Source organism: Xiphophorus hellerii, chromosome 16, assembly GCF_003331165.1.
Source record: "Xiphophorus hellerii strain 12219 chromosome 16, Xiphophorus_hellerii-4.1, whole genome shotgun sequence".
NCBI lineage: Eukaryota > Metazoa > Chordata > Actinopteri > Cyprinodontiformes > Poeciliidae > Xiphophorus > Xiphophorus hellerii.
The window spans coordinates 14,238,037-14,485,409 of NC_045687.1; the positions used below are offsets into that span (position 1 = coordinate 14,238,037).

Genomic DNA, 247,373 nt, shown 5'->3' on the forward strand with positions numbered 1-247,373 from the left:
TTCTGCGTAAGTAAGCAGCTGAAAATAAAACAACAGACTCACCGGAGAAATCCTAGAACAGAATGCACATCGTCCAGTTCAAAATAAACAGAATTACTTCGTATCACAGCAGCACTTAAGAGTAATCCTAGTAAAGAAAACTTCTCTACGTCTGCTTAAACGTGCTTAGTTTACGTAGTTTGCCATTTCTTTTTCTTCTTCATTCTGCCTTACTCTTCTTCTCTGACCGACACAGGAGAAATTTGGGTCTAGCGCCCTCTACAGGACATTCAAAGAACTAACAAAAACACATAAAACATACAGACAGATCAGCATGGTGTGTGGAGGTTACATAAAACTGCAGTAACACTTTTCTATTTTGCACGTATGTTAATGAACAAACTGAAAAACATCGTGGAACGTCAAGTTCTACCATTTCTCTAGGTAATAAGTATTTGTGACCAAAAAAACTTCACATGAACCAGAACATTTTCACTTCTTTTAGTTATTTTGTATCATTCCAATTCAATATGTCACCTCAAGCCACTTTCCAAAACAAACAGATCCAGCTTGAAGATTTACTGTAGCTTTGATGCAGTGTAAGCCGCAACAAAAATGTCAGAGTGAAATGGAATTAATGGTAGCAACCAATCCAGATTAAGGCATAATTGGAAAGTAGTAGGAGAAATTAGCAAACATATTCTTAAAGTGATGTGGTGGTGGCAGAATCATGGAGTGAGGATGCTTTTTTTTAGCAGAGAAAAGGAAGCTGGCAGAAAAAAACTTCAGTCAGAGTTGGAGATGGGTGGAAATAAATGCATGTTAATACTGGGGTGGAGGTTCACCATTGTATAGGACAACAACCCTTAACATAAAGCCATCAAAGTATATTTATGTACTGGAATGACCCTTTGAAAGTTCAGATCTAAATCCAACTAGGAATGTGTGGCAAAGACTAAAAAAATACTTTTCAAAGACACAATCCAGTCTTACTTCTTAAGCTGTGTTGCAAAGAGAAATGGCAAAGAAATTTCTGCAAGACTTGATCCTGATAGATTTCAGCTGTAATTACAATAAAGTCTGGTGTTAGTATCAACTATGGGGCTGTATGTAACATGATTTTCAATTATTTTCCTGCCACTTCACATTTGTCCACTACTTTGTGTTGGTTTGTAATTTAAAGTAAAACACCCTGAAGTTCATGGTTGTAAGAATGTGAAAAAGATTAACTTGTATTTTAATGGAAGATGGAAAAGGCAAACCTGCTTTGGTAAAAAAAATTTATGTTCTTTCTTTAAGCTGGAATATATTTTAGATTAACAGACTTAAACGCCACTCAAAGTAAATCGGTTTTGAAGCAGGACTGATGTAACAGACTGAACATGTTCATGTCTTGTGTTTTTGTTGCGTTTGTATTTATCATTTTTCATTATTTACATTTGTTCAAATCACTTTAGTGCTGCTTCACTTTGTTCATGTAAAATGATGCTTCACGGCATTTTTTGTATTGAATCTATCGAGATGCTTTACATGCATTTATTCTTAATGTGCCATGTGACACTCTTGTGGGAGGAGTTACAGCTCTGAAACTAATGCCAGAATTGGTGATATTAGCAGTCAGAGTAATATTTTAAAAGCTGGGATATTATGAGGTCACCAGCTCTTCAAAACAACCACTACAGGATTGTTGTAACAGTGAGTTGTTAAAGAGTTGATTCCTGGAAGAAGTCTTTCATGGACAATCTGTAGGGACTAAATAAATAGAAATGATAAAAAAAAAAATCCTTCTGTGCAACTCAGCCTTGTGAAGTGTTATTGGACAAGAGTAAGTGGTTTTCTGCCACTGGTTATTGATTTTTGTCCAGGATTGTTTTCATAAATTAACTGAATGTACTTAAACTAAAGGTAGGACTTGTCTAAAATTGTCAATGTGAACTTATGCCACATAAACAAAAGATGAATCAAATGAAGACTTTTTTTACTCATTGGAGCAACAAATAATCTAATAATGACAAAATAACAAAATAGGTAATAACAATGTGAAAATTCACCAGTAATGTATGAAAGTGTTTTTTAAAAAAATACATAATATTTTGCTCTGACTATAGTTGCATCGAAATACTTCAAAGCTGTAATACCTTCAGTTTATTTGTAACATGATAATGCATAAATAAGACTCAATTTCTTTAAAACAAAAGTTTATTTTTCTGTTTTGGTGCAGTTTGGTCACTAAAATTGGTGTAAATGATGTTTCAATTCACCTAATGATTACTATTAGGTGAATTTGGTAGTTTGTTCACCCAGTCAAAGGAAGAAAGAAAATAAAGGAGGAAAATTGGAAGGACGGAATGTATTGCTATCAACCTTTCTTTTATACCTAGTGTTGTGAGTAAAACAAAGCTGTTTGTTACAGTTCTAAAATATGACAGATCAATTAGCACCCAATGACATACCCATTGTTAGACATTTTTTGTGTATCCACATGAAAAAAAAATAATGTTTAGCTCTACAACTTCACATTCCTCCACTTTCCATCCATCATGAGAGATATTGGCAAGGCAAAAGAGCTTCAGGCGAAAGTCAATTAAAGCAATATTCTCCATGAAACTTTCATCTAGGAGATTGTGAAACTTTTCATGCAGTTCAGCATTCAGTGTTTGTCCTCAATTTCTTGCTTTGCCTGTTCTTACTCAGAGTAAAAATAATTGCAGCAAAAACCCTTTAAATCCCCCTTCTTGATTACAGTGTGGACATTGCACATTATATTGCAGTCTCTTTCCTTTACGCCTTCCATCTCTAAATCTGTAACAAGCTAGCCACATTGCTACACTTTCTATGAAAGAGTCTCATGAAAATTCACAAAATCTAAAAATGTCTTTTCACTGCTGTTTCCTATACTTTAAGTTTTTAATCCTTCTGAAGAAAAGTTTAGAGAAAGAGGTTAAAATATTCCTTGCAATTTAGTTTTTCCAGAATAGTTTATACTAGCTGGCATGTGCTGTATTGTTTACATGAGTAGGAGTAAGTATCTTGTATGTAAGAGAATTGTTTTTTTGTTTTGTTTTTTCATCTCGTCTTATTACAGATAGCAGTAGCAGTTGGTTGGTATGAATGTGGTCATCTGTTCCTCCTCCACCCCTGACACTGTACAGTATGATTTCCATGAGAGCTGAATGCTGAAATGATTTTTTAGGGACATTTTTCAGATACAATACTTGGTGTGAAATAGAACTCAGTTACTCCAAAGAGACACAATCCACAATAAGTCTTCTTAAAGACTTACTTTGTCTTTGATGCTTGCGTGCACACACAGAGAGACTTGGAGGCAGAGACAGCACAGACTGTCCTCTTAGATCATCCAGACATCAGTGACCTGTCGTCCTTGCTGTCAGTCCGCAGCAGAAGGGGATAAGTCTTTCTAGCAGCAGGCGAAGACAATGATACCTAGCAGCACTCTGAAAGAGCAAGAACATCAAATACACACGTATGCATGCACACATGCTGGATACACACCACGGAGCTAGTCGTTGTGAAGTCAAAGGAGAACTTCTGTCTTTAAGTTCACTTGTCACATTGCCAGATATACACGCCGCTGCACCCAGTTGGGAATACAGGAATAACACGCGCTGAAGACAAAACAAGAGTTCGGGAAAGAAGCTAAAAGTACAGACAGCCACTCTGGCAGTGTTTTCTGACTTAATGATCCTTTTTTCCCCCCCCTTTTAGTGATAAGTTTTATGCAAAAGTTTTTAAGAATGCCAAAGAACATTTCACACACAAAATTCAACACTTTATATGCCCCATTTTGAGTCTAAACACCAAACAAAATATAAAAAACACATCCAAAACACCCTCCACAATCAGTGACTGACTCATCATCTGCTGAATCATAATTCCAAGCAAACTACTGCTCTGAATATGTTTTTTTTTGGTGCTTTTTTCAGAGCCTGTTCAAGTACGAGCTGTTGTGTCTTTATTGTGTCTGCCTGTTTAGCTTGTAAGACGCAGAGGCAGAATGTGGGCGAGAAGAAATAGATTATGAGCCAACAGCGGAGGTGGCCCATAGAGCTGAATCAACTCTATTGACACACACCTAATTTGCTGATCCCAGCACTTGACACTTGATAGGGGGGGTGACACAGGGTAGTGCTGCAAACACTTCAGAAGACCTTCAGACCTTAAACTGAAGTTTAGAAATTGATTTTTAAAACCAAATTTTGGCTCTTTCTCTTGAAGGAGCTCTAGTCCTGAGCTGTGGAAGAATGTGTGTATAATAATGGTAAATGTGAAAAAAAAATAATTTTATGCTTTTGTTAAATTGGCTTTATTTGTAATGTTTGAGAAAATGGAAAATATATTCATGCTTACAAAAACCTTAAAACAACATTTTATTTTGTTTGTGACAAACCTGAAATTGGTTTGTCACAAACCAATTTCAGGAAAGCTATGTGTAAATTCATTCCTAACCTAACCAAAAATGTCAAGTATTTTTCTACCATCTAAATTAGTTTCATGACTAAAAACCTGATAATAACATACTGTAACAAAAAACAAACAAACAAAAAAGAAACTTCTGCAGTGCTTTATTACATGGTATTTTGATAAAAACTATCAACCATCATGAGTTTGCTATTGGTTTGATCACTAATCCTAATTGTGAGCTTTAGCTATTTTTAACATTAGTTATTATCATAATTCATTAGAGCACTTTGCCAAGATTACACAGCAGGGGTTAGGTATGTAATGTAGTTTACCTACAGGTATGAAATTGACATAGAAAGCAAAGAAAGGGCAGCCAGACAGTTTATACTGGGGTGTAAAGTAAGACATAAACCAGGCTGATGTAACAAAAAAGAAACTAAGAAAGACAGAATAAACAAAACTCAAAAACAACTCAGGATCCTAGCAGTTTTCTTACTGGAAAAAAAATGTGTGTAAATAAAATAAAGTTAAGCAATGTTGTTACATATTTATTTCTGATAAAGCTGAGATTTTTAAAGATTTTCAAGAGTCAGAGAGGCAGCAATGCTGTGCTGGCTGCTCTTGTTTGCATGAAGGATCCATGACCTCAGCTTTCTGCAGCAAGGCATAAGTTAATATTTTTGGTAAGAAATGTAAAGGAATAAAGAAAGTCGAACTTGATGGAAACCATTGGGAATTCATGCAGAATTATGGGATCTAAATATGCCCTTAGTTTTTGCTTTATGTATTTAAAGAACCACAAGTCAAGTCTTTCTAAATTCAAGAAATAAATATACCTAAAACCTGAACATTTGCTAAATTTTCCAGATTTTTCCCTTATCTCCATTAAGGAGAATTTGCGTTGAAATAACCTGCAACGTGTTATCATCGCCCTTTAAATTGGAAAGTAGCTAATATTGTGTTATTCCACAGATGCAACAGCAACCAGAAAATTAATAGCTTTATCTTTTATTGGATCAATGATCCATTAAAATTCAAATCAGAGATGCTAGATCTATACAGCCGCTCTGTTTTGGCATCTATTTGCTCTGTAATTTACTATTGTACCCAAGTGTTTTGGTGAAATAATTACTTTACTTTAAAAAGGCTAAATAGGTAATTCTAATTCAGAAAATGTGTCCCAAAAGACACAAACACTTCAATAAATGCTTGGTCTAAAGCTCAAGCGCTTCAGAAATAAGAAGAACTCATTTTGTTATGTTTTTACCCATCTCTATCAATTTCTGTAGGGCCATTTGACCAGATGTGCTTACTTTTTATCTACTTATTTGTCTGGACATCATTTTTGTTCATTCTTGACTTGCTTTGCAATGGCTTTTTTTCTGGATCTATTGTGCATGCTCTATTTTTCAGCTAGGACAGGTGGTGGGCTCTCTTTGTTCACATTGCAGGCATTTATTTGTTGAATGGTTTTAGGGTGGATTAGGAACCAAATGTTATTTTCTTCCCCTTAGTTATCCTGAATAAACATGTTGATGGATATATGGAAAAAAGCATATTCAATATAGATGTGTAGTGGTTACTTATTTCTACATATGTTTAAATTAGAAGAGTTGTAATAGCAAATAAACAATAATTCTAATTTTATGCTAATTTTATTCAAATACAGAATTATTAATCAAATACAGAAATAGTAGCGGGCCTGTTGATGATGTATAAAATGCCTTGAAATATGTTTTTTCACTGCAATAACATAGTCTCCCATTGAAAAAATGTATGATTTAGACAGAATGGACAAAGATCCCTCACTAAATGTGCTCCAACATTGCTAAATGCTATTTAAGAAGACTGAAGTGCTGCATTGTTGGTAAAGGGGATTGTTAAAGTAAGTGTTATTAAGAACAATTTCTTAAGACGGGATTTTTTTTTCTTACTGAATAAATGCCCTTCGATTAAATGTTTGATTTTTCTAAATGCCTCAGTGTGTGCCGCTGCAGTAAAAATGGATATATACATATTGAACAGGAGTGCCAATAAATGTGGCCAGCACTTTACCTCTGCTCATCTCTGACATGAAGTTGTGTATCTAACAAATATCACAAACTACTGTAGTGTTGCAGTGACGCTTGTAAATGCTGTATAATAAACAAATCCACTACAGTACTTATATTAACTTAGTCTGCAAGGCATTTTAAAACAAATTCAAAATGGCTTCATTTGATAATCTTTACGCACTCTGCTCTTATTGTTTCGGTTCATTCACAGCCTTCTCCTTTCAAAACTCAACAACAGCCACTGGCAACAAGCTTCTCCATCAGTGACGAAAATATCAACATGCCTTATTCTGCCAAACCCCAAAGACTGAGTATGTTTTATTATTTCCTAATTAGAAGAGTAATAAAAGGATAGTTCAGATTTCATTCAAGTTTTTTTTGTTGTAAATAATAGTAATAGTTCCCTTAACTTAACCATATTAAGAAAAAAAAAGTCATATTGCGGTCAATTTGTAGAAAGAAAATCCTTATAGCTAAAGCTAAAAAATTGTTGTTGGCATGGAAATGCGGTCACCAAGAACTGGCTGTAAGCCACATATGGCTGATGCACACCTGATGAGGTGCAATATGGGATATTTATTATGACTGGCAGTGGTTTTATATAAGGGCAGGCTATTAATAATAGATACATGACCAGGCTGGATACAATTGTATCACAGACCTTGAGCCTGATATGTCTGATGTAAACAGTGAGTAGTCTGACTTCTCTGTAGACACCTTAGCAATTATACAAACTCAATGGGAAATTATATCTTTCTACTACAGATAAAGGAGCTATAACCGAAAATAACTTCAAAGAACCTCACTTTAAAAATATGAATCTGAAAAATTCTTTAGGATTCAGAGCATGGGACTAAAAGAAAAAAACTCAAGTAGGCACCTGTTGATTTTTTTTTGCATAAATTTTATGGAGTCCTATTTCTCCAGACGTAGAACCTGAATTAATAAAATAAAATAAAATAAAATAAAAAACTCAAGGAGAAGGGTTCATTTGTAGATGATAATCAGGCAGGTGGTCAAGGACCGACTGATTGAGGTTCTAATATGCATTCCAGACAAGCAGTGATACAAATAATAAAATAACAGCCTCACTGTATGTGGCTCAGCCATGCAGGGAAAAAAAAGAAGATCCACATCCCGAGGTTCAAACAGGTGAGAGTGAAGCAGACAAAGAAAATCAGCGCAGTGGTGTGTTGTGGGATGAATGCTGTGGTGAATAATAATAATAAAAGAAAAAAAACAGGCAGAGAGCACAAGGGCTTTGAGCCGTTTTCATGTGTGTGTTTTAGTCTCAGCGTGTAATACTGTGGGTAAAATTAGGAATTAGAGCAGGGTGGAGAGGAGAGTTTCTGTGGACTCTCGGTGTGGGTCAGTACTCAGCGCGCAGCCTCCCTCTCTGTTTCCCTCGGAGACCGCTGTAAAAGAATATCTGATGGTGATGCAGAGAGTGAGGGGAGAGGCTGAGAGGACAAAAAGAATAAGATATCACTGGCGTTCAGAGCCAGTGGGTGTTATTTTATGCCAACAATCTCCACACTTTCTATTTAAGACATTTGGTTTAATGCTGTACAGTTGGGGGTTTAGGGGAGGGGGTATAAAGAGCAGAGAGAAAAAAACAGTGCAAGAAAGTTATTATGACTGAGATGGAAAGATGGAAGGCTGGGATTTATGTAAAATCCATTGCAAGAGTTTGTTGCCGACAGGAAGGACTTTGATTCTGAATAATTCAAGCTCTGTTTTTACACTGGTAGAGTTTAGGCTTGATGAGTTTCAGCAAATAACATGACAGGGGCATTAACATATTTTCTCTGCTACATGAAGGGGTGGTCTAACGTAAAATTGAAAGATAACTTTTAAAAATGTAGCATGCATTGATTGCATTCAAAGACAGACTTACACAAATAGAGTCTTTATAGCATTTCCTTCAATGGCAGCTTGTTTCTACTTTTCTGGCATGCTGTTGCTCATCCTTATTCATCCCTGAGGTGTAGCCAGAAGATGATGTCTTCTGTCTCATATGGGATTAAAATTCCATTAAAGTGTGTAAGCACAAGTTGTAGTTGAGATTCAAAGTGCATCATTTAGATGCTGAAATCAATTCCAGGAGAGACAGGCAACACATGAATGCGCGAAATCAGAATTTTGATTAGTCACGCTGTTTGGTGATGGCATTTAGGAGATTAGAAATGAGAAGGAATGACAGGCGTGGATTATACTCGCTTTGATGAAGTTTTTTGATGCTTTGTCCTAGTTTGTAAATGTATGGTTCAATTATGAAACTGAAAGTTATTTTGCGAGTGAGCCTGCATTTAGAAACAGAGCAAGGAAAAAAGCAGCTTTTAAATGAGAGATTCTTTGTCATCTGAATTAGTACTTTACCACTGCGACGAAGAGTTGACCTATTGTATTGACATTGACCCAAATCATCAAAAAACCCAGAAGTTTTTCACTTTACACAATTTTTTTTTAAAACGCAGTTTTCTTCAGGGACATATTTTAGGTTTTATTTATGATCACAATAGGTGTTAATTTGAATTGCGTATAAATTTGGTCCTTTTTAGTTGAAATAGTGACTTTTTCTCTTGTAGTCGCAGTTATGGCTGAAGGAACGGGACAAAATGCAAATGAAAACCTTAAGAATGACTATTTTTTCATGTCTAAATTTACATAGTTGTTAAATATCAAGGTTATTACGTTAACTTATCAAAGTCATCTTTCAAAATCTGGCTATAGTAAAACATATATTCAAGTCCATAATTTACCATATTAAACTAGAATATTCACTTGCATTGGGGTCAAATATTTATAAGAAAAAAATCTGCTTTAAAGAGGTTTCTATAACAGATTTTTCACTATATACTGTCTGAAAATATCTTAGGTTGGCTATCATAAATTTAAGCCTTTAATTATGATTTGTTTTGGCATCCGATAATATCCAAGTTTTTTTTATAAATATGTAAAATTATTCTACACATTTTCTGAAAGATACTCCTCTGTGACCACATTGTTTTTATTTTTTATTTTTTATCTACAACGGCCCTAGTGTTTGTCGTATGTTGCATGCTAATACTTCAGCAAATTGTTGAAAACACTTTTAATAGGACCATGGCTTTAATATACTGACCATTGTAGCTCAGTGCCATGCCTTGTATATGTGTAGAAACAAATGAACACAGGCAGGAATATGTACTATTCAGATAACGATGTGTAAGAAGATTATAGTCGAATTCAAATCAGTTTTACCGTGTTTTAGTGAAGTAAAACATGTTTTGGTGACGTATTAAGGCTGTATAAAATTCTGCTGAAGCAAAATATCCATACCTGGTAGGGAAACAGGATAAAAGTGACTATAGTATCCAAAGCATCATTGGTGAGAAGGCATATGCTGTTTATTAGTACCAAAGAATATAAAAATGTTGTATTTGCATTTTGCAGTCATAAACATTTTTTACCATTCTGTTTTGACAGTTTAAGATCCTCTTAATGACAAACCAGAGAAAGTGTTGGAGTGACCGAAGTTTTCCTCTAACAGTAAAAAGCATAAAGCAGTGCTGTGCCACTCCTCCCCCTTCCTTTGCTGCATAATGACGGACTTAAAAGGACGAGAAAGTAAAATCAAGCTGTTTGGAAATATTTCTCACAGTGATGTTATGGAAACTTGGGGGACGACACATGTCCTTCGTCCTAAATTAATGCTATTTTAAAACTAGAGTTAATAAGTTTGCATTTTTTTTGTTTGCAATTTTTTAAAGTTTGCATTAAAAAGTGTCTGAATAAGTCAATTCATGTCACGCTTATTTGTATAGCAAATTCCACCAATAAGGCAGCTCATAGTGCTCTACATGATAAAAAACGGAACATGGCAAGCAAGAAACTCATTACATGAGAGTAGCAAAATAGAGAGTTATCAAAATATCTATGTTCCATTTATTATTAATCAAAGGCAAATCTGCATTAATGTGTGTGTGTGTGTTTAGTCTGGATTTAAAGGAACTCAGTGTTTCAGCGCTATTGCATCTTTCTAGAAGTTTGTTCCAGATTAAAGGTGAACTGAAATTTGTTTGTCCATGTTTGGTTCTGATTCTGGTTACTTGAACAAGAAACCTGAGTGATCGGGAAGGTTGATACAACAACAGCAGCCCTTTTATGTATTTGGTGTTAAGCCATTCAGTGACTTATAGATTGTCATAATTTTTTTTGACATCTGTTCTCTGAGCTACAGGGAGCTGTGTAAAGACTTTAAAATCAATGTTTGATGATAATTTGAGCATGTGCTGTTTTTACAATATTTATAAAATGATATTATTTCCCAAAACAGTCCCTGAACATTTTAATATATATATTCAGTCAGTTCTATAGTCTTTTCAAAGTATGAAGGTTTTAGAAATATTCCTTTCAAGAAATTTGAGAAGATTGTAATTTTGTACTTTTTAAACTTGATTTGACTGTTCCTAAATAAAATACCACTTTATTCACAACCAGTGTTTCACTTTGGCTCTTATTTTTTAAAATAAACTATAATAAACATTCCTTTACACATGAAAGGTTTAGCCAGCCATTATCAACTGTTCTGCAGAGCACCTTAGCAGAAACGTGCCCAGATAAATTGACCAGCGGTGCCACATCTGTGTCACAGCATTATCATTTAATTTCTGGGATAAATTCTGCTCTATTTGTCTCACAGCTGCCTAAAATCCGGTCGTTGCCAAATCCTCTGCCAGACAACAAAACCCTGCGGATACCGGATGGAGGGAGAGACGGCTGTGCATGTGTGAGTGCATGCTGGGGTGCGTGTGTGTGTGTGATGTGGGCAAAAGAACGCAGGAGCAGGAAGGAAAGCGGTTGAGTCAGCAGCACGGAGGACACAGAGGAGGTATGCGGCCTTCTGGGGATGGAAGCAACTCTGACAACTTTCAGAGACGCTTCACACTAATGATGACCACGTTGCAAGACGTGAAGGGCCAACTGTAGAAGAAGAGAAGTGGAAGTTTTACCATGCTGCTAATTAAAATTTCACTTTTTTTCTCTGCTTAATTTTTTCATATTCGATTAGGTGCTGCTTAGTGCTTCCAGTAGTAGATTTGCATATTTTCTCTCTGGGTGTTTAGGTTAATTGTCTGCTTGTGAGCTGCTTCAAACTTCTTAGTATGAGCTGTCACCCACACATTGACAGCATCAGGAACTGTAGGGATGATTTGACTATTTGGAAGGGTGGGTACTCATCCGCAAAATCTTACAAAAGTGTCTCACTGAGATATTTTGGTGTAATTTGGAATGTTCCCTGAGTTTGCCAGGATTTTATCCCAATATGGGGGGTGGAAATGTAGTAGAACATAGTCATTAAGGCTAGGGGTTCTGGTTGCTTAAAACAGACAATTTCTAATTCAAATAAGTTAAAATACAAAGGAAAACACCAGAGCGTTTTATGTCTTTGCAAATCCTCCAATTATCCTTGAAACATTAGCAAGTGTGCAACCTTAATTTCAGTTCAGCGGGACAACCGTGTGCAGACATACAATTACACATTAGTAAACACCATCCACACATTCACAGAAACAGATGCCATCACCCAAAACACCAACCACTGAGGCTGCCAAGAACACAGAGGGCTGCAGGCCAGCACACGATGGAGAGCATCAATAATGTTTGCTCAATGACTTTCAAGCTGTTTATCAGCAAAAACACAACTTGCTCTTTGTATATCAGTGTGTTAACATTATATCTGTTTGTGAGTTTTTTGCAAATCAAATCAAAACCCCATGCTGCCTTTTCCAAGCCCATCAGTCTGGCATGTCTGATGGGTTTGAGCGAGAACCAGCCCTCTGCAACTATTATACGAAATTTGTTGGCAAAGCTCTGATCAGAAAAGCAAACAGATCAACTTGCTTTGCTTTTGGGATGTAGAGTAGTGAATGGATTTTAAATATATTAGTTCTAGAAAAACAGTACAAGTCACCCAATTAGCACAACGTTGTAAGTGAGATAAAACTAAAAGATCCAAACAATAATTCTGGTGAATTTAAAATATGACCTGATGGGAATCATTGAAAGTTTCAGCTTTGCAGGTCAGCCACTAATCAGTGATTGCTGAGAAGGGAAAACATCTCCTAGTTCTGCTGATAAAACCACATCCCAGGTGCAGATGATGGATTCTGACAAACTCAAGGGAAACTTGACAATATTTGCCATTCAGCAGAAAGATAACAGTGAATACACAAAGGTAAAGCACAGCTTGGTAGTGCACAAATCTTGAAATAGTGGAAAAGCTTGACATTGCATTTTGTGGCAGGCTGGTTTTGGCCATGCAATAAATTAAATTAAAGATCTACAGGCTAAACTCTCATAGTATCAACATCAGTAAGTCAATGAGCTGCTGTTTCATCTACGTAAGAATGTTACTCAAACATTTAGATTATATTTAGTTCAAATCTTGTAACATTAGCATGTAGTTCTGAAAACCTCACCCAAAAAGACTTTTGCAACATAAATATCAGAGTTCAAGAGTCAGTTTTAAGGTGATGTCACTCTTTTTCTTATCTTCTTATCAAATACTCTGGACAAATAAGTTACTTTAATTCTATCCAATCTTTCAGATCATCTGGGGCTTTAAGTTCTCCAAAGTCAAATTATTATTTCTCTAATTAGTAACAAAAACTGTTGGACTGCTGTACCGCTGGAGTCACTTCAGGCATATAACTTATGGAAGTGAGTTCATCTTTATCAGTAAGGACTGAGCGTGTGCGTGGTGTGACATAAGGTTAAGAAATGCTTTTTTGTTGCATTGATCTGTTTGTGTGTTATATACGGAGTCTGTATAACTTTCAGTGTTCATGGTGGGGATTTTGTTAAAATTTTTAAAACAATCTGTAGCTGTCCAGCTAAAGCTGAAATTGCAGCTGCAACATTACTAGTTGCATATTTACCATTGTGTGACAAGTGAGTGTGTGTTACCTTTCACAAAAAATATATGTTGAAGAGTTGTGCACTGACGACAAGACGTTTGAAGCAGATAACAAAAACTCAAAGACGTCGAATTAAGGAGATTTTTATGACATTTTTGACATTGTTTTTTTGTCTCCACTGTGAGATCAGACATCAAGCAGACAAGCTCATTTATTATATAAAGCTTTGGATGTAACCTAACCTACAAAGAACATTATCATTACGCTATGCTGCAACACTGATAAAAATGAACTATTTTCTTTCGTTAGCTAACCTCATGAGACAGATTCAAAAATATGAATGTAGGCTTTTAGTGAAGAGAATAACTAGATTAGGGTCAGTGCCTTGAAACTATTATTGTACTGAGTTTTATCAACGGGACAAATTGCATTTTAGGAAGAAAATTAACACAGGATGAACAGAAAATTTATTTCTATATAGGCTACCAAGAAACCTATTAATCAGTTGAAAACACTGTATGTAAGAGAATAACCAGAGTTTCATGGATTACAAATGCATCAAAATTCATCATTATTTCTGAAGCAATAAGTTTTGCCAACTTGCATATTCTTCAAAATATTGAATGGCCTCTCAATAGCCATACAGATGACAATGCAAATAAAAATGTAAGTTATTTCCTATATTTCAGAGAGATATAACGCAGTTCTCTTGTCCATATAATTTATTCAAGCAGCTGGAGATTAGAGAGCACTTAGAAGGAGAGCGGACTCCTTCATTGTTCTTGTTGCACAATCAACACGAGGACTCTCAGTGTGGCTCTAGAGCGACTGATCGTAAGTTAATACATCATTTTTAAAAGTCTGATCAGGTTTTTTTTTTCAGCAATCTTTTAGACATAAAGTCCTTTAACACTACAGTCCAGTTCTTCTGTTTGACCAATTTAAATAAAAATTAACAATCAATAATGAAAAGATAATAAACTCAAGTGAAGAATTAAGTGTGTTTTCACTTTTATCCATCCTCAGGGATGCATCATCTTTCAGCTGAATCATTTAATTTTTAATGTTTTATTTAACATTTATTCTGCTGGGTAGAAAATACCACATTGTGAAATTGTTTATTTAAAAAAATCAGCAGCGAACAACTGTGTTGGAGCAGGGCTGTACTTTAAAGATACAGTGCAGTGGCTCTCAAGAACTGGAGTTGGATGTACATGTGGGCACTTGCCCAGGGCTGTGTTAATTGTGCTCTGAGCAGGTTTGCTATTACTTTTATGCATGTGCAGTCAGTGATGAATTGGCATCCCCCCATGTCTTGAGGACGCAGAGAATAGCAAAACTGGCATCTTATGTACTTATTGCAGGACTGCACAGCAATCTGTTATTGAAATGGTTAATGAGCGCGAATTTACAAAGTCCTTCACTGGTGACAATAACCAGTTACTGGTTATGGAGTATTTGAGACAGTTAACTCAGCTGTCTTTAGTATAGAACAACTTTTTTCATAAGAGCTAACTCAGCTTCCTCACCCCCTTTCATTCACCTCCCTGCCACACACACACACAAATACTCACACACCCCATCCCACTGGTGACTGAACACCAGGGACCAAGATAAAATAAGACACTAGCAGAGCAGGAGGAGGTCGTACAGCTAAAAAAAAAGAGAAAAAAGTAAGCAAAGCAAGTAAAAAACTTGCCTGTCAGGTATTATGTAAATCTTTTTCTCCATGGATCGTCGCTACAAAGAACTAAACTATATGTACCTATATAAAATTAAATAACTTTTTCAACTGCATAACTTTAAATGTGCACTGAAACTAGATGATGATAATCTTTGGTAAGATTCTGACCTTTTCCCTGCGATGTGAGAACTATGATCTAAGATCACAGACTCGCATCCTGTTTGACATGACGTGGCACTTACAGCCTCCTGTGACTACAAAGCTGTGTGGCAAGAATTGCATAATCTCTCGTCAGGCAAAGTTGAGGAGTCTTGCTTAGTTGTCACAGGATAAAACATTCTTCATTCATTCTTTGTAGTTTCTGGGGTTATGTTGAACAGGATTAACAGCGGTTGTCAGTGTGCACAGCATGAAAAGTAAGTTCTGTGTAATCTGTGTGAAAAAAAAAACCTTAGAATTTAATATTCCCGAAGTTGTTCATGCTGCAGCGAGTCCAAAAGTCATCCACTCGGCAGCTGGTGTACCGAAAAAAGTGAAGCCTATTTGGAAGACATGACAAAGGAGCGGCTGCTGCCTTTCTCTTGGCTTCCGCCTGCCGGGCGGCACTGCTTCACAGTTGGTCCACACAACATCTGGCAACGTCACACATCCAGAAGGTCCCGTCTCAATCTGTTGTGTCCCCAAGGTGTGGACTCTTGCAGGCCACTTCCGCTCCATATGCCCTTTGTCCTGCCCGTCCCGAGTCCAACTACAACATGCAGCTGCTGAACCTTGGCACGCTTGATCCCCTGTGGCCAACTTCTAATCAAAAGCAGCCATGGCTGGGAGGCAGCACCTGCAGTTAGGATTTTATGAGAACAGCAGCAGACCATTTGGGATCCTCATAAATGTTATTTGGGCTGAGAATTTTAAGCATGAGTTAACACTTTCAGAGACCTAAATGGCATTGTTATTAAAGCTTGGGAGCTGTGGATTAGTATCATTTACCTCAGTCCTGTGCTGCTTTGCAGTGAGTTTATCATGAATCCAGGTTTTCCCATCTTCATCATTATGAAATCTTCATAATATTTTTTTTTTTGCTTTGGAGGACATTGACAGTGCAAACAGAAGGGGACTTGCTGCTGCAGATACTGAAAACAAAAAATAGGATTCAGTATGCAGTGACCTGAGACTTGGACTGCTGTGACAGTTCACCTTTCAGAACAAGTTACAAGCTGAGACTTAAACCCCAGGGAATATCTGTGGAAAGACCTGATGGACATAGTGCTAGCCATCCAACCTGACAGAAGCTGGGAGCATGAAAGGGAAAAACTTGTCTGGATCCCAGAGTGCAGAACTTGTTGAGATTCACAGGGGTGTTGATGTGACTTACTGGAGTTGGTTTTTACTTTAGCTTTGTTTACAAGTTCCACTCTGGAGTTTGTATATTTTTATTAACCAAAGAAATATACAAAATAACTTCCGTAAAAACAGTAGAAATTAGAATACATTTAATTCTAAATGTTTATATAGCATTCAATATCTTGCAAATTTAGCCCTACCACTTGAAATTTTTTATATTTAGTTAGGTTAACAAGCACAAACTTCAATTTATTTATTGGAATTACCAATACAAAGCAGTGCTTACTTGTGAAGTAGAAGGGAAAAAATGTGCATTTTTCAACACGCAAATAAAAATGTGAAAAAGTACTGTACACCTTGCACTCAATGACTTCATTCTTCCACCATTTCACACCATTTCATCCACAAACAGTATGTCTGCAAACATTCCCCATATAGAAACTAAAACGTCTCTTTTGCAGAATACCTCAAACTCAAATACATTGAATCTGTCACGATCAGTTTTCCAATTTTTCCTCAGATTCTTAATTAACTTAAGTTCTGGACTTTGACTGGGCCATTCCAACACTTGAACACTTTGGCACTTTCTGCGTGCTTGTGGCAGTTGTCCTTCTGAAAGATCTCTCTGGCTGTCTACTGTCTTTAACATTTCCTTTATGTATCCCACTGTAACTGTTTAAACTTCTAACTGTTCTGATTATTTTTTTTCTGTTTCTGCTTAAGAAAACTTCCAAAAGTATAACACTGCCATCATCGTGTTTCATTGTTGCAATCGAGTGATGGACAGAGCTACTTTGCGTTGGTTGCAAAATGTTAAAATGTTAAAAAGTTAAGCGGTATTAATACATGGTTAAGACAGTACAATTGTACTCAAATACATTAGATTCAGTCATTTTCCATATATAATACTTGTAGTCCATTTCTACAACATCTTAAGCTGAAAATCACCAAAGTTCCTCAGTAAAAAAAAACAAAAAAAAAAACTGGGCTAACATGTCGTGTTTGCACCCTGCCCTGGATACTGATTTGATTCACTGCAGTGAAGTCTGTTTCAAGTGCTTATCTGAGGTTATTTTGGTATCAGTCTTTCTGGAATTTTACACCTGCTGTCAGGAGTATCTTCATTTGAAATATATGTATAAAAATATATAAAAAAAAACAATCTTACATCTGATGATGGCATGTAGAACCGAAGATGAAGAACATGACAAAAATACAAAAAGCTCATTTCACTTATCTCTTTATCACGTTTGATTGAAAACTACTTTTATCCTGTTGCAGGAGGAGAGGTTCAAGACTCATGAGGATGGACTGCTCTTGCTTTGAAGGTTAACTGATTTCCTGCAGACCGAGTTGTTTTTCTGATCACAAAGCTGCGAGACGAGGCCAGCAGATCTCCGAGGGTTGGGAAGCAGCCGACGTGTGAATCCTTCTAAATTTTGCAGAGCTCAAACTAAAGAAAGGGATAAAAGTTCTTTTGCAGCTAACAATAACTGTGATGGTCGTGCACACAGGCAAGAAGGTATTTTTAATATTTAACATTGAAGGTATAGAACAAAAGATACACTGCAATTGGAAAAAGTACACGTCTCTTTTTCTTTAAATTCATCTTAAAAGAACAGACTTGAGGGTACACACATATATATCAGAGCACAAACCAAACAGACTGATGCAGGCTCATGTCTTACGGCCCGGCGTTCATGGAGAAGCATGTGGCATTTGTGGGCGGCCATTCCCTATAGCAGCATGTGGATTACATAATTGCAGCCTGTGCGGCTCCCTGTTTGTTTTCATTTACAGACAGAGCTGCACTGCAGGTGCAAATTATTACTGTTTCGCATAATACCATTCTCAGAGCTTTGACAACAGCACAGAGTATTAGTACAAGGACCATATGCTTCTGATCAAATAAGTGCAATCAGTGAACTTTTTAGAACCATTAAAGATCTGGATAGTAATAAAGGACGCAGTGGTCCCAATTTTCATGTCACGCCTCTATAGTGAGCTCAAGATAAGTTTATACACGTTCAACAACCTTCTTCCCCACATTCTTTTTCGAAGGTAAGCACTTGAACAGTTTAATAGTATTCTCTAAACAGACAGAGATTAAGTTCTTTTCAATTTGAACTGGACGAATCTCTCTATCGCCTCTGTTCAATGCCACACTTCACATCAAAGAAAATGGCAGGCTTATGAGAAAGTCAATCAGTCCTTGTTACCTTTTTTTTTTTTTTGCAGAAGAAATCTGCAACACATTCAAGAGCAAAACCCTGAATAAAAGGCCAACAAATATAAACACGAGCTGAAATAATTACCTGATTTCTCTTGGATGTTCTACATGGGATTGAATTAGCAGGGAGCAGAGATTAACATGTCTATTTTTCTATGCCATATCCTCCTCCGCCAGCTCGTTTAAAGAGCCTTTCATGAGCGGGATGCATGTCAGTGTTACGAAACCACACTACAATAAGACAAAAACAGGGTGCCTTGAGAGGTCTGCTTGTCATTTGGTTTATATAGTTAGTACTGGCTTTATAGTTTTTCTCTTTATAATTACACATCCAAAAAAGAATAGGAGATAACGTAGATATGTTTTTAAAAAGAAGGTATATTTCACAGGAAGCCAAATCCTACTCCAAAACATAATTTAGACAAAGATACTTGATATTTTTACACTTTCCCAAATTGTTATTACTGATTGTGTTGTAGATTGTATTGAAATCAAATAGCAAAGTAAAGAATTATTTGCAAACCTCAAACCAGGGCTGCATTTTTTTTTTTTACAAAAAATATCATAGAACACTTTGTAAATATTATACTTCTCACTATGAGTATGTAAATACAGAAAATGCTTGCATTTTATGATTTTTCTTTAGAAAAGTGTAACATCGGTTCTATATCTCTTTAAAGGGACATTCCAAGAAACTGGCGATAAATGCAAAGGACTGTTAAGTTAATAATTTAGCTCAGTACATCCAATTATTATGGGGAAGAGTACCCCAAACCTGCCCAGCATTGTCCAGATCGGTTTGGGGGAAGGTAAGAGTATAGGAGCAAAATTCAGACATCCAAAAATCATCAGCAAATAAACACACTTAGTAGAGCAAGGAAAAACACAAACTAAACATATGGTAACAGCTATGCACAAGGAGCGTTCACATGAATTTGCTGCAAAACATTAAAACAGTCAGCAGCATATTGCAGAGTATGAGTAAATCTGACAGATCGGCCCACAATATTCCTCTTTGTTGTTGTGGCATAAGCAGGCAACAGCTGATGTGTGAAATGAATGAAGTCATTCAATAAGTGAAGCAGCAGCAGGAAGCGTGTAGGAAACAGAATTATTCCCCTGCAAAGATATCCTCAAGCGACACTACTGTTGGCAGATGTGCCAGGTTATGAAATGCTCTGTGCTCTGGGTTCTGAGCAAAGATCTAAAAGGGGGTGACAGGCCCTCAGACCGTCACAGGTGCATTAGTCTGACAAGTATGACACATTATGTGAGTACACCACTCGTTGTTCCTCCTTTCACTTATTTTATATTTTACATCAGCCAAATGCATTTCATATTATCATCTTCTGTCTCTTTTTGACGGGAGGCACATTAAATGGAAATCTTTCTAAAGCTCATTTCACAAAATGTTACTTATGTCGTAATTCCACTAATCATATCTTCTCTGCTAGTCCTTCCATTTACATGTGTGAGTCCATGTTTGTGAGCATGAATAAACTGGGCACCCTTGTTTGCGAAAGATCTCTGCGGGCAGCTGGCAGCCGTGATGGACTCTGATTCACAGGAGCATTGGCCTCAGTCATGCTGCTGGAGGTGGCCAGCAGCAGGTGGCTCCGAATCAGGGGAAAGAGCTGGCGGCAGGAACAGAGGAAGACAGAATCATTGTTTTGAACAATGTGACCGACTGAGTGATCCGACAGCCGTTGGACTGTGTCATGCAGCCTGTGCGTGGCTCCCATGAGAGCTCCTGTGTGTTCGGCATCCATCGCACTCATGTCACACTCAACCGGTGCAACTAAAAGCAGAGAAACATCACATGGTGAGTGAGACAGAGCACACATGATAAGTGTGTGTGTGTGGGGCGGGGGGATCAATGCTCCTTAAGGTTTTTCCATCTCTGAGGCAATGCTGCCGGAAGCAACAAGTGCATAGAGCTGCACCTTGATTTTTTTGCTGATGCCACTGCATCAGCAAAAACGTAACTATGGTTTTATACCGGATATCACACTTTTTCAGGTATATTTGCTTGGGTGACCCTGGAACCAATAAGGAAATATAAAGCTTGTGTACTGGAAGATTTGTTGGGGAAAGGCAGATGGAAATTTTGAGCTTTATAAATAATTTACTTTCCTCAGACCTTGTAGCAAACTTCAGCAGTCAAAGTCAAGCACTTTCATTTTCACCTATCTTCATTCTCTCATGATACATGAGTGATGGAAGGCAAGGAGAGATCAAATTGACTCACATGAGCTTCAGGAGGGTCCAGTGGACTTCTAAATTGCAGTGCACCATTGCGACTAAATAACTTCGTAGAAGAACATAAATACCTACGAATGAGGGACCTTTTATTTGAGCAAATGTAATGCAACATGAATTGATTTCAGCAGAACAGGAGCTTTGTGTATTCAGCTCAAGTGGGACACAGTAGCTATCATTATGACATCAAGGCTGTATTTATTTGATTCACATTTTTTATCTGTTTGCAGTTTTTTGCATTTTCAATCCATGTTCCTCTTCTGTTTAGTTTATAGATATATTTGTTCAATTTTTGTGTTTGTTTGAAACATTTTCATCCTTCTCATCACTTCTTCCCCTGTGATCAAAGAGCACAGTTTAGTCCATGTTTCTCATTGATTTAATCAGACTCACCTGCTTCCTTCTTCTGTTCAACACCCCTCCTGGTATTTATCACCTGGTTTCTTAACAGTCGTTGTCTAAAGGCCTGTATGTCGGGAAAAACAGAAAGATTTGATTATTTTCTTGAGGTGAAAAGAAACCAAATGCTTTCTTTTAGGACGAGATATTTTCTACTGCAGAGAAGCAGAGTGAAACCATAAGTTGTGATTTTAATGAAAGAAACTTTAACTTGTGGCTACCCAGATGGACACTTATGCATTTCAACACGGATCTGTTTCCAACCAAACTGTACTAGGGAGGTTAAATTAGCTGCAACCGATTGCAGTTAAAGCAGGCATCTTTATTTTTATGTTCATTAGCAAACCGGCCGCAGACTCAAACTGATGTAGCTAAATTTTTCTGTTGATGTGAGATTTTTCTCTCGATTATTGGCATTACCACAAATATTTAGACAATTATTTTTGTAGAAAAAAGGTTTTAGAAAGTAGAGGAAATTAAAAAGCAAAAGCAAAGCATGGAACGACTGTAAGACTTTTACAGCTATTTTTTTTAATTCTATATTTTTTAAGCTATTTTTCTGTCTTTGTCATTTTTTTTATTTCTGTTTTACCTCTTTGATCATTTTTAAGTGATCTTTTATTTTCAGGAACCTTGTCAATGTTATGACTACCAGTTCTCATTATGATGGGGACAATGGTGGCAAGGCAAGTAGGAATTCATCATTTAATTGGTGGGTGATCAGTTTGAGCTCCTGCTCTGTCTTTCTCTGTCATTGTGTCCTTGGGCAAAACACTTCATCTGCCTTATCTGCTGCTGGTGGTCAGAGGTCCCCGTGCATGGCAGCCCCAGGGCAGCCGTAGCTACAGTGTAGCTTACCTCCATCAGCTTGTGAATGTGTGTGTAAATAGGTGAATGATTGAATCTAGTGTGCAGCGCTTTGGGGTCTTTTGGACCTGATAAAGGTCAGGTCATTTACCATTTTCACCATAATTGATTTTTTTCTTCATGTTTTCTTTGTGGTGTGTGTTTATTTCCACTGATTCAGATACGTTACCATCTGAAAACCATAAATTCTTACTTTCTCAGACTCTCAACAGGATTCTAAAATATTTAATATTTTATTTCTATTGAGTTACACTACACTATATTACTGCAGCTCTATGGACACTGTGGGAGTCAATGCCACAGCCTGTAAGAGCGGAAATCACCAAACCAACCCAGTTTTGATACGTATTAATTTGGATAGTTGAAACTCAATGTGGGATAAAAGCTCAATCCCCGCTGACATCCTAAACCTCCCTGAAGCGCTTAAGAAAGTAAAGTTCTTTCTCCCCACGCTCACCAGTTGCAACATGAAAGGAAATAACTTTATCCCATCAACTTTGAAGTGAAAGTTGTCATCTCTGCTCAGTGTTCAGCACGTCTCCCTCTTCACCTCTGCCAGTTACTTCCTCACCGAGGCGGGGCGTGCTGGATTTGAGGGTAACTGGGAAAAAGGGGGTGAGTGCAGGATAAGGTTACCATGGTGAATGTCTGCCCGTTCCCATGAGACCTTCCATATCCGAAGCTATTTTTTCTGGTAGTGACTTCAACAGCCATTCCCTGTCAGGTCAGACTCTTTGCGCCCCCTTTGTACGCTGGTTGTGTATTAATGCCAGCTGACATTTAACTGCTAAGGCTCTGTGAGGAGATTTTGATATGATGGGCGTTGATGGGCAGCGTGGTAATTTTGCACAACAAGCCTAGGGCTGTCGCTGTCTCAAGGCTCCGGGTTTTAAGGAAATATATTGAGGAAATAAAGATTGATGAGGCTGTTTCGGGAGGGAAAATATGTCTCTGCGCTACATGACAGCTGTGCCGAGCTCGGTTCATTCTCTGACTGAAGAGAGCGTCTCACTTTGAAGTTTTTTCCACACTCCACAGTCCTTGCAAGATTTCTGACAGACAGCTGCTGCCGTGTCTCAGTTTTAGAAAACATGACTGGAGCTCAAATCAAAAGTCGCTATGATGTGTCCCATTGTGAAAGGGGCTAATGGCTTCATCTGTCACTGTCAAATATTTGCTTGCAGATTTATGAAATGCGTTGTTAGGTTGCCGTCTGATCATCGTGTACATTGCATGCTCTGGCACTGCTGAGGGATTTCTCCTGGATATGTGGGGAAATGATCCCAGCTTGAGAAAAGAATTGGAAACCGTAGTTTTCAGAGTTTCACATGTCTCCACACAAATGTAGGAGACTGGAGTGAAAGATAAATGGTTACATGAGGTCTACTTGGTCTGCGGCTGACAGATTGAGCAAACTAAGCAAGTCACTTTTTTTTTTTTTACCTGTTCAATTTTCTATTTGCAACAAAATAACTTCCTAGACAGATGAAGATGGGCGCTAAATGATTCTCTCAAAACTACTTTTATTTTCCTTTCAGATTTTATCCTCCTGGGACAAAAACTGAACCACAATCAAACAACACTGACATATTTTTCACTGAAAACATTGTTTTCTGTGAAAGTGATTATATAATTTTCTTTCAGTAATGTGAAAAGGGCAGGGTAAAATTGTTATTTAAATAAAAAAAATTATGAACCTCAACCCCAAATTGACACCAGAATAACAAAAAAGTTTTTACTGTAAATCAAAAGTTGTATAACTCTCTCATTTCCAGTCTTAACCTGTATATTTTGGCCAATGGATATTTTGGTTTAACTCAGTGGGGCACCAGACCGAACTATAGTTTTAATTTAAATAATGTAGTATTCTGTCCAGCAGCATTTTGCTTATTGTGAATCCAAAGAACTGCATAATTGTGAAGTGGAATGTGACAGTTTTAATTTACAAATACAAGTGGCCATTTGCACTTATTCCCCAGAGAAAGTACTTTATAGAACCTCATTCTGCTGCGAGTCTTTTCAAGTCTCTAGCAGCTTTGCCCTTTGAGCCAGTTCTTTGCAAAACAGCTTCAACTCAGTCAGAGTGGAGGGAGAGGATCTGAGAAGCTCAATTATGAAACATGCCACAGAAAAGATTTTATGGTTTCTTTATTTTGACTAAACCATTCTAATGTTTCTGCTATATTTAGGATTGTTGTCCTTCTCTAAAGCGAGCCTCAGTCCCAATCTCAGTTCTTTCCCAGCCTCAAGCATGTTTCTTTCCTAGTATCGTCTCATGCTTAACTCCATCCATCTTACTATCAACTATCCAGCTTTCACTGTGTTGCTGAAGAAGGCATGCCCACAGCATGATGCTGCCATCACCATTCTGCTACCACCAAGGTGTGAATGGGGTGGAAATGCCTTCTGAATTGCAACATTAATTCTCCTCCTCAAATAGCTGCTTTCAATTAGGTAATCAGAGCTGGGGATCTCTGTAGCTACTTCAAAATTTCACCACCGGTCTTGGTATTCTGACTGACTCTCACATTCCCCAAACAGTCAGTTAGCATTAAGTTTTGTCATATTGTTTTACAGCCTAAAATGTTCAAAGGTACCGGGAGAAGGAATTAAACATGTTCCATGTGAAACTTTGCGTACTTTAAGGCGACCAAAGAAAGGAAGCAACACTTTTCTTCAGTCAAGCTGTTACCATGAATAAACGGAGGAACGCTGGGAGAGAGAAAGAGAGAGAGAAAAACAACAACCTTGTGAAGTCCTCTTTTTTTTGACATCTGCCATCTTCAGCACATATCTAAAGAACTCACGTATAGTCAATGAGATGTACTCAAAGCATGTCATGCCGTGATTTGGATCCGCTGGGATTCGGCGGATGACGCAGGCTGAGGCTGAATAACCGGAGCGCACGAAGTGATGAACGGAAGCGCCAGTGCGCACCTCCCCTATAATAATCTGCTGAGCGCCGTCGCTGTCTCTTCAGCACCGCTCACTGACAATTCAACGGAGCGGAGAGGAAAGACAGGCACAGCTGAGTTCTCTGCGACCTTCTGAGGATTGTATTGCTGGAGATAACAAACCCAACAGGGTTCAACTTTGCTTTTTGCTTTTTTCTCTTTCTTTCTTTTTTCTCTGGAGTAGATTTATCAAAATCTGAATTGGCCGAGTTTTAAATGCTGGAAGATTTGGTTGTCTTTGTGTGTATGTGTGTATATTATAGCAGACCGACCATGTGGTTGATGAACAAGTAATACTATGGGCTTTCACTGCGGATTTATTTTCTCCAAATCGCTTCATAAATTTTAGGTGGTTTTTTTTTCCCGTAAAACTTTGGATGTGTTAATTTTTTTTATACTAAATTAATAAAATCGGTGTAAAAAGTTTATTACATAATTTCAGGTGTTTTTTTTTTGTGAAACATTTTTACTTTCCTGTTCCTAAAGGGATTAGTAATTCCCATTTCACCCAAGATGCTGACTTTAGTTTTTGGACTTATGTACCTGGTCAGCGGGCGCACGGTGAGCAGCCAAGATGTAACAGGTAGTCGGTTCGTGTGTAACGCAATCCCCCCGGGCGCAGAACCCGGCTGCGGGTATGGCCCCACAGGCAACCGCGTCCAGAGCAGCAGCCCCGTGGAGGATGAGCTGCGCAACACCATCATCCAGCTTCGGGAGACTATCCTGCAGCAGAAGGAGACCATTGTGAGCCAACAGGGAACCATTAAAGAGCTCAACTCCAAGCTGGCGCGCTGCGAGGCGGCAGCCGATGAGATGGCGCAGGGTAAGTCCCGGGGTCAGGGCTCCAGAAGGAAGGAGTACGGGAAGAACACCATGGGAGACCTGCCCCGGGACCCCGGTGAGACTATAGACCAACTGGGCAAAACCATGCAGACCCTGAAGGGTCGGCTGGAGAATTTAGAGGTAAGACGGCATAAACACGCAACAGCATAACACAAAAATCCACCATTTTATATCGCACATTCTTCGTGACAGTAAATTGAACTGTCAAAGGTTGCTTTTTTTCAGTAATTATGTTTAGTGAAACTCAGACTTCATATCGATTCATTACAAGCAGATTGTTATATTACCAGCACTTATTACATTTCGATGATTATGGCTTACAGTGAATGAAACCTTAAAATATCAGTTTCTCAGAAAATCGGAAAATTATATAAGACAAATATTTTGAAATACGTATTTTCTTATATAAAGAAATGTTATATTATTGCCATGTTGTGGCCCACACTGCTCACTTGACAGATAACAAAGGCACAAAAGACAATTGCTATAATAAGCTGTTTCTTCACAGTATGCTGTATCCAGACATACTAATCGAAAGCTTAGTGGAAGGAAAATATGTGGTAGAACATCTTTTAGATTTCTGTGGAGTAAAGACCACTTAATAGCTTAGGTGAGACTCATAAATCAAGTATTGTCACTGGATTCAGTGATTCGAGAGTAAACACACAATGACATATCCAGGACACTTCATAATTTAAGACACTCCTGAACTAGAGACAACATTAGGTGTCTTGCCTGGGCTAAGGAGAAAATAACCCAGCTGTTAATGATCTAATAGATTAAATTAATTTAATATTTCATTCAGAAATTCTAAATTCTTCTAACCTTCTTTCTGCTTACAAACATTATGGCCATGCTGATGGGTCCAGTGGGAGCTAATACTGACCTCACAATGCCTGCTATAATGACCACGGTCTTGACTGACCATCAAACTCACCTGATCTAAACCCATAATGAATGAGTTTAGGACTTACAAATCAATCTTCTCCGTGACACTACGTTCATTTTCAGAATTTATGTTTTCGTTAGCTGCATGCTCTCATCAAAATCAACAAAAGTGAACCTTTCAATTTATATATATAAACTGTGTGTAAAAATAGATATAACTTTTGGGTAAAATTGCTGAAATAAATTAGCATTTCAAGTAAAAAGCTCATTTGGTATAAAAACACCACTCTTGATCTAAAATGCTAACAACATGTCTTACTTCTTTAGAATCCTACCACATTATATGTGAGTTACAACAAATTTTAACTTACTGATTATGTATCATTCATTTGATTTGTAAACATGAGTTGCAAGAATGCTGGTGCTTGGGGCCCCCTAATGGTTTGGAGGTTCTAAGCAGCTACTCTGTTTTCTAATTGTAAACAGTCATGCCAATGTCACATGGCTTGTTATGGGTTAATCTGGTGCTTGGGACCTCTCAAACCAATGAGGTCAAAAGGTCAGGTTTTATGCATGTACCATCTTGATGCTTTTATTGATCCAAAGACATCCACTAAGAGAGATTTATCTGTGAGATATTATTGAAAAGAAAAACACATCTTGTCAAAGGTGAAGTATTTGCACGTGATGGTGGGAATTGCAATGTTTTCTTGAATAATGTATGAGCCCATAGTGTTCTATGGGATTCACACACTTGCTTATTTGCAATCGTGTGACTAATTATTCATAGCAGATGATTAAATTAATTCCCCGAGATTTTAGTTGGTCTACAGCAATAAAATTTTCAAAATCATTCAAATATTTAGCGCTTTTGTCATGCCACACCTGAGACTTTTGCACTGCTTGTGGCTCTTTATTCACTTGTTTTGCTGTTTATTATACTTTCCAGAGGGCTCAAGGGTCACGCTCAGCCACTAATGAGGTGACCTGGAGAACTATTTGCAAATAAGCAGAAGGCTTGTGCTCTGAATTTATTATTGTGGACAATATGCTGCATCATTGATCCATCTCTCTGCTGCCTTGACCCTTATCTACCTCTCTCATATCATAAAAGTTTACTACTCTAATCAAATTAAGAATATGCTGATAGAGAACATGCATATTCTGCTGAATTCCAAACAGGTCTATTTTAAACACCCTTGATAGGCTGAACCTTAATTATCATTACTCATCACGTCCTGGTTGCATGTTTCCACAAGGAGTGGACAGTTTGTCACTTATCTGATTTTCAGTTAGATGAAAATTTGCATACCTCTGGAGGTTCTTTACATTTTGCCACAGCAGGGCCACTAACTTCAATAATTCGTTGAAAATTGGGAGAAAATTCTACGTCTTTCTCAAAATGTTTTTTTAACTAACAAAAATTTGAACTATGTGGCAAGCATTTGCATTTCTGCCACTGAAAGCTTTGTACATGGAAAACATCTGGGAACATCTGCTTTCAAGTCTTGTCACAAATAATCCTAATTTTCATTTGGAGGTAGCACTGTACTTTGACTAGGCTGTTCCAACACATGATGTTGTATTGACCTAATGTACCCCATTCATTGTAGCTCTAATTGTATGCTTAGAGTTGTTGTGTTGCTGCAAGGTGAACCTCCATGTTGGTCTTTGGTCTTTTGCTGCCTCTGACACATTTTCTTTCAGGATTGCCCTCTATTTTGTTCCATCCAACTTCCCATCAGCTCTAACCATTCCCTTTACAATTGCTCAAGGAAATCATAATCATGGTGTAATGCTGTCAACATCATGTAGAAGCTATGTTTGGGGAAAATGCCCAATGTTGCCAATATCTTTCCTGATCAGGGCACAGACACTTGGATAATTATGTACGAGGATCTAAGCAAAAGATTTGAAATACAAATGCAAGCTAAAAGTCTAAAATTTCGATTTGCAAAAAATGCAGGAAGCATGTATGATTTCCTTCAACTCATTACACACTTGTGTTTGTTGATCTATCACATAACATCCCAATAAAACACATGAAAGTCTACTGTTGTGATGCAGTATGACTATTTTTGGAAGGCACTGGGTTTGCATACATGAACAGTTGCCTTCTGGACCATAAAGCTACGCTCAGGCATATAGATGGTTGAATTTTTCAGTAAAAAAGTAATCAGACTGGGATGTGCTCTTGACTGCCAGCAGAGTAATATTTGAAATGGACATTTGAGGGCAGTTTTTTTACTTGCGTGGGCACATGATGTTTCCCATGTTCCAAAAAAAACAAAAAACAAACCATCTGTCATCGTAGTGTCAACTTGGGGTGACGTCTACCTTTAATACCCTGCACACAGCCACTGGTGTTTGGCAGGTCGCCCATACAAGCCATAGGGACACGCTGTCTTCATTTAGAGATTGATGCATCAAAGACAATGCTGCCAAAAAGATAGCAGAGCTGTCTGATCAGCAATCTACTGCACTGACAGCTAGCAGGATTTAATGTCTGTCTGTCTCTAATCTCTGTCTGTGGTGTGCCTCCCAGCAGCAAAGCCTGCGCCTCCCCAGCACAAACTCATCAGCCGGAGGAGCCTCGGCCCTGACTCCCCTGCCACCAGAGCTCCGCGAGCTGCTGCGCCAGCGTCTGGGTGCACTGGAGACCCAGCTCCTCCGTAAGGTAGCTGAGCTGGAGGAGGAGAAGAGCCAGCTCTACAATGAAACCGCGGCCCACCGCCAACGCACCGAAACCGCTCTCAACTCCCTCATGGAGAGGATCGCGGAGCTCGAGAAAAGTAAGCATGAGGCATCAGGATCTGTGAAAAATTGTGCAAATTTGAATGCCAATTTCATAATTATATATAAATTTTGCCTTACTAATTTAGCAGCGATTAGTCAATATCTGAATAAGGTTTCAATGATGTAAAGATTTTCCTTCACACTCCTTTTGCTCATAGAGCTATTCTGCTGGTCTTAAAAGTAAGGCTTGGAAAGCAACTGCTAAATGTTCTTAATTAGTGTAGAAACTATTCAAGAAGCGTCCGTCCTCCTGGGTTGCTCTTTGATGGTAGATGTCAAAATACTGAAAATGTTTCCACCAACAGAAGAAAAAAATGCTTAAGAAGTCTATTTCACATTTCACTGGACGTTTCTTCAAGGTTTCGCAGAATTGGTCAGGCAAGGATAGTTTTCATAGCTGATGTTAATGTCTCAGTTGCATAGAAGAACATGTGTATAATATAGCTTGATATAGAAGCCTCTCAGTGCAGAACCTGTTTGTGAGTTTAATTTAGTTCAATTTCCATCACATCAATGTCAGAGGATTCCTGCTGTGAGTTCAGATGGGATTTATTGTGTTGTTCTGTGAGAGAGAAAGGTAAGGATTTTACCTACAAATAAAGCTGCTGCAATGGCTCCATAACGCAATTTTCCTCTCCTCCCTGGACTTGCTCTGAAATATGCAGAGACAGCGTATCTACTTTTTATTTGAAATTGACCCTGTAGGACAATAGTATTTTTTGAAAGAGGCTACATGACGGGAAATTCTACACAAAATGAATATGCACATGATATTTGAGATTCTTGTTCTTGAGAGGGAAAAAAGATTAACACATACTGTATGTGGCAAACAGAGCCAAAAATCATGGTGTCTGAGTAGTTTACATTCACCCATCATGCACCCAAAAACATTTTTTCTAAAATTTGTTTTAATGCTTGTGATGATTTATTTAATATATTCATGTTCCAGTGTGAAATAATTTATACAACTCGAACTCTCAATGAATTTTAAAAACAGGAATTGGGTTTGTTTTCATTGTAAATTTTCCCTGAATTATACACTCAGTATCAAACACACATGCATACTTATATGAATGATTGGTTAAAGCGGCCACTCTTCTCAGCAGACTTGGTAGAGTTTGCTTGAACTGGTTGGTTTGCTGGCATGAAAGCAGATTACACAGCTGATTGTGTGTGTGAATCTTTAGTTGATGACTTGAAAGATATTATAACAACCTGATCTTAAAACATCAAATTTCATAATTTATTAATATTGTGTTATAGAGTAGATGTGCACTCCTGGCATTCAATTAGTTATAACACAAATTCAGCCATATTTAATTTGAAGATTTTATTTCACAGGAAATATTGTAAAATATGCATTGTGACATTAAATGGAAGTTCAGATTGACCAAATGAGATTGTGATTTGTGGTTAGTGATTGTTCATTAAACAAGACCTTAATCAATGAGCAGAAACATGTAAATAACTGATAATAGATAAAGCATGGAATAGCGCTGAACCTTTCCTATAGGACCTGCTGCCTACAAATATTACTTCAAGAGTTCATCAATAAGTAATCCAGCAGGTCGTACAAAGGTCTTTCTCACATTGACCAAAAAACATTTTTATGATCCCCAAGACTTTTGGGACAATATTTCTGTGAACTAAAATGACAAATCAGAAATTTTTTATGTATGGTGTTTTTGTACTGGCTAAAAAAAAGGTCAGACCTAGTCAAAAGTCTGGTCTTAAATGCAATTGAATTACAGTTGTGTGACCTCAAGTAATCTGTTCATCCTTCACAAAGCTCTAATATGACTGAAATAAAACTATTCCGTCACGTAGACAAGGTCTAAACACAGCAGCTAAACTAAATGCATCAGTTAAAGACTGATTTCCATTGTTGGGAGCTGTTGCCACCAAGTGTGTGCCAACAGTTGCTATGTTTAGGGGGGAATTATTTTCTCACATGGAGCCACTTTGGAGAACTCTGTTCACTTAATGAATTAAACTATCTTAATTAAAAAAACTACACTTCTTTATTTACTCAGGTTAAATTTGCAAGTGAAAAAAATTGCAATATATAAGGTGGAAAATACTTTTTCATAGTATTGTATGGGGTATGACATTGATATCAGAGGAAGATAAACGTGATGTGGTCACACTGAGTGGTTACTGCTGTGTATTGACTTGCACTAATATGTGATGTGGTGGGTTTAAAACCATGTTTTAAAGATAAAACAGGCATTGGAAAAGCTGTAACTTCCTGTACAAGCTAATTGTAATAATAATAAAATTTAATGATAGGTTATTGTTTGATAATGTGGCAACACAAACGTAAGCACAGTCAGTGCCACATTGCTGACTTTTAATGTTTGCTGCTTCTTTGTCACTTTAATGCTAATTGTTCAATGTACTGTGGTATTTGCATGTCCATTTTCAAAAATTGCACCAGTTAAACAAATAACCTTAAAATGTTATACTTGTTCTCCATTTAAGATTAGGATTCTACAATTACAAATTATTTTTAGATGTTTTCAGCCACTAAAATACCAAATTATGGAAGTGTCTTAGATATACATTAAAACATTTATGACACGTCCACGCATTCTGTAAAAACTAGTATCAAAGTAGGTCTATAGAGACCTCGGTGAATAAATGACTGAAGGTCATTGGGTTTGCAACTCACTTCAAATTGTTGAGGTAACAGAGAAATTGCAGGGAACATCAAAACAACTAGATCTCTCTCTTACATTGATTAATGTCCATGAATCTAACATCAGAAGGACACAGAACAAACAAAAGTGGACATGGCTGCAAAAAAGAGAGTTATTTTCGCTAAAAGAACCTCAGGCTGATTGAAGTCTACTAAAAAAATAAAATGAAATAAAAAAATTTATAAAAATCCAAAGAATAAATTTAGTAAATTTGGACTAATGGTTTAAACCAGGCATACTATTTTTGGAATAAAACCTATTGGATTTGTGTGATATGATAGTTTAATTAAAAGGTGGTGGTGTTAATATCATGTTTCAGTCTGTTTAAGGAGTAGTTATTATATTAATAAATTCTCTACTTTGTCGCCATCTTAATGTAGAATGTTTGAAATCCCAAGCAAAAATTGTAGTCACAAAGCAAAACCATTGTCTTAAGTTTTGGTACTAAAATTGTTCTTAACCTTAAAGAACATTTAAGGTTATAATGTTCTAGAAAACATACATTGAACAGTTAAAGGGGAAAAATCCACTAGTGTCTTAAAGTTGTGGTTCTATCCATAGTAACAAATTACAACTCCAATATTTTTGAAATATTTAGATGCCATTTTTTGATGCATAAATGGTGATCCCATTAGAATCTGAACTCAAAAGATTTTGTTCTTTTCCAGCTTGTTGATTTGTTTTCTTGACTTAATGTTCAGTTATTTACTTTTGGGATTATTTGATGTAGACTTGTGATTTAAAACTCTTTTCTTTCATTGCAGTTTGAGACTAGAGAGCAATATAGACATGTCCTTTCCTACTTTCTCACATTATGATACTTTATGAGACGAAAACTAATCATATTTATGCTCAATTATATATATTTTATCTGTCCATAGGTAATAATGCCTTTAAGTCTCCAGAGGACTTCAAGGTGTCCCTCCCTCTTCGCACCAACTATCTGTACGGACGCATTAAGAAGAGCCTACCAGAGATGTACGCCTTCACTGTTTGCATGTGGCTGAAGTCCAGCGCCAGTCCAGGCATAGGAACCCCTTTCTCTTATGGCGTGCCTGGACAGGCCAATGAGATAGTTCTGATTGAATGGGGCAACAATCCTATTGAGTTACTGGTCAATGACAAGGTAAGTCTACAAATAGAAGCAAAGTTTATTCTTCCTTACATTTCCCATGCACGATTAAGCCTAGAATTGTGTATCCACTTGGCGGTTTTAGATTCTAAATTATATTTTTGAATTATATCAAGAAAATGCTTCTTCTAATTGCTTTAACTGGTATTTTGTTGATGAGCTTCAAATAATAGCTTCTACAAGGTCTCTTTACCATCACTCTAATCTCTAACTCTCTCTACAAATCAGTTTGAAGTCGAGACTGTGACTGAGTCTCTCCAAAATTGTACTATTACTTCCAGTCACAAGAAACATGTTAAGTAAAACTAAAACACTGCTTTGATCTGCTGTGTGTCCGATTATTTTTCTGCTTAAATTTACATTCTGAGTTAAAAGGGGTAAGTGGGTTTGTTTGGTGCCACTTGAAGGACCATTTGTAGAATAGTTCAAACACACAGACAACTATGAAAGAGATGTTCAGCTACGTTTATATTGACACAAATATTAAATATTATCTGGAGCACCATAAAAATGTTTAATTAAAATATTTTTAAAGCATAAGGAATAATACAAATATTTCACAGTCTAATGGATCAGAAATATACTAAAAAATATATTAATAATAAACTACTTTTAGCTCACTTTAAAAGCATAATTTATTTTAAAAAAAACCAAAGCAAGACAGGAAAAAGACGAGAAGTTACTTCACATGTCTATTTCTGAAGTGAGTGTGCAAAAAGGCACTGTTGAGCTTACCGGTGCCTCCTGGTGGCATGGATTAAAAGAGAATCTCCTGGCAGCTTTAACTCTATCAGTTAAGAATAAACTTGCAGAGGGAGAGGAGTTCTGTCTTGGCTTTGAAATGGCTGATTTTCTGTAAAGAAAGATAAAAAAATAAAATAAATTCAGCATTATTTGCCTGCCAACACAGTTGGTTCAGTTATGACACTGATAAAATAAAAAAAAGACAAAGTATAATTACTCTAATTTGCTTCTCTGTAATGTGAAACAAGCAGGTGGTTCACGTGAGCTCATGTTGAGAAGGAAATCATTGAACATTAATTCGGAATACTAAAATTTGTACCATATAAACATTTAATATGGCTGACCCACATTCCACTCAAACCCAGAGATAACTGTGTTCATTAGAGAATAGGGGCTGCGGCGTGTGCTCATTTGATGGCCTTATATTTGGACTTCATCCATTACTCTAACCATACAGTCAGTGCAATTTCAATTATCACAGCACTCAGAATGGTTAGACAAGGGACATGCATAATTTCTGGCATTTGCTTTGAAGTACTTGCATTGTTACAGCAAAATAAGCTGCAGGAATGAATTCAGTTTTATGCATAATGGCTCAGTTGGAAACCCCAGACTCAGTTGCTCAGATTCTTGGTTAAAATTATCCCAAACTGGTATTCCTACCCGACTCTCCTGTTTACACTGGGTGTTATTGGCACAGGCAGGTCTCCCCACAGTTTTCTTCTCACTATGCATTATACATGGGTTCACGTCGGCTGGATCAGAGAGAGATGGTGGAAGGGATGAGCGTGTGATTGGAAGAAAGTAGGAAGGGCTGAGAAAGCTGCAGTGCTTTGGAGGTTAATAGAGACCAAAAATGTGAAATACAGCAAAGACGCCACTTTCTATGAAAGGTTCCCATTGGAAAATGGTGGAAATTTTAAAGGAAAAAGAAAAGACTTGTGGAAATAAAATAAATTAAATTAAGTTTAGTAAATTTGAGGATCATGTGTGCAGAATTTGAGGATAAGTGTGTTGAATTTACTTGCAGTGTCCAACAAACTGCATTGTTTATGTTGCTCATTTTACTGCATATTAAAGAGGAAGCAGAAGGTTGGCTTAACAATATTTAAAAGTCCAGTTGTCTTGATATATTCTTATGTGTCATTATGCAGGTTCAGAGTCGCACTTGTTACACATCAGCTTCTTCCCCCAGATTTTGCTTCCCTTTGCACAAGGAGATTGTTGATGTCCAGTACTGTTGCTTCCAGCATAATCTTAAACAGACTTGTGCTTTTCCTCCAGCCCTGCCCAGAACGAACCCAGAAATATTGTGCCATATTGCATGCGTAGTCTGATGCTCCAATCCCTAATGCTTCTGGTATTTTCTGAGACTGTTTTCCAAAGGAGAAAAAACTAAATCCCCCCAAAAATGTTTAAATGATTTTCAAAATCTCTGTGGCTGACGCAACTTTGGTGACATCATCAGAGATATTGCCTAGATTTGCTCATTCTTGCTTTAACCTACTCAAAAAGAATGATTCTCATGGAAAAACGTGTTACTTACCACCAATATAAAGAGGTGGAAAAGCCATAAAATAAATTCATCTTATATTTCAACACTGTAGTAGTATAATCTTGCACTTAAGCCGTAAACATTCAACTTTAATTTTGAGTATATTTATTCAAAGGAGAAGAAAAATGTTGAATAACTGTCTTTAACAAGACAATCAAATTGTTGACAACCTTGCTATAAATCCTCTTTCCCACTGAAACAGTCACCTTTTAAAGTATTTTTCAAGATCGGAGGATAGAGGGATTTCTGATCGTTGCTCTTTCCACAATTTCTCTAGTTTATCCAAATCAGTTGGTACACTCTGCTATTCAGCCCACTCCACAGGCTTTCACAGATTTTAGGTCTGGGCACTGAGATATCAATGGGAGAAATTTGTGTTTTGTGAACCACTTCTGCTTTGACATAGCCAGGTGTCTTTTGGATCAACATTCTGTCTGCAGACCCAAAGTTGACAGATTTTCAAGTCCACCAGATTTTTATGTAAACTCTCCTGGTATCAAAAAAGTTATGACACCATAAACTCTTGAAAATATTCTCAAGGCCATTAGAAGACAATTATGTCCAGAGCATCACAGATACTACAGCATAGATGTGAGCTAAATCTTTGTTTTAGGTCAGACCCTTCTGGAGTATTTGTTGCTTGAAATCTCAATCTGAAGCTCATCTGACCAAAACCTACACGTTTATTGCAAAGGCGATAAGAGATGTATTTATTTGAAGGCACTTCTGAAATCGTTCCCAGAGGACCAGCATAATTGTCCTCATCTGCAGCTGTCTTTGTTCTAGGCATCAATCATTTTCTGGTTTCAAGGTATGCTCATGTCATAATTTCAAAACCACAAACAGTTTGGATCAGACAATACTGTCGTACAGGCGGGATGACAGAGACATTGCAAAGTTTTCTCCGATTTACTGGACAACTGTCAGTCATATGGGTCCAAGTTGCAGCATTGCAAATTCAAATCATAGCTGCCATTTTCTTTATCCATCTAACTTCTTTAGAGTGTTAGAGGTGACCTAGACACCAAATTCACCTTTTTGTACTTCCATTTGAGTCTCTACCACTTAGCAAAACAGTAAAAATAAAAAACAACCAGCCATTTTCTGGCAATAAGTTAATGTTTTTGGTGTTACAAAAACCTCCCAAATATAAAGTCACAATAGGCAGGTACTGCCCCTCACCTAACAACCTCAGCTAAGCGCAGCCCCTAGCAACCGAAGCAGAATTCTTCCCACTTCATTGCTGAAAATGAACATTTTTGGTCAGCTGGTTTTACTTTTGTATGCACTGTACAATGGCTACAGGAAAAGACAAGTGTTTGTTGTTGATTTACTATTCAGAAACCATTCGTTGAGTCCTTGATGGTTGTGCAGGAGGCTCCACTTCTTCAACTTCTGGGTCTGACTAGGGGGGCCAAAGATGCACGGTTGTACCAGTGTGCATCTGCTTGCAGCCATTTTCCTGTGCATAAAGTGTGAGTGTAAACACTGAGTTGGCAATGTGGCCAGCAGCAGCTTATTTGCATAAAAGTGACAAGAGGTCCTAAAACAGCTCATTCTGAAACAAGCTCAAAATAGGCAGAACTGAGGAGGGGAAATCTTATTATCCGAGAATGATTTTGTGCAAAAAATAAAATGAACATGTTTTATATAGACCTATGCTAACTTGATTAAAAGGAAGACCTTTTAAGTGTGAGCATGTCTTTCACTGAATTCTGCAACGGGCATTGAGAGTAAGAATATCTGTTTTTAAAATAAACTGCCTACTGCAGACAGACTGCTGAGTCAATCAGTAGTTACCGTCAGGTTGTTTTGCTCTCCATGGTACATGGAAAGAGCTGACTCTGTCATGAAATGTAGGGCTTTGATTTTAAGATTACAAAGTTAAATCCATCTGTTCTGTTGGATCCCAAGACCATGTTACAAATTGGGAACTTGATGACAATCCTAAGAAGTATACTTACAGTCCAAAGTTGAAAAAGATTAAATTAGGTGAGCAAATAGGCTACTGATGAGGATGATTAGTGGAAGAAGGAACAGGCTATTCTGTTTGACAAAAAAAGAAACACATAGAGCTCAATAACATAACATAGTAACAACTCAAAACAGAACCAGAGCATAGAAGTCAGATAGAACTCAAAGTATGATTCCAGCTTTCCTGGTACAAATAACATTTAAATGCAGCCCCCAACCTTTTTATTTTTTGGAGCAATTTTCCAATGCTGGCCTGAGGCATAGATGTTATTATTAAAGTTTTCTGCTTTGGAAAGCTTTCACAAAACCTTATATGTATAAAAGCACTGTTATTAAATAATGACTCAAAAATATCATCTTTTATATTTTGAAAATGCAATCATTTAACTAAGCACGAGTGAGTCATGGTTTGTCCTATGAATATGAAGCGTGATTGCTTTGATATTTACATGATGAGGAATATTTGACAAGAATTTATTTTCCAGTTTAATATCCAAAAGCTTTGGTTTGCCTGCATGATAGACACATTATAAGAACACTCGGGGCATTCCCTGTAGTCCTACTAATGAAAGCACACCACCTGGTGCCTCTAATGAGGTCAGTATGCTTTGTAATTGCAAGTGTGTAGAATTTTATTTCAATCACTTCCATTTTCTCAAGTCTCTTTGCGTCCAGAGCTACATCTGCTGCGAGACATATGACTACGAATCAGTCCTCTAGGCTCATCATAAAAAAGGCTAATGAGTTACAGTGCACACTCATGATCTTGTGCTTAGTGCCGAATCCTCAAAAGACAATGATGTCATTGGTTGGTAAAATAACTAGTTGTTTTCCTTTGATCTATGAACAAAGCAGAAATGCATAAGAGGACAGAGTTTTGCTGTTAGCATTCTGATTGCTTTGAAGGATGTTCTATCCCTTGATGTCACCTAGGTAATCTAAATTTTAAATGTCTCTCTTGCTCAGAGAAGCCTCTGTGGGAAACTGCTTCTTTTGAAGCTGTAACCCTTCTAATTGCTGTCCTTGTTTCTAGCATGCCACATTTTAACTCATGCCTTTCCTCAACCCATCCTGCTTCCTGTTTTCCCTACCCCTCATCCTCACCGTCTCTCCTTTGACCTGTGTCTGTGACTCACATCATCCTTTCCTCTGCCCTTAACTTCCACCCAGGTGGCCCAGCTCCCTCTGTCAGTGAGCGACGGGCGCTGGCACCACATCTGCATCACCTGGACGACTAGGGACGGCTTCTGGGAGGCTTATCAGGACGGCGAGCGGCTCGGCACTGGAGACAACCTGGCCCCCTGGCACCCAATTAAACCTGGAGGGGTGATCATCCTGGGCCAGGAACAGGTGAGCCTGAAGGCTTAGTCAGTAAAGAACAAGTGTGTGTATGTTTTTGTACCAGTAGGATCATCTGTGTACTCTCCCTCATCCTGAGTGCCAGATGCACAGAGCAGGGAGCACAGGGGAGGAGGCATTGAGTCTCTTCTCACGCTACTGTGGCCCTCTTACTATCACGTCATTCATCTACTCATAAACTGCTCTAAAAAACCCACGGGAAGTGTCACTGCAAATCTCCATTGATTAACTCCAAGAAAGTTGCATGTGTGTCCTTAAGGAAATTCAAAAGAACATGTGAATGAAGTGTACTGAGACATGTATACTCATGAAGCATCAGGTCAGAGCCTGAGGGGTTGGCATTGGTTTCCTTTTCACCAAGAAACTCAATTGAGATTGCTGCAGATTGCACAGGGATTGGGGGCTGATCAACACTAAGGCATCTTAAAGCTACTAGGCAGACTTTTTTAGTCAAACTCTCTATCCCTCTCTTGACTGGACTTAATGTTATTGTCCCATAAATAACAATCAGTCATGGGCAGTTTTATGTTTGTTCTGCTCTTATGTTTTCAATTGTACTTAGTTTAGGTCAAATCTGCCTTCCAAGCTTCCTCTGCTCTATACTTTTGGTGACAATAGGCAACTCAAAGTTTTTCGCATTTTTTCGTTCATTCATTTTCTCATTATTGGTCTTTCCAATCAAATTCTTTCTTCACATATTTTTACCTGTTTTTTGAAAAACTGTAGCAAATAGTTTGAGTCACTTGAAAGTATTCTGTATGGATTCCATGAAAAATATGGCTACAATAAAACAGATAGAATTGGTTTGTAAGAAAAACGAGAGCACACTCCAAAGGGCAGAATTCATATAGATCTTCAGCAAACATTTCAACCAAAGTTATTATGAAGCTATACAGGATAAGTGCTGGCAAATCAACTTAAAATTTAAATGTTTTTTACAAGTGAAGAAAAGGTAAGGAAGCCAGTAAATTTGAAGAGTCAGACCAGTTAAAGTTATGTTGATCTTCACTGTCATCGCCATCATTTGATTAAGCTTCACAGTCGACGGCAGCATCCATCATTGCTTGGAGTAAAGTCAGAGTCAAACTCTTGCTCAACCTGGTAAGGTTGGCTGAGAATCAATATTGAAATCTATTCCACCCAAATACAAACAAAGAAGGTGATTGTGGGGGTCAAGATTCTTCTGAAGATATAGAAGATACTTATTTACTAAGCAATGTTAATACTTACCATGTAGAACTAGTACTTAATGTACTGTTCTTAAAATCTATGTAATGTAAATTTTGCTTTGTCTTTCAAATAAGGACATCGTCGGAGGGCGTTTTGATGCTACCCAAGCCTTTGTTGGCGAGCTGAGCCAGTTCAACATGTGGGACAGAGTACTACGGCCGGTGGACATCATGGGTTTGGCTAATTGTTCGGCCTACATGCCGGGGAATGTGGTTCCTTGGATTGACGCCAATGTAGAAGTGTTTGGTGGTGCAAGTAAAGCTGCTCTCGAAATCTGCGAAGACCGTGCTTTTGATTCCTAAGAAGGCAATTCAAGGAGTCCTGCATGGCCAAAGGGATCTGAATTTTGAATATTCAGATATTGTCTAACCCTAAGGGTAGCATTGGACTATCCACCACGGTCTCTAAGGCTTGGTGTTTATTGGATTTAAAAGATCACGTGCTCATCAAATATGAACCCTGGAGACATTCCCGGGTACGTCAAATTGATTCTCTCTGCAGAGGAAGACGCTGAATGCTGTTTAATATGTCTGCTGTTAAGATATGACCTGCTGTTGTCTTGTTTTTTATTTTTCATTCGCAAGCTTACTTGTCATTTGACAACTCTTTGAGAACATCTCACGGTGGTTCTGTTCCTTATTTTGACAACACTGCACTGTTTCCCTTGTTGAATGTGAGCTCAAATAGGCTTTGATGTGCTGCAGAAAACTGTGGTCGAGCACTACATGCTCTGAGTTTTTTTGGTTGTTTGAAAAGCAGTGAGGCCGAAGTAAATACCAAAATGAGGCAGATGCTTATGGGTTTGAACTTCACTATTGTCCAAAATAATATGCATGAGTCAGAGCAGTGCATGCTTTCTGTCAACATGCACAGTGAGTATGCTGCGTCAAAACAGGCTGATGCAGCGTGCTGCCAACATTATGTAAGACCTTGTGTGTGTGTGTGTGTGTGTGTGTGTGGGGTACACGTTCCTGTGCTTATGGCTTGTCTTGCGTGTAAAACAGACCAGAAGCTTATGAGGGAGAGAGGGAGGACATTTTTTATTCTTGCAAATCTATGCTTAATACCTCATTGCCCTTTGAGCAGCTGCCATGCTCACAAACAGCTTTCTGAACGGGGCTGGCTCTGCCCAGGTTAACAGCGACGTCGGACAGCTGCCCAGTCCTGGCTAAATGACAGAACTGTGGACGCCAGCTGACCACTCGGCGAGGACAGGGACTTGGTCTGGCCTTCAAGGACAATCCCTAACTCCCCATGTGGGTTGTAATTATCCAAGTTTATGAATGAATGCAGCATTGAGTGCTCCTGGTCTCCTGATGTTTCTGTAAGTGTGTTATTAATGAGAAAACATTCAAATGTAGGGGCTATGTCAGATGGGAGTAGCACTCTACAGACATTTTGAATGTTACTACTACATGGAGCTTGGTCCTAAATGTCTCATTCTTGACAGACATAAAGGTTTTGATCAACTGATATATATATTTTTAAACAGAATGGAGTGTATCTAATGTATTTTGACATTAATCATGAATAAAACTAATAGTTTTTGGAGCTTAAAATTTGTTGTTAATGTTGAAATGGACAGTTTTTAAGGACCCTTCTTTTCCCCGACGAACTAGAAGGAACATAAAGAAATAAAGCTAAAGGTGCTTCAGCCAGCCTTTTTGAGTTGCAGTTTTCTTTGAGGTCTGACTCACCAATTGGCAGTTTCATAAATCCTAAGATTTCTTTGAAGAATTTTAACACACAGAAAGGATAAAAAAAAAAATTTGCAGCAGGTTTTTCTGCAGTAGTTGTGAATCAAACAGAAAATGAAGGAATTCCAGCACGAGATTACTTCAGTTTGTGGATCAAAAAACGCGTGACCAGACTTTATGTGACTTTTTCTATGATCACAAATAGTTTATGTTTTAGTACAGGGTACACCTTAGATAAATAACCCCCCCCCCAAAAAAATCAGTTTTTCAGTATTTGAATGGCTCAATATCAATGAGTTGAAAAAACCTGTCTTGATTCTGATCTCTGGACATCTCTTGATAAAAGCCTAATTTCCCTAGAGTTTGGGATTAAATATTAAAATAGAAGTTTTCCTCTGATTAAAAACAATATAAGTAAACATGTAGTAACACCAAATGCTGAAAAATAAATGAAATCCTGTTGTGAACTCTACTTTTGAATGTTTCTGTTAGCAATGCTTTATTGTAAAGATAAGAATTTTTTTTTTCTGTTCAAATTGTCTGTTCTTGTAAACAAGTTATTTGCATAGTTATATGCAAATAACTTATCAGAAGCAGTCATGCAAAACAGCAAGAATGCACAAATGTTCTGTTGGACATTCTGGTGAATGGCCTTTTGTGAAAACCATATGTGCTTTTTTTGCGAGTGGAGACTTTAAACTTTCTGTCAGCTTTTGTAGCACACTTTCATGACAGCGCAGAAATGCCGAAAATGTGTTTGTGTTCTGCAAACTTTAACCACATGAAATTCTGCAACTGTCTGTTATGATAACTGATGTATTTTTGCACTCAATAAACGAATAAGCAAGCTCTTGAGAAGTGACATTCGATACGGCAATTTCATAAAGTGACAAAACAACTCAACCGTTTTCAAAGTTGAAATGGATAAATACAAAAACCTTGGCAAATGCCCAACTTAAAATATAGGTACTGTTTTCAAAAGAATCAAGTGAAAAATCCTGACACGACTTTGGTAGAGGGTTATACACCGCTGCCTGCAGGCAACAGCAAGTAATGGTTTACTTGTTTCTGTATTCAGGCTTTTTTAGGAAATAATGGTAAAACGTTGAGTCGTTCACCACGCCTCATTCAAAATCTAATTTCTGCTTACTTAAAACTTTCCTTACATTTCACGATATTGCACTTAAAATACTCAACTCCCACTCACGCAGTCTGTTGGTCTAATTAAAAATTGTACTGTAAGGATTTTGTAAGAAAATTACTGTACAAGAACAGCTAAAGTAGTTAAATAAAACCATTTCGTATTATTTTATTTAAGTTCAACTAAATTTTCCTCCCAAAGACTATATCAGTCAAGTTATTTGACTCCTTGGCTAGGTTTTAACCTACATTAATTGTGCTTTAGATGCAATTGAAATACCTGGACTGTTGAAGGTAAGGTTTCATTACATGGTGAGCCATTGAGGACTGAACTTTAGGTCTATGCTATTTGTTTCTCAAGGGGCACAGAAACCGATCTCCCATGTTTAATAATTATGAGTCTGGGTACAACTGACAGACGACCTGTCCACAACAGGACCAACATATTAAATGAGGCAAAGTAATACTTATGTCATAGTTTGGCTCACAAAGAGATACATTTTTACCTGTCTTGTAGTTGCTATTTTGAATCTAAACAGAAAATGTTTTATTGACATGATACATTACCTGTTCTGCAAACACTTATGATAGTAACACAAATCTCACATTTTTTGAAGAGTGAAATACTTCAAAAATGAATGTCTCATCCAAAACGTGCATAGTTCCCCCCTGCATCCACTCAAACCACAAATTGTCTGAAATTGATTTGTTTTATATTGTTGGAATTCACTCTTTATCTTATTAGCCTCATACCCTCATGTCTAAATCACTATAAGTCTCCAAACCGAGATCACCCTCTCTGCTGTTTGCTAAATAAATAAATCTCCACACAAGATTGTCTCTTAAACAACGTTAACTTTTTCACGCCGTTCACATTACGTTATTTAAATCAAGAAGCAACAATTTGTCCAGTCAGTAGAAATATCATTTGCAGGACTGGCTACAAACCTCATTAGATTATATGTCCTCTAATCTGGACAATGAAATGTCAGCAGTGGAGAAATCCTCTGGACTGGCTGGCATCCAATTGGAAATGAAAAAAAAAAAATCTGCCCTTGTGGATTATGGAAGCTGCTGCAATATAGGACACTGCCAGCCTTCTCCTCTCTTCATGCTGTGTGCTGGTGTTGATGCACCAGGGGTCCCTTTTTTGTCTCAGAACAATAATTTGACACCCCATAGGCAACTTACAACGCGGAATGTCTGTTAATATTAATTTTGTATTTCTTGTTTTCTTTTATGTCTCTAATTTTTATTTTATTGCCGCTCCAGTCATGCAGACACTAATGTTCTGAAATGTTAAGTACGAATTAATTATGAATACATCTACGTGGTTAAATAAATGATAAACTAGTTTGATTAAAGCACATGTCACTATAGCAGAAACAATAGCAACAGAATTACTAACAAATTGTTTGTGGTTTATCAAATCTTTTTAACGATCCGCTGTGTGAATTATAAAAATAGTAAAAATCAATAATGCATCTTTGCGTAGTGACCTTTGAATGCTTTTTAAGTCAATAGACACTTTACTAGTTTTATATATTCAGTTGTGTTCAAAAGTATACGCACAACTCTATTATAATCCCAATTTCTCACTGATGTTTCAATAGAAGACTTCTTAAAATTCTTTTGAACTGTGCAGTACAAGAAGATTTAGTCTGGCATTACATGGAATTGCATGAAAATGCATTTTTTATGCTTTATCATGCTCTTGCATGTCTGTGGGTAAATTTCTTCAAGAACGTAAAGCCAAGATTTTAAGCAGCAGTTTCCAGCAGCTAAAAACATTAACACATCAGCTGCTTCTGCTTATCTGTTTAGGATGATTCTCATCTCAAACATTAAAACATGCATCTTTGACCACTTCTTTTAAAAATCCTTTAAGTCTAATTCTGCGACAGTTATGAATTTTGACGTTCCTGTAAATACTAGTGTCAATTCGAGCAGCTGATGTTTTTCTCTTTATTTAAGCCCTACAATAGGCAAAGGAATCAGGGTACCATGAAAAACTCCACACATTCTCAGGAAGAATGCCACAGAACTCGGCTACAGATTTAAACTTGCAACCTTGGTGCAGTGTTGCTAAGCACCGCTCCACTGTTCACCCTCATAATTATTTCTTTTCAAATATCCGCAGTTTTTGTTGACACACCAATGCAGCCTGTTGAACTAAATTAAGATAAAAATTATTCTCACCCCTTACGGCAATGCAGATAAATTACAGATGTTTTTAAAAATTGTACATAATGTTCTCTTCTCTTGTTAATGGTGACAGTAAAACAAAAAGTGCTGCATGCAGACGTCTTGGTTTCTGTGCTAAAATAATAATAAAAAACCATTAAAAAAAGATGTTAGAGGTAAATTAATGTTTGATAACAAAAGGCTTCATGTGTGAGTTTTGAAGTTATAATCTGTCTCTTTGACAGCAGAGTGACTCAACAGGATAAAAAACAACATGTGTATGTATGTCCGTGTATTCAGGCTTGTGGCTGTGAGCTTTGCTTGTGTGCCGAGTCTGAGGAATGGGATTCGTTGTAGTTATTGAGTTTTTCTCCCGCTGCGGTGGCGTTTGAAAGGGAGATTTCTAGCCCAGCGAAATCCTGCGGGGTTTCTGAAGAAATGATCTCCACAGCTGCTGCAGATGTAATGATAACAGTACATCACCAGAAACAAATTACCACTTTAGTGCTGCTGCCAGCTTGTCCATTTGTTTATTGCATTTGACCAGACGGAGTGACAGTGAATAATTATTTGACCTATTCTTCATTAGAGCTCTTCTTCACATCAATATGTTCTTCACTCGCTGCTTTGGATTGTCTGCTTTCTGCAACATTGCCCAAGGTTGTGTTGGAGTGTGAAAACACACAATTAAAATCAAATCACTCTGAGTGCATTTGATAAGTCATTGTATACATGCACATATCTGCGAGGGGTGAAGAAGCTGGGTGTAAGGAATCAAAGTGTCTGTGTGGTTTTGAGCAACGTGTTTTTCCACATGCAGCGTCCCTGTTGGAGACGGCACAGAAAAGACTTTGAGAAAAACAAGTTGTTTTTTTTTGTTTTTTTTTAATGAGACTAGAGGAGAACTTTGACTTTGTAATTAAAGTTTGGGCAGAAAGCAGGGCTATCTTTTGGGAGCTGCAGTTTTCTACGATTTCACATACTGTTACGACCCAGAATTCCCCTCCAGGTTGTACAATTTAATTTATTAAAAAAGTACACTCTGAATTTCAATAAATGCAGCTCCCATCTCTGGCACAAAACTACTCTGTGTGTTTTGGCTGTTTGGCTTCTCTAGTTAATTTTAAAATCAGAGACACGTTAATTCATGTCATTATTTGTTGCAGCTGTTAAGATCTCAGTTAATGAAAGAGAAAATGAAATATGAAGCTGGAGTCGGATATTGACATTCACAGTTTAAAAGCTCTCATAGCCTTTTTCATTCACTGATGTTATATCAAACTACAGTTATTAGGGTCAGATAAGGTTACCAAAAGTATTTCTATTTGCTAAATACCAAAATCAGAACGAAAACTTTAACATTCTTTGAATTTTCTTTGCATTTTCTTTTGTATTTGGTGGAATAGCCTTTAAACTTTGTGACTTAGGTCATATATTTGGGGTTTCCTCCCTCAAGAATCTCACAAAAGTATACAAGAATTTTTGTCCATTTATCCAGCGTTAGTAAATGAGTCTGGTTTTTAAGCTGCCTTGGCTGGGAACATCTTTGCCAACATACAACATTTTCTGTGATTTGTTGTCCTCATGCCACATGATTAATATGGCGGTGTTCCTTTTTTTTGTCCATTCATAAGCATTGCAGTCCATTTGGGTTGTTAGAAGATAGGATTTGAAAATATGTTAAAATACATTTCAGATCTGACATTTGTGCAGACAAAAAGAGAACATTTTAAAGCGAGGCTTTCACATTTCCCCTTATCAAGGTTTCCGACAAAAATCCCAGATGTAGCTGTAAATGTAAACTTTCATTGTAGGGATATTTTATATCATCCTGTGCAAGCTTAGATAATTTTGAACAGCTTGTGCTCAGGGTAAACAATTTACTTTATGGCCGTGTTTCATGCTCTCCGTGTGCCTATCCGATACTAAAGAGGAGCTGGGGGTTTTTTTCTGGAAAATAACATTTGTTTTTCGTGACAAGCTAAAGATGAACTGGCATCTCTAACCAGCATCAGCAGACTCTTTGATCTTTAAAAAGGATGGATTGCAAAGTGTCATATGCAGCTGCTGTTTTCCCGTATGTGGTGATTCATTTGTGCATACCTCACACTTTTGTGCTCATTTCTTTGAAACCTACTTTGTTTCTACAAAGCAGATACTGAGAACATTAGATAGAAGTAAAAAGATCTAAGCTGATCTTTTGCTATTTGTTCTCTCAGAATCGATATCAGACCAAATCATGTCTAGTAGAAAGACACATGATAACCTTTTGCTTTAACTGTAAGACTTTATGTAAGAATATTTTCAATTTTAAGGTCAGCTATGATTAGTAAAATTAATGTTTTCTGTTTTTGCTAAATGCTAAAATAACAAGAGTGAATGTTATTTAGAGAATTTTTTATAAGTTTATTTTAGCCAGAAATTGCTGTAGAGCTGGATTTGCTTGCTGCATTAGATCATTGATCAGCACCAACCTCAATGTTTTGGTCAAACAGATGCATCTGTAACGGGTACCAGGGTTCCGGACCGTCAGCAGCAGATAAAGCTGAAAAATGGAAATGGAAATGAGCACACGGGAGACGCAGTCTGTGTTACTCCAATTTCTCTCAGCTTATTTATTGAACAAACCAGCTCATTTAACTGTCAATACAGCCCAATTTATAGTTCAGTAATTTACTGTAGGGGAGAGCGGGGTATTGTGAGACATTTTTTACATTTGTTTCCCTATAGGCAAGGTAAAATGATGTATCAGTAAAATGTAAACATTTCCTATTAATTTGGGATGTTTCCTAGCTATGGAAGTTATCAGAATATCGTCAAGACAAAGGACAATGAAAATATGATTGTTTTAAAAAAAGTGGTCCTGTGTCTCACTTTACCCCAGATCAGGGGTAAAGTTAGACAGACCAGAAAAATCAATGGGGTAAATTGAACCATTTGGGGGTAAGCTGATACACTTACGTTTTCCACTTTAATACTACCATAACACATGTTGTAACAATTTGAATCCTGACTGACAACCTAACCTTCAAAAACAAAAAAATGTCAGACTAGGATCAGTGTTATGGAGATTGGTTAATTATAGTTAGCACTTGAAAGTAACCCAAAGTATTAAAATGTAAATTAAATACAACATAATATACTTCAAAATGTTTTAATTAACATTCACAGTGTGAGAATCATAGCACAGGACCTTTAGCTAGTATCTGGGTGTCAAGAGCAAAGTACAAGCAGAACCAGCTAATGCACAGTCTGGGTCTCAGAACATGGACCCATAATCGGAACTTGTCTTCATTCATCCATCCTGTTCTGGTGGAGGCACCTTTGGCTCCTGGAAGTGCTCCTATCAGGAAGTCATCCTTAACCCTAACTCTGGGGAAGACAAACATAGGAGGTATGGCATTCCCAGCAGCATTCACTGCACACACCACAGTCACTAGTTCTCCCCTCTCAGATGATGTGATAGAACCAACTTGCTTTTTTCCTTTCTCTGTCACAACCTGAATCAAGATAGAAAGTCTAGAATCAGGGACAAATGTACAATCAGTAGGTTACTATTGGTCTAAAAGTACATTGTATTTAATTTCATTCCATTCATTTTTCCAGCTCACAGGTTCACTGGTTATTATCACAATCCACTCAATATCAGTATGGTGCTCTCTTGTATATCATGTGTTGCTTACCTGTCATGGCTTTTGAACTGTAAAGACGCCGGTTTAATCTACATTGTAAATCATGTGTGGAGGGAATGTGTGCCTATGAAAGAGGAGAGGCAAAAAAAAAACCTTATCAGAATTCAAAACAAATCTTACGGGTAAAGCTAACTTAAAACATTTGCAACTAAAAAAGTGTCACCTGTCCATCACTACAGCCAGATTGTCGAAGAACTCCCCTACTGTAGTTTTATTGAAGGCTGTAGCCCTTCCCAGGGATGTTGCCTCTGGAGTTTGGACAGACAGATGGCAACATGCAAGAAACCTCCGAAACCACTCTATTCCTAGAGAGTAGATAATTTATTATTATAAGATTATTATTTAGCATTATTATTTAGCTTGTGATCACTTGCACACCCTAGCATACCTGCACATTGTTTCTCTGTCCAATTGGCTGGAACAGGGATATTGTTTCTCTTTGCGTATTCAAATGCCAGTTCACGGCACTTAACTGGAGGAAGGCCGTGGAACTGGTCAGCTAGTTGTTTCAAGTGTTTAGCAAGCTCCTCCTCCATCTCATCTGTGAATATTCTCTTTGCCTCAGCTACTGCACTCCGGGCTACTGATTTTACTTGCCCTTTCTCTTTTTTCTTTATGAATCTTTGTAGGGTTGTCTTGTCAATATTTCTGTCCCTTCCAGCTTTTCTTAAAGACTTCTTTCCTTGCCTGACCTCAGCAGCTGCATTCTCCAATTCTGCGAGGGGTGTTTGTCCCCAGGTTGTTTTGCTGGTGTACTTTCTTGGCATGATGGCTTTTCTACAATGGTTATGACATAAAAATTAAACAGATGTAATGTAATATTACACTAAATATGTTTAAGACTAAACTTAAATTGTACTTCATGATGAGGTAACGTAAGACAGTGTATCACATTACCCCACGGCATTTGTCTCATTTAACCCCACAGCCATCATTTTATAAAAAACAACATCTCTAGCAAGTCAGGCTAATCTTGAACTAGCATCAATCACATGGTTGTATATGTTGGAAGTTCATCAACATGCATGATATAAATTTTTCTACCTGAATTAATTTGCTTTGACACAATAGTTAATTACGTTTATAGCTAGAAAATTTACTTTCACGTGCAAAAAACACATTTTTATGAAAAAAACATACTTACCACAGCAACAGCATCAACTTCACCTTCCTGGCAAGGGGAGAATGGGAGGGGCTTGTAAATATAATGGTCACATGACCATAATTTTGTTCCATTGCCTAGATATAAGGGGTGTCTCACATTACCCAATGTCTCACAATACCCCGCTCTCCCCTACATATTAGACAAATTCCATCATTGACATAAACATCAACATTCGCTTTCCTTAAACCAGAAATAATCAAATAACCTCATATTTTGTCCCAATTCCCTCAGGTAACATGTACCTTCAATTCACTGCACTTAATATGCATATTTAATCACACACAGTGACATATTTAATGAGCATGTATCTAAAGTTATTGTAAACTGGCATAACTATATTAGAATTCAAACTACTTTAATTAAGTGAATGCATTACATCACAATTTAACCTTTCACCATTGTTTAGAACACAAATAAACCCTGGAGCCTGATCTACATATCTCGCTATTATCTGCCGCTACAGTGTGCTAACCAACTAGCATCACGGCATGTTAGCTACTCCCTCTAGCCACTCCGAAATACAACAAAACTCTTTACACTTTGACGCATTTCCTTAAACATTTCTCGAACGGTACCAAATAATAAAAAAAGTACTTTATTAAAACGAACTTGAAGGTTATTCTCACCTGAAAAATGTAAATGTAAATGAGCACATGGGAAAAGATATCGAAAGAGTTTTGTTGTATTTCGGAGTGGCTAGAGGGAGTAGCTAACATGCCGTGATGCTAGTTGGTTAGCACACTGTAGCGGCAGATAATAGCGAGATATGTAGATCAGGCTCCAGGGTTTATTTGTGTTCTAAACAATGGTGAAAGGTTAAATTGTGATGTAATGCATTCACTTAATTAAAGTAGTTTGAATTCTAATATAGTTATGCCAGTTTACATATCTTCAGACCAATCAGACAATAATTTCCCATGCGGAGGGCCCATAAAAAAGTACACGTCCAAACTGCTACAAACAGTCAGAGGATCATCAAGGCTGACCTTCCCTCCATTCAGACCGTGGACAGTTCAAAGGTTAGGAAAAGGGTGGCTAGCATCTCTGCAGACCCCACACCTGCTGGACATAAAATATTTAGGCAATTAGCTTCAAGTGAAAAAAAAAAAATCACAGAGGCAGTTTTCCCCTCACAATGTCTCTCTGTTTTGAACATTTTACAGCCTAAGCAGTAAGATACTCCAGAGTTTTTATTTTGTTTCTTTTTCTTTAGTAAAAGTTGAATGTACACACACATACATTTTTTGTACTTTTTGTTCCTTTTATCTTTTACAACATTTTATTTACTCTGAGTTCACTTATTTATCCTTAAGGCATCTATTCTGTGAGAGTGTGACAACAGAGTGAAATTCCTTATTTGTGTACACAGTCTTGGTCTATGAAAAATGATTCCAGCTGATGTGACTGAGTCAGGTGTGTAGGATGCCTTGTTCGCACACACCTTTTCAGCTCCACCCACAAATGGTCAAAAAGACTGATTTGATTTGGACACCGCAAAACACTGACTTTGTTGTTCTTAAACGAGTTTGTAATTACTTAGGTGGTTTCATGCAAATCTGCTGTAAGCAGGTTAAATAAACCCAGAGAGACAAAGGGACTCAATTATCCTCGCTGTGTTTAAAGGAAACTCAGTTCACTCCTGAATCTTCCTCTTACGAAATTGGGTATTTGATGGATTCAGGTACTGTTCAATTTAATTATAACATGTAAAGTCATAATTAAACTTTAGTCTTAATAGAAAATACTGTGACGATCACTTTTGATACACATTAAGGTATTTCAGCACTGCAATATTTTGTGTCATATTCATCTATTGATTACTCAGTGCCATAGGTCTTTTACAGACTTAAAAAGAAAAGTCTGAACTGGACCATCTTGTCTCAGATGAAAGATTTTCTTTTAGAGCCAAACACAACAGCAATGTCTCAGTACATGACTGATATAGTGTCCATACTTCAAGGCTGACTCACTTTATTATCTTTGGTTATAGTCAGCTTTACTGTCAGATATAATTTTGTAAAGTAACCTATGTTAGGGAAGCTTTTGTCTAAATCTTGAGATGATAGAGAACACTATGTCCCCTACAGAGCACACCGAGCTCTCCTTGAAACTGCACAAAAAAAATGCAACAATTGTCTTAAGACAAAGCAGTGACTCTTGTACAATAAAAATCATCTTCTACTGTAATGGGTAGGAACACAATGTAATCCAAGAGCAGCAGGTGTGAAAATGAAAGTTTTTTATATATTTTTTAAGACATTTAGAAGCCAATTATCACTTTCTGGACTAGATGTTAAATACAATTAGTCACCGCTTTATTATGTGATGTTGATTCATGAGATAAATTCCCTCAGTTGCCCAGTAATAATGCAGACATGTGACTCTTTATGATCCTTTTATCTTTGTAGAATCTAATCTCATGTTGGTGGCTTGACTTCCCCCAGGAGGGCCCAGGATAAGTGTATTATCTAGATCATTCCACTGCTGCTAACGAAATCACCAACAGCCAACGTTTCCTTACCCAAGAGATAAACCCATCCTGCCTGCAACTAGTTGATGGAGTGTGTGTGCACGGGCATGCATGCACTCTCTCTGGTCCGATTAAAGCCCTGCTCTCCACTGACATTAGCAGATCATGTGGCTTTCATCAGAAAAGGGATTTCAGGACAAAAAAACATTAAACCTGTTTTTTTTTCATGAGCATAAATCCATGTAGGATCTAAATATAGACCCTGGTTGTTTGCTTACTATATTTGAATGTGATATTCCTCCCCCCACTGGCTAAGCGTAGGGCCTTCCTGATTCTGCACCAAATTCAAAGTTTATTGCTTTACTCGGAACAAAAGACAGAGCAAAGGCTGCAGGTTCGTAAGACAGATGGGGAACAAGGCTGAGCATGATTCAGGGAATAGTCAGAGGAAAAAAAAAAAACAATAGCTTGAATTAGACGTATGAGCTTCTGGCACTGAGCGAACCAGTGGGATCAGCAGATTCACCGTTAGCATGAAAAATAACACCAGTGTGTTGGAGAGTTTTGTGAGCAGAATGGATATGTTTCAATATAAGTGAGTCAGTTTTGTTGCCTAGATCCATCACATTCTGTCTCCTGTCTCATGTGGACTCTAACCTCAAGTGTTCAATGAGGAAAAATGGACACTTGATAAAGGGACAATTGAATGGCGAATGGACAAGCGTCCATACTGTTAAAACCCCTATAGACTGCATTAACTGCTAAGTGAACTAAGTTGTATTTGTTCTTCTAGCACAATTTTCTTCTGAGTGACAAATCTAAAACAAATCAGTAATTCGCACCTCTTTATATTCAATGAGCAGAACAGTGAAATGTCATTGAAATGCACAACAGGGCGATGCGTATTGTTTGACAGGCACTTGGTGAAGGGTTGGTCTGCGCCAGACAACCCATTGGTCACCTCAGTTCCAAAGGCCATTATTGATCACAGCAAGAACCTGTATGAGCGATTATGCTGATGTCCCACAACAGTTTCAAGGTTGCTTACATCTGCAGCACTAAGTTTTGCATAATTGAGAACATTAAGTATAGACAAGCAGTTTGTCCCAAGGACATCAACAGCAGTTTCTTTGGGCAATTTTCAGCAGTGGACATATTTTATGAAGTTAAACAGATATGGACATATGTTTTATTAATGAAGTAATCCTGATTCTTGATTTTATGACCACTCCTCTGTGGTTATGATGAATAGAAACATTATTTTAGACTTTTAGATTTTTGGATAGAGACATAAATGATGCTGTTAAGACTTTTTACTTGATAAGACTATGAAAACACTGGATAAATAAAATAATTTTTAAATTCTATTTAATTAATGTTAAGCTGATTAAATCAAACATCAAAATGCATCATTACAAATTTATGTTACCTTACTGAGAGTATCTAATTTTACAGTAAAATTTAAATAACTTAAGTTCATTTACAAATCTATTCAATAAATTTGAATATTTTTGAAAAGTTCATTAATTTCAGAAACTCTGTTCAAGAAATCAAATACATGACGTTTTTATTACACACAGATTGATATTTCAAGTCTTTTTTGCTCTTAATTATAATTTTCTGCAAGAGCTAAGGAAAACATGGCATTTAAAATAACAATTTTACATCAGACCAATAAAAAAAACTTCAATATAGAAATGTAGGCTTAACAAAAAAAATAACTTTGAGTTTTTTGTTTATTTTGTTTAGTTTTTTTAAGGATAACCTCTTGAGATGTAGCATCACATTTTTAAGAGGGGCCTTATAAAACATCAAATAAATATTTTCCAAATGTGCTTTTAATAATGAGCTTCATCCAAAAACATGTATTTTATTCAATAAGACTGTATATTGCACCAGTTCTCAAAAATGACAACCAACAAAGGCACTTTACTAGAAAAAATTATCCAATTCATAATTATGTAAAATCGAATTTTGTATTGATTCAGTTCAAAACAATACAGATCTTTCCATAACAACCCAATCACACAGACAGATTCAGTTACATAAATTCCAATTTTTCATTTATTTCAAATACAATGAAGTTAGATGCCATTGATAATAAAAAAAAATGGTTGGTAAAAAGTTAACAGCTATGGAAGTTCGGCTGAGTTTATCAAATCCCAGAGTTTACACAAATTTCTAAAGTTTCACTACAAGTAAGTAAAGAAGGTGGAAAGGAATGACTGTATGACTATACACAACATGCTGGAAGCTCAGAGAACAGAGCAGAGAGAGCATACACAGAATACAGAGTACACGTCACTAGCTACAATAATAACTTAATCAATGGCTTCAACCAGAAAACAGATATAACTAAAAACAGAACCAGTGATTGTGTCAACAGGAAAGAGAAACAAGGAGAGTCTGAATGTGTGTCTGTGCCAATGTCCAGGAAGGAGAGAAGAGTACATTCTGTGACGGAAAAAAGCAGAGCATGCATGGTTAATGGTTTTAATAGCTGTTTCTATGGCTTCATCCAGGATACATACAGATAAACATGGATGCACCAAGCCAGGGGCACCAAAAGACAAAAACAGAAAAAAACACATTAGGTGAATGGCAGCAAAAGAAGCTAATAGCTTCTAAGATCTTTTTCATGATCACTTCATGGTAAAACAATTTCAGACAAATATTTAAAGGGCATGTTGCTTTGTTAAAGGAACTAAAAAAATACATAAATAAAGCATACTGTGCTCTAACAGGTATGTCTTTATGTGTCAGTTTTTTTCCCTACCAGAGTCAAGTTAGCTCCTTCCTTACTTTGAACTAACTAGCACCTTATATTCAAGTCACTTTTTATGTTCCCTTAGTTTTCATTTCTCATATATGAGATAGCATTTATTTTATAACCCATCACATCACATGTGGCATCCCTAATGGACTCTCATGGGATTTATGGATTATTGTCACATGGTATGCAGCTGAAGGGACTGAAACGTGCTACGTTATTTCCTCTGGTGTTCACAGAGTGAAAGCAGCAGTGAGAAAGATTTGTGTAAATATGTGCACACTCAAGCTGGAATTACACATCCAGGGTTAATAAGACTTGGAAAAATGCACAGGCATGAGCGACCTTAAACATTCTTTACTTTCTTTATTTTCCACATAAATTAGATATTCTGACAACACATTGCTCTGTCGGTTTAGTTTTATTAATCTGTGGCAAATCCTCAGAATCCTTATTTAACAATACATATTAAAGTATAACTATGTAGAATGGTACACATACATCCACAAGTGTTGAGGTAGTATTATACAAGCAGTGCAAAGCTTCCTTCTTTTGCCATAATGACACTTTCCAAATGAGCTTTAGATTCAGAGGGATTAGGAAGGTGTAATTAACCCACATACAAACCTGGAGTATTTAGAGAAGGCATCAATATGACAGAGACAACAACTAGCACATGCGTGTGCATGTGTCGATGTGAAGAGCTTTCAAACAGATTGAGCCAAAAGTCCCGCTTGTGCAGTGCTTTGTAGCTAAAAGTGACAGGTCTCATCTTGTTCAGACAAGAATTGTAGGCGAGATGTCGCTGTGCCGCATTACAAGCTTTCACAGCTTTGAGATGTTTGGTGTGATCAAAACTGAAATCCAAAAGGGGCTCTGCATAAAAACAGTGATTATGGAATCAATGTTCATGCTATTGCCTGCTGCCACAAGGCTTGGCATAGAGTTTCTAAATGACAACTGTTTGTAACTTTGAATTATTTTCCTGCTTGAGGCTGCAGGCAGCTGTGAAGAGTGCGTCAAATTCTGGCTCATCTTTTCTTGTATCTCTTCTGGAAAAATAAAGTGGATTTGTGATCTGTGACATTTCTGAAACTCAATGGAGGTTTCTACAGTTTTGACAGAAGGTGATGTATTTGTCACTGTCGCAATCACGACTACGTGGCCTGTTTACTGGCACATTGTTTGGTATTAATCACAACCAATCATGGCGTATACTTGATGGCATTTGCTGATTACATTCACTGTCTGGATACAGGATTGCAGTTCATGCATTAGCCTATATAAATCCCATGTCCAAATGTTGAATTGTCTCAAACAAAGATTTGAAGTATGACGAAACATCATTGCTGCTGTGGAGTAAATGTTTCGTGGTGGTACAGAAGCAGAAAGGGGCCTGTACGACTGGAGACCTTAGTTTCAAATAACATAGCTGATTTGTGAGATGTGTGGCTCTTGACATTCTGACTTGTTATTACATTTTCACACACTGCTGATCACAATATTACCCTGAGCAGGAAGTCGCTGCCACGTTTCCCTCAAGATCACAGACCTTTTTAATCTTATATTTGATTTATTATGGTTCTTTCCCGTGAAATTGTTTTAGAAATGTCTTGAAATTACTTTTTCCTCCAGTACAGCAGAATAATTTCACTTTTCAGTTTTTAAATTGAGTACATTTTAGAATTGTTTTTAACAAAGTTATGTGGGTTGCACTGTACGGGTGGATCTTTTGCTGGCTGCATTTATCTAATCACCTGCTGGGATTCAAAAGGAGCTGTTGGACAATCTTTTGATGCCTGATGATTCACCCGACTCCTTTGGACACCTTCCTCCTCTATCCGCCACAACAGCTCCACATCCACCTGCATGTCCGCTCCCCAACCTCTCCACTGCTCAGAGGTCGCCACCAGTCCTGTGCACATTTGAACACGACTCCTGCAGATCTCTGCACAACTTGGATCTCTGTCTGTTTTTCACCCCGACTTCTAGGCCGCCTCACAAGACAAATATCTATTCCTTTACCACCATCTTACTATTTCACCTGCACAATATCACCAATCTCACAGTCTCCACCTTGCGTTACAGACACTGGTTAAAGAACCCAAGAGCCCCAAGCCCTTTGCACCGTTTTTCCTTTCTTTGTAAATTAATTGTTTTCTTTTTTTTTTTTACATTGTGTCCTATCCATGATTATGCGAATGTGTTAGAAACCTACCTAGAAATATAATCTAAATTGATCAGACTTCCTATTTACCTGTGCAATGAATATAACACGGCACAGATCTTGAACTTAGCATTTTGGTGTCATTGGGTATTCATAAAAGAACATTAGACATTACTAAAAAGCCTTTACATCACAAATGTATAAATGTTTGTTAAATTGTAGTGGGACTTTAACTGGAGCCACATGTTTTGTTCAAATGTGTGAAATCTTTAGCTTTTTAGCCTGATTATCAGCTTTTTTGAACAAAGTTGTTGCAGAAATCACAGGAAAGTTACTGACTGTTGGCAGAAATCAGAAGTTTGTCATCATTCAATGACAGAGCTCTTCCCTGATCACAGATGACAATAATCGACAAATATTGATTATTGTCAGAAATTTTCTGGGAAACCTTCAAGTGTGGCAGCTACAGTGTGGTTATTGAGCAGTTTTTTCGAGACATGAGTTTTTCATCAGCTGTTTTCTCTCTCTCCTCCTCACTTTCTCTCTTCATGGTCCAGTTCTCCTGACACTCACCATGACAGTTAAACTATTTATTATTGCACTGAAGCCTCTGTACTTTTCGGATTTGCTACAGCTAAAAACAATGCAGTTTTTTATCTATTATTGTGCAGTATGGCAAGACTTAATCTCAATTTTTATTTGACATGTTTGATGCATATCTGTAGTGGTCATTTGGAGTGAGCCAGGTGTTGTTGCCATCTATAACAGGACAAACAGGAAAAACAACCATGCACAGACACACTCATACCTAAGAGCAATTTTAGAGAAAGCTATTAATCTCAAAAGCAGGCATGCTTGGGGAAAGATAAAAACTCAATGCAGAAAGACCCTAGGCCATGATTCGACTCCAGGACCTTCTTGCTGCAAGGCAATAGTGCTACAAACTGTTCCATCATCCAGCCCTCTGGCATTTTTGTTGTTACATATCTGCAAGGACAAACAGGTATAGACAATGGGTGGATCATGCAACTGAAAGTTCTTTCCAGTCCATCACAGAGCCATCACAGTCAATAGTTAATCTAACATGCAAGTCTGAGGCTGATAGAAAAAAGGTGAGGAAAGGCCTTACATGCACCGAGTGAATGTGCAATCGCCCCTCAGTCGCTCAGATTTGAAGCCAGAACCTTTGTTCTGTAAGAGAACAGTGCTAACTATATAACAACCTTGAAGCTCAGAAAGTACATCATGTAACAAAAAGCTTCCAGTAACTAATTTGCTTCCTGCAGCATGCTTTGCATCAGATCATTTTCTGCAGTATCTAAGTATAAAACTGAAGGATACCTGGACAGATGACTCAGCGCTTTTGAGAAGCAGAGGTTTCTCCTCGTGAGCATAAAAATTTATACTTTACTTCTTGTCAGTTCCCGATGAAAATGAGTTCAGACACATGCTTCTGTCACAGAGGAATGAGGGAATGGACATTAAGTCTGTGTTAACCTTTGAAACCACCTTCTTCTAATAATTCCAAAGTTTCATTTTAGTTTTAGATTGATGCCGAAGAATTTTATGCCTTGGAACAAACTTTGATTCCAGGAAGCTGCCCCTGAACAGAACAGCTGAAGGAAGGCTGTTCATGTGGTAATATTTTTTATCTTTTTATCATTTTTTTTTGTCTGTTGAATTTTAACATCTGCAACGGTTTATTCTTTCTGTTTAATATCAAGTAGTGTAGACTACATGGAGCAGTAAGCTCATTGTCTACAAATATTCAGAGATAGACAACAAGAGTTTTAGCCCTGGGTCATCACACTGTCCCAGCTGACAGAGACTAGATTTATGATTTTACTTGAACAAATAATGAGCTCCAACATAGCAACCCTTTGGAAATAGAATTTTTTTTTTTTTGCACACCAGGCTGTGGTGTTGGTTGAAACTGATGAGTATAATGAAGTGTTTTGTGTCTTTGCCTTGCACAGTTTCATTCTGTCCTTGCACTATTTAAAGATCAGCATGACTGACGTCAATAACTTAAGACACAAAGAGTTTCTGAGAATTATGACTGAAATAAATACGCAGGCAAAGGTGATTACATTCTCCGTATTGTAAAAGGTAAACTCATTTACCATCTTCAAGGGCGGAAAGCTTTTTTTTTAACTATTCCCATTGTCTGTTCACTGCTTCTCTGTAAATGTTGCTGTGAAAAAATATGGCGTGTGTGAAAAGGAGGTGGCCTTGCTGGCAGAGCATAAGCAGGCTCTATTGAATGCGTTCGTGCACTTAGGTGTTTAGTCACAACAGATGAGGAGCTGTCTCTCAGAGCACATTCACAACAGTGACTATAAATGACCAGAAACATTAGCAGAGTACAGACCAATACAAGTTAAAGTTGAAAAACATAAGACTTGGCAATGGGATAGGATATTCTCTTTCAATATTGTGACACCTTTTTTTGCTAATCAGCTAATGCTGGTAATATAAATTTTCCTCATTCTGTTTGACAGTTTAACAAGATCTACGATTGAACAAATAGTCAAAAATCCATTCTCTGACTGGGAAAAAAGTATAACCAGTGTTGCTGCTGGTGGAACTTTGATTTTAGTTGTTCTCAGAGGATTTTGTCATCAACTGTTTACAAAGAAATAAAGGATAGACAGCAACCAAGATTATGCATTGTTTAAGCACACTGATGTGTGTTTAAAACACAACAAAAACATGAGGAATAGAGGATCATTCTCTATGAACAGCCAATATAAACTCAAACAGACATTGATAACCTAAGAAAACGACTGAAAACACAAGAAATCCAGACTGGAATATATTAAAACCTTTGTTGACACACCCCAATTTTTGTGGGATAGTATCCTCTGGACAGCTGAGACAAAAGGTAAACATCTGGAGCTGTCACTTTTTGACTGCGGGGTAGCAAGAAGAGTATTCACCTTTCAATGAAAAGGTTGTAAGTTTGGTTTTGTTTTCAGGTCTTGGTGCAGTGATATTTTTTTAATATCAGTCTTAACTTTCCACTGTCACTCTGACTATATGACTATGCTTCTTGTTGAAAGCTGAACCTCTGCCACAGTATAAACTTTTTTCCAACCTCAAACAGGCTTTCTTCCAACCAGCTTGTCTTTCTATGTTAAAGAAAGGTATCCCCATGGCCATTTTATGTTTAATGTGGTATCTTCATTATACTGGGCAGTGTAATTTTCTCTGCAGAAATATTATCTTGCAGTTAGACCAATTTTTTAATAACTTTTTTGGGGGGGTAAACTGAGGTAAAAGAATCCGAGAACCTTCTTCTGCACGCTTACTGTCATCTTCACAATTTGCCCTCCTACATTTTCTTGATAAACTATAAAAGGGACATGCCACGTCTTTCTTACACACCTGATTTTAAAGGTGTTTGTTTACATTAGGTTTTATTCAGGTGTTTCAGAGTAAATCCATGCCACACTTGTATGAATTATTTTAAAGCAGTTTATAGTTGTGCACTACTTTGTGTTGGTCTGTCATATAAAATCCTACAATTTACACTGGTGATTTTAACATGGCTATTAGGAAAAATCTAAATAAATACTTTTCAAGGCAGTATACTTCAATTGATTTACATTAATTCCAACTCTCATTAAACGTGGCAATCAATTTAATGAGTTACATCCCTGGGATCTTATATACAGATTGACCAAATCAGGCTGAATGACAACAAAGCTTGTACCTGTGAACATTTTTTTCTTTGTCCTTGAGAGATGCAACTGGTTATAAATGCTTTTTTTCTTAGCTTTACATTCCTTTTGTATCGATTTGCATCAACCCAGTGGGAGGTCATAAAGACAGACACGATGCAAAGGATATCAACAAGAGAGGAAAAGAAACTTAGGCCTAACACTCACGTTGGAGCTTTGGAGACTAATTACTCTGTGTGTGCCACTTAGCAGCATTTTGAAAGCTGGGAGAGCAGCACTAGACATTCAGAGCCTCAGGGTACAGTCTCATTTTGCATTCAGCTGCTTCGGCAAGCCCCCGATGGCAGCAGAGCGCTTTCCAAAGTTTTAAACTGCGATGACATTTACAAAGTAAGGCCTTGGCATATTTGCTCTCACAGTTGCAACACGTGATATTTACAAATCCTTGGTGTTTGATTTGTTGGATGCTTGGATTCGGTTTATGTTAATTTAGAATGGTCTAATGGGGGATTTACTGAAACTGTTGCCATTACAGTGTCATAATGCTAAGTTTATCTGAATGACAGAAACACAGGCAATGTGCCTATAAAAAAAAACATGAAAAGAATTGGTAAAAATCATTCGGTTATAAAATCTGTCTTGACTTGACTATGAGGGACATCTAGTGGTAGATCATTATATTTTGATCAGCAAGTCCAACAAACTTTCTTGATTTATATCCTGGGGAAAATAACAAAAAAGAGATAGTAAAGAAAAAAATCAATGTTGGAATAACCTGGTCATTCACAGTATATTCAGATAGTCATCTGGGCTCAATCTTTGGGAACATAATGTTGCTTAACCAATATCATCAAACCCCATTCAATACCATTACTACCACAGGCTTGTAAAATAGAAAGAAGCATCACTTAATCTACATTTCTTCTTACCTTGATGTGTCAGTCACTCTGCACTGGTGTAAATCTAAGCTCATCAGACAACATGACCTTCTACCATTGTTCCAAAGTGCATCTTTATGCTCCTGAGCAAACTGAATCCTTTTCCCAATTAACCGGCTGTTTAGGCCTATTGCTTTAAGTTTCCTTGGTATTGTGAACGCAGAACACTCTCACTTTTGCTTATGAACACAGCCATGGTGTTTTTTTTTTTTATTTCACCAAACCTTTTAAGTCATTCAAGATTCAAGTCATACAATCATTCATTGTTTTTATCTGACCACATTTCTTTTGCAAAGATGACTCCTCACAAACCTTACAGTTTTTGTGAAGTGTTGAGTTTCACCTTAGACGTTTAACATTTGTTGATGCATGCCAATAATATGACCCTCCTGGAACAGTTTAACATCCTGTCCACAACAACAAGATTTGCTTTGCAACATAGCAGTTTTAGAAAGGAGAAGCCACTCACGATCTGTTAATGTTGAATAACTTGTCACTAGCTGAAATGCAGTTATTATTATTAACTCTTAGGTGGTGCATTTAGTTATTGTGCAAGGGCAATGTGTATGCACGGCAGACTTTTAAGATTTGACAAAAAAAATTCTAGTAATAAAAATGTAGTTGTAAACATGAAAAGGATTAAAGAGGTTTAACTACTTTTGCAGGGAACTTCATATCCACCTTTGGTGTCTACAGTATGTATGTGCAACCTGCCTCAAGGGGGTGCCCGAGGCCCATAGTTTATCTGTTTTCTACTTCTGTGCAGCCTGTCGGATAAGTAAAGCTATATGCAAACAATGGATATAAAAATGTATCGAAAGCAAGCAAAAATGTTACTAATAAACTAAGGCTAGCAATACTAAATCTATAGCTAATTGTTAAACAGATGATTGAGCAAAACTGTAAGATCAACTAAAGGTGTGGAAATCAGTCAAAAATATATCTACGATGGAGTCAAGTGCGCTTCAAGCTTAAATTACATAAAACGTGTCTTCCGACAACGATAAATAAAACATATATATAAATAAATACCAACCTTCACCCGAAATTTTAAAGTGACATGGGTTTATTATAAAATTAAGAAGCGTTTTTCCAGTTAAAAGTTAAAATGTTAAATGACTCTTTGGCAATAAATAATCATTATGAAGTTTCATAAGATTCTTACAAAAACAGTTAAGGGTTAAAATAGGCTAATAATACCTCCCTCCACAGGTCTCCTCCCCTTCTGTGAACTAACCACCTACAACAAGTTTGACAGCTCAGCCTTTTAGTACCGAGCAGCAGTGGTAACGACAGAAAAATTGCACTTTCTTCCACTGAAGACGGGTTTTGTCTTATTTTTTGTCGCTATGTGTGCGTCCGGCGTTTCCTGTGGGCTATGAGGGGTTTTATACATCCGTAGGCTTTGGTCACTTCTCCCCCCTGGGATTCCTTCTTTCCTTTTTTTGGCTCGCGTTGGTGTAGCGTCTGAGAAATAAATTCGAGGAAAACCTCTGCTTTTTACATTTATCCGGGCGTCGAGAGGAGGATAAAGATGTCGAACAAGGTGGATGAGGCGAACAAGCTCGCCGAAAGTACATACAAGGTAGGTGTTTTGGCTGCTGGTTTAGATGGGAAGCTGGGAAGACAACAGGTGCGACCACGGTGGAGAAAATTCCTCCATACTTAAACAGACGTGGAGCACAGCAAAGCTGAACAGGTGTTAACTAATTAAAAGCGTATTGCTCATTTTAAAAGCAACATTTAATAAATTCGACATGGAAAGAGGTTATTTTTTTCTCCCACTGTAACATGGGAACTTGTATAGATTAAGATAAACTGTTACAAGGACTGTTTAGTAGCATTTTGTACATTTTCAAATATTCTTAGCTCCCTTAGCAGCCTGTTTAGCTCTGCATTTTTTTTAACTTACAGTATTTAAACGCTTCCAAAGAGTTTTCCAACAGGTTTTGCCTGAGTACAGAAAGCTGGTTTTTGGAGAGTTGAATCACTGGTTTTGAGGAACTAGCTCCACCCCGATTCTATTGTTTCCTTAGAAAAGAGTTACTTTTAAAGTATCATCCTTATCTCAGCCAACATGTGGCTCTGACAATTGATTATTTTTGGATCTATATATAACTTGTTTGTGTGGATATTGTATTTATTGAAGTTATCCTAAGAAAAATTTTTGTTTGAAATACAGGTAAATTGGTTTCTTCAAAAATGCAACACATACACAAACCCAGTTTAGAGTGTAACGCTATTACAAAAAACTTAGATATTCAGCAAAGTGTAATGTTAGATGATACCAAAATAAAATAAATGAATAAATAAATAAATTCGCTCAGCAGATAATGACCAACACAAAAGAGCTGAACAGGTTGTGATGCATCCTAACACCTTAATGGAAAATTTAGTGAAAGGAAAAAGTGTGGCAGAAAAAAAGTTGAGTAAGCTATAGGATTATACGGCAAAGCCCATACAAGATGTTAGGGGAGTTTCCTGAGGTGTGAGCTGTAGTTGGGGTAAATGCTTTACCAGCCACCACACACAGAAGTATATATAGGCCATGGGCTACAGAAGTCATCAAAAAATAATTGTCTAACAAATCCATATCTCATTTGAGAATTAAATTATTGAAATAAACAAACTTTTCATTTATTGTTTTAATTTATTGGGATTGGAAGTTTGACACAGAACACTAGCATTACCAGGGTTTTCGACCTCCCCCCTGAAGTCCCGAAAGAGGGTCAAAAGACCCTCAGTCCAGGGCCCTGAGTCCAGGGTCAGAAGACCCTGGACTCAGGGCCCTGGCCTTATTTACATTACTGTAAATAAGGCCAGTAATGGCACAAAAAAATGGTACAAAAGCGCCTGTTCACACCTGCTTATAGGATGCTAGCTAAAATCCTTCAGGTCAGTCGACCCGTCTCTGGGCTCCAAAGGTAGAAATGTTAAATGACCCTTCTCTGGTAATGCTAGTGTACAAATGAGGCCTAAATGTGTTGCTTAATTTAAGCAGATTTCCTCAATATTAGGTTGAGAAAAGAGCTACATAAAGTGGCCAACTGTTTTTGCCACTATGCATTTTGTCAGCACAACTGGGTCCCATACTGTGAGCAAAACCCACATACACATGTTGACTGGGGATTTTCAGTGCAACCATTAAGCTTGAGGTTTTCATGTAAAATTCCTCTTAAATATATTTTCTTTAAAGATTATTACTGGTATCCATGTTTTTATTTTTAAAAGGCTTTATAATAATAATAATAATAATAAAAATATAAAAGGTACCAGATTGGCATAAAAAAAACATAACAGTTGCCAGTTCTTGCACTCTGCATGCGTCTCTCCACAGGTAGCCAAGTGAAGGACTATAAAGAGCTGGAGTGAGGGGGGGAAAGCAGACTCAAGGCTTTTCTTATAAGACTTTAGTCCTTTTGAACAGCTTTTATTTGCCTGGCCTCTTGTTAGGACAGCCCCCGCAGCTCATTGAAGTGGTGAAATACAGGGGAAAGACTCCAGGTTTAATAATTTAGGTGCCTGTGTGTTTTGTGTGGTAAGATTATACAGCAAGCTCCTCAGCAGCCATCACCTCTTGTTCACAGTTAATGGTAACAAAGTGCTCATAACAGATATTGAAATTATATGGTTTTGCTGTGAAATCAATTGAAGGTCCACACATTTCACAACATGTCAAAATTTCTCAGAGTTACAGCTTATCTTTCAATTAATTTATGTTAGAAATGTAAAAGCACAATTGTATCGAGCTCATGAATTATATTGTGGCTTGTATAATCCCTCACATTTTTCATAATCTGAGTGATGCATCTTTATCTTAAATGTCATTTCCTGACTTTAAGGCGTGAATCCGAATTGGGTGACTATTACATGACTCATAAAACATTGATTGCAGTGGGTGACTTGCTGCGCTTAACTGAGGTTTGATAGTTTGTAGACATGGGTTTACAGCTAAACTATCATTTCATTTAAGGTAGGTGCCTTAAGATAATATTTATTTGGTGCTATAGAGGTGAATTGAACTGAAATAAATTTCAAATTACTATTTTAACACAAAATACTTGGGTGATATGGGATACTGTTTACTAGTAGTGTGTGAATCTATTTAACATCCATCCATTCATAGAACAGTACATTGATTCATCCACAAACGAGTACATAAATTTGGGCTGCACACCATCAAGAAAATAGCTAATTGTGATGAATAGTGCGTTGGTGATAATAATTACGATTGACCCACAGTTTCCTCCTGGCTCTTTACTCATTTCCCTTCGTTAAAACGCCCCCACCACTCATTGAGGTATAGCATCTCGCCAATGATTGTACCGATCTAGTTTTGGCATTGAGAGCAAGGAATGTCATTTAAACAGGACAAATACATTGTTGTTATGTTTCATTTGCTTTTCAAATATAATAACCTACCAAATATTGTATCCAGTCAGTCCTACATGATTGCAGAATTCCTCCTATTGATATTGCAATGATAACTATGATCCAGTATCCACTATTGTGCACCCAAAAATCTATAGATCAGTACACCCATTCACAAGTCTGTCCATCCTTCCAATCGTCCTGCTATATATCTCCATTCATTCATTCATTCATTCATTCATTCATTCATTCAGTCAGCCATTCATCCATTCATCCATTCCGCCATCTATCTTTTCAAACTTTGCTAAAACCAGTTAATCCTTTGGTCATGTTAAGCGACTTTTTAATTGGACACATATCTAGTTTGCAATATAATTAAATATGACTATCATTATTAAGTGTCAATATAAGCAGACACCTAATTTGGTCAGTGGAACAAGTTGGGCTGATCCAGACATGATTACTTTGCTGTGTCTGGACCAAAATAAAATTGCGAGATGCAAGATATTTAACTGCCTTGCCAAATAAAAACCTGGATCTGCATTTAAACACCCATTTTGTATGATCTTCTTAACTTCCACCTCCTGTTGCTCATGTTTAATGACACTTACTCTCTTATGGTCACTGTCTTCTTGCAGAATGTGATGGAGCAGTTCAACCCAGGCCTTAGGAACCTGGTGAACCTAGGAAAGAGCTATGAGAAGTCTGTTCATGGTGAGTTGCTGTTTTCTTTACTGCATTTTCAGGTACACTGATAAGCTATTGGGGATTTGATTTAAGAAAATGCAATACATCTACATCCTTTCTGTGGCCTTCAACCACAAACATTTTTGTCATTTCCCCAGCTATGTCCATGGCAGGAAAGATGTATTTTGATGCACTGTCTAAGATTGGAGAGAATGCTGCTGGATCTCCTGTCTCCAAAGAGTTGGGTAAGTTGCTATGTTGCTCTCCTCTGGGATTAACAGGGAAAATATTTTCACAGTGAAGATCTTTCTCTATATCTCTGTCTATCTCCATCTATCTCTGACTCGCTGTTTTATTGCAGTTCTTTTAAGGATCTTTAAAATCCTTAACAGGCAAAATTTGTTTTTGAATTTTTGTTTTGTCAAAAAGAGGGATGATGAAAAGTTTGAAACCATAGCCTCAAAAAAGGAGACATGCGTGATGGAAGTGTTTCCAGTGGATTTGTTGCAACAGTGCTTCAAATTGTGAAAGTGACTAGATGGATAGCCTTGAACTTACACTTTTTGTAAATCTCCTTTGCCATCGAAAACAAAACATTTTCAATGATTAACTGGAGCATTTTCTTGTTGAAATACCCAGTGATCACTGCACAGATGGGCACCTGCAGTCTGCCTGCCGCAACATCTCCACATGTCCAGTTGCATTTTGACAACTCCACACAAACCAGACTTAGTTACTTCATTAAGATAAAAGCTCCTGCACTGTGCCTAAAACTTCTTCAGTGGGATCTTCTTGTCATATATGAAATGCTGGAAGGCTAAAGAAAAAAGTCAAGTTTTTTTTTTCCCCTCACCAGAGAATACAGCTTTCTTTCAATGTCAATGTTAGGTACTCCCTTGGAAAGTCCAAATTTGCACATTTGTGGAGTGGGAAGAGATGTGGCCTTTGTGGTTTCCGATTTGCCTGTGTTTTCACCAACAACTTTCTGGATACTCTGGATTTCGCATCAGGCGGCCATATTGACAAAACCAAAAACAAGAAGAAAATTTTTAAGTTTGCAATTGAGAAGAAAATAAATCCATAGGTGCTTATGTCTGCCTGGTGTTAAAAATGTATGAGAAAGTTCCATGCCATGGTAATTGTGCAGAGTCATTCTGTTTGCAAGAGGCTGCTCACAGACCTCTTTGATTGTTGTGGAGGAGAGTAAAGCGTCTCCCATCCTCCATTAGCTTCTTTACTTAGGTTGCAGAAGCAAACCTAAGCAGCGAACGCACAATGTTGGAGACATGGCACACACACACACCACATGTGGAGCCTTTTGGTTAATTAAAGTCAGGCTTCTGAGTGTGTGCAGAGGAAAATTTGTGTTGAAGGTGTTCATACTGAATATGTGTTTAAATGTGTTCCACTTTATAGGCACCATATTATTCATAGAATTGTGCTTTTGTGAGTAAAAAGTTGTCATAGTGTTTTGAAACTCTTGCTTTGAACATTTTTGGCAAATATTTAAAGTATTTTCATTTATTTATTGTATATTTCAGGTCTTGTGTGTTAGATTTTACAGAGTTTCCTATAGTAAAAGAGTATAGTAGGAATAGTATTAGTTAAAAGCTTGAACACACATGAGTCCAACAGAAGCGAAACTGCACTACAGTGAAAGCACAGGATGAGTGATGCTTAATATTTAAGTTTATGACTGAATGTGAAAGGTTTATGAGTAAACAGAGTTTGTTTAGTCTTCAGTTTGTTCCTGGTCAAATTCCCAAGCTTCACCTTCCCACTGGCTAATATGCAGCCAGACACGGCTGGGATCCTAACTCACTGTCACTAGTGACACACTTTGATTTAACCACTGTATGCCTCTCCTGTCTCCTGTGGTTTTAGAACTAAACTGCTAATTAAATTCTGCAGCACATTGGGAAGAGCCACCTGTTGCTGTGCTGTTTCCTGGCATAGTTAGAAAAAAGGTCTTTATACTGCTACTTGGTTTGTAGACTACTTTTTTTTCTGGATAGTTGCAGTTCTTGCTAGCTGTATTTATGCTACCGCATGGTTATAATTTCTTGCATTTGCCAGATTCTGTCTTGGGAAGAACAGAAACATTTATTAATTTAGCACAAAAAAGTTAATATGAATCCAAAAACAGGTAATTAAAACACAAATGGTTAAAATATTGATATCAAAAGTGGTTGGTTGCAGTTGCTAGCATTTTATCACTGGTTTAAAGATGGTTTATGTGGTTTTATATTTGGATGTTTATTGAAAACTACCTGTGTATTGATGCATCTATTGGCGTCAGCTGTTGAATTTTTATTTGATTTGTCCGCAACTTCTCACCAGTTTTTGCCTCCAGTATTTTTAGAATTGGTTAATGTGTCACTCCACCAAACTTGGCTTAATGTTGAAAACGAATTGCAGCGACAGCTGCAGTCTAAGATGGTGGAGGGTTACCGGCGAGCTGTTTTCTTCAGTTAGTCATTGCTCAGAAAGTGCAAGCGTCTGTGTGCCTTACTTCTCAGCTTTAGTGTAAATCCTTCTAGTGGATTTACACTAGAATTGTATGCATATATTAATTTAGAGGTTGCTATTGAGAGCTGCTGAAATTATTTCTCTTTAATGCCTTGAACAGTGATTGTTTGTGATTGAAGGAACATAAACTGCTCATTATCCATAAATAAATAAAAGCAGGTTTTATTTAGTAATGAGATGTTCAGATATGCAGCTTTACCTTTTATGTTTTAGATTAAAAAAATTACCATATGCATTATCAACACACGGTCGGCTTACTAATTACATTTTGAAGGGTTAAAGTCACGTTTTTTGTGTGGAAAACTCCAGGACCACAAAGAGAGTTATACTGTTCTGCCATAATGGATCATTTCTGTCTGTCATTATTTTGGGATTATTTAGGAAGGTGGTGAATAAACACAGAGTTGTATGTCATCTAATGATTGCTGACTGTAGAACCAGTCAGCAATCAGCAATTGTGATGTGGATGTGACGTCTGCAGACTCCTAACAGCAGGAATGTATGTAAATAAGAGAGTGTCTGCATTGTCATTAGGAACTTGCTCATGGATGTAGAGCAGCTGCCCTGTCAGAAACCCGAGCTCCACTGACACATCGCCAGAAACCAGACACTCTTGAAAGAAATTGTAGGACCTCTGCACCTTATCCTGCTACCTTCTTCCTTACAATTAGTCTACCCCCGATTCTTGTCACACCCAACATTTACATAGTCATCTGACCTCTCATGGGGCAGCAGAAAGTTGTTTAGGTTCATGTAGAAATTAATTGGGATTCGGTTATAGTTCTTTGGCAACCAACTCAGTTTTCAACTGTTCATCACTTACAAAATTCAGTAGATGTTGGGTTGTTTTATATTTAGTTACAAATGAATTGGATTGTCTTTCAATTCAACCGAATACCTTGTGCTCTTTGAAGGCTAACTACTTCTGTCAAAACCCAATTCTAAGTTTAAACCAAACATTTGACCACAATGAAATGATTAAGCTTTTTAATCTCTCACAGTTTTTACAAAATTACTGATTTTTTTTAGTTAAATGCTGCGTTCTTGTTATCCATGCAAAGCTAACATTATCTACACTGCTGGTCAGTTGTACTGCAAGGTTTACAAGCAAATCCTTCATCCTGCTGCAGCTCTAACAGCTTTCTATCAAAATGTTTGAACAATTTTGAAATTAAACCTAGACCGACTTTCTGCTTCACTTGAGTTTTTTTTATTTATTTATTTTTTAAATCAGTTTTCAGCTCACAGTTTTACCTTATTACATCAGTTTGTAGTTCTATCTAGTTGTGACAAAAAGTGTCATAAGATTCTCAGTCAGTAAAAACACACGATGCCCAATGTTTAAATAGTACCTGATGCATTTTTACATAATCCTAATATGTTTGCATGGCGTGTCACCTGACTCTCACTGATGCGAGGATTATTTTGTCTACAGCCAAAAACAGTAGAACAGTTTCCCTTTTTGCATTCTACTGGCCAAATGTCATCAAAATCAGGTGAAAGAAAGGAGGGAGTTTATTTATAACCAAGGATACTTGTTATTGTTGTTTTTACCTTTTAGAGTGTTATCTGTATTTTCATCTACAGTGCTGTTTGCACATATTGGTACCCTTGGTAAAGGTGTGTCTAAAGCATTAGACTAATCCTACATTACAGTAGCATAATGTCAGTGGCTAAAGTAGGAAAAAGTTGCAGTTCAGTGACTGAAAATGGAGAGCCCTGCTTAAGAGTTCCCAAAGTTATGAATGAATGTTTCCGTTTTATTTTATTTTTGTGTTATGATTTTGCGTCTGGAAGTGAAACAGGACCACAGATTCAGATTTTATGTTTCATCATCCATACATACAAAACATGGACGGATGGATGGACATTCTTCCTTGCTGTCCTCCTTGTCTTGTTTTAAACCTTCCAGTTGCTACGTTGTAGACGTGAACAGAGTTTTCTTGCATCAGTTTCCTGAATTAGGATTATCTAGACACATTTGTCTTACTTGAATTACTTGTTTCCTTGTGTCTTCTTCACATGTTCCCCATGGAAGCAGAAACTAAAGACTAATTTGAAGCTAAAATTTACATTTATCTTGTAGTCATTTTTATCAGTATTTAAAAATGGAGTCTTGTTGGTTTAGCTAAAAACGATGATCTCAAACGGAAAGATTTCCTTTCCGAGAGGAAGAATTATTACTTTGTGACATATTTTGGATTTTTTATTCTATTGAACAAACAACTAGTTCACTTCATTCATGAGAAACTAGATTTTTATCAAACTGCTCCACAAAGTCAAGACCTGTTTTTACAGCCTGAGCAAACAAGCCTTCAGGAAACCTGTCTGAGCCGTGTGGTTTTGTCGCTCTCTGTATTTTCCGATATTTTTGTTAGCTAATGGTGGTGGGTTGCTTTTGGCGCCTTGTCATCATGACACACTTATCGCCCTCACAAACTCGCTGATTTGAGCACACCTGTTTCCGGGCAACGTTTGGTGCCGATCGTGACAACAGTAAACAAATGAGTGGCGCCCTATGGAATGAGACTGTTAGTGGCATTGACGTTGCTGAAACCAGGACATTTTTCTACGCTGTGAGTAATTTTAAACATCTAATGACAAATCAATGCTTAGATTTACAGCCCATCACTTGGACAACAGACTCTCGTGCTGTGCATAAAAATCCGTTTGTCTGGTATTTGACTCAAAACCGCACCTGCTCACATTTTTGGGATAATTTTAATGTCATGTGTATTCAGACTTTAGCAGTGATTTATTGCTGGTTTTGCTTTTAATCCATCAGAATCTATCATGTAGACTTGACTTTTCCTGTTCTTTTCTAACATTTGTCTCATCTCATTTCCTAACAATTTTCATTCTCACTACATACATTGCTTTAACACTCTTTTTGCTCCCTTTCTTACACTTTACTCCCCTAATATCTCAACACAGCCTTTGCATTCCTGTCAGCTCCTGTTCTTTTAAAATCTTACTTTTTCTACCAGAGTGAACTCTGACAGCCAGTCCCACCATAAGGGAGGGTGGAGAGAGGTAGGTGTGGTTTGACAGCTAAAGGAAGTCCACTGTTTACATACTGTGAAGGAAAAATTTAGTAACAATGTTTAAATAAATTTGAATGTACACTTTATGATGTTTTTAGTAAAGGTTTGCACTCAGTTGCAGCTCAACAGGATATATGCTCTTCTGACCCTCCTCAAAGAAGTGAAGAACAGGGTGTTCAGCAGTTAGAAATGTGAGACGTGGCTAAGGTGATAAGCCTAGGTTGTAGAAATTCAGTTTCAAGTATCTGTTTAGCCATCAGCAGAAAGGCCTTTTTGGAGAAACGCCTAAAGTTGAGCTGTGAATGTGTATGCAACTCTGCTCCACTGGAACTGACAGATAAGTAACGTATAGATTTTTACCTGACACTTGAGCCAGGGGGTGTGACTAAGTAATGTGTGATGTATCCTATGTAAATGAGGGGACGTTCAGCCCCAAGTCAGAACTCATCCGATTCTCACTGAGATGTGAGCTTTGTATGTTTTCTCCATTTGCAAATGTTAATTAAAGCTGTGTTTGTTCTCTTTTAAAGCTAAAGTTTGGTCTCGAATTTTGTGCAACTTAGCAATACTGATGCATGTACAGCTCATGGTGATCTATTCACCAGGCAGCAAATACAATGGCTGTCGAGGATTGTGCATTTGTTTCTGGGTTTTCTGTCATTTTTTTCACAATTAAAATAATTTATTTCTTCTTAGACCTCTCAGTCTCTTTCTCAAAGGTTTTTTAAAAATATCTACCCAGGTATTGCACCATGTTTACATCTATGTACTGTAGCTGAAGTATACAGTGAGAAAAATGTTCTGTTCATTTTTGAAAATTTTGCAATTTAATTTAATTTTTCTTTTTAAAAAGTGTGAAGCTCCAGACTCCATAACATATTAAATTATATAAAAGTAGTTTTTTTCCCAACACATTGATGTTTGACCCTTTTTTTTTTGGCTTTTTAGTTATTTTGCCTGCAGGTTGTAAACATGACAGAAGATGTATCAACTAGGTTAATCTTAGAAGTCAAACTAGGCATTGAAGTGCAGGTATAATCACCTAGATTTAATCTACTATAATCTAGTCTAGGGTTTTTTTTTAAAGAAATTTGGAATGGATTGTAAAAGTGAAATACATGTTTCTAGATTTCCAAAAATAGAAAAATGGTCATTTTGTTCACTGTAAATCAGAAATTACAGCTTCAGCACTGTTTCATTGATTTCTCATCAGAGTCGCATTAAACCTTTATTATATGTGCTGCTGCTGTTACACTTGAATTTTGCTTTTGTGGAACAGTAAAAGCTGTTTCTATTGTATTCTATTTTATTTTTTTCACTAATTTTTTCCAACAAACTACAGAGGCCTCTGAAATCCCTTGCTGTGCAAAAACAGCTAAACTCATGACTCTTGGATAAAGACTTTCTAAATCTGTTAGCCATATTAAAAAGGACCAAAGCAGCCTCACTGGATCGTTAAAACAGATGCAAGTCAGCAGGAAGGCTGCCTTGAACTATTCAAGGTGTTCATTGTTTAAAGTTGTTCAGGTCCTGTCTCACAAAAAGCACCATAAAAGAAACTGTTAAAGTGTAAAGTCAGCAAATATATAATGGTTTTACATTTTAAACATGATTTTTTTAGACTGTAAAATTTAAGTGATGTTACTTTTTGTAAACAGTTGTAAGGTTTAGATCATTGTCAGTCTGTTCATTCAGTTTGTATTTTGAATGTTATTTAGTCAGAAAGCTGTTTGTTCTCTATTTAACAAGTTAAATGTCTCATTTTTCTATTTATTTATTTTTACTCAAAATATGTTATTTAATTAATTTACAAAGGGGATGAAAATCATTACTGATTCATAAAAATCACAATGATGATTTAATACTTGAATATTGTGTAATAATTGCATTTTCAGGTTTGTTCATGGAACACAATTTGGTGTGTTCACGAACACACCAAATTTGAACTTGGTGTGTTCAAATTTATTCTTCTCATAATCCTAATTTAGTTGGTTTGAATTATCACTTACAACAACAATAGGAGATAATTTGCTGGTGTTTTTTTAATTAAAGCTGTTTTGGATTACCAGCAGGTGGTTGACTTATTCTGGTTGAGGCGCATGTATCCCTTTCCTTTGATGTCAAACATAATGAGCCCTTACACATTTGGGCTCATTGGTATAAGATTTTTTTTACAACTACAAGTTACTAATTTTACTTTGGTGCATTACAGTACATTCTGTACATTGTTGTCATTGTACAGTGAGATTAAAGAAGTTTTAGGTTGTAAAGTAGGAAGGACTGAATAAAAACAGCAAGCAGGAAAGGTGAGTCTTCTGACATTAACCTGTGTATTTATTTTCGTCTGGCAGGTGCAGTGCTGGTAGAAATCTCCGAGGTGCACAGGAAGGCTCAGCTTGAGATGGAGGAAAATGTAAGTTCCACAGATGTTTCTACAGATTACCCGTTTAAATAGCTGCTGTTTGATCGCTCCGTGATTGTGTTACCTAACCCTAATGCATTTTGTCAGACACACTCGCTCTGTAAACCTGTTGCTCGGTATATTTCCACAGCTACATGCTGTTTCTGACGCCTTCAACCGGTAGTTCTTTCTTCTACACCCATAAATAGAAATCACCTCGCCTCCTTCCCCACCTACATGTACAGTAGCCGCACGGGCAGCTGAAATGTAAAGTGATTTAGCGACGAGGAGAGCTGTTTTTTTTTTTTTTTCTTTGAGTACAAGGGCAAGTCTAAACAAGCTCTGGAAAAACATCAGCTGTAGCTGTTGCTTTGAGATTCATTAAACTTGCATCTGCACATGCCCTGCTTCCCACTGACATATCCGAATGTGTCATGGCTGATTCACCTCCTGGTGTTTTTCCGTAAGTTTGTCATTGTAATTCAGCTTGCTTGGACCTAGTAACATACATATTCATTCAAGGCTCCATATTCATTCAACATCCCTTCGCAACTATTCTTTGTCTTTGTGATTATGCATTTATCATTCGTCCATCTGAATACTTTCTGTGCTTTCTAATAAAAGAATTGTACAGAAATGTTATGCGATACAAAATAATGGGGATGAGTGCTGTAAGAAAAAAAAATCTTTTGAGACTGAATTATGTTTTTATTATCTGTAAGCTATAATCATTAAAATTATAATAAATGCCGTCTTTATATATCTTCACTCAATAAATTGAGTTACAGTAACAAAACATTCTGACTATATCAAAAATATATATTTTTTTATGTGAACCTGTGTTCATACAAGTCAAATTACCAAAAGAAAAAAAAGGTTTAAAGTATCTTGTATTTAGATTCTTCAACTGTCTATCAAGATTTTCCATTACAGAAGACCTCAAGTTTTCAGCCTAACATGTTTGGTTTTTTTTGCATGTAGCTAGCCAAGACTGTAATGTAGACACATGAGTTTTGTACATAATGCTGCTTCTAATTGTTTTCTGTCAAAGTAATGTTACTTCAGACTTTAGTCTGTAACGTCTCCTGATTGTGTCACCATACGGGAAGACCATCAGGAAAATTTAAACGTAAAAATGTGACGCTATATAGCTGTGCATTGATGGTGATCTTTATAATATTAAAGATCTGTGGAAATATTAATTAGTGAGACCATCCTGTTTTCTTGCGTTGCCACGTGACAGTTTATTCTTTAAGAAATAAACTGCACCAGTTTGAGTGTATCTCATTAAAAATGAACTTCAGGGCAGAAAAGATGTGATGCAGTCCTCTGAGACGGTGTTACCAGCAGAAACTGTGGGTGGTTTTTCTTCTTAATAATCTCCAGCTTGCGAGTTAAAGCCTCAGTTTAACTTGGAGAAAACCTTCTTGGTGCTTTGATGCTGCATGTTATGCATATGATAATGTTTCCCTGGGAGCTGTCGCTGCATCGCAACAAGGCCTCGATGAAAACATTGACACCTGCAGAGAAGGGGAGGATGTGATGGAGGACTATGGGCATTCCCACGCTTTGTTTCTGACTCATTCATAAGCACAACCTTGGACTTGGCTCTCACCCCCACAGACACTAACCAATCCACTCCATAATGATCACTTTCCATTTTTTTCTGAGATTGACTGCACTTTCTGTTGTTGTTGTTGTTGACAGCAAAGTTGAAAAGTCAGTCCTTCACACTTCTGTCAGCTTAATGATCCTCTTTCTTTTTTTGTCCCCCCTCCTCTTCACCTGAAGTTTAAGAGGTTCCACAGGGAGATAATAACAGAGCTGGAGAGAAAGACTGACATGGATGTCAAATACATGACAGTAAGTAGTGTCTGTGTATATGTGCAAGTCATAACGTGGATGCAGCTTCATTCCTTCTTGCAACCTTACACACTTTTATGTAGAAGTATATTATTGTGATTTGCATAGTGACAAAATGGAGGATAGACAAATATAATGCAATGGGGGGGATTTCAAATTTCTGATAATGGAGATCAAGGACAGGATGAGCAGCTAAAGAGGATTAATAAATGATGCGAGGGTTTTAGTCGCCACCATAATCTGATCACATGCAGCAATTCCTAGCTATAATTATGACTGCAGGGAGGATAATTAATTCAAAGTGGGTTATCTCAGACACAAAGGACAAATGAGATTCCATTTATCCAGCAGCAAAACAAGTCCTGTCTGTCTAACATATTTGAAGCCAGTTAATAAGAACAAGGAGCAAACATTAACACGGCATCAAAATGCCAATGTTTTGTTGAAAATAAAAGCTGGAAACCTCACTGAAAGCGAAGAGTAATGAAATCAATAAACTGGTGTGACCTGGTTAATTAGTCAGGTTGTGTTGCTTGACAGCAGAGCTGCAGTAAACAGTTTATTCTCGCGACAGTCATGCTAGCTCTTATAGTCTGTTAAAAAAAAGTTTGGGGAAGCACTGTGTTAAAATTGTGACTTTTTAAAACCATGGAAAAAGACTTTTTGAAACCAACCAAATGTTTGGTAAAAATCAGAAATCTGCCAAAAAATGAATACATTGTTTTGTAATATTTGATATTTTTACTTGGAAGGTAGTCTTGACTAGTTCTAGTGTGACATTGGGGGTCTCATGTTACCTAGGGCTAGGCTGTAGTGGTTTGTTTATTAGCAGACATGCTAGCTATTGTTGTTAGCTTCAAACCTTTCTCTCAACCCATCGTCCTGGCTTAGATATTTATCTGCTGATCTTAACTTGCTTGCAAGAACAAGTGGGGGAGGGGACCCTATTAAAAATCTTATACAAATAGAGAAAATCCTGGACTTTCTATGAAGTTATTTGAACCATAAGAAAGGTTTGAAGCTACATTTGAGTGATTTTGACATCTGGAGTTTTTAATATTCAGGTCTACTTTAATACTGGGGCCAATGTTTGGCTAAATAAAAGCAAGTTTTTAGAAAAAAATAAAATATAACTGCAATACTGAACACTTATAAACTGGGAAACAAATTTGGATTGGAAGTCGGTCACTATATGCAGTGTGTGTATAACAAAGTCAAACTGTAATGCTTTGTGACACTTAATCTTGTTTACCTGGAAGTAAGCCTGGGAGAATATAGTCTGACATTGGGAGGTTAACAAGGAGGATGCTAATTTAATTAACTATATGGGTTAGTCGACTCGGTAGCAAGCTTCCAGCAGGTGAATTATTCTCCCAATAGGCATGCTAGTAGCTTGTTGCAAATAAAAACGGTGCCACTTTAAAGAAGCAACAGTTGTGGAGATTTTGTGGATAACAGAATTCAGCTCCTGTTTCAACACGAAGAAAACTTTTGGGGATTTGCCATTATCCCATTATTACTATGTAGGTTTGAGCTGATTTATAGAGCAAAGCTTTGTGTTGCTCTGATTTTAAAGATACTAATACAATTTAAAAGCAGATCATTACAGAAGAATCAATTTCCTTACCTTTAATCGACTTAAACAAAAATATGATTTGTTCTGATTTGTGCCGCAAAGGTTTTTCTTCATACAACCAGAATTTTGAAGAGTTTTAAAAGATTAAAGGTCACCCAAAGGTTTTAGCCACTCATGGAGATCATGGAGAAATTTTAATGTGTTTAATATATTCTAAATTATGGTGGCACAAGTAAAACGTTTTGCTGCACAAACGGAGCACAAATCATTAACGCCATTTTCATTTGAGATGGGGAATGTGAAGGAGTGTGGATCACCTTTGAAGATCTACCCTTTAAACCTTAATGGATATCTTTGAAGTGATAGTGGCACAAAGAGAAATCTTTGTTACACAAATCTAACTCAAATGTTTAACTTGCTAGAATTGGAGAATCTGGCAGGGACTGTAGTTCACTCAGGTAAAGGAGACTGAACGCTCAAAGCAACATGTGGGGAAAGGGACCAGAAAATGTCACCATCTCTTCATTTCATTCAATGTGATATTAAGTATATGAATGGAACAACATGCTACTTTAGAGCTCTTAAAGTTTTGACTTTATAGGGTTAAGACTGGCCCATACCTAGAAGCAAATTTTTTTTTTTTTGTGACAAATATCACTAGTTTCCTGTTCCAGCATTTACATGAGTCATTTCTCTGGTTTAGGCCACTTTCAAAAGGTACCAGATGGAGCACAAGATGAAGCAGGATTCTCTGGAGAAGTCCCAGGCGGACCTGAAAAAGCTGAGGAGGAAGAGCCAAGGCAAGAACGCCAACAAATACGAAAGCAAGGAAAGCGAGGTGAGATGGACACAAAAACTCCCACAGTCATTTGACACATGATGTGTTTTTAAAGCCCCCATACACAGAGTTATGTTCATATTTATGTCAACATACAGAGATTACCTTAAGGCAGTCTCTGCTCAGCAAACTTTGAAGTCTGAGCTGCACACTGTCAGAGCTGGACTAACAGTAGTGTGTATGGTGTTGGATCTGTGCAGTCAGGCATGAAAATATCACTGTTTACTATTGAACTATTTTTTGTCTGCCCAATTTTCTTTCCATATGCTTTATGTATTCAGGTAGCTGCATGGGCTTGGCTAAAGGCAACAAACCAATTCACTCTGGTGATCATGAGCTTGTATTTGTGCACACCTAAGAAAAGATAAAAAATAATCCAGAATAGAATAATTGTAGACATCTTTTATTTATTATTTGTACCTCCTAATTGGAACTATATACAATAATACTAGTATTGACATACTAACTTAAAAATATTTATTTACTACTTGCATGTAGTACAAAACAGATTAGTTTGTGTTTTGTCCCCAGAATGATGACGTATAAGATCCAGTTTGGGGAAAGAAGATTTAGTGGTTGTGTCATTATTACCGTTAGTGTTTTACCTCATTGTAGTCATTCCCTGTGGCATGTTAAATCATTATTGCAGGTTGTTTTAACACGGTGCTGCCACACCCTCTCAGTGGCTCTGCCGAATGAGAAGTTTCATTTCAAAGCCGGTTCCCCGACGGCAGGGCAGCGTCAAAATCCTACATAACCTGCTTTCCATTGACCTTATCAAGCAGCCTGTTTGCCTGGCTTTTTGTGAATGTAATTTTTTGTGTACTTAAAGGGTTTTGTGTATTCGATGAGCATAGTTCACCCTGCCTGTTTCAAGACCCACAGCGTGCTAAATGCCATTTAGGTCGCAGGAGTTGTGAATATTTAAGAAATAGTTTAAGTAATTAATTATTTTAGATTTTTAAATATATATTTCAAATCAAGAGTAGCAGCCTTTACCTATTTCTTTCATCTAATAATTTTTTTTATTAGAAAATATGAGAAAAATATGGAGAAGTCTCCGCCTCTTGCCTTTTAATTACTACTCTGACATGTATGTACATTGTTCTGTTTACCTATTCTTCTTCCCTCATCCTGTTTTCTTTCATCTCCTCCCTTAAGTATCTTTCTGTGTTTGTTTTCACCTCCCCACCGGGACATGAGTGAGTTTTCCTCGCTGCTGTTTTCACCTGTTTGATATAAAGCCAGTTTGTTCGATTTTGGTGACTCAGCAAGACACTCCCCGATGGGCAAGAAGACAGGAAGACAGGATGTCAGAGCTGTAAAACTTTACTGGATGATTCACATGACATTAAAAAGTCTTCAAAGTGAACATACACTAGACACAGGGGACTAGAAAAGTAAAGAGGGAGAAAAAAAACATCAAAAATCTGAAAGAAGTCCTTTCCAAAATAGCTCAAGTTTATGCGGTAGTAAAAATTTTAACTGATCGAGACGGGCACTGCAATCTGTCACCGAAACGTCGAGGAGAGTTTTTTCTTTTAGGGAGTTTGTTTTTCTTATACATTATTTGCTATATTTACTGAAGTAATACACATGAAGTAAATCATAGAGTCATTTAACAGAAAATGAGGGGCCCACTTGCAGTTATTCATACTGTTCATAGCAGTGCAGCACCTTTTAAATGTATGTGGTTACCTTTACCAAATTCTTATATTATTGGAATTTAAACTTGGGTGCACAAAAACACACATCTAATTTCACATTTTTATTATTAGAATCCCCTTGGCATCAATAAGTTAGTGTATTTGTCAGTCTTTCACTTTGTGGAGGAATTTGGTTAAATCTTTACAGTATTGTGAGTCAAATGAGGTTGCAGTCATTTGTTTTTTGCAAATGACTGCAAAACACAAATGACTGGACTTCTCTTGAAATCCAGTTTCAATCAGATTGAGATCTTAACTTTGACTGGGCCATTGCAATATTCTAAATTATGTTCCTCCTCAGTCATATCTTTAGAAAAATAGATATATGACAAATGATGACAGCATTGAACCTGATTACCCATATTTCTTATTGAAGTTCATGGGATTCTCTTTCTTCATTGTTGAGAATAAATAATAAATAATTAAAAATTACTTAGGTCAGTCATAGAATCACAACATCATGACATTATTGTCTGTCCATCTCTTCTGTGCAACATGCAATTATAAAAGCGATCTGGAGACAGCTGTGGCTTCAAATGCAAAATCAAGAAGGTCTGTGCTGTTCTAATAATAGTCTTATTTGTAAAGATTTGTGTGTTTGCTGCTGATATTTGCTTCTGTTTGTTTGCTGACTTGTTGCCACAATCAGAGGCCTGTTCTCTGCGTTGGTTAGCGACAGAGATGCTGGGAGATCTAAATAGACTGATTCATGCAGGACTCGCTGTTACTGAACACACAGGTATTTGGATGGAAAAGGAAGATATGATCAAAGATGACATCTACCGGCTCTAATGTAGTACACCCAGTATATATTTGTTTTAGTTTTGTAAACAAAATGGCTACTTTTTACTAGAGGACATGAGTAGTATGTGGCTAGTTTTCATCTTTACTTTTAGGTTTATAATACAGAAACACTTCTATCTTAATGTGAGCTAAAATATCTAAATATTCAGTAACCATGGGAAAGGTTGCATCAACATTTTGGGTAAGCAGGTAAATTGAAAAAATCAGCTTTTTGTGCCCTTATCCAACTTTGCAGGTTTGAGTTATCATTTAAGACTCTACAATAATAATGTTCATTGTAAAAGTATTTATACACCTTATACTTTTACACTTTTTATCATGTACAACTACACATTTATTGTGCCTTTTTTTACGTTCAGCACAAATTTGTGCAGCTTTTAAAATAAAAGGATGCTTCTTCTCCAAAATATGCAGACATACATACTTAATCCTGTGCTGCATCACTATCATTGTCACACTCCCTCAAAGAAATACCACATGATGGCCAACAGCCTCCCAAAACACATTAATAAACATAGGTTGTTAATACAGGGCCTGCTCTCATTTACATATTGCAACGCATTCATTGTCTAAGAATGCATCCTGCATTCTGATCCAGGAATCAGAAACACTGACTGTAAGGTTCATGTTTCCATCAGCTGATTATGCCTGTTTGTGTTTGACACACTAAAGAGGTCATGAGCCGCCTCACCCTTCAAGTAAATATCATCCCTCAGCATTGAAGGAATTAGCAGATGACTGCTGTTCTACAGCTTGAAAGGAGCAGGGGTGTGTGCCTCAGTGCCAGCAGCCGTTACAGGTGTGCCAGTTCCAGCCAGTTTGATGAGATGTGGATCTCCAAAGTAACAGAGCCAAGAAATCAGGAACAATCTTAACAAAGCCACGTCCAGTCAGAGTTTTATTTGATTGTATTATTATTTTATTCTTTTTGAGAAGAACTGAGAAATTCTGATTGACGTTATCTCTGGAGCTACAAAATCACTTTGGATACAACTTAACTTCCTTTCAGTGCTATTCCCTAATACCAGTTCACTATATCAGCAAAACAAAGTATTCTACTGAAACCTGATTGTCTCTATGTTGTTAAAAACCAAATAATCCAATAGGTAATATCAAAAATGAGCCTGCTGGGTTTGCTACCACATGCATGCACAAACCAAATCCTTTCAGGGACCCCACTGACCCTTTTTGATCCCTGTCAGTGAAGATAACACTGTCCCTCTGTTCACGAGATTTGTCCTGTCCTCCCTTCATGCTGCTGCTCTATCTTTTCTCTAAATACTACTTTCAGCAGAGTCTGACAATACAGGAAACGATAAACTAACAATACCTGTTCCCCTGCATGAGAGAGATTAAGATTTTAAGAAAAGAGCCGTGCTGCTTGCATGTAACACATCCATGTTATGTTTGTGTATGCATCAACATTGAAAAGGTTTTGGTGGCTGTAGACCATGTGCAAGGCAAGATAAGAGTGTACCTAATAGAAGCTGTGTTTAACTCTTTGATGCACAACGTGGGTCACAAGAGCCCCGACTGAGTTTTTATCAGTCAGGATTCCAGGTGTTCTTCACTTGCTTTGTTTTTGATCACCATACATCTTTACTGTAAGTTTTCTTTTTTTCAATAGAAATCCTCTTGTGTCACTTCCCCTCTCATGCACAAACAGGTTCCAAAATGACCCATTTGTGCTAGTCCACATATTCAGTCTTTTTTTTTTTATTTAGCAGAAACCTTTTCTCTCTTCTCCAAAAATATTGAATTATATCATTATCAAAACTAAGATAATTCAACAATACTTATACTTTGAATGCCCAATCATAAAATAAATGTACTGACAGCACTGAAGTACAGTCAAATCTGCTCCTCTCAGCTTGCAGATTCATGCATGTTTAAAGCAACTGGAATGATATTGAATCTTCTTTCATATTTGTTTGCTTGTTGTCAGATCCTGGAAGCCCTGACAGTTCGACAGACGGAGATGCAGTTGTTCCTCGCAGATGGCTGCAAGGAGGCTCTGCTGGAGGAGAAGAGACGCTTCTGTTTTCTTGTTGACAAACACTGCTTGCTAACCTATCAGTTTGCTTCCTATCATGACAAGGTAAAATGCACAATTCAAAGTCTGTAGTTTTTCAATAAAGTCACAAATTTGACAAATGTTTGTAAGGTAATGTTGTGACGTTTTAAATGTTGTTTTCTCCTTCGTGTGGCTGCTGGACAGACCAGAGACTTGCTGTCAACAAAGCTGAGCAGCTGGCAGGACCAGTGCAACGATGCCACCAACATGCCAGACAGCGTCTTATCCATGATTGATGAACTGCGCAAGCCAGTCGCCATTGCACCGATGCCTTCTCCCACCCCATCAAGACACAGCGTGGTATGACAGGACGAATGTGTAGGACAGTGAAACAATATTTCATCAGTGCAGAATGGAAAAATATAATTACACCTCTCAGTGAGGTGATTTCACCATGTGTGGGTGTACATATTAATGGTAGATGAAGTGATATAAATGCCATTATGTGTTGCGTAAAAACACATTTTTTATGAAACTGAATAATTGTGCCCTAGCAGCAGATAACAATGAGATTATGCAGCCATTTTAGTCGACACCTTCTTTGTTATGTTGGTCAGAAAAAGGGCCTGAGTGCTTCTGGTTGGGAATCAAAATTTCACTTCAAATTGGAACCGTGTCGGTGCTTTAGTCGTTAGGCAATTTATTGCCGCAATGTTGATATCGCTAAATAAAATCATTCATTACATCCTATAAACAAGCATATTATTTCAATATTTACTTAATTTGTAATTCTGTTGCTATAGTGCCCTGAAAATAGGTCTTGGTGTCTTTACCCACCTGCAGTCCAATAACCTTGACTACGGCAGTGTTAGCCCTGCTTACTGACTTTATTAGATAACAGATACAAAAAATAAATAAAATCATATTCCTATGCAGAAGAATACTGGAGTAAATACTGAGCTAATAGATAACTGAATTATTTTAGCCATTTCAATATTTCAGTCAATGATTAATACATATTCAATTATGTATTGAAGTTTGAGAATAATTTATGCAATGCTTATCATCAATTTTATTTGTCAGATATATTCATTACAGTGCAACACTACATATTTGGTTAATTTACTTCATTTTGCATTTGCAGAATATTTTTATTCATAACACTTTGCATTTTTTCCCTTGACTTTTGTGGGAGTCATAGATGGAAAACAATTAAAATTTTTATAGAATTAGAATCAATAGCCCTGTATCTTGACGAGCAGTGTAAACATTGAATATAATGTTCAAATGCCATTGCCAGAATGCAAAATTATCATTCCAAACATCATTTTATTATAATGTGTTGTTTTGTTAATTTCTCAATATAGTTGAATTGTGTATTAGTTCTGTCTGAAATTAAACTTAGTTTTATGTTTAGTGTTTTATTTTTAAACTATTCTGTTACAGCTGTGACTTTCTAGTTCAGCGTTGGGGTCATTTTAATTTGTCGTACTTAGAAAGTAAAAGTTGTTTCCTGACTTCAAATGTCATGTTGATGATGTGGTTGATTCTCCTGTAGCAGAGTGCGCCCGTTCCCCCGGCTCCTCCTCTGAAAGCTCAGACCAGCCCTCTGGCTAATATGTTCAACCACCAAGACAGCAACACAAGACAGCCTGCTCATACGCCGACCAAAAACAGCATAGGTAACATAGCTTTTAATGTAAAAATGTCTGTGTATTTTTTATTACTTTTCAATATGGATGCTGTAATTTCCCTAGAGCGGACTATTTTAGCTTGACTTGGTTTTGGATTGTGTTTTTTTCCCACTTGTTTTCAGTTTTACAAGCTTTCTACTTTTACAAATAGTATATATCCCTTGGCTGCATGCTTGTAACTCTGCCTTTTTGTTGAACTAATTACTATTAAAGTTGATTCACTGGCTTTAAAGGATGGACTTTAATTTTGAAGTAGTTTATTAAATCTGAGTTTAACAAGTGTTTTTACGTAAGATTAGGTACCTGAAAAATTATTAAAAACAATTTCACCTGTGTTGAGTGCTAATTATCAACACCAGCTGAACATACGCACCTCTAAGAGCTGATATAAGCTGCTTTTTTTTTTTCTTGTTATATTCCTGCGTCTTCTCCATCTCTCACTATTCTCTTCCTTTTCTCCCCCAGACCATGAAAACGGCGACGAGAACAATCTTGCCAGGTCTGTGTCCGTCGCCACAGGCCTCAACAGCATGGCGAGGAGGCCACGGGTGCGCACCATCTTCCCCCACACTGCTGGCAACAACAGCACGCTGCTCAGCTTTGATGAGGGAGACATCATTATCCTGCTCATCCCTGACGAGAGGGACGGTTGGATGTACGGCGAAATGGAAAAGAATGGAAAGTGAGTGTTAACTGCATGCTGTTGTCTGTTTGGCTGATGTGAGTTACCAAACTGTTTTGGTGTAATTTAAAGTGGTATCCAAAACTGAAAAGTATGATTGAAAGGGTGTGACTCATCCTAAACTGTTTCCAGGGATTTTATTAGCTCCCAACACCAGCTTCTCAGGTTACATTTAAAGGCTCCCTGTTAATATTAATAGCTATAAGGTTATAGCAATTACTACTCTCTGCTAGATGCGCTGTACATGGGCGTTGAAGAAGCGATCATACCACCAAAAGAAGAGATTAGCAAGCGAAGCTCCTGATTTAGTCTTGCGCTCATGACCGCTTGCCTTTTTGAGAATGTGTCATCATGAGCCATGATGAGGCACCTCTAATCACTGTGTCATGATGAGCCACTCCTCTTGTTCCTCTAAAGGGTGGAGGAATATGGAGGAATTTTCCTGCCATAATCCAAGAGCACACATGTTCAGTCTGAAAGCAGGATTTCATGTCTTTTGTTCTCAAAACTTTTAATTACCAGAGTTTTGCAAGCGAAAATTTGGTCCGAGCAGAGACTAAGTGTGAGCTCAAGGAGAGGTTTTGAGTGCAATCATTACAAGTTTTGAGAAGAAAGATATGAAGTCCTACTTTCAAAATAAAAATGTAAGCAAAAGTATTAAAAGTTTTGAGAACAAAAGACATGAAATCCTGCTTTCAATCTGAAAATGCGTGCTCTTGGATTATGGCAGGAAAATTCCTCCATATTCCTCCACCCTTTAATGTGGCCCATATTCGTATCTGGTTCTAATCTGTATTCTAACTGATTCACGTAAAAGTAAACCAAGCAAAGCCACACCAAGTATCAGAATCCATCCTGAGTAATCAGATCTGGGTTTGTTTGTTTTTGAGTGCAGATAAGCGTGATCACATTTCTGTTGTTCATCTTTCAAAATTTGAATCTAAATAAAGAAAATCTTTCAGTTGAATGTATGGTTATATTCATCATGACAAAAGGTAGTTAATAAAAATAATCCTGAATGATTGTTGCGTGTTTTCCCGCCCGTCTTCAGAGTTGCCTGGACACGATCGGATCGCTCAAGATCAGTCAGAACTGGAGTTTGAGTAGTGCACCGCCCTCAGTTGGCCTCTCATCTTGTTATTCTGACCATGTTTATTTCCTTACATGATTTTGTGGACTTGTCTTTGCTGGTTCATCTGTAAACTTGACAGATGAGGGGATAAGGTAAAGCTTGGCCCAAGGGTGGGATGTACAGCAGAAGCTGTGTGTGAGGGTGAGGAGTTCAGAACACCACCTGTTTGCCCACATATAAAATCAACAACAAAGCCTGCTCTCCCTCAAGATCTCTGACTCTTAAACAAAGATTTGTTCTGAATCCCAGCAAAGCGCGTTTGAATTTTAATCATTCATTAGGCTTGATCTCCGTTACCATCATGGGAAATTACCTGAAAAAAAAAAAAACAATCCTTCCAGAGTTGCTGTCAAATGTGAGGCTGCTGCCTCAAAGAAAACTTTGTTCTGGTTGCTGCTGGAGAGGCTCAACCAAAACACACAAAGGCCTGAATGTTGTCTCTCATCATGTTTATCGTCATATCTCTCGAGATGGGCATCATGCCTCACAGGAGGTGGTTGGCTGCTTCTTTCTTTTCAGAAAAAAACATTTCTGACAAATGTTTTCCACCAGCTGATCTGGAGATGGCTAAAATCATTCAGACATGCTAGCGCTGCTAATGGATTGAGGAATGTTAGATTAATTAGAAACCTTCCAGCAGACACACGTAGTCACATTTAGCTCATTGGTGCCTGACCACAAAATAGATGGGGAAATCTTAACATATAATAACATAAAATGAATAATGGTGTGTTGTGAGCTCACCTAACAGTGTTAGGTTTTTCCTCCATTGAAGCTAATATTCAAACTGTTTTATAATTCTGGGGCAAAATGTTTTCTTTCTTTTACTTTCACACCTACTTTTCCTACATAGAGAATCCCTTTAGAAAGTAAGAGTGCTCACTCCTTCATTTTTCTGTTTTGCAAACACACTCATTTTCCCCGAAGATAAGAGTTTTTATTTTTTCACTTTACAAAGGGCAATCACGCTCTGCAGTTTGACACTTTATCTTTCATATGTGGTGGTCCCCTTCTATTTTAGAGCTGTGTGGCTCCTCAGACTCCTTTTCTGTCTGAAACTGTTTCAAAGTCTCTCTTTGCTTTACAAACAAAAGCATTGAATGTTATTTATGTTTCATGTTTCTGACATATATGGGTTTTCTGCCTCTAAAATAGGATTAAAAACATTTTCTAATCATCTGAGCGGTACTAATACTATTGTGCTTATTTGTCTCCATTTGAAACAACAAGCTGTTTTTCTGAATTTGTTGAGTTGCTAGTAGCAACACATGTCATAAAAGTCAATGCTTTATTATTTTTTTTTCTTTTTGTGAACACCAGACCATGAGTAAACATTAGCATTTATTCATGAGTATGACTCAACAACATAGAATATCTTTGACACACAAAGAAAATGCCTGTTCTCCAAACCTCACACTTAAATATTAACCTTCATCCACAGTGAGGGAGAGGCTAATTCACATGCTGGTTAAACACAACTTTGCACCATGGTAGCACAATCACAAACAGACTAGCTTTGGGTCACATTGCTTATAACATTCAAATACTTGGATTAATTCTGAGTTTTGTTAAAGCTACACTAATTTTTTAGAGTCATCAGTAAGTTTTTTTTGTTTTGTTTTGGGTTTTTTTGCCGGACAAATTAGATTTCTAATCTAAATCCAGGTTCATGTTCTATACTTTAAAAAAGAAGGTTAAATTTCAAAATGCTGCAGCCTGCAAAAATCCACAGTGTTTACCTACCTGCCTGTTTAAAGCTGATTGGATAATAAAGCTGTGGCTGCACTTTCTATAAACAGAAAGCTCATGTGGCCATTTTATTTACACCAGCCTTCCAAGCTTAAAGCTGACTATTTTGACCATCTTTTTTTCTTACATCATTATTTGAATTGAAAAATAAAGTTTATTTTAGTTTGTGTGTGGGAAGGAACAAATGGTTTCTGTGTCCTCCATTTGGAAAAAAAATGCAACCAACCTTAGGAATTGACTTATTAAACCTATATTCTACATCTAGTTCATTATAAACGGTCTTGGTTTCGAAGGTTAATTTGTTGAAAGGTTACAATAATTTATACAAGTACTGATCTCTGTCTTTTGTTTAAAATGACAATAGAGCAAGTTCCTCAACAATGTTGTCTGAGTGACCTTTTGGTGTAACTGAGACTGTAGAGAAGACAGACATTATATATTTCTGAGTCTCCTTCCTTGTTTCTGTGTTTCAGGAGGGGCTGGTTCCCTTCATCTTACTGCCGCGCTGTCAATGAGCAGCTCGTGAATAACAACAGGTAAGGGGACTCTGCATTCCAGTCAGCACACACACATACTGGTAGGTTTCATGTTGCAGCCGGCTGTATTGTTGGCTGCGTTTCCTCTAGTTACTTCTATTGAAGTTATAACCTTTCTAATCCTGTGGGTTTTCACCTGTTGCTCAACTTTTGATTCCTGTTTGTTTAAAGTCACATTCTAGGAAAATGGATAATAAAAAAAGTGAGAAAGAAAGTTGGGCAGTTAATCCTTGACTGACCAACTTTTTCACATGTGTTGTTAGTTGGCCAGGCATTGGTTACAATCAGAACTTTTATATACTAACTCATTGTCGTCATGAATATGATACTTTGAGATTTTAATGGTTTGATTGGATTTGAAGCAAAGCCTCTTGATTGTAATCTACATAACCTATTTTGATGACAACTTTGCTTCCTGATGGACTACTACACCTGCTGATCGAGCATCTTCCACTTAATGATAAATTGGAGCAGTGGTGGTTCCTGGGTTCGTCTTGGTCATTTTTATTAATGTCCTTATATCTCATGTAGAGGATTTGGATCAAACGCTTCTCCTCCTCATCAGAAATGATTGTTTATTTTAACAGAGTAATGATCCCAAAATACAAAAATGTTGCTTTTGGAATGGATGACCCTCTCTAGCAATGAGTTTTTCATTGCTAGAGAGGGTCATTCCTACTGAAAAATGTGTGGACTAAGCTTAGCTGGTTTCATGCCAGGAAACCAGCTAATTTAAATACAGCTTTAAGTGTGCAGTTTCTCTGCAACTGACTAAAGGTCATGTATCCAAAACCCGTGTACTTCATGATTGTATTGACACTTCTGACCAGTTACCAAATTGATTTGATCCCTTTAATGGAAACCAAACACATATTGGAGCCACTTGGTAATAAAACTTTCTTCTCTTCTTGTCACATTTCTTCTCCTCCACCTGTTTCTCCATAGTGAGGCTACGGCCCCTCTCCGCAGCAGGAGCGTGGTCAACCTCCACCATCAAGATACAGAGACAGACGAGGCCACCATGGTGCTTCCCCCGACGGACTACTACAACATCAGGAGCAAACCCTTGTCCACCGTAAGCGTCGCTACAAATAACCACCAGCACTCCCCCACGCCCTCGGCAGCATCCTCCACCTCCTCTGATCAGAACTCGGTGAGTCAGCAGGCGGGAGACTTGGTCAGCGGCCATTTCTCTGACATTTTCACAGCTCTTAGAGGAGTCCTTTGAAATGTCGAGTCTCGTCCAGTTAAGCCAAGAGTTTAAAAAAAGCAGTTGTTTTGAGATTGATACCGTGTACAGAACAATCTAATCTGCTGTGTTCTGCCAAAGCTTTCTCCTTGTGCTGGCTCAGTTGGCTTTGTGAAGTTTATGTCTCACTTGATATCTGCAGCATCGTGGCTACAGTACCCTCAGCTGCACAGCCTTATCTTGACTGGTGATGAAGGTACTTGTATGTGTGTGTAGATGGTGTCCGATGAGCTTTATGTGTCTGTCCAGGAAACAGAAACACACACAGATATACTCGGTGTAGCATGGCGACACACAATCCAGTATTGGGATTCAGTAAGTCGTATACTGTTCAAATATTTTCAACTTGCACAGGGTACATATTTATTGTTTTATTTCTGAGATTTTTTATTCTCACTTTATTTGTGTGATAACTGCTTCTACTGCAGGTGTTAAAGGAACTTTGTCATACTTCAGGAAGTTGTCACCTTCACTTTACAGAGAGCAATTTAAATACAAAAAGTCCCCACCTCCCTCAAGTTGTATTACTACAACTATTCATATTAGACCTGCAAGAATCCGGTTTATCGAGGAAAATTACAAGGGAGAACCAAGAGGATCTGATGTCAGTCATTCATAACCTACAGTTACTGTAATCATCAGTTTGCATGTAAATTAGCCTGTTCTGGTTAAAAAGAAAAAAAGGAGGCAAAAAGGAAAAGTGAACAAAGCCTTGCAAATAATAATAATGCACCTGGAATTGTTCATTTTGTCACTTTACAACCACAAATTAAATTTTTTGGGGGGGAGAGGATGTGGGGTGAATTTTATGTAATAGACCAGCACAAAATAGCTTTTTTGTGAAGTGGAACAAAAGTTAAAAATCTATATTTTAACTATCATAATAAAAGAAAACCGCCCTTTCAACATTAGTGCTTTGGTGTGATGATGACGTGCTCAGGTTGTTGGTTTACCGTCTCATGTAGGCCAAAAAGGTTTGGCGTTATGAGCTTCTTTCTCCTCCACACTGCAAACTGGACTTTATTTCAGCAACAGCTTTCTTCTTGCCATTCTTCCGTAAGGGAGATTTGAAGAGTGCATGACTGAGTGGTCCTTGTGACTGATTCTCGGATCTGAGCTGTGGATCTTTGCAGCTCCTCCAGATTTACAATGACCGCTTCTCTTTATGCTGCTCTGCTTGCCATAGTTTAGGTTCCCATATTATGGAATCAGCAGTACTGATGTGTCTGATTTGGTCCCTCGTTCCTAACGATTGTGTTTGTTCTCTGGACAGCCATCACAAAACAGCTGGGTCTATTGTTAGATTAAATTATACACAGGTGGACTTCGTGTGATAATTAGGTTACCTCTGAAACATCAAATGAGATGGACAAGAGAGAATAATTAAGGCAATTTATCCTTTGGATAGTTTATTTATCCATTGTGAGCGAGTAGCAAAAGAAAATAATCCTTTTATGCCTTTTTGTTTTGGTTACCAAGAACAGAAAACACTGGACCACCATGATGCATATTGTTCAGTTTCAGTCCATTTCCTGTTAATTCCTATCGTTTTAACATAGGTTCATAGGATTTTCAAAATACCATTTGAAACATCGTAGTGACTAACCCAGATCCATTTTCTTTATAAAATAGAGATATCAGATAAATGGCTCTTTGACAGCCGTTTCTAGTTCCAGCACATTCACTTCTTTCCAAATGACCTTTCATTTGCATCGTATGCAAAGTCGCAGGCAAAGCTGTGGTTTTCTGTCTGCCAAAGCTTTTTAGTTTTTCCCAGCTGGACGGATGTAAATGCGTTTGCCGTATGACAGGGTCAAATGAGTCTTTATGATCACTTACACGCCATGTAAACGTATAGCTTGCTGCCTGCGCAGCAGCATGCTGCCGGTTAAGTGTTTCACACATTTTCCGACACTTTTAGATTTACATTCAGTGTACATCATTTCATAGTAGGAACTTTTTTCTCATTTGGTTTTGATTATCAACAGACAGTGTCGACAGACATTATCAACAGTGTTATCAACAGACCTACATTGCAGGGGACAAATGTTTTTTCCATAACTGGCTGGAAGTTATTTTGGAATTTCACTCGGATGAACCCGACACCTTTCTTCCATCTCTGCCACTCATTCCTCTTTGTTTTTCTCACAGCTATTTCAAGATCTGACTCGCTTGTTCATTCATCTTCATCCTTCAATCTTTTTTCAGTCTCATACCTCTGCTGCAGCACACAGAGAGCCTGATTACCGAACAGACTTGTGTGGGAAAAAACCTCTAACTGTACATTAGATTATAAAACGCTGGTTTATGTTCAGCGAAGTGTCCAAGTGGGTGGCTGTTATGTTGGTAGAAAACTTGTAGCTGCAGCGAGCTTGAATTTTCCTCACTTTTATAAAGTATTGTTGTTTTCTAACAATGTGTACATTTTTGTCACCTATAAAGTGTAAAGTATTTGTTTTTCTTGCTAGCTGATAAACCCTGAGTTTTTTTTTAATCACATTCTTTCATCTGCTTTGAGACAAAAACTGATCCCAATCTGTATCAGTCTGATGCAGGTTGGTCCAGATCAGGTGTGAAGAGAGAGATGTCACAGTGGGGGTGGGAATGGGGAAGTGGGGGAGGTGAGGTTACCCTGGAATGCTCTTTCACCTTGACAAAAAATGCAACCTCACTGGTTTTGTTTTTAAAAAAAAGATAACAAGTCACAGGAATCAATAGATAGGGAAGAAGAGAGAGCTACTCAAGTAATCAAGAGAGAAGACTAGAGGCAAACTTCTATTTAGCATATGTAAGCTGGGTATTGGAGAAAAAAGTATAGTGAAGAAAATGATCAGAGCCCCTGGAATTTCTATCCACTTCTGCCGTCTTGTGGACATTCTTGGCACTGCAGGCTAAAGCGCCTTTCAGACTGTTGACTGAAACCATAACTACTAGTTAAAATCCACCAAATACTTTTGCTTGGAGCTGCAAAATGTTAGTATTGCAAAAGACTGCTTGGACAAATATTAGCTTATCATATGAGTACAAGCCAAGGCATTCAAGTTTGCCTGTTTAATTCAGTAAAAGCACAGATTTAGGAATCCACATTAAGATGTAGCATCAAGAAGTAATAACAAATTTGTTGTCCCTTTTTATGCAAACTTGCATAAAGGCTAACTTATAACGGCAAACATTTACGTTGGTCATTGTGGAGCAAAGTTGAATTTTCAGACGCTCCAGGCTCCACGAGTTGACTTGTGATGCAACAAAACTTGCATTTGCATGCCAACGTCAGACCTATTTGTCCGTTGTTTTTATTCCTATAGAGTGTGTTTACGGATTATAAACTCACACAACTAAAACCCAAGTTATGTAACCTCAGAGGTTTGGCAGTAATGAAAAGTATTCCTACTTTCCCCATTTTCCCTCAAAATAAGCAAAACTGTTGTTTGAAATTGATGTCAAAGTCCAACACAAAGTAGCACATCGTTGCCAAGTGGAAGGAAAAGGATGACCGGACTTTAAAACATGTCACAAAATAAATGAATGAAAAGCAAAAATACACAGTGGGATGGTTGGCAGTGTTAGCTTTCCTCCGCGTATTGCTTTTTGTATGATGTAGACGATTAGCCTCTGACGCCTTCTGTGTTTAGATTTTAGGCGGTTGGATGCTATTCTCTTGATTTTATTTAGGGTTATTGGGCTAAGTGGGGCTTAATACATACACATTTTATGACTTCTCTGCTTTCTATTTAAGAATTTTCAAAAGACATTCATCTTTCACATCCCTCTTCGTAATTATCCACTATGTGTTGGTCTGCACAAAATTCCATTAAATTGATTGTGGTTGTAATATGACAAAAGGTGGGAAGGTTTAAAAGAGAAAAGCTTTTTCAGTGGATCGTAAAACCTAGCTTGCTACAGGAAACATTTGCATGGTTCACTGTGTAGCAGACCTGAATTTCTTGAAACTCCAGGTTCTACATGAGTCCGTGTGACGTAACAGTTTTTGCACGCTGATGTCAAACCCATTCATCCGATCGTCCATTCTTGTGCAGTCCATAAAACTGTTTTCGGATTGTAAACTTGCCCACGTTTGAATCAGTGTAACTGTGACATCAGCAGCAAGGTGTTGTCGTCATGTGCGTTTTTATGATGTATCATGGTGTTGTGCTTCATTGTGAACTTTTACATCAAGCTGCTTGCCCTTGATGCAGACAATGACGTGTGTGTTTTGTCCACAGGCCGAACAGTCTAACGGCACCTCGAGACCTCCGCCTGCTTTCCTCGCGTAGGTTGCATAATATCAACATTTGCTTTTGTTGCACTCAAACTTGTGTTAACCGCGCATATTGTCTGCTCTTCACAGCGGAGGAAATCCATTTGCAACAGTCAGGCTACGACCAACTGTGACTAACGATCGCTCTGCGCCCGTCATCTGATCTCCAACATTTCCATCCATCTCCGAGCTCATCGTTTGACCCTCTGCCTTTCTGGTCCAGCAGTTTCTCCTGGGTCAGGGCGGAGGGGCAAAAAGGCCATTTGAATCTGCTACGAACTGATACGGTAAACTAAGTATTTTAGTACCTGAACCGATGCCTATTTATGATATATAAATTTTCTATGGCTATATTTTAGTCGGTCTGTGTGTGTCGGTGAGATTTAAATGGACACATCTTAACTTGCACTTGAGACATGGATGAATTAAAAACTGCTCAAAGAGAATCTTGTGATGTATTTATGCCGTTGATGTTGCTTGTCTGACTGTTAGAAACCATTCTATGGTTAGAAAACAATACTGTGGAGGACTACTACATTTCAGGCTTTAATCTGTAAACTGTTGAAAATCACTAGACATGTTTTGAGGAAAAAGATTATGTAAAAATGTCCTAAAAGGCACAGAAGGATTTGCTTTGATCCTCTTGTACATTTAACTGATTCTCTGTTATCCAATGCCTGTTGGGCCATTTTCTTTTTTTTTTGTAATGTGGACACTTGTGCCTTAATACTACATACATACTGTAAAGTATCTTACCTGTACTTTATCCCATCTGTGCATTTCTGATACAATCAGATGGTAAAACTACACGTATGCTTTTCCATCATTCATCACATCCTTATAATTTGCTATGTAACAAATAAAGATTTATTTCTTCAGTTTGTTTTTATTTACAGACGTTTTCTGAAGTACTCGTACTCAAGCGGTTTTATATTTAGTCACGGTACATCTGTGTTTTAACAGAAATGGTGCAGTTTACTAATTGCGTGACTTCTGAAAGACTGGATTTTATAAGGGCCACAATATTTCTGTATGCAAGCAAAACAGAAGTTTGTGGTTTAAGTGTGAAGTTAAAGGGGTTTGAATAACATTGCAAGAAAAGAAAAATCCAAGACACAAATAGCATTACTTTTTAATTACAGTAACTCATATAAAAAGTAAGAACTTCAATCATAAGAGCGTGCTTAGTGTGTTTTCCAACGCCATTTCTCTTTTTTTCCCTCATACCAGTAATTTTAATTTTATTACTTATTCCGACATGAACACATTTTCAGGATCCTGCAGCGGAGGAAGACATGGACATTCTCAGCTGATTGTCTGGCTGGGAGGAAAGTTGATTTGTCATAGAAATATGGAGTTGAAAATTTGAGGATATAAGATACTTCAGCCTTTACTCAATCCTCTAGAGGTTAAAAGAGGAGCTTGCGCTTTAACAAAAACAGTCCTCAAAGTAAATCCAAAGTCAAAACGATGAGGTCGTAAAAGTCGAGGGCATGTCAGATTGTGTGTACCTGAGGTCTGCATTGGCCCTGGAGAAGCTCAACCCAGCAGAATCATCATTGGACAAACTGTCAGTGCAAAATATGGCCCCAAGAAATGATCTCAACAAAAAAACAAAACAAAAAAAAAACAGGCAAAATGCTTCGTCAGGCATAAGTCCATTGTTTGAGCCAGAGAAGGTAATGTCCATAAGATAATCCTTTTTTTTTTTTTTCCTTAAATCACAGCATTATCTCAATGCCTATGTGGAACATACTGAGCCATGCATACATTTGAAACAAAAAAAAGCAGAGTACAAAGTTAACTAAAATATGGCAGCGGCAAGCAAATAAAGAAAAATATTAAGACCAAAAAAAAAAGTTTAATTGGCTCTGACTATGAAAATAAAGAATCTGTTCAGATTCCCTAAACATTTACAAAAAAAAAAAAAAACTGATGGCATCTGATTACTCTGTATGAAGCAAAGGCACTGACAACAGCTGGAAACTTGTGATAAAATACATCCTAAACCTGCAGATGAAAAACAGATTTCATTGACTGTAATTTGTTTTGCAATCTATCTTTTGTTGGTTTTTTTTATATATATAAACTCTGTATGCGTGTGAATGAGAGAAGTGCGTGAAAGAGCTGCGGTTTGGTCCCTCTAGCCAAAGGTGGCGCCACAGTTGGGACACCTCCTCTGACGCAGAGCAAAGCAGAAGAGGATGCCCAGAGGGAAGAAGAAGATGGCACACAGGATCCCCAGGCAGGTGAAGTCGTCCTCAAGGACTCCAACCCTGTGGAAGAGATGGATTGATGGCTTCTAGTGTTTTAAAAGGAAACAGTTTTAACGTTCTATGTAATCATGTGGAACAGGAGGCAGCAAACTTTACAACTCAGCGAGTCAAAGTTGTCCTCTTTGGTTTTGCTCAAAAAAAATTGCTTCCAAGATGCAAAAACTAAATGGACCTAAAAGAATTCTTAACTTTTAAACTACCGGTACTATAGAAATTTAGATAACTGTTAAAATTATAACACCTATTTGATTTTTTTTTTATCTAAATCAAAATCTGTTGAAGATCAGGTATGAAGTGTTCTACAAAGTAAACAATAAATTGCATCAGTTTTTGTTTAGATTTTACAATATAGAATAAGAAATTGACAAAAAAAAAATCAGTTTTTATTTTAACTTTATTTGCACAGGCTGCCTTATAGAGACTCAACATCTTAATTTACAAGAGAGACCCGTTTTGATTTTTTTTTAAATCATTTTCTATTCCTAATTTATTGAAATAAAAAGCAGGAAAAAATAATTTCATGCCATTCTCCTTTGTACGTTCAATTCATATACAGTGCTAAAAACCCAGCAGGGATTAAGTTTGGCTTTTGTTACTTTTATTAAGTTTGTCCAAAAAGTCTTAGAATTTGTCAATAAATGCCAAATTTGTAAAGAAAAGTAACATGAATTTAGCAGCAGAGTTGAATATCCAAGTTGCAGACGTTAAAAACTTGTAAAAATTAAAAAAAATAAAACGTCTTGTTTATTACATATCTGTTCCTAATCAGCTTTGACCCAGAGTGACACTAAAAAAAAACAAACAGCTAACTGCATCTTATGACTTCAACACAAAAACCACAGTGGCCTGAGGCCTTTTTTAAGGAATTAGAAGACAGGAAGTGAAAGGCTAAGTTTAAAAAGGTCCAACTTATAAACATAAGGGTGTTTTAACGAGAATAATACTTTCCCTCAAGTACACTATGAATTTAAGAATTTGTTTTGACATTCTACTAACTCTACTTTGGCATACAACTCAAGCTCACTCAGGTTGGATAGAGAGCTTCTGTGAACATCAATTTTAAGAAGTCTTGCCACAGCTCTCTCACTGGGTTCGCTCTGACTGGCCTATTCTAACTATATTCTGATCTAAACTGTCCTACTGTAGCTCTGGATGCATGTTAAGGGTCTTTCTGCAAATCAGCTGCAAACAGATTTTCCTCCAAACAGTTTGCCCATCGACTCTGACCAGCTCCTGGCTACTGTATGTGGCCACCGGCTCTCAAGATGGCAAAAACACCAACTAGCATCGGAGGAAGCTTTTCAGGAAACAGAAGTGGAAAGTCAGATTTAAAGTAGGTACAATTTAGAATCCTACCAAGTAAAAACTCTGCTTTGAGTTGTTTAAAATTAAACTATTGCTAGGTTAAGATTAGCAAGAAAGTAGTGTATGTTTGGTCTATCATTGCATCACTCCGCTTCCTGCAGTGCAATTTCTTCAAGTGTTTGCACAAGGTATTTGTAACACTGATGTCAGAAAGAAGAACTATGACTGATGCTATTCATTATTTTTGTGATTAATAGGAAAACGAAGCTCCACTCTAGTTTTAGTTACATTAGTATGCCGAGTTTCAGATGCAGCCAGATTGGAAGGATAGAGAGCAAACGCTCCATGTTTCCTGGAACAAACTGATTACGTTGTTATGAACCAATCAAAGGAAGTGTCCATCATGTGTCGGTAAAGAATGTCAACTACAACCTGTTTGGTTTGTTCCAGAAAAATTAACACCACTTAGTCATCGTTCCATTTTACTTTCCCATCCGTGTGACTTGAACCCTATCGCTACCTTTGGCCCCATCACATGTCCATGGGGCGAAGTCAGCTGACTGACAGGACATTGACTCACCACAGTGAAACTCCCAAAACTGAATGTCATACTCACTCATCTTATCTACACTGATAGCTTCCCGATAGGTGAAACGGCAATAAAAAAAATAAATACAGAACAACCCCAGCAAACTCTGTGAGCACATGACGCTCTGTATTGTTCTGCATGAAGAATGGCTAGTTATGGGTTTCAGACACTTTGTCATTTGTGGGTCCTCACCTGCAAGCTGGGCAGCCTCCCACCACCACTACAGACGGCTGGATGATGGCATAGGTCGATGTGTAGGGTTGCTGGGAAACAGCGGGGCCCATCTGAGCCGGTGGGTATCCTGGAAGGCCCCGAAAAAATGTGTCATGTTATCATTTTGTGTCGACATGAATCAAATTAAAATAAATAAGAGAATCTGGACTCAGATCTGAAGCACGGAATTCGCTTGATATTTAATTATACGTGTTGCTGTAAATCGACTATTATTTATTTAAAGTTATTCTAAAAGTTTAATCACCTACAGATTCTTTGTCGGGGTGAAAGTAGTGATTTCAATACATTTTAGGATCATCCCCATTTTACCTCGCATCGCATCTTTTAAACAATGTCATTTTTAATCAATCAAAAATAAGTGCACTGTTGGTTGACGAGTTCTTAATTCTGAGGCATTTCATGAATAAGAAAAATAAATTCACATTTTTGCTTCTTGGCCAGCAAATTACCAAGGTGATAAAACAGGAGTGTTTGATTATGCTTCCATATTTTGACACATGTCAATTTGTCAGTTCTTTTACTTTTCAAAACACATTATTATAAATTCGCCATTTAAAAAGGGGGCAAATATTAAATTCATGACACTTCTTTATAAATTTCATAATGTCTGAGATGTAGAGTTGGGTCCTATTCATACCCTTGTCAAATTTAAGCTTAAAATAATATTTTAATTTGAATGCGTTCCTCCTGATAATCTCCTTTCCCCTTAGTTTTATGCTGGCTATAAATTTACTACCTGTATATAGAGGAACCTGCGCCACATTTCCTCTTTGATGTCTAAAAATTTATACGCTAATCAAGTATAATAATCAGGTATTATAAATTAAAAAATGGCAGTGTGTGTTAACTGGACATACGGAAACAGTCAGGCTCATTCCAATGTAAGGAGTCATGTCTATTGTTTCTGACCACTTGTATGCAGGTCAGATTGTGCAATTGAGAACTTTGACACTTTAATCAGGCTTACAGCTGCGCGCACACCTGCTGTGTGATGACAAGTTGACACGTACTGGTTTAATCTACCAGAAAGGAGGCAGCTCAGTAAAAAAAACAAAAAAAAAACAGGAAACTTCATGCGATTACAAGAACCAGGAGTTTGTTTTTTGTGCACTTCCTGCATAGACTCATACAATCACAGTCGGGGAATGGCTTCCTACCTCACATTAAACCAACACATTTAGAGAAACAATTGCACCAAACATAAAGCGTTTAATTTTTTTTAAGACGAGTAAAGGTCATTTAATAGCACAGTTTGCTTACCTTTTAATTTATTCTAATAATTAGCATCACAATCATTTCTCTTCACAAACTGCGCATGCGAAACTGGTAACTAAACCTTCAAAGGCAATTTAAAACCTCTGTAAAAAAAAAAAAAAAAGGTTAAACAAAACGTGCAATAAAGCCTCGTTTTCCCTGTGAAAGCGAGCAGCAGTTAAATTCATCGTCTCCCTCCTGGAGAGTTAACTTTCTGCTCAGTGAGGGAAATAAACAGAGCTGCTTGCCTGGGCCATCCGGGTAGTGGTAGGGCGGCGGGGCCGCAGCGGGGATGGCTCCGTAGCCGTGTGGCTGCTGCGGCGGCGGGCCGTACTCATGCGCCCCCGGAACGGCGTTGTAGGCGGGAGGTCTGTCCTGAAGGAGAGGTTTGTTGTCCACCATCTCACCCGACGGACCGTGTCCTTATCTCGTCTTTTTGTGTCTTGCTCCTTAAGCGAACAAAGTAGGAGTAACAAAAAAATATTTTTGACTACTTGGCTTTTGTCAACCAAAACGCTGTGCGATGCTGGCTGAGGCTTCGTGGCGGAAAACACAAAGAAAATGCGCTGCGCAAAAATGAAACTTCGTCTCTCTCCATGCGCCAACTTTGTCTGAAGCGACGCAACAACCCCAAGTCTTCACCAAATGTCCTCCGTTACAACGGGAATGATCCGAGTTGTTATGGAAACGGCTAACTTAATTCCATTTCAGTGTATGAAGTTGGTCCTTCGGTGCCCAAAGAGCAGCTATGCACCATCGTAGCGCCTAAAAACTCAGCTAGAAGTCAGAAAGGCTTTTGCTTTCTGTCTGGATTGTCACAAGAGAAGAATCATGTGATGGGCTGCTGTTGCGCCTCTGCGCATTGAAAGGCTTCTTAAAGGGATAGCGCACAAAAACAAAGTATGTATGGCAAACCGTATATGTACATATTTAATGTATACCTGTAAATGTCGCAAAACCAAAGTACTTGATGGTGGCCATGTGTATATATAATCTATCCCTTCGCAAGGCAATACACTGATCTCTATGCATGTCTATGGCAGGCCCCAATGATACGCGTTATTAAAGATGTAGAATAAAAATAAAATCAGCTTGCCATACCCTGCTGCGTGCAGCTCACTGCAGCGCCAACCTCTTCAACACAGAGGACAACATTGCCTCCTGTCGCCAGCTGATTTTAATAATAGCATTTATTATTATCATTGGAATAATAAGCAGCTGGTTTATCTCTGAAAACATCACCAACTCTGTTTACTCGTTTTCATAAACCCATAATTTGGAACATCTGTGGGTTCATATGGTTTATTGAACCAGAGGATGAGACTATAAGGGAAATAACCATTAAATAACTACAGGAGAGTGTACACAAATATCTGATAATAGCTATAATATCTGATAATAGTTACTTTTTATCATTTTTGTTTTAATATTTCACAGGTTATGCTGTTAATACGTGGACAAACACTTATTCCGCAAAACGTACAAGTCATTTTGTCTCTTTGAAGTTATTCACTAAAACAATGTTAGCCTGTTTATTGACCTACTTTATGGTCAGAAAATGTTTGGACACTTTTAAATTTCTGTTTTCAACTCAAATAACTTCCACCTGTAGGTTCAATGGGCTTCATTTATGAGAGGAAATCAAAGGAACAAAACACAAAACCTGTTTTTTTTATATATATTATACCCCCTCCCCCACCCCCCTGCACGGTTTATTGCAGATTCTGAAAGTTTGAGATGAACTATGCTGATACTTAGCATGTAAATATTTCAAATACTTTAAATCTTTTGAAGTCATGGTTTCCAACTTATTTCACATACAGATTAAAGTTTCACGGTGAATAGATTATTTTGCTGCCCTTTTAAATAGTTAAACAGCCATCAGTTGTGAGGAACTCTTTCACCGCTCACATGATAGGCACAAAGCAGTAAACATCGATGCTATGTTGAAAATATTTTTGCATTAAGTAATATTGTGGCATAATAGAAGTTGTAGCAAACAAAATTCTTCAGTCTGTATATTGATCAGAAGATAAGGTGTCTGTTTGTTTTATGGTGTTTTGTGACACCCTGGTGTCATCTGTCACCAAGCCTTGACATTCAATAATTAATAACCCTCCGCTGAATAAATTATTAAAACAATCCCGCTTGTCGGTAGCGGCGAGAGTAAAAAATACCAAGGGCCTTTGGTTTGGACCAATCAGACAGAGGGATCCCGCACTCCCTGCAGCGTTGTATCCAATCACAACAGCACTTCCTCCATTTCCTGTTATGCGTCCAGAGTTGGACAGGACAATCCTCTAGTCCACAATATGAAATAAATTCCGCTCTGTGGATGAATGTCGCTAGGTTTTTATTTGTTATTTCCCAGAGGTGTCGTTCATGAGCATGCGTAAGTATGTTTTGTGTTTTTGACCGTCCCTGCAGGTTTAGGCCATCTGACTGCAGCCGACTGACTGAAGATGTAAACTGCTTATAGCCCACTTTGCGGCATTTCCATCCTATCTGTGCTTTCCTGCATCTTAGCATGGCATTTGGGCACTTGATGCTTATAAACATTGCTTCTGAATGTGTCGCAGGATGGGTCACGTAGATGGCAGCATCTGCTGTCGCACCTGATGTCATGACGCTATTGGTATTTCCCATGACAACCGTGTATCGGGTCCAGTAAATATTCAGGTAGGCTGCTGTTTGACACCCCAGACTCTACTGTGTGTACATCCCATGCCTGAATAGAGAAAAATGACCTTATGGATCTGCAGCTAAGTTTAGGATAAAGTTCAGTGGATGGTTTAATTTAAACATGTTTATTCAAATAAAGGCCCAATTGAACGGATAGGGCTAGCTTTGCTATAGTGATTGTTAGTGCCCTAGCGGATTAGTATCAGTCGATAAGGCAACTGTCAAGTGCACCAGTCAAAATAAAAGCACGATTTCCGGTCTGGGCTTTCAAAATAATACCAAATTATTTCGTCCTATTTACTTTGTGCTGTCAACAAAATTAACGAGATTCTTATTATTATTATTATTATTATTATTATTATTATTGCTCAGTCACAAGTCAGCATTTTAAAATATTTTTGCTAAAAACATTAAAAAGCTTATGGAACTTACACATATCCTAATGTCTCAAAGAAGGCAGTCACCTGTATAATAAGAAAGGTAAATAAAACATCTTGTAACTTTGATTATGTTTGTGAAATTCTGGAAGCTAAACTATGCTGTTGAGCTTACCGAATTCTGCTCTTGTTCACGGAGGTAGATGTATATCAAAGGGAAAATAAAGAAGAGCATTTCAGTAAATAAGATTTAAATGGATTGAAATATGTCATTCAAATTTAGTAAACTAAATCTATGAAAAAGCTATTTACTCTTTAAGCTGGGATCAAAAGGTGCAATGGAGGTAAGCTGCTAATGAGTGCTGCCAAGCAGGGAGAGAAAGAGAGAAACTTAAAAGTTGCTACATGAAATTTAAATCACATGGTCAATGTTTCTGAAGCTAAATTTAAATTGAAGGAGATCTAATGAGTGTGTAACTCACTCCATTCCTCACTATCAGGAAACTTTAACCTCTGTTTCTGTTAGGAGCCACCATGCCTATCACACTGCTGTGGGCCGTGGATGTGTATGGAAGAGTGTACAGCCTCTCCACAGCTGGCCAGCGCTGGGTCCGCGCTGACGACCTGCTGCTGGAGCTGAAGCGCGTCACTGCAGGCAAGGGACGCTGCTGGGGCATCGGGTGCGATCACCACATCTATCTGAACATAATGCCCAGTGAGACTTCCATCCGCTACCGGGAGGAGACCTATGAGAACCAGGTAAGCCCAAAAGATCCCGAAACAAGCCCTCTGTTTCTTGACTGTTGGATTTATCTAAATAATGCTGAAATTTATTCTTTCATCATGTGTGTTTACTGTCAGAGATGGAACCCAGTGGACGGCTTCACTGACGTCCTGCTGCCCACCGACCGCTGGCCCTGGAGCGACGTCACCGGGATGAATCCACAGCCACTCCACAGCTTCCAGCTGCCGTCCCGCAGCTGGGATTGGGAAGGCGACTGGTATGTGGATCAGAGCTGTGGAGAACCCAGCCAGACTGGGGTGAGAAATACCTGAAACTTTCATCAGCATTTTGTTTCCTCATACATAGCTTTTTTTTTTCTTTTTCTACTTCTCTTTGAGGGTTATTTAATTAATAAGTGGAGTAAATTTTCAGCCTACACTAAGCATTTTGTTTCTGTCCTTCTGTAGGGCTGGGAGTACGCTGTGGATTTTCCAGCCAACTTCTCACCAGACAAGAAGTGGAACTCCTGCGTCCGCCGTAGACGATGGATTCGTTACAGAAGATACACAGCACAAGGCACATGGGCAAAGGTTAGCCAAGCACTGCTGACTCTCTATGACTGTATATGTGCAGTTGTTAACAATTTCCACAAAGGAGAGTAGAAAAGGAAGGTAATGTATTTCCATCAGAAAACACAATTGTTAATTATCCTTTTCACATTGTAATCCCTCAAATTCCTAGTTAACTTCATGCTAGCGATAAAGAACCTACAAGTGCAAATCTAACCATCACAAGCGATCATTTGCTCTAATTTCGTGGGATTTTTGTGATAAACCGGCACAATGTAGCGTAATTGTGAAAAGAGAAAAAGATTTCCAACCAGATTCCCTTTCATTGTGGACACTGTTGTATTCCAAGTGATATGTTGTGTTAGGCTTCTGATTGAGATTGAGAAGAACATATTTTGAGTGCTGCCTTACTACTTCACCTGCTGATATGTGGCTATTTATTTAGCACTTTGCATAACAAGAAAAATCTCCATGGCGACTGTAAGTTAAAGCTAATTTGATATTTTGTAAGGCCAGTACTGTCTCCTTGCAGATCCCTTTGGATAACCCTAAGAAGCCCCCGCTGCCACTCTGTGACATCTGCTGTGGTGGCTGGGAGATGAGTGACCAGTCAGGGAGGTACCCATACCTCTGGGGCGTGTCACAGCAAGGGCAGGTCAGTCACAAGGTCTCAGCAGCTGAGGTTTTATCTTTCTGACACAAACCCATACTTTCTCTTTACTTTTTAGGGGAATTATTAGTTTCCCACAAAACCTATAATATTTGTTTTTAGTAAAACAAATAATTTTTCTTGTCATCTCTGAGAATGTTTGCTTCACTGACCATGGTTTCACTGTGGTTTGCAGGTTTTTATCAACTCAGTAAATATTAAATGTCGGGCTTCACTTTATTGAGCATGCATGGCCACAAGAGGGCAGCATAACTTCATATGAACCACAAGGCCTGACTACTAACTTTTCTGACCCAAGAGAGCTAAAAATAGTGATTTTGCTCAATTAAAAACATTTAATATTTTATTAAAATGCAACATGTAATTGTTGGAACTGAAACCTAAGATCTTGATTTCATGCCTAAATGAAACCAAATGTGATCGGATTTAATGATCTGTTAAAATGACTTGTGCTGCACAGGTGTGGTTCAGGGAGGGAATCCACCCCCGAGTGCCGGAGGGCACCAGCTGGGAGGAGGTGGAGGTGCCCAAAGAAGTGGCTCAGTTATCAGCCGGCCCTGGGGATCTTCTGTGGGTTTTACTGTGGGATGGAAACCTGTTGGTTCGTACAGGCCTCAGTCTGGACAGCCCAACAGGTCTGCATCACCGTGGCACACACTCCATCCCTGAGTCTAATCGTTTTTTTCCCCCCTGTCCTTTCATTTGAGAAATGTAATTTTAAACACTTTAATACTATGAATTATGTATTAGAAGCTCTGTTAATTATTTTTCCATTGTAATTCTCTATTAAAGGGTTGATATTGTAAGTGTTGATATTTCTAAGTGAAATGTGACATTTTGGTTTTATGGTGCAACTTATTTTACAGAACACTGTGCATTGTGTATGTTCTACCGTAGGTACCTCCTGGTTAGAAGTGGAGTCACCCTCAAAGGAGGTGGAGGCTCTTCACGTGACCGTCGGAGTCAGCGTTGTGTGGGTGGTCACAAAGGACTATAAGGTAAACCTGTGATTACATCTGAAATTATCTCAGTAGGTTTGGTTTACCTGTCAGCTACGTGTGTGGACTGGAGTGGTTGTGTGTGTGTCCAGGTGTGGTTCAGGCGTGGCGTAAACTCCCACAACCCCTGTGGATCTGGCTGGATCAGCATCGGAGGGGAGATGATGATGGTGGACGTGGGACTCAATGACCAGGTTAGAGGAGAATTTTTGTTTTTACTTGGGGAATGAATCTAAAATAGTACGTAATTACAATTTGAAAGAAAAGTCTTTGTTTTGACACTTTTTCCAAGTAAAGATTTGAAAAGTATGGTTCAAATTTCTAATTGATCTCTTATATACCCTATTTAATGTTAGTCATATTTAATGTGGAGCTCGGCTGTGTGAGCCTTTGGGGAAGACTCCTGAATCGGGTGATAAGTCTGAGTTGTTGACTCCTTAAATCCAGGCTTTATGGAGGAGTAGCTCACTCATCAGTTTTCAACTTTACTGTGGAACTTTCATGGAGATTAACACTTCAACACCAGTAAAACAGTTTTTGCAGCATCATGAAGATGCTGTTCTTTAGCAGATACAGTGGAGTGGGTCAGAGTTGATGGGAACATGGATGACACTAAATATTAGGCAATCCTGGAAGAAAGCCAGTGTGAGTGCTGTGCCATAATTATATTCATAATTATATTTTTTGCATCCCTCTGCATGAATTTAGGCCGTTTAGCAAAGAAGGAAGGACAGAAATGCAATTCTGTATTTAGAGACAAAAGACTGTAACGGCTGTAATTGCAGCAAAATGCAGTTATGGATTCACAATGCCTAAAAATAAATTCACACCACACTTTTCAGATTTTGTTTTAATGGAAAGAAAAATAACTTAAGCCTTCACCTTGTTGTTCCATTTTACAGTTATGCGCTTCTCTGTGTTGCTCTGTCACATAAAATCCTAATAAAATACACTGAGGTCTGTGGGTGCAACATAAAATGTGACAAAATTTGTCGCACCTCTTGTACTTCTTCTCTTTGTGCGCCTATAATAGAATGAAGCAATCTTAAACAAACAAGCAGAGATGCCAAAACACATTATTAAAGCTTTAAAATATATTTCTACAAGTTTTCTAACCTTGTAGGTTTATTAAAACTTTTCTCTTTCCACTCTGAACTGTGCCTCTCTGCTGCCTGATCCACCTCACTGTTTGCCTGGGTCTGGTTTCAGGACAGCAGAAACTCTTCACTCCGTGTCTCACTGCTGAAGACTTTGCTTGCGCTGCAAACCCGCACCTCACACCTCCTCCCACCTATGCCTCCCCCACCGCTCCCAAACCTCTCCTCAGCCCATTCCAACCCCTCTGCCTCGCTTCCCGTCAGCAGCACTGTAACACGAGCACAGCGTGTCGCTCTGGCCAATGTCCCCTCAGCAGTCGCACCTCAGGGTCCGGCCTTAAATATCCCCAGACTGTATTCCCTCTGGCCTTACATATGGGAGACTCCCTAATTAGAAGCTGGCCAAGGCGTCATCATCAAATCCCATATTTCATGTTTCAGGGTTTCAGTTATGGGGATGGCTTAACGGGGCCAGAACAGGAGTTACAGTATATGGCCTTATAAAGTAACAGCTGCTCTGATTGGCCTATTGGAAAATGGTTTGATTAAATTGTAGTTTGTGGGACTACTTGAGGTGAATTGATGAAACAGCTCAATAAATAAAGAACACTTCACTGTCTGTGTTTAACAGGTACCATACGACCTTTGTTTGGTTTTTGTTTTTTTTACTGCTGTTCTTCCACACAGATCTCTCTTTGTCTCTGTCTGTTAGGTTTGGGCCGTTGGGGAGGATCGTGGGTTGTATTTTAGGATGGGTGTGACCCAGGCTGAGCCGAGTGGAAATGGCTGGATCCCTGTTTCTGCCCAGTGGGGCACCAATAAAGAGCTTATTCCACCCAGGTCTGTAGAGTAACATCAACTAAGTCTCCACTAACTCATACCGTTATTATGGTATGAGTTAGTGGAGACTCATACCGTCTCCACTAACTAAGGTCAACCCATCAATAACGGGTTGACCTTAATCAACCCGTTATTACACCCTTTGTGTTTTCATAAGGGATGAGTGTGAGTTTAGTGGCCACCTGACTGAGACTTCACAAGGCTCTGCACCAAGTGGCACTGATTCGGACTCAGAATTGGGTCCGACTAACTCAGAGCACAGCGCTACTCCTATACTGGAAGCAGCAGCTTCCTCTATCGTCCCATTGGGGGGCGACGACACATCTGCACGTCCTCAGGAGGTAAAAGAGCCGTCCTCAGCCTCTCAGCAAGATGCTCCAAAAGCATTCATCCCAGCCAGCGACAGCTTTATCAACAGCCTGGTGTCGGACCGCGACAGAATCTCCACAACGCAGCCGTCCATCACCGAGATGTCACAGGAAAACGGCGTGGAGATGCCTCCAGCTCCAGTGCTTCCCACCCTTCCAGCCACTGGGCACGACGTCCCCTTTATGAACGTGGACCTAGAAGGGGCGGGGGCGGCTCGGAGCGCACAAGCAGCAGGGCGTTCACTGAGCGACGTCCTGGGAACCCTGGAGAACTCGCAGGGCATCGGGGAAGAGGATGGACCCGTGTGGGCTTGGGTGTCCGGTGGAGGATGCGATGTGGATGCAAGTTCACGGATCAGCTGGCTCAGTTCCACAGGTACCTGGATAACCAGTCTCTCAACAAAAAATTCCACATAAATTTTCAATATTTTGTCATCTTTAAACTAAAAAGTGTCCATTCTGTAGACCCGCAAAAAGTAACATTATTGTGGCGAGGATAGAAAAATAGGATTAGGGCGTGCCGTGGTGGCGTAGCGGTTAGCACGACCCGTATTTGGATGCCTTGAGTCCTCGACGCGGCCGTCGCGGGTTCGACTCCCGGACCCGACGACATTTGCCGCATGTCTTCCCCCCTCTCCTTCCCCGTTTCCTGTCAGCCTACTATCATTTAAGGGACACTAGAGCCCACAAAAACAAAAAGATCCCCTGGAGGGGTAAAAAAGAAAAATAGGATTAAAAAATTTTTTGAAAGCAAGTGAATTTGTTTTTATTTAATTTTATTCGAGTTCTTACACCTCTACGTTTATGCATCAGGTCCTCTCAATAGTTCCCTGTCTCTGACTCCGGTGCAATCAGCAGCCTGGAGCGAGCAGCCTCAAAAGCAGCAACATCAAGAGATCACTAGGAAACCTTTGGAGAGAAGCAACGTAAGTAACATAAAAGTTGTCTTCCTTCTTGCTGTAGGGTGAACAGATTCTAATTGTTTTCTCCTGTTTCCTTACCAGTCGGTGTGGGTACGTAAAGGGACATTGCGCTGGTGGAGAGACTGGAAGCCACAGCGCTGGGTGGATGTAGGTGTTGCTCTTGAGCAATCCACCAAGTCAGATGGGAAGAAGGACAGCATCTTCTTTGTCTATTACACCCAGTATGATGAGAAAAAGGTGGGTTTTCATGTGCCGACCTGGTTTAGAAGGAAGGGCAGCAACAAGAACAAGATCAGAAGTACTAAATGTATAATTACCGACTCATTGTTGATGCATGTTCAGTACCTTCAGGTGTTCATAAACGAAGTGACGGCGCTGGTACCGGTTCTGCAAGACTGCCACTACACCTTTGCCGTGTACACAGCCGAAAGAACTAAACAAAGATGGCCACTGATACTGGCAGCGCCATCAGAGAAGGAAATGAATGACTGGGTAACACTTTTGTCGTCATGTAAAAACTGGTGAAATAGATGGGTAGAGCATTGCATGTTGAGTGTCACGCAGTGTGTCTTTCACATTTCTTGTCCAACAGCTGGACCTGTTGTCAGACTGTTGCTGTGAGTGGCGAGGGATTGCTGGGGCTCCGACCAGACAGGCGCTGTGGTCCACCACCTCCAAGGGAGACATCATGGTACACGAGCCGCCCCTAACTTTGGAGGCTGCAGCTCACCCTATGGCCTGCGACCTTATGTGAGCCAGATACCAAAGACTGAATTCTGTTCCTGTGCTTTGCCCTGAGATTCAGTAAAATCCTCGTCGCCTCCATTTCCAGTCTTTGCTTTTTGTTTTCTTACTGATATGTCGCCAGATAACTTGTCGCCTGTCTCTTTGCCACTCTATGTACTAACTGCTGGGACTAACACTGGATGCGTGCGCCTGTACGCTGCTGCAGGTTTTGGCGCCAGATCCCAGGCCACCTGCGCTGCGTAGAGTCTAACAGTCTGGGGCTGGTATGGGGCATCGGGTGGGACGGCGCTGCCTGGGTCTACAGCGGGAGCTTTGGGCGACAGCCCAGCTCGGGTAACACACGTCCTTCAGACAGGAACATTTCCTGCTGATTTATAGAAATGCTGCACTAACATTTAGATCATTTGCTAAGCAAAATTTTCACTTTCTTTTACTGTTGTTATTGTGATCCTAATGGGAAATACTCCAGCATCCAGCTGCTGAAGCTTTAGAATGTGGATAAACAAATGTGGGGGTGACCTTGTGTGTGTTTTCTGCTGCAGTCAACCCTGAGATTCACTTACAGACTGATGTCAGGAGTGTACATGTGTATGAGAATCAGCGATGGAACCCAATGACTGGTTACACTGACAAGTAGGTCTCCTTCATTTTACAGATGTTTCTAATTATTGACATGCATTAATATTACAACCCAGTACATTTTCCATAACAAAAAACACGTTTCAATCCTACAGAGGACTTCCTACTGATCGCCCCATGTGGAGTGACGAGAGCGGCCTAAAGGAGTGCACCAAAGGCAGCACACACCCTCCGACCCCTCAGTGGTCCTGGGTAAGAGGACTCCCAACGTTGCCTCCTGAAATGTTATCCAGTGTTGACATTTTAACAGATATCTTCAGCAGTTTGTGAAAGTTTTAGCAAGTTTGCAAATGTTATCGAGCAAATGTGGAAAATAAAAAATAGAGAAATGGAGGACAGATGTTTGTTTTTTCAATACCCACATTTATCCATCCATCCACCTATCCATATAACCATCCATCTGTTTGTCTATCTGTCCACCCCTCCATCCTATTACTCATCCTTCCATCTATCCATCCTTACTTGACTGTAATTTTTGTAGGTTTCGTGTTTAAATCCCGGCCTGTTCACAAATATCTGTCATAAATTCTTGGTGAACATTTGGTTTAATTCTTTACAAAAGAGGCAATTTAGGACTAGAAACTAATAATGTATAATAATATTATACAGTGATTGCTTTCTGTTTGCTCTCATTTCCTGCTGCTTTAGGTGTCGGAGTGGGCTGTGGATTTCAGCGTTCCTGGAGGAACAGACAAAGAAGGCTGGCAGTACGCTGCAGACTTTCCCACGTAGGAAACATTTATTTCTCCAGGTTTGACTACAGAAGAGATTTTAGCCATTTGTCTGACTTGTCCCTTTCCTACAGGACTTTTCACGGCCACAAAACTATGAAGGACTTTGTGAGGCGCCGAAGATGGACGAGGTAAGTACTCGCCTTCCTCCAGTTTGTGACTCTGTTTCCATGTTAACAGTGACCTGTTCGTCACACAGGAGGTGCAAGATAACGGTGAGAGGTCCGTGGAAGATGGTGCCGCCGATCCATCTCAGCGACATCTCTCTGATGCCGTGTCTGGCCCAGAGCAAAATGGAGCAGGTCCCCTTGTGGGCCCTCAGTGACAAAGGAGACGTCCTGTGTCGGCTGGGCGTGAGTCCCCAGAACCCCGCGGTGAGAAATCTGTATTTTTAGATCACGTCCTCAGAATATATTATCTATGAATTATGGATTTGTGGGTCAGAATTTCTGGAAGTATTTCTACTCCCATAGGGTAGCTCCTGGCTCCATGTAGGCACAGATCAGCCGTTTAAGTCTATCTCCATTGGAGGAGCCAATCAGGTGTGGGCCATCGCGAGGGACGGAGCTGTGTTCTACAGAGGATCCGTGTCTCCTCAAAACCCTGCAGGTCAGTTGGACATGAAAGCTAATCTGTGGGTCAGACCTAATAAATCAATGAAACATAAATATAGGTATTCAGGGTTGAGTTCAGAATATCTCAGGAGCTTTTTCTCGCTCTGCAGGAGAATGCTGGTACCACATCCCCTCTCCTCCGAGGCAGAACCTCAGACAGCTCTCCGTCGGTCGGACTTCTGTGTTTGCCGTCGACGACAACGGTGAGTTTTCATTTGATCTGGTTTGCTTTGCAACTTCGATCTACTGAATAAAGAAATCAAACATGTTGACTGATGTCTTTCAGGTAACCTGTGGTACAGACAGGGCCTGACGCCCAGCTACCCTCAGGGTTCTGCGTGGGAGCTCATCTCTAACAACGTCACCAAGGTGTCTGTGGGACCGCTGGACCAGGTACACACTCACATTTAAAATAGCTATTTTATCTAGAAGATGTCAAGAATACTTTCATCTAAAGGCAAAACATGTAATTTTTTTTTTTGCTTTAAGGTTTGGATCATCGCAGACGGAGTTCCAGGCTTTCCTACTGAGACTCCTGGATCCGTCTGCCACAGGCTGGGTGTGGGGCCCATGGCACCCAAGGGTCTGTCCTGGGACTACGGCGTAGGGGTGAGCTGAGGCTTTTTGTTTTTTTACTTCATAGTTCCTTGTCAAATCACTTTATTTAAACAATTGCAAAAATGAATCATATTGCAATACAGAGGGATACAGCAAACATGTGGAAGAAGATGTTCTGTGTTCTGAAAGGGTTTGTCAATAATTCTCCAAGTGTTTGTCTTGCAGGGAGGATGGGAGCATATCAGTGTGAGGGGAAACTCCACGGAGCCTCTTCGGGGGCCCGTCCCTCCTCCTGGGGGCCCTTCTCGTAGCCCCGCCCTCCAGCGACCTGCGGCTCAAGTGAACGGGAGCGCCGTGTGTGTGTAGCACCTCTACAGTCCCTCCACAGCCCCCTGCCCTCTTTGTGCCTGGCAATCCGTTTGTTTCCTCGGACCTACTCTTCATTCCTTTCACGTAAAGGGACTGCACAATCATAAAACAGACTTTTTGACTAAGCATTTCGGTCGGATTTGTTCGATGGATGAATGTTACAGCAGGGTTGATTTGCACAAGAAGAAATATTTCAGTATTCAGTGAAGATGGAGGAAAGTAAGCTACAAAAAAAAAATTATATGGCTCTCTTGATGTCTCTTAAGACTTTTTTTTTTCAAAACAAACAAAGGCAAATGCATGTTGATCCTACCACTGGACTGAAGCAATAGCTTGTATGCATATTTACAGCTTCCTGTGAAAACCTAAGAGGGTGAGATTTTATTTAAGGGCTACGCTTTGGTTTTTAACGAACGCCAGTGTAACTTGGTTTTTAGTTTTACTCTCATTTTGATTGACTTACTCGTCAAAACGCTGTATGCATTTCATTTTAAATTATTTACTATGCATTGTTGGAATTTGTTTCCTTTGTCTTGTCCGGCTGTTTGTGGTTGCAGTGCTTACAGACAACGGTTTTTTTACTATACAGATTGAAACATCTCAGTCTTTACCATCAGAGAATATCTCTCCACCCTTTTGCAATAAGTACATGTTCCTGTTAATACACACAAATTCATAAAACAGCAACCACCGTGACTGTTAACACCACAGCGGCTGTTGGCGTCATCATGATGTTATAAAAGGTATTGAAATGTGAAATAAAGACTTAAAATACTGTTCTATCATTTGTTGTCATACTGTTCTTCTCAATGGAAAAGCAACTAGATTTGAAGAGATTTTCATATTTTGCCCTTCTATTCTGTGCTTACTTAAATGTAATATTAAAATACAATACGTTTTAGTCTAGATGACGGTAAGAGATAACTGACCCAACTCCTACAGTTTAAGTGGAAATTCTATCCAATGTCAACCAAATGTAATCTGGCGGTATTTGAAAAAGTTAAAATAAAAGATTGTTTTTTTATGTATAGTGAATATAAATGTGGCTTCAACGGTAATGAGGCCTGGTTAAAGAAAATTGGGATTGGGTTCTGTAACCTGTTCCCAAATGTAATTCTCAAAAAGTCAACAAAAAAAGAAGCAAATAAATACTGTACACCAATTTCACCTAGTTGCAGTATTAACAGGTTGTTTTTTTTTTTTAAACCAGTAGGATATATGCAGTTTTAATACCAGCAAAGCTAAAATCGACAGTGATATAAAAATAATTTCAGATTACAAAACATTTTAAACAAATTTAACCCACTGTGTGGAAAATAATCTTTCTGCAAGAAATTATTCTGCACTGTTCCATTAGCGAGACGGGCGAAAAAAAATATGCAGGACGAAAACTTTTAGAAGTTTGTTTGCATTTATTTTCATATTAAACAGTGTAATTATAAACATTTCAGTAAATTACACTAAGCATGATCAATATGAAGTAAAAATATTTAAAATCTACAGGTCTTAAAGGACAGAATGAATTCACATCTGCTTCTGCGTCTTAATTTAACCGCTTTTAGTAGACGACTGATATGTTCCTCTGATTCAACTCAGCTTGAAGTTACAAAATGAAACCTCCTATTGATAACTCAGTTATTACATCTTTTCCCTCCCCCCACATTTACAAACAGAGAGAAAAAAAAAAAATCAGAATCCATATATACACATTGGAACATCTCAACATTACGTTACATTTCTCAAATGTGCAAGATTAAGCAAATGTATACTGTGGTCAAAATAAAAAGATTTCCTTAAATATGTGTTCAAGTTTAACTGAGGAGCAGGCTGCTGGTTTAACAGAAGTTAGTGATGACTGATATGGTGCCTTCAGGAGGAGGAGAAGTGGAGGTCTACTACACGTGAAGTACAGCTGTTCACAAGTGACAAATATTTAAGGTGGTTTTATCATCCAAACAAATAGGCGGTATAACCTACAGTTCCAAATGTAATAGCTGTAAATGAAGACAGGGTAGAAAATTGTTAATTTTGTCTGTATTGATCATACAAATTACATACAGCGAACAAATTCTTTTTAAAAAGGATATTGCCATATTTGACACAATGTAGAAAAAAAAAAGAAAGGCAATTAACTACATCCATAACAACTGCTAACAGCAGCCACATTTTTCCGTTTGTTCTAGTAGTGTCACCGAAGAACAACCGCCGCAATCACCGGCTCGTCCTCTGAACACGTTGATGAAATTCATTGCACGTTTGTTTACAAACAACTCAATTTCGACGCCATTTTCAAAATAGAGATTTCTCACTTATCCAAAAAGAAAGACAAAAAAAATAGTTTCCACATCACCCGGCTTGACGTGTGATTTGAAATATCCATAGTGACACAAAAACGGAGGAAAACGGAGGACTTTGTGGAATCAACAGGCACCATGATTAGACCCAGCGACGACAAAACAACTTCCTCCATGTTTCGATTAAAATAAAGCTTTACAAAGAAAAAAAAAAAAAAAAAAATCAATAAATCAGCAATACGTTCCTCTTCTCAACTGTTTCACAGTTGAACCTCCCCTTCGTTAAGACTGATAGTCAATAATAGTAGTAATAACACCCTCAGCTTACTGCTAGTGTTCCTTACATAAAGGAACGTACAGTGCGTCACTTCTACAGGTTGTTCGGTACATCTGCAGTCCTCATCCTTTTAATTCAAATACTGCTACAGAAGGATTAACCGCAGAATGTCATCTCCAATTAGGAGACTCACTAAACTCAACTGGAAGATGGAAGAAAAAATAAAATAAAAGGCAACCACTGAAATAATTGCACAACATGAAGGAGAGAACCAACAAAAAAAAAAAACATTGATAAATATTACATTTTAGATTTATAATTGTAGTTCTGCTGAGATCAAAGAGCTTATTTCTGTTTGGTTGTAGTGATTATTTGCCAGCTCAGATTTAATTCATTAATTTAAAATATTTTTTTTTATTTTTATTTTGTATTTTTTTTTGGTGAGAGCAGGCAACAAAAAGAAACAGACACACATTTGGAATGTGCATGATAAGTCTTTAAAGCAGCACATTTGTTTTTTTTGTTGTTTTTTTTTAATTGCACTCGACTGAAATTATACCAATGGAGCTGGACAGTTCCTGTGGCTCAGACCGGGACTGGGACCCGTCCGAATGTCTGAAATCGGCTGAAAATCCGTTTTTAAGTCAAATCGCCAACTCTTCTGAGAACAGTTCTGCCTGAGGCGAGCGCTCCACAAACTGTCCTCATCCCAACATTCCCAAAAAAGGACGGGCATAGCTTAATTCCTCAGTAGTGTTAGGAATAACGGTTCCTTCGTTTGTCACCTTAGTCTTTTTCTCCATCTTCACTGCTTCCTGTTGGGAGAGAAACAATGAATGAACTCACAAGAAACATCCTTCAGAAATCCTGAACAACATACAGATTTCTGTGCTCAATAAAGCCAAAACAAGCTCCCATTTCTTACCGGCGCCATTGTGAAGCTTTACAAATGATGTGACTATTACTCAAATTCAGGAGTATATTAGTCAAAAGAAGTCAGAATGTGAGAAATGTGAATGAATCAATTTTTTATTAACTTTTATATTAAGATATGTAAATTCTTTCGTCTTGCACCTCGCCTCTAAAATGAGTATATTTCATATTTTGACATGAAATATACTCTTAAGACTACCATAGAAACATTAGGCATCCAAATATTGTTTTAAAGGAAATCTTTGAACCATTATTACCTTCTGTCCTCAACTTGCATAGATATTCATACACCGTCTAAACTTACAACACCCTGAATTAGAGTTTTAGTAATATTTTTGAAGAAAAACATTTCATTTATTTTTATTTTTTTGCAACCTGGAACTTTTGCGGGGGCTAATATCCAAGTCTGGAATTGTCAAAAATCAGTAACAATTACTTTGATCAGGCTTGTCAAAAAAAAGAAGAAAAAAACAGAAATTAAACACATTTACGCTCAAATTTACAGTAGTTGAACTGAAATAGTGGAAAACAATTAAAAAAATGACTTTTTGAAGGAATGTCGACATCGTAAAATGGAACAAAAAATATATAATTGTCAAATCAGACAATAGTGTTGAGTGGGATTATTGAACAGCAGAGAAGAAATGTAGAAGGGATACAGATTTTTCTATTTACGCATATGAGAGCATACAGACTTGTGTTTATATATAGCATATGTATATATAACACAAGGAATTATTGCATTCAAAACTAATTAACTTGATTGCTTAGACAGGAAAGGGGCATGCAGTAAATGTATCACGCTACTGTAATGCAGAACACCAGCAGCTTAGATAATGTCTTGATTGTTTGCTTTATTTAAAAAAAACATTGTCATTTTTAATCTGAGGTTTAAACATTACAATTTTGTAAGCTTGTTTTTTTTTTTTTATTGAAATCATTAGGAAATAGATATTAGTGTGATTGACAAATGGAATAATTGATTATGTGCAATTAACTTAATTCCTAAAAAAACAACTTGATCAGGCCTGAAAGGACTGATTAATTAATCAAATCAATCGTGAAAAATTGATTATAGAAATAATCGTCAACTTTAGTAATCGGTTAATAGTTACCTGGAGTATACAGACTCCAAGAATGCACATTTGCTGCAAGAACAGTCAGAGCAGTAATTAAGTCAAAAGTGTATAGAAAGATACATACATTTTTAATTTAAAATGCAAAACATTTCATTTATTAATTCAACACTAAACAGATTAGTAGACAGCATTTTTTTAGCATCAATTGCTACAATGATCAAGCGTTAACTTTTTTATTTTCTTTTTTTTAAAATTGTAATTACTTGTTTATGTGCATGTTTTGTTGCATTTTTAACATTGTCTGAAAAAGGCTCTAGTGGTTAAATGAAAAACCTGCAGAATGTGCCAATTTTTAAAATAGAATTAAATTAACGTTCAGAATAATCGATAGAATAATTGATAATTAAAATTGTTAATTCTGATTAATATTAAATGTAATGGTACCCTCGGATGGGTAAAGGTTTTATATTTTAGGTGTTCTAATTGTTGATAGATTTACAGACTGACTATGTATTAATTAAACAAATATGTAGCCTATTGACTAACAAATGGTAAAAGACCTGTATATAAAATGAATGATTGCTAAAAGTCTTCAGCAATTGCTGAACTGTCTTTAGCAGTTCAGCAGCTGGATACTGAACTTGCCTCCTTGTTCGATGTCGGAGTCGGTCAGATGCGTCAGGGAGAAGCTGGCGATGTTTGCCGGTGAAATGGAGAAACGGGAGTAGGTGGAGGAGCTGCTCCAGCTCGGCTGCGGCAGGCGTCCGACCGATGGGGGAGTAGAGGACAAGTCCTTAGAGACGGGGTCTTTGTCAATCTTGGAGAGGAAGGCAGGTCCGGGTGAGGAGAAGTCATCGTCCCACTCAAAACCACCACCTGAGAGACGTTACAGAACACGTTAGCAGATTGGATTCATGTTATCGGTAACAGTGAATACCAGCCGGGGGTTTTCGCCTCACCCTCTTCATCTGTTGAACTTTCAGAGTTAGCAAAGCGGTTCAGGTAGCTGGCTGTGGACATGGGGCTGCTGAGCTCTGGGGACTGACTGCTCAAACCAGACAAGTGGTCTCCCAGTTCCTTAGTGGGCGTCTCCTGAATTGCAACAGGTTAGAGAACAATTAGTAGGACACAAAGGAGCGCTCCGCATTTATTGGAATCTCTGTACAAGAAGTGTGACTAGCTTTTTGAAGTAACATTGAAAATGCACAGAAATTTGCTGAAAAAACTACTTTTAATCTGAGAACATTTATTCAGTGAATGTAAAAAAACAAAAATTGCGAAATGAAATTCAAGTCGACATTACTTGGTCAAACAGGTAGACTGTGACATCATCGAAGAACGACACCGCTCTCCTGGAGTTCTCTGCGTTGCACCTGGCAGCAAACGAGGAAGACGGAGCTTCGATGTTCAGGTTTGTTGGTTTCAGCAGGCTCTTCAGGTTCTTGCCGCTGGTGTCATCCGACACAATAATGGGCACGGCGTGCACGGCTTCGTCCTCGCTGTCCTCGCTGGAGCTGTGCAGCTGATACGCGCGCATGTCGTCATCGGAGTCCTCGCTGTTCTCATCCTCCTCGTCGGCGTCGACGCCGTCTTCCTGTCCCTCTAAACCCGGACCGTCACGCCTGCCCAGGTAGCGGCCCTCCATGTCGGGCTCTTTGATTTTATGACAGTCGTGGGCGTAGGTTCTGGTCAGTTTAGCGTGAACAGCGCCCTCTAGTGGTGGCTTTGTGGCAGTATCAGAAGGGAGAGGGGGGGTTTCCAGACCTTCTGTCGGGCTCAGTGTGTCAGGAAACGAGTCCTGGTAATTACATGTTTTTGTTTCTTTTCCATTGTGAGCTTCTGCCCCTTCGCTTTTTAGTTCCTCTCCAGAAGTCACCTCTAGATGCAGATCCTCAACATCAAATGGTACAGAGGAATCTTCTTGGGAAAATAAAGCATCAATATCTCTTTCCTTGTAAGCTTCCAGCATCTGACCTTCAGAGTTCCTCATCCATGTGACTTCTGTAGAACTTCCTGCAGTCGACTCCTCTGCCCTTTTCTCTGGTTCAGATTCATTATCCGAGAAGTAGGCGGAGTCTCTGTAGTTGCTACCGGTGAGTGGTTCTTCTGCAGGATCTCCATGGTCTGACTGGTGATCCTCACTTGGATCCACACTGCGAGTTTCGAGCATACCCTCAGCTTCAGAGATGACTATTTTGGGGGGAACCAAATTGGTGGGAGCACCAAGCTCTTCCGACTCTTCTTCGATGGAAACGCCAACGCCATTTTTCACAGGGGAGCAGTCTGTGGCGTTAGGCTGCAAGTTCCATTCAGGAGACTCCAGGTTCTCTGTCTCATAGCCGCTGTCTGATATTTTGTACGGAGGCTGAAGTTTATTTTGGGAGATTTGAGCTTTCAGCTCCTCCGCCTGCTCCACCAGCCGATGAATGTCCAGAGAGTCGAGAGAATCTGGTGTTTCAGCTGAATTGTCCACCGTTGGGACAGTGGTGGACATGCTGTCTTCCAATAAACTATCCTGGCTTATCTGATCCAAAGAAGGACCGGATACGAGGAGAGAGGATCTAACGAGTGGATGTCCGTTAGTTTCCAGGAAAGATTCCTCCTGATCAGACAAATTTGTTTCCAGGTCTAGATCTGCGTCCTCAATCAGCTCACTCAGAAGGTCGTTGCTTGTTAGGTCATCGTTTTGTCCATTTTCAGAAGGGATTGTTTGAACTTGGAGATTTTCAGGCATTCCAGTTCCTATGACCTTTGAGACTTCGGGGTCATCTTCAAGGCTGGGGATTTTGGCATCTGTGGACAAAGAGTCTGTAGTGGCACTGTCAGAGAAAAAAGGGATATGGCCATCCATATTGTTAGTGATGTGCTCAAACCTCTGTGAGGTAGAATTGAAACCGGAGTCTGCAGTCCTGTCTGAGGACTGGAGCAGAGTGAGGTCTTCAGTGGAAGAACCGTTCCTGACCTGGCTGCCTTTTTTATCATCTGCAACCACCGTAATGGAAGGCACCAGAGTTTTATTTTCTATCAAAAACAGCCCCAAGTTGGTGCTTGGAGAGTCTAAAAAGTCCCCTCTTGAATCTGTGCTACTTGTTGCAGGTCTCAAATGTGTATCTGCTGTATTTAAGCTGCCTAAAGTCTCAAGGTTGTCCCAGGAGTTCATCTTGAATGTTTCCTCGGGTTCGTGGACAATGCCGGGTAAGAGAAAGTTCTGCAGTGGATTCGAGAAGCTCGAGTCCTCTTTCATCAGGTTCTGTTCTCTGAGAAACACAAAATTATCAGCCAGTTTTTCAGTCTCCAGACACTTCCTTGCATCCATGTTCTCCTGCTCTCCTTCCATAGCAACCGGCAGGTGACAAGCGTCTAAAAAATAGCTCGGATTTGGGTTCACATCTTCAACTTCCAAAGCTTCATCAAGAAAAGGGTTCCCACTGCGCTCCGGGAGCTCCAGAAAGTTCTGTGTCCAGGAGGGAGAGTCTTCGTGCTTTGACCCCTCTTCAGTGAAAATGTTGGTGTGGTATGGACTGTCGTTTTCTAGAGATGACCAGATGTGGCTGTCTGGTAAATATGAATCCTTTGAGTCGATGCTTTGGTGGAAAAAGTCAGCATCTGTGCTCGACTCGTCCAGACGGACATCTTGAAGTACAACAAAGTCTTTCTGGCTAGAAGTAAAGCCCATGTCCTGTTCCGCGTTCTCAACATCCCCGTCAGCGCTCTCGCCTTGCTCCTCAAGCTGGATATAATATTCATTCCCGTTTGATGATTTCTGCGAATCAAACACTGGGACAATCCCAGGAACTCCTAATGCAGAGTTCCCACTTTCAGCTCTTCCTGCCCTGGGTAGAGGATCGGGGAAATGAGCCTGGATGTCCTCCCTAGAAACAGGGAAGAACATGCTCTGGTAGTTTAAGGTAGTGTCCATGCCTGATCGGCCGTGGCTGCTGTCGTAGTGGTCATGCTTGGCTGCTTCCCAAACGTACTCGAAGCTGAGACCTTTGCTTGTTTCTGTAATGGTTAAAACTTCATCTATCTCTTGTCGCAAAGCATCGTCGGCAAACTGGTCCAGGATCGGGAAAGACGAGTGGTTAACAGTCTGTCGGGTGATGGGGTTAGGCTTCAGTGCATCCCAGCGTTGCTCGAAATCTTCCTCCATGTCCTTCTGGCCTTGCATTCGCAGATAGATTAGCAAACGGTGCACTTCCTCGGCTGTGGCCCGCTTCTCAGGGGAGAGCCAGCAGAACTGCAACACCTCATACCTGAAGGTACAAAAAACAGATAAATCATTTAGACTTTCTCCTAGCTTTATAGCTCTTTTTCTACTCTATTTGGGAGTAAAATCTCTAAGACAATGGCTGAAAAGTCTCACCATCTGTCAGAATAAGGAAGCTCTAGTTGCGGTTTGAATAGTTTGACTTGTTGCTCCTTGATTACATGATGTAGAACCTCCCGGTTAGACAGGTGTGGATACGGCTGAGTGGCATTCTCAAAAAGCTCCCATAATGTGACCCCCAAGGACCTGCAAACAGAGAAAGAGCGGCAGCTATTGTTAACCCCATAAAACACACTAGCTGCTCAGCAAATTACATGAGCATAAAACAACAAATGTATTTAAATTAATGACGTTACATAAAAACACTGGTAATTATTGGAAACATTTCCAAGTGGAGCAGTATTTTAACGACACATTATCATTGTCGAAGGAAAGGAGAAACCAAGTTAATTTTTAATACAATACTATATAGAACAAAGTATTTTCTGCCATTTGTACTTTAACTCACATGTTTGCAACACTTAACTGATTTCAACAGGATAAAAATAAGTCATGTGGTCTTATCAGGTTCTATATCCAAACTGCTATACAGTATTTTTATTTATTTTTATTTTTTTACCAGGGTTGCAAATCTTACATACAGTACAGACCAAAAGTTTGGACACACCTTTTAATTCAATGAGTTTCCTTTATTTTCATGACTATTGACATTGTAGATTCACACTGAAGGCATCAAAACTATGAATAACACATGTGGAAATATGCACTAAACAAAAAAGTGTAAAACAACTGAAAATACCCCTTATATTCTAGTTTCTTCAAAGTAGCAACCTTGTGCTGTGATTACTGCTTTGCACACACTCTGCATTTTCTTGACGAGCTTCAAGAGGTAGTCACCTGAAATGGTTTTCACTTCATAGGTGTGCCCTGTCAGGTTAATAAGTGGGATTTCTTGCCTTATAAAGTCATGAAAATAAAGAAAACCCATTGAATTAGAAGGTGTGCCCAAACTTTTGGTCTGTAATGTATATATACAGTATATACACACACACTGAAGGTTTTAACAGTTTCTTCTATAACTCGGAAGAATGTCTTTGGCAGCAAAGAGGTGATCAACTCATTATCAGGCAGATGGTGTTTTTTGGACTCTTTAAGAGGTTTTTTTGGTTAGCAGATGTGTGTACCTACCACACATTGCTGGCCTTGGTCTGCTCCATCGTAATCACCCCCCCATGGCGCTCCGCCACTAGTTCAGGAGCCAGCCACCGCAGGGGTGCGAACACATCATCCTCTGTGATGATGTAATCCTCCTGCAGAAATGGGATTGTTTTAAACGTAGTGTCATACAGATATGGATAAGAACCTAAATGAAAAGCATCATAAAGAGCAGAAATTTAGTGACTGTTGAGGCAGTACACCCTCCCTGACATTGCTTCTCTGTTTTCCTACAGAAATAGATTCGCTGGGTGACCTTCCCTCATGAGTATTAAATTCAGACAGCATAACTGCTGGCTAAGCTGTATTTCAAGAATGCAGTAAATCCAACTGCTGAGGACATATGCAGCACATCAAGTTACAGAGAGGACAATCTGAATTCTGCAATGAAATGTATCCTATGTCTGATCAAAAGGGACATTTGTTTTGTCTCAGACTGAAGGCAGATATTTTCTGTACGCTTGCCTGGGTAAAAATAGCAGAGATTGAGATTTTTCTTTACTATGAAACTGAGCCAGGTTTTGATGTAGTCATGACAGTGATTTAGCTACAAGTAAAACACAAAAACTAAACCAAAGGACAAATGGTCTACGTCTACCTACCAAAAAACCATGTATTTTTGGCATTGTATAGAGCACAATATCAGAGACTACCTACAAATAACTTCAAAATATTTGACAACAGAATACAATTATGAAATATTTAAACTTTGCAAAAGCAAAAAAAAATATCCACAAGTATGGCCTCCTGAACTGTATTTTAGGTCAGGCACATAAGTCGGTTACCCAATGAATCTGAATTATTCCTAAAAATCTAGAGATATTTCATCCTTTCCAATAACATTCGGAGTGAATGATACTGTATTTGCTGTGGCATCTCCTTTTCCGGCTTGGTTATGTGACCTGCTCTGCATTTTGCTCAGACAGCTGTTTGTGTAAAGGAGAGTTGTGCAGAGAGCAGCTGAAACATCAGTCGTTAAATTTTTTATTATTTTTTTTTTTTGTACCCCTCCAGGGGGTCTTTTGTGGGCTCTAGTGTCCCTTTTACGAAAGTAGGCTGACAGGAAACAGGGAAGGAGAGGGGGGAAGACATGCGGCAAATGTCGTCGGGTCCGGGAGTCGAACTCGCGACAGCCGCGTCGAGGACTCAAGGCCTCCAAATATGGGTCGCGCTAACCGCTACGCCACCACAGAGCTCCCCTAGTCGTTAAATTTTATGATGTTCAAATTTAAGCACTAAGTTCATGAAGGATAGGAACTTTTTCAAGACATTTTGTCCTTACACGAACTGTACTGAAATATCACATGCTGAATTAACAAAAAGTCATATGAAAACAGAAAGTAAACATGCTAGCATTAGCCTACATATTTCTTCAAACAACTGTGAGAAAATATAATTTGGAGAACCATCGGTAATTTCTTGGTTGTATGTGTCAACTCAGATATAAGTTTAGGACTAAAGCTGTGTGTGTTTTTTTGGGATGCCTTGTTAACACATATTAGCTTTTTCACCCTTTTTCCTCCGGAGTTTTAGCAGTGCACTTTGACCAACCTTTGGAAACCGCTACTGGGATTTAAAAATAAAAAACAAAATCTGCCACTGTCGAGGAAAGCACATAAGTCCTAACCACCACTGGTGACTGGGACACAGTGACAAAAATAATGTAAACCATGCATTATAGATGAAATATAGTTTTATTTAACTACATATTATGACTACATATTACAGTTCAGAAGAAGATGTTTATACAGCATATTTGAGACTGAATCTTAGCTTGTCGTGACAACATCCTCATTTGTGAGGAGTACTAATAATAAACTGCATATGATCATAAACAAACTTCAGATAAGCAAAGATTATTTTGCAAACAACAGTATTAAAAAAATCCAAGTGAACCTGTGAAAGCTGTGTTTCTCTGAAAAGGAATGTCATTAGTTATCATTACATTAAAAAAACAAAGTATGCAGATTATTACAGTAATGACACACAGAGGGCAACAAACCATGAATAATGTCCTTACTTTATATCTGTAGGGTCCGATCCCATAGTCTCCCACTTTAACTGTAAGATCTGAGGTCAAGTAGCAGTTCCTTAGGGCCAAATCACTGTGAGAACACAAAAAAACATTAAATATTTACTAAGATCAATCTCACTTCTTTCTTTAAGTGTCCGTTTTATACAGGCTTCGCTCATCTGCTTGTAAGAGATTACTACAGAATGGTTCTAGATGGGCATCTCTCAAGAATTACAAATGATTAGGGTGCCCACAAGAATTCAGTACAAGTGGCTTCTCATTTTCCCCACTCTTCACATTAAACTCTTACAGGAGCTATTTTTTGGCTTGGCCACAGGATGTTGTTTCTGGAGAGGAAACAAGACTGAGAACTTTTGTTGGTCTGCCAGAAGAGGGCGTCAAGCTCCGCGGTTCTGCACATTAAGCATTCATTCACAGAGAATCCAGAGGCAGGCTCCTGTTACTCTCTGCCCCACCAGCGTTCTTGGTACAGAGTCCTTTTTAAACCACCCAATGACAGACGCTGTGGACACCAATATCCTTGTGCGTACATGCATAGCCTAGCTAACCGCCAGTCCTACTGAAACCTCTGAAAAGATAAATGAAGATGTATTTTGAAACACTCCTGTCCTCTGCTGTTGGTTAACGTGTCAACATGTTAGTAACACAGTAAGGAGGGAACCAAGTTCAACATTTTAGCCCTACAAGGTCATTATATGGTGAAGAGGCGATCACTTCTATACCCGTAAGGTATTTGTGGAGTCACTGCAAAACCCTTCTACACGCTCAGGTTCAGCAATACTTGGGTCACTCAAATCACTTCTTTAAAAATAATATTAACCAAGTGGTACATTTTGAAAGAAAATTGTCAGTTTAGATGACAATTTTTTTTAAAAAAGTTACAGATGCCATTTTTAAGAAGTGCAATATTAAATAGAGTGAAAAAAGCATAACATGAAAGAAATTACTATAAAACTAATTTTCATACATACATTCCTTGTAAATAATTTGATGGTATTACTGAGTTGAAAAGTTGAAAAGTAATAAAAAAAATGTTTATGGAATAAAATATCTCCCTTCCGCGCAACACCTGACAATGCTTTCATGCAAAAACAAAAAACTCATATGGGCATCCTACTGGATGCAATAAAATCAAGATAAAATTCAACTGGTTGTCAATAAAAGCAATTTTATTACTATTCAAGTAATGTCATATTTATAGTTTTCAGAAGCTATTTCCAAACGATTTGAGTTGAAAAAATTCCAATGAAGAAAACAAAACATTCCAGTAATAACCAATTTTTTGTACAAAACAAAATAATTTAATTATTTCAATCTTAAGTTTCAGAGATTCCTTTTAAACTGAGCCCAATTTTAAGTTTCAGTTGGATCATTTGAGCCAAACACAGTCACTTCCAGTTGGAAAAAACCCAGGATGATGACGGACAAATGTCAAAGTTGAAGTTTGAAATAGCAGCTGAAAAAACTAGCAAGTGACATCATGCTGCCTTCTCTTGCGTAAAGATTATTTTTGGTTGAGAAATGCTTTTACTACAGGTGAAAGAGTCCTTGGCACTGGATAAATACGTTTAAGAATATTAGTCCTATTGAATGCAATGTACATTGCCAAAGAGAAAAAAATCTATTGATTTATAAGAGATCCCACAGAAATGTACACTTAAAAAATGTTACATTTTGAAGTTTCCCAAAAGGAATTTATTAAAGAGACAAGCTGCTGATTGAGTTTTGCTCTTTTGCGCCTCCATTCTTATCCCTGCATAGCAAAGCTGAGATTTCAGCCTGGGACATCGGCCCACACAGCACTTGTCCCGAGAGGTTTTGTGTCTGTGTTGCTGCACCAAGCGCTACCCTCTTAAATACAGTTTCATCAAGCTGTACACCGTGTCCTTTTTTAGTTCGCATAATGAGTTAATGTTTTTCTAAACGTTTTGAGTTGAACCTGTCAAAGAACCATTTTCACTAGTGAAAATGAAACAAGTCAACAATGAGGAAATCTTGTAGACCTCTCTGTGAGTTGTAACAAGGATTAAACCACAACGCCCAATATGAGGATATCCCTTTACATGCAAAGAGCAGAATCATCATATCCCTCTGGCAGCGGACAGCTGACACTGTGGCAAAGCATTGGAGCTGTGTAATTGGAACCCTTAAAGCTTATTCTGAGCATGCAAAATAGAGCTGATGAGCTGAGCATCGTATGTTAGCCCCACCCCACCCCACGATCCCCGAGTTCTTAACGTCTCCCTGTACCCCTGCTACCAGGGGTGGCGGGGAGGCACCCAACCAGTGCTGGCTGTGGTAAAAATGAAAACGAAACGCAGCCGCTCCGCTCCGCTGTGCAAACCTTTTTTGGAGAACACCGGTACTCCTGAGACTGGTTGGACAGACAGCATGCAAGTAAAACTGACTGCTGGTCTACATCTTCATAATCACTTCCAGCAACTTTTATGACTGTGTACTTACCACATGACACTTTAAATGCCTTGTAAAATTAATTAATTTAGAAATTTAAGTAGCAAAACTTACTGATTAGGTAAATATTAATATATTTGAATATTGTTCTTTTTATAAGCTCTCAAAATAAAAGTAAATAATCACAATCTTTAAAAACTACAAAACAATGCTTACACAGCTGCTGTCACTGACAAAGTAAGCAATACCCTAAACAGTGGCTGCACAAAAAAACAGACATTGCTTAGCTCAGTGGATCAAAACTGTGTGCGCTTAATTAAATGTTGCAGTTCTGAAGTGCTACCTGTGCAGGAAGTTGTGTTTGTGAAGGTGAGTGACACCAGCAGCAATTTCGCAGGCCATCCTCTGCAGCTGCAGCAACTCAGCGTTTCTGAACGTCCAATCCTGCTGAGATAGATAGCTTCGCAAATCCCCCTGCAGCAACAAGCAAAGACAGACACAAAGAGCAGTCAACCCATTCAAAGCAAACAAACAACTGACCAGAAAGAGAAATATTCTGCAAATGATTTTTTTTTAAAAAAGCAAGAGATGCCAATAAAATGCAGTGTGCAGACATTGCCACAAAGGGGCAGCAGACTCCCCCCTTCTTGTCTTTTCAGCACTTCTCACAGCCCAACGTGAGACGGCCAAATAAGGGTAACACAATTCAATGCTTCTCAGTGCTGTGTCACAGATTTATAAATAAGAGTGTCTCGGTCAGATCAAGAAATTACAGTGTACTCATCTCTTCTGGACAATTATTCACCATCAATACAATAAAATTGAAATATTCACATTTGAAATGATAAAGAAACTATTTAGAAAATTAACCCTGCAGTTTGTCAGAGCGGCGTGACGACGTGAGACGTCAATCACGAGGTGCACCGGGAACAAATAGTTAACCTCTGTGTGGTATGTCAAAGAGTCAGTGAATTTGACTTTCAACAAGAGCTCAGCCCAGCCTCATAACACATCTGTGTCTGTCATTCATTAAAGTATAACAGAAAGTGACTGCCAAATTGTCAATGTGTTATTGTGTAAACTCCTTAACAATTCCTTTGGAAAGTCCTGCTAAAATGTTCAAAACAGTCAGATTAAGAGAAATTCCCTTAAATTAGCTAAACATGCAAATATCTTTTCTATTGGGATGTACGTACATGCTAATGTTTACAAGGAATTTCTTTTGCCACAAGCTGTCTCTTTGCAAGTTCCTTTAAAATCACTCATATTAGCTCAGTTCTATATATTATTTTAGTTTACTTCACAATTACACACTTTTCTTTGTTGGTCTTACACATAACTCTAATAAAACACATTGAATTACAACATGACAAATGTGAAAAATCATATATACACCTTTGCTTAGCACTGCATACACAGAAGACCCAGCAGGGCTTTCGTAGAAAGTCTTAACTCTAAAACTTTATTTGTGAATCTTTAGGAGCAGGTTATGAAGTTTGTGTTCCAGGAAATATGCTATTAACCAAACAATAAAAGTACAAGGATGTACTAAGTTCAAGTTTAGCTTAACTGCTACAGTATAAAGTTACAAAAATGAACATAAAAATGAATTCCAGGTATTTTCTGAGGCAACACAGGATGCTACTTTGGAGACTTGAAGGTATTTTAGAAATTACTGTAGGCCTATTTGCAGCGTCTACCTAAGTTAATAAATCACTGAGAGCTAAAAGGAAATGGAAACAATCACCGATCATAAGGTCAGTTTTGAAATGGTGACTAATTCAATAATACCCCAAGATAAAGAACTATTAGAGATTCGCTGATAAATCAGCAGTTAGTGGATTTGAGTTAGTCAGAAACTGAAAAATTTATTTAAAATTTATAAACCCAAGCCCTATGAGGTTCTGCAAACAACATTCTTTGGTGTGGGAGTTGTGACAGAGTAAAAATATGCTTCAAAATTGCTAAGAAATAAAGTATGTAGAAGCACAAAGATGTAGGAAGATGTTTGAAAAGAAACTGCATCTTAAAAGATGTTGAGAAATTTCTGCACGGTATTCAGGCTGCTAAAGAGTAAGAGTAATTTCCAGCTGATAAGAGAGAGGCAGAAGACGGTACAGCTCTCTTTTTTAATCCTTGTGATCTTCAAACCTCAGTCTGGTATAGAACATGATGGAAGCATTTTGTAAATCCCCAGGAGTTAAGGTAAGAACATCGCAGGAATACACAGAAGCTGATGTTTCAGTAATCATATTTCTTTTGACTGTACTAATCGCTTTTAAATGGAATTGAAAAGAGTCAAGTTGATAATTATTACCCTATTTAAGTTGTAAAACATTGTTTATAGCCTCTGCTCTCTTGCACGTATTAGGGGATTGCTTCTTTTCTAATCTTTTTGCTTTGCATATCATTCCCTGGCTTCTTTGACTACAAAAGACAGCCTAACTTTTAACATTATTTATTATTGATAATGATAAATTGTGTCGACGACTTTTAAAAGCCAAACTCGGGTGCTGCTTGCCTCATGGCATGAAACACGGAGGCATTTTTGTCAAACATCCCGACTCCTGGCCACACACTTAAAGACTATTAAGTCTTAAAATTTTTAAAGACTTAATAGTCTTAAATATCAATTGACATCACATGATATTTTAGAGCCGGCAGCAACAGTAGCTTGATGTATTTTGATGTCCAAATGCTTTGAGTTTGGGTTACCCAGCATGGTTGATGCAGAACAGAAAAAACCCCGCCATCAATCTACAGCTTGACAGAGGAAGCATCACACTTGATTGGTTTTTCAGGATTCAACTTGTTCACAGTGCAGTTGTAGGGTCAAATTTCATGTTTGGACATCTAGATGATGACTGATGCAGCCTTAAGTAGTGTGAAGACAAATGCACCTTAAACACTAACAAAGAACTTCAGCTCTTCAATGTTAGGTGCTAACTGAATTCATTTAAAGTAAGAAAATATGCAGGGTACAAGTCCAGCTCCATCTTGAAGCACTCAAAAATCTTTATTCAGCGAGGGATAACGAGTATGCACATCACTCAGTTGGATAACGAGTATGCACATCACTCAGTTGTGCTACCCTCACACATTATCACCCTCAACATACAGGACCTACTCCTCCTCTCCCTAATGACTTGTGGCAAGTTATTCACCTTGACTTACTTCCATGTGCTGTCAGAGGGATTACTGGAGCTGGCTGAGAAAGACCACAATGCCAGAACTTCTGCCAAGTCTGGGCAGCTGACAATACCCCAGCCCAAATAAGATGACGCAACCCCTGGCCAGACAAATTCAACTGGACTCAGCTTAAGTCGTTAAACAGGTTGGAGAAACGAGAACAAGAAAAAAAAAGACATTTGATTGTACTAATTTAGCAGACTAAACAGCCAGCAAGCAACCCAACAAACACTGACAATATAGCAGACAAATGGGATGTTGATCTTTCCCCCCCAAAAAGCTACGTTTTGGAGCCAAAACATACCTTTTACAAAAATAAATAAATATAAAAACAGAAATATACGGGTTTTGTAACCATTACGGCACGTTTCTTTGGCTACAGCTTCGTTTTCTTAAGAATTCATTCAACAGCTGCCAACGACCATAAAGGGTTGGCTATAAAAATGCACAAACACAGCAACTGGTAGAGCTGACACCAGAGGAGTGTAAATGGAGCCTGTTGCTTTACTGGGTGAGGTGGGAATGTGAGAAGTCCAGGGCTTACTGTAACTATGTAACTGGCTGAAGGAGGGGATTGGAGAGGGAAGGGAAGGGTACTCCCCTAAGTTTGTTCAGGCTGTGTTGTGCACTCAGTGAAAGACATGAGCAAATGACCATGAGGACCAATGAGTGAAATCAGTGTGTACAGTAGGTGGGAGGTCCAATTTGGGATTAATATGTTAAGCCTTTAATCTACATGGTCCAAAACAGCAGTCACTTCTGACAATTTGAACAGTCTTTATTATTATTCAAGCTCAACTGACTGGAGAAAACGCTTTAGAATGATCAGTTAATTCACTTTTTTTTTCTTTTTTTAAATATAATGAAGCGTTGGACAAAAGTAATCACACAAAAAATCTAAAGACAAATGTAAAAAAAACAACAAAAAAAAACACGACTTCAATTCAAATATGCATATTTATCTGGATTTTATCTCATTTAGTTGCTTTCCTTCTTTAGTAGCTAATTTATTTATTATAACCAGAAAGCACATCTTCACTCACCATTTCACAATACTCAAACACAAGCAGGAAGGGAATGGCCTCAACGCACTGTCCGAGGCACTGGAGGATGTTTGGATGCTGCAGCACTCTGAAAACAACAACCAAACAAAAAGGATAAAAAAAAATCTCATTAATAAGGCTAGAAAGAAAGGAACAAAGAAAGAAGCTGTACAGCTTTATTTCATGTTTTTAAATGTGATATAATATCATGCAATGTGTAGAAGAAAAGGCAGAGGGTGCTGACAACACTTGTACTACTGTTCAAATATGGACAAAAAGACAACATAATCAGTAGTTTGGTATTTAAAAATAAAACTGATGGTAATTTGTCATGTTTATAATAACAGTGCATTTACTGAAATGTCTTGCATATACTTCCCATGTGATCATATTTTTAAAAAAGCGTCTAATCTTATGATTTAAAAATTACTTCAAGAATTCAGTAGCAAAATGTCATATTTATGAAAAATCAATCAATCAAGGGGCATGTATGATTATCTTTAGCCTCTAAAGAATTACCTTACTCAGCCTCTGAGGCTAGAATCTTTAGTAGAAGCACATCTGGCATGCATAGAAGATCTTTGAGTATGGAGGAGTTTGTTGAAGCAGCAGCTTCCCTTCTGTTTTGATATGACTTGTTCATAATTTGACAATTATTATTGCTTGAGATTAAAACTAAGAAATAGTGATGAATACTTAAAAGAAAGGCATTTGTTTAATTTCATAAATCTTCAATTTGTTTTAAACATCACAGATTTGTTTTTAGATGAAGTGAACATACTGTATTAAACTGCAGATGAGTTTTAAAGTGGGTTCATAAATGAAGCAAAATTATTTTTGTTGATCAACATGTTTGTGTGATCACTTTGAATAAAAATGACAAAATAAAAAAAAACAAAGAACACAAAACCATTTGCACATAAAAAAAGAGCCAAAAAACAACAAAAATACATTTTGTTTAAAATGACTACTTCGTTTATTTACCTGTATGGATCCCCCTGCTGCAAAAAGTCATTCTGCTCCTTAGCGCTGGCATTTGCTTTCAACTCCTTTACCACCACTCTGGTTCCCCCAGGGTCTGTGTATATTTCACTCAACAGGACCTGACAGCAAATAAACACAAGCTAAATAATTAGGGGTCCTGTGAAACGCGCAAACATCAACTGAGAACATCTAAATTTTATTTCCTGTATTACCCAACTCCATACCAAATATATTAATCATCAATTAGCATGAAAAATGCTGCAAAAATAAGAAAAACAGCAGAATAAAATGAATAAAATGCTAAGCTCACACACACAAAAAAAAACCCATCTTACCTGACCAAACCAGCCATTTCCAATCTCCTGGATGTAACTCAAACTGTGGCGTCCTACTTTGAAACCACTTGATGATTCTGAAACACCAAATAAAAACCAAATCAAAACTGACTGTACACAAGTTTTGCTTGTCGCACTTAAAAACCCTCATGTAAATCTGTCAAGAAATGTGTTTTCAAAAGGTTTGACAAAGTTTAAGTAGGTGTAATGTAAAGAATTTAACCCTGCTTTGTCAGTATTTGTGTTTCTGTTTATTGCTAATTGATGGACTGCTAATCGGACCTGTAATGCTGGCCAGAGGCTGCAGATGTGGGAGTCCTGGCAGTGGCACAGGGGACACAGCAAGGGTGTAAACCTCAGCTGGAGACTGCATAGAAGGCGTGTCCTCTGCTGGCGGAGTGAAGTCGATCTCATCATCAAAGTGGTCCTCAAACTCCTGCGTCAACAAAAATGAGAAATTAAATGTTTGACTTAAGATTTTTCAATGCATCACAAACGCACAGTTAACATCGTTGGCAACAAATGGCAGTTAATTCACAAACATTGTAGTTGTCATGGTAAGTCTGCACAGGAGCCGGAGGAATTGTGCTCCTCTGACAACCTGCCAGCCGCCTCTCTCACCTTGAAGTCGATCTCTCTTTCCTTGCAGCAGGTCACACAGTTTACTAGCACCACCACCAGAGCCACCAGCACAACTAATGACACAATCAAGGGCAGGTAGAGAGACACGGGCAAAGTGTCCCCTGTGTGTCCATCTGAAATGACAAAAATGGATAAATGAAAAAAATAAATAAATTTTGGCTTAATAAAAAAAACAAAACGGAGAGCATCTAACAGCAGCTTTCATCTAAATCTACCCACAACAAAGGTTTGCTTAAGACAAACAAAAATAGAATGATCATCTGATCACGAAACTCCTGCAGCTTAGCCACCCGATTGCACGTAAAAAGGCAATGTCAAACTAAAACACTGTGCAATGCTACATATTTATATTTCTAAGTGCACATTATCCACAAACATAAGAACTGTCAAGCTTTTAGTCCTGACCATCCAGCTTCTATTTCAGAGACATTCGGAGAGACAGTTGTGGGGGTGTCCACAGACCCATCAGCAGCTGATGGTGCAGCAGCGGTGACAGCAGGTGTGGGGTTTCTCGAGCGAGGATGCTGCTGGCCTAGCAATTCAACTGGCAGCTTTAACAACAGCCTTTCAGCCCACCCGCTGCACTTCTCAGCCGCTAGACTGAAGCCAGCCCACATCACAAAAATCAGCCTTCCATTTTAGAACAACTGGTAAAAGAAATTTCTGCATATATATCACAGTGGAGAATCTCAAAATGCAACAAAAACCCCGTTTTATGATATATGCCTTGGAAGACGAGTAGCTGTTACAGAGGTTTGCAGCATTTAATGTGAATATTGCATGTTTACCTACATCTCTGCACATAGAATTTATGTGTTTAATTTGATTTTTTTTTTTGTGATACTGATAGACCAACACAAAGTAGGGGAGGACTGAGAGAAAACTCTACATGGCTGCATTTGTACAAATAGAAACCTGGGAAGTGTGGCTGATTAGCACCAGTGGAGTCTGAAATGTAAGTGTAGACTTTGATTAAGCCAGAAATGATCAATTCATTCTTCACTTCACTGTTAGTCCCAATTATTTTCCAGACAAACAGATATTTTGCAAGGTTTCATCCATTTACCCATGAGATCCTCTACTTTTCTTTTCCTTAAAAAAGTAACATTTGTTTGTAAATATTTCCAATTTAGTAAACATAAATTTTAAAAGAAAACACAGGCAATTTAAAAGACGGGAGCGCTATCTATTACTGTAAAGCTTTAAAATATTCTGTAGATGTTCAATAAAAATGTTTACTTGGAAAGTACTTCTAAATGTAGTAATTATTTATTTCCTATTTGAAATATGATTATTCAAAATGCACTGATTGTTGCTCAATTACTTTAACTTAAGGATGAAAAATTGCAAAGAGAAAAAAAGGCAAAAAAACAACAATTATCTGTACGCTTTAGTTTTAAATAGTTGTGTAAATACTGGTACTGTAAAGCGAGGGTACTTTATTTAACTTTGTACTCTGAGGTTCTAGATTCTAAAAGATGAATATGTTCATGGTTGGAAAACTGTTAACAGACCCATCCTTTCACATGTTTGCTACATCCCATGGCTACAGAACATGGGATTTTAATGTGGCTATACCATGTATTTTTTTAAATCCTTTTTTTTGATTGGTCATGTCTAATATTCTAATGTTCTAAGAAGCTGGAACTGGGATTGTTACCTAAAACAAATAATCCTCATGAATCACAGACAAGTGCATGCTTGTACTGTATATTACACAGTTTCACTTTTACAATAGCATTACTGCAAAGAATTACCATTTCAACGATATCTTTACTAGACTCAAACAACTTTAACATCATAATGAAAAGCAGATCAGCTAGAACGTTAAACCAGAACATTGTTTCCATAAGCATAGGAATTATTGGATTATACTTCCAACTGAACCTGTTGAACAAGACTGCAAAATGGACAGTGTGTGAATACTGGATGGTAAAAACAAATACATACAATTTTTAAATGGCTCTTTAATGTCACAAAGGGTTACATTCAAAACAACCTAGCGGAAAAATTGCCTTAATTGGAGGAAGGGTTTCAGTGCAAACACCCTGTTGTGTCTTCCAGCATAGCAACAAGTGACAAGGAAGTCCAGGACCCCCAGAGATGCTACAGCAGCAGTCAACAGGAGCCGGGTCGCTGCCCCTCCACATGGGATCAGTTCTTCTTTATTAGGTTTTATTTGAGTCATGGGTTCCTATCATGACTTGGCAGAGTTCTCAGGCAAGGCGGTTTTTCTAGGACCAACACAGTAGGGAGACGTCATGTCTTATTTCAGCTGTACTGCATATTTCAGTAGTGATTCTCACAGAGGAGAAGCTGACCCATTTTTTTTTAAACAGACTTTTTTTGTACTGCTGGGAAAAAATAAAAAAATAAAACGATGTCTGCAGAGAGCAGCAAACTGCACTGTCTGGCTGGTTCAGGATTTGTCAGTCCGGAATCATCTACATAAATCAAAAGCAAAGCCCGGGTACCAGAGTTAGCCGGGTCATTCTTTTCAAGAAATTATTTTCACCGAGTTGTGTTCAGTTACTTTTCCAAATATTTTTCATGCTTCTGTTGTTCAGAAAAAAATAAAAATAAAATAAAGTGAATGACAGAAACTTGGATGGCTTGCGGTGATGTCAACATCAATTTGACTCTGAACCATCCAGAACAATGCCCTGGCAGCAATATAACAGTCAGACAGGCCTGTACTGAAACAAGCCTCCCTGACTGACTGGTGATCAAGCAATAAGGTAACCGTGTAGTGAAGGAATACAGCCAACATTCCCTGTGGTAAACATGTCAGCATGATCTGGCTTCACACCAAAAAGAGGCACAAAAATCTATAACGGTACTTTTACTTTACAATATAAGGACCCAAACATGTCACTAAGGCGATATATTTGCTAACAAATACCTAAGCCAGTAGTTTTAATTATTTGTAAGTGTATCCATATCCGTGTTCTTCAGCTAAATTCAAACTGTAACAATGAAGAATTATGGATTTGTACTGTTTAATTTATGCACTGGTTGATGTAAGCCAAACAGGAGTGGTAAGGAACAGGTTGTGGGTGATAAACCCATAAACAGCGGGCTCATACTGCAGCCTTTCTTTCCTGTACGCTACATTATAACTGAGCAAACAACACTGCTGCTAATCATTGATAGGGGCTGATAAGATTAGAAAATCTTGTGGTTACACATTACAGGTCCACCGTTTAACATTTTCACATTTAGATTTTTTAATGCGGTATTCTGAGAAACTGGAGGGAATGGGACTGACAAAAAATTACCGATGTAAACTAGAAAACACTGAAATTACTCCCTGAAACTAGATTCATGGGATTCTGAAGATGACCTGTGATTTTCAATCTATTTGACTTATCCTTTGTATATACAAATCACTATAAAATCTGCAAAAGTTTACAGGTTTTGGATAGAATATAACTTGAAAAGGAGTGTCACAATGCAAGCAAATTAGCACATGAAGAGATAGCAAAACATGTAATTCAAAAATAATTTAATTGACATCAGTCATATGATCTCACTCATGAAAAGACATGTGATGCAGGTAAACTATGTCAGTGCTATAAAAATTCAAGTGATTATTCTGAAAACAGTTTTGTTAGGCTGGTAGGCAATCATCAACTCAACTCTGCAATAAATCCAGAAAAACAGGTCAGGATATAGGAACATGGGATTGTTTAATAGTGCACAAAAAATTTAAAGTGCATACTAGAATGATTTTGGATGACTAAGGTCTAAATTTAGGAAAATGTGTAAAAGTTTTTAATTTTCAGAATTTTCACAGTTAAATGGTGCTACTTAAACAAATCAGTATCATCATAAATACACTGATCATTTTTATTAATATGTTGTCTAAATTCACTAGGTTTGAAGCCCATGAACATCAACATAGAATGGCTTTCCTCTATTTTGATACCATTACTAACCTTTGCTAAAGCTGTTTAGTTGTTTGTATTTGGGTCTTTCTACCTTCAGTTTTGTGTTCAGTTGGTGAAATGTAAGCTCTGTTCACTTGGGATCAGGAGACCATGGAATATTCCACTGTTTCACCTTTGAAAATAACCATTTTGCTTTCACAGTATGCTTAGTTTGCACCATAATTCAACTGTATAATAAAACACCCAATAATTAGAGTGATGAGTTACCATCTTCATATTATCATGCAATTCAAAGAAAATGCAAAACACACAAACTGTGATCAAACTGTGCTGTCTCCTCAAAAATAGCTTTTTATCTGCAATTGTAGGAAGCAGCTTTAAGGGTTTATTTTTACATTTCAAGTACAAATAAGGACATAATTCATTACCTAATATGATTTTATTCCAGTTCAACATTGCAAAGCTCACCTGTAAAGTCTAAGCTGCCAAAATGGTGTTAAGATGAGAAGATTGTTTTAAAGAACAAACCAAAAACATCTGTTAATGTTTTAAAACTCATATACGACAGCAATTTACTGGTGTGACACATTAGTGAATGCTTCATTAGCCCACAAAAGGCCCAGATCGGATCTAAAATTAAAAATAATTTATGTATTTATTTCATATATCCTGTAATATCTGGTTTGTAAGAAAAATGTTAGCAGGATGCATTTTTGTTTCAACACAGACTGATGTTTTAAGGATGAAGATAATACAATCTACAGTACTAATGAAATCTCTCGAGTAACCATTACAAATCATTTAAAACACCATAGCTGTTTTAAATTTAAACCTTATTTGCTCTTTCACGTTAACTTGAATGTGCGATATTGAAATGTTAACATACTGGACAAGATCTATACTAACATCTAAGAATTTCCCTCACAATAAAGCGACTTGCTGTAAAATAGGTAACAGAGGTAAATATAATCAATTATAAAGAGTGCTTTCCCTTAGGAGGCAGGTTGAGGGAAAGGTTGTTTATGATTAGCTTCTCAGGTGGTCAGTTAGCCTGATCGTGACTTTCACTTGATTGTGTTGTTCTTGTCGTAATTTTGTTTAAATGTTTACGGGTTTGTTCAACCGGCGAGTAAACTGGGCTCTCTTTTAAACTATTACCCGCACACTGCCTAACAATCTTCACAAATTACCAGAAAACAGTTATGCTGGCGTTAGCTTTCTGGTTGATCATTAGCAGCAGGTACCCATTCCAGAAAATGCTAGCTGGCAGACATGTTTACGTATAAACACAACGTAAACAAAACCATATGCCATTTATTTGTTAATAAACTCGTCTTCGGGTGCCTTACCTGTTTTGCGAGTTTCCCGAATAGGGAAAGCTTCAGAGAACCAACATCCAGACAGAAAAATCCAGGCAGCCAGAAATAACACAGACCCATGGCGTCTCTCCATCATCCAAGTTTAGCCAACGAAATGTTAGCCAACTGAAACTGTCCTAAATAAACGGCTGATATAATACCGAATGACGTGATTTAAACATTGATTACCAATTTACTGTCAGTGTAAGATACACATAAGAGCACATTTTGGGGCTGTTTTAGCCAGATGCTACTCGCCGGGCTAACTAGCTTGAGCTAGCATGTCTACGCTAGGAGTTTCAGCTGACGACAGCAAACGCAACTCCGACATGAAGCGTTCCGTTGTCCATAGAGACCAAAAACAGCGGCCACCTTTCGCGAACTGTCATATTTGATGAAAATGTCCAAGCGTTATTTACATAAACATAATCTCATAAAAATTAAATCAACAGCCCCTCGGTATCATGAAACACCTCTCCCCCAAAGCGCCATGTTCCTGTACATCACAGAATAGGGGCGTAAAAATCCATACGATTGGCAGTTACATACACCAATCAAAACGAAGAATGCCTTTAGCTTGCACTTGTATGGCCAATCAGCGGGCAGCTTTCTTATCAGTGAAGTGAATTCAGTGATTTGTATCAAAGCAGAGGAAAGCCTTTTACTCCCAGTCACATGGCTGAAGTGAAGGCATACGAGCATAAAATGTTCATTTCTGGATTTATGACCAACTATAAATAAATAACTGGTTTTATTTAGCGACAGAGGTATGTGACAAATTGAGGCTGTTTTGTTTACAATCTAACACATTTCCCTGTTCACATACCAATTATTCTTATATTTCAAAAACTCTCATTGGTATTTCACTTATGAAAAATCTAGTCGACCACACAATAAACCTTCTAATATTTTTAATGTTAAATGCTGTTGATACTTATATTATAAAAGCTTCTTCAAAGAGATGTAGATGCCAATGGCAGAATTTCCTGTAGTGGTCTGTCTTACGGTGAATCTAAAAGGTCTTTGACTGAAGACACTGTTGTTAGTTGGTGGTGGTAATGAAGATCAAATAACAACAAACTCAAGAAGAAGATTAGAACACCATTGTTGTATGACAGCCTCATGAAAAGGATCTTCAGAGTTGTCTGTAATGTTCTACATTTTATGAAGAATCCTTTTTTTCACATCATCCCCAGAGCACTTCATGCCAGTCTCCAAGACACAGCCAGTCTTCTTAATAAGCTAGTTTTGCTTTTTTAAAACTCTGATGCTGCTACCTCAGCAGATAATGGCAGAAGAGCAAGAAAGGAAAAGAAAACCCTAACCCTTATAGATGAAATCCAGCATCTTGTTGCACACACCAAAGGACTTGTATTATCTTTGTCGAATCTGCCCCTTATAAAAACATGTATATAAGAGAGCCATTGTTGAAAGAAAGCCACAGAGTGGTCCCATTTTTAGCTTGCCACAATTAATATGGGTAACAAACCAAACAGGTGGAAAAAGGCAACATACGAAACAGTATTTGAGTTGGAAAACTATACAGGACATGATGAACACATCATCTCTTTATTGAAACATGGTGATGGCAGTATCATGTTCAGGAAATAAAATTCTTTACCAGGGACAGAGAAGATGCAGGTCAGAGGTGATGGGATGTTGGATGGAGGTATGACAGGGAATTCCATAAGAAAATGCACACCACCTTTTTCCAGATTTTTATTGAAAAAGGTTTTGAAAGTTATTTGTGACATTCTCAGTTATGCAATATTTTATGTTGGCCTGTCAGATGAAATCCAAATAACATTTCAGTTTGTGAATTTAACAGGACAAAATGTGAAAGAGATCAAGGGGCAGGAGTATTTTTGCAAGGTATTCTGTACGCCAATTTAAAAAAAGAAACCAATTCTTTTTCATTAAACTGTTTTTAAACTGAGATGTGTATGTTTCGATATCTAGTAAGAATCAAGAAGCAAATTGTTCTGACAGTTCATATAAAATATTTTGTCTACAGAAACATGCAACATTTTGTGAGAATATGTTTTTAATATTTATCTTTATGTAACTTTTTTGCAACATTAAAGTGAGCAAGAGCAATTTAAAACATGGCACAGTACAATAATCTGCATTTGCCTTAATCAGATTACAAAGCTATTTTTGTTTTCTTTTTTTTCTTAAACCAGTGTTTCTGATATGCCCGCAGGTTTACAAATCAGTAGGCCTATGAATGACAAAATTATCTGCTCTGATTAACTGATGAAGGAGGAGGAGGCAATGTGTGGCATACAGGGAATCTCTCTGGGTTTGAGGACAGAGACGTCAGGTTGCTTCTTATACTCTAGATCACGAATCCGCAACAGAGTGTCAGTGACTCGGGCACAAAGCGAGCAAGGCAGAGATCCGCAACATCATCTGCTTGGAAAGTGAAAACATCACCCACAGCACGGTGAGCATCTTTTGGTTTCGTTGTACATAATTGTTTGGTGATGCAATTGTGTTATTTCTTTGGCTTTGTGTCTTTTGAAAAAAATGTTGTTTTGCTATAATGTGAAACCCTATTTTTGATTTCTTGTTTATTTTAGCACGTTTCTATGTTTGCTAACTTTTTCTGAATATAGGCTGATAAGCTAAAAATTAAAGTCCAGCTTCTTCTGTTTGGCAAATTTTTCTACAATAATTATGTTTCTCACTAGTGGTATCCTTCTTATGAAAACTATACACTAAGTGCCAACCAGTGTTTTGTTTTACACTACAGGGAATGAGCAATTACAGTATGTAGCTTCATTCCAGCTGATTTTATCTCACATGAACTGCTATCTGACATAAAAAGAGCACCAGATTCTGTTTCTGTCACCTTGTGTTTCTTCCATTCGTGTGTTTCTGTCTCCCTAAGGTAGCCCCAGAGAAACATGGCATTTGCTGGGATGTTGAGTGACGAGGACGTCAAATCTGCAGTCCAAACTTGTCAAGGTGAGTCAGATAATATGCACAAATGTGCTTGCAAGAAGATGTATACAAAAGAGAAGAAAAATCCTCTTTAATTTAAGGAAATACACACATATGTACACCCCGACACAGCTAACACTCCTGAGGGAAAGCATTGCACTATGTTGTTCACAAGAGGGTGAGGGCAGGGATCCTGCTGGTTACCAGGCAAACACACTGCAGGAGACTGGTTACCAACCAGATACCAAAGGGTTTTCATCAGACATCCCTAACATAGCTGACCCAACAGCACAAGCTGTAAAGCTCCTCGCATGCCGAGACATTTAATTATTTATCTTTACAATTATGTCTGCATGACAAGGCATGCAAAGCTCTATTGCTGGTTCTTGCTATTTTTATGCTTTGCAGGTCAAGAAAGTATGAGCGAGTTTTACAAAGTAAAATAATCATAGCTATGAAATGGTTACACTAGAGGATGTGACACAATAAATTAATTCATTATTTTAGACATCCTCTTCAGTGTGAATCTCTTGAGTCATTTCAGGGTGTCTTCTTGCAAAAACCTCCATAAGTTGAGAACTTTTGGCATTTAAGTTTGCATTAAAACCTGAGGCAATATTTGTTTCCCTTGTGCTGTTTACAAAGCATAGGAGCAAAGCCGACTATGCACTTCAGGCTGTATATTGGTAAATGTCATTGGCAGAAGAATGAAAGTCATCTGAGCGAATGAGTAAATGCGACGTCTCTATTCAGACCACCACTATTCGTTCTTTAATGTCATTCAGCGATTGACCATTCACTCACTCACTTGTGTCTGTTTCTTGTGGTTGCTCCATTTCATATTCTGTCTCCTCTCTCTCTTTCTGCCTGACCAATGTACTGTAGCTCCAGGCACATTTGACTTCAAGTTGTTCTTTGCACGAGTGGGACTGACTGGCTTGTCTGAGGCAGACAGGAAGAAAGTGTTTACTGTCCTGGACCAAGACAAGAGCGGATTCATTGAGGAAGAGGAGCTGAAGTAAGGATAGATGTGTAGACATAAACCACATTTTGTGCCCCCAAAGATATTGTAAATCAAAAATTTTTAAGGCATATCATGTTTTGCGCATGAAGATAAGGTTTAGGAATAGGGTATAAAATTACGACTATGCGTTTATGTATTTATTCTTATTGTGTGGTCCTCTTTTAGATTGTTCCTGCAGAACTTCTGTCCAGCTGCCAGAGAGCTCACAGTGGCCGAAACGAAGTCTTTGATGGCAGCAGGGGATAAAGACAGCGATGGGAAAATTGGGATAGAAGGTAACAAATGTTGGAAAAGTGATGCAAAAACAGAAGAATACACTGTAGTAAACTAAAGCCTGTCCGTTTGTTTCCTCCCTGTAGAGTTCTGTGATCTTTTGAACTGAAGATGAAAATACTCAAAAGGACCAAATTCTGTACCTGCCTGCTAGTTTCTTATTTGATTTGTTAACACATGAAAAAAGATTGAAAGGCCTAACGTGGATGTCTGCATTGAATCAATCTGGTCTTCTGAATGGAATAAAAAATTAATTTCAGGTGTTCTTCCACTGTCTTCTGTTGTTTTTTTTTCTTTATCCCTTTGAAGTTATTTTAAGATATGGTCAAATGATCTCAGGTCTTCTTAATCATCCCCTAAAGGTCCAGATACTTAGCCCTTTTTACACTGATACCTCTCAATTAAACTCAATTAAATTAAATGTTTCATAAGTCACACCATGGTCTGCACAGTGGCGCAGTTGGTAGCACTGTTGCCTTGCAGCAGTGCTACCAACATTGCTTTGGGTTCGATTCCCGGCCTGGGGTCTTTCTGCATGGAGTTTACATGTTCTCCCTGTGCATGCGTGGGTTCTCTCCGGGTACTCCGGCTTCCTCCCACAGTCCAAGAACATGACTGTCAGGTTAATTGGTCTCTCTAAATTCTCCCTAGGTTTGAGTGTGTGTGTTGGTTTATGGCTGTTTGTCCTGTCTGTCTCTGTGTTGCCCTGCGACAGACTGGCGACCTGTCCAGGGTGTACCCCACCTCTCGCCCTGAACGTTAGCTGGAGATAGACGCCAGCAACCCTCCCAACCCCAGTAGGGACAAGGGTGTTAGAAGATGGATAAGTCACATAATTAGTAAACAATCAACCTGTGTTTTATTTTGATATTAATATAAATCCAGTGACGACAGTGGTAGGAGTTTGCCCTGCACTCAGCGGGTCGCTGGTTCGATTCCTCGCCCTTGTTGTTTGTGTCTTTGGGCCAGGCGCTTTACCTGCCCCGGCTGCTGGGGTTGGTCAGAAGGGCTGATGGTGCAAAATGGCCGACTTGCTTCTGTCAGACTGCCCCAGGGCAATTGTGGCTACAGACCACAATAGCTTCCCATAATCAGCATGTACTCTTTGAGATCACAAAATATTAAGGACACTGGTTAAGGACACAAACACATCATGCAGAAATATTATCTGAGATGGGAAGTTAACACTCGACATCACCTTTAGCACACCATGGCAGTATCGTTCTGTGAGGACTTTTCATCAGCAGAGAAGCTGATCAGACTTAAAGATAGATGAAAGAAAACCTTTTGACTTGAAAATGAAATGTAAATACATCCTGTACAGCCAGAGCAACAATGAGATGGTTTATTGTAGGCCTTTGAATGACCTGGTTTTCATGTCAGGATTGTCAAGTTAAAGACCAGCCCCAATTATAATAAAAAATAAATAAATCTACAGTGATACGGTCTCAATTCAGTTGGATTGACTTTGAGCTATTGGCAAAAAACGAAAAGAAAGCCGGCAAAAACATAACAAGGTGGGATGAATGGACTTCTTTTGTAAAAATATATAAAAAAAGTTCATAATAACTTAAAGCAAGCCCAGCTTTGAAGCAGACAACATACATCATTCATTCCTTGCACAAATAGTAATGAAATAGTGACAAAAGGATGCAGACATTAGTAAGGCAATTATATGTATATAATTTTGTTCATGTCTCGCATTTAATTGCAAAAGCACCTTCTTGAATTGTCCCGATTCTCATATTAGGGCTTGTACTTCTGTCTGGAGGGTGACTCTCAAATTACTGCTGAGTCTGGGTGAAATATTCATCAGTATCAGAAATATCTAGAAATGTCTAGACTACATATTACTTATGCGCAGATGGCTGACAACTAAATTAACAGAAGGTATGAAAATAAGATTTGTCATCAAATTGTCACCTTGTTAATACACAAACCCATTTGGGATGCAAAAAATAGTCCAGATGATTGGCAGATTGCCTACTAAGGACAGAGATCTGGTGGTACAGACCTCAAAGTCCTGTTCCGGTTTAGACATGTTGCTGGTACATTTGAAATGCGACCCTGCCAGTGGAGGTTCAGTGAAACTCATGTAAAGATACTGTATCCTTTACTTTGGACACATGATTACATTTAGTCCTGGAGGCACAGGCCAAGTGAAGTGATCAGAAACTGTATTACTTCATATAAAAAATTAAAAGTGAAAAAAAAAGTATGACTTACACAATTTGTAATAACTGGAAATAAAAGACACTGAATGACACTGAATGCAGTAATTTTAATAAATCACTGCATAAACTTCACTGCTTATCAGTAAAATGTAGAAGAATCTGTCTGGTACAAGGATGGTCCAATAAAAATCACAGCTCATCTTAAGAAAAAAAAACTCTCCTTTTGAAAGCTCTGAATGGCATGTTTATGTGGGAAGCAAATTCTGCCTGTGGTCTTAAATAATTATTTTGTCTCTATAGTAATCGCGAAATTGAACACCAAGTGGCTGCAGGTATTTGGTGTTCACTTCTCATCATTGCCTAGGATAAAGTGTCTGACCATGCCCTGCACTCTTACATTTGCACATTTATAGTAGTTCAATATTAAAATCAACATTTTAAATGTTGGTTGTAAATCATAATACGATTGCAACATGTGCCATGAAGTCGACGTGCTTCAGGCGTGCTCGAGTTTCCACATGTCTAGCTATAGGCCTGAGCACACATGGTAGCATCCTCATTTGTTCACCTAAAAATAGTTCCAGGCTACTAGACACATTTTTTCGAAACCCATGCATCTTGGTACCTGATACTGAGACTCAAACGTCTGTAAATGGTGTTGCTCAATGATATATAAGAGAGGGGGGAAAGAGGCTTTTGGCATTCACTCGAGTCCGCCTTGGTTTTCACTCGCCTCACCGCAGAGCAAAGGTGAGTGGGACGTGCACCTTCTGAAAGCTACCCCGACTTCTGCAGATCACACTGCGGGTTGAAAAGGATTCAGAGGAGGGGGATCTTTGTGGACTACCAGCTGTAGGGAGAAATGGAACCAACCTAGGCAGCAAATACATGGATCTCAGGACATTTCAGTTTAAAACTAAAGTTGGCCAAATCGGGCCTTTTCATTTCAGAGGATCAACGTTTTTGGAAGAATGCTGGTTGGCTAGAGCTAGACTGACTCATGTTTTTGCAGCAGCGAATGTTTTCAGCTGACATTTAAAAAAAATGTTTGATAGATATTCATGCCTGTGTGATCTGTTCTCCTGGTGAGAGCATTGTTTCTTGAGTGCGGTCACAGTTTAGCGCTTTGGGATGAATAGTTAGTAGGCTCCTGTGGGGAAACATCCTGAGGCAAAGGGAAGCTGTTTAGCCAGTAGCAAACATAGATGCTTATGATGTTTCAAAGGTTTGTAAAATGAAAAAAAGGAAGCAACTTTTATGAGAGGAAAGGAATAATTTTTCATCTGGTATTTTATAACCTAAAATCTATGGTTTTGTTAGACATAAAAAGCCAAAGAGCATGTCGTCATTGTCATTTTGGTTGAGGCTTTTTCTTTCCACTGTAACAACATAAGAACTTATTAGTATTTCAGATGCTCATTCTAACCTTGAGATTTGTCTTCTTTTCATCCCAAGAATAAAAAATGGCCTTCGCTGGTCTCAACGATGCTGATGTCAAGGCTGCCCTGGATGGCTGCGCAGGTTAGACTTTTCCTTTATTTTCACATAGCACTGCATCCTTTAAACTTAGCAAAGTAGCTAAGCGCAGAGAGGCAGACTTTACCAAACTCTCAGTTTCACGAATGTGCCTCAGAAACTGCCAGCTACAGCTACCCTGAGTCATCCACACCTTGTTGCTGACGTATCGGGCACTAATGGAGATGAAATGTGCATTTTCAGCTGCTGACTCCTTTGACTACAAGAGTTTCTTCAAGGCATGCGGCCTGGCCAGCAAGTCCTCCGATGATGTCAAGAAGGCCTTTGCCACCATTGACCAGGACAACAGTGGCTTCATTGAGGAGGAGGAGCTGAAGTAAGACATTACTTGAACACTCAGCGCTGCTAAATTCAAAGCTTATTGGCTTAAAATAAGGATAAAATCTGACATTACTTTCTAGTCTTGCAAAGTCATCCTTCTGTTTGAGGGCTGAGCTTGATCACACTAGGCGATTTGAATATTTTTGACCTGCTTGGTCATGCATTACATTTTTCCTAACTATCTAAAAGACCAAAAAAGATTTGAATAATTAATTAAGGTTTACATGCATTGGTTTAATTCTTACTCTTTTGTCCACTCGTCAGGCTGTTCCTGCAGAACTTCTCTCCCAGTGCCAGGGCACTCACCGACAAGGAGACTAAGACTTTCCTTGCCGCTGGTGACAGCGATGGTGATGGCAAGATCGGAGTTGATGGTAAGAGTTCTTTGCATAAACTTAAAAGAATTGAACTACAATTTTTTAAAAATATCAGTATGCCAAAGTACAAAACATCCTTTCTGAAAAACAATGGTTGCCTTTTCATAGACCTTGATTGGACTTTTTGCTTCATCAGATTAATACTTTGTCACAAGAAGTGTTTTCTTGCATGCAGACTGACTATAAGCAGCTTTACTTGTTCTCATCATCTAAAGTGAAATCTACCAATGAGAGAATCCTGCAGACAGAAGGTTTTGCACTTTGGCCATTGAATTGTATAAATCGTAACTCTTGGTCAGAATCGGCTCAATGAGTCTTACACCAATACATTTTTGCAAAGATTTTCTACTTTCTGCAACTAACAGCAGTTTCATTCTATCTTTGCAGAGTTTGCTGCCCTCGTAAAGGCATAAATTTCCACTGACCAAGATCCACTTCTTTTCATGGAACCGCAAACTCCTCAAAGATTCATTAATCACCAGCTGAAAGAATATTTTTTATACCTTATTTATGAGTTGCCTGCGAACTGTTTCTCAACATGGAAGACATATTTTGCTGTTAATGTTACTCAAACTGTGTTATGTGTTCAGAAATGATGACTTGTGCAAACTGTACAACACCATCTGCACTTTTGAGGAAGAGTGAAAAACCAGGAATAAATACTCTTTTGGTGTGAAGTCATCTTGTTCAGGTCAGTCTTTGGCTGAGTGTGCTGCATTTCCTAACAGAAATCATTTCAACACAATGGGGCTAATGAAGAGCCAGTGTCAAGTGAGTCCTCATATGCCAGAGCTTTTGAATGCTCAAGAGTCGCTAAGCAATGGGTTAGATGACTTGCCCGGCACTTGTTCTTATAATTGGTTAATGGGAAGGGGAGCGTGGCTGGACATTGGCCAGGGCTTGGGAAATGTGCTGGGAATTGCCCCGGGGCTTTGCTCACATGCTTCTTTAGACCCAGCAAACTCTGCAATAGCTAGCTGCCAAACTTTGGGTAATTAGATGACCTAGTCCAAGATCTATTTCTTCTACAAGTGCTGCATAATCAGTTAAATGATGTGCTGTGGCAACAGAATGGCTATTAACAGTCACTGTCTCAGCAGCAGGGCTGCTTTCTGGTTCAAACCCACTGCAAATAGCTACACTGGTTTAAGGACTTTTTAGCAAATTACCCACTTTATTTATTCACTTTCTTTGCAGTAAACATCTTTTTTGGGCGATAAAACAGTCTAAAACAGCGAATTAGCTTCAAAAAGCTTATCTTAATTTTAATCTAATTTTTCCTTCTGAAGCCAGATTGCAATTGCAGTGGGTTTCAAAAGTCCTGGGCATTGCAAGTGAGCAAAATGTAAACCCTCATCCCTATCAGATAACAACCTCACCTAGTTACAGTCAGGCGGTGGTCAAAACAGAGAGGCTCAAGGGCTGCAGCTTACCCCACAGCATTATGGTGCCACCTATTGGCCATAGATCTTCAGTTTTATCCTCTACAGAGTTATTTAATTATTCTGTCAGAAAAAAATGACTAAGCCCTCATTAGCATTTAATAACATTGAACAATGTTTCCATAATTGATCTACCCTCTAACACAGAAATAAACATTTCCTCCAATACTCTATGAAGATGAAATGGTCAAAATAGGGCTGACTGAGATTTTATTTTTTTTAAACATCATCTTCCATTTCCTTTAAAACCTAAAAATTATTATTTTTTGTTATTTTTGTGTAAAGAAAAATATTTCTTCAAAGGTTGGGCTTATGTATCTATTGCTGACATGTAACAAGAAAACCACATTCCTTACAAAGTGAATTTATTTCATATTCCACAAAGTACACAAATAATACCTCAAATACACAAAACTATGCTCTGCTCACAATGAAACACAAGAGCAATAGATTCACTAAAATAAGAGGTTAAATCATACCTTAAAGCTGGTCAGTGTTAAAAGTAGCAAAAACAACCAGTTTGTCCAACTTACTCCAGCTATAATGCATGCATGCTGGGTATCCTCATGAATATGGTTACGGGTTGGCAGCAGCCCTTCCAATTCGCCCACCTCAGCAGTGCACAGGCCTATTCTTAGCAGCCAGGGACATTAAAGACTTCTTCAAACGCACCTTTTAAGCGTCTTCATTTTTGAAACTTAAAATAGACCGCTCTGTAGCTGCAGTACGAGCCCCCCACCCATCCCTTCCTTCGTCTTCCTCCTCCTCCACCTCCTCCTCCTCAGCACGGTGTCAGTTATCTTATGCTTCAGATTTCCACAGCGTGACAGTATATAAAAGGTCATTGGGAGCACCGGGATGGTCACTGCAGTCGACTCCAGTCTTGTCTGTGTCATCTGTACCCTACAAAGCAAAAGGCACAACCGAGGTGAGTCTGAAGGAAGAGAGGAAAGGGAAGAGAAAATGCGGGACCCGCATCCAGACTTGCATCCTTGAAAAACCTTTTTGCTCTTTATTTCTTTTGACATTGGGTTTGCTCAGGACCTCACTGCATTGCAGCATCTAAAGAAACACACTGAATGCCTATATTTGGAAGCGTCAGCGTTTTTTTTTTTTAAAAAAGAGAGCCATGGATTACTGGTCAGACCTCAGCATCTTGCAGTAGTTGCAGGTGTCAATCTCAGCTTCACGGAAGGAGTGAAGCATTGCAAAACCTGCACTTCAGAGAGAATTGGACTTCAGTATTTCAAATTGGGACCCTTTCTTCTTCTGTTTATTCTACTCGGAAAGCCAAAAGACAGCTATTTATACAGCATATTTTGTTTGTAAGACATGGTGTGAATTTGTTTTGGAGCGATCAAAATTCTGTTTCTTTAGCTTTGTGATTGTTTTTTTTTTTGCAATGCAGTGAGCTATAATCGAGTCCTTTAAATAAATAGGCTGTTTCTTTAGGGATAACTGCTTTTACAAAAGTTTAAATTAATCAGTGTTCTATCTCTGCAGATCAAAATGGCTTTCGCAGGTGTACTGAATGATGCTGACATTACTAAAGCCCTGGATGAGTGCAAAGGTGATTCTTCTATACTTTTTTACTCTTGCTTCATCTTTTGCATCCTTATTCTTATTGATATTTGCCTCTGGTCTCAGTAGCATAATAAGCTCTGCTGATTTCAGGCGCGGACTCATTCGACTACAAGAAGTTCTTCAAGACTTGCGGTCTGGCCGGAAAGAGCGCCGACGATGTCAAGAAGGCCTTCGCCATCATTGACCAGGACAAGAGTGGCTTCATTGAGGAGGACGAGCTGAAGTAAGATGCATGGCTGGACAAAATGCGCTTTATACATTGGGTAGCAATTACTATAGTAATATAGTAATATTACAGTATTAACTGACACAAGATACTGCAGGAATGCAAGAGGGAATGGATTTCTACATTCAGATGGGCGACCTTTAAGGGCATGGGTACTCATCTTATGATGTTAAATTTAGATTAAATACTATTCAGTAGTAACAGTAGGAGGGTAGACATAGGCGATTATGACTATCCTATAAATTTGGTGGCGCCGCATCCAGAAAGTCTTACTTAGAGAGAATTTCTTGGATTGCAGCCTACTCACTCCTTTATTTGCAGTTGTAATTCAACAACAGCATGCATTACATTTCTTTATGTATTCCCTTGTGCCATCTCAAGTTTAACAGTGGCCCCCATCTGGGAGATCCTTTTACATCTTTCTCGAGGTGACACCTGCCCCACCAAGCAAAATCTTGTCAAGATAAAGAAACTTTCCCTGAACAAAGTGGTTGCGAAGTGAGATGACATGTATGGAAAGATGTTTTTTGGTGTCTAAATGTGCTTGGAGAGTTTTGGGGGTTGATCAGATGGGCCAAACTAGTCTGACATTCAAAGTCTTTGAGACCTGAGATAAGGACTGAGCGACCATGAATAGCTATAAATAAAAATGTCCATGAATATGCTTACTAAACCCACCTTTGCATTCTTTTTTCAGTATGGCTGCCTTATTTGGTCTATTTGCGATGTGTTTTGATCAACAATATTAGATGAGCATCTCTTGTGTCTGTGGCAGGCTGTTTCTGCAGAACTTCAGCGGAGGTGCCCGTGCACTGACTGATGGTGAGACCAAGGTTTTCCTCAAAGCCGGTGACAGCGACGGAGATGGCAAGATTGGCGCTGATGGTATGTGCTGAGACACTCGTTGGACATTCCTTTGTTTAAACAAATGTACAACTTTCTGTGATTTTCTGTCTCTGTCTACCCTGCAGAGTTCGCTGCTTTGGTAAAGGCATAAAGATGGCAACATGACCAACAACACATGCTCTGATGGAACAACAATGCCCACATCGACCTCCCCCTTTTCATCTGAATATAAATAATTTTTATACATTTGCTTAAGGGACGTTTCCGCCTCTATGCAACACACTGTCCAAAAGGTGATGATTGTGAATGTCGCTCGGTTGTGTTCATGTCTTAAATATGAATTTTGCTAACTGTAAAATCTATAATGCACTTTCCAGGAACTAAAAGTAAAAGAAAATAAAATATTCTTTTACAACGGTCTTACATCTTTGTTTTTGTGTCATTTTGCCCACATAACCCCTTTTGGGTTGGAGAAGTAGCAATAGAAAAGGAAACTATGTCAAATACATAATGATATGAGACCTGGCTCAGAGGGTCAGGAACGTTTTTCATGCAATCTATACAAAAAAGTGCAAAAAAGCTGCTAAAAAAGAGATTTTGATAATCTCCAGAGAACTTCTAGTCAAAATTATTTAGATCCACTTTGCAAGGGCCAAACAGCCATGTGTGGCAGAGGGACACCAGCTGCCTGGACCTTAATCTTGGATGGACACTCAAAAATATTATTTTGCCATTTCACTTGTATTATGTGTTTCCAAATCTAGTGCCCTACCTACCCCATTATCCTCAGGTTTAGTCCCTGGCCCCAAAGTTTTAACTATCATAAGAAATTAGAAAAATGTATCACAACTTTTATGAGATATCCAAGTAATTGTGACCCCACTTAATGGCATACTGTTAAGCACATGAACTCCAGTACAACCTGAGAGGTCTGACGATACATAAATCATTTGCTCCTCTTTGTAGTTGCACCCTACAACCACTAGATGGTAGTATGGAGTTTCCAAGTTACCCTTCAGCCATCTGAAAACATTAGAAAAAATGACCGTAATCATCAGTCACCTTGATGGTTGCATTTGTTGCTCTACTTCTGATTATTTCTTACCTTCCATTTTACAAATTTTTATTTTGTTCTGTAATTTGGACCGGTGTGTTTGTAATAACTACTTGAAACACTATTTCAAATATAATATTTGTTATATTTTAATAATAAATATCTACGTTCATATGGTACTTTCCAATGCATTTATACCACTTTTTTCATTTTGTCACATTGCAACTAAACATGTCACCCCAGTTTGCTGACATTTTATGTGATAGAAGACAATTATGAAGCAGAAGGAAAGGAATACCTAATTTCAATAATATGTTTTGTTCAAATTTGTGCTCATCACTTTTATTCAGACTCGCTCAGTAAAATTCTATAGAATCATCTTTTTCTGCAATTACAGTAACAAGTATTTTGGGTTATGATTCAAGCATCTTTGTGTGTCTAGAAAGAAAATTGTTATTGTCTTTTTCTGTAAAGTAGTTAATGCTTACTCAGATTTAAAGGGGAGCATCAGTGAATAGCAATTTTATATTTGCACTTTGAGTAGGCCTGAACCTCTTACCCAGTGTTACTGTATTTGGTCATCCATCATGTTGCTGCAGTCACCATATTTTACAGACAGTATTTTTGGTTAGAGTGTTAATTTTCAAACAATTGCAGCAGTTTGTGTATATACGAAAAACGTAAACTTTTGGTCTCATCTGACCAGAGCATCTTCCTATATGATGTATGACAACTTTTTTGTTTCTTTTTTTTAAACATTAATTTCGACAATTCACCAAATTGTATTTGTTCACAGTTTTCTGTGAAAACATTTTCCCACCTGATTTCTGGATCTCCTCAACCTCCCTGCACCCCCCATGCTTACCTTGAGCATTTTGGCTGCTACTCTGATCAACATGGATGGCCATGTTTTGGTATTTCTACAATTGTTCAAAGGTTGGGATTTTCTTTGTTACATGACTCTGCTATAAACCCCTCCAGAACGTTATCCCTGATCTGCCTGCTGTGTTCCTTGGTCTTTATTAAAATGTTTGTTTACTATTGTTCAAAAATGGGCCAAACACATTTAAACTTTTCAGATTTTTTTTTAATTACAAAAATTCCTCCCAACATGCTAATCTTTTTAATAGGTATAGCGTATAAAATCTTAATAACAAATGTAAAAAAACGTAAATGTCGGTGATTACCTGTGTATGCACTTTGTTTGAGTTTACCAATAAGCACATGTTTTAACGCTTAAATTTATCACTTGTGGGACTAACAAAGGGTTATTTTATCTTATATTTACTTGAAAGATTGAGAAAAAGCTTTCTTAATAAAATAATGATTAGGAAATTATTATAATCTTGTTTGGGAAACTTATATGCTACCAAAATGATTACTTCTTTTTTTTTTTTTGCCATGCTACACAGTTTGTTTTCTCTCACTGTCATCTGTCGGTCTCCTTTGCCCCAGAGAGGTGAGAAAACACCATGTCCTGTCTCCCCATGCGTGCTCCTACAGAGCACTAGCTGATTTAAATAAATAAATGATTGACCTGTAACAGTATAGTTGGTATCAACGGGGATGCATGACATCATGCAACCTTTCCAGGTAAAGTGGCATCACTCCACTCCATCCTGCGTCCTTGGTCTCTTTTTCACACGGAGCCATAATGAGATGATTGAGTTTCTCTCTACCTTCTAAATGCAGTCTAACTTCACCAGCACATTTCAGCAGCTTGTCAGACGTCAGCTGCTGAGAGGCTTCACTGACCAGTTGGTAGCTCAATAATACTCGAGAGGAATCAGAAAGAACAAAGCTATTTATTCATTAATGCAAATGGGCTCAATGTTGCCACAAAGTGTAACAAAGATCCACTTTAAGATTCCCACGGTTAAAGTTCTGTAGCCCTTGAAAAACCGAGATCTATTTAGGGTCTCGAAAACAATGTTGTAGGCGCTGATCTTATAGAAACAAAAGTAAATATTGTCACACTTAAAGTATTTTTAATGATTGAATAGTCGTTGGAAGGTGTATTTTGAGCACAATATATTATTGAATCCAATACATTGAGTGTGGCACGACTGTAACAAAACAAAACAAAACAAAAACACAGAAAAAAACTGCAATGAATAGTCTTATGTATTTTCCAGTATTACCACGGAGAAAAATATAAATGTACTAATTATTCAAAACATGACATAATTAAGTGTTAACAGAGTAAAGAAGTGTATTTAAGGTGTTGCCTTAAAATACATGCACAGGTGTGTCTTGATTTAACTTAATATTGTGAATTAAGTTTATAAAGCTTCAAACTTTAAAATTTTTTTGTCAAACTGATAATTTATGTGTATGTAAAACTCTGAATGTGAAGAAAACTGTCTATATATTCTGAAATTTCGCATATTTTAGTAATTCTGAAAGCAGGTGTGTTTGGTCTGATTTACATTATGCATTAGGCTTTTTGTTACATATACTGTATAAAAAGTATGTATTGTTGATTATAGCATTCTTTACAAATTAATCAAGCATGTTATTTTGTAAATATAATGTGTAAAAATGGTTGAACTGTAACTACTTCATCTATTAACAAACCCCAACTTGTATCTTATAGTTTTGAAGTTCAATCAAGAATTGAAGTTTCCAGCATTTGCTTATGTTAAAGTCAGACTTTAGAGGTTAGAACCAGCTGAGTTTCTTGATCTTAATGAACAATACAGTGCTGCTTATGAACTGCTGACTGTGTATACTTGGTGTGATTTTGACAAATATTTTCTGTCTAAAGTTTAGGTCAATTTGCAACAGAAAAAAAAAAAAAATCATTTGAATGCATTCCCCATGCATTTTGTTAAGATTTACTGATTTTATAAGTTAAAATCTAACTTCTGACTTTCAGTGATAAGTGAAGCAGGCCGCGCGTAAGGATTTCTACTCCAAATGATCGACTCCTGGTGTCTAAAGAGATAACATTTGCAGCCCAACACACAGAGAACTTACTCAGCATTGATACAACGCATTTTTTCAGACTTAAAACAAAATTCAGGTTGACCTTTACGCACAACTATGTCATTTACTGACAGAAGCGCATGAAAGTGCATCAGTACAAAGATTTATTGTAACTGACACGAAGAGGTGGTCTTCTGTTATCAGGGACTCAGAACAAAGGGTGATTCCTATGCCGCTAATTCTATATGTGTTTTGGACACGTCCTCATGTCACAAGACTTTTTGTTCGCTGTTGTTTGCCGATCGGTCTGGTTGGTCTGATCAATGAATAAAAATTCCTCATCATCACCGTTTGGGACGTCAAAGTGACCTTAATCAGTACAAGTGACAAAGCATTTCCATGGATCTCCCCACCTCCCGCACTCGAAGTCAGTGTAAATGAGAAGGTTTGAATTGTGAGCATCCCTGACATGACGCTTTTTTTAAAATTCTTTTGACGATATTCGATCTTGGGAACCTTAAGCTTTCTAAAGAAAGACATTAGAAACAAGTTTTCATACGATCAACCAAAAATAACATCAAAAATGGAGCTTCCGTTATTCCAAAAATATATTGCTACGGTCCTTGTTTTGGAAGTGCTGCCTGTAAAATGATATCTATATGATGGGGGTGGTACAGTAAAAGAGGAAGGAAAGAAGAGAGACGGTCGCTTTTCAGCCTTTCCCCGCCTTTACTGTACATATTGGAGTTGAAAGGAAGGGGAGTGTATGATGGAGCTGAGGTTGAGTTAAAGGTTTTTCTTTTTTTTTCCTTCTAGACTTAATTTGCTATTTACAAGGGCGTTACGGAACTCCATATCCCGATCTCTGTGCTCATGCGCGTTATAAATAGTAAAGGTTAATTAGTTAGCTGAGAAATCGGATCAGGGGCGGGCAGTCAGAATTTGATCCATAGTCAGGTAACTCAAGCAATCCCTATTGTCACTGCAATCAGACCTATATAAATCCTCCTTGACGGACAGCAGACACCACAGCGCCTCACCTCTCAGCCGCATCACCGTCCGACCACGGAGCAAACTTCTAAAACGGTAAGATGCGGAGGACACACGGAGTTCACGTCTGCTTCTTTACATTACTATGTTTTAACAATCTGAAATCCTGGCTTTTACTTATTGCCAACAGCATGCAGGAAATACATCAGGAATATTTAAATAATAATGATAATAAGAGAAAGTTCTATGTAAAAGTTGCTAATTTGCTGGCTGCAAGATCAGTGACTAACTTGCCAGGTTGCAGGCCACCTATTGCCACTTTGTCAGGTTTTGCTCTTGCTTTTACATCGCACCTGTCTAAATGTGTTAATAATTCACCATGGCTGTTCTTCCTACAGGAATAAAATGTCGCTCTCATCTGTCCTTTCTGCTGATGCCATCGACAGCGCCATCAAGGACTGCCAAGGTATCCTTTTTCACTAATATATCTTTTTGATCTCTTTGTACACATGTACAAGGAGCCACCGCAGTCCACTAACAATGGATTAGATGGCTCAATTAAATAATTACGCACGTATTCCAAGTGCTTTGGTAAAGTGCTTTATTCTATTTAGCATTAAGGATGTTTTCCTTCAGAACTGCTTTCTCTTGTCAAACTTCAGATTTGATCTTCCAGATTTAACACTGTATAAATGAAACATAAACACAACGTGCCAAATATTCATATATTCTCTGACTTTTTTGTCAGAGAATATTTGAATATTTGAAGGAAGTCTGCTCTTTACAGAATTATTTTTTTTGTCAGATTAATTAACTTTTTTTGTTCCTTGAGGGGGAGGTTTGTTTACACTTGTTGTAAAATACAACTGAAGTAATATCAGTAAAAAAAAGAAGAAGAAGAAAGAAAGAAAGAAAGAAAAAAAAGACAAACATGAGACCTTAATTAAGAAGTGTCAAGTGTCAAATAAAGTTCCAGTAAATTTTTTATTTACCGAATAAAGAATTTAACAGTATATATATAAGAAATGCTTCGAAAATGATGGCGTTCCTGACTAGAAAGTAAAACTTTTTTGAAACGTAACAATATTTGTTCTACTGTGCAGAAGCTGCACATTTTGAGCAAGATTATTAAGTAATTTACACATGTAAATAGTTGCTTCAAGTAACCAATGGTGCATCTGCAAGTAGTCGTCAATTCTATTTTTAAAACTCTAAATATAACTAATTGAAAAATCATCCCTCTTTACAATTGTTGCATGACAATATTTCCAAGCCAGGACAGTTTTCAGTAAAATCTTTATCCCTCTTCTCGCAGCTCCTGACTCCTTCTGTCCAAAGAAGTTCTTCCAGTTGTGTGGCCTGAGCAAGAAAAGCCCCCAGGATGTGAAGAAAGTTTTTGGGATCCTGGACAACGATGCCAGTGGGTTTATTGAGGAGGAAGAGCTGAAGTGAGTCGTCAACGTTTTTTGTTTCCTGTGAAGATTATCTTCATCTTCTAGAAAAGAAAAGGCAGTAATCCTCATCTGTTTTTGAAAGAAAATCAAATTTCTTCTATGTGTCTTTTCACAATATCCTTTCTCCTGCTACACTAATCAGATATGCGTACATGTTCAAGTGGTTATAACAAATTTTTCAGTACGCCTACATGTGTTTTTTGGGCATTTTATTATTATTTTTTTATTTGATTCAATAAGACATCAGTTTTATTTCCCAAATTGTCCTTGAGTGCTTTTTTGCTGTTCATTCAGATGAAAAGTTTCCTCTGGCTTCATGCATCTTCTTTTCCTCCCATCAGGTTTTTCCTCCAGAGGTTCCGCCCCGGGGCTCGGGTCCTGACAGACAAGGAGACCAAGGCTTTCCTGAATGCTGCTGATGATGATAGCGATGGAAAAATTGGAGCGGAAGGTGAGAATATCTGTTTGGATGATATGTCATTCCAAAATGCAGATAAGTCAGAGCCCAAAAGAGAAACAGTCAACTCATTTTTGTGTGGAGTTCTCATTAGTCTGGTTCGAAGCTAAGTGGGCTTGAACTCCAAAATGGGTTCTCGAATAGGACCTTCTTGGGTTGACTGAATGCATGCTGTATTGCCAATATCAGTCATGTCTCTTATGTAAAAAAAAAAAATATATATATATATATATATATATATACTGCTCAAAAAAATAAAGGGAACACTTTAAGTGTTAAACACCTGTTTAAGTGTTCCCTTTATTTTTTTGAGCAGTGTATATCAAAGCTTTAAAACTGTGAAAAATAAGTAATCTCATCTGGGCAAATTTTTAGCACAATTCCAACATACATGGAGTCATAGGTTAAGGTTGGCTGGATCTGAGGACAGTTTGTTAAATTAGATGAAACATTTCTGGTTGAAGCCATTGAACAATCTTGTCATTGGCAAACTATATGATAGCAAAACTATGCTGCTAAAATTTGGAATTGCTCATAAATCTTTATGCTGATGGATGCCTGGACCTGAATCACCTGTAATAAAAATATATCTTTTTTCTCCACAGAATTCCAAGCTTTGGTCCTGTCCTAAACTGGTGAAAACCCCTCCATCTAGATCTCATCTTAACCTATCGCCTTCGGTTGAACACATAAAGGGCTCCTACTTTAGTACTTTAGCAATTTTCAACCTAGTTAAACAATACCCTTCCTTATGTCTTCATTTCAATGTATTCCTTTTCACTAATATCTACATGCCTGTCATGTTTTTAGCTTTTTGGTTCTTCATGTGCTTCAGACCATCATAAAGCTGTGTTGCCCAAACTAATAAGCACCTATCTGCTAAAATAAAAGGATAAAATCTAATCCCAATTGCTTGTCTTTCCTTCTTTATTTGAGTTAAAGTGGTTTAAGTAGAAAAAAAAAGTCGAAAATACGGAGAAAGAAAATTATACATAGCTCTTTTACAGTACAGAGGTGTCCTTGAATGTGCACTTTCCTTTATCTCGCACACAGTAAATAAGATTAAATATCAGATAGTATTGGGTATATAAGAAGTATACTGTGTATGTGCACTACAGATGTGTGTGTGCGTGTGTGTGGGCGCGTATTTGGGTGTGTAAGAGGCAGAAAAATCATAGATCTGTAGAGCTGTGGGGCCAGGGGAAAAGTAGCAGGAGGGGTGACCTTGCTGACCACCTGAGTGTCACTGTGGTCGGATCGAGTGGCTCCTGACCTCAGCTTTGTAAATAAACTCCAACACTGCTTCGGCTGGGAAAACAAAACACAGGCGCAAATAAAAACCTTTGCAAAAATCAAATGGGAATTTCGACACATACAGCCAACCATGCAAAAACTTTGCCCTCACAAATGTGAATATGCAAATAAAGCATCTATTTCTGCATTATGCTAACTGGAAGTGCATATTCTCAAGGAGTGCTCTTAAGAAGTGCTGGTTCAGAAATTTGTGGAGAAGAATAATTGAAACAGTAGTTTATCATATCAACCACTCTGAAGGTCCTCCTTCCACCACACTTTCAAATCAGTGCCACACTGTATTTTTACCCTCTGCACTTACAGGATTCAAGGAATTAACATTAACAACTACCTCACTCTTCTCCCATCCGAGTACAGAGTAGCATTTTTAGAGCTCCCACTTTAATGTTGTTACAATTATCCCTAGATTGCAGGGGGAACCTGACTATTAGAGCACACACCTGATATTCACAGCTACCCCACGGGATATACCCTGGCATTAGCATGAGGTCATGGTCACCAATGTAGATTCTGCAGTTATACATTTAGCAGATTCATGTAAGCTGCTTGCAAAGATATGCTACTTGGTCTTGTCACTTTTATTGAAAGGACGTTGGATTCTTTTTCACAGTAAATTGAAGTGATACAAAACATTGTTTCACAAAAATTTTAAGACCTGATGAATTATTTAACATTTTGTCACGATACAACCACGAGCCTTATTTTTTTAAATTGGGTATAAACCAATATAAGGGAGTGCTTATTCATAAGTGGAAAGAAATCAATACATAGTTTTAAATATTTCAACATAACCTAACATCAGAAAATTGTGTGGATTTGTGATCAGCCCATCTGACTCTATAATTTGCACAAAGAATTTTGCTACAGTTTTACTTGCAAGTAATTTGGGCTACATCTTATGAAAACAGAATAAGCAAACGTTTCAGTCTTATGGTGTGCAAGACTATATTTTTTGCTCATTCTTTTCTTTTTGTTGGTGCGTCACTGGGTGAAATGCAGTAATCTGACAAACAATATGTCCATCATGGGTGAAGAGGTTGTGGAGGAGCAAAAAGGCCTCGATGTTCATCTGGACAACAGACTGGACCGGAGATGGAACAGTGAAGCAGCATACAAGGAGGAACGGAGCAGACTGTACTGCTTGAGGATGCTTAGGGTCCTTCAGTGTTTGCAGCAAGATGTTGCATATCTTCCATAAATCTATTTCGGAGGGTGCAAAATATTCTGTCATTATCTGTTGGGGCAGGATCATCAGAGGGTCATCAGCTTGCTAAGCTTAACGTAGGTTGACTTTGTTCTGAAGCCTTAAGAGAGGTTTGTGAAATAGTTGTAGTTTATTAAATGAAGAACATAATGGACAATCCTGGGCATTCTCTTAATAAGACTATAACCTAACATTTATCATCAAATTTGAAGAAACTTGGATACGTCAATTTGTGCCTATCCTGTTTGCGCCTGTTTTTCAATTTAATTTTTCTTTGGAATTAATAAAGAAATTTTGAGTTCTTGATCAGTTATTGATCTCGCTATATATTCTCTATTGAAACTAGGTACAGACTTTGACTGGGCCATTCTAATATATGATTATCACTTAATCTAAATCACTCTGCTTTAGGTTCAACTGGTTTTCAGGATCATTTTTCTGCTGGAGGATGTTCCTCAGCCTTACTCTCAAATCTGTTTTGGCTTCCAGTAGTTTTCCTTCTGAACAAAGTCATTTCCACAGGATGATGCTGCCACCGCTATGTTCTACAGTGGAGATGGTCACAATGTTTGGTAAAAAATTTTAAAAAATCTGTTTTGGTCTCATTTGCACAGATCACCTTTCCCATGTTTATTGCATCCTCCTCACTTGAGGCACTGTACTGCAGTAACGGTTATTAGATATATTATGTTAAACACTTACTGCTCACAGATAGTGAGAAAATTAATTAAATTATCAGGCATCCATAGCTGCTGTTATCAGTTTTTGATTCTAATCTGTGCAGCCGCAGCGGGGTGGGGGTGCTTGGAGTGAGGGGAGATCACTGCGCTGGAAGAGGGATGAGCCTGGGGGAAGCCAAAAGGTAACACAACCCAAGCGACACACAGTGGATCAGTGACCCCTGCGGGTCAGGAGCCGGGAGCGGTAAACAGGAAGGAAACGTGAGCCAACAAGTCGACACTGACGGCTGGATGTGCTGGTGTGGGACAGCAACGCGAGGTAATGTGACAAGCAGTTTACCTGGACTCAAGGGCAGTGGAGAGCAGCAGCAGAGAACATGGATCTGTTTCTGTGGAGAAGACAATGTGAGAAAAAATGACAAACTGCAGCAGTTTTGGAAGCAGGCTTTGTTTTCAGTCATCATTTGTCAAGGTCTCAAAAAAATCTATTTACACTTCACCTTTCATTGGTAAAAATGTGAATAAAGCTGTAAAATAAACATATTTTCTTGTGTAATCTTAGACTTAAGTTTAAGAAAACATTGTTTGGAATACATTTATTCAGTTAAGTGAAAATATACGTTTTAGTTTTCAAAATAATCAGTGGCGCAGTACTACAAAAGCAAGTGTGATCATTTTTTTAGCTATTTAGAATTTATTTTTCTCTATATATGTTGAAGTGTAAATTTTAATGTCAAGTCACCTTTTCCTATTTCTAAAAGGTACAATTATGGCACAGCAAAGAGACTCAGTTTTTATATCTACCAGTCAGTATTGTTGAGGAGGATACAATTGTCCAATAGTGGACATCTTTACATATTGTATTTTTGGAACCAAAAAAAAAACATTTATATATATATATATATATACATATAAAGTACAGACCAAAAGTTTGGACACACCTTCTAATTCAATGGGTTTTCTTTATTTTCATGACTATTTATAAGGCAAGAAATCCCACTTATTAACCTGACAGGGCACACCTATGAAGTGAAAACCATTTCAGGTGACTACCTCTTGAAGCTCATCAAGAAAATGCAGAGTGTGTGCAAAGCAGTAATCACAGCAAAAGGTTGCTACTTTGAAGAAATTAGAATATAAGGGGTATTTTCAGTTGTTTTACACTTTTTTGTTTAGTGCATATTTCCACATGTGTTATTCATAGTTTTGATGCCTTCAGTGTGAATCTACAATGTCAATAGTCATGAAAATAAAGGAAACTCATTGAATTAAAAGGTGTGTCCAAACTTTTGGTCTGTACTGTATGTCGTTGATTCAGCCTAATGCTAAAAAAATTAAGAACACATTTGCCTCTAGCATGCATCATCTCTTCATACAGTAACTTCAAATACTGAAGATAATGACATGTTCTATAGTGGTGTTTGATATGAGATTTTAAATTCTCAGAAGTTTTGGGCATATTTTGTCATTTTTTAAAAATAAAGACAAATATAATTTTAAGTATATGTGAAATCGGATATGCTAACTATGAAGAATAATTTTTGTTCAGCTCTCACTGGTCCATAGCTTTCAGGGGTTTTAAAGGAACATTGCAACCAGGAAAAGAGTTTGAAATGTGGAGCAGGACATGTTTAAAACAAAAATATTCCTTCCACTGAGACAACAGTCTGCACATCTAGTAATTATGTGAAAAAGAACATCGCTATAATCCATGCAAAAGTACAGTATGAAGTCAAATTTGCATCAGTGAATACTTAGCAATCCAAGGCTGAATATCATAGTTACCTAGCAGCTGTACCATGTGGTTCCACTGGGAATGGCTTTTCGCTCCATTGAACGTCTTGTTTGTCATCCTGGTCATCATTCCACCACCGGCATCTTAAAAATTGTCCCATTTCTTCACAAAAGTCTACAAGTTTTCATAGAGGCTTCTTCAGAGTGACTCCCTCAGCAAAGCTGACATACAACACTGCCTTCCTCTAACTTTTCTTCTTCTTCTTCTTGGTATTAGCCGCAGCCGGTGTTATTCCAAATTACTGGAATGACCTACTCATCTGTCAAATGTTTCTTGGCATTGTTCTTTTAAAGGAAAATTGTTATACAATATTAAGTGGTAATGATGCTGTAAATGTCTGTTACGGGGCATAATGAATTAAAGACAGTAACAGATAAGTTTGAGATAAAAACAAAGACAAACAAACAAACAAAAAAACAGATCCACAGAACCATTCAATGAATTAGAATAATATTAAAAAGTGAAACGGATTAGGTGAACTGCACAGATGGATGTTTGAAAGCTCTTATTTCTGTTAATTATGATGATTTTTCCATGTACAGGTAATAAAAACATAACATTTAAAATTAGAGTTTTTACATCAAACCAATAAACAATTAAAAAAAACAGAAACGTGGCTCAATAAAACATATGTTTAATACCTGCTTTTAAACATTATTTTCAAAAGATACTTTTAACGAAGAAGAGGGCCTCATCTGAAAACTTATCCTTATTTAATATATCTGTATGTATAATTGAAAAGAAGGAGTCTTTTGCAATTCTTTTCATAAAAAAAAACTTCATATCAAACTGGAAGATAAATACATATTAAATTCAAACTATAACTATTCGTAAAACCAGCCGACAAGAATCTCAAGACACATTAGAAAATCAAGTGATTTTTTTTCTGTAAATAAAAAAACTAAACAAAATGTCCAAGCCAGCAAATATTCTTAGACTCCATTACATTTGTTTTACACAGCTATTCAGCAAAGAAAACAGCAAAAATGTAAAACTTCTGTTTACATTTTACAGTTGCAGATTTTTTCAGATTATGTGAAAGACTAAACTTGTGTGTGAATGCTTATTGGTATCTTAATAATTCAATAATTGCGAAATTGTTATCATTTTGCCAATGTAATTTTAAACAATTGATCGTGTAGGGAACGTAAAAAATTTGAAATATCTGTTCATTGACAACTACATATTTTCTTTCATGTTTTAAATATATTTTAATCCTCAGTAAAAATCTACTTTAATAATATTTTCATTTATTTAGCAATTTACTTTGAAATGTACAAAATACAACATTTTGTAGTCAACGTTGTATGACAGTATAGTACCAAGTCAGTTAATGTAATAATAATAATAATAATAATAATAATAATAATAATAATAATAATAAAGATTTCTCTCCTTTTGCAAAGTATTCTTGTATTTTAATTCATGTAAATTTGCAACATGCTGTTAATAATTGCATTTTAATTATACTTTTCACATATCTTAACATTTAAGTTATGTTTAACTGAGCTAAAAAAAAGATGTCATGTGACTGTTAATAATGTAAAGTGCATTTTGTTGGAATTAGGCCTTTGGGACTGACACAAATGCCTACCCTGCGTGTTTGTGTGGTACCTCAATAATTGATGACCTTGTTTCATTGTCACTAAAAACTCATATCAAGACAGGAATGTCCAGCTCATCTTACTGATTAAGTCTGCCTGAAACTTTAATCCACATCCCATCTTCAGCTGATAATAAGCGGAGGTGCTCACGCAAAACTTGGGAGGTTGAAACATGTGGAGGCTCACACACATTTTCTCTCATTTCCACTCTTTTGGAGCACCCAACTATCAGAGGCGTTGCTACCTGATATTGTGTACGCAAAGGATTGTTGTGAAAGATTTAACTGCCATCAAAGGACATTTGAATGGGCTTTGCAAGCTTACCGTAAGAACTCTATCCATAATGCAGAGGGTGACAGCTCTGTTACCATTCCTACACCAGCAGAGCCTCTCTTTATGATGTATGTGTGTAGATTCCCTTCATTATTTATGAATGACAGGCTGAAAACATATCAGTGGCCATTCTTGACACACACAGGACATTCGTGGAAGGTAATTTCTTGAAAGGCATTTTGCGCCCAGTCAATTGATTTTCGTGGAAGCAAGTGATCGGTTGTCTGATGTAATTGAAGGAGTCTCTGTTAGATAGACTGCTGCATGTTTGCAACATGAACTTTTAAGACACACCCTGCTTTAAGCCCTGAGCAGTTGTTACATGTGCTGACGCATCCTCAGACTCGGTAATGGCTGTCTTGAAGCAGGAGACCGGTACTTTGCAAACTTTTCCAAATGAGAAGGCGCAAATAGGACAAGGTGCCAATCGTCTTCCAGGATAAAGTTGCTGTGCCTTACTTACTGTATGAAGGCAATTTGTCTAGTTGGAGAGGTTTGCTCATGGTTTACTTGTGGATGCTGTAGTCATAAATATTATTTTGCCCAAATCGTCCTATCATTAAAAAGTGTCTGTGTGTAAATATGGAGCTTAACTTAAAACAATTTGACATCATCTTTAAGTAGCGCAGACTTCAATAAGATTTTTATCATTTTATATACACCCATGTTAATAAATGATTTTTATAGATTTGTCAGCTGCACATCAATGATATAAATCTTCAAAACCCCCACATCACAGAGATGCTTTGTTGCACTGAGATGAGCACTGTGAAATCTATGCTAATACACCGCCATGTGCAGGAATGAATGTTGCTGCTGAAATCTAGACTCACAAGGCCAAGTAAGAGTTTAAAATCGCTGATCCTGTGCATATTCTAGCATTAGAGATGACAGCCGGATACTTTGGTTGTAACAAGTTGTTATCTGCTGCTTTTCTGTAATATCAAACCTATTATACTCTGACAATAAAAAGGATTTTTCATCCCTAACTGCCTCTTTCTGGGACCATTTTCTGTAAAACCAAAGACATGGAGGTGCAAAATATTCTAAAATATTCAAATCATTCCATCTTGACCAAACAACTTGTCAAAGTCACAAAGTCAAAATTCACTTTAGCAAATTATCTCCATTACATCTATACATCCAAATGCATTGCCATGTTATGAGCTAGTTAGCAAGCTACTGAAGAGGTATTTGTTATGAAGTGTCCATTGAGTGTAGAGTCTTTCTCTCTTCTTTTGTCATATTGACCCTTTGGAAATCATCTCTGCAGTTAAAAATGTAGATATTTGACAACCTCTAGTCAATTTAAACTTTACGTCAGAATTCTCCATTACAAAAAAGGTCTTTCCATAAAACCAAGACAATTAACACAGGCTTCTGAACATAGGTTTTATGGACTATTTAACAAGTTTGTCTCTGTAGACAAAGACCTTATAGCTGTTTGCCTATTTATATGTTGAATTTCTCATTAATCTTGTAAATTCCAAAATTCTAGATTTGTGCCACTCATCCATTTTGGAAATTAAATGTTGTCATCTTTTTTGTTAAATTCTGAACTGAGTTAAAGCTGCACATTTATAAGGCACCACCTAATGGTATTCAATTCTCGGATTCATACCGATTGCCTTGTTTAGGGTGTTCTAAAGAGCCAAGAATTTGTCTGCACCTCAGGCTTTCTTGGCCGCAAGATCTGCCCATTACCTATGAAAACTCCTCCTCTCACACGTCAGGCTCCGTTGAATTGTGAATAATTTAGTTTTAACAAGCTGTTGCAATATTAAACTTAATTGCGCACAATTTTGCTAGCCTCCTTTCAGGTCTTGGATGTTGAACATGAGCAAGATGGGGCACAAGTGTTTATCAGTAAATGTCCTTCTCTACATAGGTGTAATGTTCTATTAATTATCACCAGTGGCTGGTAGTAACTAGTTACATTTACTCTATACAATTTACTTGAGCAATTAAAAAAAAAAAAAAAGTAAAGGAGTAGTTTGACCACACCATAAATTTCACTTTTGCTTCAGTAATATTATTTTAAAGTATCACTACTTTTACTTGAGTGAATGACGAAAATGCATATTTTAACAAAAAAATACATGAGACACAGTTTATGCTGAAGTGAGACCTTCTGTTTGTATACAAGCTGTGTTGTTCTAATGCTACTTTCTGCCTACTTAGCCTGTTGAGCTATTTGGAGATAATGAATATAGTGTTAGTGTTCTGATCTAAAGGCTCACTATGTCTCATTCTGTTTTTAGGACAACAAATCTGTTTTAAATATAATGTCAACTAATGTAAAAAGAAATGAAGATATAATATCTGCATTTAGCAGGATTCAGCTCACCATTGTAAAGAATGCACCTATCGTCAAAATCATTGTATTTTGAAAAAAGAGCGGTATCAATCATAGAATAACATTTAAAAAAAGCAATGAATCACACGGAAATATTAAACCATTGTTTATTATTTCTTTCATATTTGAAAATAGCTGTATTTTCCAGTTATTTTGTAATCTCATCTACTGCTGGTGTGCGGAAATAATCTGAACGATTAAATGGCGCCCTCTTGTGTTTGGACAACCTGAGTCAGATTTTGATTTTTTTGACTACCCTTTTCCATTCACTGAAGAAAGAACAATCAGAATGTAACCAAATGATACACATGGTTTATAGTAAAGTAAAGTTTTTGTACACAGTCTTGTCAATATGCTGAATTCTGCTGTTGCATTAAGACTGCAAGTAAATATACAGTGTACCATTAATTTTGTTAGTGGAATTGATGTGCACTGTTCAAGAACATGGTTTGTATCTGCTGTATGTGCTGGTTTAAAATGCTTTAAGTTGTGAAAAAGTAACATTTGGAAATATTTCTTGATTTGTTATCGTGTTAATATGTTATTGATTTGTATGTTGTTATTGATTTTTTTTTTTCAAATGCCAGAATTTACATAGTATTATAATTTGTCTGATTACATCAGGTATTACAATCAGTTGCTTCTCACTTATCAGCCCTTTTACCAGAAACTAACTTCAGTTTTTTTTTCAAAGATTATTTATTGTACTTGAAAATCTTTTGTAAAGGTTCTCTTTCTTGAGGACGAGCATTTCCTATTTCTTGTCGGTTCATTTCATTCACCTCAATGTTGTTTTTTTCTTCTGAAAATAACATTAATGTAAACTCCTAAATGTGAATCACCCTGAGTAAAGATGCATCCAGTCAAATTCTGACTTCATCAAACTACCAACGTATAAAAATGAATAAAATAAAATAAAATAAAATAGAATGGAAAATTTCCGCATGAAAACACGAATTCTATTTTTTGGAGTGTTTGGAGATTGCAAGAAGTGCTTTAGAACTAAAACTAATGAAAAATAAATTGTATTACTTTTATATTAAAATTGTATACTGTTACATGAAAATTCAAATTAAATGTACAAATTAGTTTATATTTAAAAAAGAAAAGAAGAAGAAAACTAAATTTTTATTTATTTATTTATTTTTTCTGCCGGATGTGACGACACCGTGGCCTCTCTTTCCGGTGCAGGCGTGTTAGCAGCACTAGCTGCCTGTCGACGTCACACCTCTTCCGAGGGTTTTAGTGTTTTGTGTTTTAAGTGTTTGTCCCTGGCACTGGTCCGAGTGTGCTCCGCCATGACCATGTACCAGGTAAAGCCCGTCTCTCCGGACATAAAGATTGATTTGCCCACCTGCATGTACAAGTTACCAAATATCCACACGACTCAAGAGAACAGCTGCAGCTCGGACCATGTGCTTCAGGTAACCGCTTACTGGTTTAATTTCAGTCAGGATTTAGAGCTATCAAGCCTCAATTATAACATTGTGCCTTTCCCCCCCCCTTGTTATGTTTTGGTATACGTCCCAGCTTGTTTATTTTTAGCCAAGTTAGCTTCCTGAGCTTACATGACTGTGAATATGTCAAATCTGGCTGATGCAACCAGTGCTCTACATAGTCATGAGGTTATGGAAGTATTATATTATCAAAAGCTAAATGAATGACTTTAGTGACTAAAGATTATAGAAAAATCTATCTTTTAGGTCAACTTCGTGTGTGGTTTTGAGGAAATGAAAGTGAAAAAAGTCACCACCTAGATTTAACTTGGCCCACTAAGAAATAATCACTTCCTGCAAAAGGGATACTGAGCTGCTGATGAAAAATGTATTACTGTGTCAAAAAGGTGAGATTTTTCACAGATTTGTTGTTGCATCTTATCACCAAGATAACTGCTGGTTGAGATTTTTTCTGCTCAATAATAAATCTCTCAATGGATGTTTGCTGTGATCGTGGTTATAATCGGCGTTTACTTAAATAGGATCAGAAAGAAAATCAACACTGCAATGTTTTATGGTGAACGTAAGAATGCCAAAATTACACAGCTCTTTAGCTTCTAAGTTGTTTTATTTAGCAATGTGAAATATATATATATATATATATATATATATATATATATATATATATATATAAATGAATGAATGAATGCCTTTAGTGACTAAAACTAACAGTCCATCATTAAAGACAAACAGAGTGTATTATTTCTGATCTTTGGCACACTGTATTTAATTTGTTGTTGGTTTAGTAGATCAGGTTTAGTCACAAGATGCATTTCTTAAGGTAGAACAGCTGACTTGCAGAATACTCTGACTGAACAAGTTTCTCTGTTTTCTGTTGTTTTTTTATGACTTGAAAGAATATTCCAAGACTACAGTGTTGAACTTTGTAATACTCAAATCTTTTGGCATTGTTTTTCAAATTGTTTTCGAAACATTACCTCCCTGCTATGCTTGTTCTAATTACAGCTTTATGTACTGTAAATGTCAATTCTTTTTTTTTCTTAAGGAGAACACAACATTTTGTGATGTAACAGTGTGTTAAATAAAGTACTTTTATAGTTTAATTTTATTTTCACCAAAATGGCAGACAAGCATTTCTTTTTCCTGAAGCTGTTGCCATTCCTCTGATGGAAGAGTTAAAGATGGAGGCAAGGCTTCCTGTAAATACTGCTGCGTAGTCCCTGTTTATCAGTGTTGCTCTGTGGAGCAGTTTACCCAACTTAGCGTTGTCAGCAAAACCTTCTCGGTGCTCCTTTGCAGTAATATCCAAGTGTTTCTTTTCCTTTCTGTCCAGCAAATGTGTAGCATCTAAAGCTTCCCCTTAATTACTATTTAATGATATTTCCTATAATGGAAACTCTAATATGGAAATGTGTTATTCATTTATATACATATTCCAAAAATTAGGCCCTTATGAAATCATAAAGTATCTAGATCAGGTAATTAGCAAGGCATGCAAAACTTCAGCAAAGTTTTTCTTCTTATTATTTTTTTAATAGTTATGTATTTAGGGAGTTGTTGTTATTGTTAGTCGTCATGTTAATGTATTGGTTAAATTTCAGTCACTTCAGCTTTAAAAAGCTAAACTACATCTTTCTGTCTTTCCAGAATGGTGACGTGGACCCAGCAGTCAAGGCTCTGGAGGCGCGTCAGGATGAGATCATGAGGAAGCTGTACGAGCTGAAAGCGGCGGTGGAAGGCCTCGCCAAGACTGTGACGACCCCAGATGCGGATCTGGATGTGACTGTCAGCAGCAGCCTCTCCTCACAGAGCTCCAGCTGTGACATCTTTAAAGCAACTAAAAACCTTGACGCACTTCTGGGGAAGGTAGAGAAGTGATGCATGTCATAGCATGTACAGCTAACTGTTCCATTAGGGCTTTTAGATTTTGGAGAAATCGTAAGACTCTACTAACTAGCTCCCCCTATCTATATCGGAAGTAGTCTTGGTATATTAGAGGATTTGGACAGACAGTTTCCCATTTGTGGATAGAGTAATCGACTTATTACTCACAATACATTTTCCTTCGTCCAATTAGGACCTGGGTGCTCTCCGTGACATCGTCATAAATGCAAACCCTGCGCAGCCTCCCCTCACGCTGCTGGTTCTCCACAGCCTGCTGTGTCAGCACTATCGGGTTCTCTCCACTGTCCACGTCCACTCTTCGGTCAGCAGCGTGCCGCCACAGCTCCTGTCCTGCCTGGGACCCAAACACGCAGACAGTTACGCTCGCCATATGTTCCAGCTGGGCTTCACCCTCATATGGAAGGATGGTAAGCGGGCACTGACACAAGTTCATTATAGTTATGTTCAGCCAGGTTCAAACTACAAGATTATTCTTTTATTTGGGTAGAGATCAAGACTGCACAAGATGAATTGGAATACTGTTTCTCAATGCTATGACAGTAATATCTGTCAAAATTAGCTTACGTTTTTCTGAGCTTTAGCTTCCTCTAAAAGTAAACAACAGGTGTAGGAATGGAACGCTGTGAAAGTACTAAACCTGCAAAATATATTGTTGGCATGTTGAATTTGCATGCACAACACTTGAAATATTGCATCCAAGAAGTCCTTTGGTATTTCCATTTTACACTTATTGATATTACAGTAATGACTGCAGCACATTGTGCAGGTCTTGTAGAAATGCACTGTCTAGAGATTTTGTGAAGCTCAGACCTGCAAATACCAATTTTTTTTCCATTTTCCTCTTGATGATCCTGCCCCATTATCACTCAAAATCTGTTTGTGCTAGTGTTAACGGACTGGAAAAAGCTTCCCACAGACCAGCCAAAAATAAAGTTTAGTTCCTTATCGTCCTTGTTGAGGACACTCACAAGCCATGACTTATTATTTTTTGTCATCTACAGTTCTCTTGCACAAAAGTGTTATGTGGTTACACCATCATCCGTGTAGCTCTTTGAGATTTAATCTGTTTTGTTTACATGTGTTTACGCTCCTGAGGCTGTAATATTATTGCACATAGGAAACAGCTTTCTGGGTCCACGCTTTATTCACTCTCCTCTATTCTTGCTGTATATTTGTTGGCTGTAGTATTCTTTTCATTTCTTATTTCTTATTAGCTGCTACTGCTCCTGACATCTCAAGTCAACAAGCGGCTCCTTCATTAGATTTAGCATGCCAGATATTTGGTGAGAGACTGAAACTTGTCATATCACGTCCTTTGATTGTCCAAATATGCTGAATGGTAAATTCTAATTTATCATGCAGCTACACGTTTTTTTTTTTGCAATGTGAAGAGTTTTTGCAGTCCCCTGCAAAAGTATTCATACCCTTTGAACTTGTCACAGCCACAAATTGCAGTGTATTTTGTGAAGGCCTCGCAGGTCTCTCACAGGACATGAGGGAATAACATCACAAAGACCAAGAAAACACCAGAAAAACAGAGCAAAGTGGAAGCAGGGATAAAGTTGTTAATATTTTTCCATGTTGCCGTTTTCAGTTGTGATGGAAAACAGATTTTGTACCTCACATTTCATGAAACTAAGTTGGCAGTGAAATATGTAGTTCAAATGTCTTAAGTAAAATAAAATAAAAAAACACAGCGTATATGATTTTAAATTCTGCACTAATGCATGATAGTATTCTGAAATCTATCTACTAAGCCTGTGTGGTTCATCTCTGCTGAACCACACAGGCGTAATACACATCTGTGCTGTTTAATTTGGATGTAATCTCATGTGAAAGCATGTGGGCAGATTGCTGCTCAGCCTGTCTGATGTTATAAAACTTAATTACCATACTATTTACCAGGTCAAAGTAATTACAAGAAACAAAAAGACATGAGCTTTCAAGTAGGTTTTCAGCTGCTTTGTGGGGTGATTAAGAGGTGGAACTTTATATGATCGATGGCTGTAATTATCAGGAACAAAACTACCTGAAAGCAGTAGAATGAGGAAAACAGCAGAATATTTTATGTTGTTTCTTACCTATACTTGTTGACATTATGCTGTCATCAAAAATTAAAAAAGGGAATAGATTTGTTACTTACAGATACATTTTAAATGTGGTACTCTGGTGACTGGAATGATTATGGTATATAAGTCCAATTTCATTTTCTCAGTTAAATTTTGAAATAAAACTAGGAGGAAGCGTGTTGCCTTCAGTTGTCCAGCAGACACTCATTGACCTCCATAAGAAGGGTTAAGAACCCTAAATCCTTGCTAAAGCAGCTGGATATTCATAAGGTTTTGTTGAAGCATATTACTAGAAAATTGAATGGAAGGAAAAAGTGTGGTCACGAAAAGGTGCACAGGCAACATCTTGAGCAACCTGAGGTTGTCTTCATGCCTTCTGGCACTGATGCTGTTGTTCATGTGATATGTGAACGTACATTTCAACCAGAAAACACTTTATTTGATTTTCAAATTTTCTTTGAAACTGAATTTAGAATTTTAATGAGCAGCTAGCTCTCATCAAAATTAATAAATAGATACTTGTAAATTGTCATGCTATGTTTTGAATGTACATGAACGTCTCTTTTTCAGTTAAATTACTGAAATTAATTACCTTCTTGGTGATGATTGGATTTATTGAAAAGCGCCTGTATGTTTCTTTTTTCTCCGTGTTTGTTCACAGTTCCCAAACTGGAAATGAAGTTCAGCATCCGCAACATGTGTCCCATTGAGGGCGAGGCCAACGTAGCACGCTTCCTCTTCAAGCTACTCGCTCCCTACCCCAGCAACCCCGCTGCGGCTACGCTGGTGGACAGCTGGGTGGACATTGCTTTCTACCAGCTGGCAGACGGCAGCGCCAAGGAGCAGGCCGCTGTCCTGCGGGCCCTCAGCTCCGCTCTGGGTCATGCCCCCTGGCTCTGTGGGCCGGAGTTCTCCCTGGCCGATATTGCCTGCTACTGCTGTTTGTCGCAGAACGGCTCAACATCCGCCACTGCCGCTAACGTTCAACGCTGGATCAAGTCCTGCGAGAACCTGGGCCACTTTGGTCCTGCCAAGCTCCTCCTAAAGTGACCGGGGCTTTTCTAGGACCACATGCAACATAACAGAGGGGCATTAGAATAAAAAATTATCTCAGCTATGTCTTGAACTCCTTCTAATTCTTCCCCACCCTATTGTAGTGTACTGACAGACTCGGTGGGTAAAGTCATGTTAAAGTATTTATTTCTCCCATGCTGCTTTTATTAAACGGGGGGAAGCATGAGAGGATTGCATAGACAAGCCCTTGGTAAATTAAGTTTAAGTACTGAGGGAGGTAATAAAACAAACACAATGACTACGCACTCTCCTCCAACTTTGTGCCTAACATGATCCTGTTCTAAACGTGTGTTAATGTGTGGGGTGTGACTAGGTCTTTTCACAAGTAATACTTTATACAATTTGTTTTCTTAAAACATTAAAAGACTTAAATTTGGATCAAACTTTAAACTTGGCTTTGTTTTGCTTTTTTGTTCCCTTTATTTAAGTTATTTAGAAAACAACCTGGTTATTTCTGTAGTTCACATCTTTGCCCAAAAGGAGCAGAAATATAGGTTGACTTAAGTATACTTCCAAATATACTTTGTCATTTAATACCTTTATGTACTTCATGATAATATGTTACTGAATGATGACCAAGGAATGAAATGAAAAGTAAGAAAATGCTGAGCAGCATTTGCTCCACCAAACCTTAGGATCTTCCAACAGTTGCAGGGGAATCTCAATAAATTAATATATCAAAAAGTTATTTTATTTCAGTAATTCAATAATGTGAAACTCCTATATTTAGTGCTGTGCTGAATATGCATGCAATACTTTGTTGGGACTCTATTTGCAGAAATCAACCTGTGGCTCTGCTGAAGTGTTAAAGTACAGGTTGACTTAATAGGTCCTTTGGCTTGACACATATTTATTTTGGCCTTACAATGTTGAATCTGGTATCTTGACAAACTACTGATTCCAAATGGGGTTTAGATCAGTTCTGCTTGCTGGCCAATCAGACACATACCATGATCATTAAACCAGATATTGTATTTTTTGGCAGTGTGGGGAGGTGCTAACTGCTGGAAAATAAAATCAGTATCTACCTATGGTATGTGGATTTCCAAATTAAATGTAAAATTGTTAATATATAAATTTGGACCACAGAGCCACATTCCAATCCTTTTTCCTCTTTAGACCCGGTTCCTCTGTTCGGTCTTTGGTTTAGGAGTAGCCTGGCAAATAATATTTTGTATGCCGAAAAACATGCAGCTAAAACTAATTTTCATGTTGAAACAGCACAAAGTACAGATTGAGAGACCTTTAGCTTAAAAAAACAAATTTTTTAACTTATCACTAGCTTGTACTGTGACAGATTGGGATTTTCTGCATAACTTTTGTTACTTATTCAGTTTACTTCTTATCATCTGATGTGTGCAGTGAAATCCTGCCTCACTGTTAGAAGTGGAGATTCTCAGCAGTCCATGTCTATGTCTGTATAATCCTCTGTGGCTGCTATATGCGAAAGGATTTCTCTTGAATTTGCATACCTTAACATTCAGACAGGCAATAACACTAAAAGAAACAACCTAAAACTATGATTTTTCATTCTCTCTGTGGAATGGTTTTGGATTCTCCCCAGAGTTTTGTTTTTGACAGCTTCGGTCCGTGCAGAGCCTGCGCAGAAATGTGTTTGTATTCTCTGACAAGCTCCTGTTGGTCTCCAGGCAGCTGTCTGACAAGACGAAAGCTCTTAGCTGACATCTGGGCACATGGCATGGAGTACACTTGAGACGCTGCAGCACTAGAGTTTTGCTATCTGTGAATATCTTGCTTATAAATACAGGCATCTATGAACACCAATCAGTGTATGCTGATGAAGCCAAAGCTGCATACAAATAGTTCTTTACAGAAACTTTCACCATGGATATGAATGTCATGTTAAACTGGAGATTTATTTTTTCAACACAATTTTAACTTTGACTTTGATTTAGACATGGAAAGTCAAAGCCTTACAAATACTCTATCCAATGTCTCATTAAGTCGCCTCTTGACTGCAGTCTTTGGTCATCTACAAGTGTTAAGGGCAATTCTGGCTGAATATTTGATCAGTATTGGCAGAATTAGCAGAATTCATTTAAAATGGCTAATTTCTTGGTGGAAATGCACAAACTCTTAATTTAGCCTTGTGTATGTATGTATCTATATAGAGAGAGTAAGAGATAGAGAAACTATCTGAAACTGTAAGTTAGCAAGCTTCATTGCTAATTGCCTTTTTGTTAGTTCAAATGGGACAAAAAAAAGCAGAGACACATTCAAACATGTTTTGTTTGCCTTTTTATATACGATATAAAACATACAGAACAAGATGCATTCGTACTAAACAGCTGTAGAAAAAGACAAAATCCTTTCAGTTTAGCTTTTTGGGCTTTTCTAAAATCATAAAAACAGCACAATAGGAAGATGGTTTTTGTCAGCTCATTCTTTCTGAATGTCAGTGATAATGATTGTCAATCAGATATTTTCTTTTCATTAGTCCATTGTGAAGGAGCAGAAGTATGCTTCACTAATAAAAAACGGAGAGGATGAAAATGCAAAAAACACCTCAAGGCTAAAGCGCCTGAAATGAGACGTTTTGTTATTTTCAGTCATGATTTAGCACATTACGGTTTGATTCCTCACAAGCTGAAAGGTTGGGACAAAAAAGTCATTCTGTTAACAAAGGACACACGGTGCTGTTGTATCTTAAAAGCTGAATGCGTTCAAAGTAGTCGTCTGTTAGAAAGTTTCTCTGCGAGGTCATGAGGTTGCCCTTCTGGCTGAAGAGGCGCTGGACGGGGGCCGTCGAAGGCAGGGTGGTGTTGTATTTGAGAAAAAGCTGCTTCACTCTGGGGAAATCCTGCAGACACTCGAGGCTCTTCCCCGTTCCCTCGACATACTTGCGGATTTCCTCCGTCACTCCTCGCTGCTGGTTCTGAGTGGAGGTCTTCGCCGACCCGTAGCTGAAGAAGTCGTCCTCGGATTTTATCGTGGACAGGTTGCGGCTGGTGTTGGCCTCGGGCACGTCGCAGGGCTCCATCTGGGAAGCCTCGGTGGCCAGCAGGGAGCACATCTCCTCCCTCTCGGAGGCCGCCATCCACCACAGGCGGAACTGAGGGGTCGTTGCCGTGGCGATCTTTGCCTCGTTGTTGGAGAAAAACTCCTGAAATCGAACATCGATCGCCACGGCAATGCTGTTGATGACGTCGCCAAAGTATTTGGCTGCGTCCTTCTGCTCGTTCAGCTTGTTCTTCAAGCTCAAGATGGTTGGGATGACGAGACCAAGGTAGCACTTCTGCTCGGCTTGGAAGAGTTCGAGCGCAAATGCGAGAGGGTGGAACACAGTCACATATTCTTTGAGGAAGGCCATTTCCTCCGGCTGCAGGCGGGTGACCTCCAGACGGGCACAGAGCTCCGTCAGCTCCCGCTCACTGAGGGAGATGATCTTCTGCACGGCACAGTACTCCATGTTCCAGCGGACAACAGCTGGGACGACCAGCGGCATCTTCCTGATCTCCTCTGCCACTTCCATTCCGACCTGGAGATGGTGGCACTTGTTCCATATGGAGAATACCTTGGTCATGGAGCTGTAATGAAGCTGACACATGGGCCCCTCCGAGATGGTCTGCCAAAAGTCCTCAGTGATGATCTGCTCCAGGGCGTGAGAGGCGCATCGCTGCACCGGGGGCAGGAACAAGAGCATGTCCTGCTCTCGCTCACCCTCCAGGATGGTTCTCACATTCTCGAAGAACCCAAAGTCATCATCCCTTTCCTGACTGTCCGCCATAAACTCTCTGAAGACGCTGGCAAAAGGGCTGGCGTTGTCGGTGACCGTGGTCTGGACCTTATTTTCAATATTGTACGCCACATGGGTGTCATGTATCCGCCCAGCGATGGAGTCGTATGTGATCGTGTCCTGCAACCGCGGGAACCCCAGAGCGGCAGACTTTCTCTCCAGTGACTCCGGATCGATCCAGTGGCACGTAATGCCAAAGAAGCTCCTGTCGTTGGCCGTCCAGATGTCTGCTGTGGTGCACACGTACTGGATGCTACTGAGCTTGACCAGCAGCTCCTCCCGCATTCTGGTGAGGCCTTGGTCCACTTTGGTGAACAGGGTCACCCTGTCCATGACCTTTAGCCCCTCTGTCAAACCTGTGATCAGCCTCTGGAAACCAGGCTGCTCCAGCACGTAGAAAGACTGACAATCCTCCACAATGAAGCTGAAGATGAGATCATCAATCTTGGACTGGGTCAGGCATTTAGAGATGATCTCTGCTTTGAGTTTTTTCAGCTGGCAGTGTCTGCTTTCCTCACCGTTGTACTCCTCCTTCTTCCTCCCTCTCTTTGCATCAGGCCTGGCTTCACAGCCCAAGTGTGTTCTCTGAAAAAAAACAAAGACATGTTTCAGGGTGGATGTAATATAACTTCGTGCAACTTTAGAAACTTGTGCAATACAAAAAAACCCGACAAAACTATCGAACAAGCAGCTGCCTTATTTTCTTGGGAAAGTCTGCAGCGCCATGATGGGACCATGTGTAACGTTATTCATTAGGAGAGCTGTTCATTCATTTACTCGGTTTTTAAACCTGAATACAAACTGAGCTGGAGATCTTCACATTCACGCTGCGTTTATCTAACTTACGTCTAAATGCTTCTTTAGGTTTGACGTGGAGGTTTTCGACGTGGACAGCAGATTGACCCTCGGCAGGCACAGATTACATTGGACGATGATATTTTTCCCCTGATCAGCCTTGTACGTGAAATGGTGGCGATAACGCCAAGTGTTAATGGCCGATTTAGTCTCCCCGCAGATGTCATGCTGCTCCACATCCATTTCAGACGCAATGTCTGCCGCTAAAGACGGGCTAAAAACACAAAAAAAGTATCGTAATCCGATTTAGTAATCTTGATTACACGTAAAGTAACGCTGGCTGTGGAGAAATCCTCATGAAAAAAGGGGCAGGCCTTTGTTTCCATGTTGCTCAGCAAGTGGTGAAGGAGAGGACGCCTACGTCATCTTCCTGTTCGCGAGCGCTCCAGCACAATGCTGAAGTGTGTTAAGTGCGCATGCGCCTCAAAGAAACGGGCCCATAGTTGTTACGTCATAGTCAATATCTGTTATTTTGAGGTGCACCTTTTTTCCCCCCTTATTTGTTGGAGCTACCTAGTGCCGCCATTAGGTGGTAGAAGGTAAAATATTACCGTGTTTGAATAGACAAATACATGATCTATAATAAATAGATATTTGAAGCAAGTTTGGTAATTGGAGAGAAATTTTTTTTATTTGTTTTAAATTTTATTCTAAAAACACATGTCACATCTGTAACCACATATTGTGCAGAATTTGAAATTAAATCCTATATGTTCTTATCTTTTTGAAAAAGATGCCTTAGTTAGTCTAACTTTAGGTAACCTTACGCAGGGTTTTTCTGCTTAAGCTTTTGGGGAGGTTTTGTATTTTTGATTATGAAATCAAAAATACAATCCAATGTCTGAAAATCAGGATATTAAGATCAATAAAAATATATATTTTAAAGAGAAATATATTCTGAATAATCTGCTCATTTCTAGGCACTCAGTGCCTGGTTGGTCCTTCTTTTACTTGAATTGTTTCATCAAGATGGTGAGATGTAGAATATCTGCCTGTGTAACTGCTGAGATGTAACAAGGTTGTTTTGATTGCTGCCTTTAGTTCTTCTGCATTGCTGAGTCTGGTGTCTTATCTTCCTCTTAACAATACCCCATAGACTGAGTCTCAGGTCAGGCCACTTTGCTGGCCAACCAAGCAGAGTAACACCATGATCACTGAAGCAGCTCTCAGATATCTAGGTAGATTTTTACTTTGGATATCAGAAAACAGAGAGGACCAACACCAGAACATGACATGGAACACCAAATCGTCACTGACTGTAAAAACTTCACCCTGGACTTCAAGCAGTGTGGATTCTGTGCTTCTTCACTCTTCATCTGAACTCTGTGACACCAATTTCCAAAGGAAATACAAACGTTAATCACATCTGAAATAAGAAATTTGGCCTACTAACCATGCAGTTCAGTTTCTTCTCTCCTTCTCCCAGGTAAGACAATTGTGACATTGTCCCAGAAACAGAATATGAATCGTCAGTGAGTCATTCCACTCGTTGGGAAGATCCTTCAAACCATTAAATAGATTTTGCTTGACATGTGTTAAGTCAGCAGTCTTTCCCATGACTTTGTTGCACTGAGAGAGCATTGAGACAGAGGCTCAGGAAATCTTTGCAGGTGTTTTAAGCTAAGTAGCTAATACGGTGTTCCACCATTAGTTTCCAATATTCAACTTTCTGACAATATTCTAATTGTCAGAGACACTGAATTCTTTGTCTTTGTTATCTCTAAATTGTGATAATTTACATTACAAGATATAAAGGCTTGAAATATTTGTGACTTGAGTAATAACTATATAATATTTATGACGTGTGCCACAAACCATGTGGATACAGTAAAGCTGTGAAAACAAAATCTGCATCCAGTCAATACACAAAATATTGTCAATGCTACCGACCAGTCTGAACCCACAACATTGTGAAACATGGTGGAGACAGCATCATGCTATGGATAATTTCTTCAACATGGACAGGTAACCAATCAGCATTGATAGAGTTGTGGAGCAACAAGGAAACTCTGTAGATAATCTGTTAGACGCTGCAAAACACCCTGTTAGACCAATAACTGAGTGGTTCAGATTAAAGTATTTGTGAATGGTCCAGTCCAAGTCCAGATGTAAATCAACCAAATCACAATGTCAAGACCGGAAAATAAACATTTAAAGAAACTATCCATCCAATCTGACTCAGGTAGAGGTAATAGGAAGAGAAGAATGGGAAACAATATCAGTTTCTAGATGTGCATTTTCTCTAGATTAAAAAAAAATGATAGCCGTCTGTGATGATTTCCCTCCCACTATACAATAGATTGGAGGTTTCTGATTCTAATTTGGCGAAATGTCGAGAGGTTGAATGTGTATGGATACTTATGGAATATTTGTTGCCTCTCTCTACCTTTCAACTTTTGCTTTCCGAATGAACCCGGTGAACCCTGATGATTCCTGTTCAGTACAGGAACACATGCTGAACATCTAATTGGTTTGAACAGTCTGTTCGGTTGTTGGGCTGTTGCGCACCACAGGAATCGTTGTGTCACAGGATGCCATTCTCCCCTCCCCTGTGACAGCGGTAACTCCGAGTTTGGTAATATTCATGACATGTGAATTCATTGTGGAGCGTGGAGACGTCTCACATGCCATTGGCTTTGTTTGGATATTTACATTTCCTCATAGAATCTCCAATATTTTTAATTGGGCACAGGCTGTGACAGCAAATTTAAATGCAGATCCGAGTTCCCATTTTACTAATTTAAACGCACGTCTCCCTCATTGGTTAGATTTGATGAGGGTGGGGTCTCACTAGAGAGTCTTTTGACGTCGCGCTCGTTCAGATGGGTTTTAACAGAGACGCAATCTGTGTTGGAGCAGAAAAAAGTGCTCCAAAACCATGATTGAGGAGAAGAAAACAGTCTAATCAAGTGATCATGAGGTTGGAAGTATTTTGATGTTGCTGTCAATCTCTCCTCTTTGCTTCAAATGGGGCTTCACTAGTGGACACCACCAGTGTCATTTCTGCAAGCTGAACGTCAGCTGGGCATTACGAACAGTGGCTTCATCAGTCTGTGGTCTCTTTCACTTTTCAGCATAAGTATGACCAGAAGACCCTCGCCCTGACGCGCGCTGGTGCGTGCATGCTGCTGGACCAGGGTGTGTGAGGACTAGCATGAAGCGCCATGGGTTGGTGCGACCGCGGGGTTCAAACGCTCCTGGCCACGGCAGGAGCTTTCGCCGCCTTCAGCCTGATGACCATCGCTATTGGCACGGACTACTGGCTCTATTCGCGGGCATACATCTGTAATGGCACCAACGTCACCACAGACGAGATCAAAACTAAGAAAGGCGATCTCACCCACTCAGGACTGTGGAGAATCTGTTGTATTGAAGGTAAGCTCCCCTCAAACTTTAATATGTCTCCACCTTTTCTCCAGTGAACAGGATTTTTTCTGTCATATATGAAATAGTTTTCGTTTTAGGGTTGCTTTTTTTCCCGGCGCGCACAAAGGACTCGCTCCTTTTACGCACGTCAAATGCCTCTTAAGAGGGGTAACTCCACAGGTGAACAACCTTATTACTGTGAAAAAAACTTTTAAGGGATTTATACAATATGTCAGAGATATGCACAGGGGGAAGAATGGGCATTTAAAGCTGAACAAGACGGAGTAAACCTGTGCGCCAACTGTTACACCGCATAAATCTCACACATAAATCCTTGCGAAAGAATGCCATGCCAAGCCGGCGCGTCTGAGCCCATTCACTCTCGCTGCCAGGAAATGTGCGCGCTATTAGTCTACTTTCATTCATGTCTTTATTGTATTCAATACTGCGTTGCTTGGCAACATCTATGAAATCGCTATGGAAACATGCCCGGTGACTTAAAAATAGACGACTCTGAGTTCACGTCATGTCCGAGCAAACGGGGCAAAAACTAATAGATTTATAGAAAACAAAATTGAGATGGAACATCCGATAAACATTTAATTCTCTTAGGTTTTCGCTTCCCTTTTCTGGGGAAAATATAACGGATTGGTGTTCCGGAGGTGCGCTGTCAGTGACGTCTTTCTCCAGAGGCAGACAGACGCTCATTGACCAATCTTCCTTCCGACCACCCCTTGACTTCTTGCCTCAGCTATCAATGAGAGAATCGCTGTGACTGGATGGATTTGTTCACGACATGGATGTCTGTCATGAGGCAGAAATTTATAGAAATTGTATTAAAGGCAGGGAAAAAGTGTGATTTTCTTTTACTCGGTTTTCGATTCTTATGACTATTCCCTTAAATGAAGATATATAAACGCCATATAATTTGTTCTAAATGTTACTTTTGAAGGAAGTTGTTAGTTTAAATAGAGCTTTTTCAAGGCAGCTAAATTTCAGTACAAAATACTGCTTGCTCATAAACGCAGGTTAGATCAGTGAAACACAGGAGGTGGAGTCAGTCCTAAACACACCATATGCTCCAGGCAAAGGCAAAACATTTGGCAGTAACAATTAAAGATATCCATTCTTTATAGAATATTTATTATTGTGAATTTTACTTTCCTTTCTTTTGCATTTTGCTGACATTAGATAAGCAGTATAGGTGGATGTGGATGCATTGCAGTGTCATAGGTAGGATTGATGTACAAATAGAGGGAAAACGAGATTGTCCCCTTTGCATAGTTTGTTGAACTAATGGCACGACATATTGGAAACCTTTCAGAAAACAGGCAGGACAACCAGGATGAATATAAAGAGATGACGGAAGGACAGAGAGAAAGAAAACAAACGAGGGAAAGAGACAAAGCAACAATACTTACATTTCATAATCTAATAATAATAATAATAATAATAATGATGATGATGATGATGATATGAGATATACCTTATAACAAACAAGATCGAAATAACTAAATGCATTTACTGTACAGACAGCCCCACAAGTAGAAATTATGTGTCTGTATGTGTTTGCATGTAAGCTTGCATATAAATGTGGGAAGAAGTTGTCTGTAATTAAATTACACCATGTAAAACCAAGGAACATGGTCATGGATGCAAACAACATTCATGACAATGAGGGGCGGGTCCTGACCCAATAGGCAGCACAGAAATGGGTCAAGACTAACCAGATCCCCAAAGGTTAATGTTACCCTCCCTACTGACCTAGAACTTCCACACAATGAAATCACCTAACCAAATACAGATCTTTGTTTCTAATAAGGCCATAGCATCACAACCAGGATAACCACCTGGTGACACCCATATGTAGTCCCTAGATTTCCACAGAGTATTATAATATTCACTCACCATCAGTGAACAAGACCTAGGTGGTCTCAAAAAACTTAGCTTGACAGAATCAAGTTAAGTGACACCTGGAGCAATCTCCCTGCCGCTCCAGTCCAAGAGAGTTAAAGGGATTCCCCAACAACACAGAGACATCATCAAATGAACGACCAGAGGAGCAGGGCAGGGCCATAGAATATGGAATATGCGATCAGTCAAAGTAATCTGATATGTTTTGTGTTTGCTCCAAGCAGTGTATTTTTATTTAGCACTGAATACTTTTGTACTGCCAATGGAAAGTCTCTTAGTGTTGGAACAGTGGCTTTTTTCCCTTCGTTATTTCCAAATTTCACTTTTCCCTGTTTCATCCCAGCCTACACACAAAGAGAGAGACACAGAGTCATTGTCAAGCAGTGAAACTCTACCGGGCTTGTCCTGTGGTGAAGGTGAACGGATGCAACAAACATCCTGGTGTGACGTGATAACATAGTTTCGCTTCTGTCTTTTGCCAAAAACTACGAGCTGCTGCGAAGTGGCTCAGTTGTCATGGAGACTCATAAGTGTAGAGGAAAAGACAAGCGATGAAGAGTCCCCCACCACCGCTACGACCACCACCACCACATACAACCCTGCAGTCATAATGACAAACACAGTTATTGAGGTTATTGAGAGACATCAACACGTCTCTCGGTGACAACGCATTGTTAGAAGACACGCAGCAGCTGTTCAGCACCACTCAGCCTTTATTCCTTTCCAATAAACAAATAGCTGCGCTTACAGGGCACCATACTCACATACATTGCCTCTTTTTCAAATGAAATCAGAAAAACAGGGTCTCTTCAGTATGAGGCCAGCACTCCATTCATATGCAGTTCACAGATTTAATACTGTGAGGTTAGCACCCGGAAACTTCACCCAGTGTAAAAATATGAATGAACCAATTTGACTATCTAATTAGCTGCATCATATTTAAAGTAAATGCCTCAGCTGGCGGTGGATTGCTGTGAGCCATGAAGCAGCTGTTTCTCTCGTGGGGCTTTTGGTTGATATGTGCATCTTTGAGAGAAGGCACTTGATTATATTCGATTGTTTTGGGGGCAGGTGGAGGTTGAAGGTCACTTTGCTGTTTCACCATGTTCCACGTATCTGTAATTAAAGTGTAGCTATCAAAAAGCAATGTGGGGCAAGGAGTGTCTAATTAGGCAGCAGGCGTTAACTTCCACCTTGGTCTCTTTGTCCTCACGTCCTCTGATGTGCTTGTTCTTTCTTCATCTCCACAAAGGTTCAAGTTCTCCATTTTAATAATCATTTCCTGCCTCGCCACTTTCTTTTGTGTTTCCAGTTTTCTGAACCTGCTTTTTTAATGCGAGTGTCTGAAGCACCCGGAGCTAGAAGATAAACTGAAAATGCTTTTCAAAATTTGTCTTTCAAATAAAGGTTAGGCAAACTTTTAATTATTAGGCCTTCCAACATGCAAAGTAATGCCCAAGTTTGATTGGGTGTTAGACAGTGCAACTTGAGACTTTGGTAGTTTGCGTCAATATTTAACATCAAAACCAAAGTTAAGTAAATACAGCTTATTGTTTTCTGCCTTAGAGATTAAGTTAAAATGTTGTCACTGTGACGAGGGTAAATATTTTAAAATATATACCACAATCAACGCTTTAAGAGAGGAAATGCCTAGATTTTCTAAGTTTCAGTTATTTATTTATTCAGATAACAATTCTTTCTTTTTCTGTCCTTCATAGAGCTGCTTTTTTAATGCCAGTTGCTCAGTCCACACTACATCCACATACTGTGATCATGTTAAAGTGAAAATTGCTGTGAATTAACTGAGGAGAATCGTACAAAGCTGTGGTGTCACTATGTGGGCTATTAAACTGTTCCTGGATTGGCAAATCTTTTCCTTAAACCAAATTGACACTTCTATAACCCAGCCCTATACATTGCTTTCTATTTGAAACAAACAAACAAAAAAAACTGTCTTTTCAGAAATTATGCTGTAAATGTGTAATATAAATGTTTAACTAAAGTTGCAAAGTTGCTTGTGATTTTGTCATTTTGACCTTAGGAAATGTAGTGTTAATTAGTGAACCCAAGAGAAACTAGATCATTTCTTTTGTTACTTGTTAAGACAGTTGGGGCAGATCTTTCACCCTGTTTTCCTCCTTGTGAGACACAAACAAAAAGCTGAAGATGACCTTATGTCTGCCTAAATCAGAATAGTTTTACTAGTTTTTTTATGTTTTGAAGGAGGAAATACTGAGTCAAAGCAGCCAATTTTTCTTCTGTGCAATTTATTTTCCCATGCACTAACCAAATTAAATTTGAGGTTTTTATTGCTTTAAACCCATTGCAAATATATAACACAGATGCAAATATCAGCACAGCAAAGTTAAGATTTTTAAGTTTTAAGATTATTTGAAACCCAGGGCTATCTTTGCTAAATATTTAATGAGGATAAATGTAGATTATCCATAAAACATTTCAAACGAGTGCAAAATCCCTGCAAAAACATAGAGCATACAATTACGTAGGAAAATCCTGACATACGTACAAATATTTACACAGTTCCAAGTAATTTTCTCATAAATATAGATAACATTGAGAATCAATTGCTTGTGTGCATTTTTAACTGACTGTGCATAATAGGACTCACAACAGCTTACATGTGGCGTAAAATCTCAGTTTTCTCCCAACAACTTGGATACACATGCACAGTCAAACTCAAGCTGTGTTTGAAGAAATTGCAGCCTGGTGACAATTTAATTAACCAACTGTCAGTCATATCAACACTGAATCACTGATGTCTTTGCCAAAATTGCTTTTCTCTCATCCTCACTTGGACTGAATGACAGAGAGAGAGAGAAAAAAAAACTATTGGAGCAGTTTGTTTGCTGTCCCGGTTTTCCCCGCTTCCACAACAATTAATTCATGTGTTGGTGAATCATTGAAAGTTGTGGGAACATGCCTGCTTTGGACATTAAGCCCTTTAGTTTTGCAAAGACTTAATCATTTAACTTATTGTAAAGCTTTGAGTGCTCTCATCTCTGTTGGAGGTACAGGGGCAATAGGAATTAAAGTAGAACCACATCTGAAACTCTGCTTGTGTTTGTTATTAAGCTGTGTAGAAGTAATACACAGCTTAATGTTCATCACCGACTAGTACCGACTAGTAGTAATATGCAATATAAATGTCAATTTTGACTGGGTTGGTCATTAATCTACCTGCAAAGCCACTGAACTGTTGAAATGAGGAAATCAAAGCATCGAGCTTACTGCCATTACAGGACTCCAAGAAACCCTAAAGTGAACCAGCCATCTACCCTGAGCATTATTTAGAGGAGTCAATTTATTCTTGGCAATTTTATAGAAGGAACTGCACAGATCCACAGCAGGTCAGGACAGGACATCTATTTATCAGCTACTGTTGAAAGAAAGCAATGAGGAGAGGAGTCCTATATACAATCTACAATAATCCTAAAGGATATGCGAAAATCCCAGACCAGGACTCACATAAAGTATACAAGTATTATATCAGGTTTTGCAATGCTTCAAAATAATCGATTATTTCTGTATATGGTATCTAGCTGAAAACGATTTGAGGCAATATGTTTACTGCAAGCTATATTTGATAAACTATTTTTCTTTATTGTTTTACTTGAAAATTACAGTGATTGACAAAGAAAATGTCATATAAAAAAACAAACATTTGCCTTCTTAGGTGGGAAAGTTTTTTAGAAAGCTATGACAGAGTTCAGATTTTCACAGGAGCAGAGATGTCCTTCTGGACTGTGTGTGGGATTAATTACAAACTATTTGCTCAAAACTTCTATTAGGCCCACTGCAATTATTTGTGAAGATATCTACCCTGTGGATCTCTTGTTATTAACAAGATACTTTATTTGTAGGAGAAACTATATTTTGAATTTTGTTTGTGTCTAGCAAGTCACCATTTCTATGTTGTGGAGCTGTCAACTTAAAATGTAAAAGAAAATTGAATTAAAGGAAATAAAATCAGGTCAAGACATTTTGTTTTTACCATCTTTCAGTCATTCTTGGATCAAATACTGTCAATAAGTTCTCTGCAATTAAATATAATTAAATAAGTGCATGGTTAATTTACGTGTCTTCCAATCTGAGAGTCTAATTACTGATGCAAAACGAAGGAGGTTGCATTGTCACAAAATGTGAAAATATTGAAAGGGTGTGAATTCTTTTGCAGTGCACTTTATATATAAAACAGGCTGTTTTTAAAGCATAACCTAAAGTGAGCACAATCTGAATTCTCCTTTTGTTTTTCTAACTTTAAATCATGACAGAATGATTAAAACTCTAATTACACATGAGATCCAGGCGGTTGATTAGAGAGAGCCAGAAAATGTCTTTGTAGTATCACCTTTCAAAAGCTATTCAGCCCATGCAGTAATGCCTCTTAGCCATAAGAGTACACATAGTCTTATGTGCTTTTGGATATTCACTAGAGTTAAGACAGTAAAGCAACAAAGATAACATCAGTTATGCTAAATATAATGTACACTGTTGTCTACAAAGTAACATTCTTTATACAAGATTTAAAGTTGCAATGATCGTCTTGATATAAAACAATAATAGATTTCCTAAACAAATTCTCAAACCACGTTATCATGCATGCGTTGCACGCTAACCATCATTCCTCAACCTGATGCATCAATCAAGTTAACCTCTCCCTCAAAGACAGAGACAATACCACAGGAGACATTCAGTTGTCGTCCTTTTCCCCAAGATCCATTGTCCTATGTGTCTTGTGTCCTGTGTGTCTTACATCCATATGTGCTTACATACGAGACACTTTTCTTAAGTGCAACTAACATCACTTAATGAAATAGTCATGAAGATCTTAAATCTTGAAATAAATCACAGTTACAACATATAAAACTGGAGCTCAGGAAATGTCTCAGTGTGATACTTAGCTGTGTGCTAATGCTATGCTAGTTAGCATCTTCACTGCCAGAACATAGAAGATACGATGGAGAAAAAACTTATTTTCTTTGTCCTTGTGTGTGTACATATATGGTTCCCTGTGTGTATAAAAAGTTTGGTAACTTCTTGCTGAGTTAACCTCTTGGTGGATTTGGTTTGATTACTCTTTGTTTTCCAAGTCCACTCGAAGCTGATGTGTTCTGGAAACTGAGGGAATGTTTTTCAGATTTGTCCCTCTAACATAATTGAAACAGAGATAAGTTAGTGAATATTTCTTGAAGACTTGCAGTGTATTATTGGAAGGCAGACGTTGGCTGGAGCATTTAAAGCATACTGCTATCCTGATGATATCTGTCAAATACATGCATTTTTTTAAGAAGAGGAAGGTAGTGAGCACAACTCCAATGTAACAAAGAGGGAAAGAGCAAATGGGTGCCTGGTTCTTAAGAACTACAAAAAATATGAATGACCAGCACGCCAAATAATATCCAAAGGGCAAAAACAGGAGATGTTTCAGCTACATGCTCTCATCAGCTTGTTACAGATCTCTGACAAACTCTAAAGGGCATAATGAGGAATTTGTGTTGAACCATTTTCTTTGACTTTTGTGATTTTATGTAATCATATGTGCTTAAATTTTATAGAATGTTGTATATTATTGTTGTCTGCTTGTCACCGATTATTAAGCTCGTTTATCACAGATGTCTCTTTTTCGGGACTGATCGTGTGTTTAGTTTACTTTGCCCTGATCTTAGAATATTTTGGAGTGCTGCTCATCTGGTTATTTTATAGTAACAGGTAGTACTGAATGGACCAAAGCATTTAAAGTGTGTGAGAGTGTGTCACTGTATTCACACCATGATGCACAGATGTACCCCAGGTCCAAACTGTTGGTTATGATCCCAGAAATGTTGAAGCAAGTCATTAGAAACAAAGACATGTATAGAAGTAGGTTTGAGCTCTCTCATCTATCGATATGGTTATAACGATTTTTCCTTAAGCACGTGTTTGCAAATGGCTGAATTTTCTTTTTTCAAAATAATATCTCTTTGCTTTTCTCCTGTTGTCTTTTGCTCTATTACTGCTATTACTGCCACAGTAATTGTACACTTAAATCCACACGTGTGCCTACAAATGGACATTCTTGTTTGTTGTCTCCTACATTTGTGTTGACAGTTCTGTTTAGAGGGGATGTTCGTGGAAATGCTATCTCTTATTTAATGGGTATCAGAATACAGTGAAAATGTCAAAAAGCGTCCTTGGAGACTATTTATGTAAATGAGCTTATTAAAGACTCACAGTGGTTGCTATGGAGGAGAGAAGGAGATGCTCAGTATGGGGCTCCTAAACTCCAGTCAGAGCCAGAGAATCCATTATTTCTTTTTATACGCTAAGCGTGCATAATTAATTTCCAGTTTGTTACTCTTGCACTATCCCCTTCCCAATGCAGACTTTTTATTTGCTATTTAACTTATAAATATTTCCTGTGCCGCCCTCTGACCCTGATTGCACAATAGTTTTTATTACGATTGCATTCTCCCTGACTCTCACTCTCTCTTGCTAATTTGCTTCACTTGAATGCTCACAGAAACCCTATTTACTGTCGATTCCAATACATATACATATTTTTCATTATTTTGTTTTCTGTGTTTTTGCTATTTCATTTCCTCCCATTCTCTTTTTATAAAGAACATGATAAATAATTTCAAAAACCTTTCCCCATCTACATACTATCTCTGGAGATTTATCATACCCAGTTCACAAAACAATGTCAGAAGCACCATTTGATTCAGTTTTTGTATCCAGTCTTCTTTCCATGGAGTTTGTTGACATTCCACATGTAGACTTGACAATATATGCTCACTTTATGTGAGCATATAGCATAAAGTGCTATATGCTACATAGCATATAGCACTTAGCTATATGCTATATAGCTAAGTGCTAAACACAACTTGTGGTTTTATCAGACCACATATAACTTACAAGATTTTGGGAGATCCTAGATATTTTCTTTGGAAGAAAATAATTCTGTCTCTGAGTCCCACTCATTACTCAGGACACAGGAAGACGATTGATATCAGAACAAGAAGCAAACCTGTTCTTGTTGGAAATCCCTGCAGATCCTTTATTGTTGCTGACGGAAGTACCTGACCAGTTTGAGTTTTATCCTTTCATCAATAAATTCAACTCATTTTTATTGTCCACTCCCTGCTGTCTCATATTTTTTCCAAATATTGCTATATTCCAAATATTTCTAAAGGAAACTTTACAGTGGCATGGTGTGAATACAGCACATAATGCTTTGCTTTCTTTGACCCTTCTTTTGACTGACACCTTTGACCAATGAGATCATTTTAATTATTTGTAACATATTTGAAAACCGTGACTTCAGTTGAATGATACAAATGTGAAAAGTCAAGAACAGTTCAAAATGTATTTAAGTTTAATTAGCTTCTCTATAACTCATGGCAGGTGTATGCAAAGAAGTTTGAAATCGATGCAGAAGTATTAAAAAAAATATTTAAAATTTTGCGACGGGGTTATTATTATTATTATTATTATTATTTATTTTACATTTTTTGTTTATTAATTGTTTGTTTTGACCCTACAGGATGAATGTCACATTATGTGTGGAAAAACTTTGGAATGATGTATTGATTTATTATTTTTATTATTTTGCTTAACAAAATCCTGACATTTTATCATGGATGTGTACACTTTTGAGAGTCCCTGTGTTCTTCTCTTAACATCACACAAGCACATAGAGAGAAAATAAACTTACACTTTGAAGAGATAATGTGTATCAAAGATGCACAGATTGTCTCGGACATGCCATTATGAATATTAATGCATTGCGATTTTTAAAATTAAATCTATGAATAGCAACAATATATTAATAGAATACACTGAATAACAACTGAATTAAAAATTTACACAGAATAAAATGGAACATTGTAGAGCACACTATTTTTGAACAAGTGAGTTTTGAATGTAGATGTGATGAGAAGGAGATTCAGATGTCCAGTGGGAGTGAAATCCAAAGTCAGGGAATTTAGCGGCTGAAAGCTCTGCTCCCCCTGGTGTCAAGGCAGGCAGAGAGCACAATGAGGTGGATGAAGGATGACGCCCCGAGGGAGCATGAGGAAGTAATATTGTGCAGAAGAACTAGAAAATAATGATGGGTGAGTCTGTGGATGGCCTTATATGTTTGCAGGAGGATTTTGAATTCCACTATGAATTTATCTGGAAGCCAGTGCAATGACTGTAGAACTGGGGTGATGTGTTAAAGTCTAGTGGTATTAGTGGTGATGCATGTGACTAAAATCTAGATGATGTACAAGATTATGGAGGGATTTATGAGGGGGACCAAAGAAGAAAGAACTACTACAGTCAGTAGGAGAGGCGATGAGGTCACGGACAATGACAGAGGCTGTACCGGAGTTGAGGGAGGGACATTCAAAATTAATGCTATGAAGATGAAAATATGCAGACCGGATAATATTATTAGTATAAGACTAAAATGATGATATGGCCCACAGCAGATTTCTTAGGGTCAGATTTGAGAAACTTTTGAATGTGGTCCTGACGCTGACATATTAAAAGTTGCTCTCAACATCCTCAAGTTCTGAATGAAGTCAGTCTCTGCAACAACCCTGTTCCACCAGTAAAAAAATAGTGGGACACCATTAAAAGGAATGTGAACGATCATACAAGAAATTCAGATTTCAGATAAAATTGGTATTAAACATCAAAATCTGCCAGGTGCAATGCTAGAGAGATATAGGCACTCTTATGACAAAATTTAATCGGTGGAGTGATTTATGACCTTAATTAGGCCTGTCGCGATAAATGATAAATCGATTAATCGTATGATAAATTAAAACTATCGACGTCATTTCAATTATCGGCATTATCGTCTCTCCCGACCTTTTTCTCTTTCTGTTGATGACACCGAATGAAAAAAGGCTCAACTCCGGTGCTCTCCACTGACTCCTCCTTCCTCATTTCCTTAGCTGTCGGCCGATTGTCGGCCCATTTTCAAAACCTGACAGACCACACATTAGCCGACAGAAATCCTAGGTATAACGGTTCGATCGGTTCGTTCCTGCCGTGTGGTGTCCAACAATGGGCACAAAATAATGGCTACAAGTTCAGTGAACTAATTTTAAAACCAGGCATTAATCAATGCTTTACTACAATCTACCTGCAATGCATGTAACTAGTGTCAGCGTAAAGTCCTGACTGAATGAAAATCATTATAACCTATTTACGTCACGTTAACGAAGAACAGCTGAAAAGTTACCGGGTTTATCAACTGCGGTAGTAATTTCGCTCCAACTCCTCCTCTTGTCATTTCTATATTCTTTGCATGTTGAATAAACATTAATGTTGTTTCCACGTCGGCTGGACTTCGGGTTGCGCCGTGTCAGCTGTTTGGGATTCCCCGACGTAATTTCCCCTCAGAAAACACAGAGGAGAATCCGCGCTTTCTGATTGGCTACCTGTCGCATTTAACAGGCTGCGTTAAGATCCCAGTCGGGGAAAACCTCTGATTTAGATCGGAGCGGCAACGACGATCTACCGTAACACACCACACAATCTTAGGAAGACCAAAGGTCTAAGATTGTTGTATGGGGAAAAATAGGAGCAAAAAATCATGTAGTGTGAACTATTGCATCAGGTAGTCGATGTGCCCATCTTCTCTATTTAAATCTAATTATTACTGAAGGGCAACATAATATACAGACTTCATAATCTGCACTCTTTGGGTTGAATGCAGTATTTATTTCCACTTTGGCTTTATGTTGTTTAGTTTTTATCAAGTACATTTTTTGTTAATGGAGACTGAGAATCCATTTTGTTTTTGGTTGTTTTGTTTATTTAGTTTATCAGCTCAAGTGTTAAATATTCTTTTGAAAATAAAGTGTATCTATCTTTGGCAGGAAATCACATGCATTATTACGTCATTTCCATTAAATCAGTGTAAAAAGGTCTTCAGACAATATTATCGTTTATCGCAATAATTTTTTGAGACAATTAATCGCTCAGCAAAATTTGCTATCGTGACAGGCCTAACCTTAATCATTAATTGCTTTTAATTTCTGGTGACCAGATGTGCCCCCCCTAAAATAAACATTCCTTCGACATCTGTTAAACCCATCTTTGGGTTTAACTCTGTTTTGGTAAACTCCTTCTGACCTCTGAGTTTTAAGAGTAATACAATTAAAGTATGAAAAACAATAAGACAATAAATGTTAGATAATCAAGATTAATATATATATATATAGCATATACTATACCAAGAGAAGTTTAAATAGATTCGGATGTTGTATTTACCTCTGGTTCATATTCCTCGGTGCTGATTGGCTGAACCCATAAGAGTGGGTGGAGTCAGTTGTTGGAGCTGGTCAGGAAAAAAAGCGTGGTGAACATTGTAACAGGCTTAATAGTAACATTTTGTCTTCTCTGCTGTTAACAACTTGTAAAATCACTTTTAAGTTTTATTCTGCTGAAGGGACAAAGCAATACATAAGAACTATTTCTGCTACACACTCTGTGGCATGATTTGGTGTTTGCACAGCAATTATCAGAACAAGATAGGTGTTTGTGTTTTTGTTAGCTCACGGTATGAGCAAGATGTTTTTTTTTTTTTTACTAAAGTCTCACATTGTGGTTTAAAATTAGTACAAAGCCCTTTTTTCCACCAGTGACTAGAGACAGAAACTTGTGCTACATTTTCGCCAACTGATTTGACACTAATTAATTTGATGTCTCTTATTAGGCAGCAGACCTAGTTAATGAAAGCCATTCTGCCCTTAAAAGCTGTGCCACAGACAATCACAGTTCTGCAGCTTACCTTTAGACACCTGTAAAATTGAGTTGACAGATATCTTTTGAAACTGCAGTAAATGAAGGCTGGCATTTATGTGGTAGGACAGCTTTCATCCGCTGTCTCAGGTAAAGTACAAAAGATGAAAAGGGGATTGTTCTTTGATTTGGGAAAGTCTTTGTTAGATACAAAGATTAAGCTAAGAAAAGCTTTCTGGAAGCTCAGCTGATTCACTATTGAATAAACCTTCATCCTGAATGGCAACGGTGATGTTATATATTTAAGTGCAGGGGAACAGGAGTGTAAAAGAAAGGGTTTTTATACAGGTAGATTTAATAGGTTTTAATTACACCACAGAGTTGAAAAACAACAATTGTTTGCACTAATACATAAATAATGTGTGAACTAGCCTGACATGTTCTTGAGAATCCGTTTGATGACATCAGCTAATTTATAGTTTTAATGTTTTTGATTTCTAAAACTGTGTGATTTAAAATGTATCAGTCTTTGTTACCTTGTGGTAAAATAAGTGCAGTCCATATGTTTGTGACACCTTGAAATGTGTGCAGTGGCTAAAAGTTTAACCCTAGCTCTAACACATGTGCAATGATAAACTATCCAAGAAAGAATTTCAAAACAAATAAGACACAGAAGATAAGAAGACAGGAGATTCTATGGTTTATCTGATAAAAAAGCTGTATGTATGTAGATGATTTGCAAATATGGAAGAGCATCCTATGTTAGCATTACTAAGAGTGTAACACCCCTCCTTTTCACACATATCTTCAAACCTTAATTCGTCTTTGTTTTACAAACACAGCACAGATGTGCAACAAAGGCACATCCAGAGTGGCTTCAAAGTGTCGCGGTAAAAGGGTCACTGATCGCGTTCAATTGCCAGGCTTGCACAGAAGAATCAACGGAGTGACTCTAGTGTTGTTTGTTAAAGTAGCACATTCCAGCATACATGCTTGTTTTTCCACACACATACACACGCATACACATGCCCTCACAGATGCCAGTTTAGATCTCTATCTGCCTTGCTACTTAGGGGCTTCATCTGTATCAACATATAATGCAGAAAGAGATGCACAAGAAAATGTGTATCATATTAAATTTTAAAAGCTCAAACTTGTTTTGTTGGGGTGTGCGTGTGTGTGTCCTTGTGCAAGAGAAAGACTTATAGTTGACCATTTTCAATGTGTATCTGCTACAAATGCTTCCATACTTGTGTGGAACCAAACAAGGAGAAGCAGCATTCAGCATCTATGCACCACAAATTTGGAACAAACTTCCAGAAAACTGTAAAACAGCTGAAACACTGACTTCCTTTAAATCTAGACTAAAAACCCACCTGTTTAGGATTGCATTTGAAACGTAATCAATTACACATTTAATGATGGAACTTGACTTAATGTCATGGTTTGATTGCTGATCCTATGTTGAAATTGCACAAAAATCTGTGAGGGACGACGGAGTCCCAGAGCAAAATTCCGTGAGAGGTGTACAGAGCCTAGTGCCGGAAGAAAAACGGCGAGTGACTGAGGGTCACTGCACGTAACACAAACCCTGTAAATTCTAGACACTAACAGGTACCATAGAATTGCACAAAAATCCGTGAGGGACGGCAGAGTTTCTGCTCGAAATTCCGTGAAAGAGGTGTACGGAGCCTTGTGCCAGAAGCAAATTAAAATGCTGTCTACATCGTTTTAAACTGTGTGATTTTGAGCGTGAGTGGGAATAAAAATAGCAATAGGTATTTTGTTCCATATAACACAGTAGGAGTGTAACAGGTAAACCTTTTATGGAGGCAAACTCGACTAAAAACCCACCTGTTTAGGATTGTATTTGAAACGTAATCAATTACAAATTTATTGATGGAACTTGACTTAATGTCGTGTTTTGATTGTTGATTCTATGTTGCATTGTGTTTCTGTGTTTGTAATGATGTAAAGCACTTTGAAATGCCTTGCTGCTGAAATGTGCTATACAAATAAAATTTGATTGATTGATTGATTGTGTAAAGGAACTTCTGACTCTAGTGGACACATTTTATCCAGATACTAGTTGATACCCACATACAATGAATTCCGAATCCAGTGGTGACCACATTTTTTGGCTTCCCTTCTGAAGATGCAAAATAAGCATTTAAATACATTTTCCTTTTCAGCAGTACCAGAATATCCCAAACAGTTTTATGTGGGCTCATTCTGATTCTTTTGTGCTGCAGGCATCAATCAAGGCAGCTGCTACTGGATCAACCACCTTACTGATGACGACGACTATGACACGGACCGCTCTGAATATCTGCTGCGTAAGTGTTGCCCACTCAGCCTATCAGGCATTATTGACTCTGTCCATCCTTTAAAGGCAAATATTATACCCGCATATCTGTATTGGTTCAGTATTTGATTTTAGAGACGAACCACAAGTGGATAATAATTCATATAGAATAATGTGGCATGTGTTTTGGCATGTTTATTAAGAGGCATTCTGATCTTAATGAAACTAAGTTAAAGAAAATTAAAGACAGCTTGGAAATATTAAACCATGTGAGGTAGTAACAATGGTAAAATTGTCCCTAAAATAATACTTAAATTAAAATGAACTGCAACAATTATCCTTATCCTACAATTGTTACCTCTGAAAAAGAAAAAAAACAAACTTTTCCTTTGAGGTGTAGCCACAGTGAATCATCTGTCGCCATTTTACCTCTGAAAAACACATGTGATGTGTATATAGAAGATTAAGCATTCAAATTTTACATTTACATTCATGTGTTTCTATAGAGATGCTGTCAACAGGTGATTAGATTATAATATTTAGGAATTACCTAAAGGTTGCAGATAATATGCATTTTTGTGTTTACTTTCTTCCATTGCTCACCACAGTTTTCACACACAAACCCTTGAAGCCACTGGCCATCAACACTGAAACTGGTGGCAGGCTATTTGAAAGCTGTTCCTTTGGTTCGAACAATAACAGCACACTGGCCTATAAATCCAATTTAAAGTTCAGGCATCTTCAACCCTCTACAGAGCAGGAGACTATAAAATGAAACAAGCATTAAAAAAATCCCCTTACCTTCAGATGTTGACAACAGCAACCTTTATTTCTACACCTGAATGGCAGCCATCCATCCACAGGAATCTCCCCACATCACCTCCCTGTAGGTTGGAGGCGATGAGGTGGGGAGATGACAGAACTCCTAAGGTGGATGTAATGAGGCAATGCTCCTGTGATAAAACTGTGGGCATGTTTAGTAGAGGAGACTAAGCCTTCCACAGAGGTCATCTGAAAAAAATAAGCAATGATAATAATAACAGAATATTTTTAGCATCTATCATCATGATTAATTTCAAGAGACATCATGGTTCCTCTACATTACCCCACAGTAACATGCAATTGTGGTAGCCACTTCATGTACTTGCTAATAGATGGGTGGCATTTCCTATTGCTCCTGTTGTTACTTGGAGATTTAGCTCTGGTTTCAACCCTATAAGTCCTAAACGTAGCAGTGACGATCCAGCAAAATTTATGTCCAGATGAACTCTTGCTGTGGAAAACAAAGCAGCGTTACATAATCCATTCTCTAATCCATGGGAAGAATGTTGGCAGAGAAAAGACTGCAGTGCTCTGGCTGTTACCTGCAGGTCAGCTCTAAGCCATTGAGGGGTCTGCTGCCCAGCCTCTGTCTCTGAGGCCAGGCATCCTCACTCGGTCACGTCTTTCAGCGGGCTGCCTAATCAGCAGCTGTGAAAACAAGTCCTCCAAAATAACATGTTGTCTTTTACATATAATTAGTGGTTATCATTATCTCCAGTAAAATCCCCTCCAAAAAAAACTCCAGTGCAGGATATGGAACCAAAAATAAGAGTAAAATTTCTGTGGCAAGACAGGCTGCTGAATTATTATTCAATTATTTCACCTTTTTGTTCCTAAGAAGTAAAATAATAGGTAAATCTTTAGAAGGAAACATTAAACAGACACTGTTTTTGGTTGTGTTTCAATCAGCACCAGCAAGTCTTGCTTACACTCTATAATACATTTTATATTCAACCGTTAAGTCTAACATCAAGATCTCTTTTCATCTAGTTCTTTGTCAAAGCTCAAAGACAGCCTTCTTTGTGCAACTTATTTAGTAACTGAATTAGTTATACTTTAAAAGATGGTCCTTCACCAAACAAATCCTTTAAATAACAAGTGGGTTCAGAGTGGGGAAAAGTGTTGAATCTCATCACTTTCGATATCGATTTTTTTGCAAAAAGACAAACAGACAAAACAAATTTGTTATTTAAACGAAATTTCACATTGATGTCACAGTGTTTTGTCAGGAACATTTAGGTTTGAATATTGTGTTAAGATGTTTGTCCATTAGTCAAACTAAATGAAAGAAGGGCTCAATAAAAAGGCTACACAGCTGAATAAAGCCCATCCAACTTTGTATGTGAAAAATGGTGATTCATTTTCTGTTGGTGGTAATTGTCATTGAGTACTCTTATTGCAACCCACAACTGATTAGCCAAGATGTGTCACAACAAGGAGTCAGAGAATAAATGATAATGGGAGTTCTCTGGAAGTGGGAGTGAGACAGTGTAGGATTGCATTGATGAGATTTTTAAAATTATAGAAAGATTTTTTCTTTTTCTTTACCTTCCAAAACTGTTCTGCTGCATATAACACTGTATTTAGCAAAAAAGGAAATACTCAAGAATTCATAGTCATTTAAACTTTTCACATTTCATCCCAAGGAAAATTATCTTTCTGTATTTTATATGAACAAAAATGTCTGTAGGTCTTTTTCTGGTGTATAAGTCTTCACCAGATTTATACACACAGAGATTTTGCCTTTTCTACTTTTCAAAACTGCTTGAGATCTTTCAGACTGGATAGAAAGAGCTTGTGAACTGTTAGTTTAGAGTCTTGCCACAAATGGCTTCCTTCTTGCCTCTCGTTCTTAAAGGCCTCATCTATGGATACTGCAGCAAACATTTGTGCTGGCAGATTGTCCCACCTGTGTTGTGGATCTCTGCAGCTCCTCCACAGCAACCATTAGTGTCTTGGCTGCTTTTCTGATTAATACTGTCTTTTCCTGACCTTCTGGTATATGCAAGGGGCTTTGTCTTGGTAGATTTGCAGTTGTGCTATATACTCTTTCAATTTTTGATTAAATCAGACACACATGAACTGTACGGACTGGATTTCTGATGCTTATATATTGTAAGACATTCTAATGTAGTTATAAACCAAAATGCTAATTATTGATTTAATTGAATTCTAATTTATTCTGGAGCGATTTCCACCTCTTCTGCCTCTCTGCAGGTGTTGTTCGGGCCTTCAGTGTGTTCCCCATCCTCAGCACCACCCTGTTGATGCTTGGCGGGTTGTGTGTCGGTGTAGGGCGAGCGTACAACAAGACAAATAATGTACTCCTCAGTGCAGGCATTCTTTTTGTAGCCGCAGGTAAGCTGAATGACACATTCACACTGCCAGCCTCACTCTCAAAGAGCTTCAATCATGAGGGCTGTGGGCTGGAATATTAAAGTTTCTTCCATTAATAGCGATGTGGCACTTACAGACTCATGCGGTACTCAAAGATGGCCACACATCTCAGTCATGGGCAATGATCATAAATATCATTTAGAGTACCAGAAGTGATGAAAATCCTGCATTTACTGGTTGATAAATAATAAGTTTTGTCTTTGTCGGTAGAAAAGTTGTGATTTTTTTCATGGCAAGAAGTAGTTATTCTTCTTTCCTTTTACCAGGCCTAAGCAATATCATCGGTATCATTGTCTACATCTCAAGCAACACTGGGGATCCAGGTGACAAGCGAGACGATGACAAGAAGTACACCTACTCCTATGGCTGGTCCTTCTACTTCGACGCCCTCTCCTTTATTGTGGCTGAAACTGTCGCCGTCCTTGTCATCAACATCTACATCGAGAAGAACAAGGAGATCCGCTGGAAGGCGCGGCGCGAATTTATCCGCTCGCTGTCCTCCTCTTCGCCATACTCTAGAATACCCAGCTTCCGCTACCGTCGGAGGAATTCTCGCGCCAGTTCGCACTCTACGGAGGCCTCTAGGGAGAACTCGCCTGCAGGTGGCATGAAGGGGGCAACGTCTTCCAGCGGGCCCTTGGATGAGCTGTCCATGTATGCCCTCGCAAGGGACAGTGTAACTGAGAACACATACAGCCCTGAGCATGAGGGAAGTGCCGAATTCCTGCAGGTTCATAACTGTTTCCCAAATGATTTAAAGGATGGAGTAAATCGCAGAACCACGCCTGTGTGAGTGCAAGGATTGTAAGGTCAAGGTTGACCTGAGTGATGGTGTGAAATCAGCAGTCTGATGTACCGGATCAGCTCACCCTGTGAAAAAGAGCCTCTCAATTTTCTGAAAGGACCAAAAGTAGACAGGACAGTGAGAAGGAGAGCAGATGAGCCAATTAACAAAATGGGGGAAAAATCACTTGCTTTTAGAGTTCACTGAAGCAGTACAGAGTTACCAAGGTCTGTACTTTAACCAATTCAGTTTTTATTTTTGAACTGTTCAAATGTGAGCAGTCTGCTAACACATTCAAAGTTTATTTAATTATTCCCACACTTTCTAGCTAAACTTGAGAATGAAACCTTGAGGCTTGTAATTCAGATGTATTCTACATATTATTCAAACAACATGGTGCTAAATGAAACATATTCTTCAGTGTTCCATTTGTATGTGGCGTTAGCTCTAGTTTCTCATTGTATTCCATGTTAGGCTCTAAATACAACCTTGAAAGAGAGTCAGTGTCTTTACAAAATTATATCCTTACTAAACTGTGATGTACTGAATGTTTAGTATTTAGGCTAATTTTATCTCTGTATTGTTTGTTCTTTAATCCCTGACCCCTCTAAAAATGGACACAAAGCAGAGTAAAAATTTTACGCTTATGCAAGTGGTCGCACTTGCATAAGAGCCTACCTTCTCAAATGGAGGTATCTGTCTTATAACAAAAGACAAAAAAGCTCTAGAGAAGCCTGAGCTTAACACACACACACACCCCCCCACACACACACACACGCACACACACCCACCCCCCCCCCACACACACACACCCACGCACACACACAACAAAAGTCAGGACTACTTTTGGCTCCAAACAGAGTCTTGGCATCAAGTTTTTAAGAGATAATAATTAGAACCAAGCAGAGATTTCTTGTCTGTCTGTCAAAGCTTGAACGTCTGGCAGGCTTGCCACTCTACTGCCAAGCAGATCCTGCACAGAAGCCAAGGGAGCCGTGTGGAACTGTATCTCCCAAGGATTTATCCCCATCTACAAGAGCTGTGCTGTGCTGCAAGTTCCTGACTGCTCTGTGTGTTAGTTCTCTCAGGAAATACAGCAAAGTTGTGGCAGGTTGAATCCTTTGAGGTCTGCAAGAATTCGGACCAGTGACGAAGACAAACCTTGAGAAAAATAAGTGAAGAAAAGTAAAAATGCCATGAAATTCTTTAGTAAATACTGTGAGTGTTGTCTGAGCCTGCTGGGCTCAGTTGACCAGAGAAAAGTGTTAGAGGAGACAATACTTCATACTATGAAGAGCACATGTAAAAAAAAAGCCATCAGTGTAGGTCTTTCACTTTTATATATCAGTCTGAAAAAGTAAATGTTTGTAATTTAAAGCTGTAAATAAAAGTGTAATAAAAAACATGCCAATGTGAAAAGAGAATTCAAAGCATTATTTAATGAAAGATCGTCTCAGTAATCAAACTTTGACCAGTTGGGCAATGATCATGTGATTCAACTTACCTTTTTATATTCAGCTAAGACTAGTATTTCTGTTATGAGTCGGTGATTCTATTAAGTATTTCGTTTTGTAAGGTGAAGTACAGTGAGTATGTTTAGGAAAAGAAACTATATTTCTATTCCATGTATGAGCGGCAGCTGTATTTTACTGTATGTGCTTACACTAATTTATGACTGACTATATAATAAAGCACCTTCTCTATTGTCATTATTAAGCATTCAAAATTTGGATCATTAGGAGGGAAGGTAAAGAACTGGTTAAGCTGCACAGTTATAAAAAAGTGAAGAATCTGAGGCTCCCATCTTTTTACTGAGGAGTTCTGTTATACACTATGTTCAGTACCAAACTAATCTCTTATGTAAAGGTAATTCAGTGCCTTTTTATGATCTGCTGTATTTCCCACTTTCAATGTTCTTACAAAAAGAAGAAGAAAATATTTTTAACTTGTGTATTACCCCCGGCATACTGTACCTGAATAAACAAACAAAATCAGGGTCATTGTTTTTGTACTTTGTGGTGGTGATTTCTTCATAACAAAATATGGAGCTCTTTTAGGAATCCACAGTTTCCTAAAAGCAAAACAGATTCCACCATTAACCGTACATTTACTGAGTTTATGCCAGGGAGTTGCCTTTTATTTTTGCAGCTAGGGAGAAAACACAGATTTGGTTTCCTACATAAACTTTGCTCAACTGGCTGCCTTCTCAGCTGCTGACCAGTGGAAACATGACTGCCTCCTGCTTCAAATCACAATTTCTTTTTCACCATCAAAATTGTTATTTACAAACAAACATATAAGGATAAAGTGACAGTTTGAATCATGTTACAGCTGGTGTGTAAACTGGCATTCTAACATTTTGTTATTTCTTACATGAAAGAAATTACCCACAACTGATAATTCATTGGCTGGTAGAAAATGTTTTTCTGGAAGAAAAAAAAAAAGTAAATAAATAAAAAATCAGCTGTTAACTCTTCAAATCAAGACATCAATAAGTAGAGACATTTAATTGGCATGGGGAAATTAGTAACACTGGGAGGTAGGATTACAGGAATTTAGGTGGGAAGAGTTGAGTTTTACATGACTGCTTGAATAGACTGAAAACCTACTCACCACCCGATCAAACACTCAAGGTATTAAAAATGTATGAATGAACGCACCCAACAGAGCACAACAACCTCTTGATGAACATTTTTCTGTTCTTTGTGTTGCAGCTGTTACTAATCATCTCCGGGTTGCTTGTCTTGTCACTGAGCACCTCTGATTGCTGTGCTTTGTTCAGATGTTGGTGGCTGACCTTTCCCTCTCTCCTGAATGCCTTCTCTCCTGCTCAAGATTAAATCGCTGCTGTTTCCATTCAAGCTACAACCTCCTAGCTGGAGTCTTTGCATTGTTTGTGCTACATTAGTGGCGCAGACCTCTCTGAACAGAGAAGCTGCCACTTTCAATGTTTGAAAGTTCAAATATTTAGTTCTAATCTTACTGAATATTTTATTTGCACCTGAAAAAAGTGATTCACTTGAACTTATTTTTTTTAATAACCCTTTTAGACTTATTTAACTAGTGATATTCACTGATTTTTTTTTTTCTAGCAGAGAAAAAACAAACTGCACTCTTCTCCCATGGGCTAACATAACTTGAGTAAGAATCTTCTTGAAGAAATTTACCAGTTTCCAACATCGGTTTGAGGAACGTTTGCCTTAAAATGTTGAGGTGTTTCTCAGATTTACAATCTGTTTACAGTCTTAATGGGATCAAAATTCAAAATTCTCACTTTTACCCAGGATGTTCCATTTTTTCTATTTCAGCCAGTCTTTGTGAAATGTCCTGTGATATTTCAGTTTTTCTCATGTTGAAAGCGTCCGCTGATACAAAGAAGAATTCATTGTGAATTTTTTTATGGTGAGGTGGCCAGACCCTGCTGCAACAAAGCATTCCCACACCATGACACTTCCACCTTCATGCTTCGCAGCTGGAATGCTGAATTTGCTTTATGCCTCTTTTCTGTTTGAACTGGTTTTGCAATTTAAACAAATCAAATCTCCATCAAAATGCTGAGTAGCAATGTTCTAAATCTCGGTTTCATGAAAATGATCTTTCATCCAGTTTTATTGTTTATTCAGGATTTTCCCGGAATTTCTCAGTATGGTTTAGATTTATGTTAAACATTGATATAACCAAATATGCTAGAAAAAACAAACAGGCTGTCATACTGTGTTCTAGCTTTGCACACCACTCTATGTTGTGCCTCATGTCAAAACTATAAAACCGCTCCACAAAATGAGAGGGATCACACTGATGAGATTTCATTTTCATCAACAATTGGTAATCCAACTTGGGAAATCAACCTCTGATATAAACATCCAATATTGCAGCACAATCAAGGAGCTACATCGTCCCCTTGTAATCTCCACCTAATTGAATTGTTTTGGGTCTCTGCTCATTAACTCGCAATTCACCATCCTACATCACTTCAGACTCATTTAAATGGATAGATGAAGTATTTAAATGCACAGAACAAGCAGGTAAGGATGCGTTGCAAGTGATCCTGTTGTTCTACTCGCAGAGACTGACACAACCCTCATAAAAATGGCCTTGAGGCACAGATGGTCTAATTTAGCTGGAGCAATGTTGCCTGTCATTAGCGAATGAACACAGTTGGGTCCCTCTGAAGGCTGTGCAATCTAGTCAGCTTTGGGTAAATTTAGCCACCAATTAAGGTGTTTTATGGTGGAATAAAAAATTGTGACAGGAAAGCTAGCAGCCACAATTAAATAATATCTCTTTAAATCCATCTTTACTCCCGCAGAAGAAACGAAGCACATCCGTGGTTGCAGACAGCTGAAACAAAAAACGTTCAGTTGATGATTCAGATATTCCTTCCTTGTCAGGTGTTGTTCTGTCTTTCTCCTACCAGTCGACTGACACTAGCTGATCTCTTGGGTATGATACACTGCGCTATGGGTGGCGTGTCACTGCTGTTGTGCACATCCTCGTCTGTTGCTTAGAGACAGCTGTGAGGTGTTTGGTCTCTTTGCAGCCACAGAGGAGACCGTGAACAAATAACAGGTCAGGGGTCAGCCAGGAAGATGGGAAAAACCAAAAGACATATTATTACACACTGAGAGATGAGTGGACTCTGTCATTGGAAGAAGGACACCTTTACTGCAAATGTAACCAGGCAGGTTGTGATAATAAACATGGGTTTTTGCCATCATCTCTCAGACTTTGACACTGTCAGATGTCCTTCACCAAGCATTTTGTTTTGCCCACATTCTATTGTTTTCTGACAAATCTGATATGTCAAGCCAACTGCTTTGTTTCTTTACGGATCTCCTAATTGTGCACACATGAATATGTTTTAAGAAGAAGGTAAGGGTAATTTTATTTATATAGCACATTTTCAGGTACTACAAGAGTAAAGGGGGCTGAAAATAAATGCTAACCACACTATTTTGATTTTTATTAGTAAAGAAATTATGAAAACTATGCATCATATTTGTCTTTTTGTCATTTTTGTTACATCGGTCTATTACATATAAACCCAGTAACAATAGATTGTAGTTGCAACATTCCAAATGGCAGAAAGGCTTAAGAGGTATGAATACTCTTGCGAGGCTCTGCAATCCTGGATTGTATTTTGTGTCCCCTAGACTTTATGTTTAGCTTTAAATATCCCAAAGTTAAAGTATAAACCCCCACGAGCTGTGTGAGTTGTGTCAGAGCAGAAAATGGGCCAGAGTCCTGTCTAAAGTGGGGCGCAGTGGTTTATAAAAAGCTTGTCCACTTATGCAGGGAGTTTTACGGGCAAGATGTTGATTGTGCAATTCAGATCTATCAGATTTGACTGGTTTACATATGTTAATAAAGCTGGTAATAATAGAGAGCTCAAGATTTCAGATGAATTGTGGTTTTAAGTACTTCCGTTAAATTAATACATGCTGAGAACTCGACATAAATACGTGTAATGCATTTTCTGATGACACATTTTTTAACGTCAACAGCATGAATATTCTACAGGTTTGAAGTAAAAGCTCCTTTTTCCTCATAAAAATCTGGACCAGCTGCTGGGATCAGGTGAAGTCCTTGTTTCAAACCTTGATGGCTGATTGGCTGAGGAAGTAGATCAGCCATTTCAGACGCCAACTAATAAAGGAAATCTTTCCCCTGAGGAGTCCCATGGCGCATGGCACCTGAGACAATTGAACAAGATTGGACTGAATAAGAAAAAGAGGGAGATGCGACAGAGAGTGTTCCAGATAAATGATGGATTGATAAGTGTTTGGAAGAGTGATGAAATATTAAAGTCTGGTGTCAGAGCATGACGATTGTTCCCATCTGATGGTCTTTGATGTTGTAAGAATTGCAGAGTGAAAAAAATCTGAATCAACAAATTGTACTAAAACTTTAAATCAATGAGCTCAGTCTTGCTCTAACACTGGTCCCAATTGCTTTGCTCCAAAATATTGATGTAAAGAGCATAAAGACATCCAGGTTCACCTTGCTCATTTAAGTGAATGGCCTTAGTTTACCAAAGGCAAGCAGGGAGGGAGAGGAAGAGAGGAGAGAGGCAGAAACTGGGGCACTGTTATCTGGCCTCTTTTTACCAACCACAAGGCACAAGGCGGAGAACGAAAAAGACAGACCCTTGAAGAGCAGGAGCGACAACAGAGGACATTGGAGGTGTGGTGAAGGCGGCAAAACATCTGGAGACAATGTCCGATGTCAAGAACTGAAAATAAAGAGGAGCAGGAGCAAATTCCACGGCAGCCTGTCCAACCACTCGCCCAGCTGACACAAACCGGTGGCAAGCACGGACGCGCACACCCACGGTTCTGCGCGCACCAACTTGAAGCTGCAACATGTTTGAGGAGCAGGTGACAAAGGTCAAGATCACATCTGTGGTGATCGTCGTCGGCATGTCTGCGATGCTGGCGGCAGTGGTGACAGATCACTGGGCCGTCCTGAGTCCCAGGGTGGAGAAGCTCAATGCCACATGTGAGGCGGCCCACTTTGGCCTCTGGAGGCTTTGCAAGAAGACCATCTTCATGATGAAGGAAGACCCTCAGGGCAAAGGATGTGGCCCCATCAGCTTACCTGGAGGTATGAGGCATCCTAATTTTTAATCAGTAAAGTAAAACCTGATCAGTGATTATCTTTTAGTCCTTATGGTTAAGGTGCCCGTCAAGAAGTGGAGTTCAGGCATAAGGTCTGTGGTGTTGCTAAGATGGTACAATCTACTGTCACTGTTTATTAAAAATAGTGACTGTTAAAAAACCCTAAATAATTATCTCACAGGATATTAAAGAGCTTTTTGAGTTATAATCTATCAGCTTCCACATTCAGGACCCTTTATAAGAGCTTTTGTTTTCTGTGGATCTGTTCCTTCTGCTGTTGTCTTCCTCTCTTGTGCCAGCACATATGTGGCCATGTGTGCAGACATTCACAAGAGCATAAACATGGATGGGTATTTCAATCAAACACTTCACAACTCACTATGCCCAGAAACCCTGTGAACTGTCTTTGTCTTCCACAAAAGAAGTCACCGAACAGACTGCTGATTAGGTACAACGAGGATACCTTCAATGTGTTATGGTGAAAGAAAACGAAAATCTTTTCTGTTTGTCATAAAACCACATGGGTCGTTGAATCATTTATTATGGCGTAGTCTGACTCTCTTTGGGCTGAAATGTAAGATCTCAACTCCCTTATCTTGACAGATAATATTTTGACATATTCTTTAGAGGCTTTGATCAACTCAGATGTGAATCTTTCAAGAAAGTAGCATTTATTACTTTTGTGGTTAAAACACAGATGGAAAATGTCAACTAAAGCTGTTTCTGTCAAATATAAAGTCAACTCTTTTGCACAATTGGGTGGTATTCCAAGCTGTAAGTCATAAAGAAAAAGTCAAAGCATTGCAGCTTGTATCTTTAAAGGTTTTAAATTACATGCACAGCTTTAATTACGAGGGCTCTCTTTGTGCAGAGCAAGCCCCTGGGTAAAACCATGTCTCCTGGCCCCTGGCTGTGCATGCGTGCCTTGCAGCCTAACTGAGAGATTTCACTCTGACTCTGTCATTGACTTTGCCTCTGGCTCCTCCAGCACCTCAGGATCAGTACAGGCCTTAATGAAGTGTGGCTTTCCGCCCCAGCTCATGAGTTAGAATACACCTGGGAGACTCGGGACGAATGACAGAAATTGAGAGAAGAGAGCAGGAGGGTGTACGTGGGCAGGGATACCTCTGTTGAGAGTGAGACACAGAGCACTTTTGGAACGAACAAAAGAGAGAGAGAAAGGTGGTGGTGGGGGTGTGGAGGGGCCTTCCTGTGAAGTGAGAAGGTGTTGTACTTTTTTTTTTTCAAGAACATGTTGAGAGATCATATAATAGTGTATCCTAGACAGAAAGCCAGATGAACACGCTTTCATCTTTTTCTCTGGACAAGCCCGTCACCTGTTGGATGTAAGACAGAAATTGTGACTGACAGACTCATAATTCCAGTTTGACATGCTAATCAGCCCCTAAGATATCATTATAAAGCACCCTCCAGGTGTATTGAACCACCTGGTAAAAATGTGTAAAAAGCTTAAAATAAATTCCGGCTCGGGTTTCTCTTTCAACATGTAACGGTTTTGAAGAATACAGAAAGGGAGTTGTTGACCAATATCTGTTTTCACAATCTCTCTAGATTGTCCTGTCCTTTCCTGTCCACTGTTCTCATCAGCTTACCCTCCAGAGTTTCAATGGGATTCAGCTAATGGTGGCTCTGATGACCATGAAAGACAGATTTTTTGTCTGGTGAATAATTCCTGAATTTAGATGACCATATATTCAGAATCATTGTACTGCTTAATGACTGAAATATGACCTGTTTGCCATCTGATAATGTTATGGTGTTACTATGGGAGTGATATGTGCTCTGAGAAAGTCCTGAGTTCTTTGAAAGAGAAACAAGCTCACATCACCGGAGATCTTCCACCATACATTACTGTGGCAATATGGTGCATTTTTATATATTCATAATTTGTTTATTGCCAAACTCATCTGGAGTGTTTGATCAAATTAACTCACATGGGTCTACAGTAAGGACTAAAATGTAAAAATACATTTTAAAATTTACCAATAGTCAACATAAAGACATTAAAACAGAAGTGGTGTCTTTTTTGTATGTTGGTTAAAAGCCTTGCAGCAGCACACTGAATTGACTGGAGAAGGTCAAGATCTTTCTTATTCAAACAGATGAAAGGACGGTTACAGCAGTCAAGACGAGATGAAATAAAAGCATGAATAATCATGTGTAATTCAGCTTTTGACACCAGAGTTTGAGATAAGAAATGTTTCTCAGCTAAGAAAAAGAAAGAGTAACAAAGAGTTTCTCATTCATCCTTGAGAATGTCACTCCAACGACACAGCAAAAAATATATTGATAAAAAGTCCATATGCAGTCCTAAAGTCCATATAGTGGAGATGAAACTGACCAATCACAAGACTCGGCAAACATTGTTTTATTGTTTGAAGCAGAATTTTATCTTAGTCATGCTTCACTCAAAAAAAAAAAAAAAAAAAACACACACATCCAAACATATAACTTGTTTAAAATGGATGGATAATTGTTTAACCTGATGTTGCTGCTTTTTGTTTTCGTTTTATGGTAACAGTGTAAAAGTAGAATCTCTGCTACTTCTGTGAGATTCAAACAACCTGAAATAGGCAGAAGTGATTAGACAGAAGCATCCTAACAGACTGAAATGTCATGCTCTCTGGTTTTGTTTGCAGTTTATTTCCGGTTCTCATTTTTAGCTTTCCATTGTTTGTAATTGCTTTCTCTGTCCTGATTATTTTCACTTTTACCGTTGGGTAAGTAGTCTGTGTGCTCTGCTCACAATTTGTCAGGTTGTTTATGCTGGTTTGGTCATGCGCAGCTACTTCCTATATGACTCCAAGGTGCTGCACCAGAAATGCAGGGCTTTAGAGAAGGGAGAGCTTTTTAAAAGAACAGCATAAATCTGCACAATTCTCTACTTGCATTTGTATCATTCAAGTTGTAACAGAATAAATACTTTTCTCATTAGGATTTAGATGAGTAAAAATGGCTTCTTGTCTTTCTGTCTCTGAGTAATTTTGAGAATTTGTTTTTGCTTCAAGGTTAAATGGTTTGCTTAAGGCTTATCAGTTTTCTACTTAATGTTTATACGTCTTTGAGGGGCAAGTTCCAGTCAGTCACTGTGCTCTAATTTTGTTTCACTAAATCACCTTGCAGCACCGTCACAGTTTCCCCATTGTAAGAGAATAATTTGAAGTAGTAAGTTTTTACTTTAAGAAACTTTCAAGATTTTCTGAAGCTATTTTGTATTGTCTTCAATTTCCACTGCATATTAAAGGCGAATACAGATTAGGTAAGTTGAAATGTTTTCGCCAGGAAGGTAGTACTTTTGATTTTACCCTAAACGGTAACCATTTTGGATTGTAAATCAGTAAACTAGAGTCTTCATCCACTCTAGTAGATGTGGATGATGTGGATTAAACTCCTCTTCTTCTATCAACTTTTCAGTCTTCCGCTTGCAATAGCCTGAGGTGAAAAATGGAAAAAATCCCACTGTCAAAGTAATATTTTGAAAGAGAGTCTTGTATTTAGTTTCATGCTAATCTGCTTGAGCTGAGCTTTTTACCTTCAGTAAGTATCAAGCTGTTTTCTTTTATTTAATGTTGTTAGAGGGTCCATTTTGCCATCTAGTTCAATGTGCTACAGTCTACTTATGGGAATCAGTCGGCAATCCATTTATTCCCATGAGAAAATCTGTGTCCTCCCTTATGCTTGTTTAACCTTTTATCCCACTTTCCTTCATCTCAAACATCCTTTGAGTGTCGCTTAAAAGCTGCTCGGTTTTTGTTGCATGTTTTAGAGAGATTGAGTAGGAAGAAAAAAATAAATGAACAAAGTGCTCACTTGCCCAAGTGGAAACGTTGAAGGCATGCTGGTTAAAAAGTGAATCACACTGATGGGCAAATGCTGGTAAAAACTTCACAAAACTTCACTATCACAAAAACTGCGGGTTCAGTTCTTATTAGTTACACTGGATTTTGTAAGACAAACTTTAAAGCAATGCAGTCTGCTTTTATGCAATTTTTGTTAAACAGGTGTAAAGCCAGTTACATAGTTTATCTGCTTCTCAGTTTACTGTGCTGACTGCATGCAAAGCACAGTGTTGTCTTGGACCAATATGTGCTCTGAGAGATTACATCCTTCATGAATCATGAGCCCAAACACACACGCAACATTGATTGGACTTAATAATGCAAATTAACATTTTCCTAAAAGACAAGGAGGTTGGTTGCGAAGAGGACAGCACACAAACACTCATTTCTAGCTACTCTTCTGTTGATAAGCGGTTGTGTAACAGGAGCAACTAAACTGTGAACCCAAACGGTTTTCAAAATTAGCTTCCCAGAAATGACGCATGACAGCTGGAGTGTTGTAAAAATCAAACAAACCCTTCATGGAGTACATCGCGCAGCATGGCTGGGAAATAAAGAGCACAAATGGACCTTTTGGGTGCATGTGCATGTTCACATGCATACATGCTCAAAGAGACAACAGAGACAGGTTTATTATCAAATATGTTCCAGAGCTTCAAGGTGGACATGCATTACGCTTTCCAGTCCTTCGGTGGAAAGAAAGTATCCCCAGAGCGCATCTTTACATAAAACATCTTCAACTTCCTGCTTTTCATTTGCAGAAGCCAAGCACTTTGATGATATCCAGAATTTATACTCAAAAGCACAAATATCCCCTTGAGTCTTTTCACCTTCTCTACGCTCAATTATTTCCCTCTCTCGTGCGTCGGCTTCCTGCTTTGAGTGGAAAGCCAAACAAGGCAGCAGTAAAGGCGTTGGCCTCCGCCTATCACAGCGTGGAGCACTTACAGATACAAAATTTGAATAGCACTCTTAAAATGCAAATGACCCAGAATATACAGAACAAAATGTGCTCATGATGATGACAATGAAACCTTTGACTGTCGTCATGAAAGGTCAGCATGCTCAGGCAGCTGGGATTCTATTTCGTTGTTGTGTCCCGGTTATCGGAGCTCCTGGTGGAATAGCTGTTCAAATATCACAGTGCATGCTTTTCACACTGACCCTGAACTAGTTGGTCATTCTGTGAAAGCACCTCAACGCAAACTGTGAGCAAAAGCCTTCAAAATAAAGACTTACAAAATACTTATGTGTATGTAGGTGCCAGATGGTTGATTGAATTTAAAACAAAAACAGAAAAAATGTGAGATGTTGTGAAACAGAGTGAGCATGGAGTTGGTAAATCAGAGGCGCCACATCAAAGAGAGAAGACGACAGTTAAAATGGAAAGAGGTGAAACTAAAATGACAGGCGACACTTCGCTATAATCATCCTCCCCCTGGAACTAAATCTCCCCATTAGCAAGACTGCAAGGTCGATGATACGCACCCAGATGTTCTCCTTCTAGGTAAATGTTCACTGTTTTGAGCAGCAAATGTGCCTTTTCCACAACAGCTTTTTACCAGATAGTCAGTCTACAGGAGGAAAAAGAAACAAGAATAATCAAACTAATGAAAACTGATCTAACTGCAGCGCCTTACAAAAGCATTTATACACCTTAAACTTTTGTACTTTTTCTCACATTAAAACAAAAACAATCGTAATACAATATGTTAAAATTTTGAGTGATAGGCTTACAGGAAGTAGAACAAAACTGTGAAGTGGCAAAAAAAAAAGACAGTTTGCTTCTAATTTTTCAAATAAAATCTGCAAGGGTGACATAGGTTTACTTTTACCTTTACTGCAGTTTTTGTGTGGCAGTGTAATTTGCAATAGCTACTTCTGTTTTCAATAAATTTAATTTAATTTAATTTAATTTAGGTTTATTTGATAGGGGCAGACACAAATAGACAAACTGAACAGAACAGCAGTCCAATGTTTGCATCATCAAAAAGAATCAAAGCAAAATCAACACTCAAGTTTTTAAATATGTAAAAATGAATTTTAGCACTAAGATTCTATTGATTAAGATTTAATAGTGAATAACTCCGTAGTATATTTTGATAATAACCTATATGTGACAAATCACCTGGTTAGGATTGATGCTACCACAACAGTAACTTGATGCTACCACAACAGTAAGGCCGCAAACTTTAGAATTGTAAACCTGATTTTGAGTTAAATTTATAGCAGATATCTGGAGCTGCAGACAGAAATGTGACTTTAATTCCACCTGCTTTCCCAGTCTTAATCAATCTTGATGAAAAAAAAAAATCTTCATTGTTTAAAGCTCCTCTGAACTATTATTCTTATCTCTTCTTTGTGTATAAGGCAGAAAACTGTTTTCATAAAGACTGGAGAAAACAACATAGCTCAACACATATTAGAGGAGATTAGCTTGGCCCCAGAGGTGCAGGCAACAAATGAGAAAAGACAAATGAAAATAATATATTTGCACATATCAGCTACAGTGTGTCCCTGCCTCCACTATTCTGGAGTTCCTGTGTAGCCACACGTAAATTTTTTCCATGCACAAGCACAGGTATATGCATTCAAAGCTCTCTTCATATATGCCTTTACATGTGTAAACAGATAGAACTAGCCAAGACCTGCAGCAGCCTGTTGCTAGGTTACCCCTTTTAGTGATTCCTTCTCGTCCTGGTTAACAAACAGCTCCTCTGTTGCCTCGTGGACACACATACACTATGCACAGACACCAACACACAAACACTGTCTGTCCCTATCTGGGTAGAGAAGGGACCTGCCTGTTTTATGGGTTTAATCTCAGCAAGAAAGGATAGCAAGTGTAGAACAGAAGGAACACTTGCTTGGCCTTTAGCTCGTTGTCAACCTTTCGCCTCCTCCCAGATGCCTTTAAAAGATGGCTCATAGATAGAGGAGTAGAAAATAATGGCTCTTCCCCAGAAACATTTCTTCACAGCTGTGGGAAATATCAAACTATTGTGGAGCAAAATACTGATGGCTCAGCAAGTAAAATGCAACAAATTCACAATTGTACTTCATGAAGAAATATGTCCGTAGTGAATTTGATTCCAAGTAACATGGATGACAGAAAATATTAGCTTTTCTTTAAAACCAAGTATTACAAGTTATAGAAATGCTGCTGAGATTTGGAAGGGATATCAAACACACAGTGGCCAAGAAGTCAAACAAGGTCTACATTAGTTGCACAAATTATTATTATTTTATTTATAAATGTAGAAATTTGAAAGATATGATATGGGATTTTAAGCCAAAAGTGTTTTTTTTCTAAAAGACTAATTTAAATGTGTTTCTGTTCTGAATATTGACTAAAGACTTTGCTATTTATTGATGTCTTCACAATTACAACAAAGCTACAGTATGTTCCAATGCAGTATGCTGTGTTTGGAAAATACTTTAAAATATACACAAAAGAAAGGAAGGAACAAAGGAACAAAGAAAGGAAGGAAGGAACAAAGAAAGGAAGGAACAAAGGAACAAAGAAAGGAAGAAATGAAGGAAGGAACAAAGAAAACATGTGCTGTCAGTTACATTGCATAAATTCTCATCCTCACGTGAGCGTATTGGTCCCCAGCTGAATTTCTAGAAGTCGGTTTTCTCCACAGGTTTTCATCTGATGTTCTGAAAAGCGAATATTCTGTGGATAAATCCATTACCCGGGCGTTGCGTTGAGGAAGTTACATTTAAAACATAAATCTCACTCTCCTACAATGATCCAGATTTGGATGAATAAAACTTTTAACTCAACATTTTCTTTATAAAAACCCAAAAAGCATTTTTGACAATGTTCACTGAGAAACACCAGTTAAGAATTTTTAGGTAAAATAGATAATGTTGCCCACTCAGTGTTTTAATAGTATTTGGCAAAAGTATTTGCCTCTGTAGCTTCTGTGTCTTAATAATGTCAGTGTAATTTTATACTCACTCATGAGATTCATTGAAAGTTTATAACCCAGAACAATGGCTGGTAATGCAAAGGTATACTATCTTTTTAGTCCCTCATATCTCTTTCTGTCTGTTTGTCTCCTCTCCTCACTATCTTTTATTCTTCAGCAAAAAACTGCTCCTACTTCAAACACTTCACATCGGGAGAAGAAGCTGAGGTTTTTGAAGTGAAGACCCAAAAAGGTGGGTGGATCTTCGCTAACTCAGACAATAAGTTACCACAGCACCACACTGTCTATGTTTCGAAATCAACAGAAACATCTAATAACATAAGAGAATAAAAGAGAAGACAGTAAAGGCAGAGAGACATTGGACATATGATCATGTTCTCCCTTAATGAGACAAATGTTTGAACATGACAACAAATCTTTATGCCACTTTTAGGGCTCTAAGAAAAACAAGAGGGCAATTTGGAGCAAATTACTTTTTACACACTTGTAATGGAAAACTTGTTTAAATGCAATTCTTCCTGATTTATTGTGTTTTATCTTATCGCATTTGAGTGAAAGAAACAGCAGCATCCTGACAAATGTTTTCAATTAAAGGCCACACTTCATCAACTTCTATTATATAATTAGGCTTGTAGAAATGTTCTTATTTTTAGCTATGGTGTAAAATGATAAGAGTAATATTTTAATAATGTAAAAATGAATTTGCTTCTAATGCCACAACAAAAGAAGTTTTGTTTCTTTCCACTGAAGCAAGGCAAAAATAAAATAAAAAATTTAAATAAAAATATAAAACCAAGAGAGACAAAAAAAAATCTGATCTGTTGTTATGTGCACATGAATTTGCAAAGAAATGCTCTAAGGAATGAGAGCTTGGTGCTGTAAACCTTCTGTCTCCTATCTGTAGTCCAAAAAGCATGAAATATTAATATCCAACAGCAACAAAACTCCGAGCAAGAGTTAATCATCCGACGGATTAATTCCCAGTTTGCATTTAGTTATTCATGCTTTGAAAAGATAAACTGAAATGGTGGAAAATATTTCCTAGTTTTTAAGGTATAATTGGAAATATTGTGAACTGACACATTTCAGTTTCTATTAAATTGACATTTATATATAAAAAAACATAAATATAACATTTTTAAAGTACACTGAAAACTTGATCAAAATGAGTGTGAAATCTCAGATGGTAAATGCATGTGAAAAATGCAAAACACATGTTTTATACATGGTTAACATGGCGTTGCTACAATTCGATCATTTAATATATGAAACATATAGATTCAACTTAAATTGGATCTGCACAGGTAAAAATGTGTATGTTGCTTTAATGTTTCCTAAATAAAGTTAAGAAAGAAAGATCAGAAATTCTGCACACAAAAAAAGTCTTAGAATGTGCTGAAGAGCCTAAATGTGAGGAAATTTTCCACCAGATATGTTTGAACAGTTGGGACTGTGAGGTGAAATAGGATCATTTCTATCTCAGCTGGAGATTTACATAGAAGCAAAAAGCAGATTATCTTTATCTGAGAAAAAAAAAGCGAGAGAAGGCAGGAAGAAAGAGACATGTCCTAATCATCTTGTTAAAAGTCTGCAGCCTGCATGACATCTTGTCTGTCATGCAAATTGTATTATTACCGGTTTGGATTAATGTCTGTTGGGGTTTTTTTTGTTTAGTTTTTTGTTTTTAAGTGGGGCTAATTTAAAGGCTAATTATCCGGTTCATAACTCAGCTCAGTGCTGAGCTGAGTTATGAGTTATGAGAAAATAAAAAACAGTTATTTTCTTACACAGTCCCAGTTTTTAATCTCCACACTGATCCTATCATCTCATCCAGTTTTCTCCAACCTTTTTGTCTTTGGTAGATTTTTTAAAATGTTTTCTTGTTGGCTTTGTATCCTCCTCTGGTTTCTAAATCTTATTTGTTTCCTTTCCCTCCTAAGAGTACAATATCTCCGCTGCAGCCATTGCTATCTTCAGTCTGTTCTTCATGATTCTGGGCACTCTGTGTGTGATCTTTTCTTTTGGAAAAGGACGAGACTACTTGCTCCGACCTGCCGGGATGTTCTTTGCCTTTGCAGGTTAGATATGATTGTGTTATTTTTCCTCCTTTTTCTGAGTTTGAAATATTTATGATCTGTGGTTACAGTGCTGATTTTTATAGACCTTTTTTTTAAAGCTAATGCATCTTTTTGTTGGATGAATTGAACGAATGGAGATCTTTCCTGTTTTGGCATGCAGGCCTTTGTATTATCATTTCCGTTGAAGTGATGCGCCAGTCTGTCAAGCGAATGATCGATAGCGATGAGACCATCTGGATTGAATACTATTACTCCTGGTCCTTTACCTGTGCCTGCGCCTCCTTCACCCTCCTCATCCTCAGTGGAGCTGCCCTTCTTCTTATCTCAATGCCCCACATGCCTCGTAACCCCTGGGAAACCTGCATGGACGCTGAGCCAGACACCTTGGATTAGCCATGGATGATTTTGCTGGAATCAATTGTAAACAGAGATTAAAAAATGATGGTAGTGTATCGTTTAACCCTTTAATTATGTATAGCTCAAGTAAAAGACATTAAGTTTGCTTAAAATGAGAATTAACTTTTTTATCTCTTCTTTGTTTTCTCTTTTTCAAATATTCCAAAATTTAATCTCCACGGGTTTTGAATTTAAATTCAGAGTTTTGCATCATCAATATTTATAGACTTCCATTTTGACAGTGCTTTGCAAAAGTCTTCTTACTCATTGATTTGTCTGATATCTTGTTGTTTAAAATTCATAAATTTAGTGTATTTTGGGGGGATTCCATGCTATAACACCAACACAATGTAACCGTTCTTTGAACTGTTAAATTTTGGCTACCATTTAAAATATACTGCAAATCACCCTGAACTCACCATGTCCAGCATGAAACATGGTGGTGCCAGCATCATGCTGTGGGGACGCTTTTCTTCTGCAAGAACAAACAGCTCCTCATCCTGAAAGATGAATGGAGTTAAATTCAGAACCATTCTGGAAGAAAACCTGTTAGGAGCTGCAAAACGTTGAAATAGGTTGACAGTCCAGTTCTTCCAGTAGAACAAATAACCCTTAATAATATAACATATTTATATGTGTGAATGCCTGTGACCTAAATTTAGTTGTGTCATTGGAAAAGCCTCCTATTTTGGCTTTCTATACCAGTTTGACTGTGGTTGAAATTACTGAAGTTATTTTGTGTCAGTCATTTTCATAAAATCCCCCCAGAACACTTAAAGTGTGTGGATGTAATGTGAGTTAATGCAGAAACGATCACAGAGTGTGAGTACTTTTGTAAGGCACTGTATTTTCAACATAGGCATTTTTACCAAACTGTTCTAAAATTATACCTCTAAGTTTCAGTTAAGGCTGTAAAATGCTATCGCTATGATATGTAGTATAGGAAAATTAAACTGTTTTGTTTGTCCTTCAACTGCAAATGACGCTTCAGTTCACCTGCAAATAATACTGTCACCATTAGTTAAAGACCTCATTTAGACAAACTCCTTTTATCCAGTTGTTTCACGTGTTGTTAGTCACCTGTGCCTAATGTGTTTCCATGAGTCGGTGTGGCCCTGCAGACATTCAGCTAATGCAGGTGCAATGAAATTAAAGACCCCTAAAGGATGCCATTTCACAGGGAAAAAAAAAATCCATTTTACCGCTGTAATCAGAACAAACCTGTTATCATAGTTAACACAGTGGGACATCATTACATGGACTATGAAAAACAAAACAATTAAAGCACACTGTGCATGTCTCTTCTCCGCATAGCAGATCTAATAAATCTATTTCAGTAAATAGATTTATTAGAGTTAAAGTAGATCTCTATGTGTTAATGTCATCTAGTAAGAATATGAGTGGCTACAACTGAGTGGTGATGTAAAACAAAAACATGTTTTTTATCTGACGTTTCATGACAGCAGGTCTAATGTAATGTTATTCATGTATAATTTGTATTATCATTTTTACACAATATTAATATTTGTCTTTTTCACAAGAATAAATTAAAAATATTTAAATCCCCCAAATGTTTGCATTTTCACTTGAGGTTTTGTCTCTTCTGTCACTTTAACTTCTGAGTTCAATCAGAAAATTATGTAATAGGTAGGATTATGAGAGCATAAATAATTATGGAGTGATAACAAACCCAAAAACCAGCACAGAATTTATTTTTTATTTTATTTAAATTTCTTCTTGGCATTTCAGGTAAACCAAATAGAGAAGCATCAAGTGAAATTTCTATATGTAACTCTTCCCGCAGAAAGGACTCACAAGTTAAAATACATGCATATAATAATAACCTACCTATTACTACAAAACATATCCAGTAATAAGAAAAAAAGCTTATGCTTCCTATGGTACACTTTTAAATCCTGGAACTTTGTCAGTATTTTGTTTTATGACTTTTGCTGAAATATTACACCTGCTTTCATAGCATCCAGAAAATCAGGTTTGTACATTTTTAAAGCTCAGTTTTTTTGCTTTGGCAGTATCAAGCTAACACCTGGAACGTGTCAGAACTGTGATTTCTGCACCTGGCTTCACTGCATATATTTTACAGGGGTTTTTTTGTTGTTTTTTTTCCACAGTGAAAAAAGTTGGATTGGGCATTATTTCACTGAGTTTGTTTTAGTGAGGTTTTAGGGAACCAACGGTGCAACACTAACATAGAAAAGCATATTTGAAGGTTTGCACTTGTCATGGCTTTGATAGTGGAGGATTTACAGGTGTTGTACAACAGCAGAGGAGAGTGTGTGAAAGAAAACTTTCCACTTTGGCACAAATATAATTTTGCATACCAAAGGAAAATATGAATCACAACTTAATGACCTTTTCTTAGAAAAGGTATCAACTTCCCAGCAGGTATCTCCAGTCTTTGTATACCAGTTTATGTGTTATATTTTCATTTGATTTATCGTCTTACTTAACTTTATTTTAATTAAAACATAAGAATCTCTTTAGCTGAAATCTCATGACCCATGATGCTACATTCTATTTTTGTCCCAGAGTACAGAAGAACATTGACGTATGATTTCCCATAAGCCAGAGCTGAAACTGGTAGCAAAGTACACCAATATTGGAAGGTTATGATTTCTGAACAGCTAAATATTTTCATCCTGTTTCAGCTGGGTTTAGGACAGAGTAATGCAGTCCTCCACCTTCCCCACCTATTGCTGCAGCTTCTAGCCAGCTTGCTGAAAGAAGACTACTATAAATCGCATTTACTTAGACTAAAAGTAACACCAATGCGCTGTGCCAGTTGTGTATAGGTTGTTTTTTAAAGTAAATCCAGTACATTTTTTTTGTGTTTGGGTGCATGTTAAACAATACCACTGACCCTCATCTATGTGGTTGGTTTTATTCTGAACCAAGAAAACATCATCTTTATTTGAACTAAAAACAATTCAAAATTATTGTTTTTGTTTTGTTTTGTTTGTTTGTTTTCTAATGACAGATGTTTTAAAAAGCTAAACAGCCAAACAACAATTGATAAATGAAAATGGAAAATATGTGCATGCATTTTTGTGTGTATTTTGAATTTTTTTTTCTTTTTTTGTTCCCACTTTTATCATCATCATCTTACTTGCTTTGATGGATAAACATTATTATTGACTCACAGACGTATGTATAGGTAAACTTAGTAAGAACCTGGCTGGAACGGCTTTTCCTTTCAGAACTGCCTCAATTATTTGTGGCATTTATTCAACAAGGGGTTAGAAACCGTCCTCAGATATTTTTGTCTGTTATTGACGCAATAGCATCAAAGAGTAGCTGGAGATCAGTTGGCTGGAATCCCAAACTTATATTATTGGACTGAAACCTGGTTCACCATGGAGGCCATGGGATTACAGTAAATTCATCGTCATGTTCAAGAAACCAATTTGAGATGATTTGAGCTTTGTTACATGCTGTATTATCATTCTTAAAGTAGCCATCTGAAGATAGGAGCGCTGTAATCATAAATGGATTGACACAGAAACAATGTAAAGTTACACTGCGGTATTTACATGATCAAACTATTACAGTCCTTCCACCAGCCTGAACCACTGATATAAGGCAGGATGGTTGCATGTTTTCATGTCTCTCATTGTCCAAATTTAGTGAGCCTGTGTTCATTTTAGCCTCAGTTATCTTTTCCTAGCTGCTAGCTGCACTGAGACAGGTCTTCTGCTGCTACAGTCCACCTGCTTCAAGAATTGAAATGTTTGAACTTTAACAAGATATCTTCACCATGTCTACATGCCAAAATGTACTGAAATTGTTCCAATGCATGTGACTGATTAGTGCAAACAGGCAGATGAACAAATGCCCAGTAAATATGTTTCTACATGTGAAAGTTTTGTAAATTAATAAAAACAAGATGGTCAGTTTTATCCCCAAATGGCTGGAGATATATAGTTTTATATGTTTAGTATGTACTATGTGTAAAGTTATTTGTTCCTTACCTGTAAGTGTTGACTGTTTGACTTACTAATGAATTAATTTCAAGTGTCACAGGATAAATGCAAAATCAATGTTTTTTGGCCAAGGAGCCTTAGAGATTCTGCATCCTAAAGAAACTAAAACCGAGATTAACTAGTTACAAGATGAAGTAGAGCCAGCAGTATGCATGCATAAAAAGGAACATTTAACATGGATTTAGAAAACTGAGGAGGGTTTTGTCTGGAAGGATTTAGCTTCAGGTTTTACAGGAGTGGTAACATCAAAATGTAAATGTATTCACTAATGTGTTGTTTTGTAACCAGCCTCCACACCAGTTTGTCAGAACTATTATCTGTCTTCCTGTGAATCTGCATTACATCCCTTGACCTGTGTGACAGATTTTTTTTTTTCTTTTCCTGCTCTTGGCATAATTAAAAAAATATTTTAAACATTAATATGCAAGCAAACCAAAGATTACTGGAGAGACATTACTAAATGTTGTTCATATTATAAGTATGTTGTAAACAGAACATCAACATTGTGTGCAGCTAACTTTTTGTCTTTTAACCTATTTTTTCCCTTCTTTGCAACAGCAAAAATAGACAAAGCTTAATATCATAATACATGTGCTAGTTCCCTTCTCCATTATTATGACTTATTAAAGTTAAGAAGTCAATGGCTCATAGGCAGGGTATGCCTTAGTCAAATTGACCGTCACTCACGGAGACATAGAATCATACACATTGTGACCTAATGGTAATTCAGGGAGCCCAGTTATCATAATATTCATGTTTCTGGTGCATAGGAGGAAGTTAGAGTATCCATGTATCCATGGGTAGAACATCAGAAAAGCTTCTGGCCAACATCTGTACCCAGGTCCCCGTTTGTTGCAAACCATGACATCAGCTCCTGGTGCTGCTCTGCACTGGATATAGGACTGGATGACCTTCTGGAATATAATTGACGAGACACCAAAGTATAGTTTTAGGTTGTTATCAGTTTTCTATGAGTTTTTAAGGTCAGTAAAGAGGACAAGAACAAATACTGTTGGTACTGTTGGTAAAGATTTTGCTGTGCACATTTTCACTCCAGAAACTGGATATTGAATTCCATTGCAATTCAGGAAAAAAAAAAACAGACCTTAAAAAGTATGTACTTGTCTAAAAAAAAAATATCCACTTGTAGAAGGGTTGAGATCTCTATGTTGGTTTCCCCAAAATCCCAAGAAAATGTTGTTAAAATGTAGACAGTTTCAAGCTGTTAGAGATTTTTTGGTATTATCATTTTATTCTTACTTTAGTTCACATTCAGCCTATAGATCATTGTGATTTTCTGTTTAAAGTGTTCTCTTCCTTACGTGTGTATGGAGGTCACTACTGTCGGTTCAACTTTACGCACCTCCTAATTTAGTAACTACCTGTGAACAGTCGTATTTTGTTTTATTGACAGTAATGACCGAGATTTGAACCGGGCTCAGACCTTTGATCAGATATCACATCTGGAACTGGGTTGTTAGATGTTTGGGTTAGAAGCTTTACGACCTCTGTTGTTTTCCTGACTGCCCCCTTGCCTGTTCTTCTTTGAGAATAAAAACAGGAGCTCATGTGAGAGCCGATCAGAATGCTCTGTGGATTGTTCGGAGGAAGAATTGGCAGAGTGTTCTCCTTTTGCAAAAGCTCTACATAAAATCCATATACGTTGTCTGTGGTTCTTTCTTTTATTTAGGTTCGAAAGGAAAATACCTATCACAAGCATTATGAATACTTTCCACATATTCATAAAGGTTTGAAATGTTAGGCATAGAGCTATAGAGCTTAATTTAAAATAACTTATTAAGTGACTTATTAAAGTTACTGTATAACGATAAAGGTGGGTGTAGATCACATGTATGTTGTGATTAACATTTAAATATGTTTATGAAGGGAATCTCTACATTAAAGAATGACGGCAACAAAATATACATGCAGTAAAGCTACAGTGCAAATATTACAAGAACAGTACAATTTCTAAAAAATGGATTCAAATTTAATGATAGGTTCAAGGATAAAATAATTCCTTTTGGTTTGTTTACCTTTCTACCATTTTGCTGATGAAGGATGTCTGCAGGAGTCATCCTGGTTCCTTGAGTCACTGCGAGGAAGAAAAAGCTGTCGGTCCCTTTCCCGACCTCTGACTGAGCTCTGTCATAGCTGCCACTATTCCCTATGCAGCACAATACAGTACAAGCATTTTACATTCTGCTTTGTCCTCGGGAGGTTGGATGAGCTGGCAGAAAGGTTTAAAATCACAGGACGAGATTTCTTTCAAGTCGTCTAGACAGGAAAGGAAAAAACGAAAAGAAAACGTAAAATGAAACTGAAAAGACTGAATGGACAGCGAACAAGGGATTGAGAGAAAAAGTATAGATGAACATGAGCTACAAGCTGTCAAATATCAGTTTAAAAAAGAGGGAAACAGTGACCTAACTATTATGAAAAAATTTTTACAAGATCAGGAAGGCTTGATCTACAACCCATTTAAGGTTGTAGAGAGTGATTATCTCTTCTTATTAATATACATAAATTAAAAAAAGGAATGAGATTTCTTCATATTCCTTAAAAGTTTCTCTAAAAGTTTTTCAGAATTAATGAAAGATAAACACACGTTAGCTCAAGATTAAGAAGGACATTCAACTAGAATGAAAATCTATTATCAATCAAACATACATACGAATGATTTATTAAGCAAGACTCAGAACAAACAAATCTACTTTACTAATTCTACTCCAAGGTGGACATTTTATGATGATGCCACAAGTATAAAATGTTATTATCTGCATTGAACAGAGAGCATATGTTTTTCTGAAGGGAGTTTATCATTTTGTTTTCTTTTCTACATCAATTCAAGAGAGGAAACGGAGGAGGGCAGTTAATTCAAAATGTCTGAACCATCTGAACCTGTCAGCTTTCAGAACCAAAACTGCACCAGAGCTGAATGTCATAAGTTGTGCTGACTGCCTTTGTCAGCTTGCAATCTATGCCTGTATTAAAAAAACAAAACATGTTAAATGATTATAAATGTGAAAAAATGAAGACGTTTGGTGTTTTTGAAGTATGGAGGATGCTTTTAATTATCTCCCACTGTGAAAAGTGCGTCTCTGCTGGAGATCAATGGGGTGGAGTCCACAGTGGTCTACTGGGTCAAGTGGAGGTTGCATTTCATTAAAGTCACAGTCCCTGTTTAATTTTTTCTTTAATAATAAATGATCATCTGACCATCTGTAGATGCAATACTCTATGAGTGATTCTAACGGGTCAAACAGAGTTGAAATAACCAAACATCAGGTGATGTTTAAGTTTCATGTTCGACTTAAACTATCCGACATCCACAGGTAAGTAAACAGTTATACAATAGTTCAATAGGACTATTTCTATGCACAGAATCAGGCCAATCCCTCTCTTACAGAACCGACTAAACTTCTGCCAATGTAGTTCTTACACTCTTATTTCTCAGCTAAGCCGTCAAGAAAATTTTAGATCAGACAGATTTTTTTTCAGCCAGAAAGCCACTCTAGAGTTTAAAGGTTGTTTATTCTGGGACATATTGTTGGATTTGCAGTTAGCTTAGACGTAAAGAGAAACTTTCTTAGAGAAGTGGTGCTAAGCACGCATTCTAGGCGGATGGGAGAAAGTTGGGATCTTACACAAAAATAGACAAATTAAGCATAAGATACAAACAATATTTATCACAGTCAAGTCCAAAAGGTGAAAAGCACTGTGTAACTTATTCGGGCGATGTTTATTGGTGGACTCTTTACTAAAACTGGACAGCTCAATTGGAGACATAATCTTGAGGAGAAAGAGTCATCACAAGGGGTTCATCAACCAATCAGAAGCAGATCTGGGATAATATGAGAGATGATTTCACATCAGACAGTCAACTTAAAAAAAAAGAAAGCTAATAGAAAATCAAAATGGGAACAATTTATTATTCTTTGAATAGTAAAGACACTGTTTTTCTCATTTTATGTTGTTTGGACTGAGTGAAACACTTCATCAAGGAGTGCTCATATTATCAAATAAGAAAAAACATTGAATTTTAAAGTCACAACATAAAAACTAAAAGTAGTCAGGTTACATTTTGCCTACACACTGAGAAAACATTTTTTCAGAGCACACTTAATTAATAAAAGTGTCAGTGTCCAACGCTGTGCGCCCCCACATTGAGCTGTGAGTCACATCTGTTAAATACAAAATTATGACAAATGTTTAGGTGTCTGCTCACGACTGGACTTCTCATACCTACTGAAGACAGGCTCTGGTCTCAGAGGATGTCATATTGCAACCCTTCTAATAAACAGACAGCAGTTTCTACAGTGCCAGAGATAAAGCAGAGAGAAGAAATAAAAAAAAAAAAAACTATCTATTAAAGGCTTGCATCATAAAATCTATTTCCCTACAAACTTGAATCGATCATTGATTAGTTTCCACAGCTTCAAGAAGCTTTTTGCAATGAAGACAAATTTTTAGCCTACACAACTTTGGATTTTACTTACTTTTAAGCAATTTAGACAACAGTCAACAGGTTGACTGCCTCTCTAAAATAAGCTCCACATCTGTTTGTCATTTTTCTCTTGAATTGTCTGTGCAAGAAATGTCAAGAAGACCCTAAAGTCTCATAAGACCACCTCGCATCCAACCCAGACCTCATAACAGCAGGAATAAAAAAGTCAAATATGGATTGGATTGAAGAGTTGGTGGTAGATTATTTCAAAGAGAGGGTCCTCTATATTTAGGTATGCTATGGTTAATTCATTTCTGCACAATGGTAATTAGATGTTGCAACATTGTCTTATTGAATAAGTGTGTATATCAGAATAATTCATAAAAAAATGTGTCTAGTTGCAACAATGTGAATATTGTCTCTCTATTGCCTATAGGTTTGTACAGTAACCTGAACATTTGACAGTAGTGTAAAGTCTGTTGGCATGTTTCAGATGTGGGACTCTCTTCCTGTTTGACAACGTATGAATGCACCCTTCAATCCAAAGATAAGAGGCATCAGTGTTTGTCAGGATAACTCCTTTGCTCTTCCCAACTACAGACTCTTCACCCCAGACAGACAGTGACAGCAACTCTCAACTTGGCCTCAAGTGCTACTTTTTCTTCAATTTTCTCTCTTTCTCCACTCTTCTTAAGTGTGACTAGATTTATTTTCCTTCGATCCAGCCTTTCGCTATTTCTGACTCACTGCCGTTTTCCATCCTGCCTCGTCATGTCATTTTACGTCTTTTTCTGCTGCCCACACTCTGCACTCTTTGCTTCAACTTTCATTCTTTCTTTTCTTCAACACAATTTACTTTTCCTTTTAGACTTCCTTCATCAGCACCGGTCTGTGTTCTCACATTTCACTCCTGAACTTCTCTAATGTTTCACCTTATTTAGTCAACATCAGTCTTGCTCTTTCCCCCTCTTTCGTCTTCTCTCGTCCCGCTTTGATGCTATCCTCACCAGACAGTGACAGTGAGGCATTCGTTCACCTCCTCCTCTTTTTTTTATCTGCTATTCCTTTCTTTCTGCCCCCCTCCCCTGCCCTCTACCACCTTTCCTGTCTCTATCTTTCTGCTCCAGTGAGCTCTCAAGCAGGCACTCTGCTGTCTAATGACTTGGATCGGTAGTGACTGTTGAGAGGAGATAGAACTGTAATAAGGCAGTTCAGCTCAGCGCGAGAGTGCAAAGCACTACCCGTGCTTCGCCTGTACTTACTATACACTGTAATCAGGCCAGGAAGCAGCATGAAGGAGGAGGAATAGATTGAGCATTGTATGTAGAGATGAAATGACCTGGGAGTTTATGTTTCCTAAATTATTCACGAGTTTCATGTTAAAAAAACCAAAAAGGTGTGGTATGAAGTTGAAAAATAAATCTACACATATTTAAAAATGTACTCAGTGTAGTAAAAATTATTCAGTGAATAATTTTTTTTGTCTTCCTTTGTTTTATAGTTTTTATTCTATCATCTTATGTTAACATAAGTTGATTTAAGCTGTACTTAATACTCGAAATCAGTTTTTGATCATTCACAGATATTTTATTGAATTTATTTAACTCAAGATTAAAATTTTACTTCATTAAATTGAGACTATCTGTGGTCATACCTTTTTTCTTTTTAAGTTTTCTGAAAGAAAGTGGTTTTATCACAAGGACACATAAGGAAAATGCATCTTGTTTAGCTAATTGAACAAAAAGATATCAGCAAAAATGTGTTTTCTAGCTAAGAGAACATCCAACTCTGTAATAGTTTTCTGTAAAACACAAATTGTACCTGTGTTCCAGTCTCTGACATCAGTTTGAGCGAAGTTTGTGGCAAAAACACTAAACCATGATTCTGGTTTAGTGTTTTTGCTTTGTTTGGTATTTATATTTTGCTCCACTGTTTCCTGTTCCTACTACCTACAGTCTTACTTACAGTCTTTTAATTTGAAATGTTTTACTTTTACATCGCCCTGTCAGTTTCCCATGGATGAAGCCAATTCGGAGTCAGCAAACTGACAAAAAGAACCAATGGCCAAAAAAGAAATTCAAGAGGGAAAATGTTGAACAAAGGAGACACATTTTGTTTTTACTCTTTTGGAATGAAGGTTGTTTAAAAGTCATAATCATTAACAAGAACAACAACAGATCAGCAGCACCGAGGAACAAACACTTGGCACCACGTTGTGGCTGGAGGGAAGAGCAAATTAGACTAAGGACTCAAAGCAGTCTACTTGTGGAGTAAATATGCAAAACCTGCCAATCAACAAATCATTGGTACATAAGGTTGTATGAGCAATAATGAAAACCAGCATTATTCTGCCATCTACTGTGAAACATCCCAATTGTGTCTAAAGAAATGTCTAATTTAAAACTCAGTATAGTAATAAAAGTAGTGGACCCTACCACCTATGGACTGAATGCAGGCGGTAGAAGAGACACTGCTTACCAAGAAGTCATATTGATTTTCTAGACAAAAACTCCTGTGGTTTGGGACATGTGATGCTCCCCTACTAGGGTCTGTCTGAAGTCCAACCATTTATCCACATCCTCAGAAAAACAGAAATACAATTTAGTTTCATTAGATTTTAATCGATGAAGTGATATGTTGCTGTTCAAAACACTAGTCACCCAGTGCATCTGAAAGCCAGGCACGAATTATCATTATTATTTTTTTTGCGGTTCTTTTAATTAATTTTGAAATGAGTTCTCTGTGCAATCCTTTACCATCTTCTGTTTATATCAATTTCCTTTTATGTACTTTTTCTTTAAAAATGAACCAAACTTTTATAGTTCTTCTATCTTCAATCACCAGCTTCAAAAGTATCTACTGAGATTCTCTTTTCTGTTCTTTTCCTTTGTTAATTGTTGGAGAACTAAAGAGAGTTGACCCCACTGAGCCTTCGTCCAGTTGAATGTGACTGACTTTAATTTAAAGTGGAAACGCAGGGATCCCATTCCTGTCCATGAATAAATTCAGTTTGAATTCAGCTGGTAGAGGAAGAGTAAAAGCAGCTTGACACAAAGACTAGACGACCCCCTAGAAAGTTAAATTAGTCCCTCATTTTTACTTTTTCTTCTTCTGTATAAGTGACACAGAACATTCCCCACTCTTCTATCTACAGTAATTCTTTATGTCTCTTGAGAAATTGGAATAAGTGGAAAGGTTTATTCCAAGAAATGTTCTTTTTTATTTTTTACTACTGAAGGGCAAACTGGGTTCACCTCTCAGGCTCCTTAACCCAGACAAGGTTACTTGGTCCTGGTTGTAGTGGATTATGTCCTCTAAACATGTTTAAAACATTTAAAAGCTGATAATTCTGTAGTAATTAATATGTTGTATAAACTACCTGATTGAAGATGCACCTCGTCTTGTAAGATAGATGTAAACCAGTTGCAGATGGCTCAACCACAACTTCTAAGAAGAGGGAAAAAACCTTCTAATCATTGAAATCTGGAATGATGGGTTGATCAGTATTACTGCTGGTTTTCTCACAGCAAGAATATCTTGAAATTTGCATGTTCTTCATGAACTTGCATGAGTATTCTCCAAGTACTCATGTTCCCTTACAAGGTCATGTTTTGTAACTTGTGCAGTCATGTGAAGAGATTACTATTTAATGATAACAAGAAATCCTGTCATAATGTAGATGAACAGGAGCACAAGGGAGCAAGAGAAACATTTGGATAAACGCTCTGATGGCACTGAGATGGCAATAAGAGAGGCGACAGGCACAGCCATGGAAAAGCATTTCACCAAGGCTTCCCAGGGGACATATGCATATTGTGCTTGTGTGTCTTATCACCCCTCAGTAACAAACAAATACTGCGTTAGTTTAAACTTGAACACAGGCAGAATGTTTATGTGCAGAATTAAGCCCACAAACGCAACAGTCCGTTAAAACGTGAAAGCAAAACAAAGAGGATAGATAGCCAGTTATTACTTATGCTGGGCAACATTAAGGTTTCTCCTTCATTATGAAGGAGAATGGGAGGATGGACCAGACCAAAGCTTAATGCCAACATCTTCATGAAATCAAGCTGAATATAAACATTACTGCTGCAGAAAAATCAGTTAAAGTGCAAATCAAGCTGCGTGTGGCCTTTAAACAACCCAAGATTTTACATAGTAGATGACATGTGACTTGTTGAAAGTGTGTCTTAGAACAAAGCTTTAGTTATAAAATTTGTCAATAATAGCCTTTGGCACCTTATTAGTTGTCATTCATAGCCAGTAGCAAATTTTGTTATTGGCTATACCAATAATGACTTTCCAATTGGAATAAAAACATAACAGCAGCAATTTTGAAGTTCTATTACAAAAATACAAAATCTTATCAAGTATTTTTGGGCTAATTCACAGTGCAAATTTCTTACTACACTTGAATTAAGACAAAACTATCAGTAACTTTTCACCGAAATATGGGAATTTGTTTTAAGTCAATAATTAGTTTGTGAAAAAGAATGAATTCCACTGGTGGGTTATTTCAATTATAGCATGAAAAAAAATCTTCTTAGTGAAATAATCTTCTATTTTCACCGGATTCCAGATCTTACTCCCACAGAAAACCTTTGGGCTGTTCTTCAAACCTTACACATCTCCCATCACTCTCCCATCTCTAATTTAACTTTTCTTCTGTTTTTACTAAAACTAATTTGAGGAAACACAGACCCAAAGCACAGGAAGCAGGTGTTAAGAATAATGAGCATGGAGGCGTTTTTCAGTCCAGCCTTTGTGGGAAAATAGATTTGAGCTCTGCTATTATGTTTTTTTCATGTTATGTAAAAGAAGAACAGTGACAGAAAAAGGAGAAATGAATAGCTCTCACAATGACAAAGCCAACACGGAATAATAATGACAATGACAAAACAATTTCATAGTTTTTACTGGACGACTTTAGCAAACAGAAAAAATGTTCTAATAACTTAATTTTGTCCCTAATCATAACCCTACATAATTTCATGAATGTGTGTTTTCATCGTACAAATAAATTTCTCCTTGATATAAAGAACTTGGTCAGGGATGAGACCACAATGAGATTTTGTGTAAATATAATATTAAGCCATTAAAAAACTTTACAAAACATATTTCGTCACAAATTATTCATACCTTAAAAGCCTTTTAGATCTTTTTTGGTCTATTTGGATTTACCTGACTTGAGCTTTGGATGTGAAAATATAGTCGAGGAGACGCAGCTTTCAGCATCCATGCACCACAAATTTGGAACAAACTTCCAGAAAACTGTGAAAGAGCTGAAACACTGACTTCTTTTAAATCTCGACTAAAAACCCACCTGTTTAGAATTGTATTTGAAATGTAATCAATTACAAATTTATTGATGGAACTTGACTTAATGCTGTGTTTTGATTGTTGATTCTACATTGCATTGTGTTTCTGTGTTTGTAATGATGTAAAGCACTTTGAAATGCCTTGCTGCTGAAATGTGCTATACAAATAAAATTTGATTGATTGATTCTCTTTCAAATGTTGCTTCTTTAAAAAACCCTGCTAGTCAATAAAACCTACATAAAGACTACATAAAATACATTCATTTTAAATACAATCCATCTAATGATTATTTTGGCAGTTAACCAATCAGTCAATATGTTGAAGTTCGTGAATAATTAAAATAAAAACTTAATTTAGTGCTTTATTTGATATAAGGCATAGAGCAAATATGGTTATTCCTAAATAGGTGTACAAATTTAACGTTTTTAAGATTACCCAGACCTTCACTGGTTGATGCAATGTTGCCTTGCAGCTATAAGGTCCTGGGTTCAAGTTTGAAGTTTAAATGTTCTCCCATTGTATGTGTGGGCTGTTTGTGTCCAATAAATATGCATGGTAGGTTAACTTGTCTCTGTAAATTCTCTGTGTGTTTGGGCTTCCTTTTGATGAACCAGAAACCTGTGCAGAACTTCCCCGCTTCTTGCCCAATGACTCCTGGAGATAAGCACCAAAGTTTCACTAATCTGAACAAAATGTTATTCTGACATTTTTGTCAGAATAACAAAAATGTCATCTTTTGTGCTAGAGCCAAAAGTCATGCAGCGAGAATTAATTGCAACCTTTGAAGCAATAAGTCAGAAGTTTTAAACTGAAGGTTTTCTAGCTTTGTCTTGCTATGTATTTATTGAACATAAATAGAAAAAAAAAGTGAAAAGTCAGCTTCTGTTGTAAGTTTTTCATCTTCCTCTACATAATTGTTATATAAGACAATGCTTCTGTTAGCATTTCTGCTTATGAAAAATGTTCTGCTAAAGTTCTGGCTGAGTGAAGTTGCTGTTCACAAATAAACAGTCCTTTATAACATAATTTCTTCCATGTCCAACCACAAAACAATGTAATAAAATGTAAAAATAATAATAATAATAATAATAATAATAATAAATAAATAAAAAAAGATAATGCCTTTTTGTTTTATTTGTATTATAATGAAGAAAATACCCAGCTTTGGGCCCACTATTTGTTTTTCTTCTACCAAAAACAACAATAGCGACCATCCTGGCTCTGTACCACGCATTCAGGTGCTCTGTAAGCTGCCACACAGCTAATTGTACCTTTGAATGATGCAGAATAACCATTTTCTCGCCTGCTTGGTAAAAGCTCTCATCTCTATCAAGCAGCCCAGTGACTCATTCAGAAACATTGTGGGAGGAAAAGCACATAAGCACAGCCAAAGTTTTCTCGAGCTCACATTTGGTTTTTTCCTCATTATACAAAATGCACTTTGGTCAAAGCTTGATGATCACCATAGTGACCATCACATAGAAAGAGAGACGGGAAAAATGTGCTGTGTCAGGCACAGTGGTTTGCAATGATAGCCTGGTGAGTTTTGATTTCCTTAAATCATCCAGCTTTTTGAGTTGAGGATTAAAATGCAGTAAATGTGCAAACTTCAAAAGAAATAGAGTTGAAAAAGAGAGATTCAGATTTTCATCTTTTTAGAAACCTGAAGTTTTCCAGATCCACTCATCCATGTAGCTTGGCTTTTAGCTCATTAGAAGACTGCTACTGATTTAGGTTGACGTTATTCTCTCACGTAATTTACCTCGGCTTCCTGTGCATGGCACCCATAGCAAAATGAAGTTTCCTCCTTTACATGAATGGCTGTTTTCACAGCTGACAAAAGCTGACAGTTGTGTGACCTCCAGTAACAGAAACGTGGATGAGATTAATGCCGTCTCATTATCTAATTCTTTCCGGGCTGTCCTCCCACCTATGATCAATCCTGTTTTGACACTGGTTTATTTTTGCTTTGTGTTCATTAGCATCAGGTTTGTGCGTCACTGTTATTAAGCTCCTTATTTAACAGGGCTTTCAGTGCCATTCTTATTTTTGCCCATTCAAGATTTTTTCAAGGTGACCGTTTTGTTTCTAGTCCCATTTCAACTCATTTCAGCTTTTTTGGTGCTGTCAAAAAAAGAAGCTTGTATCTCAATCGTGATGATTTCCTTTGCTTTGTGAGAATTTTGTCTTTTGAACTCCTTTCACATCAGTCTGTTATTCTTTAAAGGAATATCCAATGAAGAACATGGAACATTTAACATTGAGCTCTGTGAAGATTTTTTTATTTCCTTTTTTTTTTAACATATCGTGTTTGCCGCTGTAATATGAATTTTTGTCTGAGTGCCATTTCGGCTTTTATTTCCTGAAAAGTTCCAGCGTTGGAAATACAAGATTCTGAAGTGTTGAACAAGAATTTAAGATAATATCAATATCAATATAAGGTTTCAATCCCAAACTTTAACATGCAAATTATATGTTTGATAACTTGGCAGCTTTATATTTCAGTAAAATAAAATAATACATTTCAGCAGCGGAAAGTCACTTACCAGTTGAGCTCCAAATGGCTCAACATCTGTTTTCTTTAGATTTTTTTTTTATTTTTTGGGCCTGTCTTCTACTAGTTTAGCTCTGGTCTTGAAATAGGTCAACTCTCACTTTATTCAAAGTCTTGATTTTGTCTTAGTTTTAGCCTTGACTCTTGGGTCAAGACCAAGATATCTGATTCAGTGCAGCAACCAGTGTAACTTCTTTTTTTTATGTAAACATTATTCTAAAGGGTTCATTGTTAAGAAATCCACGGTTTTGTTAGGTTAGCAAAATAAAGCAAATAGCAAACATTGTAATGCAGAATTCAGCAGTAACATTTTTGGTTTTGTATTCAAAACAAAGATGCACAGCTTGATAGGGTTGTGGCAAAAATAAGCTCTCAGAGGTTCCAGCATGTAAGCCAAACCAATGTTGGTTGAAATACGGGATACGAGAAATATGCATTGTAGCCCAAGCTGTGGTTAAGTTTCACGCACAAGTATTGAGCGATGTCAAATGTTGACATTTTCTGTTTGTGGTTTCCCAGAAACAGTCCAGCTGAAACGAAGACTGGAACAGGATTAAATGAAATTTGAAGAAGAAATGGCCGCTTGCCCACCAGTTATTGTGAAGATTGTGTGACTTTAACCAAGGAAGAATTATAACAACTTGTCTCAAAGCTGAGTAGGTAAAGGAAGAAGACTGACTCTTGGTCAGAGCCACATATCCATCTTGTTCTCTCCTGTTTCATGCTGAGCTTAATATTTCAGTCCCATGCTGTGCAGCACATAAACCTCCAATGTAGCTTGCATTATTTACAGGGAAGAACAAAATAAAGATGAATCTACTTTTATAATAAATATGATGCAGGAGAAAAAAAAACAAAAAGCAGATATTCGCCAGCATTTACAGTATGTGTGTGCATAAGGCACAATGAGTGACAAACTGATTTCCATTCAGTCGCTGCTGCTCCTCAAGGGAAAAAAGTGTCTGTGCTAATAATCCGTCGCATTTCAGTCTGACGCGGGTGACTGAGCCTGGCTATCAAAGACAACAAGTCACAACAAGAAAGGGACCGGCTTGATGTTCACCACGACTCTGTACAGGTTAATGTAATCTCAGAGGCAAATTGAAAAACAGAGGGAGGATTATTGAAGCGTATCGCATTTCCTCACCTGTTCCTTGCCAGATTTAAGAACATATTATTCTCTCAGGGGTTCATTGTAAATCAATTAGACTGTGAAAATAACTACAGATACGGTAACAGAGATTAGGGTAAAATGCTGAGAAGAATCTCAAGTCTGAGCTGGAGTACAAAGATAAAAAGGCAGTGACTTTAATATTATTTGTCAGGATCCATATTATTTTCATAAAACTGGCCTCTGCATACTGCCGCAAACCAATCTAGTCAACAATGATAAATAAAGTCGTATTCGTTTAGGTTTTAGACTTAAAGCGCACCAGAAAAATATCATCAAGAAACCAGAATGAGCAGAAAAGCCAGAGGGAGGCATTTATCATCAGTAATAGTGAAACACATAAAGCCACAGTGTGTCTTTGTTTCCACTCCTTAGGTGAAAGAGAGAGTGGGGGGAGGTACATATGCGGAGAAAACTTTTATCACGGTCCTGCCAACACCTTAGAGCCCTGTAGATGAATTCATTAGCCTTCATTAGCTTCTTCATCTCTGTCCTGCTCACATTAGCTTCACATCTTCCCACTGATCCTTTTTCATCTTCTTCCTCCGCCTTCTTTTTATTTTCCATTAACTTGTTTACTGCTATCCTACCTGACTTCTGCTTAAAATGCCACTAGAATCATAATGGGTTATAAAAATGTCTGTTGCGTGGGTGTCATTAAGTTAAACTTTGAAAATATGTGTACATTATTATTATTCTATCTTGGGGACAAAAGCATAGCAGAATAAAATAGTACTACATTCCCACCACCGCCTTGTAAAAATTAATTCCTCTTCAATTTAATCATAACAACTCGGTTTTTATCAGTTGTACATACAGCTGGTGTTTTCCTATTTGGCTTTGCAATGCGACGCTGTAAAACATTTGAGCCGCATTTTGTTTTGTCTACTATCTTCTTCTCTTTAACTCAAATAAATTTTGCGAGTTTTAGATTTTGAACCTAAATGTGTGAGTTTGTGAAAGATAAACTTACAATGATAAGTTTAGTTAACTTTTGATTATTTTGGTCAAACTTCCAAGAGTTGCATAAAGTAGAGTTTTTAGGTTGGCATTTAAAAAAAAACTGAAAAAAGAAAACAGTGTGCTTGGCGGCATGTTTTTGCATCCTGAGATGGAAGTGTGACATTGATCTGACTCTTGTATGTTTATGTTAAAGCAACTGACAGTTTGTAAAACTTGAGGATAATGTCCTGTTCACACTAAATGTTTTTCAGGAGAATTCATTGTGATGTTTAATAAAATTCATTATTTTACATTTTGTTCATGCGATTTGAAACAAGAATTTGAATTATTTTAAAGTAAAATAAGTAGTTATTTTAACGTGATAGTAGACAAATATGTGCTCTTTAGGTAGGTGAGGGCAGTTTTTTCGTGCATATTGTGAAATAATTGATCGGTTTAAATTGCAGCGTTAAGTTAAAACTCACAATTCAAGATTAAGGTACTTAAAAAACAAAGTTTAGACAATTTGTCTCTTGTTATTAAATCAATCTGATCAGATAATCTTCTTTCATGTGTTCACTGTGCCCTTTACATGATTTGTGAAAAACCTTAAATGGAAATTTTGTCAACAATGGTTTTCGTCTCTCCATTTACTCTGGACTATCAGACTATGAGGAATCTGAGGGGGCAGTTAGTCACAAAAGTCACAAAAGCTAGGAAACCCCAGACAAGACATGTTTATATTCTAACACTAGTATTCCTATGGCAGAGCAAGCTTATATATTACTAAAGATGGCATCATCGCCTCAGACTCCCAGTGCAGAATTTGTTGTTTTGGTACTCACAGGTGATAATGGCCTGTTGAGCCTCCTGGGAGGAGAATTTGAACCTCTGGCCACATGAGTGTTAACAGCTAAAAACATCCTTTTAAAGTGTGGATCGCTCTGAATTAGACTTAAGTCTGTTTCATGAGGAATATCAAGGGCAGTAATCTGGTGCTTCTTTTATGGAGTGAAACTGAACAGTGATGTAAACAAAATGATGTCACCTTGTTTTTAATGCTGGTGTGTTTGTCACATGCTTCCTGTTAGTTTGTTTTGTTCTTGGAATCAGAAATTGTGATGTGAATAAAAAATAAAATAAAACACTGGGGATGAAACTGACAAAAGATCCTGATGATATGTGACAAGAATTGGAAAACAATTCCCCGTCTGACTCTAAACCCAATTTAGCATCCACCTTATTGCTATACTTATTTTTTTTAAAAAGACTAAAAAAGACAGTAACAATTTTGCATTTGTTAAAAACTTTTATGTGCATTGTAAACAAAAAACCTCATAACTGGCACTAAACAGCAAGGCTACCAGTAAACAGTGAGAATTGGCAGTAAGCAGTGGCTTCAGAGGCAGTCAGCAAGCTTTTGAAAACACACCACCAAATAAATTACTTTAAACAGTTTCCAACATGGATTTTGAAGCACTTTCATCTGGTCTGTAAGACGTTTTCTCAGAGAAATGCAACTCTGATGAAGTAGGATGCAGTAAGAATCAAAAAGAGTGAAATTGAGAGTCTCATCTGATTCAGTCCTACATATTAGACCTGATTACCATCTTACAATCTTCTACAAGTACAATACATTGTAAGACACAGTTGTATTGTTTGAACTTGTGGTATTGTCTGAAATAAGTATATTATAAGAATATTAATAAACATAATGTTTTTCCAGGATCTCATCAGATCATTAAACCGAAAACTGATACATTTACACTTAAATTTTGCTCCCCTCTGTGCTTGCATTCATTACATGAGCAGAGCTGGAGAGCAGAGATGTGCAACAGACAGATGGGACAACATACGATTTTGGCAGGTGATGAAGAAGAGGGTATGAGATAGATAAGACAGTGTTATCATCGTTCGCAGGTAGAGTTCACATGACAGCTAAAAAAAAGAAAGCTTTTAGATTTGCATGTTTTTTGTGTCATTGTTTCTCTAAATTTCTATAAAGTATTTTTACATTTTACCTTCTGTTGATTAAAGAGAACATATATAAATTAGGTGCAGTTCGTCTCCCGAAACTTGTAGTGATTTCTTGATAAAAATGGTGTCAGCTCATTTTTTCTCCACTGAGGGAGACAACTTATTCAAGTCCAAGTTAAAAGCAGACAGAGCAACATCTATGTCTGTAGCTGGACTGATGTATTAATCTTACCATTTTAAACTTAGAGGGATTTTTAACTCCCTGAAGATGTTTAATCTTCCTCATTAAGATTTTTATTAAATATTATTTTTGTTTACTTTAGAGATAGATTTAAACAGAGACGGGCAGAAACGAACTAAAACAAAGGATTAGAAGAGTCTTTGATCAGGAAAATCTTTAACATGCCTTACTCTCCACTGATTGGTTGATGTATAGCAACCAGTGTCTCCATAGTGACATGGAAGCAGCAGTTTGGCAGTGAGGAGGGAACAATCACCAGACTTAAGAATCCCTGCTTCCACCATGAGGAAGCAAAAATTTTGTTTTTTTTTCTTCTGTAAAAGCCTGCAAAGACATGCGATGCATCCATCAACATGAAACAGACACACAAAAACAGCAATAAACAAACACACACACACACACCCACCCCCACACACGCACACACACACATCCACATGTCAGAATGCACCCCACCATCCTCCAAACATCACACCCTGATAGCTGTGATATTGAGAGTTTGTCGTTTAATTTTCCAGGAGAAACACAAGCTGAGTCCCAGGATGGAAAAGAATGCCACAGCTCTCACAGCAATATCTCCCCACTAGCAATAAGTCCAGATTTTATTATACATTATGCAAGAGACAATCTTCTTCTCCAAATGAAATAGGCATGACACCTCAGTGGCTCTCTGACCCACCAGATTGGGAAATGGGAAGACTGAAATTACCTGGGTGAAAAAGCACATATTGGCCACCTCTTTCACAGGGTTGGTAGCTTTTTCTACTTTGTGATGCTGGTCCATCACAACCAGCACTAGAGACATGTTTTGGTTTCTGACCAGCGTTGGGGAATCGGAGATGTGGATTGGTTGCTGGCGTATCCATGGAAACAGTATTGACACCGAAGCATCATCCAGCGCTCCAAAAGGTCGCGCTGGCATGATTGATAAGCGCGGGAGCAGGCGCGGTGGCAGAGGCGCATTTGTTCCCGATGTGTTGGGAAATTATTCACATTCAAAAGCAATGAAAGGTACTTGATGTTGCACTTTTATGGTCTTTAGTAGCTTTTGTTATCTGCATACTTGCTTCTGATTGGGGATAAGTGCACTGAAGCTCATTGTTCCACTGATCTGGCATTCATTGCGAATCAAGACGACCACCCTTGAGCAAACATCGCTAATTGTGTTGATTTTTCGTAGATTTTATGGCCCTGACATTTACTCTGCTGGGCCAAAACATCTTCCGGCATTTACCAGAAGAAGACTCTTGTGCTTCTGATTGCACTTCATCAAACTCTGTATTAATTAGAATTAATTTCTGAATATCATCATTAATAGGAAGTAAAATTATGGCAAATTAGTTTCCTTATTATAATTTAGAGATGGGCTCTTTTGTTTCTTATTGTTCTGCATTACTTTACTATGTTTAAAACTTAGGTCTTCTCATCAACATCATCATTACCTTGCTGTTTGAATTCTTGTCTTACTGGTTTAATTCATATTTCCTGGTTTATATCTACCGTATTGGAAATGAACATGTGTTCACAGCTTTGTGCACACATATGGCGCCATGGTGATGCAGATGCAGGTCTTGGGTTCAGGGTCTTTCTGCTTGAATTTTTTTCCCTGTGTATGTGTGGATTCTCTCTAGATCTGGGGTGACCAACTATATCAACTGTCCTGAAACTTTTAGATGCATCCCTTCCCCAAGAGACATGCTCAATTCACTCATCAGCAGGTCAGACGTCTGATAATAACCCATCCATCTGATTCAGGTATGTTGGAGCAGAAATGCACTTAAAAATTGCCAGATTTTTGTTCTCAAGGTTTAGAGTTAGGCACCTTTACTCTAGAAACTCCTCCATCTTTCCACAGTGCAAAAATATGGATATTAGGTTAATTGACCACTTCATGTTCCCCTCAGTTATGAGTGCGTGTTTGTGGATGGTTGTTTGTCCTCTGTGTCTCTGTGTTGCACTGTGATGGATTGACAACCTGAAGCCCAAAGATCACTAAAGACAAGCAGCAGCACTAAAGACAAGCAGCAGCCCCCTGTGACCTCTGAGGGACAACTGGGTACTCAGAAATTTATCCATTTACAACAGATAAACTGTTGTAAATAGTTTACAACAGCCTTGATACTCTATATCATACTCTATATCAAGGCTGATATAGAGTAGAAATAAGCATAAATGTGAAATCATACATTTCTGCTTTTTGATCAAAATTTTCCATATCAATTCAATTTTACACATTAATTGTTACATGTATCAGTTTCATTTATCCATGTATCCAAACAGGGTTTCTCTTTGCTACTGCCAGAGTTTTTAGTTGGCTGAAAAATATTTTCTTCATTTGTTCTTTGTCTTTGTTTCTTCTTGCTTTCAGCGTCCAGCCAAGTCAAAATTTCACCACATGTTGCCTTTCCTTCTTTTGGGCTGCACAATTAAACTGCCCGTTTTGATTTGCTCAGTAAATATTAATATTTTTAACAAACATTTCAAATTTTCACTGTTCACCACCCTAAACAGCTCTGTCTGAATTTAGGTCCTCCCTGAAAATCAATTGTGAAACGTCTCACAGTGACAATAAGGTTTTCTGAGCCTTTAAGCAACAAAAAGGGATGCAGACGCCAGACTACAGTTGTGTCTAGACTGAACTCTGTCACCTCACCTCACAGAATCTCTCACAGGTTATTGTTTTTCAGTGGCTGTCATTGTTGCCCCTTTTTGTCATTTCTCAGGTATAAACTTCCAACTCGCTGTTGTGTATCTGACAGAGTGCCAAGCGAGTGTCTGGAGAGCGCTTTGAACTTTCCTGTATGTAGTGTGTGTGTTGAGTATGTAGCCATATTTGTATCTAGCTGATCGTCTGTAGTTATCTAAACGTTTGACTCCCAGGGGTGGAAAATACACAGTCCAGGAGGAAATCATTCACATGTTTAGATTTTGATATAGTTGTGTGTCAGGGTATCTCATTCAGTCGTTACAATCAATAAATTTTTGTTTCAGTATCTCACATATAGTAAACGAACACCTTCTGTATTTATAAAAGATTTCAAAAAATTTTAACCAGGCCTATTTAGTTAGAGAGCAAACAACGACAAGTTTTAGCTTATGATATATGAAAACAACTGAAATCCTCAACAAAAACAATTTTTAAAAATCCTTTCAAGGGTTTAACTTTATTTTATATAAAACAAAGTACAGTAAAAAAAAAAAAGAGTGATGTAATCCTGCAAACAAAAACAACAACAACGAAAAACATCCAAACATGCAATAGGTTGCAGGATGTTTCTCAAACGTTGGGACTGGGTTGCATTCACCATTGCATCACTTTTCTTTTAACAGCAGCTGGTGAGAGTTTTGAAACTCAAGATAATAAGATTCTTGCTTGGTTTTGGGTTACATTAATGTAGATTTTAGGATGCATCTGAAGGAAATTAAAGGACAATGCTGTTGTATATAATTTAGCTCGTTTGTCCTTGCCTTGTTCATCTGGAATCCATAATGTGCATACATCCTACAGCGAAGCTGTCCACAAGAGGAGATTCTTCTGTTTTGAGGGAGCTTAGGTCTTTTACTGTTTGTAAAAAGTGGTTGCAATCTGTTTTAAGTTGGCTTTGGACAGGGCAAAGCAATTGTTTGGTGGGATTACCTAAGGGTGTAAGATTAACTTTTTTTCTTAGTTAAAAGTTTTGAAAATCATGTTTCCTTTTCCTTTTGCTTGAGAGTTATTGAAATCAGTATCTATATTTCAGAACCAGTTACACTAATTGATAGGTTGGGTTTTACTTCTCTCTCAGCTCATCATTGAAATGTTTTAAGCCCCTCACCCCTCCCCCCCAAAAATATTGATGCATACTTTTTTGGGGAGGGTAGCGGTATCAGGACAGAGGATATATTTGGCATAAAAAACAATATATAATAAACCAAATGCAGCATTCCAGGAAATTCTGGAATACCAGCTGTGAAGCAGAGAGCTGGATGTGTCAAGGTTTGGAAAAGCTTTTCCAGCTTGCCATCATAGAATCTGTCATGAAATCTCTGGTCACCTGTAGAATTTCTCATTTAAAAAAGAAAAAGAAAAATGAATAACAATTTTATTCTTTCTATTGTCTAAATCATCAAGATTGCTGTTACAAAAGGCCACCCTTTAACCCGTAAAGCAGTTACTTCTTATAGGACATGCTTAGGAACATGTGTGAATACCTATTTGTATTTCAACCACCTGATGTTGTTTGCAGTAGTCATTCTAGACAAAAATCATTTCCAAGGCAATTCATTTGTGTTAGTGTCTTGGAAAAAAACTATTTCCAAGCACTGCTCAGGTAAAATCACTCAATCAGGTTTATTCATGAATTGTGCACAACTCAGAGAGCTGACAGGACAGTCAATAATGAAGCAAGTCTGAAACGGAAAGCTCTGCCAGGCAGAGACAACACATGGGTTTTGTACAAAGGTGCAGCTTTGGATCCCTGCAGCTGGGGAAAAACAACGTCCAACCCTGTGCATGTAACCCAAACAGCTTTAACTTGGTGGGAATATACAGAACTTAGAATAAACATATAGCAATACAACTAGCAGGTGTGACCTAACTGTAATTTTCTACATCATTTCTCCCCTTTTGATTATAAGTTAATATGTAATATTTAATATTAATCATCATTTCCCTTCGAGGTTAAAAGATACAACACAACACTATCCTGGAAGATGTAAAGAAAAAGGAGAAAAAATGAAAATAAAAACAAAAATAAAAAAAAACACCCCAAAAAAAAACCAAAACACAAAAAAAACAAACACATATACACAAGATACGAAAAACCTACCGGCAGACACCTACTCAACCCTGCAACAATATCACTGTGTTAGGTAGGAAAACTTATCTTGCAACCCCTCCTTGCCAGGGAGACGGTTCTGTATATGTGCTAACCAGGCTAAACACGGAGACATCACACCAATGATTGAAGACATGATAAAAATCAAGAATAACTATTGTAATAAAAAAAGGTAACATAAAAACAAACAAAAGAAACAAGCAAAAAAAACAAAAATCAATGTCGAACAAAAAATTTAAGCTTAGTAGAAAACACCCCTATAAGTAGCTAGAAAAAAAGTTAGACATCCTAAATTGATCCCCTTGCATTTTCTTTTTCAGTGTTTTCCATAAATTGTGATTCTCCAGATCAATCACTTCTTGTTGTATCCCTTTCGGCTAACGTTTGCTTTTTAAAAATTAGCCTTTGACCTACATTTACCTTCATCACCAAAGCCTGTGTGCTGTTGCCTTTTAGAGGACTGCACACACAGGTCCATTTGCATTGGCTGAACAGCTGCAATCATTCACTCTGTGGAGGCTGAGACTGACGCAGATGGATACTTCCATTCAAATATATCCCAGCCACTAGCACCTCGCCTGAGGTTTAAGGGTAGTTTATAATTCTGTTAAATGCTAGAATCAAAAAGCTGTGCTGCTGTACGTCTTCTCTTTATGTAACTCATGTAATCAGCATGGCTTTACTTTAATTACCAGAAATGAAAAGAACATGAAAGGAGCATCTCTGAAGCAAAACACAGAGATTTACAATTTGTCAATAATTATCAGATTGGGTGAAATGTGTAATTTTGCCAGTAAGTGAATATATTAAGCTTAAGAGCTTAAGACAAGCATAAAACAAATCCAAACAGTCACGATTGGCATCTTCTGATCAAAGCTTAGTAATTGCCATCAAGATTTAAGACGACAAAAACTTTCACAGAATTAAACAAAACCAAAATATTTCCACTTCACTGGGTGTTTAAAGCAGCAGCTGCATTTTGAGCGCGGATAAACTGTGTCCTATTAGTCAGGCAATAAATGCACTATTAGGAGTAATGAAGACTTCCATCCGCCGCCATCAGACCCTCCTTCCGTTCGTTCACCTAGTGCTAATCCGGTCATTAAGCAGCTGCTGAAATACACACAAACACCTATTTCCCTTCCAAAACTTGTGGCTTCAATAAAGCATTTTCGTTTTGGTCACAGGAAACACCCACAGGATTGTCAAAGCAGAGAGGTGGGCTCCTTTTTTTTTTTCCCTTCACAGGAACATCGTACGGACTGGGCTGAGTGGTTAGAAAAGTGACTGTAAAGGCCAACTAATGATGTTGAACGGCAAGAGGCGAGGAAGCAGGGTCTCTTAGCAACAGTTTCTCCTCGCTGCCAGCTCTCTGATATTGGCTGAAATAAGCAGGGATTGCTGTGTGTTGGTGTGTGTGTGTGTGCGTCTGGGTGCGTGTGTGAGTGTGTGGCAGATGGAGTTTGTCTTTCTACCTAATTGTAGCAGGTCTCATCATTACATGTACAGAAGCATAATGTCAAATGATTTTCCTTTTTAAATCCAATTACAGAGGAGCAGTAGGTGGATCTGTTGTTGTTCTTCTCCCAAAATTGCTTGCGATTCTAATTTGTCAAAGAAAGTATATGTGTGTGCTCGTCTTTCCCGTGTGTGTGTTTAATTTGCACAGTAGAGCATAGAAAAGGTGAAGAGCTTTCACACTACAACTTACGGTCCTTCTTCCCCATTGTCTGGCACCAAGCTGTAATGTGTGTGTGAAACTAAATGTGTGGCTGTGCACATGTAAGAACTGCTTGTACAAATATTCTGGCGTTAGTAGCGTTAATCCCACGAGCTTCCAAGAGAAAATCCTCACTTTTTCCCCCCCCTCACACTGAGTGTGTGTACAACCGAAACCATCCAAGCATACTAATGAGGTAAAGATAAGCAATAGTGGCAAGCACAAGCTTATGCTCACTATTAAACATATTGCATTTAAAAGATTAAAAAAAGATAATAATCTGTTCTTTATTTATTATTCTGTGATCTACCTGACTTGGCTTTCAATAAGAACAGTCCTACACTTGCTTAACATTCGTGTGACCTCTTCTCACACCTTTCTTTAATGTAATGATCAGCTATTCATGGAACCAGTTCTGTGAACTTTTATTCTTTACAAATAATACTGAAGAACTCTGACATTATCAAACAACGGGGGAGGACACACTCATATGTTTCTAGGACACATTAGTCTGGATACCTGCCTAATTGCCTTCCTGCTCCTGATATCAGTTGTGTATAATAATTGCAATTGCACCATTAGATTGAGTACAAAGCGCCCTCTTGAGTTCAGAAGTGGAAACTGTCGTGTTTGGAAAACTGGGCAGGGTTGCCCTACATCAGGGGTCTCAAACTCCAGTCCTCGAGGGCAGCAGTCCTGCAACTTTTAGATGTGCCTCTGCTGCACCACACCTGAACAGAATAATTAGGTCATTAAGGCTCTGGAAAACTGATCTACACAAGGAGGAGGTCATTAAGCCATTTCATTCCAGTGGTTTGTACCTGTGGCACATCTAAAAACTGCAGGACTGCGGCCCTCGAGGGCTGGAGTTTGAGACCCCTGCCCTACATGTTTCAGATACTCTGTTAATTCAGTCAAACTGCCTCCTTTAAACAAAAGGTTCCATCATGTTGATGGGAGTTTCATTCAGTGTTGAACCATGACACCGTCTACAACAGGGGTTTGCAAACGGCAAACTCCAAAGTCATGTGTGGATCTACAGAGAATATCTACAACAGAGGAGCAATG

The 247,373-nt window shown here is 38.0% G+C and overlaps 13 protein-coding genes and 2 long non-coding RNA genes across 26 annotated transcripts; 10 read left to right on the forward strand and 5 right to left on the reverse strand.

Annotated features, from left to right (window-relative positions):
* Positions 1 to 24,906: 24,906 nt before the first annotated feature.
* Positions 24,907 to 56,832, forward strand: nptx2a (neuronal pentraxin 2a). 4 transcript variants are annotated; one of them, XR_004342470.1, is made up of 7 exons: positions 24,909 to 26,054; positions 29,368 to 29,614; positions 33,199 to 33,443; positions 38,893 to 39,072; positions 40,386 to 41,272; positions 52,752 to 52,756; positions 56,822 to 56,832. XR_004342470.1 is itself a non-coding variant. In XM_032588212.1 (5 exons), the coding sequence occupies exons 1-5, from the start codon at positions 25,605 to 25,607 to the stop codon at positions 40,611 to 40,613; spliced, it is 1,347 nt and encodes a 448-aa protein (XP_032444103.1). In that variant the 5' UTR covers positions 24,907 to 25,604; the 3' UTR covers positions 40,614 to 42,866. The 4 variants fall into 4 exon arrangements, 2 of the variants coding, with proteins under 2 accessions (XP_032444103.1, XP_032444102.1); XR_004342471.1 differs by lacking the exons at positions 52,752 to 52,756; positions 56,822 to 56,832 and adding an exon at positions 46,113 to 46,123; XM_032588212.1 differs by lacking the exons at positions 52,752 to 52,756; positions 56,822 to 56,832 and having other exon boundaries at positions 24,907 to 26,054; positions 29,371 to 29,614; positions 40,386 to 42,866.
* On the reverse strand, positions 48,471 to 49,408 carry LOC116736004 (uncharacterized). Its single transcript, XR_004342472.1, has 2 exons — positions 49,188 to 49,408; positions 48,471 to 49,088 (listed from the first exon to the last, which is right to left on the reverse strand). It is a non-coding gene; the product is annotated as an uncharacterized LOC116736004 (long non-coding RNA).
* A 6,623-nt stretch (positions 56,833 to 63,455) lies between the features above and the next one.
* On the forward strand, positions 63,456 to 96,228 carry baiap2l1b (BAR/IMD domain containing adaptor protein 2 like 1b). 4 transcript variants are annotated; one of them, XR_004342322.1, is made up of 15 exons: positions 63,456 to 63,802; positions 67,227 to 67,302; positions 67,434 to 67,520; positions 75,200 to 75,261; positions 77,041 to 77,112; positions 79,392 to 79,526; positions 83,982 to 84,134; positions 84,255 to 84,410; positions 85,609 to 85,732; positions 86,210 to 86,426; positions 89,781 to 89,843; positions 90,789 to 90,996; positions 91,235 to 91,288; positions 95,316 to 95,362; positions 95,441 to 96,228. XR_004342322.1 is itself a non-coding variant. In XM_032586647.1 (14 exons), the coding sequence occupies exons 1-14, from the start codon at positions 63,752 to 63,754 to the stop codon at positions 95,511 to 95,513; spliced, it is 1,524 nt and encodes a 507-aa protein (XP_032442538.1). In that variant the 5' UTR covers positions 63,457 to 63,751; the 3' UTR covers positions 95,514 to 96,228. The 4 variants fall into 4 exon arrangements, 3 of the variants coding, with proteins under 3 accessions (XP_032442538.1, XP_032442540.1, XP_032442539.1); XM_032586647.1 differs by lacking the exon at positions 91,235 to 91,288 and having other exon boundaries at positions 63,457 to 63,802; XM_032586649.1 differs by lacking the exon at positions 91,235 to 91,288 and having other exon boundaries at positions 63,457 to 63,802; positions 85,612 to 85,732.
* Positions 96,229 to 96,466: 238 nt separating this feature from the next.
* bri3 (brain protein I3) lies at positions 96,467 to 101,870 on the reverse strand. Its single transcript, XM_032586650.1, has 3 exons — positions 101,257 to 101,870; positions 99,713 to 99,821; positions 96,467 to 97,626 (listed from the first exon to the last, which is right to left on the reverse strand). Exons 1-3 carry the CDS (start codon positions 101,408 to 101,410, stop codon positions 97,494 to 97,496), a joined length of 396 nt encoding a protein of 131 aa, XP_032442541.1. The 5' UTR covers positions 101,411 to 101,870; the 3' UTR covers positions 96,467 to 97,493.
* A 1,394-nt stretch (positions 101,871 to 103,264) lies between these two features.
* Positions 103,265 to 114,699, forward strand: tecpr1b (tectonin beta-propeller repeat containing 1b). Of its 2 annotated transcripts, XM_032586645.1 has the most exons (26): positions 103,265 to 103,400; positions 103,588 to 103,687; positions 104,594 to 104,826; positions 104,929 to 105,108; positions 105,259 to 105,381; positions 105,893 to 106,015; positions 106,491 to 106,665; positions 106,928 to 107,028; positions 107,121 to 107,222; positions 108,838 to 108,965; positions 109,123 to 109,709; positions 110,147 to 110,259; positions 110,338 to 110,493; positions 110,599 to 110,748; positions 110,849 to 111,006; positions 111,209 to 111,336; positions 111,546 to 111,636; positions 111,738 to 111,834; positions 112,291 to 112,370; positions 112,448 to 112,504; positions 112,573 to 112,747; positions 112,847 to 112,982; positions 113,098 to 113,190; positions 113,274 to 113,380; positions 113,477 to 113,596; positions 113,771 to 114,699. In XM_032586645.1, exons 3-26 carry the CDS (start codon positions 104,602 to 104,604, stop codon positions 113,909 to 113,911), a joined length of 3,546 nt encoding a protein of 1,181 aa, XP_032442536.1. In that variant the 5' UTR covers positions 103,265 to 103,400; positions 103,588 to 103,687; positions 104,594 to 104,601; the 3' UTR covers positions 113,912 to 114,699. The 2 variants fall into 2 exon arrangements, with proteins under 2 accessions (XP_032442536.1, XP_032442537.1); XM_032586646.1 differs by having other exon boundaries at positions 103,265 to 104,826.
* LOC116735061 (uncharacterized) lies at positions 107,864 to 108,821 on the reverse strand. The gene is made up of 2 exons (XR_004342323.1): positions 108,145 to 108,821; positions 107,864 to 108,052 (listed from the first exon to the last, which is right to left on the reverse strand). It is a non-coding gene; the product is annotated as an uncharacterized LOC116735061 (long non-coding RNA).
* Positions 114,700 to 115,312: 613 nt separating the features above from the next.
* Positions 115,313 to 140,378, reverse strand: lmtk2 (lemur tyrosine kinase 2). Of its 2 annotated transcripts, XM_032587228.1 has the most exons (15): positions 139,859 to 140,378; positions 134,599 to 134,732; positions 134,260 to 134,413; positions 133,978 to 134,054; positions 133,643 to 133,761; positions 132,659 to 132,746; positions 128,770 to 128,900; positions 126,000 to 126,084; positions 123,953 to 124,074; positions 122,861 to 123,010; positions 119,801 to 122,750; positions 119,457 to 119,589; positions 119,143 to 119,373; positions 118,534 to 118,566; positions 115,313 to 117,300 (listed from the first exon to the last, which is right to left on the reverse strand). In XM_032587228.1, exons 1-15 carry the CDS (start codon positions 139,962 to 139,964, stop codon positions 117,272 to 117,274), a joined length of 4,542 nt encoding a protein of 1,513 aa, XP_032443119.1. In that variant the 5' UTR covers positions 139,965 to 140,378; the 3' UTR covers positions 115,313 to 117,271. The 2 variants fall into 2 exon arrangements, with proteins under 2 accessions (XP_032443119.1, XP_032443120.1); XM_032587229.1 differs by lacking the exon at positions 118,534 to 118,566.
* A 1,808-nt stretch (positions 140,379 to 142,186) lies between these two features.
* Positions 142,187 to 144,377, forward strand: pvalb5 (parvalbumin 5). Of its 2 annotated transcripts, none has more exons than XM_032588064.1 (5): positions 142,187 to 142,313; positions 142,761 to 142,837; positions 143,699 to 143,831; positions 144,003 to 144,112; positions 144,197 to 144,377. In XM_032588064.1, the coding sequence occupies exons 2-5, from the start codon at positions 142,777 to 142,779 to the stop codon at positions 144,217 to 144,219; spliced, it is 327 nt and encodes a 108-aa protein (XP_032443955.1). In that variant the 5' UTR covers positions 142,187 to 142,313; positions 142,761 to 142,776; the 3' UTR covers positions 144,220 to 144,377. The 2 variants fall into 2 exon arrangements, with proteins under 2 accessions (XP_032443955.1, XP_032443956.1); XM_032588065.1 differs by having other exon boundaries at positions 142,765 to 142,837.
* Positions 144,378 to 146,904: 2,527 nt separating this feature from the next.
* LOC116735903 (parvalbumin beta 2-like) lies at positions 146,905 to 149,199 on the forward strand. The gene is made up of 5 exons (XM_032588063.1): positions 146,905 to 147,034; positions 147,740 to 147,805; positions 148,004 to 148,136; positions 148,406 to 148,515; positions 148,906 to 149,199. Exons 2-5 carry the CDS (start codon positions 147,748 to 147,750, stop codon positions 148,929 to 148,931), a joined length of 327 nt encoding a protein of 108 aa, XP_032443954.1. The 5' UTR covers positions 146,905 to 147,034; positions 147,740 to 147,747; the 3' UTR covers positions 148,932 to 149,199.
* Positions 149,200 to 150,728: 1,529 nt separating this feature from the next.
* LOC116735902 (parvalbumin beta-like) lies at positions 150,729 to 153,039 on the forward strand. The gene is made up of 5 exons (XM_032588062.1): positions 150,729 to 150,888; positions 151,464 to 151,530; positions 151,635 to 151,767; positions 152,546 to 152,655; positions 152,742 to 153,039. The coding sequence occupies exons 2-5, from the start codon at positions 151,470 to 151,472 to the stop codon at positions 152,765 to 152,767; spliced, it is 330 nt and encodes a 109-aa protein (XP_032443953.1). The 5' UTR covers positions 150,729 to 150,888; positions 151,464 to 151,469; the 3' UTR covers positions 152,768 to 153,039.
* A 4,456-nt stretch (positions 153,040 to 157,495) lies between these two features.
* pvalb8 (parvalbumin 8) lies at positions 157,496 to 160,408 on the forward strand. The gene is made up of 5 exons (XM_032586420.1): positions 157,496 to 157,684; positions 157,987 to 158,054; positions 158,904 to 159,036; positions 159,384 to 159,493; positions 160,105 to 160,408. Exons 2-5 carry the CDS (start codon positions 157,994 to 157,996, stop codon positions 160,128 to 160,130), a joined length of 330 nt encoding a protein of 109 aa, XP_032442311.1. The 5' UTR covers positions 157,496 to 157,684; positions 157,987 to 157,993; the 3' UTR covers positions 160,131 to 160,408.
* A 9,542-nt stretch (positions 160,409 to 169,950) lies between these two features.
* Positions 169,951 to 175,680, forward strand: aimp2 (aminoacyl tRNA synthetase complex interacting multifunctional protein 2). 2 transcript variants are annotated; one of them, XM_032587764.1, is made up of 4 exons: positions 169,951 to 170,209; positions 171,890 to 172,108; positions 172,320 to 172,554; positions 174,878 to 175,680. In XM_032587764.1, the coding sequence occupies exons 1-4, from the start codon at positions 170,084 to 170,086 to the stop codon at positions 175,264 to 175,266; spliced, it is 969 nt and encodes a 322-aa protein (XP_032443655.1). In that variant the 5' UTR covers positions 169,951 to 170,083; the 3' UTR covers positions 175,267 to 175,680. The 2 variants fall into 2 exon arrangements, with proteins under 2 accessions (XP_032443655.1, XP_032443656.1); XM_032587765.1 differs by having other exon boundaries at positions 169,951 to 170,098.
* A 1,852-nt stretch (positions 175,681 to 177,532) lies between these two features.
* On the reverse strand, positions 177,533 to 180,364 carry LOC116735714 (uncharacterized). The gene is made up of 2 exons (XM_032587763.1): positions 179,894 to 180,364; positions 177,533 to 179,632 (listed from the first exon to the last, which is right to left on the reverse strand). Exons 1-2 carry the CDS (start codon positions 180,083 to 180,085, stop codon positions 177,920 to 177,922), a joined length of 1,905 nt encoding a protein of 634 aa, XP_032443654.1. The 5' UTR covers positions 180,086 to 180,364; the 3' UTR covers positions 177,533 to 177,919.
* Positions 180,365 to 182,591: 2,227 nt separating this feature from the next.
* On the forward strand, positions 182,592 to 204,230 carry cacng4b (calcium channel, voltage-dependent, gamma subunit 4b). Of its 2 annotated transcripts, XM_032588516.1 has the most exons (5): positions 182,592 to 182,822; positions 182,977 to 183,277; positions 198,175 to 198,258; positions 201,267 to 201,407; positions 201,713 to 204,230. In XM_032588516.1, the coding sequence occupies exons 2-5, from the start codon at positions 183,067 to 183,069 to the stop codon at positions 202,237 to 202,239; spliced, it is 963 nt and encodes a 320-aa protein (XP_032444407.1). In that variant the 5' UTR covers positions 182,592 to 182,822; positions 182,977 to 183,066; the 3' UTR covers positions 202,240 to 204,230. The 2 variants fall into 2 exon arrangements, with proteins under 2 accessions (XP_032444407.1, XP_032444406.1); XM_032588515.1 differs by having other exon boundaries at positions 182,592 to 183,277.
* Positions 204,231 to 208,592: 4,362 nt separating this feature from the next.
* Positions 208,593 to 223,039, forward strand: LOC116734867 (voltage-dependent calcium channel gamma-1 subunit-like). The gene is made up of 4 exons (XM_032586407.1): positions 208,593 to 208,833; positions 216,803 to 216,877; positions 218,586 to 218,723; positions 218,884 to 223,039. Exons 1-4 carry the CDS (start codon positions 208,593 to 208,595, stop codon positions 219,114 to 219,116), a joined length of 687 nt encoding a protein of 228 aa, XP_032442298.1. The 3' UTR covers positions 219,117 to 223,039.
* The last annotated feature ends 24,334 nt before the right edge of the window (positions 223,040 to 247,373 follow it).

Coding starts and splice junctions, on each gene's coding strand:
- nptx2a (XM_032588211.1), top strand. CDS start 25,605: ATGCTGACTTTAGTTTTTGGACTTATGTACCTGGTCAGCGGGCGCACG. Junction 26,055..29,367: donor GTCGGCTGGAGAATTTAGAG/GTAAGACGGCAT, acceptor TGTGCCTCCCAG/CAGCAAAGCCTGCGCCTCCC. Junction 39,073..40,385: donor TCATCCTGGGCCAGGAACAG/GTGAGCCTGAAG, acceptor CTTTCAAATAAG/GACATCGTCGGAGGGCGTTT.
- baiap2l1b (XM_032586647.1), top strand. CDS start 63,752: ATGTCGAACAAGGTGGATGAGGCGAACAAGCTCGCCGAAAGTACATAC. Junction 75,262..77,040: donor AGCTTGAGATGGAGGAAAAT/GTAAGTTCCACA, acceptor CTTCACCTGAAG/TTTAAGAGGTTCCACAGGGA. Junction 95,363..95,440: donor CCTCCGCCTGCTTTCCTCGC/GTAGGTTGCATA, acceptor TGCTCTTCACAG/CGGAGGAAATCCATTTGCAA.
- bri3 (XM_032586650.1), bottom strand. CDS start 101,410: ATGGTGGACAACAAACCTCTCCTTCAGGACAGACCTCCCGCCTACAAC. Junction 99,822..101,256: donor CCACTACCCGGATGGCCCAG/GCAAGCAGCTCT, acceptor GGGGCCTTCCAG/GATACCCACCGGCTCAGATG. Junction 97,627..99,712: donor GGAGGCTGCCCAGCTTGCAG/GTGAGGACCCAC, acceptor TCTCTTCCACAG/GGTTGGAGTCCTTGAGGACG.
- tecpr1b (XM_032586646.1), top strand. CDS start 104,602: ATGCCTATCACACTGCTGTGGGCCGTGGATGTGTATGGAAGAGTGTAC. Junction 110,260..110,337: donor AACCTTTGGAGAGAAGCAAC/GTAAGTAACATA, acceptor TTTCCTTACCAG/TCGGTGTGGGTACGTAAAGG. Junction 112,505..112,572: donor AGGCGCCGAAGATGGACGAG/GTAAGTACTCGC, acceptor TTCGTCACACAG/GAGGTGCAAGATAACGGTGA.
- lmtk2 (XM_032587228.1), bottom strand. CDS start 139,964: ATGATGGAGAGACGCCATGGGTCTGTGTTATTTCTGGCTGCCTGGATT. Junction 128,901..132,658: donor TGTTTGAGTATTGTGAAATG/GTGAGTGAAGAT, acceptor TTGTTGCTGCAG/GGGGATTTGCGAAGCTATCT. Junction 118,567..119,142: donor CTCCGACATCGAACAAGGAG/GCAAGTTCAGTA, acceptor CTGTTCTTGCAG/CAAATGTGCATTCTTGGAGT.
- pvalb5 (XM_032588064.1), top strand. CDS start 142,777: ATGGCATTTGCTGGGATGTTGAGTGACGAGGACGTCAAATCTGCAGTC. Junction 143,832..144,002: donor ATTGAGGAAGAGGAGCTGAA/GTAAGGATAGAT, acceptor GTCCTCTTTTAG/ATTGTTCCTGCAGAACTTCT. Junction 144,113..144,196: donor TGGGAAAATTGGGATAGAAG/GTAACAAATGTT, acceptor TCCTCCCTGTAG/AGTTCTGTGATCTTTTGAAC.
- LOC116735903 (XM_032588063.1), top strand. CDS start 147,748: ATGGCCTTCGCTGGTCTCAACGATGCTGATGTCAAGGCTGCCCTGGAT. Junction 148,137..148,405: donor ATTGAGGAGGAGGAGCTGAA/GTAAGACATTAC, acceptor TCCACTCGTCAG/GCTGTTCCTGCAGAACTTCT. Junction 148,516..148,905: donor TGGCAAGATCGGAGTTGATG/GTAAGAGTTCTT, acceptor CTATCTTTGCAG/AGTTTGCTGCCCTCGTAAAG.
- LOC116735902 (XM_032588062.1), top strand. CDS start 151,470: ATGGCTTTCGCAGGTGTACTGAATGATGCTGACATTACTAAAGCCCTG. Junction 151,531..151,634: donor AGCCCTGGATGAGTGCAAAG/GTGATTCTTCTA, acceptor TGCTGATTTCAG/GCGCGGACTCATTCGACTAC. Junction 151,768..152,545: donor ATTGAGGAGGACGAGCTGAA/GTAAGATGCATG, acceptor TGTCTGTGGCAG/GCTGTTTCTGCAGAACTTCA.
- pvalb8 (XM_032586420.1), top strand. CDS start 157,994: ATGTCGCTCTCATCTGTCCTTTCTGCTGATGCCATCGACAGCGCCATC. Junction 159,037..159,383: donor ATTGAGGAGGAAGAGCTGAA/GTGAGTCGTCAA, acceptor TCCTCCCATCAG/GTTTTTCCTCCAGAGGTTCC. Junction 159,494..160,104: donor TGGAAAAATTGGAGCGGAAG/GTGAGAATATCT, acceptor TTTTCTCCACAG/AATTCCAAGCTTTGGTCCTG.
- aimp2 (XM_032587764.1), top strand. CDS start 170,084: ATGACCATGTACCAGGTAAAGCCCGTCTCTCCGGACATAAAGATTGAT. Junction 170,210..171,889: donor GCTCGGACCATGTGCTTCAG/GTAACCGCTTAC, acceptor CTGTCTTTCCAG/AATGGTGACGTGGACCCAGC. Junction 172,555..174,877: donor CACCCTCATATGGAAGGATG/GTAAGCGGGCAC, acceptor GTTTGTTCACAG/TTCCCAAACTGGAAATGAAG.
- LOC116735714 (XM_032587763.1), bottom strand. CDS start 180,085: ATGGATGTGGAGCAGCATGACATCTGCGGGGAGACTAAATCGGCCATT. Junction 179,633..179,893: donor ACCTAAAGAAGCATTTAGAC/GTAAGTTAGATA, acceptor GTTTTTTTTCAG/AGAACACACTTGGGCTGTGA.
- cacng4b (XM_032588515.1), top strand. CDS start 183,067: ATGGGTTGGTGCGACCGCGGGGTTCAAACGCTCCTGGCCACGGCAGGA. Junction 183,278..198,174: donor GAGAATCTGTTGTATTGAAG/GTAAGCTCCCCT, acceptor TTTGTGCTGCAG/GCATCAATCAAGGCAGCTGC. Junction 198,259..201,266: donor CCGCTCTGAATATCTGCTGC/GTAAGTGTTGCC, acceptor GCCTCTCTGCAG/GTGTTGTTCGGGCCTTCAGT.
- LOC116734867 (XM_032586407.1), top strand. CDS start 208,593: ATGTTTGAGGAGCAGGTGACAAAGGTCAAGATCACATCTGTGGTGATC. Junction 208,834..216,802: donor CCCCATCAGCTTACCTGGAG/GTATGAGGCATC, acceptor TTTATTCTTCAG/CAAAAAACTGCTCCTACTTC. Junction 216,878..218,585: donor TGAAGTGAAGACCCAAAAAG/GTGGGTGGATCT, acceptor TTCCCTCCTAAG/AGTACAATATCTCCGCTGCA.